We start from the raw sequence: 288,358 nt of genomic DNA, 5'->3' as shown, positions 1-288,358 counted from the left end.
GGTGAGAGAGTATATCTGGAAGTGGGGGAGAGGTCACTTTGAAAGAACCTTTTGTTACCATCCATCCCCTTCTGCTTCATTTATTCCCCTTCTTCAGAGGTTGCTCTGTGCTAAAGTGCTGAAAGGGGGAGGGGAGGGATGCTTTTTGGTATGGAATAATGGTCAACGATCTATAACATAGTAACATAGTAGATGACGGCAGAAAAAGACCTGCACGGTCCATCCAGTCTGCCAAAGAAATGTGCCACTTTTTTGTGTCTATCTTACCTTGATTTGTACCTGTCTTTTCAGGGCACAGACCGTACAAGTCTGCCCAGCACTATCTCCGCCTCCCACCATCGGCTCTGGCACAGACCGTATAAGTGTGCCCAGCACTATCCCCGCCTCCCAACCACCAGCCCCGCCTCCCACTACCGGCTCTGTTATCCAATCTCGGCTCTAAGCAATGAGTATTTATTGTTGAGGCATAGATATCTGAATATATGGACCTGATGCTTGTAGTTTTCAAATTACCCTGAGATACATTTTCTTTGTGGTTGCCAAATATGGTGAATTTTTCCCTCAGTTTTTTGGAGGGTTTTTATGCCTACTAATGCAATGGACATTGATTTCTTTTATGTACTTTTCCAACATCACACTGGCTTGAAAGCATAAAGGAGTCTCGGAAAGCTCATATACGGCATTGGCTTGTGTTCATCTAATAAATGGTATCACAATCTAAAAAGGGCAGCACTTGTGACAGGAGACTTCAGCAAAGACACCAACCCTCTCTTGATGTTCTGCAGTAATAGTCAGCTGGCACAGGCCTGGTTTTTTTTTCTGTTTCCTATACACAATCAATACCTCCCAATGCTATGTGTAGAAAGGGAACACCAAAAAAGTCACAAAAATGTGACTACTACTACTTAACATTTCTAGAGTGCTACTAGGGTTACGCAGCGCTGTACAGTTTAACAAAGAGAGACAGTCCCTGCTCAAAGAGCTTACAATCTAATAGACAAGTGAACGGTCGGTCCGATAGGGGCAGTCAAATTGGGGCAGTCTGGATTCACTACACGTTGAAAATGTAAGGGGGGGGGGGAAGCCTCAAGGTGCTTAGGATCTATACGATCTTGCAAGCATCAATCAATCCTGATGACCAATTACTCAGTCATAAGAGGATCCATTCCTCATCATAGGCTAAAAATCCCCCCAAAATTCTCAATGCAAAGTTAAAGAAAAACCAAACGTAATGAGGTAAAGTATTAGAAACCATACTGGTATATCATAATGTTCAATCCTCAATTGTCATTGTCCAAATCTCAATCAGTGGTGATATTTAGTAAATGACTTAGCTTGTAAATAGATTTCTCTTGATTGCCACAGCCTCCTCTTCCTGTTTATCAGTAATTTACAGGTTGTCTCGGCTTGGACTAAAACTCAGCGTGCCAGCTTTTCTTCAGTGTTTGACCAACAGCCTTTCTGATTTTCTCATCTTAAAAAAAACAAACATTCTTGAACCTCATCCTGCACCTGCTTCCAAAGGAGTAGGTCTAAAAGTATGGATGCAAAGCAACTACGCTTTAAGACTGGCCAAGAAATGTTATTGGAACAGCACGTAGAGAACAAATATGCCTAGGAGATCCATTGCAAATGTATATTTGCTAAGCGAGCTATTTCTAACTTCAGACAGGCATTCATACTAATAAAATTGCACAGCTAGCAAAGCATAAGTGCACAAATGACCAAAATAAATACACGACTCAGCGAATTACTTGAGCGTTTCATTGGTTCACTTTTGAAACCAGAGCCAAATGTGTTCCAAATAAATAATGGATACAATCTGCTATGGATTTTGAATAAGCAGAGAAAAATAAGGCACTAGGCAAAGAACGATACAGTAGATGCCTGAAATACCCTGTCAGAGGAGATAGTGAAAACCAAAACAGAGATGGATTTCAGAAAGGTATGAGATAAACACAGTGGATCCCTTAAAGGTGAAAGGAAAGAAACGAAACAACTTTTTTTGCTCTTCTAAGAAGACACAGAGGTAACGTGCATGGAGTAGTAGTTATACTCCTAACAGTCTTACTGGATAGACTAGATGGGCCATCTTGGTCTTTATCTACCAACATCTGCTACAGGGGTGGGCAACATCAGTCCTCAAGGGCCACAAGCCAGTCAGGTTTTCAGGATCTCCCTAATAAATATGCATATATTAATCACATAATCACTATTGTCAATATATATGATTTCAACATCCTTTATTAAACAATTACTTTAAAATAATGTTTTATACTTTGGTAACATTCTATAAAATTCTATAATCCAAACTTTACCTCTTTCATTCAACATTCACTCTCTTTCATACCTAACCACGTTGTATTCCGTTGTCTAGCTTTTATGCTCTTCCGCAATAACTCGTATAACTTCAATTTACATCATCATCAGAAATAGACTGATCAGATTATAACACATTTGTTCATAGCAACCTCTTTACATTATTGTTGCGTTCCCTTTTATATATGAGGAACTTGCATTTTCTTCAGCTACATGAATTTTGTTGTTGCGTTTGTCAGAGGTTAATACATCTGACTATACATCCTCTTATCTTAGTTCTTTAACATTGAAAAGAACAGTCAGTCCAATTCACAACTTTTCCAACGTAGTCGTAACTTCTTTTTCCTTATCTGTTGTTCCTTTATCATCCAGTTTTACTCCTCGAGTCGCCTCTCCTTGCTTCTCCTCCTACTTGAGGTATATATCCGTACTCCTGCCACTCACCTTGAGCTACTACTGAAAAAGGTGTGAGCAAAATCCAAATAAATAAATAAACAAGCAATCTAATAATGTATGCAATCGTTCATAGTTCCATACTTCCTTGATTCAAAAAGTGGATGTTCATACTGGTAGAATATATGGCAAAGAGGTTAATATGAAATGTAAATAGTTACAGCATTAACACGGACATTGTGAAGACGGGGTTGTTTGACATGCTGTGATGGTAGAATCAATTAGCAGCTGAGTGTCTGGAAAGCATCAAATTGCGTAATAAAAGTCGTAATGGAAATTTAGGCACTCTTGTAGCCAGGCTTGTCTCACTAGTAATTGTGGTCAGTAAGATCGTTGTAGATTTCGTGTGCTAACCAGCAAAAATGGTAGCAGGTTAGTACACGTTTTTGAGAAATTTAGCTGTGAGATGCAAATCGGATCTTGGCTCATTTACATTCCCATCGCTAAATATTGTGCAGTATTTCATGTGTGTGGCTGGATGTGGCAATGTGAGAAATGTGAAAGAATAAAAAGGGTGTTTCATGCAACAGCGGTGGGCAGATTGAAAGGGGTGGACATGAATCCCTGGTAGTTAGTAATCCCCCACCCCAACATAGAACATAGAATTCTAAAGCCTTCCCCCTTTTGCAGAAACACCGCCCGTTAATCGAATGAATTTGAGGGGTGGCCTGGTCCCAGCCCTCCTTCCACAGAGACCCAGCTCACCCCCCCAAGGAGTCTGAAGGGGCAGTGGGGGCAGCAGTGATCAGCACTTGCTCCTGCCCCAGTGGACGCCTCTTCAAAAATAGCACTGCTACCACCGGGGGATGGAGTTTGTATACACCAATTCAGTTCCTTTGAAATAAATTCTTGTACCATTCGGTTACCTATTGCAATGCCAAAGGAGTATGTCGAAAGAGAAGTAGCATGATCTGTCAACCTTTCAGGTTGTTAGGTGAAAAACAATGCCTTAACTGGGATTTGCTTGGTTCAGAGCTAGTGATTTGTGCTTAATAGGCAACAGGTAGCTGATAGCCTGGTTATGGCCCCACCCCTAAAGATCTGATTTGGTACTCGGGGGGATTTAAAAGGTGTGCTGGGATGTCATTAAGGCATTCCCAGTATTTAGATGGCTAGCAGACCAAACAGCTCAATGCAGATGGGAGAACCCTGATGTCAAGTTGGAATATTGATATGTTAAGTCTTAAACTGTATCTGGTAAATCTTGTTTACAAATATTGCCTGTTTGTCAAGAGGAAGATTAACTATTAATCTGACCTGGATTAATAGACTTGGTCTAAGCTTTCCCAAACTGTGAGTGTTTTAATCTTGTTCTAAGCTTCTATTCTTTTGTGCCTACAGTAATTGTGTGTCAAGTTCTATTTATGTTTAGTCTATATGTGAGTGAACTAACATTTAACACAACCTCGCTAATGATCGTTTACTGCAGAGGTCATCAACCTGACATTGGACTACTTCTGTAAATATACTGGAGTATAAATCTCATATACTTTTTTTCATGACCCCAAAGTACTGTAATTCTTCAGTCTACTATGTAAAGTTAAGATTGAGGGCCATATTGAGCCACCCAGCTGTCGTATACAAGATAAGTGAATGACTTATTAATTTATTTATACGTCCAATATTCAGCAGCCCTATCCTTATAGGCAGGAGCACTGAATATGTGGTCCTAAACTTTAAATGAGTAAGTTGTTTAAGGGCTTCTTTTACAAAGCCACGCTCGTGATTCCCAAGTGGCAAATAAAAGGAAGCCCATTCAGTTCCTATGTCTATAAACATAAACACTAGCTTCATTTTCGGGGAGGATGGACCATCGGTCTGACCCAGTATGGCTATTCTTACGTTCTTATGTTAATTACTCCTAAAGTTTCTGTGCATCCACTTTTTATACGTATCTGAAATGCTGCTATACATTCTCATGTCCCTTATAAAATGGCTTATACAGTCACAAGGGGTCTCTATGGATCTCGGAAACAACCACTGCTGCAGTCTCCCAATGGGTGCTGTGGCAAAGATACTTCTACCTGGTAGATAGCACTCTAGTTTAGATCTCACAGAGGCCTTACAAATGGAAATGACCTAAATGCCTGGTTAATAAATTGATCTTCCATATTAATAATATTGAGTGCATGCTCCAGCCCATAGAGGATTACATTAGTTCTTTTCTTCCTCTCCTACTTTTTCTTATTTGCCTCCCACTTCTTGTTTTTCCTTCTCATTAAGAAGTTTCACTGGGAAAAGAACTTTGAGACATTAGTGTAGTCGGGACTAACTTTTTGGCAGCCTGAGATTAATTTGTTTACTGTATAATGGATTTGATTAACTGCCCTTCAATTGAGGACATCAAGGCAGTGAACAATGCAAAACTAATACAATTACGTTTCAGCAACGATATCAGACAGACGAGACATAAATCAAATAGTATAAATAAAATTACATTCTTGCACCCCTCAGAAGAGAGAACACATAACCTGACAAGAGAATAGCAGACCATGGTTAGAAAGAAAGGAATTGCTGAAAAAATGATAACCCCCAGGCTGAAGAAAACAAAGATGACAACACCCACAAGGGTGACTGGCTGGCCAATCTAATACTGAAACAATTTCAAAGGAAAAAGTCCGTGAGAAATACCAAGTAATCCGACCAACACTGAGCTTCAAATACAGTAAGAAGATTCCAAAGTAAGGGTATCAGATGAACTGGTCCAAAAGAAAGTGGATAAATACAGGATGATCTACGTGTGGCCTTCAAATGAATATAGGTGAAGGAATGCTACTACTACTACTACTTAACATTTCTAAAGCGCTACTAGGGTTGCACAGCGCTATACAATTTAACAAAGAAGGACAGTCCCTGCTCAAAGGAGCTTACAATCTAAAGGACAAAATATGCAGTCAATCAAATTGGGGCAGTCTAGATTTCCTGAATAGAGGTATAATTGTTAGGTGCCAAAAGCAACATTGAAGAGGTGGGCATTGAGCAAGGATTTGAAGATGGGCAGGGAGGGGGCTTGGAGTATGGGCTCAGGGAGTTTATTCCAGGCATAGAGTGAGGTGAGGCAGAAAGGGCGAAGCCTGGAGTTGGCGGTGGTGGAGAAGGGTACTGATAGGAGGGATTTGTCCTGTGAGCAGAGGTTTCGGGTAGGGGCGTAAGGGGAGATGAGGGTAGAGAAGTAATGAGGGGCTGCAGATTGAGTGCATTTGTAGCTTAGTAGGAGAAGCTTGAACTGTATGCGGTACCTGATCGGAAGCCAGTGAAGTGACTTGAAGAGAGGGGTGATATGAGTATATCGGTCCAGGCGGAAGATAAGACGCGCAGCAGAGTTCTGAACGGACTGAAGGGGGATAGATGGCTAAGTGGGAGGCCAGTGAGGAGTAGGTTGCAGTAGTCAAGGCGAGAGGTAATGAGAGAGTGGATGAGAGTTCGGGTGGTGTGCTCAGAGAGGAAAGGGCGAATTTTGCTGATGTTGTAGAGATAGAAGCGACAGGTCTTGGCTGTCTGCTGAATATGCGCAGAGAAGGAGAGGGAGGAGTCGAAAATAACTCCGAGGTTGCAGGCAGATGAGACGGGGAGGATGAGGAATGGTAAACAAGTTAACCTGAGAAGAAAGACCTGATGATTTGGGAAAGAGTAAAAGAGGAAAGGAGTCTAAATAACTAAAGAAGAATCCTAGAACATAAGAATAGCCATACTGGGTCAGACCAGTGGTCCATGTAGCCCAGTATCCCGTTTCCAACAGTGGCCAATCCAGGTCACAAGTACCTGTATGCTGGGTTATGGGAAGAATCTTAAACTGGATTCTTCCCAGTAAGCCAGTGGAATGAGAAGAGAAGGGAGTAACGTGATGATATTTCTATCTTTGGTCAAACTTTTTACTGCAGTGTTTGGACAAGTTGTAATTGTTTGAAAGAGGTCATCTTCAAACTAGTGTAAACTGAATTACAGTGATCCAGCTTGTATAAGTATGTGTGGGTGTGTAAAAGGTTTTAGATGCTTCATGGGAATTTATTCTACAAATGGCAAACAAAAAAAAAAAGCTCCAGAATCAAACCATAGATGAAATTTGCATATTTTATTTATTTGCTTTTAGTTCATGCCTTTTTAGTAGTAGGTCAAAGTGAGTAACATTCACATAGAGTAGGTGTTTCCCTGTCCCTGAAGGACTTATACCCTGATATTCATCGCTATTTAACTGGTCATCAACACCCGCTGACTGCTTAAATAGCGTTTAACCAGCTAATCGTGAATGTTCAGCAGGAGATAACTGGTTATCTCCACTGAATAATCTCAATTAGCACCTAGCGTCTAACTGGTTATATTGCGCGATATAGCTGGTTAGCATTCAAAGAAGAGCAACCAAAATAATAAAGAGGATAGAACTCCTCCCATATGAGGAAAAGCTAAAGATCTTGGCAGCAGCGTACCTACCTTATATGGCACCCGGGGTGGGGTGGAGCATACCCCACCACAGGCAGCACACACCCCTCCTCCAAGCTAGGGGTGTGCGGAACAGGTATGCAGACATCAACTTTCTGTTATGGGGCATGGGACTGGCAAAGGCAACAGCCTGCGTACCCCCTCACTGTTGGCACCCGGGCGGACCGCCCCCACCGCCCCACCCTAGGTACACTAGAGGAGCTTAGAAAAGAGATGGCTGAGGGAGGATATGAAATCCAGAGTGCAGAATGGGTAAAAGTGAATCGATTTTTCACTTTCAAAAACTACAAAGACCAGGGGACACTCAATGAAATTATGTGGAAATACTTTTAAAACAAATAGGAGGAAATATTTTTTTCACTTAAAGAATAGATAAGCTCTGGAGCTCACTGCCAGAGGGTGTGGTTGATTGCACTGGGGGGGGGGGGGGGGGGGTGCGCATCGGCGATCCGCCCCGGGTGGCAGCCGACCTGGGATCGTCACTGTAACGGTTAAATAGGACTGCATAAAAAGTAGTCCTATCTTTAACCGCAAGGAACTTAACCAGTTATTGCTGACTATTGGCTTAACCAGTTAAGTTCTGGCAGCCAAAATTGAAATTGGAAACTCGATGGTTGCCGGATACAGCGTGGCATTGAATTTCCGGGTTCAGCGCCAGCAGCAGGCTTTAACCGAGCTTCATATCACTGGCTGAATATTGTCCCACTGCAATCTAAGTTAGTACCTGAAGCAATTTAGGGTTACTTAGAGGCGTCCATCTGGCCCTACGTAAACAGAAAGTGCATCAGAGAGGGCCGGATGGACACGGCCAAGGGGAGCGGAGCTGCCTATGTGAATCGCAGCACTGCCAGCAACGGGCCAAAAAAAGAATGCTGCAGGGACCGAGGCAGCAGCGGGGAGGAGCAGAATTTGAGGCAGGCAACGCTCCCGGACAGCCAGACCCGGAGCCGCGGGAGAAAAGGCAGCGAGGGTGTTAGATTGGGGCAGGATGAATTGGAGGAAGGCAGAAGTGATGGACTTGGGGGGGGGGGATTAGTGCTGCTGGACTTGTGGGAGGAAGGAGATTGGAGGGAAGGGAGAGAGCTGCTGGATATGGGAGGAAGAGGAGGAGGGGACTGAATGGAAGGGAGAGAGTTGTTGGAGTTGGGAGGAAAAGGAGAAGGGGATCTGGATGGAATCTTCTGGCCAGGGGAGGGAGAGGAGGAAGGGGCTGGAGAGAAGGGAGAGAGCTGCTGGACAAGGGAGGAAGAGGAAGAAGGGACTGGAGGGCAGGGCTGGTCAAACCCAGTAAGCGGGGTAAGCACCGCAGGGGGGCGCCTGCCTTCAAGGGCGCCGCTGCGGCACATACCGCACCCCCCTTGGAGCTTTAAATCTTTTTAATTTACCTCCGTCCCAGCAGCTGCGCCATTTGAAAGCCCTGCCCCATCTCTAGCCTTCCCTCCCTTCGTGAGTTCGTTCCGCAGAGTCCCGCCTTCTGACGTCATTTCCTCAAGGGTGGGACTTTGAGGGAGGGAAGGCTAGAGACGGGGCAGGGCTTTCAAATGACGCGGTTGCTGGGACAGAGGTAAATTAAAAAAGACTTAAACCACGCAGGGAAGAAAAAGGGGGCAGATGGCCATAAATGGGAGGGAGATGGGGACGAAGGAGAATCGCTGGACAGGGGCAGGGTGGGAGAAGAGAGAAAGGAGATGTGGGGGGGGGGGGGTGCCGTGCACGCCAACTCATAGCCTGCAGGGGGGCGCCAGAAACCCTAGGACCGGCCCTGCTGGAGGGAAGGGAGAGAGCTGCTGGACATAGGAGGAAGAGGAGGAGGGGACTGGATGGAAGGGAGAGAACTGCTGGAGGAAGAGGAGGAGGGGATCTGGATGGAAGGGAGAGAGCTGCTGGATGTGGGAGGAAGAGGGGGCTGGAGGGAAGGGAGAGAGCTGCTGGATGTGGGAGGAAGAGGGGGAGGAGAACAGGGAAGGGAGAGAACTTCTGGTACAGCACAAGGAGGGAGGGAAGGGAAATAGAGATACTAGACCAAGAAGATGAAGGAAAAGGGAACAAATACTAAACCTACAGTGTGAGGGAGGAAGGGAGGGTGGGGTGGGTGGGCAGACAGGGAATCAAGCAACCAAACCAGATGCTGGAAAGGGGAGGGAGTGAGAGGGAGAGAAGCTGGCTGGGGTAGGGTCAGAGAAGGTAGAGATATATTGGCACTGGGGATGAAGAGAGAGGGGAAGCTGGACAGAGAAATATAGGGACACAGAGAAAGGGAGATACTAAACATGGAGGAAGATAGAGGTACAGAGATGGAAGAAGATGGATAGTGGACACGGAGAGAGAGAGTGGAACTATCAAATGGACATGAGACCTTGGTGAGTGAGTTAAGAGAAGGATGTAGAAACCAGAGCCTGGGACCAACATGACTTGAAAAATAAAATGAGCAGACAACAAAAGGTAGAAAAAATAATTTTATTTTTCTATTTTGTGACTAGAATATGTCAGATTTCAAAAATATACATCCTGCTAGATATGGCTGGGGCCCAAGGCAGAAATTTGGGAGGAGACATGCTAAGTAGTAGTAGTAGTAGTAGTAGTAGTAGACACAAAAGCTTACTAACAGGCAGCACCTTCTTCAGCTTCCAGCTGGCCTGGGGTTCTCTCTGGCTAGGGGGGCAAACGCAGTTGCCCTAGTTGTACCTCCCCTAACACTGTCTCTTGCATGTGATTTTGCACAATATAGGAGAAAGAAAATGCATCTCTTTGTAGTTCTCTGTGCTGTGCTAAATGCAAGGTCTGGCCTCCTGGGCTTTTGATTTAATTTGTTTATGGTTTGTGGTCACTTATTCTCTATTTGTGTTCTGTGTGTGTGACCAAAGTATTCTGTGAGCATCAATTTTCTATGCAGTATTCTATAGTACTTTGGCTTCTTCAGTTTTCTTGATAGATCATGTATTGATATTTTAGGGCCCCACTGTAATATTTAGGGCGTATTTAAGGGAAGCCTATGTGTGTTGGTGGACCGTGGCTCAGTGGAGGATGAAGAGTGCACCCTCTTATATTTCCCCTAGCTCCCCAATGAGGCCAGCACTGCTACTCCCATTGAAGTTATTGGGAGTGGGGTAGGTGTGCGGTAGGAGTAGGGGCGTGGGCAGGGCATATCAGGTGGCAGGTGTTTCTCTAGTGCCCATCCACCCAACCTGTTGGCCCACCCAAAAATTGCCTTCTGGCTACGCCACTGCTCCAGATAAGAAATCCTCTGTTCCATTGTCTTCTAAGGTGTTTACGCTAGAGACTGGGAGAGGCTCTGGCCCAATTAGAAGTTTCCATACAGAAATGCTCTCTAGAACCTTTTGTCTTTGGTTCAGTCTGTTCAAACGTTGGCTCAAGCTGATAAAGGAAATGTAAAAGAGTTCCAAGAACAAGTTAGTTCAATGAAGGCAGAGACTGGGGAGATCAAAGAAGAGCAAGCTGCCATAATTAAAGATAAAAAGCGGAGGAGTGGAGGAGTGGCCTAGTGGTTAGGGTGGTGGGCTTTGGTCCTGGGGAACTGAGGAACTGAGTTTGATTCCCACTTCAGGCACAGGCAGCTCCTCGTGACTCTGGGCAAGTCACTTAACCCTCCATTGCCCCATGTAAGCCGCATTGAGCCTGCCATGAGTGGGAAAGCGCGGGGTACAAATGTAACAAAAATAAAATAGATACTATTGGAGATTCTACATGGAATGTTGCTACTATTGGAGGTTCTACATGGAATGTTGCTACTATTGGAGATTCTACATGGAATGTTGCTATTCCACTAGCAACATTCCATGTAGAAGGCTGCGCAGGCTTCTGTTTCTGTGAGTCTGACGTCCTGCACGTACGTGCAGGACGTCAGACTCACAGAAGCAGAAGCCTGCGCGGCCACATTGGTGTGACTCTGGGCAAGTCAGTTAACCCTCCATTGCCCCATGTAAGCTGCATTGAGCCTGCCATGAGTGGGAAAGCACAGAGTACAAATGTAACAAAAAAAAAAAAAAAAATTACATAGAAGAATAGAGAATCTGGAAAATCAAGTGAGACATCTTAATTTATGTATCAGTGGCGTAGCCAGACAGCCAGTTTTGGGTGGGCCTGAGCCCAAAGTTGGGGGGCACAAAATTTTCTCTGCTCCGCCCTCCCTCCACCACTATACCCACCATTTCTCCCTCCTCTCCACCCCTATGCCTACCATTTCTCCCCCTCCCCACCTATCCCCTCTGTATGCAGCATGTGTCCCTCCCATCCACCTCATACACAGCCAAGACTTCTCCCTTCCTCACCCCTCCACCCCTTTGCTGCATCTCTCCCTTTTTCCCCGTGCATCTCCCTCACCCACCAACCAAGCCTCATCTTTCCATCTTCCCTTCCCCCTGTGCAGCACCTTTCTTTCCATCTTCCCTTCCCCCTGTGCAGCTGCTGTGTCCCCCGTCTTCCCTCCCCCATGCGACATCTTTCCCCCATCATCCCTCCCCCCCCCCCCCCCCCCCCCCCCCCCCCGTGCAGCTGCAGCATCTCACCCTCCTTGCAGGCCCGCCCAGCAGCAGTGTTCCTGACGGCGATTCTACTCGCAGGCTCCGCTCGCAGTCGCAGCGATTCACACATGCTGCCTGCCGGCTGCCGCTCAACAATCTCCTTGCGCTACTAAGCGCTAACCCGGAAGTCGGGTTAGCGCTTAGTAGCGCAAGGAGATTGAGCGGCAGCCAGCACTGGCAGGCAGCGTGTGGGAATCGCTGCGACTGCGAGCGGAGCCTGCGACTGGAATCGCCGTCAGGAACTTTGCTGCTGGGGGGGCCTGACCCGAAATTGGGTGGGCCCGGGCCCGCCCGTGGCTACGCCCCTGTTATGTATATTGAATTTTCCTACACTGAGCACAGTCTCACCATTGGAAACTTTCAAGAGATACCTTGTGGAGGTTTTGGAAACAACTTTCTCTGAGAAGAAGCTGATTGGCTTGAATAATTCCTTTCTGTATGCACGTGGTTATAAAAACAAGTTAATCCACAGAGAGAACAAAAGACCAGCCAACCGATCAGCAAACACCATGTGTGGATTAACTTGGTTTTATAACCACGTGCATACATAAAGGAATTATTCAAGCCAATCAGCTTCTTCTCAGAGAAAGTTGTTTGTGACCCGTGAGGCAGGCGCTTTGGCGCCAAAACACGGACCATGTCGGGTCCTTGATATGAATATTCTGAATAAACTGTTTTTTGATATTATCTCCCTATTGGTTTGCGCATTTGTAAAATGAGGGCCATAATATATCAAATAAGGTTTAAAAGTTTAGCATGGATTTTTTTGTTATATATGTTTGAAAATGAGTGACTGTATCTTATCCTAATTTGAGTTGTCTGTTGAACAAGCCTGCTACAAGCATGGGCAAGCATTGTACTGAGTCATTGTGCCAATGGCAGTACCAGGCTGAGCTTCCTTTCTTGTGCTATGCTCTGTATCCATAGCAGACTTTCATTTTTGACTCACAGTTCTTTGATTCCCTTTTCTCAGCAGTGAACAAAAAGTACTGTAAAAGGAATCTGGCTCCTGGACGCTTTCATTCTTTCATACATTGCTAGGAGATGCACTGAACCTTACCTAACCATGATATGCATATTGATGCTAATTTTCTCATGCTTTACTGCATACTAAAGGTCAGATTCAAATCTTGTATGTGACTGACATATATCAAGATTAAGGGAGTATATGAGAGAATTCCAGTCCTCCTTAAACAGATTCCCCCACTGGGCCACCTTAACAGAGCCATGGCTGTGGAATTCAGCCAAGAGAGCAGGGTCCAGCAAGGGGAGGCAAAAACCCAGAGTTGGAGAAATTCAGGGAGGCCCACAACAGGAAGAAGCATCTCTCCAGATTATACCCTCGTTGCCTGTGTATGAGTGTATTTCCTCAGCCTGCAAAATTACTTTTGTACCTTATCAGAGATTGCCCAGGAACCTTTTTAATTTGTCTCTTATGAAAACAGATCTCCTTTTGATATTTAAGCCATGCTGCTTTATGTTTGACCTTGAGCTGACAGCCTATGAATGAAGGCAGGCTTATTTTATTTATTTAGATTTAACCCAAGTCTTTTTAGTAGTCAAGATGAGTTACATTCAGGTGCATTAGGTATTTCCCTGTCTCCAGAGGTCTTACAATCTAATTTTGTACCTAAGGCAATGATGGGTTAATGGGTTAAGTGACGTACAAAGTCATAAGAAGCAGCAGAGAGATTTGAACCCTAGGTTTGTTTCTGGAGGAAAAGATATGGGGGAAGTCACTGCTTGCCCTGTGATTGATAGCATGGAAAGTTGCTACTAATTGGGTTTCTGCCACGTACTTGTGACCTGGATTGGCCACTGTTGGCAGCAGGATACTGGACTAGATGGACCATTAGTCTGACCCAGTATGGCTATTCTTATGTCCTTATGTGTAGAAAGCTGAATCTGAGCGCCCTCCGCATTAGAAATTATTTTCTTTCTTCTTCTTTTTTTTTATTATAAAGAACCCTTGAGCTTTAATATTTGAGGTAAGGAACAAACTGTAGTACCATTTTTATCCCTTACATTCAGGCAAATACTAAGAAGAAATACCAACTATCAGACTGCTCTTTCAAGGTCCCTGGGAGAAATGTAAAAGGAAAAAAGAAAAGCAATTTCTTTTATCCACCTGAAAGAACAGATGAGTTCACAACACGTGTAGCGATCTTTCAGGTTCCACTAAGGTATTTTTCATTTTCTCTCTCTCTTTTTATCGAGTTTCCACAGCTATACATTTCTATGAAGTGAATTGAGCCCATGTGATGGTACAAAAATAAAAGAAAGTTACTTCAGTGACATTGCTATTGAAATCAATTGACTAAAGCTTACCTGTCGAAATTCTGATGGCCAAGATTAAGCGACACTTATTAGGTAGCAGGCACTGGCGCCTGGATAATTGCCACTGGCCAGATAATGATGCTGAAAATCTCTACTGACCACTCTGATGCTATCCAGATAGCATGGGGTGATTGGAAGCAGAACCTTCAAGGAGCCAGGAGTTAACCTGGAGATCAATGGTATTAGCGCCAGTATCTGGGTAACTTAGTACAGCAAAAGCTCTGGATGGTCACTTGGATACCTGTCGCGACCCTGGGTCATGCTCTGCACACCAGCTCACCTGGGAGCCTTGTTTCTCTGGGAAGTTGTCTCTCTCTGGCTTCCTGCATCAATGGCTGGCCGTGTCCTTAGGCGCACGGGCATGAGGCCATGGCAGAAGAATGGGTTTGGCGTCAGCTCTCCCAGCCCATTTAGGGCAATAGGATCTTTCCTCTCATTGCTTTTGCATTGTGTCTTTGCCTTGAGTCTGTCTAGTCTCACTTCATGCCAGCCTTACCTTGTTGCCTTGCCTGCCCTGCCTCCAGATCCAGCCGTGACTGCCCTTCCTCCAGCTGCAGCCTTGCCTGCCTCATCTCCAGTCCAGCTTTGCCTGCCTCGTCTCTAGTCCACCCTTGCCTACCTTGTCTCCAGCCCAGCCTTGCCTACCTTGTTACCTATTCTCCAGTTCCTGTTGGGCCTGGGCCTTGCCCGGGTGACTTGCTTGCCGTCATTCGGGGCCTGGCTAGCCCTCTGGTTGACTGGGCAGCACTAACCCAACTGCGGCCCAAGGGCTCACCTTCCCTGAACTGTGACAATACCATTGCTGAATATCACAGTTATCCTGCTACTTCCCGGCTCTGCCCGTTATATTTGGATATTCAGCACCAATTGATACTCAGATATTGGTGCAGAATATCCGGACATAACTTACCCACAGTGCTGTGAATGTTTAAAATGCATAATTTTGGGGAGTTAGGTGTCTACATTAAACCCCTTGGAAAATGATCAGGGCTCAATTCCTAAGTTTAGGAATCTATTTTTCACAAAGTGCCTAAATTTAAGAGCCTAAAATGAAAGCCTGGCCAGGAACAGGGTCAGATGAGGGACAGAAAGTTAAACACCTGGTACAGATTTCACTGGTCTACAAGGTTTTAGACATCATCTGCTTCAGAGATAAAAGGCCAGATTCTATAAATTGCGCTCAAAAATGGGCTTTGGAAAAGATCGACATTAAGCGTGATTCTATAGAGGGTTGTATATATTTTTTTTTATTTGGGGGGGAGGGAGTGTATCAGGGGCGAAGAATAGGCATGGAAGCTTACATTATTACTGGTGTAGTAACTGGTTACCCTGTCCGTAGTGCAGAAGCCCTTAGCATCTCCTAAACAGGAAGTAGTAAGTGCTTCCGGGTAATTTTTTTTTTTTTTTAATGGCTGTGTGCTAATTCCACCATTAGCACATGGCCAGAAATTCAACAAGTAGAGAAATGCCTATTTTATGGCTATGCAAGAAATGAGCTTAGCAGGTGGGAAAGTCCTGCGTTGGAGCGTGCTAAGACCGTTTACTAGTGCAGCTTAATAAAAGGGCCCCCTAGTTACTAATAACTCAGGTTAACAATAAAAATAAGCCCATGATGATAACTCCCTGCTCCCCCCCCCCCCCACACCCTATTCATGATATGCTATTTTCAGCATACACACAAACAGCCCTGGCCTTGCCCATTAAGCTTTATTTCATGGATGTTTGTATGGTATAAAGATGAAATATGATGGAATTCATTCGCTTAGCTGCTGTTTGTTTCACCTTGAAAATATTTAATCTAAAGTCTATTATGTAGCTATGAGAACCTGAGATGTAATAGACCTTTTCATTATTAATGTTTTCTATCTCCCCTGCATTAGTGCGGGACATGTAAAAGCTTTCCTAATTTTCTAAGCTTCAGTTTTTAATTGTTTTTTTTCTTAAGCACAGTGAACAATCCTCTCAGACCTACTCTAGAATTAAACATTTATGTAAACTTATTTGCAACTGGAATTGTGTAAACAGAACAAAGTCTTAGGGTAGTTTTGGTTTTCAGAGTATTTATAATGGATATTCAGTGGATGTAGCTGACTGTATTTGCTTTAAGAATTAGACTAATCTCTGCAGAGCTCATTTATCCTGGAAACCAGGGGCAGACTGAGAGTGGTCTGGGCCCCCAGGCACTGAGGGTGGTTTGGGTTCCCCACCCGGCCGCTGCCCGACACCCCCCCTATCGCCTCACTGAGGCCCCCTACCACCGCAGCCAATGCCCCCACTGCCCTGGTCCTACCTGAAGGGCCCTGGTGGTCTAGTGGTCTATGCGGGGGGGGGGGGGGGGGAGGGGTGAAGCATGTTCTTTCCTGCCCGCTGTGCTACCACTATTCCCCTGCCTGCCGATGCCACTGCGTTTTCAAAATGGTGGCTGATACTTCCCGCGGTAGTCTTGCGGATCTCGACAGTCTCGTGAGACTTCCATAGGAAGTCTCAGCTGCCATTTTTAAAATACAGTGGTGCCGAGCTTGGGGAATAGCCGCAGTACAATGGGCAGGAAAGAACATGTGTGTGTGTGTGTGTGTCCCCCCCCCCCCCCCCCGGTAGAGGCCACTAGATCCCCAGCAGCGCACCTATAAAGGTAGGACCGGGGAGGGCTGTAGGGTGTGGCGAGCATCCGGGCAGAGCCTCCGGGTCCTCGGGCACTGCCCGGTTGCCCAAATGGTCAGTCCACCCCTGCTGGAAACCAGAGGTGCTTTGTGTCCTCAAGGCCTGGAGTTGAGTATCCTCGCTCTCTACTAAATTAACTATTTTCTCATTTCCAGTCTTTAATTCATTATAGCAAGGTATGTGCACATAGGTAAGCACTTCAAGAGAGTAATTTTTATAACAGGGCAAGCAGGCACTTACTAAGGCATTATTTTATAAAGGTACATAGGGCTCTATGGGGCTCATTTTTGAAACAGAAAAATGTCCAAAACACAGCACGAAATGGCCATGGCTGGTGTTAGATTGTAAGCTCTGTCGAGTAGGGACTGTCTCTTCATGTTCAAGTGTACAGCGCTGCGTACGTCTAGTAGCGCTATAGAAATGATAAGTAGTAGTAGTAGTAGTAGTAGACATTCAGCTGACCAGGGCAGAAACCAGGAAGTGGACCCAAAAGATGGCCTTCAACCTATGCCTCCTTTAGCTTGAGGCAAGTTTGGGGCCCCCCTATGGTATGAAGGCCCAGGGCAGTTGCCCTGTTTGCTACCCCCTAATGCCAGCCCTGGAAGTGGCAGATGGATGTTTTTCTTGCGAAAATGTCCAAATTGCTATTTTCAAAAAACATTTTTTAGACATTTTTCTATGCAGTTCATTTGCAGTGCATCCAAGTCACAAGGAAGCATGTCTGGGGTATGCTGCAGGGGCGTAGCTACGGGTGGGCCTGGGTGGGCCCAGGCCCACCCAATCTTGGCTCAGGCCCGCCCGCCCACCTGCCAAGTCTGCGATGATCCTCCGCTCTGCCGCTACCGCCGCCGCTGCGTCTCTGTGAGCAGCCTCGGCAAAAGAAGAAAATGAAGCGCGGGGCCGCAGCAGCCTTCAGGCATGCGCTGTCGGCTCTGCCATTCTCTGCCCCCGCTGACGTCAATTTCCTGTTCCGAGGGCTGAGGACCGGCAGACCAACAGCGCATGCCTGAAGGCTGCTGCGGCGGCAGCCCTGCGCTTCACTTTCTTCTTTTGTTGAGGGCGGCTGCTCACAGTGGCAGCGTGTCGAAGGGATGCAGTTGACCTCCCTGGTGAGCTCAGCAGCCGTTTGGGTGCCTGGGGAACTAAGGTAAAGCTTCTTTTTATCCACATTGGGCTGGGTGTGTTAATCTACAGCAGTATTCATGGATCTCTCAAGCACATGGCATTATTTTTCTGTAGGCTGGGGTGGAGGAGCATAGAAAAAATATTTTGTTTGGAAGGGGAGGAGGAAGAAAGTGTGTCAGGGTGTATGTTGCATGGTGGAGGGGTGGGGAGAGAGATCAAAGATGTTGGATGGGGACAGAAAAAGGGGAGACACTGGATGAAAGGAGGAAGAGAGAGGAGATGGATGAAAGGAGGGAGACACTGGACAGAAGGTGGAGAGCGAGGGAAGATGTTGGTGGAAGGGAGAGAGAGAAAGGGACATGCTGGATGGAGGTGAGAGGGGAGAAGCTGGATGGAAAGAAAGAAGAGTTGGGATGCTGGATAGAAGAGGGGTACAGAGAGAAAGATGGTGGGAGAAAGAGGGGACATGGAAAAGGGCAGGGGAGAGACAAAGCTGTTGGGGAGAAGGAAGGGGAGCAAGGGTGAGACCCTGGTTGGTCAGATGGAGAGAGAAGCAGGAGAAATGCTGGATAAAAGGAGGGAGAGAGAGGAAAAATGCTAGTAGGGCACTCTACTCATGCCTATATATATATATATAGTGCCCACCCATATTAGCTCTGGGCCCAGCCAAAATGTCAGGTCTGGCTACGCCACTGGTATGCTGGAGACGGGATTTGGGAGTTCCTAAAACTTGAATGGTTTTGCTGCTATAATGCAACAAAGTTAAAATGTCCAGGGCTATAACCTAGATGGTTTGGGCTAGACCTGTTTTAATAATGACTAATGGACTCATTTTCGAAAGAGAAGGACGTCCATCTTTCGACATAAATTGGACGATGGACGTCCTTCTCCCAGGGACGTCCAAATCGGTATAATTGAAACCCGATTTAGGACGTCTCCAATTGCAGTCCATCGCAAGGATGGCCAAAGTTCAAGGGGCGTATCGGAGGCGTAGCGAAGGTGGGACTTGTGCGTGCCTAACACTTGGACGTCTTTGACCCATAATCGAAAAAAAACAAGGACGTCCCTGACAAACACTTGGACGTTTTCACCCGGACTTGTTTTTATTACAAATAAGGGAAATGGGACTCGATATACCGCCTTTCTGAGGTTTTTGCAACTACATTCAAAGCGGTTTACATATATTCAGGTACTTATTTTGTACCAGGGGCAATGGAGGGTTAAGTGACTTGCCCAGAGTCACAAGGAGCTGCAGTGGAAATTGAACTCAGTTCCCCGGGATCAAAGTCCATCGCAATAACCACTGGGCTACTCCTCCAAATAAGGCATAAAAAGGTGCCCAAAATGGCCAGATGACCACCAGAGGGAATTGGGGATGACCTCCCGTTACTCCCCCAGTGGTCACTAACCCCCTCCCACCTTCAAAAAACATTTTTAAAAATATGTCGTGCCAGCCTCAGATGTCATACTCAGGTCCATGACAGCGCATGCAGGTCCCTGGAGCAGTTTTAGTGGGTACTGCAGTGCACTTCAGACAGGCGGACCCAGGCCCATAACCCCCCTAACTGTTACATTTGTGGAAGAAACAGCAAGCTCTCCAAAACCCACCACAAACCCACTGTACCCATATGTAGTTGACACCTGCAGCTATAAGGGCTATTGTAGTGGTGTACAGTTGGGTACAGTAGTTTTTTGGTGGGTTTTGGAGGGCTCACCATACAATATATGGGGTAACAGTGAGATGTGTACCCGGAACATTCTACTGCAGTGCTCCCTGGGATGCCCCACTGCTCTGCTAAGAATTCTGACTCCTCCTACAGAGTGGAGGAGTGGCCTAGTGGTTAGTGTGGTGGACTTTGGTCCTGGGGAACTGGGTTCAATTCCCACTGCAGGCACAGGCAGCTCCTTGTGACTCTGGGCAAGTCACTTAACCCTCCATTGCCCCAGGTACAAATAAGTACCTGTATATAATATGTAAGCCGCATTGAACCTGCTACAAGTGGGAAAGCGCAGGGTACAAATGTAACAAAAATTAAAATTTTGTGTGTTTTTCACTTCAACTTTTTTTTTCCAATAATGGTCCTAAAAGATAGACACACTGAGCACAACACCATCTGGCAAATGGCCATTTTTGGGGAAAAAAATCGACTTTTTCAGGTTAAAAAATGGCCATGTTCGCTACAGGATTTTTGGATGTTTTGTGAAAAACGTCCAAAATGAGATTTGGATGTCATATCAGAAATGCCCCTCCACGTATCTTACAGGCCCCTTTTAATAAGCTGAGGTGGGCACTAGTGCACTAATGCATTAATGCACTAATGGGCACTAGGGGTCCTTTTACAAAGGCACATAGAGGGGCATAATCGAACGGCGCCGGCCAAATAGATGGCCGGCCATCTTTGGGGCCGGCTCCGCAAGGGGGCAGAGCCAACCATATTTTTGAAATACGGTTGGGGCCAGCTAAATCGATCGCCGGGTTTAGAGGAGATGGCCGGCTTCGTTTTTCAGCCATAATGGAAACCAGGCCTGGCCATCTCAAACCCGGCCAAATCCAAGGCATTTGGTCATGGGAGGAGCCAGCATTTGTAGTGCACTGGCCCCCCTCACATGCCAGGACACCAACCGGGCACCCTAGGGGGCACTTCTAGAAATAAAAAAAATAAATAAAAATAGCTCCCAGGTGCATAGCTCCCTTACCTTGGGTATTAAGCCCCCCAAATCCCCGCCAAACCCCACTCCTCACAACTCTACACCATTACCATAGCCCTAAGGGGTGAAGGGGGCACCTACATGTGGGTACAGTGGGTTTTGGGGGAGGGGGGTTGAAGGGCTCAACATTAACCACCACAAGTGGAACAGGTAGGGGGGGATGGGCCTGGGTCCACTAAATGGACTTGGGAAAAATCCACAATTCCGGGAATAACATGTATACAATGTTTGTACGTTTGGGAAGCTTGCCAGGTGCCCTTGGCCTGGATTGGCCGCTGTCGTGGACGGGATGCTGGGCTCGATGGACCCTTGGTCTTTTCCCAGTGTGGCATTACTTATGTACTTATGCACTATATCTTTTTTGAGTTGCGGTGACCAGAATTGCACACAGTAGTCAAGGTGCGGTCACACCATGGAGCGATACAAAGACATTATAACATTCTCATTTTTGTTTTCTATTTCTTTCCTAATAATACCTAACATTCTATTTGCTTTCTTTGCCACTGCTGCACACTGAGTAGAGGGTTTCAACATATTGTCAACTATAACACCTAGATTCTTTTACTGGTCAGTGCCTCCTAATGTGGAACCTTGCATCACATAGCTATAGTTTGGGCTCCTCTTTCCCACATGCATCATTTTGCAGTTGCTCACGTTGAGCATCGTTTACCATTTGGATGCCCAGTCTCCCAATCTCATAAGGTCCCCTTGTGATTTTTCACAATCCTCTTGCAATTTAACAACTTTGTGTCATCAGCAAATGCAATCACCTCACTAGTTATTCCCATATCTAGACCATTTATAAATATGAACAGTACCAAGAGCCTTCAAGGTTGAGAAAAACATTAGTCTTTATTCATTGACCCAACATGGACCATGTTTCGGCACTCAATGCCTGCATCAGGGGTCAAATAGGTGTATCCCAACTTTGTGGAGCATAGACCAAAAATACTCTGCCTTATAGCTCTGATGAACTCCGTCCTCAAATATCGGTGTTCATCAGAGCTGCAAAACACAGCACTTTTGGCATTACCCAATACATATCCAGAAGACAATGACGATGACTCAGACTACATCTCCCACCAAACTTCCCTATGCTTCTCCCGTGTCCCTTTCCCCCTCCCGCCTCCTCTACCCCTCCTCCAATGTTCATCTGCCCCTTGCTCATACCTCTCCTACTCCCTTCACTCTTCCCATCTCTACTACCTATCTCTTCTAATATGATTAACCTATATTTTCTCTTTCAATATTCTGCATTCCATATTATTATGTAAGCCGCATTGAACCTGCTTTGAGTGGGAATGTGCAGGGTACAAATCTCTCTATATAAAACGCACCTCCAACGTTCTAATGAAGCCTCAGAAATTTCTTCCCAACGTTCTAAAGTTGAAGCTGTAAGATCACAGTCTGTCTGCCCCGCCCTCACGTCAGAACGTGATGACGTCGAGGGCGGAGCAGACACTGAACGAATCGGAACACACACATCACGGACCTATCAAAAATACCTGCTCCACCCCCCCCCTCCCCCCAAAGTCGCACCAGCAAACTACATGGTCCGCATAGCCAACACGAGTTTACGAAGAGAAACGGAACTACAGAAGCAGACCCCTCCGATACACAACCCCTCCCCCTCCCCCGCACACCCTCTATACGCCACGGGGGTTAACCCTTCCTGTGCCTTGCAGTCTCTGCTTTTCCTCCCTCCCTAAGGCGGGGAGCTGCCTAGCAGGCTCAGTTGTTCCTCTCCAGTGGCGTAGGAAGGGGGGGGGGGCGGTGGGGCAGTCCGCCCCGGGTGCACGCGCTGGGGGGGGGGGGGGTGTCGGCTCACTGGTTCCCTGTTCTTTCTGCCCCGGAACAGGTTACTTCCTGTTCCAGGGCAGAGAAAGCAGGGAAGCAGCAGAGCCGATACAGCTCCCAGTGACGTGCACTGGGGGCGGATCGGCCCTCCCGCTGCCCCCCCCCCCCCCCCCGCTGAAAGGTAGGGTGCGTTTCGGGGGGGGCGCCATGCCCTGCACCCGGGGGGGGGGTGCACAGCGGCGACCCGCCCCGGGTGTCAGGCACCCTCGCTACGGCACTGTTCCTCTCTCCTCCCCTCTGTGCTAATCAGGCTCTCTTTCCTGCACTGGGCTGGCCTGTATCCCATCTGAGACCAGACCTGCTGGCAGCAATGCACCTCCGTTAACCAGGGAAGAAATCTCACTCTTTCTGCCTCACTTCCCCCTTCTCCCTTTCATCTGGGAACTAGGTGACAGCAAAGTAAAACCTAGCAGCAGAGGTTCACTTCTAAGGGGCATGAAAGTGGGAAGAGGCAGAGAGGAGAAGGGCCTGTCCACACTCTTCTGACCATGTCAGACCCGCTCTGGATTAGATGCAGTGCTCAGCTCCCCTTTTGCTTCTACACACACTCCCACCTCAGTGAAAGAAAAAAAAAAAAAACAAACATAGCCACTGAATTAACAAGTTAAATGTCAGGTGCAAGGAAATGGAAGGGGAGACTAAAATGAAAGGAAATGGAGGAAGGCTGTCACAAAAACAAAAATAAAAAAACATACGCTCTTTCAATCTTTCAAAAATAAACACTTACACCCACAGACATAAGAAGATGCCTGCCACACTCTCTCACTCTTTCAAAAACACACAATTACACTCAATCTCAGAGGTCCAGAGACAAGGGGGGGAGGGGCCCCCCAAGATCAGAGAGGGGGGAGGGGGTCCCTAAGACCAGAGCCGGGGGAAAGGGGGTCTCTAAGACCAGAGAGGGGAGAAGGGGGGTCCCCAAGAACACAGAGAGGGAGGGAAGGGGGGTCCTCAGACCACAGGGGAGGGGGTCCTCAGACCTGAGAGGGGAGGACAATCACTGTCTCACATACGCACTCGCACACACTCATTCTCACACACACACACTCTCTCACAGACACACTCGCACCCACTTCCACTCTGTCAAACACACACACTTGCACATTCACACTCTCTCTCTCACACAGTCACTCTCAAAGACACTCTCTCAAACATACACACTCTGTGGAAAACCTTGCTAGCGCCCGTTTCATTTGTTACGGAAACGGGCCTCTTTTACTAGTGTAATAATAAATAAATAAATAAAATAAATTTGATACACCTATTAATTTTTGCTTTTCTTTTCTTTTTTTACTAAGTGCAGTTATGCACATAACTGCAAATTAGTGCCAATTAAATCCAATTATCACCGATATCACCTACACCTACACCAACCTACACGTTCCCAACTGTAGAGGAATTAAATACAAGACCTACTACGCATCCAGTTTCTCCTTTTTGGGCAGCCAGCTTTGGAACGCTCTACCCAGACCAATCCGATTAATCAACGACTTCTTGCCCTTTAGAAAAGTGCGGAAAGCTCATCTCTTTAAGCAAGCCTACCCTAATGCCCCAACCTAATCTCGCCAACTTCCACCCCCAATTCTGTTCTGACTTAGATACCGACCTCATCATTGGTTTTACTTACCCCACCTCCCCATTCCCCCTCTACTCATCCCATCCTTCTCTTCTCCATCTCTCCTTTATTTTATTTATTTATTTATTTATTGCACTTGTATCCCACATTTTCCCACCTATTTGCAGGCTCAATGTGGCTTACAAAGACCTGTAATGGCATCACCATTTCAGGGAAGAAGATACATTTGGTGATACAATGAGATCAAGGATGACATAGAAGAGATAAGCAAACAGTTATAGAAAGGAGTATTCAGCGTAGGTTGAGTGGTGAGGTGTTGTGATGACGCTATGGATTCTCGTGATAGGCTTTGTTGAAGAGGTAGGTTTTCAGAGATTTGCGAAAGTTAGAGATTTCATTAATTGTTTTCAAATTTGTTGGTAGTGCATTCCACATTTTTGTGCTCAAGTAGGAAAAGCTAGTCGCGTGTGTTACTCTGTATTTTAATCCTTTGCAATTCGGGTTTTATCCCTCCTTACCCCTTTTCTCCCAGATTATACTATCCTATCTACCCTCTCTTATCCTAATCTTGCATTATCAAGCTCAACTTATCATTCACTGCCAAGCTCAACTTTACCATGTTTCACTACCGTTTTGAAATTTCTATTATATGACTTTGTATTTCAAATTACTACCGTGTTTCCCCGAAAATAGGACATCCTCCGAAAGTAAGACCTAGTAGAGGTCTTGCTACAATTTGAAAATATAAGGCCTCCCCCGAAAATAAGACCTAGCAGGGGAGGCCTTATTTTTCGGGGAAACATCGGGGTCAGCCCCCCCCCACCCGAGATCGCCGGCTCCTCCCCCTCGATCGGCGGCTCCCCCCGCCCTCAATCGCTCCCGGAACTAACTTCTTAAATGCTTCCTTTCACCTTCGCACTCGCCGCAAGCAGCAGGGCTGGCCACTCCTTCCTTCCGTGTCCCGCCCTCGCCTGACGTTACGTTACGTCAGGCGAGGGCGGGACACGGAAGGAAGGAGTGGCCTGCCCTGCTGCTTGCGGCGAGTGTGAAGATGAATGGTGAAAGGAAGCGTTTAAGAGGTTAGTTCTGGGAGCGACTGAGGGTGGGGGGAGCCGGCGATCTCAGGTGGGGAGGGGGCGACCTGATGTTTCCCCGAAAAATAAGGCCTCCCCTAAAAATAAGACCTAGCAGGTCTTGGGGAGCAAAATTTAATATAAGACAGTGTCTTATTTTCGGGGAAACATGGTATGTAAGCTGCATTGAGCCTGCATTGTCTGGGAAAGCGCGGGGTACAAATGTAATAAATAATAAATAAATATTTGGTTGTTAGTGCCAGTTGGCAGCTAATTTGTCAATTAACTAGGCACATAAGTATCCTCTTATCTGCATGCACAATTTTGCACACTGAGGGTAAAATAGTGTGTGGAAAATTATAGAATGAGGGGGTTCATGATTTTGCTGAGTCTCTAGCTTTATGATTTGTGATTATAGAAGCCAGGGTGAGGTAATTGGTGAACATATTCAGTTTCATGGACTAGGTGACCTCAGGGTCTTTTATTGATGATTGGGCCAGTGGGGTGATGTAGGAAGGATGTCTTTCATTCACCAATTTACATCTTTGTTATTTTATACTGTAGTTACTTTGGTTTTATTGTGTATTGGCATAAGGAATGTCAAGTCAAATGTTAAGCGCTGATAAGGAAGGCAAAGAGGGACTTTGAAAAAAAGTTTGCACTGGAGGCAAAAACACATATAATTTTTTTTTTTAGGTATATTAAAAGCAAGAAGCCGGAAAAAGAATCAGTTGGACCACTAGATGACTGAGGGGTAAAAGGGGCAATCAGGGGAGACAAAGCCATAGCGGAGAGATTAAATGATTTCTTTGCTTTGGTCTTCACCGAGGAAGATTTGGGAAAGATACCTGTGCCAGAAATGGTATTCAAAGCTGATAAGTCAGAGAAACTGAATGAAATCCCTATAAACCTGGAAGATTTAATGGTGCAATTTGACAAATTGAAGAATAGCAAATCACCTGGACCAGATGGCATTCATCCTAGAGTACTGATAGAATTGAAAAATTAATTTGCAAAACTTTTGTTAGTAATATGTAATTTATCTTTAAAATCAGGCATGGTACTGGAAGATTGGAAGGTGGCCAATGTAATGCCAATTTTTTTAAAAGAAGTTCCAGAGGTAGTCTGGGAAATTATAGACTGGTGAGCCTGATGTTGGTGCTGGGCAAAATGGTAGAGACTATTATAAAGTACAAAATTACAGAGCATATTCAAAAGCATGGATTAATGAGACAAAGCCAACATGGATTTAGTGAAGGGAAATCTTGCCTCACCAATCTACTACATTTCTTTGAAGGGCTGAACAAACATGTGGATAAAGGTGGGCTGGTTGATAATGTGTATCTGGATTTTCAATACGCATTTGACAAAGTACCTCATGAAAGACTCCAGAGGAAATTGGAGAGTCATGGGATAGGAAATAGTGTTCTATTGTGGATTAAAAACTGGTTAAAAGAAAACAGAGAGTAGGGTTAAATGGTCAGTATTCTCAATGGAGAAGGGTAGATAGTGGGGTTCCCCAGGGGTCTGTGCTGGTACTGCTGCTTTTTAACATATTTATAAATGACCTAGAGATGGGAGTAACTAGCGCAGGGCCCTTTTCCCGCAACTTGGTTAAAAGACCCTTTAATTCTTAAATCCTACTTGTTCCTGGTGACAACCTGCTTGCTTTTAATTTATTTTAATACTAGTAAAAAAGGCCTGTTTCTGTAGGCAAGGAAACGGGCCTTAGGCAGGCAATTCCCCCCCCCCCCTCTGTGCTACAGCCCCCTTGAACCCCCAATTCCGCAAAGCTGTCGTCCCCCCCCCCCGTGCCGGTGAAAATTGCCCCCCCCCCCCCCCCGCCGCCGCTGCCGTTGCCGTGCTACCTGTTCTTACAGCTGAAGTGTTGTTCTTTCCTTCCCGTTGGTTCTTCAATCATCTTGTCGGGAAGTTCCTCCGCGTGCGTCTGACGTCAGACGCATGGAGTTAAACTTTCTGAGAAGATGTTTGAGGAACCCAATCGAAGGGCAGAACAACACAACACAGGTAGTGCACAACAGCGGCGGGGAGGGGGGGTACGGTTTTCGGCATTCCGGTGGGGGGGATCGACAGGTTCGCGGAAGGGGGTGTGTTTCGAGGGGGCCGTAGCGCGGGGGGGTGACAGCTGATTCCGAGGCAGTAGGAGGAGTAGGGAAACACACTGCGCGTGTTTCCCTACTCCTCTCCTTGCCTTGGAATCAGCTGTTTTGACATCAGTGACGTCCGTGCTTGTCTGCCTCGCAGACCACCTGCAGCCAGGGAGCCACGGTCCCAAGCATAGAACGTTGGAGGTGAGAATTATTATATAGGATATTTCCTGCACCTTCTTACTTGATTGTCTTTTGACTTGATAGCAGTGGCTGCCTTTTTTTAGGTATCTTTATAGTGTTGTGTATGTCTAGTAGCACTATAGGAATCACAAGGGACAGGTGTAGTTATTAAACAGACGAAAGTGGCCAGTTATGTGGTTATCGAATGATTTATTCTAGAAAAGAGGAGTTCTTTAAATAGAACAAGAAGGTCATTTTCTGGTTGAACAGAATATTGGCCTACTTAGTGCAGCGTGTGCTGTATTGACAAAGTCTTTCAAGCAGAGCTCGTGTGCCACCTTGTGGCTTCCAGAGTTATCGCAGCCTAAATCAAAAGGATAGCTAGATGCAGGAATGAAAAAACAAACAAACAATTTACAACAGATATAAAGCCCTCCAGAGCATCTCCTTTTTCTTGCAACTTAACTTTATATTGAATTTTCAGATATTTTGCAGTACAGAATAAGTAGCCTACAGTCATCAGGCTAACATTTGTGTAATACTAATATCAATACAAATAAACCCGTATCCCCCTTCCTAATCCCCCACCCCTACTGTCCCTTCAGTGTTGTTTCACATAATCCTGAATGACTCACCATCTACTGTCCAATTTGTTGAGGCAATCTTAACGATTGGCTGTCGTTTTTATTTTTCCGTTAACATGACATGGGGTAATCACCGCTTCCATCTAGGCAGACGGGGAGATTTACTGTTTTATTTATTTTATTTTTATTACATTTGTACCCTGCGCTTTCCCACTCATGGCAGGTTCAATGCGGCTTACATGGGGCAATGGAGGGTTAAGTGACTTGCCCAGAGTCACACCAATGTGGCCGCGCAGGCTTCTGCTTCTGTGAGTCTGACGTCCTGCACGACGTCAGACTCACAGAAACAGAAGCCTGCGCAGCCTTCTACATGGAATGTTGCTAGTGGAATAGCAACATTCCATGTAGAATCTCCAATAGTAGCAACATTCCATGTAGAATCTCCAATAGTATCTATTTTATTTTTGTTACATTTGTACCCTGCGCTTTCCCACTCATGGCAGGCTCAATGCGGCTTACATGGGGGCAATGGAGGGTTAAGTGACTTGCCCAGAGTCACACCAATGTGGCCGCGCAGGCTTCTGCTTCTGTGAGTCTGACGTCCTGCACGTACGTGCAGGACGTCAGACTCACAGAAACAGAAGCCTGCACAGCCTTCTACATGGAATGTTGCTAGTGGAATAGCAACATTCCATGTAGAATCTTCAATAGTAGCAACATTCCATGTAGAATCTCCAATAGTATCTATTTTATTTTTGTTACATTTGTACCTTGCGCTTTCCCACTCATGGCAGGCTCAATGCGGCTTACATGGGGCAATGGAGGGTTAAGTGACTTGCCCAGAGTCACAAGGAGCTGCCTGTGCCTGAAGTGGGAATCGAACTCAGTTCCCCAGGACCAAAGTCCACCACCCTAACCACTAGGCCACTCCTCCACTGGTATGCTATTTCACATCTCGCTGTGAGAAGGCAGCTGTAAAGAGACCTCCTACATTTTGGCCCAGATGTATTAATCCATAATTCCAGACCACCTCTTTTCAAAACATTTATATTCTTTTTTTTTTCTTTTTTCATTTTAAGAGTCATATTTTGTATTGGTTTTGCAGAAGTTATACAATAGTATTGGAAAATCTCGCAGACTCCTGGGCAGGCATTTGATTTCAACACTTTAAAATAAAATGGAGACAGGTAGTTCTTCTCAGATAAACTATACGTTTGAAGACATGCAAATCTTCAATAGTGGGTTCAGCGGCATTTTGTCAGGTTTACTGGAAGCTTGAATAAACCAGAAAGGTCCAATGGAATCAACTCACATTGGACAGTTCAGTCTTAATTACTGGGAGCCCTATGTTCAGACCGCAGGAGGGAGCCCAGCTAACTTCCGCGGTTGGCGGTCAGCCTCGATACTCAGTGCCAGGCCGTTTCCAGTGACTGGCATTAAATATCCGGGTGGTATTCTTTTTTTTTTTTTGCACTGGCCAGTTATGCTTAAACCAGCCAAAGATATTCCTATTTCAGCAGCCTAATTTGACCGCCAAACATAGCCGGCGATGGGCTGAATAATGCAGATAAGCTGGTTATATTGCACGACATAACTGGTTATCTCTAAACGCTAACCGGCGATATTCAATATTGCCAGAAAGCCCAGGAGCCATTCCTGGCTGGTTAAATGATTTCAATTATTGGGCAGCGAGAGTTCAAAAAGTTCTGTGTTCTAACAATCTTGAGTGAAAGCTAGGGATTGACAGCCCGAAAGATTTCATGTTGTTTCTGCTCCTTTTTGGTTAGTTTTCCTTTTCATTTCGTGTGCTGTTTGAAAATAAGTGTGTCCTCATTACAAATAATGTGCACCAGTGGCATTGCTACATGGAGGCCTGGGCCTCCCCCCCAATTTCCTCTGGGCCCCTGGTTTTGCTGGTGGGGGGCCCCAACCCCTGCCAGCTGAAGTGTTATCCAGTGCCGGTCTCCGGCGCCGCCTTGTTACCTGCCCTGCTCTGTCTTCCTCTCATGTCCGGCATGCTCCTTTTAGTGAGACTGAGCATGCTCAATTTCACTAAAAGGAGCATGCAGGACATGAGGGGAAGACAGAGCAGGGCAGACAATGCGGTGGCACAGAGACTGGCGCTGGTCGCTTCAGCTGGTGGGGGTTGGCGACCCGCACCAGCCAAGATATTTGCTGTGGCAGTGGGTGGGGAGCAGCAGGGTGGCAGGGCAGGCGGTGGTGGGGTGGCAGACTAAAATGTACCCCCCCACACCTCGGGCTCTGGCCCCCTCCTACCGCGAGGTCTGGCTGTGCCTCTGATGTGCACTATCTGCAGCAAACAAAGAAATACAATGGTGGTAGGTTCTATAAATGGTGCCCCCCAAAAATGCTGAGCGTTATTCTATAAACCAGGGGTTGTGCTTAAATTTAAGCATGCCCATTTACACCAGTGAAAATGTGGTGCAAATACCCCTGCCTAAATATAGGCATAGAGGGGTCCTCTTACTAAGCCACTGTAGACTGTATGTGCGTGCAGTGCGCACCCAAATGAGACTACTGCCAGGCTGGTGCACCCTCCTGGCGGTAATTTCAGATTTGTTGCGCACCCATAACATGTGGGTGAATTATTTATTTATTTCCTCCTACTCATGCCAATTCTGGCGGTAATCAGCACTTGGCGTGCGCCGACCAGTCACCGCACGTGTAGCATGTAAGCTTTTACCGCTAGATCAATGAGTGGCATTAAGGGCTCAGGCTGATTTTGTGCGTGTGCTGGTTTCATTTTTCCCGAAGGCCCTTTTCCCATCCCATTTTAAAAAAAGCCATTTTTTGTAGATGCGGTAAAAAGTGGCCCAGCACATGCCCACTACACGTGCCTACACTACCGCAGGCCAGTTTTTACCGCTGCTTAATAAAAGGGTCCCAGAGCCCCTTATTTGATAATTGCATGCATAACCAAAACCAATGCCCATGATCCACCCTGAACCACCCATGACCCATTTCCATGCCCCCTTTTTCGGGACACACATAAATATTTAGACGCAGATCACGCACAAAAATTTACATGTCTACATCTTAATTGATTCCAATTAGTGCCAATAATATCTTGTTAAGCCAATTATTGGCACTAATTGGCTAATCACTCAGTTAAGATGCAATTTGCACGCACACCCAAATTTGTGCATGCATCTCCAAGCACCCTTTTTAGAACTAGGGGGCAAATTTGTTCTTTCTGCTTGTTTTTATTTGTTAACCACATGGGATATGTTGTTGACAGTTCCTATGTCAGTGCAAATGAAATCCATCCGTACTAAAAAACAAGACTGGCAAGTGTGAAATGTCTGAACCAAAGATCAAGATTATATAAAATAGTGAAAAATCCATTGCATTGAGTTTAATTAAGCACCTAAAAATGTCTGTTGGACTAAATTTGTTCTCTCTTGTTAACTTCCACTGTGCTCTGCTATCTTATTATTTGTTGCATTTGTACCCTGCGCTTTGCCACTCATGGCAGGCTCAATGCGGCTTACATGGGGTAATGGAGGGTTAAGTGACTTGCCCAGAGTCACAAGGAGCTGCCTGTGCCTGAAGTGGGAATGGAACTAAGTTCCCCAGGACCAAAGTCCACCACTCTAACCACTAGGCCACTCCTTAACATTCCATGTAGAAGCCTGCCCTTGCAGCCGTGCAGGCTTCTGTTTCTGTGAGTCTGACGTCCTGCACGTACGTGCAGGACGTCAGACTCACAGAAACAGAAGCCTGCGCGGTTGCAAGGGCAGGCTTCTACATGGAATGTTGCTGGTGGAATAGCAACATTAACATTCCATGTAGAATCTCAAATAGTAGCAACAGAATCTCCAATAGTAGCAACATTCCATGTAGAATCTCCAATAGTATCTATTTTATTTTTGTTACATTTGTACCCTGCGCTTTCCCACTCATGGCAGGCTCAATGTGGCTTACATGGGGCAATGGAGGGTTAAGTGACTTGCCCAGAGTCACAAGGAGCTGCCTGTGCCTGAAGTGGGAATCGAACTCAGTTCCCCAGGACAAAGTCCACCACCCTAACCACTAGGCCACTCCTCCACTCCATTTTAGATTGCAGCTTTATTTTTTTTTATTAGTCTTATATGTATCTAACATCTTACAAACTGGAAACGTAATCTGTGGAGCAGAGAAAACTGTTTGTTAGCGACCAAGAACTTAGTGAAAATTCAGCTTCATAACAATTCTTCTGCTCTGACCAGACGGGAGATAATTCTATAAGGAGCCACCTTGCTTAGGGATCCTTTTACAAAGCCGCGTAAAAAGTGGCCTGCGATAATGAGGCACGTGCTGGGCCATTTTTTACCGCGGCTGGGAAAAAAAGGATATTTTTTAATGGGCTGGGAAATGGGCCTGCGCTAATATGAAAACTAACGATCGCCTATTTATGGCCTGAGCCCTTACCGCCACCCATTGACCTAGCAGTAAGTGCTCACGCTGTATCCACGTGGTAACCATGCAGCATGCTTCAATGTGGGCGCACTGCCGGTTACTGCCAGGAACGTCACCCACGGTAGAAAATAGAAAGTAATTTTCTACCACGGGATTCAGCGCATGCCAAACTCAGAATTCCTGCCAGGAGCACGCGCTACCCCGGCATTAGTGTCAATTGGGCGCATGCTACCCGCGCATTAGCCCTCCTGCGTCTTTTTGTAAAAGGGCCCTTTAGGCATCAGAAATTCAAATAAATGGTGGTATTATAGGCATAAATATTCAAAGTAATTTAAATGGCCAGGAAAGGTTCCTGTCTGTTTAAATCGCTTGATCAGGTCTAAACAGGGTTTATTCAGCACACTTAACTGGATAGTTCTGCTGAATACGCCCGATAACCTGCCACTGCCTAACAGTGCAATGCTGCCGCTGCCGAGAACCGACAGAAGACCACCTTTAAGGTAGAGCTGCGCGGGTGGGAGAAAAGATGCCAGATCATGCTGAGGACATGGGTTGGGAGAGGAAAAGAGCAGAAGAGATGTTTGGAGGAGGCAGATGCTGGAACGTGATTAATCTTTTTAATTGCAATTAATCATTAATGCATGAAACACAGAGTTAACTGCAATTAACTTGCAACCCTAGAAAATACACATTTATCTGTCTAACATGGCGAAGATAACAATGTGCCAGCACATACACATTTGTGTTGTTATTCTACATTTTATGTGCTGATTTTCCATCCATTGAATTTTTTTATGTTCTTTTTATTCTAAAACTAGTAAAAGAAGCCCGTTTCAGAGCAAATGAAACGGGCGCTAGCAAGGTTTTTGTCACCAACACCCCCCCCCCTCCCTGGCCAACCCCTTCGTTGTTCTGCCATTGCTCCGCCCCCAACGTCATGACGTTTGACGCGAGGGCGGGGCCCAGAGCGATTTCCCACCCCCCCGCCTCCCTCCCTGCCAACCCCTTCGTTGTTCTGCCATTGCTCCGCCCTCGAGGGCGGGGCCCAGAGCGATTTCCCACCCCGCCTCCCTGCCTCCCTCCCTGCCAACCCCTTCGTTGTTCTGCCATTGCTGCGCCCTCGAGGGAGGGGCCCGGAGCGATTTTGGTGGCTTCACCACCATGAACCTTCGAACCTTTTTGAAGGAAGTCAGAGCTTGGCTTCACTGACGTCAGTGTCCTCAGAACGTTGAGGGTGAGTTTTATTATAGTAGATGGTTGTTTATGATGCCCATAACTCAACATACAAATGCCCATTTCTCCTGTATTTTAGAACAGCCTCTACATCAGCAGATTCTATTCTAAAATACTAGTGAAAATTGAGATATCCTGATGTGAACGTTTCAATTCCAACTTGGCTCTATATTTAACGCGTTAAATATTTAATGTGTGTTAAAAATTTTAACACACATTAACATCTCACTCCCTCGTTTCTCTGTTTGTGGGCTTACCTGGTTTGCAAAGACCGTCTGCTGGGTCTCGGTCTGAGTCAGCCTTGGTGCTATACTCCTAAGGCTGGCTGAGAGGAGCAGGTATAAGGAGAGAGAGAACGCGGACCAGGGAGGGGCGAGGGTTCAGGAGTGTACAGGAAGAGAAAGAGAGAGAGAGAGAGAGCTAGCTAGAGGCCGACTGGACTGGTTTGGGCTCTGGTTAGGGCTCCGAAACTGGCCCCAAATCCTTTTTCTGCCTGGTTTCGGTTTTGGTCAAAAGCCTAAGGCCATGGTTTCGGTTTTGGCCAGAACTGACCGTGTGTTTTCGATAAAAGCTGAAAATTTGTGCTTTGTCTCCCTCCCCCCTCTCCCCTCCCCTCCGAACAGGAGTTGTTTTTCTCCCCTCTCCACCTGTATGTACCCCCTCAGACCTATTTTACAATCCCTGGTGGTCTAGGAGTGTAGTCAGGACAGTAGTGATCCCCAGTTGCTCCTGCCATGATCTCTAGTGGCAATCTCACAAGACTGCTACAAGAGGTTACAGCAGCCATTTTGAGAAGAGAATTGACATGTGCAAGAACGACTGGGGGTCACTCCTGCCCTGACTACACCACTAAACCGGAAGGAATTGTAAGATAGTCTGGGGGGAAGGGGAGCTACTCTTGCAAGTAATGCAGTTATGATCTTGCATATTAGTTTATATGGTAGATAAAGTGCTTCAAATAAATGATTTTGAATTTACATCTCAGAATTAGAGATGATAAGCTCCTTAGGAATTACCCTTTCTGTGGAGATACAACATCAGCTGTCATTCCAAATGTGGCGTAAAACCACTGGGATTTTTAGTTTCAGTTTGGAGGCTATTTTGCTTGGAGTAAAATATGGTCTTTCATTATTTAAATTATTAAAATTATTATATGTATTCTGGTTTGGGTACTCTTTGGGTGATTCTAAAGAATTTCCAGGCTCTGTTGAGTATGATGAAAGTGCAGCATTTTAATCAAACTTGTGGCGTGCAGATAAGCTAGATTCTGTGAGAGTAGGGTTACCATATGTCCGGATTTACCCGGACATGTCCGAGCAACCGGGCAGGTTTTGCCAATCTGCCCGTTTGTCCGGATTTCTGGACAAACGGGCAGGCTGGTGGGTGGACAAACGGGCAGATTGCTAGCCTCCCCTCCCCTTACTTACTACTGCCCTGGTGGTCTAGTGACCTCTTCCGCCTTCGGGGCAGGAGAGAGCCCTCTCTTTCCTGCCCGGAGCGCTGCCCTGCATGCATCCTTCCTGTTGCTAGTCTCGGCGCCGATTCAAAATGGCTGTCGAGAGTTGACGTGACCTCGCGAGACTTCAACTCTCGGCAGCCATTTTGAATCGGCGCCGAGATCAGCAACAGGAAGGATGCATTCAGGGCAGCGCTCCGGGCAGGAAAGAGGGGGCTCTTTGCTGCCCTGAAGGCGGAAGAGGTCACTAGACCACCAGGGCAGTAGTAAGGTAAGGGGAGGGGGTGACGGGGTGTGTGACAGGGGGGAGGGGAAAATGTGACGGGGGGGAGCGAGGGTGTGAAAGGGGCAGGGTGGGTGTGAAAGGGGGTGGGGTGGGTGTGTGGTATGGGGCGGGGCATGTGTCCTTTTAGGGGGACAAAATATGCTAACCCTATGTGAGAGGAACCTGCATTGATTGTTTCAAAGCACAAGTACTGGTCAGCTTATAGTATTAGTAGGGAAATGATACTACAATGAAATGAAGTTTATATATTAGAAAATAATTTGAGAAATGTATTGCTCTTGATTGTAATTCTTCAGAGCATATAGCCCTCACATTCTGTAACATTTATGGGCTTTTTTTATTCTGGATTGTGCATCAGGCTAGTATAATGTCCACAGTGTAGACCAGTGTCTTATTTATTTATTTATTTTTATTTATTTTATTTGTTACATTTGTATCCCGCCTTTTCCCACTTATTAGTAGGCTCAAAGTGGCTTACATAGTTCCGGAGAGGTGGATACAGACTCCAGTGTGAACAAATACAGTATACTACTACTTATCACTTCTATAGCGCTACAAGGCATACGCAGCGCTGTACACCATACATGAAAAGACAGTCCCTGCTCAAAGAGCTCATAATCTAAATATGGAATGTTGCTAGTGGAATAGCAACATTCCATGTAGAATCTCAAATAGTAGCATCATTCCATGTAGAATCTCAAGTAATAGCAACATTCCAGAATCTCAAATAGTAACAACATCCCATGTTCCACTGCACTAACCACTAGGCTACTCCTCCACTAGCATCATTCCATCTAGAAGCCTGCCCTTGCAGATCATCAATGCGGCCGCGCAGGCTTCTGTTTCTGTGAGTCTGAAGTCCTGCACGTATGTGCAGGACATCAGACTCACAGAAACAGAAGCCTGCGCGGCCGCATTGCTGATCTGCAAGGGCAGGCTTCTACATTACTACTACTACTACTACTACTTATCACTTCTATAGCGCTACAAGGCATACGCAGCGCTGTACACCATACATGAAAAGACAGTCCCTGCTCAAAGAGCTCACAATCTAAATAGGACAGGCGAACAGACAGAACAACTAAGAGGTAAGGGAATTAAAGAGGTGTGGATAAAAGGGTACAGGGCAAGTGAGTAGTGGTTAGGAGTCAAAAGCAGTGTTAAAGAGGTGGGCTTTTAGCCTCGATTTGAAAACGGCCAAAGACGAGGCTAGACGTACAGGCTCGGGAAGTCTATTCCAGGCATGAGGTGCAGTGAGATAAAAGGAACGGAGTCTGGATTTAGCAGTAGAGGAGAAGGGGACAGACGAGAGATTTATCCACAGAACGGAGTACCCGAGGGGGGGTGTAGGGAGAGACAAGAGTGGAGAGGTACTGGGGAGCGGTAGAGTGAATGCACTTATAGGTTAATAGGAGAAGTTTGAATTGAATGCGGAAACGGATAGGAAGCCAGTATAGGGGTACTATTACAGTGACAAGTACAGTAAAGAAGTATCGGTAAATAGGTTGGGGTGATTCAGACAAAATGTTAGGGTGTGATCATGCGTCGGGGTTGAAAACTGTCCGTTTCCTGATTAAAATGCCATATTTCATTATTCGGTATTTATGTCAGATACTGTGGGGTATCCCTTCTTGAACAGGTGAGATTTTAGGTTTTTTTTCAGAATTCTAGATGATTATTCGTACATTTCAGGCATTTTGGTAGAGTTCCAGAGCTGTGTGCATATGTAAGAGAAACTTGACGCGTATATTGATTTATACTTCAGGCTTTTACAACTTGGGAAGTGAAGAGTTAAGTATGTTCTGGCTGATTCAATTGTGTTTCTAATTGGTAAGTCGATTAGTTCAGACATATAGCTCGGAGCTAGACCATGTATTATTCTGTGAACAAAGGTACAAATCTTGAAAGCGATACGTTCCTTGATTCCTTTACCCTATTTTAGGAAGAATCTATATCATATCTCAATACTACTTTCTTTTGTTGCTTGTGTACAGTTTGCGTACGCATAAAATGCTGGTAATCATGATTTTTCTTTTTACACGTTCTCACAAAAATCCCGTCTCCGAGGATATTTAACTATATCTGCATTGACTTAGGAACCTAAACATGCCAGACTTGTTGAGAAGTCCCAGTTGTCAGCCTGTACATGCAGTTCCTGGGACTGGAGAATAGTAATCTGGGGTTTATTGGAGATCTGCCAATTGCAAGCGCTGACAACCCCCAGTGGGCCTCAGTGGTTCACATTCACACAATCAAACTTTAGGTTTCAGGTGATAAGTTTAGGCTGCAAGACTGAAAAAAAACCTAGTTTCGGTCCTCCTCTATGCCTAGCTTTAGGCAACCTGTAGAAAATTAGCCCAATGTGCCCCCCAAAATGTTGTTTTTTTTAAAAACATTTTCCCCCAGATTCTATATAGTGCAGCTAGATTTACACGTGCAAATCTGGGCGTATTCTGATTTGTGCAAGCAACTCAATTGGTTAACAAGCCAATCAGTGCTGATAATTGGAGGGTAACAAGCACTTGTCAACACTAATTGCCAATAATTTGAATTTACGTGCACTACTCGCTAAGTGTATTCTATAAAGTAGTCTGTGTAAATTCTATCACGCATATCCCCAAAGGGGTCATAGCTATGGGAGGAGCATAGGTAGGTCATGGGCATTCCAAAAATTTACACGCAATGTTATAGAATAGCCCGCTCCACACCTAAAGTTAGGCTTGGGTATTTACACCTGATTTTCATTGGTGTATTTGGCCGTGCCAAAATTCTAGTCACTTGGATGGATTTAGGTGTATTCTGTAAATTTTGCCTAACTTTAGGCACAGTTTACAGAACATGACTAAGCGTGTTTTCCTTTGGCGCTGAATGTTTAGGTGACATATTTAGAATTAGGCCTTTTGGGCTAGACTCTACATACGGCGCCTGAAAAATCTGCACGGAAAAAAATTGTGCCTAGGTGTATTCTCTAAAGGACACCTAAATTTTCTAGAATAGACAAATTTCTGCGTGGTATATAGAATATGCCAAGCGGCTTGCCACATGACCAAATTTGTTTGCGTCCGTTTAGGCCACGTTTTACTTGGTGTAAATTTCGATGCCTTAGGGGCTCCTTTACTACGGCACACCAAAAAATGACCTGTGCTAATTTAGGCACATGCATTGGATGAGCGCATGTCCATTTTTCAGCACGCCTGCAATAAAGGCCTTTTTTTTGGCCGAAAATGGACGTGCGGCAAAATAAAAATCAGAGCGTATCCATTTTGGGCCTGAGACCTTACTGCCATCCATTGACTTAGCGGTAAGGTCTCACGCATTAACCCAGCGGTAATCATCAGCGCGCGCACACTGCCGATTACCGCCTGGTTAGCGTCACTCAGTAGAAAATAGAATTTATTTTCTGCTGCGCACTTTGGACGCATGTCAAAATTAGAATTACTGCCTGGGGCATGCGGTAGCCAGGCGGTAGTTCTAATTTGACACGTGTTGTATGCGTGTAGACGCCCTATGCACCTTAGTAAAACGGCCCCTAAATTAGGTGCAGATTGGGTGTATTCTCTAATAATGCGCATAGATTTTAGAAACACCCATGCCCCTCCCATGGCCATGCCCCCTTTTCAACTGTACAACTTAAAATTTAGGCACAGCACATTATAGAATACACTTAGCAAATTCTGCACATAAATCTCAATTAACGCCAATTAGTGCTGATTGCTTGTTAACATCCAATTAACAGCGCTGATTAGCTAGTTAACCAATTAAATTATGCCCACTGTTATAGAATACGCTTTGTTTTCCACACAGAGTTTCAGGTGCCATAAATAGAATTCGGGTGTTTATGTGTACTCCACTCTGTGGAGAAGGTTATGCAAATTTATATATACAGAGATAGATAGACACTCTTAAGAGGCGCAGTGATCCTTTTTCGGGAATTCCAGAGGGAAACATTTCATGCTAAAGACAGAGAGTTATAGCTTTGTTGAAAGCCACAGTCCATCCAATAATGTTCACTTCAGGATTATCTCAGCAGGCCATTATCTATTTGTGAGAATCCAGATGGAGGCAGAATGTGACAGACCTTCGGGTACCATTACTCTTTCAGCAGCTTCACTGTAGTAATGTGTAGCTGATGGATGCTTTTGATACTGAAAGATACAGGAAGCTATTATGCACTCAGCATTTCAGAAAGAGTTCATATGTTGTCATTAGCAAATATTTCTGAACATTATCATGTTAATTTTTAGCTGAAAATAAAAAACAAACCAGAGACATGTTAGCACCAGGAATTTCCTTCAAATTATAATGGGGAGTTCTATAAATAGCCATGACATAGGGGTTTATGGATAGTGTGATAACATATAAGAAGGACATCCTATATAATAATTCTCATCTCCAACGTTCTGACTTGCCTGGGACCGTGGCTCATTCCAAGTTGGTCTGCTAGGCTCCGTAGATCAGGCTGACATCACCGTAGCCATTATGATGTCAACTTCAGAACCCGGGGGGGGGGGGGAAACATACCTCACAGCTGATCCATGTCCAGAGGAGGGTCGCTGGACATGGGTGGCTGGAGGGGAACAGGGGAGAGAGGAGGGTCGCTGGACATGGGTGGCTGCAGGGGGGCAGGGGGTCACTGGACATGGGTGGCTGGAGGGGGGCAGGGGAGAGAGGAGGTTCGCTGGACATGGGTGGCTGCAGTGGGCGCAGGGGGAAAGGAGGGTCACTGGACATGGGTGGCTGCAGGGAAGCCGAGGAAAACCTTGCTAGCGCCCATTTCATTTGTGTCAGAAACCGGCCTTTTTTACTAGTAGGTTCAGAAAATGGTGACAGTTAATAACTAGTCAACGATTTTGCTGTCCCAGTATCCCCTCCAACTGTAGCAGTGGATTACAGACTGAAGGATGGTAGACCATTTACCCCTCCAGTTTCCTTGGTTAAGGAGAGGGGGTGCTAGGGATTAGGGGGAAGGGTTTAGGTCCTTAACCTGGAGGCTCTGGGTTCACTTAAGGGTAGGTGGTGTCTTCACAAGGCATGCCAGAATTATGACTTGGAGAATAGGGAGGATTCAGGATCCTGGTTAAGGGTAATGGGGGGGGGGAGGGGGAGAGAGAAGCCAATCCTTGAATATAGGGATGGGAGAGGGTTGACTTGCCACCTTAGGTAGTGCCTGCTTTGGCACTTCCCCTCCTGGCCATGCCGGGTCCCCTGCCGCCTACACTAGATTGATCATATTTCACCAAGCTGATTACAGACTAAAGCCATGCTTTAACCTCAGCATTCATTTTATCATAGCCATTTTGCTGACCATTGTCGGCATTATCCCCAGAAATTCAATGCTAAGCCACGTTTGGGCTCTGGCTTGATTAGAAAACTTGACCTATGTAAGATGAAGACTTTGGATCAATAGACATGGTAAGGTCTTAGATGTTCTATTGATGGGTCCAGTCCTTAATCCAAGAGAGGTGGTTCGGTATTTGATTTACCGAGCACCTAAATGCTGCCTCTTTCAGCCCAAGCCAATCCTCAGAGATGCACCCTTCCCCCCTTTTTTTACTTTTCTGTTTATATTTTTTGTTATACTTTGTGTGAGTGCGTGTTCTTTTCTGTTTTAACCGGGGTTTATTTCCATTTTATCTATAATTTTATGTTACATAAGTATTGCCATACTGGGACAGACCAAAGGTCCATCAAGCCCAGCATCCTGTTTCCAACAGTGGCCAATCCAGGTCACAAATACCTGGCAAGATCCCAAAAAAGTACAAAACATTTTTTACTGCTTATCCCAGAATTAGTGGATTTTCCCCAAGTCCATTTAACAATGGTCTATGGACTTTTCCTTTAGGAAGCCATCCAAACCTTTTTAAAACTCCGCTAAGCTAACTGCCCCTACCGCATTCTCTGGCAACGAATTCCAGAGTTTAATTACATGTTGAGTGAAAAAAATTTTTCTCCGATTCATTTTAAATTTACTACATTGTAGCTTCATCGCATGCCCCCTAGTCCTAGTATTTTTGGTAAGCGTAAACAGACGTTTCACATCTACCCGTTCAACTCCACTCATTATTTTATAGACCTCTATCATATCTCCCCTCAACCAAAACCTCTGTATGACCTATACATCATCTAGCTCCTTCTTTTTGGCGTCACCTTGATCTGACTTTGCCATTATCAGGGCACAAACTGTAGAATTTGTTGCCTTGAGATCCTGCACTGGCCTTATTCCCCAACTACTAGAGTTGCCGTCAACTGGAGCCAATCCAGATCTGTACAACCATGGTCAAGGCACAGACCGTAGTAGTCTGCCCAGCAGTGGCCTTATTCCCCAACTACTAGAGTTGCCATCAACTGGAGTCAAGCCAGATCTGTACAACCATGGTCAAGGCACAGACCGTAGTAGTCTGCCCAGCAGTGGCCTTATTCCCCAACTACTAGAGTTGCCATCAACTGGAGTCAAGCCAGACCTGTACAACCATGGTCAAGGCACAGATCGTAGTAGTCTGCCCAGCAGTGGCCTTATTCCCCAACTACTAGAGTTGCCGTCAACTGGAGTCAATCCAGACCTGTATAACCATGGTCAAGGCACAGACCATAGTAGTCTGCCCAGCAGTGGCCTTATTGCCCAATTAATGGAGTTGCCAACTAAGCACTGCTAAGTTTATTTTGATTCCATTCTCTTAACCATAAAGCTTGATTAGTAGCAACTTCCTACTTGACTCTCTGAGAGTAGAAGGGGAGGGAAGGAGGGCTTATCTGGGAGTTGAACCTAAAACCTCTCACACCCTAAGTGTGAATCGTACCCCTAGACCAACCATACCTAACTGGCTGTCGTCTTAATGAGATGGCACTAACAGAATAAAATCCATTTAAAATGACTATAACAAAGTGCTTAATAGGGAGCGCTCCCAGCTACGACTGTAAATTTTGAACAGCCTCTTTAAGTATTAATAGAGTGACATTAAAGCGCCACAAAATCATCACGCTAACAATAAAACGTTTGATAACAGAGATTTTTATGAAACAGAAAAGGATTCCAACCCTGTGGGATCTTTATCCTATTGGAAATATTCTCCTCTCAGGTGTTTACAGCAGTGAAATTCACCATGCCTGCTCACCTCAGAGGCTCCAATTAACTCCAACCAGGCTGAAATTAATCTAAATTGTATTATAGCCAGCGGCCATGGTGCATCATAATGAATGACTGGCATTATTGTAACACAAAAGAATGATGTGTAGTATACCAGGCACATGTATTAATGGAGATGTAATATAGTGCAATTTTATAAACTGTATTGAAACATGTCATACTAATAGCCTGTATCATTTAAAACTGCATATATTGGTGAATGGAATATGTACAACACAATATTTCACAGTAGATTTTCTTAGGATTTTATTATAATTAGGGTTTAGTGTATGCCTTTTTCTGTTGTAGTTCAAAAGGAAATTACATTTTGTTTCCCTGTCCCTGGAGGGCTCACAATCTAACTGCCCCCCCCCCCCCAATTTACAAAGCCGCACGGCAATGCTGACCAGTGGCATAGCTACGTGGGGCCAGGGGGGCCTGGGCCCCCGTAGATTTGGCCCTGGACCCCCCTGCCAATGACCCTCTCGACCCCCCCTCCCGCCGTCGCCTGCCTTTGCTGGCGGGGGACCCCAACCCCCGCCAGCCGAGGTCCTCTTCTTCCCGCAAAAGGCTTCCTTCTGTTTCTGACGTCAGACTCACAGAACGAAGCCTTGCAGATCAGCTGACGTCCTGCATGTCAGAAACAGAAGGAAGCCTTTTGCATGAAGAAGAGGACCTCGGCTGGCAGGAGTTGGGGTTCCCCGCCAGCAAAGGTAGGCAATGGTGGGTTGGCGGCAGGAGGGGGGTCGAGAGGGTTGTCGGCAGGGGGGGGGTCAAAGTTGGTGGTGGTGGCAGGGTCGGCAATGGCGGGGGGGGGGGTCTAAAATGTGCCCCCTTACCTCGGGCTCTGGACCCCCCTCCCGCCAAAGTCTGGCTACGCCCCTGATTCTGACACAGCCTATTCAAAGTGAAGGGTGGGATGGTTCAGAGTGAGAGAAAGTCAGGGTGCAGGTGCAGGCACAGGCAGCCTATGAATGTCACTGCTGTTGCCCAGGCCACACAGACTTCCATGTGGAGGAGTAGCCTAATGGTTACAGCAAGTGTTTGAGAACTGGCAGAGAGAATTCTGGCTCAGATCCAGCTGTGGTGTTTTGTCATTTTCTTTCCCTTTTTTTTTTTTTTAAGTGTGAGCCCTCCAGGGACAGAAAAATATCTACTGTGACTTCCCTTACTCCCTCCAGTGGAAAACTGCTCAATCGGAGCACCTTTCTGTATCATGGACTTGCCAAGTAACAGGTCAAACCATGGATGTCCATCTTTTTGACCATGAACATCCCTTCCTCTTCTGAAATTGGAGTTGGATTTCCATACTGTGGCCCCTCCCTAGTCTTGCCCAAAACACATCCAGACCACACCCCCTGCCATAAGGACGTACTGCAATTTTTAGATGTCCATATTCTGGCTTTATGAAATCAGGATTTGGACGCCCATGTCTAAATGCTGGTTTTTAGATATCCAAAAACACGAATAGATCTTCTAAAATAAGGGCCTCTTATTTTCAGAATACATCCTGACAGGTGTATTTCTTTTATCCAGACCACATTAGCTTCGAGTGGAATTTCTAGTTAATTTGTATTGTAATTTAAATGGAAAATGAGCATTGCTTAATAACCACAAAGCAAATACATTTACAGAAAGGATTCCTGAGGTTCTTTTAAACCTTTTTGCTTTCCTGCATTCCCTCGTTTCATATAAATTCACTTTTGCACACTAAAACTGAACCGAAGCAATTTGTCCAGCATTATTTTGTCTCACTGCCTACCCTTCTGTACACGTCGTAAATAATTTAGAACAATATAAAACTAGGAGGAAATCTTAATCCATGACACTTCTGCTTTACCAGAAATATATTTGAAGAAATAAATCAGGAAGAAATTGTTGAAATGGCTTAGACTGAATTATGGGTTGTTCTTTTGTTTTGTTTTTTTACCAACACGTAGTGCATGCTTACCAGTATTGAAATGCGCTATCCGCTGCCACGTGAATAAATGGGGCTTTGGTGGCAGACAGCACGCGTTAATGCCATTAACGTGCATTTAGCTTTAGTGAAAGGGGCTCTAAGATACTGAATGCAACTCAGAGACTGTGCCTAGACCAATGTCATATGCAGTGCTGTACACATTATATGCAGGTACTTTCTCTGTCCCTAGAGGGCTCACAGTCTAAGTTTTGTACCTGGGGTAATGGAGGGTTAAGTGACTTGCCCAAGGTCACAGGGAGTTGCAATGGGAATTGAACCCAAGTTGCCAGAATCAAAGTCCGCTGCCCTAACCATTGAGCTACTCCTCCATGTCACTATCCAGCTCATTTTCGAAAGTGATCGCCGGCCATCTTCCGACACAAATCGGGAGATGGCCGGCGATCTCCTGAACCCGGCGAAATCGGTATAATCGAAAGCCAATTTTGGCTGGGTTCAACTGTTTTCCGTTGCGGAGCCGGCGAAACATCAAGGGGGCGTGTCGGTAGGGTAGTGAAGGTGGGACGGGGGCGTGCTCATGAGATGGCCGGCTTCGCCTGATAATGGGGAAAAAAAGCCAGGCTTGATGAGCATTTCGCCGGCTTTACTTGGTCCCTTTTTTTTCTCGACCAAGCATCAAAAAGGGGCCCCAACTGACCAAATGACCACCGGAGGGAATCGGCGATGACCTCCCCTTACTCCCCCAGTGGCCACCAACCCCCTCCCACCCCCCAAAAAATTAAAAAACATTTTTCCAGCCTCTATGCCAGCCGGAAATGTCATACCCTGCTCCATGACAGCAGTATGCAGGTCCCTGGAGCAGTTTTTAGTAGGTGCAGTGCACTTCAGGCAGGTGGACCCAGGCCCATTCCCCCCCCCCCCCCCCACCTTACACTTGTGGTGGTAAATGGGAGCCCTCCAAAACCCACCCGAAACCCATTGTACCCACATCGAGGTGCCACCCTTTACCCCTTAGGGCTATGGTAATGGTGTAGAGTTGTGGGGAGTGGGTTTGGGGGGGGGGTTGGGGGGGCTAAACAACCAAGGGAAGGGAGCTATGCACCTGGGAGCTATTTTTATTTTTTAATTTTTAGAAGTGCCCCCTGGGGTGCCCGGTTGGTGTCCTGGTGTGTGAGAGCGGCCAGTGCACTACAAATGCTGGCTCCTTCCACGACCAAATGCCTTGGATTTCGCCGGGTTTGAGATCACCGGCATTATTTTGCATTATGGCCGAAAACCGAGGCCGGCCATCTCAACCCCGGCAAACTCTGACATTTGGCCAGGCCCAACCGTATTAGCGAAGAAAAAGATGGCTGGCCATCTTTTTCGAAAATACGGTTGGCTCCGCCTGCTTGCGGCGCCGGAGATGGCCGGCCAGCTATTTGGCCGGCACCTTTCAATTATGCCTTTCTATGTCAAACCCAATCTGGGAGTAACCGTCAGATAGTCTGATGTCAGGTTATGCATGATTTAAATTAATCTTAAATTAATCTGGTTAATCTCAAATTGTATAAATGTTAATCTCAAAGTAACCTCAGATTGTATAAACGGCACCTTAAACTGTGCGTGATAATTTGGCCGCATCAACTTAATTGATTAACAAGCCAATCAGCGCTGATAATTGGTACTTAACCAATTAGTGGCACTAATTGGTTTTAATTAGAATTTATGCGCCCAACTTTCTTGGCGTATTCTATAATGTGGTGCGCGTAAATGCGAATGTGTGCAGCTGAAAAGGGGGCATGGCTATGGATGTGGAATGGGTGGGTTGTGGGCATTTCACAAAGTGCCGCACGAAAGACTCCTGAAGAAATTGCAGAGTCATGGAATCGGAGGTAGGGTATTATTATGGATTAGGAGCTGGTTGAAAGATAGGAAGCAGAGAGTAGGATTGCGTGGCCAGTATTCTCAGTGGAGGAGGGTAGTTAGTGGGGTCCCGCAGGGGTCTGTGCTGGGTCCGTTGCTTTTTAATGTATTTATAAATGACCTAGAGATGGGAATAACTAGTGAGGTAATTAAATTCGCCGATGACACAAAATTATTCAGGGTCGTCAAGTCGCAGGAGGAATGTGAACGATTACAGGAGGACCTTGCGAGACTGGGAGAATGGGCGTGCAAGTGGCAGATGAAGTTCAATGTTGACAAGTGCAAGGTGATGCATGTGGGTAAGAGGAACCCGAATTATAGCTACGTCTTGCAAGGTTCCGCGTTAGGAGTTACGGATCAAGAGAGGGATCTGGGTGTCGTCGTCGATGATACGCTGAAACCTTCTGCTCAGTGTGCTGCTGCGGCTAGGAAAGCGAATAGAATGTTGGGTGTTATTAAGAAGGGTATGGAGTTCAGGTGTGCGGATGTTATAATGCCGTTGTATCGCTCCATGGTGCGACCGCACCTGGAGTATTGTGTTCAGTACTGGTCTCCGTATCTCAAAAAAGATATAGTAGAATTGGAAAAGGTACAGCGAAGGGCGACGAAAATGATAGTGGGGATGGGACGACTTTCCTATGAAGAGAGGCTGAGAAGGCTAGGGCTTTTCAGCTTGGAGAAGAGACGGCTGAGGGGAGATATGATAGAAGTGTATAAAATAATGAGTGGAATGGATCGGGTGGATGTGAAGCGACTGTTCACGCTATCCAAAAATACTAGGACTAGAGGGCATGAGTTGAAGCTACAGTGTGGTAAATTTAAAACGAATCGGAGAAAATTTTTCTTCACCCAACGTGTAATTAGACTCTGGAATTCATTGCCGGAGAACGTGGTACGGGCGGTTAGCTTGACGGAGTTTAAAAAGGGGTTAGATAGATTCCTAAAGGACAAGTCCATAGACCGCTATTAAATGGACTGGAAAAATTCCTCATTTTTAGGTATAACTTGTCTGGAATGTTTTTACGTTTGGGGAGCGTGCCAGGTGCCCTTGACCTGGATTGGCCACTGTCGGTGACAGGATGCTGGGCTAGATGGACCTTTGGTCTTTCCCAGTATGGCACTACTTATGTACTTATGTACTTATGTACTATGCGCACTATTATGGAATACACCCGATCTGCACCTAAGTTTGGCGCAGGTATTTAGGCCTGGTTTTACGTGGCCTTAATGGCTGCACCTAAATTTTAGTGTCAAGAATGGCACATGCACATATTCTATAACTTTAGGCGTACTTGATAGTATTACGCTAAGCATGTGGTTTTTCGGCGCCAATTTTTAAGGCACCGTTTATAGAATTTGGCCCTTAGCGCATTGTAATGCGGGACTTCCCTGCGCACTAAGACCATATTTAAGGCACCAGTATTTTTACTGTTTTCTTTTCCTTTTTTAGGCAGGTCCCATGGTAATTTTTCCATTAGCTAGAAGGTTGCTAGGCTGTATAGAGAGAGGTGTGACCAGCACAAGAAAAGAGGTTTTAATGCCCCTGTATAAGTCGTTGGTGAGGCCCCACCTGGAGTATTGTGTTCAGTTTTGGAGGCCGTATCTTGCTAAGGATGTAAAAAGAATTGAAGCTGTGCAAAGAAAAGCTACAAGAATGGTACGGGATTTGCGTTACAAGATGTTTGAGGAGAGACTTGCTGACCTGAACATGTATACCCTGGAGGAAAGGAGAAACAGGGGTGATATGATACAGACGTTCAAATATTTGAAAGTTATTAATTCGCAAACGAACCTTTTCCGGAGATGGGAAGGTGGTAGAACTAGAGGACATGAAATGAGATTGAAGGGGGGCAGACTCAAGAAAAGTGTCAGAAAGTATTTTTTCACAGAGAGAGAGTGATGGATACGTGGAATGCCCTCCCACGGGAGGTGGTGGAGATGAAAACGGTAACGGAATTCAAAAATGCGTGGGATAAACATAAAGGAATCCTGTTCAGAAGGAATGGATCCTCAGAAGCTTAGTGGAGATTGGGTGGCAGAGTCGGTGGTGGGAGGCGGGGCTAGTGCTGGGCGGACTTCTACGGTCTGTGACCTGAAAATGGCAGATACAAATCAAGGTCAGGTATACACAAAAAGTAGCACATATGAATTTATCTTGTTGGGCAGACTGGCAAATCTCTCTTATCTGCACCCTTCTCCTCCACCGCTAACTCCAGACTCCGTTCCTTCTATCTTGCTGCACCGTATGCCTGGAATAAACTTCCCGAGCCGGTACGCCAAGCCTCATCTCTGGCCATCTTCAAATCTAGGCTAAAAACCCACCTCTTTGATGCTGCTTTTAACTCCTAAACCTAAACCTTCAACTGTCCCCTATCCCTGATATGTCCTGTCTCCCCTAATCCTTATCCCTTACTTGTCCTGTCTGTCTGTCATAATTAGATTGTAAGCTCTATTGAGCAGGGACTGTCTCTCCATGTTCAAGTGTGAAGCGCTACATACGTCCGGTAGCGCTATAGAAATGATAAGTAGTAGTAGACTGGATGGACCGTGCAGGTCTTTCTCTGCCGTCATCTACTATGTTACCACGTTACTATATTACTTAGCATCTCTTAAATAGGGGGGAGTTAGTGCTCCTGTGTTAACCCTGCATTATCCAATTAGCACGCGCTAATGTGAATGCGCTAGCTGGATATTGTTTCCACACACATTCTTTGCCCATGATACGCCCCCTCCCAAAAAAATCACAATCCCCCCCCCCCCTTATTAGTGCGTTACTGACAGGCAAATGAGTGGAAAATGCTTTAATATGTACGATAAGCCTTTATCCCCCTTGTTAAGTGCTCATTAGCTCTTAGTGTGGTTTAGTAAAAGGGTCCCAGATTTATAAAATCACCCAGACAATATGATTATAAAGTTATTTGCACTTAAGCCTATGTGCCAGGCAGAAGCATTGCCAGTGATGGGAATGAGGAGATATTATTTTATTTACATACTTTATAAAATATCGAGGAACATTTTGCTCATTTCCCAAAATTTAACGGACCTCAGCAGTGTCACTCAGAAGTTCAAAGATCATTACCTCTGAGATTCATGCACCCAGCTCATCACTGGTCCAATATAATAATTTACTTCTTTGACTTATTATTTACTCAGAGTACTTATTTAACGTATTTTCTCAAAAAACATTATATTAGTAAATTATCCTATATAATAAAACTCACCCTCAACGTTCTGAGGACACTGACGTCACTGTCAGGTCCTCCGGGCACTTCCTTCCGGTTTGAAGCCTTCGTGGTGGTGAAGCCACCGAAAAAACTGTGCTGGGGCCCCGCCCTCGCGTCAAACGTGGTGACGTCGAGGGCGGAGCAATGTCAGCACATTGAAGGTGGTGCCGAGGTCCGCAACAATGGCGGACGAACACCGACAGGGTGAATAGGGATGGGGGGGAGGTCCGGAAGGAAACCGTGCTAGCGCCCGTTTCATTGCCACAAGAAACGGGCATATTTTACTAGTATTAAATAAATACTCATCTTAAACACTCAACAGAATAGTATTTCTCCCAGACGGTCAAGGGATTTAGTCCACCATTTATTTATGTATCTATTAGGATTTATTTACCGCCGTTTTGAAAGAATTCACTCAAGGCGGTGTGCAGTAAGAATAGATCAAACATGAGCAGGAGGCAATTAGAGCAGTAAAAATATTCGAGCAACACTACCAAGTATGGCATGGTATACTACTTTGTGTTAAACCACAATATGCTCAAAATAGGGACTACTGGTTTTCTATTCTAATCCTTATAATGTTTACCACGTGGTATTCAAAATATTCTGCTCCAAACGTCCACAGCTGATTGTTGGTCACAATTCTTAATTTTATTAAGAGGACCTCAAGACTTCCCAGCTTGACTGTTCTATTCAGAACACATATCTTCATACCTGCACTCAAGCTGTTTGCTGAAAGTAGTTATTATCACTGGTCCTGTATTTGCTATCAAAATCTTTCAGAGGCCAGGTCTCTAAAGTCAATTGGAAAAAAAAAAACTCCCATTAGGAGAAAAACATTGTGAAGCTGTATTTCCAAGGGCAGGAGTCACTGTCTGTCCTACCCTTATCCCTTATTTGTCCTGTCTGTCTGTCCTGATTTAGATTGTAAGTTCTTTTGAGCAGGGACTGTCTTTTCTTCATGTTCAATTGTGAAGCGCTGCATATGACTGGTAGCACTATAGAAATGATTTATAGTACCCTGTTTCCCCGAAAATAAGACATCCCCTGAAAATAAGACCTAGTAGAGGTTTTGCTGAATTGCTAAATATAAGGCCTCCCCCCCCGAAAGTAAGACCTAGCAAAGTTTTTGTTTGGCCCCGATGGGACATGGACACAGAAACCTTAATTTTTTTCGCTGCAACCCAAAGACGAAATAATATTAAAGTAATGCAAGAAGCAAGACTGAGGTGGAATATTTACCTGAAATATATTCGACATGAGTAAGAGACACAGGCAGCCATTCAGCCAAGAGTGGACACTCTCCTACCGCCGCCATCTTACCCGGATACCGGGTGTTTAGAAACAGCCAATTAGAGCAATTGAAAGGATCGAGTAAGCGCTAACAAATCAGAGGACGCTACAAGTCAGAAGGAAGCCAATGGTGATCGAGAATAAAAAAAAAACCCTCTGCCTTTCTGCTTATAATTTTCAGTCAGCGAATCAAAAATAGAATGGTTGCTTTATGGGATATCAACCAATGAAAAGGTTGCAGGTCCAATGATTCCATCGAATCAGAGAACGCTTGAAAGTTTTACCGGCTGGGACGGAAACTGATCTAGCTGCTGCTGTGCTGCTGTGTGTGTGTGTAGTCGTCGTCATTGTGGAGGTAGTGATGGCGATATGGTACTGTGTTGTGGTTTATTAGGAGAGGTTGTTTGTTTTTTTTGTGTCCTTGTGAGGTGAGAGCCGGACGTCTACAACACAAAGCAACGCATTCTTTTCCTCGTTCTTCCTCTATCAGGGGCCATCGTTGGGATTTTTTTTTGTGTGTGTGTAATCATTTGGTCCTCTAGTGTGGTGATTTATAAAGCATTTGGGTATGGCTTGTACCGTGTTTCCCCGAAAAATAAGACATCCCCTGAAAATAAGACCTAGCGCATCTTTGGGAGCAAAAATTAATATAAGACACTGTCTTATTTTCGGGAAAACACGGTAGTAGTAATAGTAGTAAGTACACATATTTTCTAAAGGCACCTGGTCTCTTTATAGCATACTTGTGTAAGTGGCAAAAATTGTACCTACAATGCAGGTATAAATGTATTGAAGGGCTTGCATAAATTACCATATTTTGTAACCTCAATCTCATTGATCTACCATCTAGAAATGCCATATTATCTGCAAGGTCCTACCTCATTCTCCATTTTCCAACCTGCAGGAATGTTAAATACAAGACTCTTTTTGCATCATCCTTCCATCAGTCCGAAATATTGGAATGTCCTACCAAAATAACTTAAGGAGCTCGCCGACCCCCAACTGTTCAAGAAGTCCTTAAAGACATTCTTACTCGACAAGGCTTACTCCACTGGCAACTCCACTGCTTAACCTTTCCCACTTGCCGTCGCTTCACCCCTGTCATTTACCCTGTGTTATCCCCTGTTCCTACCCCTCCTGTCACTCTCTGTTTCAGGGCCATCATTGTCTTATTTTGTATCCACTTGATCTATTGTAAGCCACATTGCGCCTGCTCATGTGGGTAAATGTGGGGTAGAAATGTACTAAAATAAATAAATAAACCTACACGTGTACTTGTGAACTGTGCCCAACTCTACCCAATACACACCTACCTATCAGCAAAGTACATGCTATCGTGTCGTCGCATGTACTTGTATGAGAGGCTATTTACATGCACATGCAAAAATAATTTACCCCATAGATATCTGAAGTTATGCTCTGTGTCTGGTACCATAATTAAAGCTGTTCTATTATCCTATTTTGCCTAGTGGTTAGGGTGGTGGACTTTGGTCCTGGGGAACTGAGGAACTGAGTTCGATTCCCACTTCAGGCACAGGCAGCTCCTTGTGACTCTGAGCAAGTCACTTAACCCTCCATTGCCCCATGTAAGCCGCATTGAGCCTGCCATGAGTGGGAAAGCGCAGGGTACAAATGTAACAAAAATAAAATAGATACTATTGGAGATTCTACGTGGAATGTTGCTACTATTGGAGATTCTACATGGAATGTTGCTATTCCACTAGCAACATTCCATGTAGAAGGCTGCGCAGGCTTCTGTTTCTGTGAGTCTGACATGCAGGACGTCAGACTCACAGAAGCAGAAGCCTGCGCAGCCACATTGGTGTGACTCTGGGCAAGTCACTTAACCCTCCATTGCCCATGTAAGCTGCATTGAGTTGCCATGAGTGGGAAAGCGCAGGGTACAAATGTAACAAAAAAAAAAATTTTCACTTACAATTCCATTTCCCTATTAAATCGTGAAAGCATTCCTTTCTTCCTGTGATAAATATTTCTTCTTTTATCTTCCGGTATGCCATGCATACAAAAGAGATCAATAGAGAAAGAGAAAATGCTGTACAAGCACAATCTCTTGCTACCAAATTACAGTATAAATCCAACCATATCTTGACATGCAATTATTAATTCTTCGGGAGGATGAATAATATCTCTCATGTTCAACCCATCGCTCAAATTGCTTGGTAACTAAAGAAGGAGCTCAGCAAATAGTGAGACAAATGTTCAATATACTTTACACAGGTATCTGTGTGAAGTTACGCATATATTCAGCAGTGATAAAGGTATAAGGGCTGTAACTTATAAGGGCTGTGCTACTGCTTTCGACTCCTAACCATGACTCTCTTACTCAACACCCTCACTTATCACTCCTACCACTGCAATTTCCCCACCCCTAGCTGTCTGTTCGTCTGTCCAATTTAGATTGTAAGCTCTGTTGAGCAGGGACTGTCTTTTCATGTTCATTTGTACAGCACTGCGTAAGTCTAGTAGCGCTATAGAAATGTTTAATAGTAGTAGTAGTAACTTGCTGAAAGCTGGTTTGTTTATTTATTTGTTGCATTTGTATCCCACATTTTCCCACCTATTGGCAGGCTCAATGTGGCTTACAATATTCCTTCATGGCATTCGCCATTCCAGAGAAAAAAAATACAATTGGTATTACATAAAGAACAAGTATAACACAATAGAATTAAGAAATCAGGTATAGAAAAATAACATTCAGGATATCAGGTAAGTAGTGATGCATTACCGTTTCTGTTTTGGATCATTGAGGTATACCTTGTTAAAGAGATAAGTCTTCAGTGATTTACGAAAGTTGACTAGGTCGTAAATTGCTTTCAGGTCAAGTGGCAATGCGTTCCACAGCTGCGTGCTCATGTAGGAAAAGCTGGACGCATGTCCAAGTCTATATTTTAGACCTTTGCAGCTGGGGGAGTGAAGATTCAGGAAAGTGCGCGCTGATCTTTTAGCGTTCCTGGGTGGTAAGTCAATAAGGTCTGACATATAGGGTGGGGCATCTCCGTGAATAATCTTATGAACCAGAGCGCAGACCTTGAACTTGATACGTTCTGACTGAATTAATTGTTGTCTTGCGTTCTTTCCTATATAAAATTTGGCGTTCCGTTCTTTTGATATTTTATTTTTTTTGTAAACCACTTTGACCTTTGATTAGAATTAGTGGTAGATCAAATGCAACACTAAACAGAAATGCCTGCAATGTGTATAGCAGCTCTTATATGTCCGCCTCCTCTACCCCTCCTCCAATGTTCATCTGCCCCTTGCTCATACCTCTCCTACTCCCTTCACTCTTCCCATCTCTACCTACCTATCTCTTCTGATATGATTAACATATATTTTCTCTTTCAATATTCTGTATTCCATATTACTATGTAAGCCGCATTGAACCTGCTTTGAGTGGGAAAGTGCGGGGTATAAATGTAATAATAAATAAATAAATAAAAACTTCAGAGCATAAGAAATGTCATTCTGGGTCAAAACAAAGGTCCATCTGTTACAAGAAATGATTTATTTTGGGGGAAAGAGCTGTAGAGCACTCGCTACTGTTTATAATTTAAGAGCAGGTGCTGTATTTATAAGTTTTAGGATATTAATTTCTCCACCAATCACCAAAGGTGATAATTGCAATAAATTAAATAAATTAAGTATATATAACAGATACCATATACTCAGAACACAAAGAGACCGTATTTTTAGCTTCAAAAAAGGTTGATTTAATATACAATTGCACATGAGAGGTAGGTTTTTAAAAGTATCTTAGAACAGAGAATTTGTGCATAAAATAGAACAAAGTAGCAGGTAGGTTAACTTACAAGTCCTTGTTACAAGCATGCTGTGGTCCAGCTGATTGATGAGCACATGTTCAGGAGCAAGAAGGCTTCTGCAGTGAGTGGATCTGAGTTGCTTGTAGTTGAAGAGAATCTGACTCTTGGGGAAACAGCTTTTGCTTTTATATCTTGCAAGCTGCAGGAGGATATGCCATGTGGATCTTTGTCCTGGTTTCCACACGACCCTTGGGCATTTGCAAAGCATTGTGGTATCTTGGTCTCATGTCTTATGACATCACAAGACTTGCTGTCTGGATCTTGCTGACAAAATGGTCTTTTGATGTGAAAAGGCTTCCTGCTCAGTCTCTGGAGCAGATACACATTACAAGTCCTTCCTTTCTGCACATGTCTGAAAGCTGATGGGAGGGGCAGGTATACCTTTGACAAGCAAATGTCCTGTTTATGCTTTTCCTCTGAGTTCTTTGTCTTCAATGGCTTCTCCAGACTTTCTGTCTCTTGGGTCTTTGGTTTTCAGAGATGTCCTGATGAGCGTCCAGGTACCCACCTTAGTCAAGCTTTTGTTCAGTCTTTTTAGGTGGGAGGGCAGAGAGAGTTATATATCTCTCTTTTGTCTTTGTTAAGTGTTTGTAATTGACTATCCCTGCTCTCAGAAGTTCCCAGAAAAAGGGATGGAGAGAGAGGGGCTTGAAATGAAACTATTCTCTCTGCTGCAGTGTCAAATATATAAAAGCTGCACAAATATATTGGTGTATATATATGTATCTGATCCAACACAACATCATGCTACACATTTAATTCTGATGATTGGCTTATACCATAACACATCTATCCGGAATCCTGCTTCCAGCAGTGGCCAAATCAGGTCAAAACCACACGAAGTAGCACGTTTCCATGTTACCAACCCCCAAGGATAAGCCATGGATGTCCCTGGATCTACCTTTTAATAACAGCTTATAGACTTTACCTCAAGGAATGCATCCAAACCTTTGCAAAACCTTATTTAGGGGACACTCTTTGACGTTACATGAAAATACCTTCAAAACAAACAGGAGGAGATATTTTTTTTCTCTCAACGAATAGTTAAGCTCTGGAACTCTTTGCCGAAGGATGTGGGAACAGCAGTTAGTGCATTTGAGTTTTAAAAAGGTTTGGACAAGTTTCCGGAGGAAAAGATAATAGTCTGCTGTTGGGATGGACACGGGGAAGCCGCTGCTTGCTCTGGGATTGGTAGCAAGGAATCCTGTTACTATTTGGGTTTCTATAATATAACAAAGAGAGGGAACTAAGTACAAAACCAAACCAAGCAAAAAAAAACAGCACAAAGGGCCTTTAAAAACAAAAGGGAACACAGTTTTTTTCATATAAAAAAACTTTTAATGGTGAAATTTGCTTGAAGAAAGACCCGACACGGGCCGTGTTTCGGTGCCGCCGCACCTGCATCAGGGGTCTTTTTAAATCTTGTTGACTGGACTCTGATTGGCCTGGAGTTTGAAATTACCCAGCAGTTGTTGCTGGTTGTTGTTTCAGGTTCAGCCTGGCTTCGAGGACTCTATCCAGCTTATAATTGAAAAAGAAAAACGCCTATATTGCGACCCAAATCGGGAGATAGACGTTTATCTCACAAAAACGAATAAAGCGACATAATCGAAAGCCGAATTTGGACGTTTTCAACTGCACTCCGTCGCGGATGCGGACAAAGTTGATGGGGGCATGTCAAAGGCGTGGTGAAGGCGGAACTGGGGCGTGGTTATCAGCCGATCAGAGATAGGCGCCTTTCGCCAATAATGGAAAAAAAATATGCGTTTTTAGCGAGAATTTAGGGCACTTTTCCTGGACCCTGTTTTTCCACGAATAGGGCCCCAAAAAGTGCCCTAAACGACCAGATGACCACTAGAGGGAGTCGGGGATGACTTCCCCTGACTCCCCCAGTGGTCACAAACCCCCTCCCACCACAAAAATATGTCGTTTCACAACTTTTTATGTTCACCCTCAAATGTCATACCCACCTCCCTGGCAGCAGTATGCAGGTCACTGGAGCAGTTATTAGGGGGTGCAGTGGACGTCAGGCAGGTAGACCCAGGCCCATCCCCCCACCTGTTACACTTGTGCTGGTAAATGGGAGCCCTCCACACTGCCCCCCCAAACCCACTGTACCCACCTTCACCCCTTAATACTACTACTACTACTACTTAGCATTTCTATAGCGCTGCCAGGGTTACGCAGCGCTGTACAAGTTTAAACATGGGGAAGGACAGTCCCTGCTCAAGAGAGCTTACAATCTAAAGGTAAAAACTATGTAGTCAGTGTAGGTATCAGGAATGGGAAGGTGGTTAGGCGCCAAAAGCAAGGGAGAAGAGGTGGGCCTTAGGGCTATAGTAATGGTGTAGACTTGTGGGTGGTGGGTTTTGAGGGGGATTTGGGGGGCTCAACACACAAGGGAAGGGTGCTATGCACCTGGGAGCTCTTTTACCTTTTTTTTTTTTTGTAACAGTGCCCCCTAGGGTGCTCGGTTGGTGTCCTGGCATGTGAGGGGGACCAGTGCATTACGACTCCTGGCCCCTCCCATGAACAAATGCCTTGGATTTATTCGTTTTTGAGCTGGGTGCTTTCATTTTCCATTATCGCTGAAAAACAAAAACGCCCAGCTCACAAATTGTCGAATAAAACATGGACGTCTATTTTTTCCCAAAATACGGTTCGGTCCGCCCCTTCACGGACCCGTTCTTGGAGATAAACGCCCATGGAGATAGACGTTTTCGTTCGATTATGCCCCTCTATGTAAGCTTCCTCTGCCCTATATCTTCTCTGTAGCATGCTAGGGATTAGCTTCCTCTAAGCCCCCCCTCCCTCTTTCTGTGTAACCAGAACACTTCTCTTTAAAGATACAAGTTGGTTCCCAACCTTCTTCACGCTGTACCTTACTTCCCACTGTACTATTTGGGTTTCTGCCAGGTACTTAACCTAAACTGGTTCAAGGGGTTCTTAACCTCACACTCATATCAGGTCACATCAAATTCAACTACATCTGCTGTATGGACACCTGAGTGTGGAGTACCGCAGGGATCCCCCCTCTCGCCAACTATCTTCAACCTAATGATGATCCCCTTGGCAAAACTTCTATCAAATCACAACCTTAACCCTTACATATATGCAGATGATGTAACGATATATATTCCTTTCAAACAAGACATTAATGAAATCTCCAACGAAATCAACCAAAGTCTATACATCATGAATACCTGGGCAGATGCATTCCGACTAAAACTGAACGCAGAAAAAACTCAATGCCTCGTGCTTACCTCCCAATACAACACGAATAAATTTACCGCTATCAACACACCTAAACTAAATCTGCCAATCTCTGAAACTTTAAAAATCCTTGGAGTCACTATTGACCGCCACTTAACACTAGAGACACATGCGAATAACACAACCAAAAAGATGTTCTACTCCATGTGGAAACTGAAAAGAATAAGACCATTCTTTCCAAGATCCGTCTTCCGCAGCCTAGTGCAATCACTCGTACTCAGCCACCTGGACTATTGCAACTCACTATACGCAGGCTGCAAAGAACAAATACTGAGGAAACTTCAAACAGCCCAGAACATAGCAGCCAGACTCATTTTCGGAAAACCAAAATACGAAAGCGCAAAACCCTTGGTGAGAAACTACACTGGCTCCCACTCAAGGAACGTATCACCTTCAAGATATGCACCTTAGTCCACAAAATCATCCACGGTGAAGCCCCTGCATACATGTCTGACTTAATAGAGTTGCCACCCAGAAATGCTAAAAGATCATCCAGAACTTTCCTCAATCTCCACTTCCCTAATTGCAAAGGCATAAAATACAAAGTACTGCATGCATCAACCTTCTCCTATATGAGCACGCAATTCTGGAATACACTACCACGCAACCTGAAAACGATCTACGAATTGACCGACTTCCGCAAACAATTGAAGACTCATCTCTTTGAGAAAATTTATTGCAAGGATCAAAACAAATGAAGTCCATACACACTAATGGAAATGCATCAATACACTCCCTTCTGAATTTCTCTTACCCCGTATTTTTACCTCACTTCAAACTCCACCCACAGATAAAATGTTATAACCTATGTTCTCTTGATATTGTTCTATCGCCTTATCTTTTCCCCATTGTAACATCCCATGGTTTCTATGCCCTAACGATTTTTGACTTGACTTTGTCTTCCCATAACTCCTCACAATGTAACCCATAATCGTACTGTAACACACTGTATTTCCATCATTCACAATGTATTGTAAGCCACACTGAGCCCGCAAATAGTTGGGGAAATGTGGGATACAAATGCAATTAAATAAATACTTGTGACCTGGATTGACCACTGTTGGAAAGAGGATACTAGGCTCGATGGACCATTGGTCTGACCCAGTGTGGCTGTTCTTATGTTCTAATATACACCATCTGCTTTAACCACATCCTTCAGCAACAAGTTCCAAAGCTTAACTATGCACCCAGTAAAAATATGCTTTCAACTGTTTGTTTTAAAAGTATTATAATGTAACTTCATGGTGTTTCCTCTAGTCCTTGTACTTTTCGTAAGAGCAAATAATCCATCTGAGTTTACCCGGTCCACTCTACTTAGGATTTTGTAACCCTCTATCCTATTTCCCAAAAGCCATTTCTTCTCCTGGCTGAAAAACCCTAACCTCTTTAGCCTTTCCTCAGTCGTTCCACCCTCTTATTGATTTAGATTTTGCTCACACCTTTTTCAGTAGTAGCTCAGGGTGAGTTACATTCAGGTGCTCTGCATATTGCTCTGTCCCAGGAGGGCTCACAATCTAAGTTTGTACCTGAGGCAATGGAGGGTTAAGTGACTTGCCCAAGATCACAAGGAGCAGCAGCAGGATTTCAACCGGCCACCTCTGGATTGCAAGACCGGTGCTCTAACCACTAGGCCACTCCTCCACTCAGCAGCATTCCATGTAGAATCACCAATAATAGCAACATTCCATGTAGAATCTCAAATAGTAGCAACGTTCGATGTTCCACTGCACTAACCACTAGGCTACTCCTCCACTAGCAATATTCCATGTAGAAGCCTGCCCTTGCAGATCAGCAATGTGGCCGCGCAGGCTTCTGTTTCTGTGAGTTCTGACGTCCTGCACATATGTGCAGGACGTCAGACTCACAGAAACAGAAGCCTGCGCAACCGCGTTGCTGATCTGCAAGGGCAGGCTTCTACATGGAATGTTGCTAGTGGAATATCAACATTAACATTGCATGTAGAATCTCAAATAGTAGCAACATTCCATCTAGAATCTCAAACAGTAGCAACAGAATCTCAAATAATAGCAACATTCCATGTAAAATCTCAGATAGTAGCAACAGAATTTGGATTTTGCTCACACCTTTTTCAGTAGTAGCTCAATGTGAGTTACATTCAGTTACACTGGATATTTCTCTGTCCCAGGAGGGCTCACAATCTAAGTTTGTACCTGAGGCAATGGAGGGTTAAGTGACTTGCCCAAGATCACAAGGAGCAGCAGTGGGATTTGAACCGGCCACCTCGGGATTGCAAGACCAGTGCTCTAACCACTAGGAGTGCCTCCACTAGCAATGTTCTATGTAGAATCTCATTCTATGTTCCACTGCACTAGCCACTAGGCTGCTCCTCCACTAGCAACATTCCATGTAGAAGCCTGCCCTTGCAGATCAGCAATTCGACCGCGCAGGCTTCTGTTTCTGTGAGTCTGACGTCCTGCACGTACGTACGTGCAGGACGTCAGACTCACAGAAACAGAAGCCTGCGCAGCCACGTTGCTGACCTGCAAGGGCAGGCTTCTACATGGAATGTTGCTAGTGGAATAGCAACATTAACATTCCATGTAGAATCTCCAATAGTAGCAACAGAATTTCAAATAGTAGCAACATTCCATGTAGAATCTCCAATAATAACAACATTCCATGTAGAATCTTCAATATTTATTTAGATTTTGCTCACACCTTTTTCAGTAGTAGCTCAAGGTGCGTTACATTCAGGTACACTGGATATTTCTCTGTCACAGGAGGGCTCACAATCTAAGTTTGTACCTGAGGCAATGGAGGGTTAAGTGACTTGCCCAAGATCACAAGGAGCAGCAGTGGGATTTGAACTGGCCACCTTCTGGATTGCAAGACCGGTGCTCTCACCACTAGGCCACTCTTGATCACTTTGGTTGCCCTTCTCTGTACCATTTCTAATTCTACTGTATCTTTTTTGAACTGTAGCAGCCAGAATTGAACACAATACTCACCTTATATGAATATTGCCACTATTGATATCGTTTCCACTTCACCAAGGCCTGCTCTAAGTTTTACTAAATTTAACCCATATAACTGTATGGCCACTTACAGGCTTACTTGACAAAAGGTAAGTATTACCTGCACCATGGAAAAAAAAAAGCTGATTTGTGGTCGGAGTCCACCGCAGACCATAATAACTACTTTGCTCCTCCTCACCATTCTTTCTAAGTTTGGAGCTTGGGATTTCAAACATTAAGACATCATCCTCCTAATTCTATATTTTGTGCCACAAATTAGATGGCGTGGAATGGAACGGGTAGACGTGAATTGCTTCTTTATTCTTTCCAACAATACTAGGACTAGGGGGCACGCAATGAAGCTACAAAGTAGTAATTTTGAAACAAATCGGAGAAAATATTTCTTCACTCAACGTGTAATTAAACTCTGGAATTCATTGCCAGAGAATGTTGTAAAAGCAGAAAAGGAGGAGTTGCCTAGTGGTTAGTGCAGTAGACTTTGCTCCTGGGGACCTGGGTTCGATTCCCACTGCAGTTCTCTGTTACTCTGGGGAAGTTACTTAACCCTCCCTCACCCTATGTACAAATAAGTACCTGTATATAATACTGTATGTACACCACTTTGAATGTAGTTGCAAAAACCACAGAAAGGTGGTATATCAAGTCCCATTTCTCTCTCCCTTTCCCAGTTAGTTTAGCAAGGTTTAAAAAAGGTTTGGATAACTTCCTAAAAGAAAAGTCCATAAGCCATTATTAACATGGCCTTGGGGAAAATCCACTGCTTATGTCTAAGGATAAGCACCACAAAATATATTCTCCTGTTTTGGGATCTTGCGACCTGGGAGGCCATTGTTGGAAACGGGATACTGGGCTTATAGGACCTTCAGTCTGTCCCAGTATGGCAAATGCTTATGTTCTTATGTGGTTTACAAATAAAATCTAGATGTCCCAGGTAGCAGGTATAAATCCCAACGTTGATCTTGTTGAACATAGACATGCAATCCCTCTCACACCGGCCCCAAAGCCTTCCCCTCTGATGTATTCCCGCCTATGCAGAAACAGGAAACTGCATCAGTGGGAAAGATGTGGGGCCAACATGAATACTGTGTATTGGTTGCTGCTTACTGCCAGTGAAAATCTATTTAAAAGGTGTGCAGGAGAGGGGGGATATTTGAGAGACCATATGGCATGCAGGCGAGAGAAGGAGAGACCAAATCACCTGTGGGATGGGGTGGGGTTCTTCTGCCCACCCATCTTGGGCCCAGGCCCATCCAAAATTGGGTGTCTGGCTACGCCCCTGCGCCAAACCGGTGCTACCCCTCCCGCCCTCTAGTAAAAGTGCCCCTTAGGGATTCCCAATGTGCAACTGATTTACAAATTAAACCTTAGAAAAGTAAACAGAAAATAATGCATCTACCCTTGGCTGCAGTATTGCAGTTTCAGGATGTGAGGGGTTTCCAGGGAAAGAGGGAGCATGATGTGCTCTTTGCATCCTCATGACCTGTTTGTAATGCTTCCAGGCCAGGTGGGGAAGGAAACAGCAGCAGGTGGGCTTACTGTAAACCTGGCTTGGCCTGTGAGTTTATAAAAGTGAAAGTATATGGCAGAGTGAATGGCTCCAGAGGCCAGCAGGAAAGAATGCCCCATATCAGTAGTACCATCAGACTACCACAAGGGGTCGTGGTGGCCTTTATGGAGCCCATCTGAAGCCTGGGCAGGAGCTGAGAGGGACTGCTCTTGCCCTGGGACCACTGACCATCATGGACAGCCCTGGGTAGGTTTTGGGTCAGGGTGATGGGGTAGGGGCAAGGAAGTTTTCTTTGGCCAAGGTTTGTGTACAGGGGTGAGAAGAGACCAGTGGGGGACCTTCAGAGGGGGACCGAATGTGTATGTGGGGGCGGAATTGAGGAAGATCAGATGTGTGGGAGCTTTCAGGGGGAGATCAGATGCTGTGATAAGGAATTCGGGGGAGATCAGAACTTTAGAGGATATAGGACCTTCGGGGTAGTATCGGACAAGGGTTCTGAGGTGCACTGCCATGGCTATTAGACATTTATGTATGTGTCGTCCTCCCCGCCCTGCTATGTTAAATGAATTGCCAGATAACATGGTGTTCCTGTGCTATCTGCCACTGCATTTAACGCAGTAACTGCGCTGTGCAGAAAATGCAAGGCAAATGCTGGGCACATCACCTTCATTTACCACGCAGGCTTTGCACTTTCCATGTGCTGCTGTTTGTAGCTAATGCATGGTAAGAGCAAAACTTTACCACACTTCAGTAACAGTGCTCTTTCAAGTTTTTCTGTTAAAATTGTTATTTAAATTGGTAATATTCAATCCGACATCACTTTTTTTTACTTGTGCTTTTAATGCGAGGAATTATTTTCTCAGTAATTTGACTGTGTAAGTAGTGTCAATCTTAGAAGCTGGTTACAGACTTACGCTTTAGTAGGTTTTAATTGTATGCTCTATATTATTTTCATCTGAATAGATTGTTTTTGAGGGAGAACTGCCATCTTACCGACAGAATTACTTTGGCATGGCTTCATTTCTCGGTTTATGCTACAAAATGCATGTTTAGGAATTTTACCTGCGGGAGGCTTTGATGCTTTGCTATTTCAGCTGGAAAAGGTCTGTTGCACAGTAACACTGCCTTGTAGCCTGGCAGTGTAGAGCATTGATTGCTTCTGCCTGGAGCAGGGATGCTGTCAAGTTGCTCTGTGAGTTGAGTCATCTACTGACAAAGAGCTACCAGCCAACAGATAATGTGTGCAGCCCTGGTCTCCTTGCTCCCACGATGCATTGCTCAAAGCAGCTGGTAAAGAAATTGAGGGTCCAGAGAAAAGGACTTTATTCTACCTAAGCGGAGAAAAATGTTCATCTAGACTGGACAAGGAAAGCACCTGTTAGCAGTGGAACATGACTGCCTACCTTGCCAAACAACACAGTTGCTACAGGGGAGCTGAAGGGATGAGTGGAAGCAGAGGTGTGCCTGCCTTGGTGGGTGATGCCCACTGTTCTTGTGGATGGCAACGGAACCCCTACGGACTGTACTGCAACACACAGACACTGCCAACCTCAGGAACCCTGGGGTCAGTTCAGAGCAGGACTAGGTTCTCTTCTCTGTGGGACACTATACGAAAGAGCCCCAATAAAAGTATGCCAAAGCGCAAAGAAACCGCAGGAGAATGGTGGTCAGGCTGCCCCTGTTCCCATGGCTGGTACAACCCAGTGCAGGTGAGCCTCCTGATAAAGTTGCATGCACTTGGAGATCCTGAAACAAAACTTATTTGTGAGATTCGGTATGGCTGAGCAACTTTTTCTTTCCCTTGTCTCTATGTAATAGTGCTTACTTGAATGTTTGTATGGTCAGTAAAATTATATTTGCATGCTGAATGCAACTGCTGCATGGCCTATATCACCAGGCAACGATAGTTTTCCTTAATGGGTTTTCTTTACGGTGTATAAATCAGATTTTCTAGTCCTGAGAAATCATTAATATTTGATTCTTAAAAGCTACTCAGGAATATACAGCGTTTGGAGTACAGATAGCGTTATCTGCTTTTTGATAGCACGATATAAAGATTTGTTTGCATTTGGTAGAAAGGTGATACGTGCAAAAATTCTTTTAGTACCTGAGACTGGGGGAAAAAAAGGAAAATATTTTAAATTTCCTTCTTAAAAATTCTTTCTGATTTGTTGTGGATATGCGATCTCAGTAGTCACATCTCTTCCAACACCAGAAAGTTTATTTCAAACAAGTGGAGGTTACTTGTGCATTATTAACTTTTAATACCTAAGGGCTGTTAACAAACTTACAGTGCTGTGTCATTTAAAAAGAACATGTGTGGGAGATTTCCGTCTGTTACTGCTGTCTGATCTTGTTCTAGCTTTTTTTTCAGTCTCATTCAGGTTTAAGTAGTGTGCAGGGTTCCAGTTCTGTATCATATTTCATTCTGCCCTTGTTAGAAAACACAACTTCTTGTGAGGCAGAATATCTAAGTAAACGTTTTCCTTGTTAATTCGTGGCTGCATATCATCGTGCCCCAGAAACTAACTGCACTGCTGCTCAGTTAAAAACATAAAGATGCTGAAAGATGCAGCATGTTTGCATCTCTTAATATTTTTAATTTGATGCAGAATATGTATGTATTCTGTATACACTGCAATTGAAAAAAAAAGCACAGTTGTATTCATAACAATTTGATGTTGTCTGATGCTTAGACTGTCTGAGTTACCTGTATTAAAATGAACTCGCTGCTTTTGCATTTGCCAATTATAACATTGACAACAGGAATTTTGACAGTTTGAGATGTGATTAAAACGGCTTTGATTTATAATACGGCTATCTTTTCTACAAGTATAACTCCGTACAAGAGACCTAAGCATATCTTGCAATCCAAACACAGCAGGGTTTGATCAAATATGTTTCAAAATAATGTAGCCCTAGCTAGAAAAGAAGGCATTCATATATTCTGAAACTATTCTGCAAGATCAGTCAAAAAGTGCAGGTGAAATAAAATGGGGTGGGGAGAAAATTCAATCTAAAGGTGAGGTGCTCAGATTAAATTAAACGTGCCAAATTGTTGGGAATATAACATATATGTTATTTATTTATTGGGATTTATTGGCTGCCTTTATGAAGAGATTCACCCAAGGTGGTGTTACAGCAGGGACAGTTTAGCATAAAACTTACAATTTTGTTAACAGCATAACAATAGTAAAATAACCAAGAATAAACATAAATGCAGTAAATGAGATAAAATTGAAAACAGTAAATTGAAGCCTAATAATATGATGGTGTGTGTGTGTGTGTACAAGCATAGACGTGCATTTTGACACATTTAGAATGAATATATGTTCACATGTCAAGAAACTGGCCAGTATTTTAGAAGTATGAAGGATGTATCTATATCTCAGAAAAATATGAGAGAGAATTGCCTAGTGACATTATAATGGCAGAACTCACCTTACATGCTTAAAACACAAGAGTATCTGCACGAGGCATGTTTGGAACTAAAGACCAGAATAAGGTTCAGTATGGGGTAGAACGATACAGAATATAAATGGATAATAAAAATATTATCAGCGCTCGCTGTTACACTTATCAGCAGTCAGGAGCGAGAACAATCCATCTCCCGTAGCAACGCAACACAATGCCTTGTACTCAGAGGATCTTATCTCTTTACTTTTTATGCGCTGGGTGGAAGCAGTTTGAGAGAGGAGGATGAGCTGTGCCTCAGTAGGAAAGCACAAGAGATTGGGGCTGCTTATTAACTAAACCTACAGCGGGCTTATTTTAATTCCTCTCCAAACCTTGCCTGAGTCTGGCCTCTGTGCTGATCCTGTTTGCTGGCATTCCATCAGAATAAGGAATGTGATGTGGCTGGTGTGGTTCATCACAGAAATGGCTGACTGAGCTCCAGCGGCTTCTTTCCTCCACTAAACCTTCATTAGTACAGGAGGCATAGTAACAGCTATGGGTCAGTTCAGAAACAGGTGCTGTACTTGGAAGATTATCCTTTTTTTTTTTATCCTTTTTGTTCCTTTAGTTTCCCCTTTGGTTTGTGCACACCAGTTCTTATTCTGTAAACGCCATGCGTAAGGCAGTGAAATTAGCTGCAATTATAAAAGGAACTTTTAAAAAAAATTCCACAGTAGTTCACGTTTGTGTTTTGTTTTTGTGTCATGACATACATCCGGTGGCTTGCCAAACACCTTCTGGGTGTTGAGAGCATGCATAGCATATATACTTGAACATAAACCCATGCAAATATAAACTAAGATTTTATTTGCATGGGTTTATGTTCAAGTATATAGGCTTGAACATAAACCCATAAAGATAAGATTGTTCCCTTTAAAAAGGGGAAAGGGGAAAACTGTTAATTTGAATATAAACTAAGGGTTTATATTCCAGCATTTCTGTCCTTCCCCCTCCCCCATGGTATCGATCATTTCTCTCCATCTTCGTCACCCCTCAACCCCCCCCCCCCCCCATGGTGACTGGCATTTCTCTCCCTGTCCTCCCCCCCCCCCCCATCTTCTCTCACGCTCTCTGAAACGTCTGTCTCAAACTTCAGAAATTTTAGAGGGGGTACATGTGTAGATACTCAAGGGCCAACACTGGCCAGGTATGATGATTTTTTTTGTTAGTGTCAGGTGGTAGAGGGAGGCAAGGAGAGAAATGCTGGTCACCAGAGGATGGGGGGGGGGGGGGGAAGAGAAGGAGAAATGCCCGAATGCCCGTTACCATGGTTGGGGGGGGGGGAGAGATGGGGAGAAATGCCAGTCACCGGGGGGTGGAGGGGGCAGGGGAATTTTGCTCTGGCTTGAATATAAACAGACAAGATTTGGGTGTTTTTTTAAACAAAACTTTTTGGCTTATATTTGAATATACATGGTAGTTCTGTATGCTGTTACAATGCTTTTCTCACCTGAAATAGGTTTTCAAGAGTTGACCTAGTAACACGCTTCATCTGCCACCTCAGGGCTTTTCTTTTCAGGTCACCAAGGATCCACAGTGCTGTGGGGATAGTGTGCACCAGACCTCCAAAACATTAGTGTTGGGTTTGGTGACTCTCTGGCTCAAGATTGACACTGAATTAGCTCCATAGGGAGCTGTATCCTGTCTTCTTAGATACAGAAGCTGGATTTTATGTCTGCTCCTCTGCAGGAAAGAATGGGGACAGTGGAGAAAACCTGTAGGTGGTTAATGGTGTTTGTCTGAATAATGAGTTTTGACATTCTCTTTCCTCCACCAAGCAGTCAGAAGGTAATAGACCGCAGCAGGAAGGGTTGGTGTGCAGGTGTATGCGGCTTTGACAGTTTTGCTTAGGCTTTAATATAATAGCAAAAAAAAATATATATATATATATATATATATCTACTATAATAAAACACTCCCTCAACATTCTGAGGACACTGACGTGCAGGCAATCACACACCGGTTCGTAAGTTCATGGTGGTGAAGCCATCCAACTCACCATGTCTGTGTCCCGCCCTCGCGTCAAACGTGGTGACGTCGAGGGCGGAGCACATACACTCGACCAAACAAAAAGCACTCCCGTGAGAGACAAGGAAGGGAGGGAAGCAGGCAGGCAAGCAAGCAGGCAGCCAGCCTGAACGTCCGAGGGAGGGAGGGACGGAACGAAGGAATCTGCGAGCCAGACGCCCACACACCCCCAAAGTCCCCGCCCCTCACCCCTACCAACTTCCCAACAGTGCGACGCCACGGCCCCCCAATCACCGCCCCTCACCCTTAACCCCCCCAAGTTCCCACCACCACCACCCTACACCCCCCCTAACATGTTGCCACCGCTCACCACCTCCACCCCCCCAGGTCAAAACACCCAGTGCTCCACCCTCCACCCCGCCCCCCCCAACATCGCAACACCCACTGCTCCACCCTCCACCCCCCCCCCCCAAAACAGGTCGCCGCCGCTCACACCCACCCTCTGTCCTACATCAGCTGAGCGCCGCTTCCCCCCTCCTCTCCGTCAGATAGAAAAACCAAATTAAAAAAGTTAAGCTGCCAAAACGTTTTTACGCACCAATTGGGGACCCGCAGCCAGCCATGGTTTCTGAGCTGTGCATCTGCTCCTCCTCTCAGCGTTGACGTCAGTGCCCCTGGACCGGAAGTGTACCCCGTAGCGACGTGAGAGAAGGAGACCTCCTCTCACGTCGCTACGGGGTACACCTCCGGTCCAGGGGCACTGACGTCAACGCTGAGAGGAGGAGCAGATGCACAGCTCACAACCCATGGCTGGCTGCGGGGCTCCGATTCCTTCGTTAAACCATTTTCGCAGGTTAACTTTTTAAATTGTGTTTCTCTATTTGACGGAGATTGGGGGGGAAGCGGCGCTCTGCTGATGTAGGACATGGGGGGGGGGGTGGAAGCGCTGGCGACCTGTTTGGGGGGGGGTGGACGGTGGTGCACTGGCTGCTGCCACCTTGGGGGGGGGGGGCCATGGTGCATCAGTGGCTGGTGTGACCCCGGGGGGGGGGGGGGGTGGACGGGGCACACACCCAGTAAAACCTTGCTTGCGCCCGTTCCATTTTTCTCAGAAACGGGCCTTTTTTTACTAGTATATACAGTGGTGGAAATAAGTATTTGATCCCTTGCTGATTTTGTAAGTTTGCCCACTGACAAAGACATGAGCAGCCCATAATTGAAGGGTAGGTTATTGGTAACAGTGAGAGATAGCACATCACAAATTAAATCCGGAAAATCACATTGTGGAAAGTATATGAATTTATTTGCATTCTGCAGAGGGAAATAAGTATTTAATCCCTCTGGCAAACAAGACCTAATACTTGGTGGCAAAACCCTTGTTGGCAAGCACAGCGGTCAGACGTCTTCTGTAGTTGATGATGAGGTTTGCACACATGTCAGGAGGAATTTTGGTCCACTCCTCTTTGCAGATCATCTCTAAATCATTAAGAGTTCTGGGCTGTCGCTTGGCAACTCGCAGCTTCAGCTCCCTCCATAAGTTTTCAATGGGATTAAGGTCTGGTGACTGGCTAGGCCACTCCATGACCCTAATGTGCTTCTTCCTGAGCCACTCCTTTGTTGCCTTGGCTGTATGTTTTGGGTCATTGTCGTGCTGGAAGACCCAGCCACGACCCATTTTTAAGGCCCTGGCGGAGGGAAGGAGGTTGTCACTCAGAATTGTACGGTACATGGCCCCATCCATTCTCCCATTGATGCGGTGAAGTAGTCCTGTGCCCTTAGCAGAGAAACACCCCCAAAACATAACATTTCCACCTCCATGCTTGACAGTGGGGACGGTGTTCTTTGGGTCATAGGCAGCATTTCTCTTCCTCCAAACACGGCGAGTTGAGTTCATGCCAAAGAGCTCAATTTTTGTCTCATCTGACCACAGCACCTTCTCCCAATCACTCTCGGCATCATCCAGGTGTTCACTGGCAAACTTCAGACGGGCCGTCACATGTGCCTTCCGGAGCAGGGGGACCTTGCGGGCACTGCAGGATTGCAATCCGTTATGTCGTAATGTGTTACCAATGGTTTTCGTGGTGACAGTGGTCCCAGCTGCCTTGAGATCATTGACAAGTTCCCCCCTTGTAGTTGTAGGCTGATTTCTAACCTTCCTCATGATCAAGGATACCCCACGAGGTGAGATTTTGCGTGGAGCCCCAGATCTTTGTCGATTGACAGTCATTTTGTACTTCTTCCATTTTCTTACTATGGCACCAACAGTTGTCTCCTTCTCGCCCAGCGTCTTACTGATGGTTTTGTAGCCCATTCCAGCCTTGTGCAGGTGTATGATCTTGTCCCTGACATCCTTAGACAGCTCCTTGCTCTTGGCCATTTTGTAGAGGTTAGAGTCTGACTGATTCACTGAGTCTGTGGACAGGTGTCTTTCATACAGGTGACCATTGCCGACAGCTGTCTGTCATGCAGGTAACGAGTTGATTTGGAGCATCTACCTGGTCTGTAGGGGCCAGATCTCTTACTGGTTGGTGGGGGATCAAATACTTATTTCCCTCTGCAGAATGCAAATAAATTCATATACTTTCCACAATGTGATTTTCCGGATTTAATTTGTGATGTGCTATCTCTCACTGTTACCAATAACCTACCCTTCAATTATGGGCTGCTCATGTCTTTGTCAGTGGGCAAACTTACAAAATCAGCAAGGGATCAAATACTTATTTCCACCACTGTATGTATATATATATACATAGTAACATAGTAGATGACGGCAGAAAAAGACCTGCACGGTCCATCCAGTCTGCCCAACAAGATAAACTTATATGTATTACTTATCATTTCTATAGCGCTACTAGACATACGCAGCGCTGTACACTTGAACATGAAGAGACAGTCCCTGCTCCACAGAGCTTACAATCTAATTAGGACAGGCAAACAGAACAAATAAGGGATGACAAAGAGTAACAAGATTCCGGAATCCCAATGTAGCAAGATTCTGTGCAGAATCCCAAAGAGCAGCAAGATTCCGGAATCCCACAGACTACTACTACTTATCATTTCTATAGCGCTACTAGACGTACGTAGTGCTGTACACTTGAACATGAAGAGACAGTCCCTGCTCGACAGAGCTTACAATCTAATTAGGACAAACAAGAGATAAGGGAATAACTAAGGTGGGAATGATAAAATACGGGTACTTAACAAATGAGTAAGGGTCTAGGAGCCAAAAGCAGCATCAAAAAGGTGGGCTTTTAGCCTAGACTTGAAGACGGCCAGGGATGGAGCCGTCTTCAAATCTAGGCTAAAAGCAGTGGCATTCCTGGTCTGGATGGCACCCGGGGCGGAGCGCCGATGCACCCCCCCCCGGGTGCAGCGCACCCCCCCCCCCCCCCGCTAGATGACACCTCCCCCCCCTCCGGCGAAATGACACCCCCCCCGGGTGCACGCCACTGGGGGGCGCCGCGGCGCGTGCCCGCCCCTCCGAGCTCACCAAACCCCGCTCGCCCGCTGCAGCTCCCCCTGCCCCGGAACAGGAACCTGTTCCGGGGCAGAGGGAGCTGCAGCGAACGAACAAAGCCCAGCGAACTCGGAGGAGCAGGCGCGCGCCGCGGCACCCCCCAGCGGCGTGCACCCGGGGCGGACCGCTCCCCCCTTGGTACGCCACTGGCTAAAAGCCCACCCCTTTGATGCTGCCTTCAACTCCCAAACCCCCACTCACTTGTTCAGTACCCTTACCCACTTAAACCCAGATATCAGTGCTGGCCCACGGCTATATATAGAAGAAGAATGTTTTTTTCTTAGGCCAAAGAAGTACAAAAACTTTCCAAGCTACAGTTTATTTATGCTATGCTGTGGCTGAAACTGCGCTTACTAAAGTCTCCAATGACCTATTACTGGCTAAATCCAGAGGTCAATATTCCATCCTCATTCTTCTTGATCTTTCCGCTTCTTTTGACACTGTCGATCACAACATACTTCTCGATACCCTGTCCTCACTTGGATTCCAGGGCTCTGTCCTTTCCTGGTTCTCTTCCTACCTCTCCCTCCGCACCTTTAGTGTTCACTCTGGTGGATCCTCTTCTACTTCTATCCCTCTGCCTGTCGGCGTACCTCAGGGTTCTGTTCTTGGTCCCCTCCTCTTTTCTATCTACACTTCTTCCCTTGGTTCATTAATCTCATCCCATGGCTTTTCCTACCATCTCTATGCTGATGACTCCCAAATCTACCTTTCTACCCCTGATATCTCACCTTGCATCCAAACCAAAGTTTCAGCGTGCTTTTCTGACATTGCTGTCTGGATGTCTCAACGCCACCTGAAATTAAATATGACCAAAACCGAGCTTCTCATTTTCCCCCCCAAACCCACCTCCCCGCTCCCCCCATTTTCTATTTCTGTTGATGGCTCTCTCATTCTCCCTGTCTCCTCAGCTCGAAACCTTGGGGTCATCTTTGACTCTTCTCTCTCCTTCTCTGCTCATATCCAGCAGACCGCCAAGACCTGTCGTTTCTTTCTTTACAACATCCGTAAAATCCGCCCCTTTCTTTCCGAGCACTCTACCAAAACCCTCATCCACACCCTTGTCACCTCTCGTTTAGACTACTGCAATCTGCTTCTTGCTGGCCTCCCACTTAGTCACCTCTCCCCTCTCCAGTCGGTTCAAAACTCTGCTGCCCGTCTCATCTTCCGCCAGGGTCGCTTTACTCATACTACCCCTCTCCTCAAGACCCTTCACTGGCTCCCTATCCGTTTTCGCATCCTGTTCAAACTTCTTCTACTAACCTATAAATGTATTCACTCTGCTGCTCCCCAGTATCTCTCCACACTCGTCCTTCCCTACACCCCTTCCCGTGCACTCCGCTCCATGGATAAATCCTTCTTATCTGTTCCCTTCTCCACTACTGCCAACTCCAGACTTCGCGCCTTCTGTCTCGCTGCACCCTACGCCTGGAATAAACTTCCTGAGCCCCTACGTCTTGCCCCATCCTTGGCCACCTTTAAATTTAGACTGAAAGCCCACCTCTTTAACATTGCTTTTGACTCATAACCACTTGTAACCACTCGCCTCCACCTACCCTCCTCTCTTCCTTCCAGTTCACATTAATTGATTTGATTTGCTTACTTTATTTATTTTTTGTCTATTAGATTGTAAGCTCTTTGAGCAGGGACTGTCTTTCTTCTATGTTTGTACAGCGCTGCGTATGCCTTGTAGCGCTATAGAAATGCTAAATAGTAGTAGTAGTGGCTTGGGAAGTTTTTTGTACTCAGTAATGCTTTGAAACACTGGTTCTATTATGAACAGTTGTGATTGAGAGTAGGTGGGAAAGTTTACCCCATGAAAGAGACTAGATCACGGACACAAAAATCTTGCATAGCTATCAGTGTCTTGGTGGTCAGACCTTGGTGGTGTTTCCCATTTGTTTGTCATTGCTGTATGTTCACTCTACACAACCCTTTGAGATTGTGTTTGGCTGTTTTTCAGTTGTTGCAGCTTTTGTTTTATTGTCATTTTTAACAGTCTATTGCCTATATATTCCAAGGGAAATCTGAGTGTTGTTTCCCCAGGTGTGTGTCTGTTTTCAATTTCTATATTAATTTAATAATGCTTCCACTCCTGGATTGTCACCTTCAAAGGTGCCTCTCAGCCTTGCATTATCAACAGGATTCCAGGGTATATTGTGGAGCTAATCCTATCATCGGTCCTATGTTTTCTAATTTTAATTTAACCACCGGTGTAGACACCAATGTAAAAAAACTCCTAATGAGAAAATCCATTTGTGTCTCACTGCAGGTTACTTTCAAACATACATACCCTGTGAAAACACACTACTTACACTATTAGAAACCTTCATTTTTCTATACATTTTCTTCTGTGCTTCCCCCACACCTTATGTTTCATTGTTCAAGGCTGCCCAAACTCAAACCCGCACGTATCTTGTGTAGTGTGTTCTCCATCCGGCTGGTGCAGTTGAGTCTTCTCTCTTTAACTTCCTCCGCTGAAACAGTGAAATTTTGAATATGGTATACCTTTTCTAGGGGGGGCCGAAAATGGACGTACGGCAGAATAAAAATTGGCGTATGTCCGTGTTGGGCCTGAGACCTTACCGACACATAGCGGGAAGGTCTCACACGTTAACCGGACAGTAATCATCAGTGTGCGTACACTGTCGTTTACCGCCCAGTTTAGCACCACGCGGTAGAAAATAATAAATATTTTTTGCAGCGCGTATCGGATGCATGTAAAAAATAGAATTACCGCCCTGGGCATGCGGTAGCCGGGCGGTAGTTCTAATTTGATGCATGTTGTAAAATGGCCCCCTAACGATTAGTAGGAAATTGCGTCCTGCTGGTCAATTTGTGGGTATACTGGCAAGCAGTGGCGTAGCTACGTGGGGCCATGGGGGCCTGGGCCCCCGTAGATTTGGCCCTGGACCCACCTGCCGATGACCCTCTCAACCCCCCCCCTCCCGCTGCCAACCTGCCGTTGCCTACCGTTGCTGGCGGGGGACCCCAGCCCCCGCCAGCCGAGGTCCTCAGGACGTCAGACTCAGAAATAGAACGAAGCCTTGTGCAGGAAGAAGAGGACCTCGGCTGGCAAGGGTTGGGGTCCCCCGCCAGCAAAGGTAGGTGGCGGCGGGGGAGGGTTTGCGGTGGGAGGGGGTTGAGAGGGTCGTCGGCGGGGGGGGGGGGGGTCAAAGTTGTTAGTGGTGGTGGCGGCGGCGGGGGAGGGTTGGGGCGGGAGAGGGGGTCGAGAGGGTCATCGGTGGGGGGGGGTCAAAGGTGGTGGTGGCGGTGGGGGGAGGCTAAAATGTGCTGCCCCCTCACCTCAGGCTCTGGACTGCCCTCCCACCGAAGTCTGGCTACGCCCCTGCTGGCAAGGCTGTTGTCCATGCCGGACACTGGATTTCTCCTCCCAGATTAAAGAGTGCAAAAATCCCCCCCCACCTACGCATAACCAAACTGTCCCTGCTCCCTAGGGCTGAATGGAACATCTGTATTTGTCACTGGTTCAGTCTTTAACGGCTAGCCACAGTGTTTGATTATCTTGGCCTTGGTAGCCTTATGCTATTTCTTGTAGCCCAAGTTCATTCTAAACTCCAACATGAAAAATCTCTTAGTGGTTGTCAACTCTTTTTAACCTCTTGTTTCCTGGAGGCAACAATAGAGTAGCAAGAGGAGGAAGGTCACCGCTGAAAAGCCTTCAATTGTAGGACCCTTCCACAACCTCCCAGGCTGGCAACAAGAAACTATAAGCCAGCAAGTGGGAAACCTGCCTTTCTTGGAGGGGGGGGGGGGGGGGGGAACACCCCAAAACAGTAGCACAAACATCCAGTTTAAACTTCCTAATTTCGGATTCTTTATACATCAATGGCCATACCTTCTGAAGTTCTTTCAGTAGTATTCATGGGCTCTAGCCAGGGCTGCTGACAGACTGAGCGCCGCCCCCCCCCCCCCCAGGATCATCGTCACCGCTGCAAGCCCCCCCCTAGGATCCGCCGCCCCACCCTCCCCGATCACTGCTGCCGCCCGCCCTAGGTACCTTGGCTGGCGGGGATCCCAAGGCCCCGCCAAGAGAAGAGTTCGTCCCTCCAGCGCTGCTCTTCTTCCTTCTGTCTTGTGACCTTCCCCTGTGGCTGCTTTTTCTCTCAGGTCGCGCATGCGCGGCCTGAGGGGAAAAGTAGACGAAGGGGAAGGCAAAGCGGCAGACTGTGAAGAAGAGCAGCCTAGACTATCAGTGTTTTGGCACCAGTGTTTCGGCGTCTCATTTGGCCGCGCTGGAATTTTGGACGTGGCCAAAATTATTGCTCCTCTCATGCTAGTGCTGAAACAGCTACCCCCCCTGCCTATAGAGACACTAGTACAGTGGCTTCTTGGGGATGGTGCGGAAGAGAAAGGAGGAGATGGTGGCTCCTCTAAGTGCCCTGAAGAAAGCCTGACACAACTACAGATTTTATTTACCTCTTAGTAGGCAGCCTGGCTCGCTGAGTCTCCATCTTTCAGCGCTGCTCCACCCTCAAAAAACATCTTTAAAAATATTTTTTGCCAGCCTCAGAAGTCATACTCAGCTCCATCACAGCAGTATGCAGGTCCCTGGAGCAGTTTTAGTGGGTGCAGTGCACTTCAGACAGGTGGACCCAGCCCCCCCCCCCCCACGTGTTACGTTTGTGGAGGAAATAGCAAGTCCTCCAAAACCCACCACAAACCCACTGTACCTACACCTAGGTGCCCCCTTCACCTGTAAGGGCTATGGTAGTGGTGTACAGTTGTGGGTTTTGGGGGGCTCAGTACACAAGGTAAGGGAGCTATGTACCTGGGAGCAATTTCTGAAGTCCACGGCAGTGCCCCCTAGGGTGCCCGGTTGGTGTCCTAGCATGTCAGGGGGGGGCAGTGCACTACAAATGCTGGCTCCCCCCACGACCAAAGGGCTTGCACTTTGTCATTTCTGAGATGGACGTCCTTGGTTTCCATTATCGCCGAAAATCAGAAATGACCAAGTCTAGGGATGACCATCTCTAGGGACGACCTAAATTTCAAGATTTGGACGTCCATGACCGTATTATGGAAACGAAAGATGAACGTCCATCTTGTTTCAATAATACGGGTCCCCCCCTCCATCGGGACGTTTTGCGAGTACATCCTCATCAAAACGGGCGTCCCTTTCGTTTATGCCCCTCTTTGTACAATATCTTGAAATACAGGCAAGCAACAGGTAAGTTCACTAAATGCCTGAGAATTCCTGTAGGCATCTCCCACCAGTTGCCATGAGTCATAATTAAATATAACTTGCAGAAGACAGTTTGCCCCTGAAACATAAAACTTCTCTGTTTTGCAACAGTGTACCGGAAAATTAAAATCAATCTGATGTTTGCAGGTGTGTCTAGCTGGGTCTTTTCCAAATTACGTGAAAAAAAGCTCTCCAGCTTTATGGCTGGTGTCCCAAATGAATGCGTTTTGGAGGTATAATACAGCTGTGTGGGCAGGTGAGAATACTTCTGCTATTTTGTAGACTTCAGCCAGGAACTGGGATGATATTTGAATAGTCCAGGTGGCTCTGGCTGCATAAAGAAGGGAAACTCATTCTGAAATATAAAGAACACAATTTGTCCCACATTTTTCCACTATTTATAGCATAGTTATCCATCTCAACTCGTTGCATACTAATCTGTTTTCAGGATAGACCTAATGACTGTGCAAGAGATATAAGTGAGGCGCTAACATGCAGGTGTTTCTCATGCAAACTCATTAGCCAATGAGTGGAGTGGAACGGGTAGACGTGAACCGCTTGTTTACTCTTTCCAAAAATACTAGGACTAGGGGACATGCAATGAAGCTTCAAAGTAGTACATTTAAAACGAACCAGAGAAAAATTTTCTTCACTCAGCGCGTAATTCAACTCTGGAATTCGTTGCCAGAGAATGTGGTAAAGGCGGTTAGCTTAGCAGGGTTTAAAAAAGGTTTGGCTGGCTTCCTAAAGGAAAAGTCCATAGACCGTTATTAAAATGGACTTGGGGAAAATCCACTGCTTATTTCTGGGATAAGCAGCATAAAATGTATTGAACTTTTTTGGGATCTTGCCAGGTATTTGTGACCTGGATTGGCCACTGTTGGAAACAGGATACTGGGCTTGATCGACCTTTGGTCTGTCCCAGTGTGGCAATACTTATGTACTTATATAAGCCTGAGAGCCTGACTTCTTTATGCCCAAATGTGCAGGACATCAGACTCACAGAAACAGAACGAAGCCTTGCGCCGGAAGAAGAGGACCTCGGCTGGCGGGGGTTGGGGTCCCCCGCCAGCAAAGGTAGGCGACGGCGGGTTGGCGGCAGGAGGGGGGGTCGAGAGGGGCGTCGGCAGGGGGGTCCAGGGACAAATGCCCCACGTAGCTACGCTACTGGTTAGCGTACACTAAAAATGATAGCGTGCCTTAGTAAAAAGGGCCCATAGGTTGGTTTGAACAAGCATACCGGACTATATGTATGCAAACCAGACAATCCTAAAACAAAAACACAATCTAGGCAGAAACACTGTGCAAGGAGAAAAAAAGATCTCAGTGCCTCAGAGCAAATTGTACTTTTTTTTTTGTTACATTTGTACCCTGTGCTTTCCCACTCATGGCAGGCTCAATGCAGCTTACATATACTTATTTGTACCTGGGGCAATGGAGGGTTAAGTGACTTGCCCAGTCACAAGGAGCTGCCTTTGCCTGAAGTGGGAATCGAACTCAGTTCCTCAGGACCAAAGTCCACCACCTTAACCACTAGGCCACTCCTCCACTGTTGCTATTGTTTGAGATTCTACATGGAATGTTGCTATTCCACTAGCAACATTCCATGTAGAAGTCGGCCCTTGCAGATCACCAATGTGGCCGCGCAGGCTTCTGCTTCTGGTGAGTCTGACGTCCTGCACGTATGTGCAGGACGTCAGACTCACAGAAACAGAAGCCTGTGCAGCCTTCTACATGGAATGTTGCTAGTGGAATAGCAACATTCCATGTAGAATTTTATTTATTTATTTATTGCATTTGTATCCCACATTTTCCCACCTTTTTGCGGGCTCAGTGTGGCTTACAATACGATATGAATGATGGAAATACAATTTGTTACAACTTGGTTATGGATTACATTGTGAAGAGTTATGCGAGACAATCAAAGTGTTGTTAAGGAATATAAACACTGGAACAAAACCTTGAAACATTGGAAGGAGACAGCGGGAGGTTAAAAGGGCATTATGTATGGTATACATATTTCTGTGAGTAAAGGTATGAGTGAGGTGAGACTACGGGGGATTAGAGTTCAGAAGTGGATGTATTGATGCATTAGTGAACAGTGAGTGTGGACTTTATGTGTTTTGGTTCTTTCCGTAAATTTTTTCAAAAAGATGGGTCTTCAATAATTTGCGGAAGGAGGTTTGTTCGTGGATCGTTCTCAGGTTGCGCGGCAGTGCATTCCAGAACTGCGTGCCCACGTGAGAAAAGGTTGACGCGTGTAGCGTCTTCTATTTTACGCCCTTGCAATTAGGGAAGTGGAGGTTGAGGAAAGTTCGGGATGATCTTTTGGCGTTTCTGGGTGGTAAATCTATTAACTCAGACAGGTAGGAGGCTGGAGCTTCGCCGTGAATGATTTTGTGGATTAATGTGCATACTTTAAAAGTAAAAAGAATCTCCAATAGTAACTATTTTATTTTTGTTACATTTGTACCCCGCGCTTTCCCACTCATGGTAGGCTCAATGTGGCTTACATGGGGCAATGGAGGGTTAAGTGACTTGCCCAGAGTCACAAGGAGCTGCCTGTGCCTGAAGTGGGAATCAAACTCAGTTCCTCAGGACCAAGGTCCACCACCCTAACCACTAGGCCACTCCTCCATTCCTCAGGGCTAATGTTCAGCTGATTCAGTCATAGATTAAAAATAAAAAAGTCCTTGCTTTTTCTATTGTACCAGTCTTCTAATTCAAATCAAGTTTCAAGTTTAGTGAGGCTTGACATACTGCTTAATGAGGAGCCTTTCCAGATGGTTTACAGTAATGTAGCGAAGGACTTCTGAGGTCAGAAAGGAAGTATCTCTGGGGACAGGAAAGAGAAGAGAACAGTAAAGATCAGTAATGTCCCTTCAAGTCCATCTGGCAAACGGGCAGCAAGAAGACGGATTGGGTTACTTACTTAATCATGTGCATCTTTAAACAGGAAGGTCTTGAGACCTGATATAAAGTATCTAACCCGCTTCTCTCACTTAGGGGTCCTTTTACTAAGGTGCGCTGAAAAATGGCTTGCGGTAGTGTAGACACGGGTTTTGGGTGTGCGCCAATCTATTCTTCAGTGCCCCTGTAAAAAAGGCCTTTTTTTATTTTTGCCAAAAATGGACGTGCGGCAAAATCAAAATTGCTGCGCATCCATTTTGGGTCTGCGACCTTCCCGCCAGCCATTGACCTAGTGGTAAAGTCTCATGTGCTAACTGGGCAGTAATGACCTACGCGCATCAAATGCCACTTGGTGCGTGTCCGAAAATACATTTTTGGCTGCGCGTATCGGCCGTGCCCCAAAAATGAAATGAAATTACTTGCTCAAAGCCCACCTCTTCAATGTCGCCTTTGGCACCTAACCACTATACCTCTATTCAGGAAACCTAGACTGCCCCAACTTGACTTTTCGACCTTTAGATTGTAAGCTCCATTGAGCAGGGACTGTCCTTTTTTGTTAATTTGTACAGCGCTGCGTAACCCTAGTAGCGCTCTAGAAATGTTAAGTAGTAGTAGTAGCCAACAGTAGCCGGGCGATAACTCCATTTTGGCATGCGTTGGGCGCACGTAGACGCTTATGCGGCTTAGTAAAAGGACCCCTTAGCTGGGTTAGGCTCTCTGGTTCTCTCCGAGAGCTTACCTTGGGTTTCGGGAAACTGGGTGTAAACAACTCACTTCAGGTTCCCTCCGATTCCAACCCAGGTAGTCAAAAGAGTCAAGAAAATCAACTGAACTTTATTTAACAAATTAGGACCAACTAACAGTTGACATGATAGTCTTCCTCATACAGTTATGATGTTATTCAGGCTTGATCTTGCAGAGTCAGAAGAGCAAGTAACTTTTCCTTCTTGGGTTATGCACATGTGCAAAACTCTTACGTCCGACCTGTAGTCAGATAACATCCCACAGTCAGTTTCTCTGATGTAATACCATTACCATCGGAGATTTGGATCCAGCATTACCGTCCTAGTCTTTCAGAGATTTACCCTCAATGAAATCACCAGCTGCGGGCAGACAGCATCCTACCCTTGAGCCCGGTTTACAGTGAGACTCCCCAATCTCAGCCCGCAGTTTGGCTTCTCTGTTGGGTAAGGAAATTAACAGCAATGACCCTGATCCTGCTCTACTGTCAGGGTTGGCTCAGCAGGTACCCCCTGTCTCGTTCCACCGGGTCACTTGGCGGGGATATAGAAGTTATCAAACATGGGATACTAAGGACAGATTCTACAATATTGTCCTCCCTGATATAATAATCACCAGCTCCACCCCACACTGAGATTCCACAGATCAGGGCATTCTCAAGTGCTGGATGAACTCATGACTTTTCTCTGCTGGGCTCCTTCCCCCAGGGCTCCATTCATAGGTCTCAAAATAGCAAGGGGTTATATATCCATAGGGTTACCATATTTTGTCCCCCAAAAAGGAGGACACAAGCCCCGCCCCACCACACACCCGCCCTACCCATTTCACACCCTGCCCCACCCTCGCTCCGCCCCCTGTCACATTTTCCCCTCCCCCCTGTCACATACCCCGTCGCCCCCTCCCCTTACCTTACTACTGCCCTGGTGGTCTAGTGACCTCTTCGGGGCAGGAAAGAGCCCCCTCTTTCTTGCCCGGAGCGTTGCCCTTCATGCATCCTTCCAGTTGCTGATCCTCGGTGCCAAGTCAAAATGGCCACCGAGAGTTGAAGTCTCGCGAGGTCACGTCAAGTCTCGGCAGCCATTTTGAATCAGAGCCGAGGATCAGCAACAGGAAGGATGCATGAAGGGCAGCGTTCCGGGCAGGAAAGCGGGGGCTCTTCCCTGTTCCGAAGGCGGAAGAGGTCACTAGACCACCAGGGCACTAGTAAGTAAGGGGAAGGGAGGCTAGCAATCTGCCCGTTTGTCCAGATTTCTGGACAAACGGGATGGCCCGCCCACCAGCCATTTGTCCAGGCAATCTGGACAAATGGGCAGATTGCCAAAACCCTCAAAAAGAGGACATGTCCGGGTAAATCCGGACAAATGGTAACCCTATATATACATAGCTTCGGAATGCTGTTTAAGACCCCCAACAAGGTCCTTGTTTTGGTGTTCCAGCTTCAAGGGGGACTTTCTGAACCTCACTGCATTTCACAAAGGCATGGTGTTTGCTCAGGCATTTTGAAAGTCAGCTTGTGAAGCAGAACAAGGAATTTTCCCCTGAGGCAGCAATTAGTGAAACAGGGACTCTGGCAGCCTGGATACATGAAAGGCAGCACCAATATTATTAAGCTATGTTATGGTATTGCTAACTGGTTGGTTAATGGTTTATTACCCTGTTCTGCTGAGAGATTCTGTTTGATCTGGAAGCACAGAGTGTTTTTCAGTTAATTCCTATCACTTTCAATGTGGAGATTTTTGACCCATGATGTGCTGTCTCCGTTTTGAGTATTTCTTGAAGTATGCAAGAGTCTGGAATACAGCGAGCACCGAAGTTTTTCCTCCTCTAAGTTTCTGTATTTCGGATTATCCAGTGTGACCTGATCTACACATTCTACTATATATATTCAGGATTTTCTAGGTGTTACATTGTTTTGCTCTTTTTTTTTGGTTTTGTTAAACTACATGGTGTTTATTCAAGCAGCGTCCCGATCTCCATAGGGATTGTCCCTCTCCAACAGGGGCCATTGCTTGAGCAATGTATGCCTACAAGGGGGATTTTAAAGACTTTGGTTTGCTGTTAAATGCATTAGCTAGAGAATGTGTCTTTAGTACTGCATCTTCTAAATCATATTTAAAAATTATGGGAAAACAGCTGCCCCCTACAGTGTAATTACATTTCCAGCCAGGGGTGTAGCCAGACTTCAGCGGGAGGGGGGTCCAGAGCCCGCGGTGAGGGGGCACATTTAAGCCCCCCCCCCCCACCGTTGACTCCCCCCTGCCGACGACCCTCTCGACCTCCCCTCCCGCTGCCAACCCTCCCCCGCCGCCGCTGTCGCCTACCTTTGCTGGCGGGGGACCCCAACCCCCACCAGCCGAGATCCTCTTCTTCCGGCGCAAGGCTTCCTTCTGTTTCTGAGTCTGACGTCCTGCAGACGTCAGACTCAGAAACAGAACAAAGCCATGCGCCAGAAAAAGAGGACCTCGGCTGGTGGGGGTTGGGGTCCCCTGCCAGCAAAGATAGGCGACGGCGGCGGGGGAGGGTTGGCGGCGGGAGGGGTGGTTGAGAGGGTCATCGGCAGGGGGGTCCAGGGCCAAATCTACAGGGGCCCAGGCCCCTGTGGCCCCACGTAGCTACGCCACTGGTTCCAGCCCTTTCCTGGTTTTGGCAGGCAGCACATGGCAGTGCTTGTGTGTTATGACACATGTTGCAGTGACAACCTACAGTTGCCTCATGGCAGATCTGTAGGACACTGCAGATGACTGGCATCTTCTAAATGATGTGGCACTGCATGTAAATTGGAAAGCAGCAGTAAAGGAAACAGACAACATGTAAAAAATCTTTTGTTTCTAAGATTTTGCAGATTTTATCATCTTACTGATGTGACTTGGAGAGAGATGTTTTGTTGACTAAGGATATCCTAGATGATTTGTATTGAGACAAGTGTACAAATTGTTTATTCATTAGGGTCTTCTTACTTACCTCTTTAACAAAGCCTACCACGAGAACATAGTAACATAGTAACATAGTAGATGACGGCAGAAAAAGACCTGCACGGTCCATCCAGTCTGCCCAACAAGACAACTCATGTGTGCTACTTTTGTGTATACCCTACTTTGATTTGTATCTGTGCTCTTCAGGGCATAGACCGTATAAGTCTGCCCAGCTCTAGCCCCGCCTCCCACCACCGGCTCTGGCACAGACCGTATAAGTCTGCCCAGCGCTATCCCTGCCTCCCAACCTCCAGTCCCGCCTCCCACCACTGGCTCTGGCACAGACCGTATAAGTCTGCCCCGCACTATCCCCGCCTCCCACTACCGGCTCTGCTATCCAATCTCGGTTAAGCTCCTGAGGATCCTTTCCTTCTGAACAGGATTCCTTTATGTTTATCCCACGCATGTTTGAATTCCGTTACCGTTTTCCTCTCCACCACCTCCTGTGGGAGGGCATTCCAAACATCCACCACTCTCTCCGTGAAAAAATACTTCCTGACATTTTTCTTGAGTCTGCCCCCCTTCAATCTCATTTCATGTCCTCTCGTTCTACCGCCTTCGTATCTCCGTAAAAGGTTCGTTTGCGGATTAATACCTTTCAAATATTTGAACGTCTGTATCATATCACCCCTGTTTCTCCTTTCCTCCAGGGTATACATGTTCAGGTCAGCAAGTCTCTCCTCATACGTCTTGTTACGCAAATCCCATACCATTCTCGTAGCTTTTCTTTGCACCGCTTCGATTCTTTTTATATCCTTAGCAAGATACGGCCTCCAAAACTGAACACAATACTCCAGATGGGGCCTCACCAACGACTTATACAGAGGCATCAACACCCCCTTTCTTCTGCTGGTCACATCTCTCTCTATACAGCCCAACAGCCTTCTAGATACAGCCACCGCCTTGTCACACTGTTTCGTCACCTTCAAATCCTAAGATACTATCACCCCAAGGTCCCTCTCCCCGTCTGAACCTATCAGACTCTCCCCACCTAACACATACGTCTCCCGTGGATTTCTATTCCCTAAGTGCATCACTTAACTAGCTATAATACAACAACTATCCAACTATAATATAACACCTTTACAACTTTACTCAGAATATACTTTCCTACTAATGCTTGAACAAATCCTTTTGCCTTCTTTAACTTCTTGTAACACCAATTGTATGATGTAACCTGACATGGCTATGTCATGACAGTGCTCTGTAAGCCACATTGAGCCTGCAAATAGGTGGGAAAATGTGGGATACAAGTGCAATAAATAAAATAATAAATTACTAAATCGCACTAGCAATTCCTGGCACGGCAATATTGACAAAGCCCATTCACTTTGGATCAGGGGCGTAGCTACGTGGGGCCACGGGGGCCTGGCCCCTCCAGATTTGGCCCTGGCTCCCGCTGACCCTTTCAACCCCCCTTCCCACTGCCGCTAACCCTCCCCCTCCGCCGCCATCGGGTACCTGTGCTGACGGGGGTCCCCAACCCCTGCCAGCCGAAGTCCCCTTCAGCCGGTCTCCGGGCCGGCGCGTTGCTGCAGCTGATGTGGAAGCCTAGGATTCTGTTTCTGTGTGAGTCGTCCTGACGTCCTGCACGTTGATGAATCCCTGGCAAATATGTCCTTCCATGGCAATTGCTTTTTGGCAAAACTTTTTATAATCATTTCAAGGTCCAAATTGATTTAAGGTGAAAACAGTCCATCATGTGATTTAATATATATTTTGCACTATATTTTAAAAATAGTTGAAGGATTTTTTTTTTCTGTTGATGAAGATATTTAATAGATAGTATGCCAAAATGACTTTTTTTTATAAATTTCTCTGCATTCTGAGTTAACAGATTAATTTTAACATTAGCAGTAGCTAATCTGAGAATTCTAAATGCTCTCTCCACTTACAAAGTATGACCACATAATGCTGATGAATGTCATCCCTAATAAGAGGGTTCCATCAGCATTAATTAAGTATGCATTAAGTATCAAATAATTTTAGCAAGCCTGTCCAATCACTTCTTAACGCTTTACTTTCCTGAGGAACTGCTGCACATCATTCGATGCTACTGGATGGAAAAACTAATTTGATTTGAGGTAGACGTTAAGCATGGTTGATCAAATTATGGAACGTGATATGTAACATCCTTGTTTTGCAACGAACATGTTGGATAACTTCATAGGCAGAAGTAGAATTAATGGCGATGGGAATGAACTGTGACACTGATTAGGTTATCCTGCTTAAGGCAATGAGGCAGTGTCTGAGGCAAGCTTTTAGCCAAGTACACAAAGGATATCACATCTATAATTAGTGGCACAATAAAGAATAATGGAAACATTTTCATGTGCTCCCTAAACCGAGAGATCACCAAGGCCCTAACGATCAAAGATAAATGCGAGTTCTAGAGGTTACTAGCGCCAGACTAGTGCTCGCATTTACCAGTGTGGGATGATCAGAGGGGTCTAGGGTGAGCGCGCCAGGGAATACCGCCAAGCTCATTTAAATAATATTTAAATGATCTCAGTGGTATTCCGTCTGTCACTGTCAGTCTGGGCAGCCACCATCAGTCCTGGGGGTCCAGTGGATCCCTGGACCACTCACCCCCAGCACGTAACCCCCCCCCCCCCCACCAAACACAAGGCCTCTCACCCCCCAACCTGAAGCGTCATCCCCACAAATACACTGGTGATCTAGTGGGACCCTTGACAGCACCCCGCTAGCCCTAGTGGTCTAGCAGTGGTGTCCCCCTCCCTTCCTTCCTCCCTGAACCCAATCCCCTCCACTCATAGCTCACAATAGAGGAGGGAGGGACTAGCGCTGCGTTCCCTCCTCTGGGTGCCACCTAAAAATTGCTATTCTGGAAAGGCATGTGTTAATCTATACCCCCAGATCCTATACATAGTGCCTAGACTTGCATGCCAAAATGTGGGTGCGCTCCTAAATTTTAATTGTCTAACGAGCCAATTGACTTCAATAATTGGGTACTCACAACCAATTATTGCTGTTAATTGGCATCCATTAAAATCTGCGTGCACATCTGGATGTGTGTTATTCTATAAGTTATGTCGCCTAACTCTAATAGCGTGTAACTCAACAGAGGGCGTGGTCATGGGAGGAGCATGGAACACGTTAGGGTGCTCTGAAAAGTTATGTTCGTTGTTACAGAATACTACCTCAGTGCACCTAATGGGTGCCAGCATTTATAACGGGTTTCAGTGGGCGCAAGTCTGGCACTAAAAGTTAGGAGCAGGAATTGGTGCTAAGGACACGCTTTATAGAATCGTGCTTAGCGCCAATTTTTTTCCAGTGCTGAATTGTGAGTGCCATTTATTTATTTGTTGCATTTGTATCCCACATTTTCCCACCTATTTGCAGGCTCAATGTGGCTTACATTGTACCGTAATGGCGATCGCCAATTCCAGATCAAGAAATACATAGTGGTATTGTAGTAAAGTTCGTACAAGACAAAGTAAATTAAGCAGTCAAGTGTTAAACATTTTTACCGGGGTAAGAAATCAAGTGGTATTGCGTTAAAGTTCAGTAATTGACAGTGTAGGTGCAGTAGTCAGGTATTGAAAGTTCATTTTGTCTATTTTTTTTTGTTACATTTGTACCCTGTGCTTTCCCACTCATGGCAGGCTCAATGTGGCTTACAAGGGGCAATGGAGGGTTAAGTGACTTGCCCAGAGTCACAAGGAGCTGTGCCTGAAGTGGAAATCGAACTCAGTTCCCCAGGGTCAAAGTCCACCACCCTAACCACTAGGCCACTCCTCCACTGTTGCTACTATTGGAGATTCTACATGGAATGTTGCTATTCCACTAGCAACATTCCATGTAGAAGTCAGCCCTTGCAGAGCATCAATGTGGCCGCGCAGGCTTCTGCTTCTGTGAGTCTGGGACGTCAGACTCACAGAAGCCTGCACAGCCTTCTACATGGAATGTTGCTAGTGGAATAGCAACATTCCATGTAGAATCTCCAGTAGTATCTATTTTATTTTTGTTACATTTGTACCCCGCGCTTTCCCACTCATGGCAGGCTCAATGCGGCTTACATGGGGCAATGGAGGGTTAAGTGCCTTGCCCAGAGTCACAAGGAGCTGCCTGTGCCTGAAGTGGGAATCAAACTCAGTTCCTCAGGACCAAAGTCCAGCACCCTAACCACTAGGCCACTCCTCCACTCAGGTATTTCAAGTAGCGGTTTCCTTGTCTGATAATTAGTGTGGATCAATTGTGATATGCCTTTTTGAACAGGTTGGTTTTTAGTAATTTTCGGAAGTTTGTTAGGTCATGCATTGATTTTATGGCGTTTGGTAGTGCAATCCATAATTGCGTGCTTATGTATGAGAAGCTGATTTATATTTTAGTCCTTTGCAGCTAGGGTAGTGGAGGTTCAGGAATGTTCCTGCTGACCTTTTTGTGTTCCTGGTTGGTAAGTCTATGAGGTCTGTCATGAAGATTTATAGAATTTCCCCTGTGGTGTGCAACTGCAAGTGAGATGCACATGTGGGTGGAGCATGGGCAGAGCTCCCACTTACATGCATAACTTAAAGAATACTATTCCCTAGTCTTTGTACCTTTTGAAAGAGTGAAAAATCAATTCACTTTTACCCATTCCACTCCACTTAGGATTTTATAGACCTCAATCATATCCCCTCTCGGCTGTCTCCTTTCCAAGCTGAAGATCCCTAACCTCCTCAGGCTTTCCTCATATGAGAGCAGTTCCATCGCTCATCTTTGAGCCTTTTCTAATTCTGCTATATTTTTATTTATTTATTTATTTATTTATTTATTTGTTGCATTTGTATCCCGCATTTTCCCACCTCTTTGCAGGCTCAATGTGGCTTACAATACATCATGAATAGTGGAAATACATGAGAAAATATGCATTTAGTAATAACAACAGGGTCTTTGGTAACATGATGATGATAAGGCATGGTAGTAGTTTAGCAAGCAGATATAATAAGAATTATTTAGAAATATATAAGAATTATATAAGAAAATGTACAGTTAGTAATGGCAGAAGGATCTTGGGTAACATGTTAATGAAAAACATGATAGAAGTTAGGAAGCAAATACTGTCAATGCAGTTCTGGATATGTGTACAGGAGTTCATATTTGTTAATCCTTGTTGTATGCTTTGTTAAAGAGATGGGTCTTCAGTAGAATTCGGAAGTTAGCTAGTTCATACATCGTTTTTAAGTTGCGTGGCAGCGCATTCCAGAATTGTGTGCTCAGGTAGGAAAAGGTTGACACATGTGTTAGTTTGTATTTAAGACCTTTACAGTTTGGGAAGTGAAGATTAAGGAATGTACCAGATGATTTTTTAGCATTCCTGGGTGGTAAGTCTATCAGGTCTGACATGTAGGCTGGTGAATAATTTTATGAACTAGGGTGCATATTTTGAACGTTCTTTGAGTGGGAGCCAATGTAGTTTTTCTCGTAGGGGTTTAGCGCTTTCTTATTTTCTTTTACCGAATATGAGTCTAGCTGCACTGTTCTGAGCTGTCTGAAGTTTCTTGATTATGTGCTCTTTGCATCCAGCGTAGAGTGCATTGCAGTAATCTAGATGACTGAGTACCATTGATTGTACCAGGTTGCGGAAGATGGTTCTTGGGAAGAAAAGTCTTACTCTTTTTAATGTGCACATTGAGTGGAACATCTTCTTGGTTGTGTTTTTCGCATGACTCTCAAGTGTTAGGTGTCGGTCACTAGTAACTCCAAGGATTTTTAGGGTGTCCGAGATCGGGAGATTCAGTTGTGGTGTGTCAATGGTGGTGAATTTGTCCGTGTTGTGTTGCGAGATGAGTATTAGGCATTGGGTTTTTTCTGCATTGAGTTTTAGCTTAAATGCAACCGCCCATGTGTGCATGATATGTAGGCTTTGGTTGATGCCCTTGGCAATTTCCTTAAGATCTTGTTTGAATGGGATGTAGATCATTACGTCATCTGCGTATATGTATGGGTTAAGGTTTTGGTTTGATAGTAGTTTCGCCAAGGGTATCATCATTAGGTTGAATAGAGTCGGTGAGAGATACGACAATGAAAATTGAATGCAGTACTCAAGGTGAGGTTGCATCATGGAGCGATACAGAGGCATTATAATATTCTTCTTATTTTGCATCTCTTTCCTAATAATTCCTAGCCTCCTGTTTGCTTTTTTGGCTGCTACCGCACACTGGGCAGAAGATTTCAGCATATTGTCTACAATGACATCTAGCGCTTTTTCTTGGGTGCTCACTCCTAGCATCAGGTAACTATAATTTGGATTATTCTTCGCAATGTGCATCACTTTGCATTTGTCCACATTAAATTCATCTGCGCCTTGGGTGACTCTCTTCATAAAGAGGGTTAATAAATCCAAATAAATAAATAAATAACTTTGCTGTTTGGATGCCCATCTGCCAGGTTTCTAAGGTCTTCCTGCAATTTTTCACAATGGTGGATGCAACCAAATAGGATGAGCTCTTGAAAACTTCGGACATATTTACTAATATCATGCAGCAGCACTGCTAGTAAATGACCCTTCTGTGTGCTAATTTGGCCTCAAAAATTCTGTTATTGTGCTTTGATGTAACGCTTTGATGTAACTAGAACTAGGGGGCATGCGATGAAGTTACAATGTAGTAAATTTAAAAAGAATCGGAGAAAATGTTTCTTCACTCAACGTGTAATTAAACTCTGGAATTCGTTGCCACAGAATGTGGTAAAGGCGGTTAGCTTAGCTGAGTTTAAAAAAGGTTTGGACGGTTTCCTAAAGGAAAAGTCCATAGGCCGTTATTAAATGGACTTGGGGGAAAAATCCACTATTTCTGGGATAAGCAGTATAAAATGTTTTGTACATTTTTGGGATCTTGCCGGGTATTTGTGACCTGAATTGGCCACTGTTGGAAACAGAATGTTGGGCTCGATGGACCTTTGGTCTTTCCCAGTATGGCAATACTTATGTACTTATGTACTTTTGTAGTTCAGGAAATCATGCAGCTGAAATGGTGCTGTCATGCATGTTTGCAGTGTTGCGTGTTGTGTAATTTTATAACAGGATGTGTAACTTGTTTATGCCATAAGTTACACCAGTTTTCTGATGGAAGGTATGTGTGTGCTGTCCTCCGAACATCAGGGTAGAGGGTAATTTAAATTAACTACTGGTACGAAAAATTCCGGGCCCTGTTTACTAAGGCGCGTTAGCATCTTTAACGCGCCTACAATTAGCGCACGCGTTAACTGTGTAGGTGCCTATAAGGATATTGTAGGCACGTACACTGTTAACGTGCGTACATGGTTAACACACATTAAAAACACTAACGCAGCTTAGTAAACAGGGCCCTTAGATTGTGAGCCCCTAGGGACAGAGAAAATACCTGCATATAATGTGTACAGTGCTGTGTATGTCTAGTAGCACTACAGAAATGATTAGTAGTAGTTGTAGTAGTAACTACTGGGTGCAATTAAGCTGGCGTGGTTTTTTTCTTTATGTTTCTTAGGAGCATAGATATCAGTGTGAGCTACCGTTAAGACGCGTTGTTTTAGCAAAGGTCCCATTTTTTGCAATGAGACCTAGTTTCTAATAACTGAGAGTAACAGTAAAATAACACATCTTAACTGTAGCCCATGTTGATAAATTCCCCCTTAATTAAAGAAAAAAGAAATGTCTCTAGAAATCGGAATCACTGTTGTATGTAAATAAAAGTGAGTCGAGTATAGGGCAGTCAAGCCATTGTGACATCACTGATGAGGTTGGCTCTTAGGCATTGGTGAAATGAGGCTCTATGACATCACAATATCAGCTCTGGTTTCCAAAGACTGAAACTGTTCACGCTAAGGGGTGTAGTTATCAGTGTATGCTACCGTTAAGATGTGTTATTTTACCACAACTCGTGCTCTTTTAGCCCAGGTCCCATTTCATGCAATGTGATCTAGTTACTAATAACTGGGGTTAAGAGTATAACATGTCTTAACAGAGCCCACGTTGATAACTCCCCTTCACTTTAACTTTGGGTGCCAGACTTACACCTGCTGAAACCTGGTGTATATTCTAGTTCCTAAATTAGGCACCCAGAGACAGTATTCTGTAACTATATGTGCAACTTTTCGGGACGCCCCTGACACACCCATGGTTATGTTTCCTTTTGAGTTACGCGCTAGTAAAGTTAGGTGTCATGCCTTATAGAATAGCACGCAGATGCGCGCGCAAAGTTTTATAGGTTCCAATTAACTTCAATAATTGGTTGTTAGCACCCAATTATTGACATTAATTGGTTCGTTAGCCAATTAATTTGTGCACGCATCTCGGGAACGTGCCCAAATTTTGGCACAGAGATCTAAGTGCCGTATGTAGAATTTATTTATTTATTTGCTGCATTTGTATCCCACATTTTCCCACCTTTTTGCAGGCTCAATGTGGCTTACAATGTTCCTTCAAGGCATTTGCCATTACAGAGTGAACAAGGTACAATAGATTACATAGAGAGCATGGGAGACATAATAGATATGTGGATAACATAGTGGATCGTCTTACAGAGTAAAAGAAGCAATTGGTGCTCTCTAAGGACATTGGTGACCTGGTAAATTAAGCAGATAGAAATAATAGAACGTCGTTTCATAGTAAGATGCACTTGGTATAGTACATGTAGTATAGATGAACTAGAAGAACTACACAGTAAGCATAGGGAAAATACATTCTGGATTTTACGTAATTGGTGATGAATCACAATTCCTATTTTGGGTCCTTGTGGTATGCCTTGTTGAAGAGATAAGTCTTCAGTGATTTACGAAAGTTGTTTAGATTGTAAATTTTTTTCTGGTCCCTTGGCAGTGCATTCCACAGTTGCGTACTCATGTAGGAGAAGCTAGATGTATGTGTTAGTTTGTATTTTAGTCCTCTACAACTGGGGAAGTGAAAATTTAGGAATGTGCGAGCTGATCTTTTAGCATTTCTGGGTGGCAAGTCAATAAGGTCCATCATGTAAGCCGGAGCATCCCCGTGAATGATTTTGTGAACCAGTGTACAGACCTTAAACGCGATACGTTCTTTAAGTGGAAGCTAGTGTAACATCTCTCTTAGGGGTTTTGCACTTTCATTTTTGTTTTGCCAAATATGAGTCTGGCAGCTGTGTTTTGGGCTGTTTGAAGTTTCTTGATGAGTTGCTCTTTGCAGCCAACATATTGAATTTGTGGTATAGTCCAATTACATTTATGAAAGGCTATTTCTGCAAGTAAAACACCATATAAATGCTTGCTAAGGAGGAAGGGGAGTACAGCGACGTTGTGTATGCAGCAGCTTGTACAGGAAACATTTAGGGGTCCTTTTACTAAGGCGTGCCGAAAAATGGCCTGCGCTAGTGTGGGCATGTGTTTTGGATGCGCGCAGGTCCTTCAGTGCACCTGCAAAAAGGGAGGGTTTTTTAAAGCCGAAAATGGACGTGTGGTGAAATAAAAATTGGTGCACATCCATTTTGGGCCTGAGACCTTACCGCCACCCACTGACTTAGTGGTAAGGTCTCAAGCGTTAAATGGGCGGTAATCGTCAACGCACATACACTGCCGATTACTGCTCGGTTAACGCTGCATGCCAGAAAATATTTTCCGGTGCGCGTATCAAACACATGTAAAAATTAAAATTACCGCCCAGGGCACGCGGTAGCCGGGCGGTAGTTCTGATTTGATGCGCGTTGTATGCGTGTAGGCACCTACACGCCTTAGTACAAGGGCTCCTTAATACTTATTTTGTAGTGTATGGAAACAGAGAGCCTTCTTCAATATAGATTTTTTTTCCATAGACACCAAAACGGAAAAAGCTGTTAGTGAATCAGCCCCCCCAAATTTCTTTAGGTAGATTATTTAGCAAATGCTTTTAGAATGCTAATGATGTTTTGGTTTTTCTATGCTAATAACCTTCACGGAAAAAGTAATCTAATGACTCTGTATTTTATCTCTAATGTAAAATAGTAGCATATTTCTAATTTTTTAAAAATTAGTCTACTCTAGATGCTGACAGTCTCTGCTTTTAAATGTGAAAATGGAAAACAGGAGCTGAAGGCACGTTGATGAGCTAAAGAGCTATTTAGAGTCATCTCGAGCTGGTTTTAGTTAGATTATAATAATGATGTGATAACCTTCAACTTCCATTTACAGTAATAGAGGCGCATTTAAAATGAGTTATAATGGAAATAATGGTCTTTCAAATAACAATACAAAGTATGGCATAGTATACTACTTACAATGTCGACATAATATGTAATAGAATATTTTAATTGATAGTGAAGGGTAAAGCAAAGATGGAACATATAGATAGGTAAGAGAGTAACAAGAGTTAGAAAGTAAGGTGAGTAATTTGAAGAAAGGTCAGAGAGATGGTTAAATATTATCTCAGCTAGGGTAGGAGTGGATAAACATGTCTTGCTGCAGTATGTGCAACCCGAGTCACTCCTTGTGTGTGGTAAGTGAGACTAACAAGTTAGTTACTTCTTCCATTAAAGGCCTGGTTGAAAAGCCAAACTTTCACCTACTTCCTGAAGTAGAGATTGTCGCGTTCGTGAGGAGGCGGAGCCGGGACGCGAGTGGCCGATCCGGGTGTTGGAGGCGTGGCCCGAGTTCCCGGGCCCCGCGCCCAGAAGAGAAGCACTAATTTTGGAGTGCCGGTGCTGCCAAAATGGCCGGCGCTCCAAACTGCAGCGGTGGCGACAGCGAGGGTAAGAGCGCCACACCACCAAGATGGCCGGCGTAGCAAGCAGGAGGAAGAGTGGTGTCGGAGCATTGGCCCAGCCAGCATGGCCGACGCTCCCCCACACAGAGGCGGGGCCGAGGAGCGGGCAAGACACGCAGCAGGTGAGGAGCGTGACAGAAATAGTCTTGTGTTAAGTGGAGCCTTTCAGGCACTGCATTCCAGAGTATGGGAGCTACTCCAGAGAAGGCTCGCTTACGGGTATCACATCATGTAATGTCTTTTTTGGAGAGGGTGAGGTTAGTGATAGTCCTTGAGAGGCCCTTAGTGTCCTTGGCGGTGTCTGGAGGATCATCCTATTCTTCAGATACTCAGGGCCATTTCCTTTCAGGGCCTTGAAGATCAGACAGAGAGTTTTAAATTTAGCACTGTATTGTACTGGTAGCCAATGAAGTTTTTGCAAAAATGGTGTGATGTGGTCATGTTGCTTGCAACCTCCTATGAGTCTTGCTGTATTTCCTTAATAAAGTTGATATTCAGAAGATTTCTCCAAGTAACTTAGGAAATTATCTGGACATATTTTTCTTTCAAAAATATGTCTCCCTACTTGATCCATCCTGTTGACTTGATAAATTGTGTTGGCCAACTTGTTGGCTGGACAAATTTATCCAATTATTCAGTGTTTTGAGCATTCCTAGGGCACAATTTCATTTTATCAAAACTTATTCAGGGGCGGAGGGGATGTTTATGTTGGGTCAGAGTGCTATGAGTGGTGCAAGTCCAGTGACCTCAGGTGGGAACTCGGAGCAAATAATCAAAAAACTTCAGACAGCCCAGAACACTGCAGCTAGACTCATATTCGGTAAAACCAAATATGAAAGCGCTAAACCTCTATGAGAGAAACTACATTGGCTCCCACTTAAAGAACGCATCACGTTCAAAATATGCTCCCTAGTCCACAAAATCATTCACGGAGATGCACCTGCCTACATGTCAGACCTGATAGACCTACCACCCAGGAATGCCAAGAGATCATCCATGTAGAACCTCCAATAGTAGCAACATTCCATGTAGAATCTCCAATAGTATCTATTTTATTTTTGTTACATTTGTACCCTGCGCTTTCCCACTCATAGCAGGCTCAATGCGGCTTACATGGGGCAATGGAGGGTTAAGTGACTTGCCCAGAGTCACAAGGAGCTGCCTGTGCCTGAAGTGGGAATCAAACTCAGTTCCTCAGTTCCCCAGGACCAAAGTCCACTACCCTAACCACTAGGTCACTCCTCCACTTAGTAAAAGGGCCCCTCAGAAAGGCAGTAAAGACCTTCCTTTTCCGGAAATATTTATTATCAGCCTCTTGAGTGGTTTATAGAGTGCTATTATAATTCCGAGTTTTGCTCTAGTCTTATTTTTATGAATCCGCATAGAACCATACGGTAATTGTGAAATACAAGAAATGTAATGAAATGTGAAGTTGCCCTCACTCACAATCTTGGGATTAGACCATTCATCTCATTCGTTATAAGTCATACATGAGTTGGTTTAATATGCAGAATGTGTTTCTCATTTTCCCCATTTCTTAACTAAACAATACAAATCTGAAAGTACATCATTAAACCTATCGTGTTCCTGCTTGATCCTAGTCTAATTCATTTTAACTGGAAGCTATCCAAATTAATTAAAAATAAGTCATTCTCAAGAAAATGCCTGTTAGAAAGAGAACCAGGGTGCATCAACGTGAATTTTCCCTTCGTTTTAATTTGTTAGTTGACTTTCATTTTAGTTGAAAGGAAAGTGTGCAGTTTTATTGCTCATGGTTAGGTATCAAGAACAAAATGGAATGTTTATCAGAATTTGTCCTGAGACATAAAATAATGGGCATTTATACTATTTATTATACACAGAGCAACAAAGTATTTTCATGAAAAAAATGGTTAATTGGGGCAGCCTTGACCTGCAATCAGCTGGAACTCATCAACTTGATAAATAACAAAGGACACTAATTTTGAGTGGAAATAAGGCTGTTGCTTCATTAACGCCCTCACAAGGGAATGTAGCCTGTGTACGTAGCCTCAACTAGCTCACCACTGTCTGTCTGGGCCCCAACCAAGCAAGATCATAGCCTCTACATTGTAAAATGGCCAAGCCTTCTCTCTGAGTAATCCACCATATTTGACCCAAGCCACCAGGCACATGAGTCACCAGTCCCACATCCCATGTGTAAAATAACCCCAGCAAAAAATCTTCTGGTATATTAGCTGCATCCATAACCCTCCTTCCCAGGCTGGGATACACTAGTCAATACTGCAAAATCAAGACTTAATTTTGGGGGGAATGGCCTGGAATGCATTTCTACCACTTTTTTTTTCCAGGGTTCAGAATGGCTGAGGCTTTCTGCATCAGTCCCTCTGGTTCAGGCAGTTTGAAGGGAAGTGGAGGGGAGGGGGCGAGTCTGGAACAGAGCAGAGAATAGTCACTCTGATCCCTAATCCTGCTCCTCTTCTGCTATTTCTACTGCTGATCATATGTCCCGTATCTGGCTCCACATTTCCACTTCCTTTTTGTCTGGTGATGGTGCATAATAATGCAGAGTGAAATCTAACACAACCTCAGCTGTGATGGGGTAAAAATGCAGATACAAACCAAAGGGTTAAAAGGCAAAGTATGTCTTTTTACGGATGATACCAAGATTAGTAATAAAGTGGACACCCCTGAGGGAGTAGAAAACATGAAAAAGGATCTGCAAAAGTTGGAAGAAGGTCTAGAAAAGAGTGATGCGTTTGGGGAGTACAAATCCAAGGGAACCGTATACCCTAGGAAGTGAGAGGCTGATATGCACAGACAGGGAGAGGGACCTTGGGGTGATAGTGTCTGAGGATCTGAAGGCAACAAAACAGTGTGACTGTAGCCAGAAGCAGGCTAGACCGCATAGAGAGAGGAGTAACAGGCAGAATAAAGGAGGTGTTGATGCATCTCTACAAGTCATTGGTGAGGCCCCACCTGGAGTGTTGTGTTCAGTTTTGGATGCTGTATCTCGCTAAGGATGTAAAAAGACTTGAAACGGTTCAGAGGAAAGTGACAAAAATGATATGGGGTTTGCGCCAAAAGATATATGAGAAGAGACTGGAAGACCTGAATATGTATACCCTAGAGGAAAGCAGGGACAGGGGAGATATGATACAGATGTTTAAATACTTGAAAAGTATTAATATAGAAACAAATCTTTTCCAGAGAAGGGGAAACGGTAAAACTAGAGGATATGAATGAGGTTGTGGTGTGGTAGACTTAGGAGTAATATGAGGAAATTCTTTTTCATGGAGAGGATGGTCGTTGTCTAGAATACCCAACTAAGGGAGGTGGTAGAGACAAAAACAGCGACGGCATTGAAAAAGGTGTAGGATGAACACAGAGGATCTCAAATTTGAAAATGGATAGTGTAAAAAAACGAAAAACAAAACTTAAATGGCTGCATGTGTGTGGATGTGTCGAGTGGTGTTTAGATGGCAACTCTGGCTGTAAAGAACTAAGGTCAGTGCCAGGCAGACTTGTACGGTCTGTGTCTCATATATGCCAATCCAATATAGAATAGGCTGGAAAGGGTTTCAAAGGCAGCTTCAGTAGCTGGAACGCGAGGACAGTGTCGGGCAAACTTTTATGGTCTGTGTCCCACAACTAGACAAGACCGATTCAGATAGGATGGAGTGGGCTTCGATTGCAACTCCAGTAGTTGGAATGTAAGGACAGTGCCAGGCAGACTTCCACGGTCTATATCCCAGAAATGCTAAAGAGACTATGATTGAGTATTTTTTGTCACATTCATTGTTGGTTTAATCATGAATTGATAATGAGTGTGACTGTTGGGAAGACTAGATGGACCATTCCGATTTTATATGCCGTCATTTACTATGTTACTATCAGGGGCATTTTCAAAAGAGAAGGGCGCCCATCTTCCGACACAAATCGGGAGATGGGCGTCCTTCTCTCAGAGTCGCCCAAATCGGCATAATCGAAAGCCGATTTTGGGTGCCCTCAACTGCAGTCCATCGCGTGGATGACCAAAGTTCATGGGGGCATGTCGGAGGCGTAGCGAAGGCGGAACTGGGGCGTGTTTAAGAGATGGGCGTCCTTGACCGATTATGGAAAAATGAAGGGCGTCCCTGACGAGCATTTGGTTGACTTTACTTGGTCCATTTTTTTTCACGACCAAGCCTCAAAAAGGTGCCCAAACTGACCAGATGACCACCGGAGGGAATCAGGGATGACCTCCCCTTACTCCCCCAGTGGTCACCAACTCCCTCCCACCCTAAAAAAAAAAGTTAAATTTTTTTTTGACAGCCTCAAATGTCATACCCAGCTCCCTGATAGCAGTATGCAGGTCCCTGGAGCAGTTTTAGTGGATGCAGTGCACTTCAGGCAGGCGGACCCAGGCCCACCCCCTCACCTGTTACACTTGTGCTGGTAAATGTGAGCCCTTCAAAACCCACCCGAAACCCATTGTACCCACATGTAGGTGCCCCCCTTCACCCCTTAGGGCTATGGTAGTGGTGTACAGTTGTGGGGAGTGGGGTTTGGGGGGGCTCAGCACCAAAGGTAAGAGAGCTATGTACCTGGGAGCAATTTGTGAAGTCCACTGCAGTGCCCCCTAGGGTGCCCGGTCAGTGTCCTGGCATGTGAGGGGGACCAGTGCACTACGAATGCTGGCTCCTCCCACGACCAAATGCCTTGGATTTGGTCGTTTTTGAGATGGGCGCCCTTGGTTTCCGTTATGGCCGAAAACCGGGGACGACCATCTCTAAGGACGACCTAAATGTTGGGATTTGGGCGTCCCCGACCGTATTATCGAAACGAAAGATGAACGCCCATCTTGTTTCGATAATACGGGTTTCCCTGCCCATTCGCCGGGACGTCCGTAGAGATGGGCACCGTTAGAGATGGTCGTCCCCATTCGATTATGCCCCTCCACATGTCACACACACATACATACACAATCACCTGCAGTTGCTTTCTGTCTAGACAATCTTAATATTATAGCTTAAAAGAAAATTAGTAGGACAATGTGTTCTGTTGGGAATAGGGAGCAGAGAGGCAAGAAAAGAGCTCCAGGCCAATTTCCACAGCCTTTTCAAACTCCTGGCTCCCTCTCTTCCCTTACTCTGGTCATCCACTCACCAAATTCTGTTGAGAGGAAAGGAGAGCATGATGATGTAGCTAGCTGTGTATGATGTCAGCATCGAGCCCTCAGATATACCAGTCCTGGCAGCCACTGCGCTGGTGCAACTCCCTCCTCCTTCTAGGGCATTTTCGAAAGGGACGTCCAAGTTGCAATTTGGGCGTCCTTGCAAAAAGGCGAAATCGAGGGGCAGGGAAACCCGTATTTTCGAAACAAGATGGACGTCCATCTTTTGTTTCGAAAATACCGTCAGAGATGTCCAAATCCTTAATTTTGGACGTCCCTAGATATGGACGTTTCTGACTTTCGGCGATTTTCGAAACCAAAGAAATCCATGTCAAAAACGTCCAAATGCAAGCCATTTGGGCGTGGGAGGAGCCAGCATTTCTAGTGCACTGGTCCCCCTGACATGCCAGGACACCAGCCTGGCACCCTAGGGGGCACTGCAGTGGACTTCATAAATTGCTTCCAGGAACATAGCTCCCTTACCTTGTGTGCTCAGCCCCCCAAAACCCACAACTGTACACCACTACCAGAGCCCTTACGGGTGAAGGGGGGCACCTATATATGGGTACAGTGAGTTTGTGGTAGGTTTTAGAGAGCTCACCGTTTCCTCCACAAATGTAACAGGTGGGGGGGGGGGGGGTATGGGCCTGGGTCCGCCTGTCTGAAGTACACTGCAGTACCCATTAAAACTGCTCCAGGGACCTGCATACTGCTGTCACAGACCTGAGTGTGACATCTGAGGCTGGCACAACATATTTTTAAAGATGTTTTATGAGGGTGGGAGGGGGTTAGTGACCACTGGGAGAGTAACGGGAGGTCATCCTCGATTCTCTCTGGTGGTCATCTGGTCATTTCCGGCACCTTTTTGTGCCTTATTCATAATAAAAACACATCCGGGTGAAAACGTCCAAGTGTTCGTCAGGGACATCCTTGTTTTTTTCGATTATGGGTCAAAGACGTCCAAGTGTTAGGCACGCCCAAGTCTCGCCTTCGCTACACCTCCGAACGCCCCCTTGAACGTCCTTGCGATGGACTGCAGTTGGAGACGTCCTAAATCAGGTTTTGATTATACCGATTTGGACGTCCCTGGGAAAAGGACGTCTAACTTCCAATTTATGTCGAAAGATGGAGGTCCTTCTCTTTCGAAAATGAGCCCATTTGTGGCCCTGGAGTCACATATCCAAAACTGTCAATCTTTATAGTTTATGATAGAGGCCATATTCAATAAATTAACATTTTCATAATAATTCCTGGATATAGAATATTAAAATGTAATACATAACATAAATAAATCAGAAGTTATACTGTTTTATTTTTGATCAGTGTGATTTTTTGTGCTAGTGATATTGCTTTGAGTTGGATAAAATGAAGAGATTGATAAGGTAAAAATAAAAGTAATATTATCTGTTTAATAACTATTATACATATTATACAATTACTGAAACAGTTAAAAATCCATTCAGAATACTGTGCTCTGTCTGATTTACTCTTTGAAAAAGTATAATAGTGTATCTCAGTATTATATGTGGAGGTGCATTTTCGATATGATGTCTAAGTCTGACTTTAGACGTTTTGCAAAAAACGGCCAAAATCTGAATAAGAAAGAAGTTCATTCTCCAAAAAGAAAAATGTCTATCTTTTGTTTTTGAAAATGCTGTTTCTAACAAGGTTTTGTGCTTTGGATGTATTGCGGGGGGGGGGGGGGGGTCACCCTTGATTCCCTCCAGTCGTCATCTGGTCATTTAGGGCACCCTTTTGTGCCTTATTCGTAATAAAAACAGGTCTAGCTCAAAACGTCCTGGACGGTTTTGTTTTGTTCCATCACGGCTGAAAAACATCCAAGTTTTAGGAACGCCCAGATTCCGCCCCTGACATGCCCCCTTGTGATTTGAATGCACTTCTGATGGTTGAAAGTACCAATTTGGACGATGAGAAAAACGTCCAAATGCAGATTTATGCCACTTTTTGAACTTTTTCTCTTTTGAAAATGAGCTCCAAGGTCGTTAGAACCAGGGGCGTATCTGCTATGGGGCCATGGGGGCCAGGGCCCTCACAACCCCCACCCCTCCTGCCGCCAACCTGCCGTCGCCGTCCTTTGCTGGCGGGGGACCCCAACCCCCGCCAGCCGAAAGCGTCTTCCTTTGTTCGTTTGGGTTTCTTCGTTCTGTACGTTCTTCGTTGTGTACATGCAGGACGTCAGAGTCAGAAAGAAGAAACCCAAACGAACGAAGGAAGATGACTTCGGCTGGCGGGGGTTGGGGTCCCCCGCCAGCAAAGGTAGGCGACAGCGGACGGGGGGGTCAAGAGGGTCGTCGGGCGGGCGGACCACAGTTGTTGGAGGTGGTTCTGGCGGTGGCGGGGGGTGGCGGCAATGGCACCAGGGGGGGGGGCTAAAATGTGCCCCCTCACCTCGGCTCTGGACCCCCCTACCGGCGAAGTCTAGATACGCCCCTGGTTAGAACACTGCTGGAAAACTCATAAAGATGCCTGCTGTCACAATCAATATATTCATAAGGATACAATGACATCATTGCCTTTGGAATTTACAACAACAAATACAAAAAACATATATATTCTTGCACATTTTGCTGGAAATATTCTTAGACCCCGTGCACAAAGAAACTTACCTCAAACGAAGTCAATCATAAACAGCTTTACTGTCATATACTTATTAACTGTAGTATATGAAGGTATTTACAAGAAAGGAAAACGATCAGGTTGATCATTACGCATACATTAACACAGAGAGTAATTAAATTACATTCACGCCCTAATATAGGACTGAAATGCTATCCTAGACCAAATTACCCAGCTAAAAGGAGCTGAAAAACAAAACAAACCATGCAATCAGGTAAAACACTCTTCAGAGGTTGCACAGGCCTTTTGCTGGCTACTGTGACATTTTGGGAAGTTTCAGCTTTTATGCAGTTCCTTGAACATTTTGTAGGTGGCTAATTCTTTACCTGAGCTGCGAAACCTCTCATAGTTTGTGTATGCCATGCTGGAAACAACTTTTTCAGAGCTCTGCAGGGTCTATATGCCTTCCAGGGCTGACTCCTTCCTGCTTCTATTCACTAAGTGAAATTTGTACAGCTTACCTCTTGTTAATAGTGGGAATTTTTCCTTTGGAAGTCTCTCCCTGTCTGATCTGGCTTCAGGCCGGGTGAGGCTCAATTCTTGGCCCGGAGGAGCTTTTAGCTGCAAGGCAGGCAATATGTTCTCTTTCCTTAAGGAATGTGCAGCCCAACATTTCTCATTTTTTCTCTCTTCTGAATCAGCCTGTTCTTTTCATGAAGAGCGCTTGCAAGGCTGGCTTAAAGGACTGTGGTGCCCTGAGCCAGCTTTTCATTGGCGCCCTTCCCCACCTGCAATTTGGTATCTGTGCCTCTACTCTGCCCCCCACCCCCCATCCTGTGATCCAGCATCTTCTCCTCTCTCAAGTCCCCCCCCCCCTACCCACCCACCTCCTGCTGGACCAGATGAGTCACTGGCCTAGGGCACTGTTGATGAATGGCACCAAAATCCCAGCATCTATCTCTCTAGTAGTTTGAAGGTAGACTGGGATTGTGGTACCCTTTATCACCAGCACCCTAGGCCTCACCTGGTCCATAGATTGAGCCAGCCCTGAGCACTTGCTCTTTTCCGATAGTGCCTGCATTCTTTCTGAAAGAAAACACAACCTTATGAACAAGTGTGTGCTCTTCACGAATAGGACACCCTATTAAAAACCTGAAATTTTATTGTTTCCTGTCATTCTGGCAATACACAACAGAAAACTATATGTTTCAAATGAATGCTCATCTCGACTCTTCTTCAGCAGCTCCATGGTGGCTCAACTCCGCTTTCAGTTCTGGAAATCTTCATGTTTGCCGGAGCCCCTGAGAAATCAGGCTAAATGCTGTGGATTGCTTTCTCCCAGCTTCACCACCAGTTGGCCCTCCTTTTACAAAGAATCATCTCTCAGGAATAAGATTAGTGTTTCGATATTTGGGGCCTTCTTTATAAAATTTTCTCCCACAAGCTATACGAGAGGAGTTGAGCTATCTTAGATTTCAAAAGAAATTGAAAACCCAGGACATGATATTCAAAGAGACTTATAGCAAGAATCCTTCATAAAAGACTTGACATCAAAATGCACCAGAACAAACCAACATTGATTCCTTTAATCTAGTTTCTTTAATCACATTGATATCATTGAACGTTTTGCCTTGTCCTGTTATTACCTACCTGCCATGAATTATGTATTCATTTACTCCTATTGATTTGATATTTAACTTCTCACATCTAATTTACTTGATATTTCCGTATACCTTAACTGTAACACCTCTCTGTACTTATCATTCCGTTAATGGTGATCGCCATTGCGGCATAATTGTAAGCCACATTGAGCCTGCAAATAGGTGGGAAAATGTGGGATACAAATGCAGCAAATATTGAGCCAGCAGTGCCAGTGATTTCTAAGGCATTGACTAATCTGGGCTGAATTTGTGACTCAAACATCATCCTACGTACGGGATTCAATGCATTTTATTCAGTTATTGGACACCTTGGTGCTCGCTGAAAGTGACAGTGCTTTTTTGGTTACGCTTGATGTAGCGGCCCTTTATACAAATATTGACTAATCTGGGCTGAATTTGTGACTCAAACATCATCCTACGTACGGGATTCAATGCATTTTATTCAGTTATTGGACACCTTGGTGCTCGCTGAAAGTTACAGTGCTTTTTTGGTTACGCTTGATGTAGCGGCCCTTTATACAAATATTCCTCAAGCTCGGGTGCTGGATATAGCGTGCCATTATTTTTAAATGGCGGATATTCCAGCCTCCAAAGTGAGAATATTGCATCAACTGCTTATATATGTTACCTGCCTTAATTATTTTGAATTTCAACAGCAGTTCTTTGTCCAAGTTAAGGGTGTTGCCATGGGTGCAACAGTAGCAGCTTCTAAAGCTTGTTTGTACATGACTAATTTTGAGAATGATTATGTTTATCCCTCTTGTTACACCGATCATATAGTGATGTGGAAGCGCTTTATAGATGATGTCATTATGATATGGAGGGGTTCAATTGATGTACTACAAGCTTTTATTCACATTAACCAGGTGGACCCTCATATTACGTTTACAGCTAAAATTCAAGAGTTTTTGATATTAAAATCGGAGCATTTTGGGTTTTCTTCTTCAACCAATTTTATTCTAGAAGACTGATCTGGCTTTTAGGCACCCTTTTACTAAGCCACGTGGGGCCTATGTGCACCCACCGTGCGTCAATTCCGAGTTACCGCCGGGCTGCCGTGTGGCCCAGGCGCTAATCTCATTTTTTACACGCACCCACTACACACCCTGGAAAATATTTTTATTTCCCAGCGCGCAGGCGGTAATCGGTATTTGAACGTGAATTGACTATTACCACCCGGTTAACGCACGAGACCTTACTGCTAAGTCAATGGCTGGCGGGAAGGTCTCAGACCCAAAATGGACGTGCACCAATTTTCATTTTGCCGCACATCAATTTTCAGCCCCCCCCAAAGGCATTTTTTACAGGTGCACGGCCAAAACACGCTACCGCAGGCCATTTTCAGCGCACCTTAGTAAAAGGACCCCTTAGTGTGGTAGAGTGCTCACTAAGTGCTACAACCAACGATAAATGATAAGAGCTGAGGGAATCCTTCATGCTAGTACCAGGGGCGTATCTGAACTGCGGCGGTAGGGGGGGCCAGGGCCAGAGAGGGGGGGCACATTATAGCCCCCCCCCCCGCCGCCGCCGCCGCCGCCGCCATTGCCGATCCCCCTCCCCCCAGCCGCTGCCATTGCTAACCCTCCCCCTCCGTTGCTCGCCTACCTTCGCTGGCGGGGGACCCCAACCCCCGCCAGCCGAGGTCCGCGTCCTCCTGCCGCTGCCGGCTGCCTTTGGTCCTTTCATTCTTCCATTGAAGCTGGCGCCGACGAAAAAGTTTCTTTTGAATCTGACGTCGCTGCACGTTGCACGTTGTACGTGCAGGACGTCAGACTCAGAAACAATTTCTGAGTCTGACGTCCTGCACGTACAACGTGCAGCGACGTCAGACTCAAAAGAAACTTTCGTCGGCGCCAACTTCAATGGAAGAATTAAAGGACCAAAGGCAGCCGGCAGCGGCAGGAGGACGCGGACCTCGGCTGGCGGGGGTTGGGGTCCCCCGCCAGCGAAGGTAGGCGAGCAACGGAGGGGGAGGGTTGGCAGCGGTAGGGGGGTCCAGGGCGAAATCTGCGGGGGCCCAGGCCCCTGAGGCCCCACGCAGATACGCCCCTGGCTAGTACAGGGGAAACTGGGAGAGAGAACTAGAACAGTGTCTACAGCACGGTGAGTATCAGTAAGCGGAGGACTGAGAATCTTATAAGAGGAGAAGGAGTTCTAGAGGAAACAGCAAAGACAAAGAGGAAAGGAAGAGTAAGTTCCAGAATCATCAAAAGTTCATCACGTACCTTCCTAATTGTAGAGGACTCAAATACAAATCATTACACGCATCTACCTTCACATGCCTCTGTATAAAAGCATGGCATGAACTACCGAATACTATAAAAATAACACGTGACTTGACAGACTTCAGGAAATTATTGAAAACGCACTTGTTCGATGAAACTTACAATAAGAATCCTCCTTAACAATTTGACTATTCAGTGGAGTGGAGTGGAGGAGTGGCCTAGTGGTTAGGGTGGTGGACTTTGGTCCTGGGGAACTGAGGAACTGAGTTTGATTCCCACTTCAGGCACAGGCAGCTCCTTGTGACTCTGGGCAAGTCACTTAACCCTCCATTGCCCCATGTAAGCCGCATTGAGCCTGCCATGAGTGGGAAAGCGCAGGGTACAAATGTAACAACATAAATAGATACTATTGGAGATTCTACATGGAATGTTGCTACTATTGGAGATTCTACATGGAATGTTGCTATTCCACTAGCAACATTCCATGTAGAAGGCTGCGCAGGCTTCTGTTTCTGTGAGTCTGACGTCCTGCACGTACGTGCAGGACGTCAGACTCACAGAAGCAGAAGCCTGCGCGGCCACATTGGTGTGACTCTGGGCAAGTCACTTAACCCTCCATTGCCCCATGTAAGCTGCATTGAGCCTGCCATGAGTGGGAAAGCGCGGGGTACAAATGTAACAAAAATAAAATAGATACTATTGGAGGTTCTACATGGAATGTTGCTACTATTGGAGATTCTAAGTGGAATGTTGCTACTATTGAAGATTCTACATGGAATGTTGCTATTCCACTAGCAACATTCCATGTAGAAGGCTGAGCAGGCTTCTGTTTCTATGAGTCTGACGTCCTGCAGGACGTCAGACTCACAGAAGCAGAAGCCTGCGCGGCCACATTGGTGTGACTCTGGGCAAGTCACTTAACCCTCCATTGCCCCATGTAAGCCGCATTGAGCCTGCCATGAGTGGGAAAGCACGGGGTACAAATGTAACAAAAATAAATAAATATATCTAAACCAACCACTTACTGATCCCTCTGAATTGATTATATTAATAATATTATCATTATTGGTCATTATATTTTACTGCTTTTTATATGTGTTATGTAAATCATTCTACAAACATATCTTCCATATTTCTTACATAGTATTATATTAAATTAGAACAAACCTCTTACTCTGTTCATAATTATATCTTTTGCAATATAATGTAAGCCACATTGAGCCTGCAAATAGGTGGGATAATGTGGGGTACAAATGCAGCAAATAAATAAATAAATCCAGATCAATAAGGAGAAAGGACAGATATGAAGAAGGTTACAGCCTTGAGCACAAATTGTTTCAGTATTTGAATTTTCGTTTCCTTTAATGTTTGTCTCCTACTTGATTATCTGTGATGTAACAGATTAATTAACTTTTACTCAGCCAGTAAATTATGGCCCTGACATTCAGCTTTACTGATCTGGTTAGCACAGCCTACTTCCCAGATAAGTGCAGCCAACTGGAGCAATAGCCAGATTTTCAGTGGCATTATTCATTTAATTCCCTGGAAAATCTGTGCAGACTGCCCTGACATGATCCGGATTGCCCTAGGGCCTGGGAAGAGCCTGAGAGGAGACAAGAGTTACCTGGAGAGTTATCCAGATAGTTGTCTGGGAACAGCACTGAATAATGCTGTTTTATGGGTTATATAAGTAACTTACAGCTGGTGAATACCTGGATATTGGTGCTGAGGACTTAGGTATAGACTTGGCCAGTACATTATCGGGGTACCACTGATATTAAGTGTTCTTTTCTGCCCTGAGTTGCTTGCAGAGCTATCTGGGTATTAGTACTGAACATCACCGTTACCCTGCTAAATTCCAGCTGTACCCATGCTTCCCTACTGGACCTCCCCCCCCCCCCCCAGTGGTATCCAAATAATGCCAATGAAAATCCGGATATGACCACAGTCACCAGCAATTATCTGGGTAGCATCTTTCCTATGAGTTTCTTTTGTCTTTGGCTTTGCAGAATGAAGTACTCTCACCAGGTATTTCCAGGGTTTCTCATGCGTCAGCTGTCTGTAAAATGGGTGATTGAATTTTGAAGTTACAAACTTAATTTCCTTTTCCCCTTGCTTTAGGAACATCTCCTTCAGCTGAAACCTGTCATCATAATATAAATAATCTAGTCTGATTCTCTACAGGTGAAAACTCATATTGTCAAGGGCAGGAAGGCTTATTAAGCTTCTAACCTTATAAAAACCTAGTTTTATATCCTGGCCTCTCTTTTCACAGTTTGGGTTAGCTGCTGTGCTGCCTTCACCTTTAGAACAATGTGTCTTATACCAAGCGAGCTGGAATATTACATCTAATTCCACCGAGAAAAAATTGCATCAAATTAAAAATCCTGAGTTATCACCACAGTTTTTATATACCAACTAGGCATGAGGCTTTGTATTTTGCTCAGTCTTGAAACCATGAAATTGTATGGTACGTTGACCAAAGAATGAAGTATAAAGCTACCAAGGAAAGAATATTACATTTCCAGTTTATCACAGTTGCTATCCTATACCCTAACTGAAATAGTACAGATATGGATAATTAGTTGTTAAATCATACAGCCTTCCTGGCAGACAACATAATATCTTGGCATGCACATTAGTGGTGTAGCTACGTGGGGCCATGGGGGCCTGGGCCCCCCCTGCCGACGACCCTCTCGACCCCCCTCCCACCGCCAACCCGCCGTCGCCTACCTTTGCTGGCGGGGGACCCCCAACCCCCGCCAGCTAAGGTCCTCTTCTTCCGGCGCAAGGCTTCGTTCTGTTTCTGAGTCTGACGTCCTGCACGTTGTACGTGCAGGACATCAGACCCACAGAAACAGAACGAAGCCTTGCAGATCACCCAGCAACGCGGCCACTGGCTGATCTGCAAGGCTTTGTTCTGTTTCTTTGAGTCTGACATCCAGGACGTCACAGAAACAGAACGAAGCCTTGCAGATCAGTCAGCAACGTGGCCACTGGCTGATCTGCAAGGCTTCGTTCTGTTTCTGTGAGTCTGACGTCCTGCCTGACATGGACGTCAGACTCACAGAAACAGAACAAAGCCTTGCGCTTGAAGAAGAGGACCTCGGCTGACAGGGGTTGGGGTCCCCCACCAGCAAAGGTAGGCGACGGCGGGTTGACGGCGGGAGGGGAGGGTGGGGGTTGAGAGGGTTGTCGGCAGAGGGGGTCAAAGTTGTTGTTGGTGGTGGCGGCGGCCGGCAATGGTGGGGGAGGGGTCGAGGGCGCTGGGGGGGGGGCTAAAATGTGCCCACTCACCTCGGGCTCTGGACCCCCCTCCCGGCGAAGTCTGGCTACGCCCCTGATGCACATACCCCTGGATTCTGTGTATCGTGCCTAGAGATCTGTGCCAAAATCAGCGCAGATTATATAACAATGTGCTTAACTTAATAAGCTTAACAAGCTAATGAGTGCTGATAACAGCACTTAACAAGTGGGCATGGTTAAGGGCGGGGAAATGGGTGTTTTCTGGGCGTTCTGAAATGTATATGCATAGTTAGAGAAGATGGGCTCATTGTGCCTAAATCTACTTGCAGGGATTTACGCAAGGTTTTCATTGGTGTAAATAGATGCAAGTAGATGTAGGAACTGAGATATCAACTACCCATATTCTATATACTGCGCCTAAATCTAGGTGCTGATTATAGAATACGATTAGTCGGCCCTGATTTCAGCATCTATTTTGTTTTAGGCGCCATATATAGAATCTTCCCCATAAGGGCCAGATTCAATCTATGACGCCAAAATAAATCAGTGCCGAAGAACCCGCTTAAGCGATATTCTGTAATCTGTGCCTAAAGTTTAGCGCGGTTTATAGAACAGAGCTTAAGCATTAGGGTTGCGTGTAAATTTAGGCGCGACCGTTTGCACCAACAAAAACATGGTGCAAATCCCTTCCCACGCCTAAATGTACATGGGGAACACCATTCTGTAATTATATGCATAACTCAAAACCACGCCACCGTTCTGCCCGAAAACGCCCATAACTGTCCTCTTTCCATGCCCTCTTTTTCAGGCTGCATGTAAATTTTAGGCACGGTTCCCGCACCTACACATGTAACACCCAATTAAATCTAATTAGTGCCAATAATTGTTTGTTAAAAAGCCACTATAAAGAATATGCAAGGAACTACAAATCTGCTAAAGGTAAAAATAAAGAGGAAAAAGGACTTCAATGGCTTAGGTCAAGTCTTAGTGGTGTTCGAAAACGGTAACGGAATTCAAACATGCGTGGGATAGGCATAAAGGAATCCTGTGCAGCAGGAATGGATCCTCAGAAGCTTAGCTGAAATTGGGTGGCGGAGCAGGTGGGGGGAAGAGGGGTTGGTGGTTGGGAGGCTAGGATAGGGGAGGGCAGACTTATACGGTCTGTACCAGAGCCGGTGATGGGAGACGGGACTGGTGGTCGGGAGGCGGGAAATACTGCTGGGCAGACTTAAACGGTCTGTGCCCTGAAAAAGACAGGTACAAATTCAAGATATGAGTTTATCTTGGGCAGACTAGATGGACCATGCAGGTCTTTTTCTGCCGTCATCTACTATGTTACTATGTTCGAACTAATGACCTGCCTTACTTCTTCATTAGTCCTACAAAAAAACCTCCAAAATTATTACTTTTTATAACATTTTTCATTCATTATCCTAGTCTATTGTTATAATCCGTACTTGATTAGGTACATATCTGAAATTAAGCTGTCTCATTCTACAGTGCAACTGTTTCACGTTGGTTTCTTCAGGAGCATTGACAATATGCAGCAATTTCAGAACAGCAATTTCAGGAAAAGTAGCAAATTAATTTCTGTGGTTACTATGTAGCAACGTACGGTTAATCCGTAGTGCCTAAAATTCAAGAACGAATCTTATCTCCTCTTACCCCATCAAGCAGTATATGTTTTCCTGGAAATATACATTGATCCAAGATGTTGCCTATCATTTAGAAGGATGCTAACGTTGGTAAACCAATAGGGAAGAAACCCCTAATGAAGAAGTAGGGCGGGTCAAAGAATAGTTAAGCTCTGGAACTCGTTGCCAGAGGATGTTGTAACGGCGGTTAGCGTATCTGGGTTTAAAAAAGGTTTGGGCAAGTTCCTGGAGGAAAAGTCCAGAGTTTGTTATTGAGATAGACGTGAGGGACGCCACTGCTTGCCCCAGGATTGGTAGCATGGAATTTGGATTCCTGCCAGGCACTTGTGACCTGGATTGTGTGAAAATGATCCTCCCCTCCACCTGAGGATCCTCGGGATCTCCCCTTCACCCTTTGCCTCCCAACCTCCTGGTTCACTGCAGTCCACAGGGCAGGGCTCAAAGAAATCAACTTCAAAGCAAACTTAACAAGTTCTTTATTTTGCTTGGGATCCAACAGTCCAGCAGTGCAAAAAGACACAATACTTGAATCAACAAAAAACCTCACAATTCCCCCTGTTGCTCCTCTCAGGGGTACAAACACAGCAAGAAAAAAAAAAACAACTTTTAACTCCCAGGCTTCCAGCACCCAGCTGGGCTCCTTTTAGACAGTTTTATAGCCCTGGGTCTTCTTTCTCCCCCCCCCCCCCCCCTCTCCCTTGGGAGGGGGCAAAACACTGCAAGCAGTTCCAAAAAAACCAAACAAACACAGTTCTTGAGGCTTCAGCACACAGCTCAACCCCCTTCAGCTTCTTTTAGGCTTTTTAGCCACAGTTCACACTCCACCTTCTTCCTGCTGGGCTCAGCCCACTCCGAGAAAATCTCTCATCCCTCTTCAACCAGAACTCTTTAAACTCAAAGTTCATTCACAGCCTGAGCTCTGGAAAATGAAAAGGCCCCACCCATCTGGGTCACTCTCTCTAAGCACTGACCCATTCTCCCACATGACCTTTCCTCTTTCCTCTCTTAGCCCAGTTACCATACCATGAAGTTACCTGGTCCCTTATTTTGTTACCTAAGGAGTGAGCCCAGGCTGAGAGGTCCATAGGCTCTTCCTCGCTCTCCTCTCTTTCTCTCAGCCCAGCTTCTTGATACTCCATGGGTCCCCGTTCCACCCACTTTGCAGCTGTTCCTCTTTCCCTTGATTACCCTGCAGGGGCACCACCCTTTCCTTGTTAGAGTTAAGTACATAAGTACATAAGTAGTGCCATACTGGGAAAGACCAAAGGTCCATCTAGCCCAGCATCCTGTCACCGACAGTGGCCAATCCAGGTCAAGGGCACCTGGCACGCTCCCCAAACGTAAAGACATTCCAGACAAGTTATACCTAAAAATGCGGAATTTTTCCAAGTCCATTTAATAGCGGTCTATGGACTTGTCCTTTAGGAATCTATCTAACCCCTTTTTAAACTCCGTCAAGCTAACCGCCCGTACCACGTTCTCCGGCAATGAATTCCAGAGTCTAATTACACGTTGGGTGAAGAAATATTTTCTCCGATTCGTTTTAAATTTACCACACTGTAGCTTCAACTCATGCCCTCTAGTCCTAGTATTTTTGGATAGCGTGAACAGTCGCTTCACATCCACCCGATCCATTCCACTCATTATTTTATACACTTCTATCATATCTCCCCTCAGCCGTCTCTTCTCCAAGCTGAAAAGCCCTAGCCTTCTCAGCCTCTCTTCATAGGAAAGTCGTCCCATCCCCACTATCATTTTCGTCGCCCTTCGCTGTACCTTTTCCAATTCTACTATATCTTTTTTGAGATACGGAGACCAGTACTGAACACAATACTCCAGGTGCGGTCGCACCATGGAGCGATACAACGGCATTATAACATCCGCACACCTGGACTCCATACCCTTCTTAATAACACCCAACATTCTATTCGCTTTCCTAGCCGCAGCAGCACACTGAGCAGAAGGTTTCAGCGTATCATCGACGACGACACCCAGATCCCTTTCTTGATCCGTAACTCCTAACGCGGAACCTTGCAAGACGTAGCTATAATTCGGGTTCCTCTTACCCACATGCATCACTTTGCACTTGTCAACATTGAACTTCATCTGCCACTTGCACGCCCATTCTCCCAGTCTCGCAAGGTCCTCCTGTAATCGTTCACATTCCTCCTGCGACTTGACGACCCTGAATAATTTTGTGTCATCGGCGAATTTAATTACCTCACTAGTTATTCCCATCTCTAGGTCATTTATAAATACATTAAAAAGCAACGGACCCAGCACAGACCCCTGCGGGACCCCACTAACTACCCTCCTCCACTGAGAATACTGGCCACGCAATCCTACTCTCTGCTTCCTATCTTTCAACCAGTTCTTAATCCATAATAATACCCTACCTCCGATTCCATGACTCTGCAATTTCTTCAGGAGTCTTTCGTGCGGCACTTTGTCAAACGCCTTCTGAAAATCCAGATATACAATATCAACCGGCTCCCCATTGTCCACATGTTTGCTTCTCCCCCTGTTCCTGCTGGGGAAGGTAATCTCTGTACCAGGCTTTGCCCCGAGGTTGCTGGGAAATGTAGTCTCTTCCTCTCCTCCATTTTACAGGGGTCACAAACCTTTCTCTGCTCTCTCTCGGGGGATGCTGGGTAATATAGTCCTTTTTCCTCCATCCTTTTCTAGGGGGCATTACTACTTCTCTCGCTCTCTGGGGATGAAATGGAGGCAAGGCTCTGTTCTGCCTATGTCTGCTCGTGAGCCGCCTCCCTTCTTCCTCTTCCACTTCCATCTTATCTACCCCCAGGTCCTCTCCTTCACAATTGGCCACTGTTGGGAACAGGATGCTGGGCTAGATGGACCATTGGTCTGACCCAGTATAGCTATTCTTATATTTTTATGAGGACCTGTTTTGTACTACTGCTGGTAATTGTTTCCAGAACTCGAATATATAGAATAGTCTGTCCTGTGGCACTAGAAGGAGATTTATCCCTCACCTCTCATAGAAAAATTGTCCATTCAATAGATCAGAGCCCTTCTGGTGATTTGTATGCAGTAAAAAAATTGGCTCAGGTTTTCAAAAAATGTGTGATCCCTGAATCAGGTTTTTGGCTTTCCACCTTATAATTGAAAGAGAAAAATGCCTAGATTTCGACCCAAATCGGGAGATAGACGTTTATCTCACAAAAACGAATACATCGGTATAATGGAAAGCCGATTTTGGATGTTTTCAACTGCACTCCATCGCGGAAGCGTACAAAGTTGACGGGGGCGTGTCGGAGGCGTGGTGAAGGTGGAACTGGGGCGTGGTTATCGGCCGAGGAGAGATGGGCGCCTTTCGCCGATAATGGAAAAAAAGTATGCGTTTGTAGCTAGAATTTAGGGCACTTTTCCTGGACCCTGTTTTTTCACGAATAAGGCCCCAAAAAGTGCCCTAAATGACCAGATTACCACCGGAGGGCATCGGGGATGACTTCCCCTGACTCCCCCAGTGGTCACTAACCCCCTCCCACTACAAAAAATAATGTTTCACAACTTTTTATTTTCACCCTCAAATGTCATACCCACCTCCCTGGCAGCAGTATGCAGGACCCTGGAGCAGTTGTTAGGGGGTGCAGTGGACTTCAGGCAGGTGGACCCAGGCCCATCCCCTCTACCTGTTACAATTGTGCTGCTTAATGTTTAGTCGTCCAACCCCCCCAAACCCACTGTACCCACATGTAGGTGCCCCCCTTCACCCCTTAGGGCTATAGTAAAGGTGTAAACTTGTGGGCAGTGGGTTTTGAGGGGGATTTGGGGGGGCTCAACATACAAGGGAAGGGTGCTATGCACCTGGGAGTTCTTTTACCTTTTTTTTTGTTTTTGTAAAAGTGCCCCCTAGGGTGCCCGGTTGGTGTCCTGGCATGTGAGGGGGACCAGTGCACTACGAATCCTGGCCCCTCCCATGAACAAATGCTTTGGATTTATTCGTTTTTGAGCTGGGCGCTTTCATTTTCCATTATCGCTGAAAAACAAAAACGCCCAGCTCACAAATTGTTGAATAAAACATGGACGTCTATTTTTTTCGAAAATACGGTTCGGTCCGCCCCTTCACGGACCCGTTCTCGGAGATAAACGCCCATGGAGATAGACGTTTTCGTTCAATTATGCCCCTCCACGTCTTTTAAAGACAAAATGAGGTGCTATCTACAACATCAATACATAAATAAGTAAAATATGTTTTTGACCAGTGTCTCATGTTCAAATTATAACTTTCACCAGTCATTCTTCCATTAGGGTTGTGCATTCATTAGCACCCCTTTGTTTCGTTAACATGCCTTAAAAGCTTTATTGCACTGCATAGAAAAAGGAATTACCATATATACCCAAATATAAACCAAAATTGTATTTTTCCACTAAGAAAAGGGGGGAAAATGTTAACTCGAATATAAATTAAGGATTTATATTCCATCATTCCTCCCCTTCTCTCCCTCCCCTATGGTGCCTAGCATACCTCTCCTTCCCCTCTCCTCATGGTGACCAGAATTTCTCTGCCTCTCCTCCCTTTTCCTTGGTGGCTGGCACTTCTCACTCTCTTCCCTGCAGTGACCAGCATTTTGTTCCTTCTCCTGCCCCTTCCCCCATGGTCATCATAGGAGACAACTTTTCAAAATGATTGGGGTGTTAAACTCAAGGGAAATTACCTTTCTCAGGACACAGTCAAGGAGTTTGGTTAATATTGGAGGTGCTTGAGCACCCACAGAGCTGGCTTCTAAGAGTAGCTGGCCCTTTTCTCTCCCCCCCTCCCCTCCCGCAGTGACCGGCATTTCTTTCCCTCTCCTGTCCTCCCTACAGTTACTGGCATTTTTCTTTTTGTCAGTACCCGCTCCTCGCCGGCTGCCGCAGACACTGAAGTTATCGCACTGGGCACATGCTCAAAGCCTACAGATGCTCAAGGCCCTGTAGCGGCCCAGCGTGATAACTTCAGCATCAGCAGAAGCCAATGAGAAGTAGGTACTGGTAAGGAGAGAAATACCAGTCTCTGTTGAGGGGAGGAGAGAGATAATGGAAGCCACGGGAGGGCGGTAGGAGAGGGAGAGAAATGCCAGTCACCACAGAGGGCGGAGAGAAGAGAGAGAGAGATGTGCCGGTTACCATGGGAAGAGGGAGGAGAAGAATTTTATGCTAATTTGAATAAGAGTCTCGTCTTATGTTCAAGTATATACAATGGTTAAAAAGGAAGCAGTACAGAAAGTAATCCCAATATTTTCTCACAGACCCATGTTGCTGAGAAGAAGGGGAACTTATTAAACAATTAGGAAAATAAACACAATGTATGGAATTGTAAATATTTATAATGCCTATTAAAAAAAATCTTGTGCATCTACCCCCTAATTCTATATATAGTGCACAAAGCTGCATGTGCCTAAATGAGCCAACTAGCAGCGATAATTGGACACTATCAATTATTAGCATTAATTGACAATAATTGGAATTTATGCACGCATCTTTTTAGTCACTGTTCTATAAAGATCCGTGAAAAATTTTCACTGTGGATCCAAAAAGGGGGTGTGGCCATCGGAGGGAAATGGGCGGGTCAGGAACATTTCTAGGATTTGCGGGCAGTGTTATAAAATTTGGGGATCCATGCCTAATGAAGGCGCAGGGATTTATACCAGGGTACAGTTGGTGTAAATCCTCACGCTAACAGTGCCCAACTTTGAGCGCTGTTTATAGAATGGCGCTTAGTATGCATTTTTTTTGGTGCTCAAATTTAGGCTCTATTTACAGAATTGAGTCCCTGATGACCATGAAACATGTTAACCTATAAATGAACACCTGTGCGATCAAGGTGCACTTGCTGAAGAGTTCTAATGCGTGTTTTTAGAGTTGGAAAGTAAGGCCAGTGCCGGGCAGACATTGATGGTCTGTGTCCCAAAAATGGCAAAGATGAGCCAACTGTGTGTATTTTATATCACGTTCCTAGCATACTGAGTGTAGGTCACTAAACAGGATGGAATTCAACTTGTTTTGATGCTATGATTAAATACACCTTATTTATTGATTCTGTCTCTGTCACATATATGTAATCTTTACATTTTCGAATGATATGTCTTTGATATGCAATTCTCAAATCTTTCATTTTTTTTTTCAGGCCAGCCCTGCTCCGATACTTGTGAATACAGATACTTTGGATACTATTCCTTATGTAAGTGCCACATTTTATGTTTATAATAGTAGTTATAGGCATGCTTCTTACATTTGTAATTTAAATTTGACCTTATAGCAGCATCATACAGAGCATACAGACCAGTCCTTGCATCTCATAAGTACTTGAGGGGGTAATATCCAGCCTGTGGCGGTAAATGACGTGTTAGTCAATCCCAGCCGCAGGCCAAACTAGCCTTGTATATTCAGTGATGGAGCACGTGGCGCTCCTGGCATTTAATATCTGGGGATGTGTGCTGACCCGGAAGTTAATATGGCACTAGCCGAAATTCAGACTATTGCCCAGTTAACTTGGCACATAAAGTTAGAACAGTGTGACCTAAATTTGGGGGGGGGGGGGTCCTTTTACTAAGCCGCGGTAAAAAGTGACCTGTGGTAATGTGGGCGTGTGTTTTTGGCGTGCGTTGGGCCATTTCTTTACTGCGTCTGGAAAAAAAATGCATTTAATGTGTGGCAGTAAATGGCCGTGGGCTAAAATTAAAAGTAGAATGCAGTTATTTACTGCCTCCCATTGACCTAGCGGGAAGGGCTCACGTGCATTGAATCCAAGTACCCTGTTTCCCTGAAAGTAAGACATCCCCCGAAAATAAGACCTAGTAGAGGTTTTCCTGAATTGGTAGATATAAGGCCTCCCCCGAAAGTAAGACCTAGCAAAATTTTGTTTGAAAGCAGGGCCGCCAAGAGCCGGACAAGGCCGCCCCCGAGCTGCCCCCCCCCCCCACCCGAGGTCGCCGGGCCCCCCCCTCCACCCACCCTCCGTCGCTCCCAGAACTAACCTTAAACGCCTCCTTTCACCTTCGCAGCAAGCAGCAGCAGGGCAGACCTCTCCTTCCTTCCGTGCGTTACGTCAGGCGAGGGTGGGACACGGAAGGAAGGAGTGGCCTGCCCTGCTGCTACTTGCTGCGAAGGTGAAAGGAGGCGTTTAAGGTTAGTTCCAGGAGCGACAGAGGGCATGGGGGGGGCAGGCCAACCCCGATGTTTCCCCGAAAAATAAGACAGCCCCTGAAAATAAGACCTAGCGCATTTTGGGGGGCAAAAATTAATATAAGACAGTGTCTTATTTTTGGGGAAACACGGTAAATTTTCAAAGAAGTCAATTTAGGAGCATAACTCTCTCACCTCTCCGCCAGTGTGGTAGTGCCGACAAAGTCCTTTCAAAGTGAACAGGCTATGTCGGCATTGCCGCATGGGAGCCGCTAGAGCGGCTTTGTAAAAAGGGGGGGGGGGGGGAGTTAGAAGCATAAACCTTTCAGCTGCTGCGATATAAAGGAATTGGAGAAAGTGCAGAGAAGGATGACAAAAATGCTAAAAGGGATGGGACGACTACCCTTTGAGGAGAGGTTAAGACGGCTAGGACTCTTTAGCCTGGAGAAATGGCGGCTGAGGGGTGATATAATAGAGGTCTACAAAATAATGAGTGGGGTAGAGCGGACAGATGTGAAGCGTTTGTTTACACTTTCAAACAATAACAGAACCAGGAGACACAAGATGAAGTTACAATGTGGTAGGTTTAAAACAAATCGGAGAAAGTTTTTTTTTACTCAGCGCGTAGTTAGACTCTGGAACTCATTGCCGGAGAAGGTAGTGACGGCAGCTGGCCATGCTGAGTTTAAAGGGGGTCTGGATAGATTCCTGAAGGAAAAGTCCATTGATCGTTATTAAACTTTGGGTTTTTGCCAGGTTCTTGGGGCCTGGATTGGCCGCTGTCGGAGACGGAGTGCTGGGCTTGATGGACCTTTGGTTTTTTCCCAGCGTGGCGGTGCTTATGTGCTTATGAGCCCCAAAGCATTTTATTTATTTGTTTATTTATTTAGCAAACATTTGAGATTCCTCTTTCTATAAATCAAATATTAAGTAAGATTACATGCATGAATTTAAATTCTGTAATGCAGATAAACCGGAACTAAAATGATATAATTATTTAAGATTAAGACTTTAAGACACAAATAGCAATTTGCGGTATCCCTAAAAAATGTTTCTAAAGCTGGTCCTGGGAAAACTCCTTCATCAACATTGACTCTAAAATGTGGGATAGTCCTCATGTTGCTGTTGGTAGGAGATGGCACATCAATATTGCATTTTCATGGGGGACAGGCAGGTTCTGCAGGACTCTCAGGGGACCTGCCTATCTCTTGCAATGGAAAACATGATATGCAGTTAGCTATTTGATTGACTTGTGTGTTACTCGTGAATGATCATTCTGTCCTATACAATATGGAGGGTTTTTTTTTCTGTTTATATTTTATTATATTTTTGTTTTAATTTGTTGGGAACAGCTGCAATCTTTTGTAGCAGTGATGGTAGATCAAGAATTTTAATAAACATAAACATATCGAATCACCATCTCTTATTGGCAGGAATACGGGTGGAGGACTCTCACTCAGTTTAGGAGAAATGTTGTCCATATCCAGCCAGCATTTCAAGATATCCACAATGAATATTCATGAAATATCTTTGTGTGCAGCTGGGGCGTATCTGAGGTTCGGCGGTAGGGGGGGCAGGGGCTAGAGTGAGGGGGCACATTATAGCCCCCTAGCGCCATCAACCCTCCCCCCCTACCGCTGTCACCTACCCCCGAGGTCCGCTTCCTCCTGCCGGTTTTTTAAAATATTATTTCAGCTGGCGGGGGACCCCAACCCCCGCCAGCCCAGCCGAGGTCTTCTTTAACTTCTTCATCCTCGTGCTGTGAAAGCTGCATCCTTCCATTTGGACGGAGTCTGACGTTGCAGCACGTTGTACGTGCAGGACGTCAACGTGCTGCGACGTCAGACTCCGTCCAACTGGAAGGATGCAGCTTTCACAGCACGAGGATGAAGAAGACCTCGGCTGGGCTGCCGGGGGTTGGGGTCCCCCGCCAGCTGAAATAATATTTTAAAAAACCGGCAGGAGGAAGCAGACCTCGGGGGTAGGTGATGGCGGTAGGCGGGGAAAGGGTTGACGGCGGTAGGCGGGGGAGGGTTAACGGCGGTAGGGGGGGTCCAGGGCGAAATCTGCGGGGGCTCAGGCCCCTGTGGCCCCACGCAGATACGCCCCCAGTGTGCAGAACCTGCATTCTATGGAGATCTAACTCAACTGTGGATATCCGAAAAGCAGACTGGCTAGGGGATACGCTAGAACTGGCTTGAGAAACTATGGTCTAGAATTATACTGCCACTATATTGAGAGAAGAGAGATGTAATGTGACCAGCAGAAGTTTAGTGGTCCCTAACTGTATTTGATCACCAACATCGAGGGCTCCTTAACTGCACTGTATGCTGGAAAGTTAAAAAAAGTCATTCATGTGTGCCCTAATATTGTAGCCAAAGAAATAGAAGCAATTTTCTATATTGCTGTGGTCTGCTGCGTTTCCCTTTGATATAATGTAATATCAGTGCTTTTCTCCTAGTCTAATAGCAGACCATTTGTCACGCTGTCTGCCCTGCCATAATGAAAATCTGTGTGCTAAAGAAGGTACATGAGGCTTCACCCCTTGGAAGACGCTTTCATTTGTTGAGTTTATTAACTCGCGCCTTGAGGCAATGTTTTGACCTGTTTTGAGTTGGAGGGAGCATCATGCTCTTTTATCTTCCCAGACTCATCTCCTTGGCAAACTTATCCTAATTTGTTCTCATCCCCCCCCCCCCCCCCCCCCCCCCCCCCCAAGAATACTTCATTCTCTGTCTCTTCCTCCAGTTTCCTGGCCACTCATTCTCTATTTTTAAGCCCTTTAATGCCATCATTTATTTTATATTTTTATTACATTTGTACCCCGCGCTTTCCCACTCATGGCAGGCTCAATGCGGCTTACATATTATATACAGGTACTTATTTGTACCTGGGGCAACGGAGGGTTAAGTGACTTGCCCAGAGTCACAAGGAGCTGCCTGTGCCTGCAGTGGGAATCGAACCCAGTTCCCCAGGACCAAAGTCCACCACTCTAACCACTAGGCCACTCCTTAACATTCTATGTAGAAGCCCGCCCTTGCAGCCGCGCAGGCTTCTGTTTCTGTGAGTCTGACGTCCCGTCAGACTCACAGAAACAGAAGACTGCGTGGCTGCAAGGGCAGGCTTCTACATGGAATGTTGCTGGTGGAATAGCAACATTAACATTCCATGTAGAATCTCAAATAGTAGCAACAGAATCTCCAATAGTAGCAACATTCCATGTTGTTGTTACATTTGTACCCCACGCTTTCCCACTCATGGCAGGCTCAATGTGGCTTACATATTGTATACAGGTACTTATTTGTACCTGGAGCAATGGAGGGTTAAGTGACTTGCCCAGAGTCACAAGGAGCTGCCTGTGCCTGCAGTGGGAATCAAACCCAGTCCCCCAGGACCAAAGTCCACCACTCTAACCACTAGGCCACTCCTTTCAGCTGTACCCACAATAGTACGTTCTTCCTTGATTTGTACCTAGAAAACTATAAAATATCATTTCATTAGCATAAAATGGATTTTCTACTGGTTTATGTGGCTGTCACCTCTCGTCTTGACTATTGCAACCTTCTTCTCACTGGCCTCCCGCTTAACCATCTATCCCCCCTTCAATCTGTCCAAAATTCTGCCGCACGTCTTATCTGCCGCGTGAACCAATACTCTCATATCACCCCTCTCCTCAAGTCACTTCACTGGCTCCCGATCCGCTACCAGTTCAAGCTTCTCCTTTTAACCTTCAAATGCACTCAATCTGCAGCCCCCCACTAACCTCTCCACACTCCTCTCCCCGTATGTTCCCACCCGTAACCTCCGCTCTCAGGACAAATCACTCCTATCTGTACCCTTCTCCACCACCGCTAACTCCAGACTCCGCCCCTTCTGCCTCGCATCACCATATGCCTGGAACAGCCTTCCCAAGCCCATACGTCATGCGCCCTCCCCGCCCATCTTCAAGTCCTTACTCAAAGCCCATCTCTTCTCCCTTGCTTTTGGCACATAACCACCTTCCCTAGTTATTGTGTGGTGGGTCGCTCAGTCAGGGCCGTGCCGATGCGGTAAGCGAGGTAAGCATGGCAGGAGGGCGCCATCCTCTGGGGGGCGCCCCGCCACACCATGTTTACCTCGCCCTCTTCTCCCCAGATCCTTTTTTTTTTGGTTTAAATTTACCTCTCCGGCGCGCGGCAGCGTAAGTGAGAAGGAGGCGGCGCTCCCCCGGCCGCCCCGACGTGTCTTCCCTTCGCTCGGTTCCGCCTTCTTCTGACGTAATTTCTGACGTCAGAAGAAGGCGGGACACAGCGAAGGCAAGACACGTCGGGGCGGGGGAGCGCCGCCTCCTTCTCATTAACGCTGCCTACGCTGCAAGCGCCGGAGAGGTAAATTTAAACAAAAAAATGGATCTGGGGAGAAGAGCGCTGGTAGTGTAGCGCTCGTTTCGGGGGGGGGCGCCGGAGAGGCCGACTGGGGGGGGGAGTGCTGGAGAGGCCAACTGCAGGGGGGCGCCGGAGACCCTAGGCACGGCCCTGCGCTCAGTGATCATGAAGGGTGGCCTGGCATTTGAGTACCGACACCTTTTTCACTAGAAAAAATGCACTGGGTGAAATTGATGTCTAATCTGGAACAGTAGGCAACTGAGGAGAAATAAACACCTATTTTAGGAAGCATGATAGGAGTCGGACAGACTAGACTAATTGTTCCAACGACTGGGGCAGTACAAATGTTTGAGCTAATGAGATATTGTCAGACGTGTAGTATGATTATGCTGTACTTATTTATTTGGATTTGGCTCACACTTTTCATTTGTATCTCAAGGCAGGTTACATTCAGGTACAATAGGTATTGTACTCCTTCTGCCTCGCCTTACCCTATGCTTGGAATCAACTTCCTGAGCCCTTACGCCAAGCCCCCTCCCTACCCATCTTCAAATCCTTGCTCAAAGCCCACCTCTTCAATGTTGCTTTCGGCACCTAACCTTTATACCTTTCAGGAAATCTAGACTGCCCCTATTTGACTGACTGTACATTTGTCCTTTAGATTGTAAGCTCCTTTGAGCAGGGACTGTCCTTCTATGTTAAACTGTACAGCGCTGCGTAACCCTAGTAGCGCTTTAGAAATGTCAAGTAGTAGTAGTAGTAGTGGTAGTAGTTATGCAGAGATGTCATCCACATTGGTGGAACTAATTTTTAAAAACAGCACTTAATTAGGTACCATGGATGTGCCAAAGTGTGGGAACTCATCTACTAACCAGGAAAGCAGAATATGAAATTTGAAAATCAAGCAAACAGATTTGATAATGTACAGAGTAGATTTTCACACACAAAAAAATCCATATTGCAAACAAATGCAAAAGAGATAGGACCAAGAGCCTTTTGTCATAGAAGGAATGAGAGAGAGGAGCAGAAAGTTGGTGTCACAGGACAGTAATTACTCAGTGAAAGAAGAAAGAAAAATGTAGCAGTGACCTAGGTGTTATTATTTGACAGAGAGATACTTCACATCATTAACCTATCATGCCCCTACAAATTAGTTACGTGTAATATTTCACACATGCCATGCTTACCTAGCGATATTTGGTCGAACAGATTTATGGTTATACTGTGGTACATAAATCCAGGGCCGCCGAGAGGGGGGACAGGAGGGACAAAATTCCCCGGGCCTTCGGGGGGGGGGGGGGGCCCAGCACTGCCGCCGCAGTCCAGCCCGCCCGCCCTCCATCGCTCCCTGCCATTGAATTTAAGCGCCTCACCTTCGAAAGCGCAGCAAGCAGCGGCAGACCACTCCGTCCTTCCGTGTCCCGCCCTCGCCTGACATAACTTCCGCTAGGGCGGGACACAGAAGAAAGGAGTGGTCTGCCGCTGCTTGCTGCGCTTTCGAAGGTGAGGCGCTTTAGATCAGTGCAGAGGGCCCGGGGGTGGAGAGAAGGGGGGACCCGGCGACCTCGGGTGGGGGGGGGGGGGCACGGGGGCGGCCTTGTCCCGGGCCTGGCCCAGTCTCTCGGCGGCCCTGCATAAATCAGAATGTCAACAGGCCCACCAAGAGAGGGGGGGGGGCAAGATTCCCCCAGGCCCGGCCTCCAAGGAAGGCCCGACATAGGGGTCTGTCTCTCTCCTGCTCCTGACAGGACCTGGATGATCGCGTCCTGACAGGAGCAGGAGAGAGAAAACTCCGGCGCTGCCCCCCCCCCTTAGAGGCTGGGGAGGAGCAGACACAGGGCTTCGGGGCCTCCGGTTTGGCTGGTGGGGGTCCCCAAGCCCTGCCAGCAGAAGCCCTTCCTCCAGCGCTGTTCTCTGTCGCATTGCGGAAAAGCAGCCGCAGGGCAGGCAATGCGGCGGAGAACAGCGCTGGAGGAAGGCTTCTGCTGACGGGGCTTGGGGACCCCCACCAGCCAAGGTATGTGGAGTTGCGGTGGGGGGCATGGAGGTGGGGCAAAATGTGCCCCCCCCACACACACACACACACTTTGGGCTCCGGCCCATGTAAGGAGGTATATTAGAGTCAGGAAATGGGTGGAAGGGAAAGGAGAAACAAACACATAAAGGAAAGGATAATAATCCCACTCCCCCGGGTAGAAAAGAGAACGAGAGAAAAGCTGCAGGACTGTGGGTGTTATTATAAGAGCCTGGGAAAGCTGCAAAATAGTGTTTTTTAGCAGGGGCGTAGCCACGGGCGGGCCTGGATGGGCCCAGGTCCAGCCACTTTCCCTCCAGGCCCGCCCAACCAACGTCCGCCCCACCCCGCCGGCGCCGCAGTCCCCACCTGCATACCAGCTCCGTTGACGGGGAGAGATGACCCTCTTCTGCCTCTGACACCCAGCCTTAAAAAAAGAAAACGGAAGAAGCGCCTTGCATCTGATCTGCTCTGCGCTGCTAAGGCAAACAAATCGCCTCGTTGTGTCAGCTCTTCAATCACTGTGTCCCGCCATCTGATGTAACTTCCTATTTCCACGAGGGCGGGACACAGTGATTAAAGGGCCGATGCAACAAGGCGATTTGTTTGCCTTAGCAGAGCAGATCAGACGTGAGGCGCTTCTTCCGTTTTCTTTTTTTAAGGCTGGGTGTCAGAGGCAGAAGAGGGTCATCTCTCCCCGTCAACGGAGCTGGTAGGCAGGTGGGGACTGGGTTGGGGAGGGGGGCTCAGATGGGGGTCGGGGTGGGGTGGGGAGAGGAGGGGCTCAGATGGTTGAAAGGGACAGGAACGGGGTCTGGGAGGGGACGGACTCAGATGGGAGAAGGGGTCTGGGGTCTGAGAAGGGGGCAGGAGGGAGAATGGGGCCATGCCTGGGGCAGGTGGGACTAAGGCTACTGGGAGAAGTGGGGGGGATAGGGAAGGGTAGGGCAGATTCCTGATTGGGCGGGGGGTATAAAAGGAAGGTAGGACTGATGCTGGGCTACAGGGAGAGATGGGGGTATAAAGGGAAGGGTAGGGCTGATGCTGGGCTACAGGGAGAGATGGGGGTATAAAGGGAAGGGTAGGGCTGATGCTGGGCTACAGGGAGAGATGGGGGTATAAAGGGAAGGTAGGACTGATGCTGGGCTACAGGGAGAGATGGGGGGTATAAAAGGAAGGTAGGACTGATGCTGGGCTACAGGGAGAGATGGGGGTATAAAGGGAAGGGTAGGGCTGATGCTGGGCTACAGGGAGAGATGGGGGGTATAAAGGGAAGGGTATGGCTGATGCTGGGCTACAGGGAGAGATGGGGGGTATAAAGGGAAGGGTAGGGCTGATGCTGGGCTACAGGGAGAGATGGGGGGTATAAAGGGAAGGGTATGGCTGATGCTGGGCTACAGGGAGAGATGGGGGGTATAAAGGGAAGGGTATGGCTGATGCTGGGCTACAGGGAGAGATGGGGGGTATAAAGGGAAGGGTAGGGCTGATGCTGGGCTACAGGGAGAGATGGGGGGTATAAAGGGAAGGGTATGGCTAATGGTGGGCTACAAGGATGAAGTGATGGGGAAGGGAAGGTAGGACCGATGCTGGGCTACAGGGAGAGATGGGAGTATAAAGGGAAGGTAGGACTGATGCTGGGCTACAGGGAGAGATGGGGGTATAAAGGGAAGGGTAGGGCTGATGCTGGGCTACAGGGAGAGATGGGGGTATAAAGGGAAGGGTAGGGCTGATGCTGGGCTACAGGGAGAGATGGGGGGTATAAAGGGAAGGGTAGGGCTGATGCTGGGCTACAGGGAGAGATGGGGGGTATAAAGGGAAGGGTATGGCTGATGCTGGGCTACAGGGAGAGATGGGGGGTATAAAGGGAAGGGTAGGGCTGATGCTGGGCTACAGGGAGAGATGGGGGGTATAAAGGGAAGGGTATGGCTAATGGTGGGCTACAAGGATGAAGTGATGGGGAAGGGAAGGTAGGACTGATGCTGGGCTACAGGGAGAGATGGGAGTATAAAGGGAAGGTAGGACTGATGCTGGGCTACAGGGAGAGATGGGGGTATAAAGGGAAGGGTAGGGCTGATGCTGGGCTACAGGGAGAGATGGGGGTATAAAGGGAAGGGTATGGCTAATGGTGGGCTACAAGGATGAAGTGATGGGGAAGGGAAGGTAGGACTGATGCTGGGCTACAGGGAGAGATGGGAGTATAAAGGGAAGGTAGGGCTGATGCTGGGCTACAGGGAGAGATGGGGGTATAAAGGGAAGGGTAGGGCTGATGCTGGGCTACAGGGAGAGATGGGGGTATAAAGGGAAGGGTAGGGCTGATGCTGGGCTACAGGGAGAGATGGGGGTATAAAGGGAAGGGTATGGCTAATGGTGGGCTACAAGGATGAAGTGATGGGGAAGGGAAGGTAGGACTGATGCTGGGCTACAGGGAGAGATGGGAGTATAAAGGGAAGGTAGGACTGATGCTGGGCTACAGGGAGAGATGGGGGTATAAAGGGAAGGGTATGGCTAATGGTGGGCTACAAGGATGAAGTGATGGGGAAGGGAAGGTAGGACTGATGCTGGGCTACAGGGAGAGATGGGAGTATAAAGGGAAGGTAGGGCTGATGCTGGGCTACAGGGAGAGATGGGGGTATAAAGGGAAGGGTAGGGCTGATGCTGGGCTACAGGGAGAGATGGGGGTATAAAGGGAAGGGTAGGGCTGATGCTGGGCTACAGGGAGAGATGGGGGGTATAAAGGGAAGGGTAGGGCTGATGCTGGGCTACAGGGAGAGATGGGGGGTATAAAGGGAAGGGTATGGCTGATGCTGGGCTACAGGGAGAGATGGGGGGTATAAAGGGAAGGGTAGGGCTGATGCTGGGCTACAGGGAGAGATGGGGGTATAAAGGGAAGGGTATGGCTAATGGTGGGCTACAAGGATGAAGTGATGGGGAAGGGAAGGTAGGACTGATGCTGGGCTACAGGGAGAGATGGGGGTATAAAGGGAAGGGTAGGGCTGATGCTGGGCTACAGGGAGAGATGGGGGTATAAAGGGAAGGGTAGGGCTGATGCTGGGCTACAGGGAGAGATGGGGGTATAAAGGGAAGGGTAGGGCTGATGCTGGGCTACAGGGAGAGATGGGGGGTATAAAGGGAAGGGTAGGGCTGATGCTGGGCTACAGGGAGAGATGGGGGTATAAAGGGAAGGGTAGGGCTGATGCTGGGCTACAAGGAGAGATGGGAGGGTAGGAACGGAAGAGTATGGCTGATACTGGGCTATAAGGATGGATGGGGGGTAGGGCCAATGGTGGGCTACAAGGATGAAGTGATGGGGAAGGGAAGGGTATGGCTGATGCTGGGCTACAGGACAAATTCAAATTTTTGGTCCTTTATTCTGCAATTAATGATGGTTCATCTGTGTTCTGTATGTGGCCAAGGTAAGAGATTCTGCTGGCATGTGGTGTTTGTGGGGATCTATATCAGTCTGGCTTTTCCAATGGGACACGTATTGCTATTGCCTTTTTAAAGGTGCTGTTATTGGTATTTGAGTGTTCAGAACTACTGGTTTTAAGGTTTGCAACATAGGTTCCGAATATGTATGTGGTTTATGTTGCTGTAGGACAGCTGACGGGCAGACTGTTTATTAAACATTATTTAGGATCCCCCCCAAAAACTACTCACACCTATATATACATAGTGCCCACCCATATTAGCTCTGGGCCCACCCAAAATGCCACTGTTTTTTAGTGGAGGCACCCTGGGAGATATGTCTGCAGAACTGTGTGGGCTGATAATGCAGCCTTAAAGGGGTGGGGGTGAGAGTGAAGAACAGGGAACAATGTGCATGACTTTAAGCTGCACAAGGAGTAAAAAAAAGTTTTTGCAGCTGATCTGTTATAACTGTTTTTGTCGATTGTCCCTGTTAATACGTACACTAGCATACTGCAAAGAGTATCTGCAAAGGAAGCACTGCTGTGGAGTGGTATGAAGTTTATCTGTACATGTCCTGCAGTAAAAACCTAAAGCTACTTGAATACCCACAACACATGTACTTTTAGTCAGAGGTGTGTTTAGGCCGGATGAGGGACAGTTCTTCCGTAGATGACATTTTCAAATCTTTGTTCATTATTTTCCAGCCAAAATCTACCCATAGAAAAGGCGCGTGAAAGTGACCTTGCTTTGAAAGCAGATGCACTGGGTAGAAAAGTACATGCGGTCTTTGTCCCAGTGTGGATAATTTAAAAATTGCCTTGTTTTGGATAATTTTATATGTGAGTTGAGCATGTAAAAGTGTCCTACACTCTCAAGTAGGAGCTTATAAAATCCCCTGTGCTGGGGGTAATGCACATAAGAGTGGGTGCTTGGAAGATGGGGGGGGGGGGGGTGAATTCGAGGCCAGAGGAGAGGGGGAATGTGCTGCTCATGGATGGGAGGGAAAAGAAAGGAGGACATGTTCATGAAATATACATGTCCTAAGCATTTCATGAGCATGTCTTGTTCATTTTGTATTTAGCATAGAAGAAAATACATTTCTGTTACTTTACCAGTATTTTCACTGTTTACAGAATCTGGCTTTCTTGGGGGGAGGGGGGTCAAGGTGACAGTGCGGCGTGGGGGCAGGGCTAGGGCGTGACAGGGGTGTGTGGCAGGACAGGCTTTTGTCATGGCAAATATGGTGACCAGTATTTTGCAGGTTATAAGAACTAAATGATATAAGCACACAACTATGGAATGGGCTCCCAAAAGCTGTGAAAACAATCCACGACCACTTGAACTTCAGGAAATCACTAAAAACCAACCTCTTCAAAAAGGCCAACCCTAACGACTCCACGTAACCCTCTTCATCTACCAACACAGCACGACTATGATCCCACGTAACCCTCTTCACCTACCAACACAGCACGACTATGATCGAACAGGACAACATGCAATCTTCATCCATTCCGACCCCACGTAACCCTCTTCACCTATCAACACAGCATGACTATGATTGAACAGGACAACACGCAATCTTCATCCATTCCAACCCCAACGACCCCACATAACCATCTTCATCTACCAACACAGCACGACTATGATCGAGCAGGACAACATGCAATCTTCATCCATTCCGACCCCACGTAACCCTCTTCACCTACCAACACAGCATGACTATGATTGAACAGGACAATACGCAGTCTTCATCCATTCTGACCCCAACGACCCCAATTAACCCTCTTCACCTACCAACACAGCACGACTATGATCCCACGTAACCCTCTTCACCTACCAACACAGCACGACTATGATCGAACAGGACAACATGCAATCTTCATCCATTCCGACCCCACATAACCCTCTTCACCTACCAACACAGCATGACTATGATTGAACAGGACAACACGCAATCTTCCTCCATTCCAACCCCAACGACCCCACATAACCCTCTTCACCTACCAACACAGCACGACTATGATCGAGCAGGACAACACGCAATCTTCATCCATTCTGACCCCAACGACCCCACGTAACCCTCTTCACCTACCAACACAGCACGACTATGATCGAACAGGACAACATGCAATCTTCATCCATTCCGACCCCACGTAACCCTCTTCACCTACCAACACAGCATGACTATGATCGAACAGGACAACATGCAATCTTCATCCATTCCGACCCCACGTAACCCTCTTCACCTACCAACACAGCATGACTATAATCGAACAGGACAACATGCAATCTTCATCCATTCCGACCCCACGTAACCCTCTTCACCTACCAACACAGCATGACTATGATTGAATAGGACAACACGCAATCTTCATCCATTCTGACCCCAACGACCCCAAGTAACCCTCTTCACCTACCAACACAGCATGACTATGATCGAACAGGACAACACGCAATCTTCATCCATTCCAACCTTCCACTTATACCTCATACGATCACTATACAACTTTGTATTTGTTATCCACCGACTGGGCAAATGCCTTTGACGGTACTATGTAAGCCACATTGAGCCTGCAAATAGGTGGGAAAATGTGGGGTACAAACGCAACAAATATATATAAATATGTATTGTTGCTGTTGTTGTTGAATGTCAGTGGCTAGGCAGGCAGAAGCTATTTAAATAGGAAGGAGGCACTCATGCCTGTTTAAATCACTTTGAATATCGACTAGAAGGATTTTATAGCAATACATGAATTTAGGGAGGCTCAGTCAGTACTGTAGTAAGAGTATCTATCTTATGAGAATCTCATTGTCTGATAACAAGAAAATGTAAACTTAATGAACGAAGTAACCATTGGCAAGTAGAGACTAATAAATATCCCTAGAAAATCTAGGTGAATGTTAAGGGTGCTCTGTTTAATTAGATGCCAGGTTTTCAAGATGTGTTTGCTAGTAATGTGCAGTATGTTCAGGATAATTGCTAGTGGAATAATTTGTTTAAATTAGAAACACATCCCTTTAATGAAAATGATAAGGGGATTCTGTCTTGGAAGCTGCCAATCCTAAACGGTTGTGCTCCCAGTTCTGATTGTCATGCAGTAAACAGATGTGTCCTCAAATCAGAATTATACAGTGAAAATATTGATCTTTGGTTTCAAGGTTGAATTAAGGACATATTGAAAGCTGCAAGCATCCAACGACCTGACAGTGCACCACATTTTACATTCCCGGTTTCCAGAGGTGGTTTACAGGCAGATTGCCACAGGCAGATGGAAATTCAGCGGTATGCTTATTAAGAGTCCATAGAGGTTCTGCGGTATATTTGCATGCACTGATGTGCAGGTTGCTATTTTCAATATGCATGATTTTCTATAAATAAAAGGCTCCGATACTGAAAGCAAATTATGCATTTTTGGGCAGGCAGCAAACGCATAACTTGCTTAATGTCTGTATTTTCAATACGTATTTGGCTAAAATCAGACTGTGTGATTTGCTAAATGTCCAAATTTATCAGGTTAAGAAGAGGCCAGCACTACTGGGGAGAGCAAAGGCAGAGCCATTACTTATATGGGCCAAGGAGTATGATGAACAGGAGATGGCAGGAGCGTGTTTGGCCCATTATCTGGGCTGAAGCCAGTAGGCAGATCTTGTCGCCCTATCAATTACATTGTTTTAGGTGTACTAAGATGGCAGCAGCTGCACTGAGGAGAATGAAAACCGCCTTGGACAGACCGACTTCAGCTTTGTGATGTCATACCGTCTCCTGTTCATCAGTCCTCCTTGATACATGCTACAAGGATACATTGTAGATTTCAAATTAGACTTGCTAAATGACAGGCCTAACTTCTAACAGAGCCTGTGCTTGTGCTTAACGTTATACTCTGAATATCAGGCCCATATTTTTCCTAATTTCCTCTGCATGTTTAACTAATATAATTTCTTGTTTTGTTATTGTGTCGTTCTTCATGCTGCCTTGGCTCACTGTTTAACATAGGATGGGTGTCAGGGTTCTCGTCTCCTGGGATGTAATAGCTAGGACCCACTGGTGGAAGAAGACACTTTGAATTAACTTTGGTTGATATCACAGATAACAAAACAAAACACTGGTCTGATGTTCTCAAATCTTTCTCCCTTTGAGGTGGGCTCCAAATATTTGCAGCAGTATAGACTGACGGAGCCTGATATTCAACTGGTGGTGTTCATCGTTTTGCTGACCGCCGCCAGTGTAATGCCCGGAAATTCCATTCCAGGCCATGACCAGGCTTTGGCACTGAATTTCCGGGTTTGCCGAGCCAGCTAAAGCATAGCCGGTTAAGTGCAATATTCAGCACTTAACTAGCTATGGGGCATTGCATATAGGCCTAAATTTTACATACGAGTAAAAAAAAAGGGGCATGGAAATGGGAGGTCATGGGCGGAACGGGTGCGTTCCAAGCATTTACGTGCATTGTTATAGAATAACAGGGATACATTCCTAATTTAGGCATGTACATTTGCACTACGTTTCGGTTGGTGCAAAAGGCAGTGCCTAAGGATAGGCGCAAGTCCCGGGCGCAAGCACTATTCTATAAACCGTACCTAACTTTAATCACAGATTATAGGATAGTGCTTTTTTGGCGCCAATTTTTTAGGCACCATATATAGAATCTAGCCCTCGATGCAAACTGTTAAGGTCATAATTTTTGATTCAAATTCCTGAAAGCTTGACTCCCCTCCTTGTCCATTACTGGTATACCATGCTAATTTTTGATCTGACAGTTTCTTTGCACCTCCAGCTCAGACTGAATTAGGGCTGAGATCTGGCACCATAAGCCTTCACTTATAGATACCTGGGGATTTTCCAACTTATTATATCCCTCTCTCACATCGAGGTACTTAGTCTGGTCATTGCAGTGAAGAATATTGGGTAAGGGCCCATGTATCATGGCTCCTTCCAGAAGTAGAGAGTGTGACACAAGTTCCTTCCAGAAGCCTAAAATCATGGACCCTGAATCCAACCCATAGGTGTCATTGTCAAGCAGCAGCCATGATATCCTCCATCTTGGCGCCTCTGAACACTATCTCTACAGCCCCCCAGTCCCAGTCCTAATCCCATCTATGTATGAACTGATGGTAGAAAATTACCATCCCTTATTATGGCTAAACTAGTATATATATATACTAGTAAAAAAAAAAGCCCGTTTCCGAAACCAATGAAACGGGCGCTAGCATGTGGCTTTTTTGTGTGTGTGTGTGTGTATATGTCACAGAGTTATTTGTGTGTGCGTGTGTGAGTGTGTGTGTGTGTGTGTGAGTGTGTGAGGGTGTGTGCAGGTTGTTGATGTGTGTCTTTTTTGTTTTGTTTTGTTTTGTTTTTTGGGTGGGGGGTTGGGGGATGTGCTCTGCTGGCAAAGTGGGATGGATTGCTGTGTGGCTTTGAGGGAGTGTTTCTGTTGTATTGTGTGTGTGTGGTTTTGTCTGTCAAAGAGGTTTGTGGAGGGGGGTCTTTCTGTTGGTGAAATGTAAATGTGGTTGTAGGGGGGGGGGTCAGCCTTTGCTGAGTGGTGGATTGTTTTTTCCGGGGGGGGGGGGGGTTTGTGTTGTGCTGAGGCAGCAGTGTTGTTTTAGATGGGCGGAAGGTAGAGGAGCACGTTCTTGGTCTGTATTTTTTGGCCGTTTCAGGGCTGCTGTAGGGGAACGCTGGAAGAGAAATGTGCTGTGGGAAGCAGCGCTGTCTTTTTCCATTAGGCTGGGGTTCTTGGCATCCTGGAGGTGGGAGACGGCTGGCCTGAGGACAGGGATGGTTGTTTTAAGTTGGCGGAAGGGAGAGGAGCACGGTCTCGGGCCATCGGGGGGTGATCCGGTATGTTCGGTCCATTTCAGGCCAGCTGCAGGGGATTGCTGGAACATTTATGCGCTGCGGGAAGCAGTGCCGTCTTTTTCCGGGTGCTCGTGGAATCCCCGAGGTGGGAGACAGCTTGCCTGAGGCTGGGGATGGTTGGGCACGTCCTTGGCCGCTTCGGCAAAAGGGGAAGAGGAAGGGGGTGGGGAGTTACCTGCAGCCGCGTGAGAAACCGGGTATTCTTTGTTTGTTTTGTATTATTAGTTTGCATTTCTGTTGAAGAAAGAGTGGATGCCTTTCGAATGATGGAGGTGGTGCGTCGGTGTGTGGTTGTTTTGTTAGTTTGGCAGCCAGTCTCCAGCGATTCCTAGGCAGGGAAGGCCCCCTTCCTTGGTCGCTGTTTGCTGCTGGCTGGGTCGCAGGTAATCATTCCAGCTGGGCCGCAGTTTCTCCTGTTCACCCACGTCCCAGATGTTGAGGGGCACGCTGTTCTCCGGCTCCACCGACTCCAAGTCAAGCGAACCCAAATATAGTCTGTGCTATAGGCCCTCCAGCACTCTTCAGTACCGGCATTAAGCATTTAATATTTTCTCCCCAGTGGTTCTGTGCTCTCCGTGCTGCACAGATAATGAGCCGTTCTGCTGGTGAATACTCCTCCCTTATTGCCACATAGTTTCCTCTGATAGGTCCGTCTTACATCGCCTAGCGTTGCCTGGGAACGGTTTTGTGATGGTTCTTTGTGTTTCAGAACATTGACGGTGTTTTTTCTGTCTGTCGTGCGAGGGCGGGGCAGAGAGACATGGTCATTGTTGTGGCTTCACCACCATGAACTGACGAACCCTTCAGGGAGTGACTGAGTGACTTCAGAACGTTGTCTTCAGAATGTTGAGGGTGAGTTTTATTATAGGAGATATATATATATATATATATATATATATATACTGTATATACCATGATCTGTTCCATATATTTTATTTATTTATTTATTACATTTGTACCCCGCGCTTTCCCACATGTTGTAGGCTCAATGCGGCTTACATAGTAAATACAATTACAGAGTCTGGAAAGAATATTACAAATTGTAGTAAACGAGTAGTTGTAAGGTTTGAGAAAATGTGAGTTAAATATAAATGCAAGCAAAGCTGGGATAATTTATTATGGGAATGATTAAAGCAGACAGGTGACTAGGGGGTTAAGAATTAAAAGCACAGTGGGGTCTGACTTCTTGGAGCAAGCTTGCAAGCCCTTTCCCTGCCTCCGGACACCCAATAACCTGTTACATAAAAAGCGGGAGAGATGATGGCCATGACAGAGAATCTCTAGGCACTTGAAGAATCCAGCAGAGACGCCATGAATTCAGACAGTCCCTGGGAACGTGCTGTGGGTCAAATCTCTGTGCTCCAGGCTGGAGACAAGTGCTTAAGAGTGATTCTGTAAGGACTGAATGCAGCGGATATTTTTAGGAGTTTAGAGTGGGAAACATCAGCCCTCCCAGGACAAAATCACCTGTAACTTTACTCTTAGGGCGATGTGATTTCACAGAAGAAAGTGATATTTAAGACGAATAATTTAAGTTGATATGAAACAGTTCATCAAATAAGATCTCCTGTACCTGTATTGAAGAAACATACAGGTTTATGTTTACGTTGACTTGCGCTAACTTTGTGTTACGTCTTCCATGCTCACTGACACAAAAAAGCACTTAATACCCATTTTGCCAAAATGTTAACAATGAAAATGCTGTAAAGTCTCTCAATGCAGCTCTGTGCTAGCAGTTAAAGTGACGTAAACCAGGCGCAAACTTCTGGATTCTATAAGTGGCACTCAAATTTGCTCACAGTCCCGCGATCAAAAGCAAATTCGTTAACGAGCTGTTAATAATCAATTACTGACACTAATTGGCATTAATTTGGATATTCACGAAGATCTAGTTGCACGCAATTCTAGAACAATGTTATGTTCCATGTATGTTACCATGTATGTATGCACCTTAAATCAATACCATTTGTAATTCTGTTACCCAGAAATGGCAACTGCCATTATGGCAAATGCGAGCCACATTGAGCCTGCAAAGTGGTGGGAAAAATGTGGAATACAAATGCTACAAATAATAATAATAAATAAATAATAACAAGGCGAGTCACGCTGAATCAGACAAACAGAGAGCGTAAATGGGGCTATGCAAGTTTTTGTATTTAAGAGAAAAACAACTGTCAAATATTATCGTTCTGCCCTTTCACTGGGGTGATTGGCATGCAGTTTAAACCAGGGGCATCTGTCTGGTAGCATTCTTATAAAAATGGCCACACAGACATCCTTGCAGAACAGAGGAGTAGCCTGGTGGTTAGTGCAGTGCACTGTAAACCAAGGGACACAGGTTCACATTCCACTGTAACTCCTTTTTTTTTTTTTGTAAATGTGTTTCCTCCAGAAACAGAAAAATACTGCACCTGAATGTACATCATTTCGATAAGTCTTCAGGTTTACAGGTGTCTTATATCTTTAGGTACAGTATGTATTTTTCTGTTCCTAAAGGGGGCCCCAGAAAAAAAATAGCATTACTGTGGAATTTGAACCTGAATTACTTGGTATATAGGCCAACAATTTAGCTGCCCATTAAAGTTCAAAGATTACATAAGCACATAAGCACCGCCATGCTGGGAAAAGACCAAAGGTTCATCAAGCCCAGCACTCTGTCTCCAACAGCAGCCAATCCAGGCCCCAAGAACCTGGCAAAAAAAACCAAAATTTAATAACGATCAATGGACTTTTCCTTCAGGAATCTGTCCAGACCCCCTTTAAACTCAGCAAAGCCAGCTGCCGTCACTACCTTCTCCGGCAATGAGTTCCAGAGTCTAACTACGCGCTGAGTAAAGAAAAACTTTCTCCGATTTGTTTTAAACCTACCACATTCTAATTTCATCTTGTGTCCCCTGGTTCTATTATTGTTAGAAAGCGTAAACAAGCGCTTCACATCTGTCCGCTCTATTCCGCTCATTATTTTGTAAACCTCTATCATATCACCTCTCAGCCGCCTTCTCTCCAGGCTAAAGAGTCCTAGCCGTCTTAACCTCTCCTCATAGGGTAGTCGTCCCATCCCTTTTATCATTTTTGTCGCCCTTCTCTGCACCTTCTCCAATTCCTTTATATCGTTTTTGAGATGAGGTGACCAGAACTAAACACAATACTCCAGGTGCGGTCGCACCATGGAGCGATATAAATGCATTATAACAATCTCATGCTTGTTTTCCATCCCTTTTCTAATAATACTCAACATTCTGTTCGCCTTCTTAGCCACCGCAGCACATTGAGCTGAAGATTTCACGATGACTCCCAGATCCCTTTCTTGGTCCGTAACTCTTAATGCGGAACCTTGCATAACATAGCTGTAATTCGGGTTCCTCCTTCCCACATGCATCACTTTGCACTTGTCAACGTTGAACTTCATCTGCCATTTGGACGCCCAATCCCTCAGTCTCACGAGGTCTTCTTGTAATTTTTCACACTCCTCCCGCGACGAGACGACCCTGGATAACTTTGTGTCATCTGCGAATTTAATTACCTCACTAGTTACTCCCATCTCAAGGTCATTTATAAATATGTTAAAAAGCAGCGGTCCCAGCACAGACCCCTGAGGGACCCCACTAACTACCCTTCTCCATCAAGAATACCGGCCATTCAACCCTACTCTCTGCTTCCTATCCTTTAACCAGCTCTTAATCCATAATAATACACTGCCTCCGATCCCATGACTCTCCAGTTTCCTTTGGAGTCTTTCATGCGGCACTTTGTCAAACGCCTTCTGAAAATCTAGATATACAATATCCACCGACTCCCCTTTGTCCACATGTTTGTTCACCCCCTCGAAAAAATTCAGTAGATTTGTGAGGCAAGACTTCCCTTCACTAAAACCGCGCTGACTTTGTCTCAGTAGCCCATGCTTTTGTATGTGCTCTGTAATTTTATTCTTAATAATAGCCTCCACCATTTTTCCCGGTACCGACGTCAGACTCACCGGTCTATAATTTCCCAGATCGCCTCTGGAACACTTTTTAAAAATCGGCGTTACATTGGTGCGTTGAGAAATAAATTTCAGCTCAGGCCTCCCCCATTAGTCCATCTCCTTCTACATCACACTGTTCCACTTGGTCCTCTTTTTAATCACAAATTATCTCTTCTCTCTCAATCGTTCTCTGCCACTTGAAGCCATCTTTCTGCTCCCTTAATCCCATTCCCTAATCTTGGTTATGCAAGCAACATCTGAGCCTGCTGTCTTCTGTTCTTTTAGTAATCAATCTCAATCTCTCCCAGGGTCAATTTCCCACACCATAGAAAACTGCAGTAGTATGCCTTATTTTAAAGAACCCCTCCCTTGATCCCTCAAATCCTACTCACTACTGACCTGTTTCTAATTTGTGTTTTATTTCCAAAATTATTGAAAAAGTTGTTTTCGACCAACTGCTTTCCTTCGCATTTTAGTATGGAGACCATGCCTACTAGTGTTCTCAGCAAGATCCTTTGTAACTTTGACAAAGGTAGGAGTTCTCTCCATTTTTTTTAGACCTTTCTGCTGCTTTCAACCTTCTTAAGCATGATCTCTTTCTTTCTTTCTTTCTTTCTTTCTTTCTTTCTTTCTTTCTTTCTTTCTTTCTTTCTTTCTTTCTTTCTTTCTTTCTTTCTTTCTTTCTTTCTTTCTTTCTTTCTTTCTTTCTTTCCTTCTTTCCTTCCTTCCTTTCCTCTTTGGGTCTTTCTGGCACTGTTCTCACTTGGTTCTCTTCTTTTTTGGCTGATCATTCCTTTAGGGTTCCGTCTCGTTCTTCCATGCTCCCTCCTTCTCATTCTAAACCTCTCACATGTGATGTAACTCAGGGATCTATTCTTTTACCTCTTTTATTTAATGTTCCTTAGTCTGCTCGCTCGAATTATTCAGGAATACACTATTTCAGTTTACATCTGTGCTGATGACATTTTACTCATCTGTTATACCAATCCTGCAACACCATCCCTTAGTACTCTACAATCTTGTTTAAATTCTGTTGCCAATTGTCTCACTGAGCATCACCTACCCTTAACACTGAAAGCACTGTTGCCTGTTGGTTCAGTAATCTTTCTACCATACCCACTTAGCCGCTTCCCTTGCTCGGTTCCCTTATTCAAGCCATCAATTCTTTTCGCTACCTTGGGGTCATACCTAACTCCCACCTCTCACTGAAGCAACACATTTCTTCTGTAGTCAAGTCCTTTTTCTGTTCTCTGCAGTAACTTCGAGCAGTTAAACCCTACTTCAGTCACGATGCCTTCCACAGCCTTATTTTGTTTCTTGTTATTTCCAGAATCGATTACTGCGACATCAACTTTGCCATTCTCCCTCAGTCTTCTCTCAATGAGCTCCAGTCTGTACAGAACATGGCAATTCGCCTGCTCTGTTGTGTGAAAAAATATGATAGAGTGACACCTCTTCAAGCATCAACATTGGTTCCCTGACTCCTCTCAGATTCAGTATAAGATTCTTCTCCTGACTTTTAAGGCTCTACGCATTGGTATTCCCCCCCATCTCGGCTAAGCTCCTTAGGAATGGATCCTAAGGAGCTTAGCCGAGATTGGGTGGCAGAGCCGGTGGCGGGAGGCGGGGATGGTGCTGGGCAGACTCATACGGTCTGTGCCAGAGCCGGTGGTGGGAGGAGGGGCTGGTGGTTGGGAGGCGGGGATAGTGTTGGGCAGACTTATACGGTCTGTGCCCTGAAAAGGACAGGTACAAATCAAGGTAAGGTATACACAAAAAGTAGCACATATGAGTTTATCTTGTTGGGCAGACTGGATGGACCATGCAGGTCTTTTTCTGCCGTCGTCTACTATATTACTATCTATCTGCCCTTACCATATCCTACTTCCCTACACATATGTTGCATTCATTAAATGTCCAACACTTAGTTTTGGCAAGCCCTAAGTTTGCCCAACATGAAGAAACTAGACACCATGCTTTCTTTTTTCTAGCCCTAGCCACTTGGAACAATGCCCTACTGGCCCTTTGTATGGACCTCTCCCTAAAAAAATGTAAAAGCACTTCTTAAAAATTGGTTATTCTCTCAAGCTTATGGAGTTCCTCCCGAGGAAGCCTGAATCTGGTATCTGTGTTTGTTTGCCCCTTTAGTGTCTGACGGCATGTATCTTGGAATGATGTTTCCTCGTTTCCTATCGATTTGAATGTATTTCTTTTCATGCTTCCAATTTTTGTATGTAATTTTGGATTGTAAACCGCCTTGTTCCGTTTGTCAGTATTGTGTGGTAATACAAATGCAAATAAACCATAAACCGCTGCATTAACCACTTGGCTAGTCCTCCGATCTGCTTGCTGCTTTGTTCAGAATGGCCATAATATCTGCAGTTGACATAGTGCCTAGTTTTCCTTTCAGGGAGAGGGAAGGGACAGCAACCACTGGGGGATTAAGGAGGGGTCATGCCTTAATCTCTCCAGCGGTCAGCTGCTCAATCAGAATACCTTTTTGTAGTCTGGATGTGACTGAAACAGGTCTAGATAAAAACATCCTTTTTAGATATGGACATTTCTTCCTGTTTGAAAATCGCTGTTGGGCGCCCTACTTTTGGACCCTCCCTGTCCCGCCCAAAACACATTGCCTTGCTATTTGGATGAACTGCAGTCTGAAACATCCAAATTCTGACTTTCCATAATTGGGATTTGGACCTATTTAGGGAAGGACTTTTTTTGGGGGGGGGGGGGGGGCATTTTGAGGTGCTTTGAAAATGAGCACCGTGCGGAGTGTCGACCCCAGTTCTATATGGAATATTAGAAGGCATATCAAACAAAAGCAAATAAAAGGCTCCGTTTTAAAGCAAGAGAACCACGACTGGGGAAAACTAAGCTATGATGCAGAACTAAAAGCAGGTGGTGTGAAACAGCCCAAAGGGGGTTACAGATGGCATGGATTGAAGCAGAAGCAGCTGTAATTGAATTAAGCTGCAAGAATTAAGGCTTCCTTAAATCTGTATACACATTATTAGTTCCATTATCCAAAGAATAGCTAAATTGTTATCAGAGTGGCTTTTCTTCCTGCTTTTTATAGCACTGTTGGAACATCTGCTTTAGAATATGATATATTCTGATGCAGCCTGCAGCTCATTCCTGTGACTTCTCTAAAGCGGTTTCATCCTTTAGCACTAGCTTATTATAAACGATGCTCCAATTGTCTTCTTAGTCCAGACTAAGCAATAGTTTTCAGTGGGTGAGTTGAAAATCACGGTTGAGAGAAGTGTCAAATTAGTTCTCTCAAAGGGCTTGATGGAGAGTACTGTCTGTCAGAGTTTTACAGTACTGTTTTCTGGGGGGGAAGTAACACTAGTAGCTGTTAGGAAGATAGCAGTTCTGTTTCAGAGAAGATGGAGAAATTTCAGCTAATAAAATTCCAGAGTATGATAAAGCATGCTACTGGTAAATCGCGCTCAGTGGGCCAGTCACTAGTATTCAGTGGCTGCGGTGCCACTGAATATTGGCACTAACTGGCCAACCTGAAACCCGGCAGGAGAGGGGTGCTGAAGGGACAGAGTCAGGAAGGAGCCAACAGTTGAGCAGATTCCGAGGACATTCAATGCTGCCCACTACCTAACCAGGCAGAAAGGACTCCATAAAAATTAGTCCTATCTTTGACCGGTTATCTATATGGACACTGGCACTGAATACAGACTTCTGCTCAGATAACTTCCAGGTGCTTCTAGTCCTGTTATCTTCCCAAGCACCATTCTCCCCTGGAAGAGCATGGCCATCCCCTCTACCCTTCCCCTGAAAATGTATCGGATATGCCTATGCCTTTGATTTCCCCTTCCTCCCTCTCCCCCACACCGAAAGAACATCAGACCCCAAAAGTAATCCCCTTCCCTTTCCCCAAGAAGTGCATTAGAGGTCCCCCTACCTCCAGTTTTTCCTCCTTCCCTCATTCCCACTAAAAAAAATCAGGTCCCTCAACAGTGATTCTCCCCCCTCCCCCCCCCCCCCCACACAACCCATGTAGGGCCCCTGGTCATACATTTTTGATGCCTGGTGGTCTAGCAGAGAAAGGATAGAAGCAATGCCACTTGCTCCTGCCTATGATGGCTCCCACTTCAAAATTAGTGGTTCTGACCTCTGTTGGCAGTCTCATGATACTTTGGCATCAGAAAGGTAAACCTGGGGGGACCGATTTTCTTTTGGGGATGGGGAAGAGGGAGGTAGAAGGATCAGAGGCAAAGGTATCCCCAGTGCACCTTTGGTGGGAGGGGATTAGAGATCACTGTCGGGGGATGTGATATGTTTTTGGAGGGGATCAGAGGCAGAGGGATCCCTGATGTACTTTTGGGAGGGGGGAACGGAGAAGGGAACTACACTTGGTAGTGGGGGGGGGGGGGGGGGGGAGTCTGATTTGGCCAGATACACTTATGTGGGCTGATATTCCGGCGGCAGTGATGTCTGGTCTTACCCAAATATTTGGTGTCAGTGGCCAATCACGGCTCAGCATTGAATATCCTGGGCTAATTTTGCTGGCCGCGCTCAGTGCTTAAAAAACACTGACCAGCATATTGACCAAGTCTGTTTTTTCACTTGCTAACAGTATTAGCATTTATATTGTGCTTTCTTCCTTGATAGTTTGTCCTTCCTGCCTTAGAGGATAGAAAGCTCTACAGCAGCCAACAATCAATGCTCTATTCTCTGTGCCTTTCTTTTCACTCGCTGAATTTCTCTGATTCCTGTATTATCTAATTTAGAGATGGGAGAAGTTCTATGAGACTGGAGATGAGTGAATGTGGACATTACATTGAAATCTTCTGCTCAGTGTGCAGTGGCAGCCAAAAAAAGCAAACAGAATGTTAGAAATTATTAGGAAAGCAATAGAAAATAAAATAGAGAATATCATAATGCCTCTGTATCACTCTATTAAATAATCAAAAAGGGGTAATAATGTATGCAATCCTTACTGCAAGATATCATTCAACAAGAGAAGAAGCAAGGAAAATTAGGTTGTCCCTGAGTAGACACTAAAAAAGTAACACAGGTTAGGGGGAACATCAAATAAGTATTATATCCCATGGCATGGCGTCTCTTATAGCGCCAGCTATTTCAGGCTCGTGCCTGCAGGTACTAGTTCTTATCACTTGAACACCCTCAAAACCCGAGTGCAAAAATACTTAACAACAACTCTTTATTCATCAATTTAACAAAACTTCTAAACTCCTATATACCTTCCATATCTCGACCTTCAAGTTACATCTGTAACGAAAAGAATGTTCCTCTCCATGTGGTCACTTAAACGCATCAAGCAATTCCTACCGTGTGACCTATTCCGGACTCTAATCCACTCTCTAGTATTGAGCCATTTCGACTACTGCAATGGGATTTATACCGGGTGCAAAGAACACATCCTAAAGAAAGTCCAGATGGTGCAAAATACGGCAGCGAGATTAATATTTGGTAAAACAAGGTTTGAAGCAGCAACAACCCTTAGTGAGAAACTTCACTGGCTCCCAATAAAGCAGCGTATCGAATTCAAAATCTGTGCTCTAACCCACAAGATCGCATACGGGGAAGCTCCAGCTTACATGCACAGCCTAACTGACCTCCCTTCCAGGAATTCCAAAAAACCTTCTAGGTCCTATCTCACTCTCCACTATCCTAACTGCAGGAATCTGAGATACAAATTGCTTTTCTCCTCTTCCTTTTGCTTTGTGAGTCCTCGTTACTGGAATGCTCTTCCATCTACATTAACGGAGACCACCGACCACAATCTGTTCAAGAAGTCCCTTAAGACTTATCTATGTGGCAAATCCTACTCTTCTGCTATTTAACTTCCGACCGGCCCTCGTTTGTTACACCTGTTGTTTGCACCCCTCCCATGATGTTCCTTACTCTCTTTTCTTACCTAGAATTTGTATGATGTTCTTTCCGTAAACGTTGTTAGCCACATAGAGCCCGACATGGTGGGAATCTGTGGGATATAAATGTTCTAAATAAATAAATATAAAAACCAAAGTGACTGCTTATCCTTTGGAGAGCTCCATCATCACATTACTCAGCGCTGTACCATAATATAAACCCAACAACAACAAAATGCGGAGGGCGTTTCAGCTGCCTGCCTGCTTCCGGGGGGTTAATCGCAGGTCACTTCACATCTCTGCAGTGCAAATGCCCAACTTATCCTTGTTTTAAAGTATTTTTCACTCAGATTTTAAGGCTGGGATTATTTTTAAACATGTTTGTTCTTATTAAAGTATTACGGGGCCTGGTTCCGGATTATTTTTTGTCTCATTTTTGTTTTGGTGCTGTTTCTAGAATTAGAAGACTTGGTAATCTCATTCTGTTTATCTTTCCCTCAGTCAAGGGAAAGAAGCGTCTAACAATCCTCGAGAAATTATTGGCTTTTCAAGCAGCAAAGTTTTGGAAGGACTTTGCTATTTTCTTTTCATTTCCTTAACAGTACCTTACATTTAGAAGGAAAATTAAAACATGTTTATTTAAGAAATATGTTTTACAAGATTAATGTTTTAGGTTAATATTATTTAATGTAAACGTTTATGTAATTCTCAGAGACTGTTCTGGCCTCTTGACTTTTGTAACCTGCTTAGAACTGCAAGGTGATAGCCAGAAATTATGTAGCATTTACTCTATCAAAAAGTACAAAGACCAGGAGACGCTCTATGAAGTTACAAATAGGAGAAAATATTTTTTTTTACTCAACCTAGATCCGGAGCTTGTCAGAGTAAGAGGTAAAAGCAGTTAGTGCAGCTGGAGTTTAAAAAGGTTTGGATAATTTCCTGGAGTAAAAGTCCATAAATCTTTATTAAGGTAGACCTGGGGAAAGCCACTGCTTATCTCTGAGGTTCAGTAACATTGAATTTTGCTGCTTTTTGGACCTCTGCCAGGTAATTGTGACCTGGATAGGCCACTGTTTGAAACAGGATACTGGGCTAGATGGATCCTTGGTCCGAACCAGTAGTACAGTAACTCTTATGTTCTCATCACAAAATGGTGACTGAACGGAAGTGGGAAACTACAGGCCGGCAAGCCTCACTTTGGTGAATAGAAAACTCATGAAGTTGCTGCTGAAGACAAGGATAAGTACATAAGTAATGCCACACTGGGAAAAGACCAAGGGTCCATCGAGCCCAGCATCTTGTCCACGACAGCGGCCAATCCAGGCCAAGGGCACCTGGCAAGCTTCCCAAACGTACAAACATTCTATACATGTTATTCCTGGGATTTTGGAGTTTTCCAAGTCCGTTTAGTAGCGGTTTATGGACTTGTCCTTTAGGAAACCGTCCAACCCCTTTTTAAACTCTGCTAAGCTAACCGCCTTCACCACATTTTCCGGCAATGAATTCCAGAGTTTAATTAGACTTTGGGTGAAGAAAAATTTCTCCGATTTGTTTTAAATTTACTACACTGTAGTTTCATCGCATGCCTCCTAGTCCTAGTATTTTTGGAAAGCGTGAACAGACGCTTCACATCCACCTGTTCCACTCCACTCATTTTATATACCTCTATCATGTCTCCCCTCAGCCGTCTCTTCTCCAAGCTGAATAGCCCTAGCCTCCTTAGTCTTCCTTCATAGGGAAGTCGTCCCATCCCCGCTATCATTTTAGTCGCCCTTCGCTGCACCTTTTCCAATTCTACTATATCTTTCTTGAGATGCGGCGACCAGAATTGAACACAATACTCAAGGTGCGGTCGCACCATGGAGCGATACAACGGCATTATAACATCCTCACACCTGTTTTCCATACCTTTCCTAATAATACCCAACATTCTATTCGCTTTCCTAGCCGCAGCAGCACACTGAGCAGAAGGTTTCAGTGTATTATCGACGACGACACCCAGATCCCTTTCTTGGTCCGTAACTCCTAACGTGGAAACCTTGCATGACGTAGCTATAATTCGGGTTCTTTTTTCCCCACATGCATCACATTGCACTTGCTCACATTAAACGTCATCTGCCATTTAGCCGCCCAGTCTCCCAGTCTCGTAAGTAAACTTCCTGGAGTCTAAGGGGGATCAAGATCCAAGACAACATGCCATTACCAAAGGAAAATGATGCCAAATGAATCTGATTGATTTCTTTGACCGGGTGACCAGTGAAACTGGATAGAGGACACGTGCTAGATGAATTTCAGCAAAGCCTTTGATAAAGTTCTTCATGGGAGGCCCATGAATACACTGAGTTGGCTGAAATTAGAACCCAAAGTGGTGAACTGGATTGGAAACTGGTGTTGATTCACAGACAGAGAATGATGGTAAATGGAATCGGAGGAAAGAAAACCGCAGTGGAGTATCTGAGGGATCGGTACTGAGCAGGGACGGACTGACAGTGGGCCCCCAGGCAACAGATGGAATTTTGGCATATATGCGTGTTTGGACCAGGCATGTTGTGAAATATGCAAAACCCTCCAAATGTCACTCAGGACCTATAGAGCAAATCTACCGTACTGTAATAGCACTAACTTCCAAGGTTCACATAACAAAAAAACACATAGGAATAGACGTCACCACAAACACTGTGGTGAGCAGTAGAACATCATTACACCTATTGGAAAACTAACTAAGCTTGATCAATCATAAGTACATAAGTACATAAGTAATGCCATACTGGGAAAAGACCAAGAGGGGCATAATCGAACACGAACGCCCATTTGTAAAAACGTCCATCTCCGAGAACGGGTCCGTGAAGGGGCGGGCCGAACTGTATTTTCGAAAAAAATGGACGTCCATCTTTTTTTTTCAAAAATACATTGGATTAGGGCGTTTTTTGAGCTGGGCGTTTTTGTTTTTTAGCGATAATCGAAACCGAAGCGTCCCAGCTCAAAAACGACCAAATCCAAGGCATTTGGTCGTGGGAGGGGCCAGCATTCGTAGTGCACTGGTCCCCCTGAGATGCCTCTATGCCAGCCTCAAATATCATACCTAGCTCCATGACAGTAGTATGCAGGTCCCCAGAGCAATTTTACTTTAGTTGGTGCTGCGCGGGACCCATGCAAAGAGGAAAAATCAGAAGGAAAAAAAAACAAGCAAGCAAGTGCAGTCAGGGACGTCCAAATTAAAGATAGTAAAAGGGGGGAATTGAACCAGCAACCTTTTGATTACAAGCTCAGTGCTCTAGCCAGTGCACCACTGATTAGACATCCTTCCCTTTCCATTAAATCTCTCCAAGTTTCTGTCAGCCAATCACAGCTCATTTAGCTGACATCTGTGTCAGCTAAACAGCGGTGATTGGCTGACAGAAACTTGGAGGGACTTAATGAAAAGCAAAGGATGACTAATCAGTGGTGCACTGGCTAGAGCACTGAGCTTGTAATCAGAAGGTTGCTGGTTCGATTCCCCCTTTTACTATCCTGGTAATTTAGACGTCCCTGACTGCACTTGCTTGTTCTTTTTTTTTTTCTTCCGATTTTTCCTCTCTGCATGGGTCCCGCACAGCACTAACTAAACTAAAATTACTTCGGGGACCTGCATACTGCTGTCATGGAGCTGGGGATGACATTTGAGGCTGGCTTACAAGTTGGGAAAAAAGTGTTTAACATTCGTTTTATTTTTGTGGGAGGGGGTTAGTGACCACTGGGGGAGTCAGGGGAGGTCATCCCCGGTTCCCTCCGGTGGTCATCTGGTCATTTAGGGCACTTTTTTGGGACCTGTTCGTGAAAAAAACGGGTCCAACAAAAGTGACCTAAATTCTCTCTGAAAACGCCTTTTTTTTTTCCATTATCAGCCGAGCACGCACATCTCTGCTCAGCCGATAACCACGCCTCAGTCCCGCCTTCACCACGCCTCCAACACGCCCCCGTCAACTTTATGCGTTCCCGCGACAGAGTGCAGTTTTGAAACGCCCAAAATCGGCTTTCGATTATACCGATTTGGGCACCCACAAGAGAAAGACGTCCATCTCCCGATTTAGGTCGGAATTTGGGCGTTTTTTCTCTTTCGAAATAAGCCTCCAAGGGTCCATCGAGCCCAGCATCTTGTCCACGACAGCGGCCAATCCAGGCCAAGGGCACCTGGCAAGCTTCCCAAACGTACAAACATTCTATACATGTTATTCCTGGAATTTTGGATTTTTCCAAGTCCGTTTAGTAGCGGTTTATGGACTTGTCCTATACAGACATTCAATGCTAATAGAATATCAGGTCTCTTTCACACACATAGAAGACAGGTAAAACCCTCACCAAGTATAGAATAAATAACCACAAACCAAAAACAGAAATATGTAATATGTAGACAAAAATTCAACTGAACCTCCAAGAAGCCAGACTCTGAATACAATGCAAAACCAGAGAAACAGGGATGCATGTCCCCCTGTACTGTGCAAAATATAGAGACAGCAGATGTAAATTAAAAAACAAAAAAAACGATATATTCCAATCATTATGTTACAAATTAACTATTTTTAAAAATATAAAATAAGGAGATACATTTTATTGGTCTAACTTAAAGCATTTTTTGATTAGCTTTCAGAGGCCAAAACCTCCTTCCTCAGGTCATGGCCGTATTCGGCTGTTAAAGTATACTGCCTTGACCTGAGGAAGGAGGTTGGTCTCTAAAGCTAGTCAAAAATGTATTGTTAGTCCAATAAATTGAATCATCTTATTTTCCATTTGTCAATTTATTTTTGTTTAGAGTGGACTACTTCCACATTACTTCATCCTAAATTTAAAAAATAAAAATATTTTTCGACCTTTGTTGTCTGGGCATTTAAGGGCCCTTTAACTAAGCCGCATAAGCGCCTACGCGCATCCAACGTACGCCAAAATGGAGTTACCGCCCAGTTACCGCGTGGCCCTTGCGGTAATTTCATTTTTGGCGCGTGTCTGAACATATTTTTTTTATTTTCGGGCGCACGTAACAGATGCGCACCAAGTGGCATTTGGCGCGTGTAGCTCATTACTGCCCAGTTAACACGAGTCTTTACCGCTAGGTCACCGGCTGGCGGTAAGGTCTCAGACCCAAAATGGACATGAGGCAATTTTCATTTTGCCGCACATCCATTTTTGGCAAAAAAAAGGCCTTTTTTTACAGGCCTGCTAAAAAATGGATCGGCGCGCGCCCAAATCCTGTGCCTACACTACCGCAAGCCAAAGTACGCCCTTGTAAAAGGACCCCTTAAATTTTCTAACAGCATTGGTCTTGGTTCTGGTTTCTGCTTTCCTTTGTCTTCTCCTGTCTGTATGTCATTTTCCATTGTTCCTCCTGTCTTCTTAACTTTCTCCAGTGCATCCATTTTCTCCCATTTATTTTTCTGGCTTTCTGTCCAGATTTTATTCATTTTTACTATCTAATTTCCCCCGACAGCTTTCCATCTCTTTTTCTAACCCCGGCCAAACAAACTTTATCTCCAGCCCTGCCCTCAAGCTCTCTAATTGCTGATACTGTGATGGGAAAAATGATTGATGGGGCCATGGTCCTTCTGGCCCACCCCATTCTGCTGCCTATCCATCCATCATGTCACTCCTTCAATCCAGCATCTCCCCTCTCTCTTTCTATCCAGCATCTCCCCTTTCTGTCCCCTCCCCCTTCAATCCTCTACATGTGCGGTGACTGGTTGGTGTGCACCAACTGCCAATTAATGCAGGAAACACTGCATGCAGTAGGAAATAGAAAATTAATTTGACCCGGCATTATGGGCACGTGCCAAATCCGACATTTCCACCATGAGGGCATGCTAGCCTGGTGGTAGCCTCGTTTTGGTGCAAGCTGCATATGCATAGAGCCTACCGTGCCTTTGTAAAAGGGCCCCTTAGACCAGTTAATGATAATTTCTATAGGGTCCAATTTTCAAAGTGGATCAGAACAGCTAAGATGGCAGCCTAAGTTGTACCTGGGTACCATAGGCATATTTTCACCTACATTTTACCTGACTAGGTTGCACATGGAACATGAAACATAAATATAGTGATCCTTTTACCAGTGATGTAGCTACGTGGGGCCTGAGCCCCCGTAGATTTGGCCCTGGACCCCCCTGTCGCCGACCCTCTCAACCCCCCATCCTGCCACCAACCCTCCCCCGCCGTCGCCGTGGGCTACCTTTGATGGCGGGGGACCCCAATCCCCGCCAGCCGAGGAGGTCCTCTTCTTCCTCCGAAGCCTTTGTTCTGTTTTTGACGTCCTACACGTTGTACATGCAGGACGTCAGACTCACAGAAACAGAACAAAGCCTTGCAGATCAGCCAGCATGTGCAGGATGTCAGAAACAGAACGAAGGAGCCTTCGGAGGAAGAACAGGACCTCCTCGACTGGCGGGGATTGGGGTCCCCCGTCAGCAAAGGTAGCCAACGGCGGGGGATGTTTGGCGGCGGGAGGGGGGGTCGAGAGGGTCGGCGGTGCGGGGGGTCAGTAATGGCGGGGGGGTCAGCAGCGCCGGGGGGGGGGGCTAAAATGTGCCCCCTCACCTCGGGCTCTGGACCCCCCTCCCGCCAAAGTCTGGCTACGCCCCTGCCTTTTACTAAGACTCACTAAGGGGTTTAGTGCACGCTAAATCAATTAGGGGTCCTTTTACAAAGCCATGGTAAAATATGGCCTGCAGTAGTGTGGGTGCGTCTTTTAGGCGTGCACTGGGCTGGGGAAAAGGCAATTTTTTCATAGGCCGGGAAATGGGCCTGCACTAATATTAAAACTAGCGCACCTATTTATGGCCTGAGCCCTTACCGTCACTCATTGACCTAGCGGAAAGGGCTCACATGCTACCCACACGGTAACCATGCAGGGTGTGCCAATATGAGTGCACTGCCGGTTACCTCCAGGAACGCCCCTGCGGTATGAAATAGAAAATGATTTTCTACCACGGTATCTGGTGCGCACCAAAATCAGAATTACTGCCGGGCGGACGTGCTACCCCGGTGGTAGTGCCGATTGGGTGCGTGCTACCTGCATGTTAGCCCTCACACGCTTTTCTAAAAGGGCCCCTTAGTGCGCTGTAGTAAAAGGACCCCATAGTCAGTTAGATTTATGCCTGCTATTAGCCAGGTCATTTCCATCCACTGACATTATCCTATTTCTCAGAATACCCACATGTTAGTACATACTGTAAGTATTGCCATACTGGGACAGACCAAAGGTCCATCAAGCCCAGCATCCTGTTTCCAACAGTGGCCAATGCAGGTCACAAATACCTGGCAAGATCCCCAAAAAAGTACAAAACATTTTATGCTGCTTATCCCAGCAATATTGTCCCCAAGTCCAATTTAATAATAGTCTATGGACTTTTCCTTTAGGAAGCAGTCCAAACCTTTTTTTAAACTCTGCTAAGCTAACCACCTTTACTACATTTTGAGCAAAAAAGTACAGCCACATAGGGATTATATTCTGTGGGACAGGGACTGCATTAAGATATATGGATAACATATCCATGTATTCTTATATAGATGTCAGGTAGGCTATGTTGGCCTAAATTGATAAGGATAATATTACCCCTACTATTTCTGCAAACGTCACCTGCTCGTTGGCCCCAAATTTAAAAAAAAATGCAGAGTTTTATGAAATGAGCTCTGAAACTAGCCACAAAAATACTTTGAATATAACTTCACAAGCTTTTGGCATTGTAGATAGGTGTTCTTTAAAATCATCAATCAAACTTTGAGTACGCATCTATTTTCACATCAGTCCTATTACCGGAACATAATTTCATTTGGCTCAGTTTGGACTCGTTGGCCAGATTTACTGTTAGAAAAGCTAAAACAACCCTACATGCACATTGTTTTATGAAATATAACATTTTAATCTGCATTCTTAGAAAATGTTTTCTATAAAATTCTAACTTGAGCAGCAAGTGTTCATCAAGTGTTTATGCTGTGAAATTCACAGATGTGCAGAAAATAAAATAAAAAAATCACACACAAGTTGAAACCTTCACAAAATGTGCCAAACATCGCCACCCTCCCCCAAGAGGCGGCCCAATATTTTTCTTACATTATGAGAGAAAATTCACAGAACTTCACCTGTACAGATATTTGCTCATTTAGGAGGGTCAGGTACATAAGTACATAAGTACATAAGTACATAAGTAATGTCACACTGGGAAAAGACCAAAGGTCCATCGAGCCCAGCATCCTGTCCACGACAGCGGCCAATCCAGGCCAAGGGCACCTGGCGAGCTTCCCAAACGTACAAACATTCTATACATGTTATTCCTGGAATTGTGGATTTTCCCAAGTCCATTTAGTAGTGGTTTATGGACTTGTCCTTTAGGGAAACCGTCTAACCCCTTTTTAAACTCTGCTAAGCTAACCGCCTTCACCACGTTCTCCGGCAACGAATTCCAGAGTTTAATTACACGTTGGGTGAAGAAAAATTTTCTCCGATTTGTTTTAAATTTACTACACTGTAGTTTCATCGCATGCCCCCTAGTCCTAGTATTTTTGGAAAGCGTGAACAGACGCTTCACATCACCTGTTCCACTCCACTCATTATTTTATATACCTCTATCATGTCTCCCCTCAGCCGTCTCTTTTCCAAGCTGAAAAGCCCTAGCCTCCTTAGTCTTTCTTCATAGGGAAGTCGTCCCATCCCCGCTATCATTTTAGTCGCCCTTCGCTGCACCTTTTCCAATTCTACTATATCTTTCTTGAGATGCGGCGACCAGAATTGAACACAATACTCAAGGTGTGGTCGCATTGTGCATTGTAGAACTGAGGCTTTTAGCAAAGATTGAGAACAAGGGGGTAAAGGCATATTTCTTTTTTCAGGCTTAGAAATCCTGTTGAGACGTTTTATGTTTGCTAGAGTAATAGCCTGAGCAATTTACAATATATTGATGAAAATTTGAATACAGACGTTCAAATATTTGAAAGGTATTAATCCGCAAACGAATCTTTTCCGGAGATGGGAAGGCGGTAGAACGAGAGGACATGAAATGAGATTGAAGGGGGGCAGACTCAGGAAAGATGTCAGGAAGTATTTTTTCACGGAGAGGGTGGTAGACGCTTGGAATGCCCTCCCGCGTGAGGTGGTGGAGATGAAAACGGTAATGGAGTTCAAACATGCATGGGATATGCATAGAGGAATCCTGTTGAGAAGGAATGGATCCTCAGAAGCTTAGCTGAAATTGGGTGGCGGAGCAGGTGGGAGGAAGAGGGGATGGTGGTTGGGAGGCGAGGATAGGGGAGGGCAGACTTATACGGTCTGTACCAGAGCTGCTGATGGGAGAGAGGGTGATGGTTGGGAGGCGAGGATAGGGGAGGGCAGACTTATACGGTCTGTACCAGAGTCGCTGATGGGAGGCGGGACTGGTGGTTGGGAGGCGGGAAATACTGCTGGGCAGACTTATATGGTCTGTGCCCTGAAAAGGACAGGTACAAATTCAAGGTAAGGTATACACATATGAGTTTGTCTTGGGCAGACTGGATGGACCATGCAGGTCTTTTTCTGCCGTCATCTACTATGTTACTATGTAAAATAATTTAGCAATGATGCCATGTTTATTTCAGTAGTTCTCAGGTGCATGAAGCTCACAGCATAATGGTTAGATTAGATTAGATTAGAAAACTGATTTCCCACTTCAAGTGACTTAATTGGAATGACCCTATGAAAACCAAAGAAGCTGGAACTTGGCGGTGTGTGAAAAGATCCAAACTTCGGTAGCACATTTTAACCCCATTTAACATCAATAATGATGCTGCAGTGTGCGGGCACAATAGTAATAAAATATTTTAAGTTAAATATACTTTGAAGCTTGCTAGAGTTGTATATTGAAATAGTACCGGGACCAAAGCCATCATGTCTAATATAAGCATGCTCTTTAATATGCAGCTTTCTGATTGGCCCAGTCTTACTGTAGTTTCATATTAAAAATTAAGGTAACAGACAAGATGTGTGTTAGGTAAATACCTTAATGGCTACTGTAATGCGTTTGTAACTTAGAAAAAATGCTGTTTAAAATTCCTTTAGAAAAAAAGTCTTAAACAAAATATATAAGGACTTGGCACCAGCGATGTACCTCACCATCAGATGGCTTGGGAAAATGGATAAATACATTTGACCATATCAAGTTGGACTCAACCACTGAATTAGAAAGAAGTGTGACTTCGATACAAAACGTGGCTGTAAATAGTGTGGCTATTATTATATTACTAGTATAAAAGGCCCGTTTCGGTAGGCAATGAAACGGGCGCTAGCAAGGTAATCCCCCCCCCCTGCAGCGTCCTTCCTGTCTCCCCTGCCCCCCCTGCAGCCACCCATCTGGTCTCAGGACCCCCCTTCCCCACCAATCCTCCTCTGCCCCTGCAGCCACGCATGTCCAACGACCCTCCTCTCCTTTCCCCTTGCCCCCCTGTAGCCACCCATGTCCAGCAACCCACCTCTCTCCCCTGCCTCCCTGCAGCCACCCATGTCCAGTGACCCTCCTCTCCCCCTGCCCCCCCCTGCAGCGTCCCTTCTGTCTCCCCTGCCCTCCCCTCTCCTGCAGCCACCCATCTGGTCTCAGGACCCCCCTCCCCACCTCCTTCTTCCCTGCCCCCCCCCTGCAGCCATCCATGTCCAGCAACCCTCCCTCCCCCCCGGCGCATCACCCAAACCCCTACCCCCCAGCGCATCACCCAAGCCCCAACCCCCCCCCCCTCAGGTACATCAACCCCCTTGCCACCCGCAGCTGCCAATACTAATGCTGTCCGGCCGCTGCTGCGTCTCCTGTCGCTGCGCTCCTCCGGGGTCTTCCTACAGGGACAGTGACGTGGAGGGGAGAGGAGGAACGGCTGCAGTGACAACAGCCAATGCCAGATGGCTGTCTACGGAGCCGCATTTCAGGTTAAAAATCTTTTTTTGGCTTTTTTCTTTTTGTACCGGTCGCTGCTGCTCCACAGGAGAAGCAGCAGCGGCCGGACAGCGTTAGTATTGGCGGCTGCGGGTGGCGAGGGAGTTGATGTGCCCGAGAGGGGGGTAGAGGCTTTGGTGATGCAACGGGGGGAGGGATTTGGGTGATGCGTCGAGGGGGGGTAGGGGCTGGGGTGCTGCGCCGGGGCGGAGGGGCTTGGGTGTTGCGCCGAGGGGGAGGGCACTGAGAGCTGATTGGTAGGCAGGGGGAGGAGTAGGGAAACACGCTCCTCCCCTTGCCTTGGAATCAGCTGTCAATGACATCACTGACGTCAGTGCATTCTAAACTGCCTAGCAGACCACCTCCGAGGGAGCCACCGGTACCAGGCACATTAGAACGTTGGAGGTGAGAATATTATATAGGATTTCTAATGGAGGAAAAGCACCTTAGTGTGCTTGTCTTTAGAAAAAATGTCATGTCTCTAGATTTGAATAATTCTGATGACTTAAAGCATCCCTGTCCACTGGCATTGGTCACTGTCTTTGAGCATCATTCAGGCTGGTATCAGAAACTCTTTTGATCCAATCCAATTCTTTTCAGCAAGTTGCTTCTCTTTGTAATGGGACAAGAAGAAGTCTGCATTTCCTTTAATCTCTCAGTCTATTTGCAAAAGGAGAGCAGCAGATCCTCATGGCGAATAATTATCTTTGTTGTGGGGTTCAGTGAATTGAAAAACTTAGGCTAGCAAAGCTTCAGTTGTGGGAATTAATTTGACAGACTAGTATACATAAATGAATGTTTGTGGTTGTTGAAGCAGAATTAAGCGCTGGTAAAATGAGCATTCATTTTGTGTTACACATTCTAGCTCCTTTTGGAATTGGAAAGATTCATCTAATTACTTGTGAATCACTGCAATCTCTCTAAAGTAGAACCAGGCATTTATTTTATTTAATGCTTTTAAAATCTCTTTAGAATAGTAAATTCTCCCCTGGTACCAGTTAAAATCGTTTCCATTAAAGAGAAACTGCCTCGTACTCTGATTTTACTGTCTTTTGGGGGTTTTTTTTTTGTACTTCTTTAGGTTTTTTTTTTTTTCATGGAAACTTTTAAGCTCATTTTCAAAGCACTTAGCCTCCCAAAGTGCTTTGAAAATATGCCTCAATATGTCTCTTTTATTTGAAAGGTTCAGTTTTGGGAAGTATATATGTTTTATATTGTAACGAGCGGGTGTGAAGAGAAAGAGAATATTGCTAGGGCTATGCTATTGTCCGTCAAAACAAGAATGCACAGTGAGATGAAGAAATGTTAGCAGAAATTAGGGATGGCAGCAAATTTGGCAACACCATAGTAATGGGTGATTTCAATTAACAAAAATAATATATACAACAGTTTCTGCAAAATTTGTGAAGCGGAAGACAAGCCAACAACAACAACTACATTTAAATACTGTGGAAAATTTAATTACTGTCAGGTCTTAGCATTCCATACCTCTATAAACAATTCGGTGCTATATACACTGGCCAAATCATGATCATTTATTTATTTACTAGTAAAAAAGGCCCGTTTCTGACACAAATGAAACAGGCGCTAGCAGGTTTTCTCGGACTGTGTATGTTTGAGAGAGTGTATGTGAGAGTGACTGTGTGTGAGAGAGAGTGAATATGCGAGTGTGTCTGTGAGAGAGACAGTGTGTGTGTGAGAATGAGAGTGTGTGCAAGTGCGTATGTGAGACACAGTGTGAGAAAGAGTGTGTTTCACACAGATACAGTGTGTGCGAGAGAGAGAGAGAGAGTGTGTGTGAGACACAGACTCTGTGAGACTGAGTGTATGAGACCAAGAGAGTGTGTGAGTGACTGTGTGACACAGAGAGTGAATGTGATACAGTGTGAGACATAGAGTGTGTGAGAGTGAGAGAGAGAAAGAAAGACATTGACTGTGAGAGAGAGAGTGTGTGTGTGTGTGTGACAGCGATAACTCTCCCCCCTCTCTGGTGTCAGGCCCCCCCTCCCTCCCTCCCTCTCTCTTGTTTCAGGCCCCCCTTCTCTCTCTCTGGTGTCTGAGTGTTACTGTGCAGGGCACTGAGCTCTGGCTGTTCTTCAAGGAACTGACCAATCCTATGTAATAGAATGCACCTCCAACATTCTGAAGCCGAGAAACCTCGTGTGGTTGGTCACTTCTGCTTGTGACGAACCCGGAAGTACGTGATGTCAATTCAGGAGATGTGGGTTTCACCACCATGCATTTAGAACGTTGGGAGTTGTGGAGGCTTCATAGAATGTTGGAGGTGCGTTTTATATAGAGAGATTAGGATTTATTTACTGCCTTTTTGAAAGAATTCACTCAAGGTAGTGTACAAAATCAAACATGAGCAATTGGCAGTTACAGCAGTAAAAGTATTCAAATAACAATGCAAAGTATGGCATAGTATACTACTTTTCCTTTATTTGGGTTCCTTGGTCTACTATCTTCTATATTAACTTACACCAAGGATTGTCGTATGTGTTTGACCAGGACCTCCAATGCTATAATTTATTTATCAGTTATCAGTAGGTCATTTTGATAAATAAATTATAGCATTGGAGGTCCTGGTCAACACATACGACAATCCTTGGGTGTAAGTTAATATAGAAGATAGTATACTACTTACAATGTCAACACAATATGTAATAGATCATTTTAATTGAAAGTGAAGGCTACAAGCAAAGATGGACCATATAGATAGGTAAGAGAGTAAGAAGAGTTAGAAGTAAGGTGACTAATTTAAAGAAAGTTGCACATGAGGTCAGAGAGATAGTTAACAATCAACAGGACCCACAGAAGAGGCAGAGTGTGGTGGTTGAGGGTTCGACTCCTGAGGAAGCAGATAGAGAAACGGAGGCTCTCTGTTGAGCGTTCCTGACTGCCTATGCCACAACTCAGATAAGTTTAAAAGAACAAAAAACTAAAAACATGATGATTAAATGAAAAACAATTTATACAGCGTACCTTTAAAATTACAAGGAGGTTTTTTAGACTGATGACGACTCTGCACCTTATCCTAAATAGAGCGGTCAATCACTGGCAAAGGAAAGGAAGCAGTCTGCAAAGAGAAATAGCGCGAGAGCACTGTGCAGAATTTCTGAAGTCTTTTCCTCCGTTAGAAAGCGAAAGTTTCTAAAGAGAGTATAACTTGCATTTCAGAGTGCTATTTGAAAAAAACATGCATAGGCAAGTTCCATTTCCGGGATAGTGTGGGAGCCCTTACCTCCACCTCAATGGGTGGCAGTAAGTGCTGCCCCCCCCCCCCTGATATGGCCGCTTGGCAAATGGTTCAATTACCGCACAGCCATTTCTTTTCCTGCAAAAGAGACAGCATTTTACCCGCTGCGGTAAAAGGGGGCCTCAGCACACGTCAAAAACATGCAGGCCCCCATTTACCGCAGCTTAGTAAAAGAATCCCTACGTTTTTTACCTGCCCGAACTGACCAGATGACCACCGGAGGGAATCGGGAATGACCTACCCTTACTCCCCCAGTGGTCACTAACTCCCTCCCCCCACCCTAAAAAATTTTTTAAATATTTTTTGCCAGCCTCAAAATGTCATACCCAAGCTCCTCTAAAAGCAGTATGCAGGTCCCTGGAGCAGTTTTAGTGGGTGCAATGTACTTCAGGCAGGCGGACCCAAGCCCATCCCCCCCTACATGTTACACTTGTTGTGGTAAATGTGAGCCCTTCAAAACCCACCAGAAACCCACTGTACCCACATGTAGGTGCCCCCCTTCACCCCTAAGGGCTATGGTAGTGTTGTTGTACAGTTGTGGGGAGTGGGTTTTTTTTTTTTGGGGGGGGGTTGGGGGGCTCAGCACCCAAGGTAAGGGAGCTATGCACCTGGGAGCAATCTATGAAGTCCACTACAGTGCCCCCTAGGGTGCCCGGTTGGTGTCCTGGCATGTCAGAGGGACCAATGCACTACGAATGCTGGCTCCTCCCACGACCAAAGGGCTTGGATTTGGTTGTTTCTGAGATGGGCGTCCTCGGTTTGCATTATCACCGAACACCGGGGACGACCATCTCTAAGGTCAACCTAAATGTTGAGATTTGGGCGTCCCCTATTGTATTATCGAAATGAAAGATGGCCGGCCGCCAATCTTGTTTCGATAATACGGGTTTCTCCACCCCTTCGCCGGGACATCCTGCGAGGACGTCCTCAGGAAAATTTGGGCGCCCCATTCGATTATGCCTCTCCACGCCACACTAGAGTCACGTTAGCATTTTAGCGTGCGCTAATCATGGCTATAATATGTATGCGTAGAAGTGTAGATGCCCATAATATTCCTATGGGTATCTACACAGCACACGCTAAAACGCTAGCGCACCTTTGTAAATAGAGCCCTAAATGTTTATTCCAGGATTCTTTATGTACAATATTAGCAAAATTCGCCCCTTCCTTCCGTATACGCTGCCAGAACCCTTATCCACACCCTTGTCACCTCTCGCTTGGACTATTGCAATTGACTTCTCACCGGTCTTCCACTCAGCCATCTCTCTCCTCCCGAATCTGTCCAAAATTCTGCGGCACGACTTATTTTCAGCCAGAATCGTTATACCCACACTAGCCCACTCCTCAAGTCGCCTCACTGGCTCCCTGTCCGCTTCGCATTCAGTTTTAAACTTCTCGTACTGACCTTTAAATGCATCCACTCTGCAGCCCCCCCCCCATTACCTCTCCGCTCTCATCTCTCCCTACATTCCTCCCCGTGAACTAAATCTCTCTTGTCGTCCCCCTTCTCCTCCACTGCTAACTCCAGGCTTCGTTCCTTTTCTCTCACAGCACCTTACGCCTGGAATCGTCTTCCTGGACCTGTACGTCTAGCTCCGTCTCTACCTGTTTTCAAATCCATGCTGAAAACCCACCTTTTCACTGCTGCTTTTGGCTCCTAGCCTGTACTCATTTGCCCTCCCCTTGCTCCTTCCTTCCTTCTCACCCATTACTTCCCTCACCCGTAACTGTCTTGTCCGTCTGTATTATTTAGATTGTGAGCTCTTTTGAGCAGGGACTGTCTCTTTGTATCAGGTGTTCAGCGCTGCGTGCGTCTGGTAGCGCTATACAAATGCTAATAATAATAATAATGATTACCACATAAACCTTTTAATCTGCTACAGAATAGATGGAAGTAAGGGCTCAAGTGGTAATATTTTTTAATGGTTGTGCAGTGGCGTAGCCGAGGTGGGCCTGGGTGGGCCGAGGCCCACCCACTTTGGCTCAGGCCCACCCAGTAGCAACATACCTATGATGTGGCTGGCAGGTATCCCCAAGCCCCACCAGCTGAAAACTCCCAACAACTGTCCCTCCTGCATACCTTGTAAATAGCAGATCTTCGCCTGCAGCGACTGATACATACTGCTCGCACCAGCCCCACAGCCTTCCCTCTGATGTATTCCTGGAAACAGGAAGTTGCATCAGAGGGAAGGTTGTGAGGCCAACATGAGCAGGAGTTGCTTCTCGCTGCCAGTGAAAATCTGCTATTTAAAATCTATGCAGGGGAGGGGGGGATGTTTGAGAGACCATATGGCATGCAGGCGAGAGAGGGAGAGACCAATCACTTGTGGGACAAGGCAGAGTTCTTCTGCCCTCCCATCTTGGGCCCAGGCCCACCCAAAATTGGATGTCTGGCTACGCCCCTGGGTTGTGCGCTATTTTCCAGCTGCGGCAAAAATGGTGTTAGTGCGCAGGACAAACCCTGATAAGGGTGTGCTAAGGCCCCTTTTTTACTACAGCTTAGTAAAAGGACCCCTTAGGTTATATTTTGGGACCTGATTTAGGCTAATTGTTTATTTTTTTTGTACCCCGCACTTTTTCCCACTCATGGCAGGCTCAATGCGGCAGGCAATGGAGGGTTAAGTGACTTGCCCAAAGTCACAAGGAGCTGCCTGGGCCGGAAATCGAACTCAGTTCCTAAGGACCAAAGTCCACCACCCTAACCACTAGGCCACTCCTCCACTCCACTACTACTACTACTACTATTTAGCATTTCTATAGCGCTACAAGGCATACGCAGCGCTGCACAAACATGGAAGAAAGACAGTCCCTGCTCAAAGAGCTTACAATCTAATAGACAAAAATAAAGTAAGCAATCAAATCAATTAATGTGTACGGAAGGAAGAGAGGAGGGTAGGTGGAGGCGAGTGGTTACAAGTGGTTACGAGTCAAAAGCAATGTTAAAGAGGTGGGCTTTCAGTCTAGATTTAAAGGTGGCCAAGGATGGGGCAAGACGTAGGGGCTCAGGAAGTTTATTCCAGGCGTAGGGTGCAGCGAGACAGAAGGCGCAAAGTCTGGAGTTGGCAGTAGTGGAGAAGGCAACAGATAAGAAGGATTTATCCATGGAGCGGAGTGCACGGGAAGGGGTGTAGGGAAGGACGAGTGTGGAGAGATACTGGGGAGCAGCAGAGTGAGTACATTTATAGGTTAGTAGAAGAAGTTTGAACAGGATGCGAAAACGGATAGGGAGCCAGTGAAGCGACTTGAGGAGAGGGGTAGTATGAGTAAAGCGACCCTGGCGGAAGACGAGACGGGCAGCAGAGTTTTGAACCGACTGGAGAGGGGAGAGGTGACTAAGTGGGAGGCCAGCAAGAAGCAGATTACAGTAGTCTAAACGAGAGATGACAAGGGTGTGGATGAGGGCTTTGGTAGAGTGCTCGGAAAGAAAGGGGCGGATTTTTTGGGTGTTGTAAAGAAAGAAACGACAGGTCTTGGCAATCTGCTGGATATGAGCAGAGAAGGAGAGAGAAGAGTCAAAGATGACCCCAAGGTTTCGAGCTGAGGAGACAGGGAGAATGAGAGAGCCATCAACAGAAATAGAAAATGGGGGGAGTGGGGAGGTGGGTTTGGGGGGGGAAATGAGAAGCTCGGTTTTGGTCATATTTAATTTCAGGTGGCGTTGAGACATCCAGACAGCAATGTCAGGCTAATCGTTTATATAAATTGCCTACGAAGATGATCAACAATGGAGGTAAAACCATGCAATATTTAGGCAGATGAAATTACTGTGGGAAGGCAGGGAAATGGAAGAAAATGACTGATACTGCTTCACTTGATAATAAACTGTACATTAGAAAACAAATTAATGAGATTACCGATGAGAGAACCTTACTGTGTAATTTGGCTGCCTAGATTTCTATCAAGAGATGCAGATTAAAAAAAACTGACTCTCATCTTCGTGCTGCTGTTTGTTCATACTGGAATATAAAAAGTCATCAGATATGCTGATTCACAATATTGGAATTAATGTACCTGGCAAGAGACCATTGCATTTTTCATTTCACACTTGGGATGCTACTAGATCAGGGAAACTGAATGGACCAAATGGTCCTTTTCAGCTGACATCTATTTTTTTTTATATCCATTAAATCAGCATTACAGATAGTATGGTGGTTACTTTAGAAGCGTCTTCACATGTAAAATGACAGCATTTAAATGACTGGAGTAGCCCGGACTTTTAAATGCCTTCTCAGAGCGGGGGCCATTCACACATGGGGATGTGAAGGGGGCATGGGTAGGGTGAGGAGAGGGAGTAGGTTGGGCAAGTTCACAGTGCAAATGCAGATTCCCTATTTCATGGTTCTCCATTCATTCTGTATTGCAATAAGTAGACATTTTAATTCACACCTGCCCCCAAGCATGTATAAATGCCTGCTGTAGGTACAGCTGTACATCCCAGTGTCCGAGGCCCTATGTTCACTGTGCTCCAACATCAGGTTCCCCTCCCTTGATGCCTTTCTTAACCCCAGATGGATGAACACCCCCTCCCCAAGACACCAGCCCTTCCCCCAGATCATAGCTTCCCATGGATATCCACCCCCAAATGCAGGTCATCTCATGGAATCTCCCTGATGCCTAAACACCCCCATTGCAGGTCCCCCTCATGGCATCCCTTCAGCGCCATAACCTTCCCATGGCAGGACCCTCATGGCTTCCCTGCTTGGCAAGATCCCCCACCTCCTCCCCCAGATATGAGCAAAGTACACCATGTGATGCCCTCCCCCAAGACTTACACCCCCCCCCCCCCCCATGATGACAGTGCTGAAAATGGGTTCCCTTCCAGCAGCCTTGATACCCCCAACCCTCCTGAATCCGATTCCTGACCATACTGGGAATCCCTGGGGTCTAGTGGGACAGGAGCTTAATAAAAGTGCCTTCACATTTATCTAAAGCAGAGGCGTTGCCAGTCCTCAACATTTGGGGGGTCCAGAGCCCAAAGTGGGGGCACAGTTTGGCCCGATTCCCTGCCGCAACCCCTGCCCCATTGCAACCCCACATACCTTGGCTAACGGGGGTCCCAAAACCCCACCAGCTAAAGCCTTTCTCCAGCACTGTTCTCAGCACATTGCCTGCCCTGCTTCCCCTCATGTCACATGCATTCTCGGTTTTATGTTTAAATCTTTTTTATTGAGCAGTCAAAGCGACAAGAACCAGGAACATACATTGTGTAAACAAAGCTGATTTAACAGTGGCTCCGAACGGTCAGCCAGAATCAAGAAAACAGTTTTTACCATAACAAATTTATAACCCCCCCTTCCCCAGCCCTCCCCCCCCTACCCCATCTCTTATTCGCTCACTTGTACACAGCTCAACCCAAATAGTGATACCAACACAAGTAAAGTTGTACATCAGTTCTGCATCCTACTCTACAGCCCCCAATCCACCCTCTTTCTAACCCACCTTCACCCCCCCACCCCCCCCTTTAAAGTGTCAGGGTAAGCCGGTCCATCAAACAACATTCAAATGTACATTTAGTTTAAAAGTCTGCTCCGTGCTGCTGGCTGCAATGTGTCCCAGAAGTTCGCCCAGATTTTTTCCAAACGTTTACCATCTGCAGAGGAGAAGTCCTTGACCCCGCAGCGCTCCAGCTTCAGTAATTCAATCATATGCGTCCGCCATGCACCAATAGACGGGACCGTGTGCTCTCGCCAGTTCAGTAAGATGATCTTATTCCCCACCATTATCGCTCTCCGCAGGAAGGCGCTAAAGCCCGGCAGAGTAGGCCCTACCGCTTTGTAGACTCCAAAGAGCATTAATGGTTGTCTCTGTATTGTTCGACCCCAATAGCTCTTAACCGCCTCCAAGATTGTAGACCAAAAGCGTATCACTCCGGGACATTTCCAGAACATATGACTGAGCCCTGCAGGGGACTGTCTGCACTTAGGGCACTCCCTGGATCCACTGAACCCTGCCCGATGGGCCCACGCTGGAGAGATGTACAGCCGCAGGGCAAACTTATATTGTATTTCCCAATAACGAATGAAGACAGAGGTGCGTTGAATGGAGGACAAAAAGTTACAAAGCGACTCTTCTGACAGTTCCACCCCAAGTTCTCTGGACCAGACCTGTGCTCTGCTGCGAAAGTCCAGATCCTCAGTTGTGTCCTGTAAAAATCGGTGATGGTATCGGAGAGGTACTGCATTTTGACCCCCCAGTGTCAGGGCCGTGCTCAGTGTATCTTGTACATCCTCGCTTAAATTGATCCATCCCAAGGCAGTCAAATAATGTTGAATTTGTAAGTATGCAAATTGGTCCGCCCCTGTCAGCTGAAATTCCTGCTGTAATTCCAAAAACGGCCTTGCTCGTCCGTCATCAGTCACCAGTTGGCAAAGGAAACGGATTCCTTTTTGCCTCCATCGAGCAAAGGCCGCTGAGGAGGACCCCTCTGGGAAGTCCGGATTTCGATACAACGGCAGGAAAGGGGTCACCTTCCAATCAAAAGAGTGTCCTTTACAGAGCCATCTCCACGCTGCTCTAGCCGAGATAAGCAAAGGATTCCCCCCCAGCTTGGACTCCATATCCCCGCCCGATGCATGTAACTACCATCCCAAATGTGCAGTGGGGAAGGCTGCCATCTCTATTGGAGTATTAGAGAAATCCTGTTGCCCTGTCAGCCAGTCTCTAATGTGGCGCATGGAACATGCCACCGTTAAATATCTTAAATTAAGGAGGCCCATTCCTCCATGAGTCTTGGGCTTCTGCAGGATATCTATTGGGAGCCTGGGTCTTTTCCCTTTCCACAGAAATATTTGTGTCATTCGATTTAGGGCCAGCTCTTCCCTCCTCCTTAAGTATAGTGGCAGCATCTGAAACAGATATAGCCACCGGGGGGCCACCATCATATTAAATAATCCGACCCGTCCCGACAATGACAGGGGGCAAGCAGCCCAAAGCTGTAGTGTGCGCTTGGTCTGCGCCAATAGCGGTAACACATTTGTCTCATATAGAAGCCCTATCTCAGAGGGAATGATAACCCCTAGGTATTTGATCCGGCCTACTGCCCACTGTACCGGGAATGGACCTCTCCAATTAGTCCGCAAATTATCCTCCAAAGGAAGCGCCAACGACTTGGAGAGGTTCAGTTTGAAGCCAGAGATCCTGCCAAACTTAGTGATAGTGTCAAGTAAATGTTCTAAGGACTTCTGGGGATTGCTCAGCAGCAGCAGCAGATCGTCAGCATAAGCCAACACCTTAAGTTCGTGACTCTGAATTCTAATCCCCTGTATTCCCTCGTGTGCACGTATCTCGCATAAAAGGGGTTCCAGTGTCAGCAGAAACAGTAGTGGGGACAGCGGGCAGCCCTGGCGTGTTCCTTTCATGATGTCAAACTCCTCTGTCTTAATTCCATTAACAAGAAGCATGGCGCGCGACCCCGAATACAATGTCTCTATGGCCTGCAAAAGCCACCCCCCTAGACCTACCCAGCTCAGGGTTTCAAACAAAAAGGGCCACAAAACTCTGTCAAAAGCGCGCTCAGCATCAAGACTCACCACCAACTGCTGGGACGCCACACCGGGCTGCAAAAGCATGGCCAGGAGGAGCTTACGAACATTTATGACCGACTGACGCCCCCTCACAAGGCCAATCTGCTCCCCCTTCACCAGTCCCGGTAAGAGAGGCGCCAGCCGGTCTGCCAAAATCCGGGAGAGGAGCTTGATCTCCACGTTTATCAAGGAGATAGGTCTGTCTGAAGCAGGAACCAGCAAGTCCCTCTCCTTCTTTGGGAGCAAGCTTATAAGGGCCGTATTTGCATGCGGTGGAAATTGTCCTGTCTCTACAAAAGTATTAAGGTAGTCTGTTAAGGGCCCCAGTATCTGTGGGCTCAACAATTTGTAAAATTCCCCCGTAAGGCCGTCAGGTCCCGGTGCCGAGTGAAGCTTGAGTGCACCAACGGCTTTTTGGAGTTCCTTAGCCCCAATCGGTTTATCCAAGGAAGCCCTACATTCTAACGGAACTGAACCCATGTTCACTTTATTCAAATACGTCCTGATGGCGTCCCGTAACTCCGGCCCCTCCCGTTCCCCTGCATAGAGAGCAGCAAAGTGAGAGTGAAAAATCTGTGATATTTCTTGAAGATTTGTGGTTACCTCCCCTGTGTTTTTTCGAATGGCTGGAATAAAATGGGGTTTACGCGTGCCTTTTATCAGCCTGGCCAGCATCCCTCCTGCTTTGTCTCCGTGTCTATATAACCTATATTTCTATAGAGAAGGAAGCGGGACGTGCGCTCGTGTATTAGACTATTAAGAGCTGTACGCGTGGCCATGAGAAGCTCATATTGAATCTGAGATGGTCGCTTACTGTATTGCCTTTTTGCGGCTCTCAGCTTTCTCTCTAATTCTATTATTCCTTTCGTTATTTGCTTGTTCCTTTTGCTAACATATGCTATGATCTCACCCCTTAAAACAGCTTTTGCCGTGGACCAAAATAACATGGGGTCCTCTGCGTGTTCTTGGTTGTGTGCATAGAACTCCTCCCATTTTTTCTGCAAATAAACTTTAAACTCTGTCGAAGAGAACAGATATGAGGGGAACCGCCATCCTCGTGATTGGTGGAAATATGCAGGCATCTCTACGTCCACCCAGATCAGAGATCTCCTCTGGGCCTATTGTAGCTTCTAGCACCCCCTGAAACCATTCTTGTGATGTAAAAATGTAATCTAAGCGGGATTGTGTGCAATGAGCTCTGGACACGTGGGTAAAATCCCTCTCTTCTCCATGGAGAATCCTCCACGGATCCAAGAGTCCCAACTTCTGACAAAACGATCCCAGGAGGGATATGTCAGGCTCTGTCCCCGACTGTTGTGCCCGAGATTTGTCTAATTCTGGGTCTATCACCTGGTTCATGTCCCCAGCTAAGACCAGGGGGAGGGCTGAATATTCCTGGCAGCGTGCCAGAAGCTGGGCATAAAATTTAGCGGAGTGTGTATTAGGGCCATAAACCGATACCAAAAGCATCTCTTTCCCTTGCAAATTAAGCTGAACCCCTAAGAATCTTCCTTCCCCATCTTTAAAAGCCAATTTGGCCTTGCACATAAGGGATTTATGGATCAAGATTGCTGTCCCCCCCCCCCCCCGTCTGCCTGCCGCCGCTGAGCAATACACCTCTCCAACCCACCCCCTCCTCAGTTTCTCATGCTCCTCTTGGGACAATCTGATCTCCTGAAGACACGCTATTCCCGCGCCATGGCGCTTCAGGGCAGCTAATATCTTTGTTCTCTTAACCGGAGATGATATACCACAGACGTTCCAGGATACAAGTCGCACCTTGCCTATCACACTACTGAGACAACTTGCACGTTCTGAGTGACATATTCCCCATTTGCTGCCACCCCCGGGGCTCCCAGCCATACCCCAGAGATGTCTCTCCCCCACTGCACACTTCCCTTCCGTCCATGCTCATGTGAAAATTTCCCTGTCTTGTGTTTTATATTACCCTGACACTCATCCCTTCTCCCACATCCCGCCCTCCCCTGCTGTCCCCCCTGACCTCCCCCCCCCCTTCCCAACTCTTATTCTTAGTCCCCTAAACCACAACATTCCCTAGGCAGAAAATTATGAGAGCCTCTACCATGCTCGAGGCCCCCCCACCCTGTCCTGCTAGAAGTGTCTTTATAAACCTCTGTAATTATTCCCCAGTGATCACCCATAACAGTACTGCTTTACCACCAACAATCTTGCCTCTAGCAGCATCTCTCATTCTCCTAAATGTTGTCCAGGCTTCTCCATCTTCTTTTGTTCCAAGCTTGTTATGTACTCGTTTGCAGCGGACTCCGTGTCGAATGATCTCCACTTGCCATCCTGAGAGATCTTAAGCACTGCTGGGTAGATGAGCATGAACTTGGTCTGTAGCACATGCAAGCGCCGGCACAGTGGAGTAAATTTCCTTCTGCGCTCCTGCAAAGACGCTGAAAAGTCCTGGAAAATGCGTACCAGGTGGCCGTCATATTTGGTGTCGTCTCTTTTGAGGCGGTAGCCCCTCAAGATTTCCATCTTGTGCAGATAATTATGCACTTTCAGTATTACCGCACGCGGAGCCTGGCGGCCATCTTGGATCCGGCCCACCCGATGGACTCTCTCCAAACACAGCGCCCCTGCATGATCAGAGAGGGTGAATTCTGAGGCCAGCCATTTCTCCACCACTGTTGCTAACGCCCCGTCACTCACCGACTCCGGTATGCCCAGAATGCGCAAATTGCTGCGTCTGGCCCGGTTCTCGAGGTCGTCCACTTTATTGTTCAGGGCCTCCACGGTGGCTTGAAGTTTTTTCATGTTCTGCTGTGCCGGGGTATTCTCGTCCTCGAGATCGGACATCTGCTGCTCGAGCTCCCCTGTCCGATGGATCGTGTCTGCCAGACGAGTCTCAAAATCCGCGATCTGTGTGGAAATCTTTTCAAGCAGCGGTTCCAAGGCCTTTGTCACTGCCTCCGTCACCACCACCGTCAGCTGTGACAATTGTTCCACCGTGAAGACCCGCTGTGCGGCCCGCTCTTCATTGGCTTCCGCCCCCCGCGGTTTTTCTTTTTTGGAGCCTCTTACCGGCATCGTTTTCAGCGGGGTTTCGATGAATCTGTCCATGGACCCTTCACTAAGTAAGTAATAGGTCGCGTTCTCACCGACAGACGGTTTTACTGAGGTTTTAATGGCGATATCGGGTGTTGGGGCCTCGGAGAGCAGAGACATGCGTCTTGCTCTCTCAGTGCATCACGTGACCCTCCGCATTCTCGGTTTTTGATTTTTAAAGATGTTCTAATGTAGTTCAGAATGTAGGGTGACAGTACCTCCCTCCCCCCCAAAAAACTAACAAAAAGAAACAAGTATACAAGGAAGCAAATCCTCTTAAACCCTTTCTCCACTCCTGAGAGCTCCACCTAGTAACATAGTATATGACGGCAGATAAGACCTGTTCGGTCCAGGCCCCTCCAGATCTAATTTGGGGGGCCCAGGCCCCCAAGGACCCCCAGTAGCTACGCCACTGATCTAAGGGGGAAAGAAGCTAACTAAAGCATTCTGGGGGAAAAATGAATGTAGGACTGTTGATACCAGATGATAATCAATTGGCTTTTATGCTGAGGAGACCAATGGACTAGGTGGGGAAGAGAAGACATCGTGAAACTCTGGGTATAAAAGGAATGTGAAGTTGGCACAGTGGTGATCTTGCAGGCACAATTTGGGTGGATTGGTGAATATATTCCATTTACAATGCTTCCTAATCAGCCTTTTTAAGACCTGCATTAAACATATAGAGCTTGATTGCTCTTAAGCTGCATTTACCAACATTCCCTCTCCACTCTTCTCTTTTTGGAATAATCAAAACTCATCAAAGATTTTTTAGTAAAGGAAAGTTTGAGCCTTGAAGGCAGGTGCAAATAGTTATGATGGGCGAATTTAAATGGCAAATTAACCAGTAATACTCTTTGCAATAGAGAGCCCTCGGAATTTGAATGACTGTTCTGTTCTGGTATAATGTAACTTCTATGTAGATTTCTTGTATTTTACTTAGCTCCTGTTTGTGCTCTGCCTTGAATCTTCTGCATAAAAGGCCCTCTGTCATCATGAAAGCTTATATATATATCATGATATCTGGATTATGATTATGTAGGTCAAAGAAAATGTACCATATTCTGCAAAGAATTCAGTTTCCCCAAGTTACTAAAATAATGCGCAAGCATTTTTGCAATCCGAGTTGGCTAGGTTATAGCAGAGAATTGTTCTAAATAATCTAACCATCTGTAATATATCTGGCTAGATTTAAACTGGGTGCTCAATGGAAAATTTACTTAGGTTCCAGCACTCAGATTTTCAAATATTATCCCCCCCCCTACTACTACTACTATTAAACATTTCTATAGCGCTACTAGACTTACGCAGCGCTGTACAAATCAACATGAAAAGACAGTCCCTGCTCAACAGAGCTTACAATCTAAACTGGACAGACGAACAGACAGCTAGGGGTGGGGAAATTGCAGTGGTAGGGGTGATAAGTGAGGGTGTTGAGTAAGAGAGTCATGGTTAGGAGTCGAAAGCAGTAGCAAAGAGGTGGGCTTTAAGCCTAGACTTGAAGACAGCCAGAGACTGAGCTTGACGTACGGGGATATCCTCCCCCCCTCCCCACCAATAAACTGCAGAGTTTATTTTATCCTCCCCTGCCCTGCCCAGCCAATAAACTGCAGAGTCCTTTTTCATTTCCTCCTCCCCTGTGTTAAGCTCCAGTGTTACAACCAGTGTTGCCAGGTGGGTGGTTTTACCGCCCAATTGGGCGGTTTTCCGCGACCCGCCGCGGGAAATTTTTGCCCACGGCGGGTTGCGGTTTTTTGGGCTGCTTTTTGGGCTTCAGGGCGGTTTTTTGGGCGGCTTTTTGCCTTTTTCGGCCGCGGGGGGCGGGGTTAGTGACGTTTTTGGGCGGGGTTAGTGACGTTTTGGGCGGGGTTAGTGACATTTTGGGCGGGGCCGATGACGTGGGAGGCGGGGCCGATGACGGGGAGGCGGGCCGATGACGTGGGAGGCGGGGCCGATGACGGGAGGCGGGGCCGGTGACGGCGGGGGCGGGGCCGGTGACGGCGGGGGCGATGACGCGGGGGTGGGGGTGTCAGGGGCGGGGTTTGTGTTTGGGCGGGTTTTGGGCTGTTTTTTGGGCTGGATTGGGCGAGAAAAAAATTTTCCATCTGGCAACCCTGGTTACAACAAAGCCCCCATAGAGCTTCAGTCTCTTTCTGGCAGCCTTTGGTCATTTCTTGTTTTGATGCAAACGGTGAAAGATGGGGAGAAAATATAAGGAAATCAGCTGAGAAGAGCAAAAAGATGATGAGGAGGAAGAAAATGAAATGTAGGTCTATATATCCTCTTCAAATTAGTCGTATAAAGTACTCATGGGAGGAGATGAGAGACAGGGCAGTAATGGAAAATAGAAAAGAACTAGGGCCTGGGACAGAACCTTAGGAAACACCAATTACCAAGCAAGAGGTGTCTGATGAGAAATTAACAACGATACTAAAGATCCAGTGAACCAGTTTAGAAAAAAACACCAATCAAAGATCAGACCTGGATACCTGGATTTCTTTTAAAGATAGAATGATTTACCATATCAACAACTGTGTAGAGTTAAAGAACAATTAGAGAAAAAGAGTCATCTAGATAGGATCTCAGATGATCTAGAAGATGGATAAGGACAGACTCGGTACTGTGAGCATGATGGAAACAGATTTAAAGGGATCAAGACAGGGGCGTAGCCAGACTACAGATTTCGGGTGGGCCTAGGCAAGTAGTGGGTGGACACCGTGTTCTCCCTCCCCCCCCCATAAAAAAATCTCAGCAGGTGGGAAAGCGCTTCTTTCCACCTTTTCAGTCTGTAGCAGGCATGTGCAGAAAACAGAGCATGAGCAGGTGCCGGTATCATGGAGAGTACTGTTTTCGTTACCATAAAGGGGAAGTCTTCAGTTGGCTGAGCTTGGGATCCCCACCAGCTGCCACCAAATGTGTGCTACTGTTGGGTGGACCTGAGCCCTAAGTTGGTGGGCTCTGGCCCACCCAGGCCCACCTGTGGCTACGCCACTGGATCAAGAGCATGGATAGAAGTGAAAAAAAATCTGAGAGTTTCCTCCGCAGAACCAGCTGAAGGACTCAAGACAACAAAGAAGTAACAGGAAAGGGCAATAGCTGGCATGGGCAAGGAATTTCTACAGAATAGGCCTAACAGGTGCTACTTGGAAAATGGAAGGGAAAATACCTGAAGAAAGAGAGGGGTTAAAAGTAGCAAGTATAAAAGCAACAAGTAGATTAAGGTTAATAATAGAGAGGAATTGGGAGATGGTCTTTAGGGGAAGCAGCAGACTCAGATGCAAGGAAGATATTAATGAACTCAATTTCCCAGAGCCAGTGGAAAGGAACTAAGTGAGACAGCGGATGAGTTACCTCTCAAGGCAATACAGAGAAAAGGTCAGGTGTACCTGGTGGAATAGAGAAATGGATGATGCTAATTGTATTGAAGAAATAATGATAGGAAGAAGGAGTGAAAACAGAAGGAATAAGAAGAGGCAGGAACAGAAGTGAACTAAAGAAAAAAAAAAAAAAAGAGTAAAATATGCTGAGATTTTCCTTCTAAACACCAGAATGGAAAGCAAAGTGAAAACAAGACCATTATTTATTTTGCAGGGCTTTTTCTATCATGACTAAGCATATCAAAGTTTACTTACTAGAGGTCCTTCTCACCCATAACTTCCCTCACCCGTAACTGTCTTGTCTGTCTGTATTATTTAGATTGTAAGCTCTTTTGAGCAGGGACTGTCTCTTTGTATCAGGTGTTCAGCGCTGCGTGCGTCTGGTAGCGCTATACAAATGCCAATAATAATAATAAGATGTGCTGAAAAATGGCCTGCGGAAGTGTAGGCACGTGTTTTGGGCGCGCACAGATCCATTTTTTTCAGCGCGCCTGCAAAAACATGCCTTTTTAAAATTTTTGCCGAAAATCAAAATTGGCACGCGTCCATTTTGGGTCTGAGACCTTACCGCCAGCCATTGGCCTAGCGGTAGAGTCTCAAGCGCTAACTGGGCGGTAATGGCCTACGTGCATCAAATGCCACTTGGCGCATGTCAGATACGCGCGTCCGAAAATAAAAATTATTTTTCAGATGCACGTATTGGACACGCGTCAAAAATGAAATGAGCCACAGGGTAGTCGAGCCGAAACTCCATTTTGGCATGTAGCAGCAGAGAATAATTTGATAAAATTACTAAAGACGTTTTTCATTTGAACACCCATGGAGCTGATGTTTGGGTCTTTGTTTTGAGCAATATATTGCTTTGTTCTGATAGTGTGTTTTTATTTTTTTTATTGTGTATGTTGCTTTGTGACAATGTATATTCCTTCCTATGTTAGGCCTATTACTAAGGGCTAAGGCCTGTACTAAGGCTAACAAGTTAGCATCTTTGCAACATACAGTGCTTTTCTCAGGAGCTGAGATCATGCCTTTCATATAAGGTAACCGTGGCAGTTGCTGACAGGCTGGGGACACAGTGTGAGCCTAACATGTCCAGAATGTTTCACTTGGGGAGACAGGCAGAGAGAGGACACAAGGGTATTGTTCTGGCTGTGCACGAAGAACAGATAACTGATTAGCCAATGGTCACTAAGGGTGCATGTGCCCACAACGTCAGGAGAGACTGATATACCCATATATGGTACAGGCTACTTTCTGATTCCAGTTTAGGGGAAATCACATGATTTATGAGAAATGTAACTTGCAACAGTATATATGTGATGTCTGGGACAGTGTTAGATGAGCAGACTTTTGTTAGCCAGTATTTGTTTTGCCGTATGACAACCTGCTCCAGAGAGAGAGAGAACATTTATTTTGTATCTGACTTAGTGATATACCATAATAAGATTTTTTGCTGGTGCGCCTATACCTAAGTCTGCTTCCCTCACAAATATAATACCAGTGACGTTCCTAGGGGGGGGCGGTGGGTGTGGTCCGCCCGGGTGTACGCTGCTGGGGGGGGGGGTGCTGCACACGCCTGTCCGTTCGTTCCATGCTCCCTCTGCCCTGGAACAGGTCTGTTCCGGGGCAGAGGGAGCATGGAACAAATGAAGGACAGGCACACGCGGCACCCCCCCCAGCGGCGGGCACCCGGGGGGGGTGTCTTTTCGCCGGGGGGGGTCGCACTGCATCCAGGGGGGTGCTGCACCCGGGGGGGCGGGGTGCATCGGCGATCCGCCCCGGGTGTCAGCCCCCCTAGGAACGCCACTGTATAATACTCAGGGGTCCTTTTACAAAGTGGCGGTAAGCCCAACACGGTCTTATCACTCGCTAAAGGGGAAGTACCGCAGGGCTACCGCAGCAGCCCAGCAATAGTTCCCACCCCCAACGCGCATCATATCCGGCGCTACAAAAATAAAAATATTTTTATGTTTGTTGCACCGGTGTGTACCCGGCGGTAATCAGGCAGTTTTGCTCGCTGCACAGTTACCACCAGGTTAGCACGGGAGCCCTTACCTCCACCTCAATGGGTGGCAGTAAGTGCTCCCCCCCCACCCCAAATGGCTGTGCCGGACGGCCATTTCCTGAAAAAACAAAGACTTGCTTTTTACCCACTTCAGTAAAATGGGGCCTCAGCAAACGTCAAAAACATGCGTCCATGCCAGAGCAGGCCTCCTTTTGCCGCAACTTTGTAAAAGGGGCCCTAACTCACCTATCTGCTGGAAACTCCATTCAGTCCCTCATGAGAGCCCTACTAAGCACTATTCTGTGAAGGTCACTCATCCCAGAGCGCCCTTTATAGAATAGCACTGATTTTTCCTGGCTCCTATTTTTTTGTACAGTCCAAATACTGGGTGTCCAAAGTAGATTGGTTTCAATTATCACAATTGATGAATATATCCAGAAACCATAGTTCAAATCAACATACTAAAATATGAATTTGTGCAAACTCAAAAAAATAAAAAAATATTAAAAAATAAACAAAAAAATGTAACCACTGTTTAAATGAATAATTTTGTGCTCAGTTTTTTTGGTGTGTTACTATAACCCAAAGAGTTGAGAAGCATATACACACTTTACTCACATCATCGCACACCCTACCTCCAGCCAAATATTGTCATTTAGTAGCAAACTTTTCAAACACTGTAAGAACAAGTGTTAAAACTACTTAGCTTAGATTGGGTGTGGATGGAACTACTGGTCTTCACTCAATTCCCAATATGTGAGTGCAGCGCCTCCTCAGTGAATCATATGTGGACGCTGCACTGAGTCAACGGTTACTGTAACACTTTTTCATCTGAATCAGTGCAAAGGTGAATTTTCAAAATTCCCTGTTCCCAACATAGGCCATGTTTCGCCAGTGAATCGGTGTCTTCAGGGGAACTGATCTACAAAAGTAAAATAAAAACATTTAAACCCCCCCAAACAAAAACCAAACTATATCTATTAATAAATAAAAAAAAAAGAAAATCTAAACAAATAATCTAGATAAACTATATCATTAAAGAATGTTTTAAGCAAAAATTGTGGTTTACTCACTGTTCAGCAAAGCCAGAGAGGGACCCGGTCAAAAACCGGGTTTGCACAAATTCCTATTTTTTTGTGCCAGTTACTGAATCCAGCCCAAAATATGCGATCAAAGAAAGAAACAGAAAAAGATATCTCATTGGCAAATAAGCTGGGGGCCCTTTTACAAAGTAGCGGGAGGGCTAACGCGCAGGTAGCGTGCATCAAATCGGCACTACCGTCGGGGTAGCATGTGCACCCGACGGTAATTCCAAGTTTGGCATGTGCCGAATCCCGCAGTAGAAAATATTTTTCTATTTTTTTCTATTGTAAAATGAGTTTATCTTGTTGGGCAGATTGGATGGACCGTATAGGTCTTTATCTGCCATCATTTACTGTGTTTCTATGTTAAGATGGCGTCCCCAGATTCTGCCCTTATTTGCATATCCAACTTACATAAATAGAACTATTTATACTCAACATATATATCTACATTAGGATATTAACAAAGTCCGGAATAAATATATATATAACATCTAGGAGTGAATAATTATAATAAAACGTGCATATGTGTTCAGAAATAAATCAGTTCCCCAAAGTAATTTTTAAATGACATCTAAGCACCCTTATGTCAATCATCGCAGAGAAACAAATAATACATTCAGCTACTATAAATAACTGACGTACTTTCAACAAGCATAGATGACAGCTTCAATCTGTTGAGATGAGAGAGTGTCCAAACGAGCAACCCCCCCCCCCCCCCCCCAACAAGGATCCATGTTTCACCGCTAGCAGATTCTTGTTGGGGTTTTTGTTTGTTTGGACATCCTCTCATCTCATCAGATTGAAGCTGTCATCTGTGTTTGTTACAAGATAAGTACGTCAGTTATTTATAGTAGATTAATGTATTATTTGTTTGCTGTGTGATGATTGAGATCAATGTGACTCACAATCACTTAAAAAAAGACAGTCCCCTGAATTACAGACTTTTGGGCTCATTTTTGAAAGAGAAGGACGCCCATCTTTCAACACAAATCGGAAGATGGGCGTCCTTCTCCCAGGGTCGTCCAAATCGGTATAATCGAATGCCGATTTTGGACATTCTCAACTGCTTTCCGTCGCAGGGACGGCCAAAGTTCAAGGGGGCGTATCGGTGGCGTAGCGAAGGCGGGACTTGGGTGTGCCTAACACATGGACGTCCTCGACCCATAATGGAAAAAAAGGGCGTCCCTGACGAGCACTTGGACGACTTTACCTGGTTGTGTTTTTCTTACGACCAAGGCACAAAAAGGTGGCTGAAATGACCAGATGACCACCGGAGAATCGGGAATGACCTCCCTTTACTCCCCCAGTGGTCACTAACCCCCTCCCACACTCAAAATGCATCTTTAAAAATATTTATTGCCAGCCTCTATGCCAGCCTCAGATGTCATACTCAGATCCATCACAGCAGTATGCAGATACATGGAGCAGTTTTAGTGGGTGCAGTGCACTTCAGGCAGGCGGACCCAGGCCCATCCCCCTCCCTACCTGTTACATTTGTGGAAGAAACAGCAAGCCCTTCAAAACCCACCAGAAACCCACTGTACCCACCTCTAGGTGCCCCCCTTCACCCATAAGGACTGTGGTAGTGGTGCACAGTTGTGGGTAGTAGATTTTAGGGGGGGGGGGGGGTTGGGGGGCTCAGCAGACAAGGTAAGGGAGCTATGTTCCTGGGAGCATTTTATGAAGTTCACTGCAGTGCCCCCTAGGGTGCCCGGTTGGTGTCCTGGCATGTCAGGGGGACCAGTGCACTACAAATACTGGCTCCTCCCACGACCAAAGGGCTTGCATTTGGTCATTTCTGAGATGGGCGTCCTTGGTTTCGATTATCGCCAAAAATCAGAAACAACCAAGTCTAAGGATGACCATCTCTAAGGATGACCAAAATTTCAAGGTTTGGACGTCCCTGACCATATTATCGAAACGAAAGATGGACGTCTATCTTGTTTCGATAATACGGGTTTCCCTGCCCCTCCATCGTGACATTTTGCGAGGACGTCCTCAACAAAGCTGGGCGTTCCTTTTGATTATGCCCCTCTATGTTGCATTAAACTAAAAAATTACAGTTTTTTGTATCCACTGTTTCCTTTGCTTCCCAAACTTAACTCCACAAGTTCAGCGTCTCCTGCCCCTTCGGTCTCCATGCAGTTGGTCTCCTCCATCTCCACTGAGCTATTCATTTGTCTTCTCACAGTCCATGGGCTCAAGATCCTCCCCTTCCTCTCATAACCATCTCCCTTCTACTTCTGCCCCTCTATTGGGCTGGAACGCATGCCTCTGTCTCCCAGAATCCTCTGTCCCGAGGGCTGTCCCTAGGCTGAGGATTACTCTCCCTTCCTCTTTTCTCAGTGTTGCCAGGGCTGTGGGTTTCTCGCCCAATTGGGCTCCTTTCTGCAAGCCGCTGTGGCTTTTTCACGCCGCTGTGCGGGTTGCGGGATTTTGGCTGTCTTTTTTAAGCCCCGCTGGCGGTTTTTTCGCCCACCGCAGTTTTTTTTTGTTTTCCCGCGGCCACAGCCAGTAGAAGCCCCACGAAGGTGGGCTTAATGATGTCATTTGTATGCAAATGGCCTCATTAGTATTTATTAATGATGTCATTCATATGCAAATTGACTCATTAATATTTATTAATGGTGTCATTCACATGCAAATTGACTTTGTGCGGTTTTGGGCTGACTTTGGGTGTGAGAAATTTTTTCCATCTGGCAATGCTGCTTTTCTTGTGTCTTAGGCTAAATGTAGGGGTCTTACAGGAGGGATACCTGTGCTGTTCTCCCCCATAACGCTTATTTGCATATGCCCTGATTGCCAATTTAGGTCTCTTTTTAGAGTTACCTGGTTAATTTTGTCCTCCCCATGGTGAATATTGATACTGAGCAGACAAAGTGAAGCCATGCACTGGGAACACAATTCCAGTGCTGTCTCTTTTTAACAGGTAAATTTTGTATGTGTGCTATGTCTTGTTCAAAGAAACTTTAGCTGGCCTGAGGTGATGGGGTTGCAAATCTTAGCCACCGAGAGTTTTCTAGCTAGTTCCTTACTTTAGCCAGACAAGCATTTTGAATATCAATCTCATAATTTATATGGTGCCCTTGTTTAGGGTGCTCCGCAGTTTGAGTAGCTGTGGTACTATGTACTGTAAGGCACCCTGGGCAAGAAGACCTAATACTGTAGATAATAAAAAGAACTCCAATGCATCGAGATAATAGCGTAAGCAACTCAGAGCCATAAAAGTTCCTACTAACTTTGTTCATTTCTTTGAGTGTATTAACATCCTTCTTATTATTCAAGTAATCCCTTGTTAATGAAATTATAGTCCTGCTGGGAAACAATTATAATTAAAACCATTTACAGTTCTGACTGTGCATTTTAATTACATCAACTTCTGTACCTTTGCGCCCTTGCTGCATTTTATTGGAGAGGTGGAGCCTTTTTTGGACTTGGCATTTTAATAACCCACTGGAAAGAAGAATGCAAATATGTAAAAACACAAAGAAATAGGAGATAATGCCTATTTTAGATGCATTTTTAAAGAAGTTTATCAAGAAAATGCAAGAAAACCAAGATTATACAGAATAATGATGTATTGTGCACTGTACAGGCAACTGCTTTTTTGTTACTGAAATTATCGAACCGAACCATCAAAAAGTAGTCAAAGCATCTATATAAATAATTCTCACCTCCAACGTTCTGAACCTTACTGTGTGGCAGGGAAACACTGAAGCCCTGTAGTCTTCTAGGCTGCCATCACCACTCACTCTCACTCTCACTCATAAACCCGCCCTCAGCCACGCCCCATCCACACATAATTCACAACCCCAACATTCTAAATGTAAATTTGTAGTTGCAAGATCCCATGAGTGTCTGCCCCACCCTCGCGTCACAACGTGTTGACGTGGATGGCGGGGCTATTGCACTCAGCCAATCGGCAGTTCCACTGCCCTCCGATGCTCCCCCCCCCTCACGCACAGCGAGAAACAGCGACATACGCAGGGCCTCCACCCCCCCCCCCCGATGCACAGCGACAAACACCACTACGCAGGGGGAGGAGTGCTGTCCGAACACCTGATCCACCGGGACCCCAAAGCTGCCGCCCTCCACAAGAAAACTACCCACCTGCACCCTCCCGACGCTGCCCTCCAAACACCTCACGACACTGCCGCAGGAAAACCTTGCTAGCGCCCGTTTCATTGCTCACAGAAACGGGCCTTTTTTACTAGTAGAAAATAATACTAGACTGCTAACATCCTTCAGAATATAAGGGCTGAATACCGATTTTGTAGAAATCTAGAGCATCGGTACACGTTTTGATTATATTATTAATCAATATGAGGTAAATTTGACAAAGGATTTAGGTGTCAACTGTAGGAGTTGGATTCCTAAATTGACCCTTTGAAAATCAAATGTATTTGCATAGATTTTGGTGCATATTTGCACAAGGTTCCAAATGAAAGAACTAAAACGTGAGCCTGACTGGAACAGATCATGTTGAAGGTGAACGTTAGATACCTAGCACTGATTTCCAGTGACAGGTGCCTAACCTGGCTGCTCAAATCCAAGCATTTATTTATTTATTTGTTGCATTTGTATCCCGCCTTATCCCACCTCTTTGCAGGCTCAGTAGGTAGCCTAGATGTGGGTGGCCGATGCTCAACAAGATTGCCACGCTCACCCGCATGACTTGAAATGAAGTTGTGGGGCTGAAAGCCTCCTGGAACCTTCCCTCCCAACCACTCAATTGAAAAAGTCGCAGGGCTGAGATCATCCCATCTCTGTCTCCATTCACCCCACTGAAAACCAGTTTTTGGCAGATAGCCTTCAGTCCCATAAAAGCCACCCCCCTCCACCTCACCCCCAAAAGGGAGAACTTCCCAAGCAGAGCCAGGAAGAAGATGTGGAGGGGCTTTTTCGATATGACATCCAAGCCCAATTGTAGACGTTTTGGTGAAAACGTCTGAAATTCTCATCCTGAACATAGCAATTTTTCAAACCAGAAAAACGTCTGTTTTTTTTTTTTTGTTTCAAAAATCTCTAATTTTCTGACGTTTTTGTGCTCAGTATGTATTTCTTTAGGTACCATTAGAAAAAAAAGGCCTAGAGAAAAACGCACAAAAAAAAGCCATAAGGGTGGCTGCGAGGCACCATTCCTGGTAAACTGGCCACATTATCTGAGCAGAGGAGAGAGGCAGCCTAGTGGTCAGTGCAGTGGATATCACATAAAGGAATCCAGGTACAAATCCCAACCTAATTCCCTTATTTTGTATTGTCAGCCCACCCGGAACACCTAAAAACCTAGGAGCCCTGTTACTCAGGCGTGGTGAAAAATGGCCTGAGTTGGTGTAGGCACGTTTTGGACACTCGCAGGTCCATTCTTCAGTGTGGCTACAAAAAGGCCTCTTTTTTCCTGGCTGAAAACGGACGTGCGGCAAAACTAAGACCAGCGCACTGCCATTTTGAGCCTGAGACCTTACTGCCACCCATTATGGTCTCACTCGTTAATCGGGCAGTAATAATCAGTGTGCGTACACTGCTGCTTACCGCCGTGTAATGCCACATGGTAGAAAATTTCTACCACATGTTTTGGACACACCTCAAAAATGGAATTACCACCCGGGCACACAGTAGCTGGGCAGTAGTTCCAATTTGACGTGCATTGGACGAACGAAGGTGCCTACACACCGTAGTAAAAGGGCCTCTTACTGTATCTAAGTGTATACCACTAGAAAAGCCCTCAGGTCTACAGGTGTCTCATATCTATAGGTACAGTTGGCATTTTGTGGGTTTTGGAAGGCTCACAATTTCCAGCACAAGTGTACTAGTTAGAGTGGTATATGGACCTGGGTCCCTTTCTGTACAGTCCACTGCACTGAACACTACCCTACTCCTACTTGCTGCTTTACTAGGAATGGCCATAATATCTGAAGCCGTCACAGAGCCTGGTACATCTTTGAGGGGTGGGAGGGGGGTCATGCCTTGTTCCCTTTAGTGGTCAGGCAGTCAGTTAGTACACCTTTTTGTGACTTAGTTTTGATTGAAAGAAGGTGTCGTTGTTGATGATACGTTGAAACCTTCTGCTCAGTGTGCTGCTGCAGCTAAGAAAGCAAATAGAATGTTAGGTATTATTAGGAAAGGAATGGAAGACAAAAATGAGGATGTTATAATGCCTTTGTATCGCTCCATGGTGCGACTGCACCTCGAATATTGTGTTCAATTCTGGTCGCCGTATCTCAAAAAAGATATCGTGGAATTAGAAAAGGTGCAGAGAAGAGCGACGAAAATGATAAAGGGGATGGGACGACTTCCCTATGAGGAAAGGCTAAAGCAGCTAGGGCTCTTCAGCTTGGAGAAAAGGCAGCTGAGGGGAGATATGATAGAGGTCTATAAAATAATGAGTGGAGTTGAACGGGTAGATGTGAAGCGTCTGTTCACGCTTTCCAAAAATACTAGGACTAGGAGGCATACGATGAAGCTACAATGTAGTAAATTTAAAACAAATCAGAGAAAATGTTTCTTCACTCAATGTGTAATTAAACTCTGGAATTCGTTGCCAGAGAATGTGCTAAAGGCGGTTAGCTTAGTGGAGTTTAAAAAAGGTTTGAACGGCTTCCTAAAGGAAAAGTCCATAGACCGTTATTAAATGGACTTGGGGAAAATCCACTATTTCTGGGATAAGCAGTATAAAATGTTTTGTACATTTTTGGGATCTTGCCGGGTATCTGTGACCTGGATTGGCCACTGTTGGAAACAGGATGCTGGGTTCGATGGACCTTTGGTCTTTCCCAGTATGGCAATACTTATGTACTTATGTACTAAGTACAGATGAAAACATCCTAATTTTTGCCCTAGATTTTTTTATCTTACTTCATTATCCCATGAAAACTTCCAAATTCTAGGTCTGCCCAAATCCTTCTCAAAACACTTCTCCAACACGCACCCTTGCAATTTCAATGAACTGCAATGCAAACCATCTCAAATCTGAGTTTCGAATATTGCAACTTGGACGTTTTTCCGTGAAAAAGTCCATCTGGTGCTTTGTGCTGCTTTTGAGTCATTTTCTCTTTTGAAAATGAGCGACATAGGCTCTGTCAACAATACTAGAAATAGAGCTGAGGAAAAGTTTAGCTTAGTTTATTGAGATATTTGCCATATCACCCTTTGCAATTGTAAAGTTTACAATGTATAATAAAGATTGTGATCTATGATTGAAATGTGGAAAGTATTACAAAACACATTACTGACATGGAGGGGCATAATCGAATGGGAGCAGCCATCTATAAGGGTGGCCATCTCTAATGACGGCCCCATCTAGCGGCGTACCCGACTGTATTATTGAAACAAGATTGCCGGCCATCTTTTGTTTCGATAATACGGTCGGGGCTGGCCAAATCTCAACTGGGCCGCCCTTAGAGATCGCCGGCGTTAGAGATGGCCACCATTGGTTTTTGCCGATAATGGAAACTAATGGCGGCCATCTCAAACCCGGCCAAATCCAAGCCATTTGGTTGTGGGAGGAGTCAGCATTTCCAGTGCACTGGTCCCCCTCACATGCCAGGACAGCAACCGGGCACCCTAGAGGGCACTGCATTGGACTTCACAAATTGATCCCAGGTGCATTGCTCCCTTACCTTGGGTGCTGAGACCCCAAAACCCACTACCCACAACTGTACAACACTACCATAGCACTTAAAGGGTAACGGGGGGCACCTACATGTGGGTACAGTGGGTTTCAGGTGGGTTTTGGAGGGCTCCCATTTACCACCACAAGTGTAACAGGTAGGGGGGATGGGCCTGGGTCCGCCTGCCTGAAGTGCACTGTAGTACCACCTAAAAACTGCTCCAGGGACCTGCATACTGCTGTGATGGAGCTGGGTATGACATTTGAGGCTGGCAAAATGTGCTTTATTTATTTTTTTTGGGTGGGAGGTAGTTGGTGACCACTGGGGGAGTAAGGGGAGGTGATCCCCAATTCCCTCTGGTGGTCATCTGGTCAGTTCAGGTACCTTTTCGATGCTTCGTTGTGAACAAAAAGGGACCAAGTAAAGACGGCCAAATGCTCGTCAGAGCTGGCCTTCTTTTTTCCATTATCGGCAGAGGCCGGCCATCTCTTAACCACGCCCCGTCCCGCCTTCGGTACACTGCCGACATGCCCCCTTGAACTTTGGCCGGCCCTGCGACAGAAAGCAGTTGAAGCCGGCCAAAATCGGCTTTCTATTATACCAATTTGGCCGGCCATCTCCCGATTTGTGTCGGAAGATGGCCGCCCTTCTCCTTCGAAAATAAGCAGGATAATGACTGGTATAGATAAGTAATATTTTGATTTGAGTGTTCCATGAAGGACAATCCATGAAGGATAATATATTGTATTTGAAATGGATTTATATGAGCATTACTTTCATTCCTATTTGTACAAGTTCTTAAAAACCTGTACACATGTACTCATTATAAATGAAGGAATATGACTATATACTGAGGAAAGCTAGACTGTTGATACAGCAAGCTGGGAGATTTGTGATCTCAGTATTGACTAGATAAATTATTCAGCAAAATTATTGTAAAGACCCACTTAACTAGCTGAAGTTTCAAATAATAATACCTTTTCACTGTGAGCTGTTAATGTTTAATTTCATTCTTCTACTATAATAAAACGCACCCTCAACGTTCTGAAGCTGACTCCGTGGCTTCAGTGAAGGGTTCGTAAGTGTGTCATCGACTTCGACTCACCATTCGCCCTCGCATCAAAATGTGATGACATCGAGGGCAGGTAATCAGAAGGCAGGACTGAGGGAACAAACTCACCTCCAACGTGAGAGAGCATAATCGCTGGGTGGCTGGAGGGGGGCAGGAGAGACAGAAGAATAGCTGGGTGGCTGGAGTGGGGGGCACTCACCTCCAACGTTCTGAGAGAGCATAATCTCTGGGTGGCTGGAGGGGGGGTGGCAGGGGAGACAGGAGAATCGCCGGATGGCTCGAGGGAGGGCAGGGGATAGAGGATAATCGCTGGGTGGCTGGAGGTGGGGCAGGAGGGACAGGAGAATAGCTGGGTGGCTGGAGGGGGGGGGCAGGGGAGAGAGGAGAATCGCTGGGTGGCTGGAGGGGGGCAGGGGAGAGAGGACAATCACACACTCTCTCTCACAGACACACTCGCACCCAATCTCACTCTGTCTCTGTCACACACACTCGCACGGTGCTGCCAACCACGCAGAGGGAGGGAGGGGGTCCTCATACCAGAGGGGGAGGGGGCCCTGAGACCCCAGAGGGAGGGGGGAGGTATCTCTGTCACACACACACTCTCTCACAATCAGTGTCTTTCTCTCACTCTCACACAGTCTCTCAGACTATGTCTCACACTGTATCACATTCACTCTCTATGTGTCACACAGTCACTCTCACACACTCTCGGTCTTATACACTCTCTCGGTCTCACAGAGAGTCTGTGTATCGCACAAATACTCTCTCACACTCTGTCTCACACACACTGTCTCACACACACACTCTCACACACAGTGTATCTGTGTGAAACACACTCTCTCACACTCACTGTGTCTCAGATACGCACTCGCACACATTGAAACACACACACTCTCATTCTTACACACACACTCTCTCTTTCATAGACACACTCGAACCCAGACTCACTCTCTCTCTGTCACACACTCGCACATTCACTCTCTCTCTCTCTCACACAGTTACTCTCACACACACTCTCTCAAACATACTCCGAGGAAAACCTTGCTAGCGCCCGTTTCATTTGTGTCAGAAACGGGCCTTATTTACTAGTATTTATATAAATGTTAATGGCGGAAAAGACCTCAACGGTCTACGCTTGGCAGCAGATCAGAGTTTCTAAGTGCCAGCTTATCTAGACTCCGGTATTATCATTGGTCAAAAACCTTCATGTTTTAATAATTTTGTTAATTTTTTGATATCTTTTAGTGATTATAACAATCCAAGGCACATCATAAGATAAATATTTTTTTACAAGCACTTAGCTTAAGTCTCTGCGCGAGTCCATTTTGGGCCTGAGAGCTTACCGCCACCCATTGACTTAGCAGTAAGGTCTCATGCGTTAGCCGGGCGGTAATTGTCAGCGCATGTACAATGCCTATTACTGCCCTGTTAGCAGCGCACTAGAAAATAAAATATATTTTCCGGCACATGTAATGGACGCACGTGAAAAATGAAATTACCACCTAGGCCACATGGTAGCCGGGCGTTAGTTCCAAATTGGCATGCTTTGGGCGCGCATAGGCACCTATGCAGCTTAGTAAAAGGGCCCCTTAGTCCCATCAGGTTTTCAGGATATCTGCAATGAATATGCATGAGATGGATTTACATACCAAGCAGGCAGCGCATGCATGCAAATCTGTCTCATGCATATTCGTTGGGAATATCCTGAAAACCTGATGGGACTAGGTATGCCTCAAGAACTGGGTTGAGAAGCACTGTGTTATAGGAAACCTTTAACAACATTATTTTACAAGACCATTGAAGAGTTGATCGTTACGATCTATTTCAGCTCTATAGGATTTGTTAGATCCTGGAGCTCTTTGAGGCCTTTTTCCTTCCTTGTCTGAAATGTGTTTGTGATAACTACTGCTTTATGCTAATATATTTTTTTTTGTTCCAATATTTTTATTGTGTTTTGTAGACAATAACAAATGGCTAAAATAAAAGCAAATAACCAGCATAACAGATTAACAATAACAAAGCATCAGCCTACATGTTCAGACTAAGATTATACAAGAATTATTGCTATAATAAGTCATGATCATACATAAATTCAACTCTAAGAGAGGTTATTATGTAGTTGATCTAGTAAAGAAGTCCATATTTTATTGTATTTAACAAGTGAGTTATATTTTTCAGCCGTAGCATATTCATATTTAGCTAATATACACACAGAATTCCACCAAGTTAAATACGTTACTTTGGTAAGGTCTTTCCAACAAAAGAAAAGGGTTCTTAAGGCTTGATGTAACATTATGTCTAATAATTGTGCTTGATATTTGTCTAGTGGTGATTGTATCATTAGGGATCCAAATATGACTATGTTATATGTTAAAACATCTTGAATATTCAAGGTAGATGATATTGTGTTCCATACAGAGTTCCAATAATCTTGAACAAATGAACAAGAATAAATAATATGTTTGAGATTTCCAACATCCCTTTCACATGTCCAGCATTTATTCATATTATTTTTGGTTTTTGTCGTATTCATTTTGGCGAGTTTAGCTGGAGTCCATAGGGCCCTGTGTGCTAGGTAGAACATGGATTGTGAAATGGACGCTGATTTGGTGGTATGAGTAGTTTTGAACCAGAAATTTTCCCATTCTTTTTCATTTAGTTGGGTGTTTAGATCATGTTCCCATGATTGCATGGTACTAGTTGGTGAGCTGAATTTAGCTAATTGAAGTATTTTGTACCATGTAGATGCAACTTTTTTGGAAGACATAAATGATTTGCAGAGTTTCCAGCAAGTGGGTAACTCAGTAGTTAATTTACTTATATCTAATGTATTAGTTACACAATGTTTGAGTTGGATCCATTTATAGTGTTGAGAATTTGTGAGGCCAAATTTTATACATAATTGGGAAAAGGGAAGCCAAGAGTGATCTTTTATGACATCATTAAGGGACCAAATGCCAGCTCTTTTCCAAGCAGTCCAATTAATACAAGAGTTGTTAATTTTGAACTTTGGATTATTCCAAATTGGGATGTATATGGTATGTGTTAAGGGGTGTGTAAGAACTGAATCAAGTTCTTTGAAAACTGTTTTAAGAGTTTTAAACAAAACTCAGCTTATATGTATGATAAGGAACAACACATCACATCACCATAGTTCCATCTTGAAATACTAAAGCAACCAGATACACCAACACATTTCGTTCCTTGGTCTCAACAGACTAAAATCTCTTCCAGTGTTTTGTTTATGCTAATATATTTTGTTGTTTTGTGGACATTTGTTTTTTTAATTTTTTAAGCAATTAAGTATTTCCACACCCACCCTATACATTATACTAACACAGTGCCATATTAGAAAGAAATGAGGACAAAATGTGTACCTTTACAGTATCTGATTTTGTGTCTACTTTTCCTTAGGTCAATGGAACAGAAATTGAATATGAATTTGAAGAAATTACATTGGAGAGGGTAAGTTTAATGTGGATTTTCTTACAATCCAATTTGGAAAAATAAAGGGGTCGATATTGAGCGTATTTTAGCTGCCAGGGCCAGTGGTGTACCGAGGTCTGGGCGGTAGGGGAAGTCCGCTCCGGGTGCACGCTGCTGTTACTTCCTGTTTGGGGGCACTGGGAGCAGGGAACCAGCGGAGCCGACAGCCGTGCGGCTGCTCCCATCACCCCAGCAGGTAAGAATGCACCCCGGGGAGGGGGTCTTGGAGGTGGTTCGCTGGAGGGGGGGGCTGCACAGTGGCAATCCGCCATGGGTGGCAGCCAACCAAGGACCGCCACTGGCCAGGGCAATGTTCCCAGATATTCAATGCCAGGCCATATATGGGCATCAGCATTGAATATCTGGGTTTATGCGGCCAGCTGTCTCTTATATGGTTAAGTGCGATATTCAGCACTTAACTGTCTAAGGGGTCCTTTTACTTAGGTGCACTGAAAAATGGCCTGCGCTGTTGTAGATGCGTGTATTGGGCACGGACAGGTCCATTTTTCATTGTGCCTGCAAAAAAAAAAGGCCTGTGTGACAAAATGAAAATTGGCATGTGTCCATATTGGGCCTGAGACCTTACTGCCATCCATTCACTTAGCAGTAAGGTCTCACGTGTTAACCAGGTGGTAATCGTCATTGTGTGTGTACAATGCTGATTACTGCCCAGTTGGCGCACCTACTGGATGCGCGTACAAAGTGAAATTACCACCCAGGCCATGTGGTAGCCAGGCGGTAGTTCCGAATTTGCTTGCGTTGGGTGCACGTAGGTAGGTGCCTACGCGGCTTAGTAAAAGGGCCCCTAAGCAACACTGCATAAAGATGGGACTGATTTTTATTTGGTCTATTATGGTCGCATATCATAGCCACATAAGTGCTGGCTCTGCCCCTAGACCAATTACAGAATAGTCAGCTTTCACTTTAGCAGTCTGTGATGATATTCAGCGACACTGGGCTAAATGCCAGTGAATATCAGCGGATAGCCCCACACAAGGGGGTTTCACCGGCCAGCAGCTGTTTCTGGCTGGTTAAATCTCTTTGAATATTGACTCCTTAGATGATGTGGAGGGGCATAATCGAACGTGGCCGGCCATCTATAAGGGCGGCCATCTCTAATGACGGCTCCATCAAGCGGCGTACCCGACTGTATTATCGAAACAAGGTGGCCGGCCATCTTTCATTTTGATAATACGGTTGGGACTGGCCAAATCTCAACTGGGCCACCCTTAAAGATTGCCGGCGTTAGAGATGGCCGCCAGTGGTTTTCGCCGATAATGGAAACTAATGACAGCCATCTCAAACCCAGCCAAATCCAAGCCATTTGGTCATGGGAGGAGCCAGCATTTGAAGTGCACTGGTGCCCCTCACATGCCAGGACACCAACCGGGCACCCTGGGGGGGGGCACTGCAGTGGACTTCACAAATTGATCCCAGGTGCATAGCTCCCTTACCTTGGGTGCTGAGCCCCCCAAAATCCACTACCCACAACTGTACAAGACTACCATATCCCTTAAAGGGTAACGGGGGGGGGGGGGGGGGCACCTACATGTGGGTACAGTGGGTTTCGGGTGCGTTTTGGAGGGCTCCCATTTACCACCACAGGTGTAACAGGTGGGGGGGATGGGCCTGGGTCTGTCTGCCTGAAGTGCACTGCAGTACCCACTAAAAACTGCTCCAGGGACCTGCATAGTGCTGTGATGGAGCTGGGTATGACATTTGAGGCTGGCATAGAGGCTGGCAAAAAATGTTTTTTAATTTGTTTTGGGGGTGGGGTGGGAGGGGGTTGGTGACCACTGTGGGAGTAAGGGGAGGTGACCCCAGTTCCTTCCAGTGGTCATCTGGTCAGTTTGGGCACCTTTTCGAGGCTTGGTCATGAACAAAAAGGGACCAAGTAAAGTCGGCCAAATGCTCATCAGGGCCGGCCTTCTTTTTTCCATTATCAACCGAGGCCGGCCATCTCCTAACCACGCCCCCGTCCCGCCTTTGGTACACTGCCGATACACCCCCTTGAACTTTGGCCGGCCCTGCGACGGAAAGCAGTTGAAGCCGGCCAAAATCGGCTTTCGATTATACCGATTTGGCCGGCTTTAGGAGAAGGCCGGCCATCTCCTTTGAAAATAAGCAGGATATTCATTTTATCACAATATAATTATGCTTATTTTGAACAATGTAAACTCTAAGGCATAAATAGTTCCAATAATGTTAATAGTCTTATATATTATTTGAGTAGAAATATGTGCAGTAATGCTTGATATTATAGACCAAAATTTGAAGGTTCTTGTGTTAGGGATATGTGAGAAAGGCAAATGTTGGTCTCCCATTGTGGTACATTTGAATGAGTTCTATAGGTTTTTCTGCAAATAAGAACAAATTTAGTCAGTGGTTTGTGTGACTGATGTTTGTCATGTTTCCTCCTGCCCTGTGTACAGGCATGGTGACAATTTGTGGCACATGCCTCCAATTGGCAAGGAGCCTAGGCCCTGGCAGCTGATATGGTAGAAGTAGTGCAGGATTAACTATTTGGTGGGCTGTAGGCTAACAAGCCCTTCCACCTCCCCCTCCCCCTCCCCCATTTAAAACTCTCGCAAATAGGCCCTATATTTTGACAGCAGAGGAAAACCATAGAGGAGGAAGCAACAGGTAAGAACTAGTGGGGGCAAGAGCGAGTGGCAGGGCCGCCGAGAGACTAGGCCGGGCCCGGGGCACGGCCGCCTCGCCTCCGCCTCCCCCCTGCTGCCCCGCCTCCACCCCCGTCGCTCCCCCCGCCGCTGCAGTCCGCGGTCTCACCTGCCTGCCTCCACAGCTCCAGGCCCTCTTCATTCAAAGCGGCAGTCGCAGATCTCGTCTCTTCTGGCCTTCCCTCCCTGTGTCCCGCCCTCGTCTGATGTAAGTTCCAGTTTCCGCGAGGGCGGGACACAGGGAGGGAAGGCCAGAAGAGAGGCGATCTGCGACTGCCGCTTTGAATGAAGGGGGCCCGGAGCCATGGAGGCAGGCAGGTGAGATTGGGGACTGCAGCGCCGGCGGCCCGCCCCCGGCGCCGGGCCCCCCTCAGAGGCCCAGGCCTGGGGAATTTTGCCCCCCTGTCCCCCCCCCCCCTCGGCAGCCCTGGCGACTGGGGAGCTCTCTTGTTTGGAAGAGGCCACTAGACCACTAGGATATTTAAAGGTAGGTTCGGTGGAGGTCCTTCGGGTGGTTGGGCAGCCCAAGGGAGGGTGTGGAAAGTGATTGTTGCAGAGGTGGGGGCAGAGAGTGATTACAGTGGAGGAGAGTTTCAGTTTCGACTGAAACCCAAACTTGGATTTCGGGTCGATTTCAGTGCCGAACCTGAAACTGAAATTTGGTCAGCCACTAATATAGGCATCTTAAAAGGTGCGTTAACCAGGCTCCCCCCCCCCTTATAAAATTACACTGTTAATAAGACAGATGCAGGCAGTTTTCTAACAGGCCAGCTTGCTGGGGAAATTGCAGCTTAGTAAAAGGGCCTTCTATTTCCTTATGTGCCAAAAATGAGAAAAGTTAATTTCTCATTATAATTCTATAGCCATCAATAGTTACTTGTATACAGTCCATTCTTGGCACAGCAATAGAAAATTGTGATGATTGACTCCCCCCACCCCCTTCACCTCCCTTCCCTTCTTCATCCCTGTTCCTTTTGTCCTACTAATTGAGAAATCTAACAATGCAAAACTATAGCACAGAGGGCACAAGCAATCAAGAGGTTCACTAGTTTAATCATTTTTACCACTCCAATATTCCCTATTAATTTAAATGTTAATGTTCAGTGAGCCTGTTCTTCCACCAATAAGTAGCTATTAAGCCAAGTGATCTGTACTTAAGCCTCACTTGTAATTTCCTGTACCAGTTCAACAAGAGCCAAAACATCTTTAATAGCTCCAACTTTTTCAGAAGTTTGAAGGTTTATAGCAAATCTTTTTTTTTTGGCTCAATACCGTATTACCCTTCGAGTGTGTGCTTTAGTTTTTCCAATTGCATCTTTAATCTACCAGCTTCAAATCACAGTCTAAAGACTGAATCTGAAACCATCAGTACCTCAGATGTCAGTTGATGGAAGAAGAAGTTAATGATGTGGTAGAAAAGCTGAAATCACAATATTAGAACCAAGACGATGCATGATACCACCTTCTCCTACATGAGCACGAAGTTATGGAACGCACTACCTAGAGACCTGAAAACAATCAACGAAACAACTATCTTTCGCAAATCCCTCAAGACATATTTCTTCAACAAAGCCTACAATGAAAACCCAGAACTGTACTAATCCACCTCTGAAAACCCATCGTCTAAGAAAACCCATCGTTTAATATACCTACTAAATTCCTTCCTTCTTCTCTCTACTTCTCCTCCTACTTAATCTCGGCACAACAATAATTATACCTGACATCCAGGATTAACTGTGTGTAACAAAACTATGTAAGCCACTTTGAGCCTGCAAATAGGTGGGATAAGGTGGGATACAAATGCAATAAATAATAATAATAATAACGGTGAAAATTGCTTCACAAGGTACCGCACCTTTTCTAAAACGACTGTCTATGGCGGTCCCTTTTACAAAACGTCGGAAAGCCCAACATGGACTTACCACACGCTGTCCCAGAACTACCGCTGGCCCAACGCGGCCGCCGGTGGTAGTTCCGGCTTGACGTGCACCTTTTTCGGCATGCTGGAAAAATTTTTTTAAATTTAATAGCGCGGCACTAACCTGGCGGTAATGGTAGCAATATTGTTCAAAGTGCACGGTCTTTATTTATTTTATTGCACTTGTATCCCACATTTTCCCACCTATTTGAAGGCTCAATGTGGCTTACAAAGTCCTGTTATGGTATCTCCATACCAGGGTGCAGAATACAATTGGTTTTAGAAAGTCAAGGAAAACAGGAGGATTTGGTCAAGCAGTAATAGAAGGATACATTCTGAATAAAGGTGGGCAGGTGTTGTATTATAGTTGGCTATGGGTTTTCTTGGTAGGCTTTGTTAAAGAGATAGGTTTTCAGAGATTTGCGGAAGTTACTTAATTCGTTGATCGATTTCAAGTGAGATGGAAGTGTATTCCACAGCTGCGTACTTATATAAGAAAAGCTGGTCGCGTGTGTTAGTTTGTATTTTAGACCTTTACAACTGGGGAAGTGTAGGTTAAGAAAGGTGCAGGAAGATCTTTTAGCATTTCTGGGTGGTAGGTCCACGAGGTCTTGCAACTAGTGCGCACTCTTTCCCGATAGTTCACACTATTTGCACACGCATACGGCTCACACTAGAGCATGCGATCGGGGAAAGAGTGCGTGCTGTTTCAAAAAGAGTGTGCTCTTTTCAAATAGTGCACTGAGGGGTCTGTGCTAGGACAACTGCTTTTTTAGCATATTTACAAATTACTACTACTACTACTACTTAACATTTCTAGAGTGCTACTAGGGTTACGCAGCGCTGTGCAGTTTAACAATAAGGACAGTCCCTTCTCAAAGGAGCTTACAATCTAAAGGACAAAGTTGGGGCAGTCTAGATATCTTGAATAGAGGTATAGTGGTTAGGTGCCGAAGGCGACATTGAAGAGGTGGGCTTTGAGCAAGGATTTGAAGATGGGCAGGGAGGGGGCCTGGCGTATTGGCTCAGGGAGTTTATTCCAAGCATGGGGTGAGGTGAGGCAGAAAGGGCGGAGCCTGGAGTTGGTGGTGGTGGAGAAGGGTACTGAAAGGAGGGATTTGTCTTGAGAGCGGAGGTTGCGGGTAGGAACGTAAGGGGAGATGATCTGGAAATGGGAATAAGGAGTGAGGTGAGTAAATTCGTGAACATTTGCAAGAGGACCTTACAAGACTGAGAGACTGGGCATCCAAACAACGTTTTAATTTGAGCAACTGCAAAGTGATACATGTAGGAAAGAGGAGCCTAAATTATAGCTGCATGATGCAAGGTTCCATATTAGGACGGAGTCACCACTCAGGAAAAGGATCTTCGTGTCATCATTGATGATACATTGAAAGCCTTTGTTCAGTGTACAGAGGTGGCTAAGAAAGCAAATAGATTGTTAGGAATTATTAGGAAAAGAATGGAGAACAAAACAGAGAATATTATAGTGCCTATCTATGGTGTTTATTTTCAAAGCAGTTGGACATCTTAATATGTCTAAAAAAAGGTCCATTTGTAAAAATGTCCAAAACCAAAAAATCACCTGCTCAACTCTGTTTGCTTTTATGTACTTAACATTATAGGTATTTATTGCTCAAAGACCTCAACATGGGTAACCGACGACCCGTGAGTTCAAATGTCGCTTAAAAATACCCAATATCGTCACTGGTCTTTATCATTTTAAATAATGCATAATCTTTGCCTTTCTTATTTATACGATTATAAAGTCTTTAACACCACTTTAAATGGAACAATTTTATAAAGCAATAATGTCAGCAATAGAGGGTTTTTCAGTCCAAAATGGCACATGTTTTTCGCCGTCGTGTGGCTTTCTCAAGGATAGCCCCCTAAAATCAAAAAAGATATATCAGTTATGCTATAATATCTGTTGAAACCTAAAATCGTCATCATACATCAATTTTAAATGTGAAAGAAAAGGGAACAGCTTCTCCGTTATTTACCTCTTATATAGTTTTCACTGACATGCCGACTGATCTACTCTCAAGCCATCTGAAGATGGCAGGTCGGCGTTGTGAACCCAAATTTAAAGGTCTGCCTTTTAATGAAGTGCACCAATCAGAAGTAAGGGAATGGATTGTTATTTAAATGAGGGTAGACCACTCTACCTCTACATTCAACACTTAAGGGATGACCATATTTAATGTGTATATCCAAAACTGTTCCCGATAGTTTAGTAAACTGTCTATCTGACCGCCCTCCCACCCAGTCTTGACCATATTTATTACTCGCCATCGTATATCTTGCCACTGATGATGGTGCTGACGCCAGTGGGCAACTAAAGGGGCTTGTAATGCTTCTGTGTTAATCCTGGACTTATGTTCATTTATGTCCTCTTTTTGAGGACATGTCCGGGAGGGTTTTGCCATCCCGCCTGTTTGTCCGGATTTCTGGACAAACGGGCGGGCGGCGGGCCTATCCTAGCCTCCCCTCCCCTTACTTACTATCTAATGCCCTGGTGGTCTAGTGACCTCTTCAGGGCAAGAAAGAGCCCCCTCTTTCCTGCCCGGAGCGCTGCCTTGCCCTGCATTCTGTTGCTGTGATGGTCTCGTGATTCAAAATGGCCGCTGAGAGTTGAAGCGGCCTTGCGAGACTTCAACTCTCGGCGGCCATTTTGAATCCTGAGACAGTCACAGCAACAGGATGCAGGGCAAAGACAGAGCTCTAGGCAGGAAAGAGGGGGCTCTTTCCTGCCCCGAAGAGGTCACTAGACCACCAGGGCAGTAGATAGTAAGTGGAGGGGAGGTGACCCGGGGGATGGGAGGTGACGGGGGCAGGGGAATATGTGACATGGGTGGGGGGGAATATGTGACAGGGGTGGGGCGCGGGTGGGGCATGTGTCCTCTTTTTCAGAGGACAAAATATGGTAACCCTAATGGGACGTCCACTCCTGCCTATATAGATCAAACTACAGGGACATTCAATAGCATAAATCACATTGTTGCTGTTGCATGTGGTGTGCTGTCTCACTTTAAGGTTATATGAAGTGTCCCTGTAGTTTGATCTGTCAGTAAATTCCTTGATTTCCCTTCACTTCACACTCTTCTTCATACTTTTATCGTTTCATGCATTGACTACTGCAACACTGTCTACACTGGCATTTCTCAAACTCAGTTACGTCATGTCCAAACTCTTCAGAACTCGGCTGCTTGCTTGCTCTTCCATGCTAAGAAGTTTGATTTTATCACTCCACTTTTTCTTCAGTTACATTGGTTACCTGTTGCATTCAGGTCCTGGTTCAAGATTCTCTTCATCACCCATAAAGCTCTACACACTTTGAACACCCTGTTACAACTACCAGAAGATTGTCAATATGTGCTGCTCAATCCAATGTTTGTTTAAATCATCCACCTGGTGGTCAGTATACAGTATGTCACTGCACGTATCCAATGCTTGTTCTACATCGTTTGCCTGGAAATGTCACATGACAGAATTCTTTTTATAAAATTAGCCCTGCTTTTTCACTTTTATTTTCACTCATCTGTTTTTGAGATGACCATAGTATTTAATATACACTTTTGTTTGGATTAGTGGGTTCCTGGTGTGGAGTTCTGTTTGACCTTTGAACTCTCAAAGGGGATATTTAAAGGACCAATCAGAGTGTCTGTTATAATGCTGCCAGTCAACATAGCATTGTGAAGTCTGCTGAGTAAGCTTGGGAAGGCACTTATGTAAAGCAGGATATAAGATACTCCATATGGAATTTAGATTGTGGTGTGTACTGTTTAAACAGCTTGGCTTGCTTTAAATATATGTTTATCAGTGCAATTTCTACTACTACTACTACTACTTATCATTTCTATAGCGCTACAAGGCATACGCAGCGCTGTACACCATACACAAACAAGACAGGTGGGGGGAAGAGGGGTTGGTGGTTGGGAGGCTAGGATAGGGGAGGGCAGACTTATACGGTCTGTACCAGAGCCGGTGATGGGAGGCGGGACTGGTGGTTGGGAGGCGGGAAATACTGCTGGGCAGACTTATATGGTCTGTGCCCTGAAAAGGACAGGTACAAATTCAAGGTAAGGTATACACATATGAGTTTGTCTTGGGCAGACTGGATGGACCATGCAGGTCTTTTTCTGCCGTCATCTACTATGTTACTATGACAGTCCCTGCTCAAAGAGCTTACAGTCTAGATAAGACAGGTAGACAGAACAATAAAGGGAAAGGGAATAAAGAGAGGAGGATAAAGGACAGGGCAAGTGAGTAGTGGTTAGGAGTCAAAAGCAGTGGTAAAGAGGTGGGTTTTGAGTTTGGACTTGAAAACAGCCAAAGACGGGGCTAGACGTACAGGCTCGGGAAGTCTATTCCAGGCGTGAGGTGCAGCAAGATAAAAGGAACGGAGTCTGGAATTAGCAGTAGAGGAGAAGGGGACAGATAAGAGAGATTTATCTACAGAACGGAGTACCCGAGGGGGGATGTAGGGAGAGACAAGAGTGGAGAGGTATTGGGGAGCAGCAGAGTTTCTAAGTCAGTTACTTTTTCTAAGCCAGTTGCTCTATGCTCCACGTCTGTTTGATTGAAATTTGTGTAATCTGATCAGCCCAATGTTGTTAGCTTTAATATTTAAAGGGGGTTTGGTATGTTGCAACAGTTGTGATTGAAGTACATAAGTACATAAGTAATGCCACACTGGGAAAAGACCAAGGGTCCATCAAGCCCAGCATCCTGTCCACGACAGCGGCCAATCCAGGCCAAGGGCACCTGGCGAGCTTCCCAAACGTTCTATACATGTTATTCCCGGAATTGTGGATTTTTCCCAAATCCATTTAGTAGCGGTTTATGGACTTGTCCTTTAGGAAACCGTCTAATCCCTTTTTAAAATCTGCTAAGCTAACCGCCTTCACCACGGTCTCCGGCAACGAATTCCAGAGTTTAAATTACGCGTTGGGTGAAGAAAAATTGTCTCTGTTTTAAATTTACTACACTGTAGTTTCATCGCATGCCCCCTAGTCCTAGTATTTTTGGAAAGCGTGAACAGACGCTTCACATCCACCTGTTCCACTCCACTCATTATTTTCTATACCTCTATCATGTCTCCCCTTGTATATCTACCTATTCAAGTATCAGTAAAGAGCACTGGATTACATGCCAGTTGTGCTGAGTGTTTCTCAATTGGGATTGCTGAGTTCTTTCTAATGATACAATCAGGGTACATGTGGTTGCAACAGTAATGATTTAAATAGATGTACTATATCCACCCTTTCAAATAGCAGCATAGAGCTCTGGATTGCCTGTGAGTTTTGCTGAGTGCTTCTAAATCAGTATTGCTTCATCCAGCGCAAAGTTTTGTCTAATGACACATCAGGGTAAATGTGGTTTGTTACAGAACAGTAAGCACGTTTGGTACGTTGCAACAGTAATGATTTCAATTGATGTTTATATATCCACCCATTCAAACAGCAGTAATGAGTGCTGGATTGCCTGTGAGTTGTGATTAGTGCTTCTGAATCAGTTTTTTTCATGGTCACTGTGTAGTTCTTTTTAATGATATCATCATCAGAGTAAATGTGATTGTCACAGAACAGTATGATGTTTTTAGGTAGTGTTTACACTAAAGTTAATTTCTATTCATTTCTATTCATTTGAGTTGCTATCTATTAGAACAAGTAGAGAGGTGTGGTAGCCGTGTTAGTCCACTCTTAAAGGTTATCAATAGAAATCAAACAAAATAAAACATGGAAAAGAAAATAAGATGATACCTTTTTTATTGGACATAACTTAATACATTTCTTGATTAGCTTTCGAAGGTTGCCCTTCTTCGTCAGATCGGAAATAAGCAAATGTGGTAGCAGATAGTATATATAAGAGAAACATCAAAGCATTACTTTGACAGTCTGACAGAGTGGGAGGGTGGGGGTATGCATGGGGACATATGAAATGCTTTGATGTCCCCATGCATAACCCCACCCTCCCACTCTGTCAGACTGTGAAAGTAATATTTTGATGTTTCTCTTATATATACTATCTGCTACCACATTTGCTTATTTCCGATCTGACGAAGAAGGGCAACCTTCGAAAGCTAATCAAGAAATGTATTAAGTTATGTCCAATAAAAAAGGTATCATCTTATTTTCTTTTCCATGTTTTATTTTGTTTGATTTCTATAGATTCTACATGGAATGTTGCTATTCCACTAGCAACATTCCATGTAGAAGTCAGCCCTTGTAGATCACCAATGTGGCCGCGCAGGCTTCTGCTTCTGTGAGTCTGACGTCCTGCACGTACGTGCAGGACGTCAGACTCACAGAAACAGAAGCCTGCGCAGCCTTCTACATGGAATGTTGCTAGTGGAATAGCAACATTCCATGTAGAATCTCCAATAGTAGCAACATTCCATGTAGAATCTCCAATGGTATCTATTTTACTGTCATAGTAATTCTTGAATGTTTTCACTTATATACACTGTCAGCTACCACATTTGCTTATTTCCGATCTGAGGAAGAAGGTCAACCTTCGAAAGCTAATCAAGAAATGCATTAAGTTATGTCCAATAAAAAAAGATATCATCTTATTTTCTTTTCCATGTTTTATTTTGTTTGATTTCTATTGATAACCTATTAGAACAAGGAAACCCATCTAATAGGCATGTTTCACTGATTCTTACTTTTAACAAAAAATTACTAAATATAAAGTGAATATTAATTTCAATGTTTTTAGATCATTGAATGAGCATAAGAGACGGCGATTGAGGCCAAGCATTGTGAGATTTTATTTTTTTTTAATTATTTTATTTTGTATTTTTTAGGTGGTTGTATGACTACTTTTAGGGGTTCACATTGCTTTTTACCCTTATTAGGTAGGTGATATTTAGTATGTACGGTCATTCAGTTATGTTAGTGCTGTATATCTCCACCTATCTGTCTTATGCAGTTCTGTTGATTATATTTATTTATTTATTTATTAGGATTATTTACCGCCTTTTTGAAGGAATTCACTCAAGGCGGTGTACAGTAAGAATAGATCAAACATGAGCAATAGGCAATTACAGCAGTAAAAATATTCAAGTAACAATACAAAGTATGGCATGGTATACTACTTGCAATGACTACACAATACGTAATAGAACATTATAATTGGTAGTGAAGGGTAAGGCAGAGTTGTAACATATAGATGAGTAAGAAAGTAGGAAGAATTAGAAAGTAAGGCCACTAATTTGAAGAAAGTTGCACATGAGGTCACAGAGATGGCTAGATATCATCTCAGCTAGGGTAGGAGTGGATAAACATGTCCCACTGCAGTATGTGCAGCCCGAGTCAATCCTTGTGTGTGTGAGTGAGACTAACAAGTTAGTTACTTCTTCCATTAAAGGCTTGGTTGAAGAGCCAAGCTTTCACCTGCTTCCTGAAGTACAGATAGTCTTGTGTTAAGCGGAGCCTTTCAGTCAATGCATTCCAGAGTGTGGAGGCTACTCCGGAGAAGGCTCGCTTGCGGGTATCGCATCGTGTAATGTCAGTGAAAGTCCTTGCGAGGACCTTAGTGTCCTTGGCGGTGTGTGGAGGATCATCCTATTCTTCAGATACTTGGACCATTTCCTTTCAGGGCCTTGAAGATCAGACGTAGAGTTTTAAACTTAGCCCTGTATTGTACTGGTAGCCAATGAAGTCTCTGCAAAAATGGTGTGATGTGGTCACGTCGCTTGCAACCTTCTATGAGTCTTCCTACTGCATTCTGAATCAACTGGAGCTGGTACAGGCCCTTTGTAGTCAGACCATTGTATAGTGCATTGCAGTAATCCAGTCTTGATGTTACCGTGGCATGCACAACTGGGATAAGATTTACTTTCTCGACGTAAGGAGAGAGGCAGCGTAGCTGTCGCAAATAGTAGAAGCAGCTCTTGAAGGTTGCTTGGATTTGGGGAAAGAGTAAGTGTTGAATCTAACTGTATTCCAAGGTTCCTGACTTGTGATTTCAAGGGGAGTTCTTATTTTCCAAAAGGGATTTTGATGTACGCATCCACTTGTGTTAGGGACCCAGAGAAGCTCGGTTTTACTTGGGTTCAGGCAAAGTTTGTTGTGTTTAGCCCATTCTTGAATTGATGTTAGACAAGTGATCGGTTTATTCAAGGCTTTAGGTAAGTCAGGTTCAATGGGTATGAGTAGCTGCACATCATCCGCATAGATTAGAACTGAGTGTCCATTGACCGAATCAGCTCAGCTAGTGGCTTGAGGTAGATACTGAACAGAATAGGTGATAGTATCGATCCTTGTGGTACCCCACAGGTCAGTGTCCATGGTGGTGATGAGTTGCTGCCAAACATTATGGATTATTGCCTGTCTGATAGTTAGGATCTGAACTAGGCAAGTACTGTTCCATTGATACCTGTTTCTGTCAGTCGTGCTAGCAAGATATCATGATCCACAGTGTCAAAAGCTGCTGAGAAATCTAGCAGTACTAACATCGAGGCAAATCCCTTGTCTCTGTTTCTGTGAAGATCATCTAGCAGGGATACGAGGACCATTTCTGTTCCATAACTGGGTCTGAATCCAGATTGACATGGATCTAGCCAGTTACTCATTTCTAGCCATTCATTAAGTTGAACACAGACTGTTTGCTCTATCAGTTTTCCTAAATTTATTTTTTTTCCCGTTAATTGTAAACTATCAGTAGTTTATCAAACCTTTAAATAGATAAATTCAGGGCCCTGTTTACTGCTAATTTTTAGTGGCCGCTAAAAACACTAGCACATATATAGTGTGGCCTAGTAAACAGGCCCCTCAATAAATATTAAATAAATAAGGGGTCCTTTTACAAATGTACGCTGAAAAATGACTTGCGGTAGTGTAGGCGCTGGTTTTGGGCGTGCACCGATCCATTTTTTTAGTGCGTCTGTAAAAAAGGCCTCTTTTTTTTTTGCCAAAAATGGGCATGTGGCAAAATCAAAATTGTTGCATGTCCATTTTGGTTCTGAGACCTTACCACCAGCCATTGACCTAGCAGTAAAGAGTCTGGGTGGTAATGACCTATGAGCGTCAAATGCCACTTGGCGTGCGTCCGTTACATGCGCCAGAAAATAAAAACATATTTTTCAGACGAGCGTAGCGGATGCGTGCCAAAATTGAAATTACCACAAGGGCCACACGGTAACCGGGCAGTAACTCCAATTTTGCGCACGTTCGGCGCAGATAGGCACCTACACGGCTTAGTAAAAGGGCCCCTCAATATATACCCTGAATGTCCATCAGCATCACTTATCCAGGCAGCAGGTACTGTTATCAGATAAGTGTTTTTGAATGTTGACCCATTGTTGTTTCAATTGTCTTGAAACAACAATGGGTCAACATATTTTATATTTTGAATGTGTGTGTGTGTGTATATATATGTATAGAGAGAGAGATGTATAATAGCATTTTTCAAAGCTGCAAGTTGTATTTATTGGCTTTTACATTGCTTTTCCCACTCCTTGGGCATTTATGACAGGAGGTTGATGATGAATTATTTAATTAATTAATTAAATGATTGATTAAATGGCTGGGTCTTCCTTCTCCCAAATACTGTGAATGCTACCTCTATGGGATCCTAAGCTCTGGTTGATATGGGGACCAGAGGACATTATACAGGAAATTGAGTCCAGGTCTTCCGCTGTGAATTGCCATCTTTGTTTTGATCACACCATGCTGTGCAGGCATGGAGAGGGGAAAGCAAAGACATCCCCCCCCCCCCCCTCCACCAGGCTACTCTGTGTGGCTGAGAGAAAACTGCAGGTAGCAGCATTTTGAAAGAGAAGATAATATGGGGGGGGGGGGGGGAAAGAAAGTCTTAGTCACATATGTAGGTTCTTCCTTTCTATTTTGTCTATATCTTTCTTTCCGTTTTGTTTTCAGTGATCGGGCAACTTATTTTCATTGATGGCTGTCTTAATGAATTTTATTAATGTGTCTGTTGTTTTTACATTTTAACATCTTGTTCATTGCACACCCTCTAATTAAGAAAGATTTGGAAATTTGACATGCACAGCTTGATTCTCAAATCTTTATTATAGAAAGGGCCATGAAATGCTTGTCAATTACTGATCAATGCCAGTGCCTCTCAATCTCCTGCATTAGTCTTTAATTGGAGCATTAGACTCTTTGGATACATTTCTAATGTAATAGGTTTTGGTAGACTACAGCTTAATATCGCAGAAGCAAATGATTTTCTGTGATTTATAGCCCTTATTAGAAAATATTCTTTAGAACAAGAGGAACAATCTTACATCAGAGTAGCACATCTATAAAAAAAATAATGCTCCATTTAAGATTTCCCTTAATATTTGGTGGATATTGACAACAGAGATTTAAGTGAAGTACATTGTTCAGTCATTATTTTTGCAAGCAGCTCCAACTTCTGTCCAGGCTTGGATGAGGTAGATAAATACATATTTATTCTTTTAAAGGGCATGGGAAATGAGCAGGTATGAAAAGCAGAGAAATGGTGGCTAGAACACCCTACTTATGAGAAGAAAGGTGATGTGTATATTGTTTAGAGCAGATACATTTCACGTCAGGGGTTAAACCAATAAACAGATTTTGTGCCATATAAAGGCACAAATATGGCAACCAGCACTTGGCACCTTCTTTGACCCTTCACCCCCCCCCCCCCCCCCATCACCCTAAAAAAATCAACCTATGCATCCAGCTTCGCCTACATAAGCACACAACTGTGGAACGCACTACCAAAAGCCGTGAAAACAATGTACGACCACCTGAACTTCCGGAAATCACTAAAAACTACTACTACTATTACTACTTAACATTTTTAGAGCGCTACTAGGGTTACGCAGCGCTGTACAATTTAACAAAGAGAGACAGTCCCTGCTCAAAGAGCTTACAATCTAATAGACAAGTGAACGGTCGGTCCGATAGGGGCAGTCAAATTGGGGCAGTCTGGATTCACTGAACGGTAAGGGTTAGGTGCCGAACGCAGCATTGAAGAGGTGGGCTTTAAGCAAAGACTTGAAGACGGGCAGGGAGGGGGCTTGGCGTAAGGGCTCAGGAAGGTTGTTCCAAGCATAGGGTGAGGCGAGGCAGAATGAGCGGAGCCTGGAGTTGGCGGTGGTGGAGAACCTATTCGAAAAGGCATACCCTATCGACCCAACTTAAGTGCCTAAACCCTGCTACACAACGAAACCAAAGCTCGTAATAGACTGCACAACTCCTCCTCTATACGATTCCCCAATCTCTCTATATAAAAGGCAACACCAACGTTCTATGAAGCCTCCAGCCGGAAGTGTGAAGGGGGCGAGATATCCGGTTTCCCTATGAGTGTCTGCCCCGCCCTCTCTGTAACACAGTCAGTGAAGGAAAACAGCAGAGGAAATCAAATCGCTGGCTCTGTAACAGTGAAGGACTCAGAGGGGGGAGGGGAGAGAGGCCAGAGGGCAGGGACACACACACTCCCACGTGCACACAGAAGAAAACATTGCTAGCCCCCGTTTCATTTGCATCAGAAACGGGGCTTTTTTACTAGTGTCCAATAAAAAAGGTATCATCTTATTTTCTTTTCCATGTTTTATTTTGTTTGATTTCTATAGATTCTACATGGAATGTTGCTATTCCAGTAGCAACATTCCATGTATAAGTCAGCCCTTGTAGATCACCAATGTGGCCGCGCAGGCTTCTGCTTCTGTGAGTCTGACGTCCTGCACGTACGTGCAGGACGTCAGACTCACAGAAACAGAAGCCTGCGCAGCCTTCTACATGGAATGTTGCTAGTGGAATAGCAACATTCCATGTAGAATCTCCAACAGTAGCAACATTCCATGTAGAATCTCCAATAGTATCTATTTTACTGTCATAGTAATGCTTGAATGTTTTCACTTATATACACTGTCAGCTAGCACATTTGCTTATTTCCGATCTGAGGAAGAAGGGCGACCTTCGAAAGCTAATCAAGAAATGTATTAAGTTATCTCTCTATATAAAAGGCAACACCAACGTTCTATGAAGCCTCCAGCCGGAAGTGTGAAGGGGGCGAGATATCCGGTTTCCCTATGAGTGTCTGCCCCGCCCTCTCTGTAACTCAGTCAGTGAATGAAAACAGCAGAGCAGGAAATCAAATCGCTGGCTCTGTAACAGTGAAGGACTCAGAGGGGGGAGGGGGGAGGGGAGAGAGGCCAGAGGGCAGGGACACACACACTCCCACGTGCACACAGAAGAAAACATTGCTAGCCCCCGTTTCATTTGCATCAGAAACGGGGCTTTTTTACTGGTGTGTCTATAACACATGAACCTTATTCGACCACAACAACTCTTTGTATTTGTTTCTCTACCGGAGATGGCGAACGCCTCTACGGTACAATGTAAGCCACATTGAGCCTGCAAATAGGTGGGAAAATGTGGGATACAAATGCAATAAACAACAATATAAGACATGAAATTGATAGAGTGAATTTTATTTAGCCGCAGCATAGTAGTTTTAACAAATATACAACTAAAACTGATTTACAATGCATAGTCCCTACATATTAACTTCACCGTATAGTCTATCTAAATCATTTTGGGTATCTAGCTTTTAGAGTCGCACAGCTCCAACTGCCTCCATAGCAGTCAACGGCCTAATCACAAGTTTGCCCTGGTTATACACGGACCATAGAAGTCCTGTTCGCCAACTCTTTTCAAGGGTTGACATAAAGACAACATTTCTCCCATCATCCATTTATCACACATCTCTTTGGTTGTTACATTCCGCCATTCCATCAAAGTCTGGAGGTAAGCACCATTGACCATCTGTTGCCCCCCCCCCCCCCCTCCATAAAAGAGGGAGACTGCGCACAAGTCCTTAACATCCTCAGTTTCACTGTTACTACATGACAAAATACTTTTGCCTTGACTACTGTTAACACTTTCTTGTACATAACGCACTGCTGTGTGCTCTATTTGGCTAGACCCCTATGCCACACACCGTGGCAGCGACAACTCACTTGTCGTGGTCTCACATCCACTTGCCTTAACTCCAGCTGCGGCCATCAGAAAAGATCCACACTTGTACTATGTATTGTAGTGAACAAATGTATATATCTGGGACATGGTGCAATATATGGATGTAATGGGGGTAATATAAGACCTGGTCCAAATCTGGGGGCTACTCTCTAGATGGAATGACAAAACCATATGCAGTACATAACCTCCTATCCACTTAACAAGCATTTCTTGTTAACTGTTAAAAGCATGTCTAGCATGTCCCCTTCAACGCCAGCACAGAAAAATTCTGTACATTACGTTAACATTATTTCACAGTAAGCACAGATGCACTTAACATAATCAGGGAGGCTGAGGCTCCATTCTGGATGATTTATTGTTAAGAAGTCCACAGATATTTTGTCACATCTTTAATCCTGCCTAGGACTGCCAGAGTTATCAGTGTTTGGGCAATGACAAAGCCAAGGCTAGAAAGTATTGAAAAGTGTCGGGGACATTGAATTCCCATCAGTGCAAGGAATACTAATAAACCTGCATAGAGCTGCATGAGCTTGTAACAGGCCACCTGCTGATATAACCTTCAGATCCATTTAAAATGGACTTAACAGTGCCCTTCTTTCTGTTGCCATGTTTTTAAACTGTTTTGCCCGCTTTGTTCCTCATGATCTAGTTCAGGCTTGCAGGTAGCCTCAAGAGGTGCTTGTTCGCTCAGAAACAGGTTCTGAGGACTTCAGAACAGAATTTTAAGCATTACTAAGGGCCGACTTTACACTGTCAACAAAATCAGGGTAAGAACAGTGCAAGTAGTAAGTCACAGTTCTGAAACAGCGGCAGTGATCGGGATTGTCTGCCACCAAGTTTAAGAAAATACATATGTTTAGAGCCGCCGCTCAGAGAGGCAGTGCTGTTGGCTATATGGGGCCCCTTTTGCCAAGCCGCGCTAAAAAAGTGGTCGGCGCTTTTGTCAGCGTGTGGGATTCCCACGTGCTGTGTGGCCACTTTTAGTGCAGCAGTAAAATGGCCACATTACCACATATTTCTTTAATGGCCACGCTCTCATTTCCAAATTAGCACATGGCCATTACCGCGGGAGCATTTACTGACACCTATTTTGTTGGCGCTAAGGGCTCCTGCACTAACTCTTTGGTAATCGGGCAGTGCACAGCACTGTGCCCACACTACCCGATTAGCGCAGGGCACACCTACTCTCCATCCATAGCCACGCCTCCCACGTTGAAAAAAATATATATGTTTTTTTTCAGCACGGGATTAGCATGCACTGATGGGCACACTACCTTGCGATGCTTCAGCTTGTCCCGAGGCAGTGCTTTTTGCCATGTGGTCAGAGTGCGCTAGCGTCTACTGTGCCTTAGTAAAAGGGCCTCTGTATATGCAATGTGATTTTTACTTTTTGTTACATTTGTACCCCGCGCTTTCCCACTCATGGCAGGCTCAATGCAGCTTACATATTGTATACAGATACTTATTTGTACCTGGAGCAATGGAGGGTTAAGTGACTTGCCCAGAGTCACAAGGAGCTGACTGTGCTTGAAGTGGGAATTGAACTCAGTTCCTCAGGACCAAAGTCCACCACCCTAACCACTAGGCCACTCCTCCACTGTTGCTACTATTTGAGATTCTACATGGAATGTTGCTATTCCACTAGCAACATTCCATGTAGAAGTCGGCCCTTGCAGATTACCAATGTGGCCACGCAGGCTTCTACATGGAATGTTGCTAGTGGAATAGCAACATTCCAGGACAGTAGATATTTGACTGACTGTACATTTGTCCTTTAGATTGTAAGCTTCTTTGAGCAGGGACTGTCCTTCTATGTTAAATTGTACATCGCTGCGTAACCCTAGTAGCGCTTTAGAAATGTCAAGTAGTAGTAGTAAGTAAGTAAGGGGAGGGGAGGCTAGAATAGGTCCGCCACCCGCCCACCCGTTTGTCCAGAAATCCAGACAAACGGGCGGTCTGGCAAAACCCGCCCGGACGCCCAGACATGTCCTCAAAAAGAGGTAAATCCGGACGTATGGTAACCCTACCCCAGTTTGTGATTGATTAAAGAATATGGCATCCTAATGAGCTTTGCCTCAGTGTTTGACCTACAGCTGAAGGGGTCTAGGAGGCGGCACAGTGGGCCAAAAGATAGGGGGATGCCTTGTCCCTACAGCCAGTGAGTGGCACTCTGGCCGTAAGATGTCACAGCGCTTAAGTGCAAACCCTCCTGAACTACTTACTTCCTTGGAGCTGCCTCTGCTCAGTTTAGGTAAAGCGTACAGGCTCACATGCACATGTCTGTGTTTATATCAATGTGCCAGTTTATAAGCACCTATTTCCACACACAAAATACTGCTTTCTGCATAAAAATAGCTTTTAAAATTGTCCTGAAAATGGTCTGACATGATGATTGGTTCATTTCCTTTCTCATATAGGACCAGGGCAAGCTGCTGGATTGCCAAGCTCTCTCTCCCTCTGCTTTCCTTACCTGCTGCTACCTCTCTGTTCGCCAATGAAGTCAATACTATGTTCTTCTTTTTAATTATTTTCTTGATGTGGGTCACTTTGACCCAGGGGCGTATCTGCCTGGAGCCACAGGGGCCTGGGCCCCCGCAGATTTTGCCCCGGACCCCCCTACCGCCGTTAACCCTCCCTCCCTCGCCTACCGCCGTCACCTACCCCGAGGTCCGCTTCCTCCGGCTTTTTAAAATATTGCTTCAGCTGGCGGGGGACCCCAACCCCCCGCCAGCCCAGCTGCGATCTTTAACTTTTTCATCCTCGTCGTGCAGCGCGCCGTGAAAGCTGCATGCATCTTTAGTTCCAGTTGGATGGAGTCTGACGTCGCAGCACGTTGTCAGACTCCATCCAACTGGAACTAAAGATGCATGCAGCTTTCACGGCGCGCTGCACGACGAGGATGAAAAAGTTAAAGATCGCAGCTGGGCTGGCGGGGGGTTGGGGTCCCCCGCCAGCTGAAGCAATATTTTAAAAAGCCGGAGGAAGCGGACCTTGGGGTAGGTGACGGCGGTAGGCGGGGGAGGGAGAGAGTGTTAACGGCGGTAGGGGGGGTTTGACGGCGGTAGGGGGGGCTATAATGTGCCCCCTCACTCTAGCCCCTGCCCCCCCTACCGCCGAACCTCAGATACGCCCCTGTTGACCTATCATCTTTCTCTCATGCTATGTTCCTCTCTGTGACATTCCAAAGATGTTCCTTCCTGGTTTTTGCTATTCTTGTGAACCCTCGTCGGAACCATCTTCCTAATGATATTCAGATTGCTCCTGTTTTGTCTTCCTTAAAACTAGATTACAAGTCTGTTTTCCCCCCCCTCATTCTGTTATCTAGATTACCTAAGTTTTTATTTTTTAATATGTTTCTTTTAATTCAGATATGCCGTTTGCTTTTAGAGGTGCCATTGATAAGGGCTCCATATAAATATAGAGCTACAGTGGTGTATTTATTTATTTATTTATTTTTTTAATTTTTATTTATTCAGTTTCACATTTCATTTATGTCATATACATAAATTAGAATTTAAAGAAATATACAATATTGAACAAAAAAAGAATCAGGTAAAGAAAATATACATTTGTTTGGCCACATTAATGATCCAAGAACTAGGAACTCAAATTTAAAACAAGATAACTGAGGCGGTTTCCCACCCCAGTCTTACAACAGGAAAGACAAGAAATCAAGTCGGAGCAGCCGGTATAGCATACAATCCAGACAAACAACAAACTACTCTTTACTCACTATAAATTCTAAAAGTTTTCCCGGCTCAAAGAAAATATAATTAGTGGATTGGAAAGAAATATAGCATTTACAAGGAAATTTAAGTATAAAGGTCCCACCTAATTGTAAGACCCTTACTTTTAATAGTAAAAAGTCTTTTCTTTTTCTTTGTGTCTCTCGAGAGAGATCAGGGAACACTTGAATTTTTGAACCTAGGAAAGGTGTGGAGATGTGGCGAAAAAATAACCTGAATATATTATTACGGTCCAATTCTAATGCAAACGAGACCAACAATGTTGTCCTTTCTGTAATGACATCCATTGAACTTTCCAAAATCTGAGTTAGGTTCAAATCAGGCTGAGAAGGTTGTACATTATTAACTCGAGCTCCAGAAATGTATAACACCCTAGTCAGAGGAGGAAAAGCTTCTGAGGGAAGCCCCAGAACTTCAGTAAAGTATTTTTTTAACATTTCCTTGGCTGGAGTCAAAGGGGATTTAGGAAAATTTAAAAAACGTAAATTATTCCTTCGTAATTGATTTTCCATATAGTCAATTTTTTTCCTTTGAATAGTATTATCTTTAATAACTACAGTGGTGTATTTAAACGAGGTGCATCTGTTGTGTACGCACCCCCTATTTATTTATTTATTATCACATTTATATCCCACATTTTCCCAACTGTGTCAGGCTCAATGTGGCTTACATTGCACCGTCATGGCAAACGCCAATCCAGTGAATTAAACTAATACAAGATATAACCTACATAAGAAATAGCGGAAAGGACAGGGAAGGAACAAAAGGAACTGGAAAACCAGGGGAAAAGAAGGAAGGGTGAGTGAGCCCAGAATTGTCATTAGATTGATGCGTGTCTAGAAGTGGAAACACAGGTTGAGTCCTTGTGGTAGGCTCTTCAAAATAAGAAGGTCTTGAGAGATTTCATGAAATTTAGATGGTTTTGGATGGATTTTAATGCTTTTGTAAGGCATTCCAGAGCTGTGTGCTGGTGAAGGAGAAGGACGAAGCATATGTGGATTTATACTTGAGACCGTTGCAGCTTGGGTAATGAAGGTTTAAGTAAGAACGGGATAGTCTTATTGCATTCCTGGGTGGTAGGGTGATCAGACCCGGCCCCCCTTGCCCCCACTTTAAAATCCTCTCTCCTCACCCAGGTAGCGGCAGAGGCACTCATGGACTGCCTGCGGCCTGCATCAGGACTTTCTCACTAAACCATCCCGCCTCTTCTGATGCAACTTCCTCTTTTTATGAAGGGTGGGATGGACTGCCTGCGGCCTGCATCAGGACTTCCTCACTAAACCATCCCGCCTTTTCTGATGCAACTTCCTCTTTTATGAAGGGTGGGATGGTTCAGGGAGGAAGTCCCGGTGCAGGCCGCAGGCAGCCTCTGAGTGCCACTGCCCAGGTGAAGACTGCAGCAGAGAGGATATTAAGGAATGTGGGGGGAGACAGGGGAGGGCGTGGTGGGGGATGGCGCAGGGGGTAGGGAGACACACCCCCTGTAAACAAAATTCCTGGCTATGTCACTGCTAAGCTAAACAGGCAAACTGATAGATGTAGACAATGAAGTCTGAAGTTAGTATTACGTGCGAATAGCAATCACTTGGCTGCTAACAACACAAATTTGGTCAATATTTCAGAGCATTTTTCTTAGATAAGATCCCAGTCTATAAATTTCACAAGGTGATTCGTGCAGTTACTCTTAGCAGTTTCCCATTTGTACAAAAAATTAGGGATGTGCTTTTTGTTAGTATACAGAGGGGTTCATTAATGCGCCTTAAAATAGGTAGTGCTCACAAAATGAATTTAATAAACCTTAATGTATAATTTTTTTTAGTGTGCCTTAAAATAGACAGTGCTCATAAAATGGATTTAATGCTGCTTAACCTATAGATTAATGTGCATAATCGATATGCAGGTGCTAACAAGTTCTAACGTGTGCTTAAAGTTTTCATTAAAACAAATGCCTGAAACAATCAAAAATTGTGTGAAAAATTCTAAAAAATCTGAACATGAGCCAAAAATGTTTTGCCTGGGTACATTCTTAAAATTAAAAAAAAAACATTTACATTTTGCCTATGTGTCAGTATTCTGCAGCAAGTTAAATGATACCTTTTTATTAATTTTACAGGTTTGTTTCATAAAATAAAGCATCTTAAACTTATGAAAGCAAATGCAAAACCTAATACAACCAAATGAACACATGTGAGATTTGAAAATAATTGATAATGATTATCTATAGATAGATCAATATAGCTAAATAACTTGTCTCTGATACATGACAGATATATGAACATGTGTGGAACATATATGACCTATATGATTAGCTGTGACATTTAGTAATACCTTTTTTACTCATATTGTTACAGGGAAATTCTGGTCTAGGGTTCAGCATTGCTGGAGGAATAGATAACCCTCATATCGGAGATGACCCCGGTATATTTATTACTAAGATTATACCAGGCGGAGCTGCAGCAGAAGATGGACGACTCAGGTAAGGTGTTTCAGAATGGGTGGATGCTTTGTATTTACTCATTACTTTTGTCCTATAAAATGTTTCTTATTAATTGATAACTGAGGGGTCCTTTTACTAAGGTGTGCGGAAAAATGGCTTGTGGTAGTGTAGGCATGGGTTTTGGGTGTGCACCAATCCATTTTTTAGTGTGCCTGTAAAAAAGGCCTCTTTTTTTTTGCCTAAAATGGACGGGCAGCAAAATCAAAAATTGCCACGTGTCCATTGTGGGTCTGAGACCTTACCGCCAGCCATTGACCTAGCGGTAAAGAATCTGGGCAGTAATTACCTACGCGCATCAAATGCCACTTGGCATGCGTCCGTTACGCGCGCCCGAAAATAAATATTTTACAGGTCCACGTATCGGATGCGCGCCAAAAATGAAATTACTGCAAGAGCCATGCGGTAGTCGGGTGGTAACTCCATTTTGGCATGCGTTGGGTGTGTGTAGACACTTATGTGACTTATTAAAAGGGCCCCTGACCTTCTATTATAACCACTTCAATTTCAGTTGAGGTACTGAGATGGCCAGTGTACTAGTGGTTTCAAGCACAGTGTTGTGGTAGAACGATGCCCTTATCATTCCACTAAGCAAAAAAAGAAGTTGAGGGGTCCTTTTACTAAGCTGCAGGAAAAAGGACCCTGTGGTAACAGCGGGGGGGCCATTTTTCCTGTGGTAATAAGGGCCCTGGTGTGCAGGAAAAATGGCCCCCGCTGTTACCACAGGGCCCTTTTTCCTATACACCAGGGCCCTTATTAACACAGTGCGTAAAAAGCCCCCCCCCCCCCCCCCAGAAAATGGCCATGGCTACATGGGCACACTGCCTGGTTACCGCCAGGTTAGCATGGGAGCCCTTATCGCCACCTCAGTGGGTGTCAGTAAGGACTCCCCACCGCATGGCCATGCAGTAAGAGTTCTCACTGTGTGGCCATTTTTTTTTGGCTTTTACTGGCTGCAGAAAAAATGGCCCTGGTGCGGGGAAAAATGGCCCCTGCTGCTAGCAAAAGGGCAAAAGGACCCCTAAGTTTGGTGGCCAAATTAGACCGCTGAAATAGCAGGGCCTATCTTTGGCCGGTTTCAACTTAACCGGCCAGCACCGAATATCGGCTGGTTATGTTGAAACCGGATATTCAGTATGAGTCACTGGAAACAGCCCGGCATTGAATATCTGGGCTCAGCGCCCTCTTGAGGCCAACGTACGAAGTCCTTTCTTAGGAAAAACATGTTATACTTGTGGAAATTGACTTTTTCGAAAATTGATTATCCTCTGTACAGATAAAATTATGCACATTGATCAAAAATGTGCCTCATTTTATCTCCACAGTTTAGAGGCATTTGCAACAGAAGACAACAAAGGAAACAGTGTGCGTAGCTATGGATTTTCAAACCTGCCAACATTTATTTTCGCTGGAGTAACTGTGGCAGAAAAAAAAAAACAAACAGAAATGTCTGCAGTTACTTTTTACGTAGGCAATAATAATCAAAGGAGAACTACCCACACAGATTTGCTTTCATTGCCACTGCAGACCCCGCAGGTAAATCTACCCACAGAGTTTGCAATGACGCAGACAGCTTTGATTATTGGCTCCTTTCTGTCGTTATCTCTCGGGAAGCCTGCATTCCTGAATGATGAATATGGTAGTTAAATTGATTGGGTTTATTAATGGATATTATTCACCATAGAAACTAGATCAATATTTAGAAATGAAGGGAACGCTGTGGGATCAAAAATAGGTGCAATCAGAATAAATAATTTCAGAACATTTTTGTAAAAAAAAAAAAAAGCGTTAGAAAATGGGCTTAGCGCGTTTTAATAGGGGTCTTTCCCGTGCACTAATGCTGCTCTAAAATAGGGCTTTTTATTTTTGGAGGTCCAATGCTAATTTTTTCCATTATCATGAAAAAAAACCCCGTGAGTACTGACTGCCTCTTATTTAGAAGGTGCAAAGCGCTAGCTCTGCATTAACAGCGCACACTATTCAGAGTTCGCTAGCTGGTTAGTACAGATATGCCCTTTCCCCACCCAGGGCACACCTCCTTCCAAATAGTGGGACCCGTCCGTACCATTAACGGCCTTTTGCCCTTCAGAAAAGCACTGAAGACCCATCTCTTCAAGACAGCCTACCCTAACGATTCAACCAAACCAAAGGCTGCCCACATGATTCTTATTGACGATTGTTATACATTGACCATGTTTCCCATTATCCTTATTGCTACCCCATATCCGTTCCTCTCCATCTTCCTACGCTTACCTCCCAACGCTCATTTCCTTCTGCACCCTATTCCTCCCATGTTCAATTTACTTATCCGTTAACCTCATTAATGTTGCATTTACCACAAATTGTATATTCTTCTTACGACTTTGTAATTATTTATATTGTTACTTTGTAAGCCGCATTGAGCCTGCCATGTGTGGGAAAGCGCGGGGTATAAATGTAATAAATAAATAAATAAGGAGTGGCCCAGTGGTTAGAGCACCGGTCTTGCAATCCAGAGGTGGCCAGTTCAAATCCCGCTGCTGCTCCTTGTGATCTTGGGCAAGTCACTTAACCCTCCATTGCCTCAGGTACAAACTTAGATTGTGAGCCCTCCTGGGACAGAGAACTATCCAGTGTACCTGAATGTAACTCCCCTTGAGCTACTACTGAAAAAGGTGTGAGCCAAATCTAAATAAATATTGAAGATTCTACATGGAATGTTGTTATTATTGGTGATTCTACATGGAATGTTGCTACTATTTGAAATTCTGTTGCTACTATTGGAGATTCTACATGGAATGTTAATGTTGCTATTCCACTTGCAACATTCCATGTAGAAGCCTGCCCTTGCAGGTCAGCAACGTGGCTGCGCAGGCTTCTGTTTCTGTGAGTCTGACGTCCTGCACATACGTGCAGGACGTCAGACTCATAGAAACAGAAGCCTGCGCGGCCGAATTGCTGATCTGCAAGGGCAGGCTTCTACATGGAATGTTGCTAGTGGAGGAGCAGCCTAGTGGCTAGTGCAGTGGAACATAGAATGAGATTCTACATAGAACATTGCTAGTGGAGGCACTCCTAGTGGTTAGAGCACTGGTCTTGCAATCCCGAGGTGGCCGGTTCAAATCCCACTGCTGCTCCTTGTGATCTTGGGCAAGTCACTTAACCCTCCATTGCCTCAGGTACAAACTTAGATTGTGAGCCCTCCTGGGACAGAGAACTATCCAGTGTACCTGAATGTAACTCCCCTTGAGCTACTACTGAAAAAGGTGTGAGCAAAATCTAAATAAATAAATAATAAAAAATAAGCCGCAGCAGGCTCTACACGCGTGCAGTGCGCGCCCAAATGAGACTACCGCCAGGCCAGCACACCCTCCTGGTGGTAATTTCAGATTTGGCACGTGCCCATAACGTGTGGGCAAATTATTTGTTTCCTCTTATGCATGTTGGTTCCGGCAGTAATCGGCACTTGGCATGCGCTGACCGGTCACCGTCCGCGTAGCACGTGAGCCTTTACCGCTAGATCGGTGGGTAGCATTAAGGGCTCAGGCTGGTTTTGAGCGTGCGCTGGTTTCATTTTTACCACAGACCCTTTTCCCGTCCCATTAAATAAAAAGCCATTTTTGTAGATGCGGTAAAAACTGGCCTGGTGTGCGCCCAATACACATGCCTACACTACTGTAGGCCACTTTTTACCGTGGCTTAGTAAAAGGACCCCATTATTAAAAAAAAAAATTCATTAACACCCGCTTAGCCCCGGATTCTATATAGCGCGTCAAAAGTTACGTGTGGTTCCGTTCATAAATCTAGGCATATTTTATAACTACTAACCTAGATTAATTGTTTTTAGGGGCACCTGCGTGAGCTCTGTGGAAGATGGACGCCTGAAAAGTCAGCTCCTGCCTTTAATATAAGATTCCGGTGTTAATGGAATTTTGATGTAATGGTGCAATTTGACAAATTAAAGATTAGCATATCTCCTGGACTGGAATGTATTACTTTTCAAGCTTAAATATCAGCTCTTTCCTGAGTATGGCTGCACGGAATGCTAAACCTGTTTCAAATTCGCTCTCCCAACCAGCCTCTAAGACATAAACAAACACTGCATTCACTGGCACAATCAGCTGACTCTGACATTTCTCGGATTGTATTCATCCTTGAGTACTGACAGAATTGAAAAATGAACTTCCAGAACTATTGTTAGTAATATGTAATTTATGTTTAAAATCAAGCGTGGTTCTCTGAGATTGGAGGGTGACCAATGTAACGCCGATTTTTAAAAAAGGTTCCAGAGGTGATCTGGGAAATTATGGACTGGATAGCCTGACATCTGTGCTGGGCAAATTGGTAGAGACTATTATAAAGAACAAAATTACTGAGCATATTCAAATGTATGGATTAATGAGACAAAGCCAACTTGGATTTCTATAGCGCTACTTGATGTATGCAGTGCTGTGCACTTTATATGCAGGTACTTCCTCTGTCCCTAGAGGGCTCACAATCCATGTTTTTCTACCGGGGGCAATGGAGGGTTAAGTGACTTGCCCAAGCTCACAAGGAGCTGCAGTGGGAATTGAACCCAGGTTGCCAGGATCAAAGCCTGCTGCACTAACCATATAACCGGCTATCTGCTAGCCACTAACTGGGGATATTCAGCGGGGATAGCCGGTTATCCCCCGTTGACTATCAGCAGATAGCGGCTAAGTGCTATTTAACTGGTCAGCAGCCGTTCTGGCTGGTTAAATAGCACTGAATATCAGAGGGAATATGTTTAAAGCTGTGTCTGTTGCCTATGATTGGTTTAAGAAGGCTGTAAAGAAATCCTAATAAATAAATAAATACATTTCTATAGGGGTAAATGTTTGAAATAGTATTAAATAGTATATATACCATAGACAAGCATTTGCTTGATTCAACATCTTGAAGACTTAGCTGTGTTCTCCTCCTGCTTTGATGGGTTGGCAGTAACATAGTATGCACATTGAATGTGTCAGCATAGATAAAAACTAAAACACATTGATCTTTTCTCAAGTTATAAATGCTTTACAATACATGTTTCTTATTTTGTAGGGTCAACGATTGTATCCTGCGAGTGAACGAAGTAGATGTTTCAGAAGTCTCCCATGGTAGTGCGGTAGAAGCTCTTAAAGAGGCTGGTTCTATAGTACGGCTATACGTTCGCCGAAGAAGACCCATCCTGGAGACCGTTGTAGAAATCAAACTTTTCAAAGGCCCAAAAGGTAACGTCTGACATGTTTGTTGTATAATATTGGAATGGTGAGTTGACTGTGCTTGACTGGGATCGCTAGAGTCGCAAGCAATTATAATCTTATCTAATTCCAGTAAAAGTTTAATTTGTCATGAGGGATGGAAAAATGTGGGTAAGGTTTCAGTGTTGCCTCTTGGTATGGCATTCCTTGGTAAGCTGGATATAATGTTCTTTTATTACTGATGCAAATGCACTAAGTTCAAGGTGTCCTCAAAAAGCATGAAGCATGTAGTTTGCAAAAAAAAAAAAAAAAAGGCTAACAGAGACTACGGTGGGGCTGCAAAAAATCTCAAAATTTAAATAATAAAGACCTCAAAGTTCAAAGAACATTGGTCTGACCAAATGTTTCAGTCTTCCCAAAGGAATTCCCAGATATTATCATTGGCCTCAATAAATCATCAAACTCCAGAAAAAGAGAGAGCGACCAAAAAACTCCCCAAAATGGAGAAGAAAAAAATTGTTCTTAATACTCAATAGTGGTTACAAAGACGTGGTAACAGGTATCTCTATGTAGTGGAGGAAAATCCTCTGTATCTCTGGTGCAGAAAATTATTGCATTCTGATCCACGGAAAAACCTCCTGATTTGGAATATACTTTCTTTATATATGCAAATAATATTAATGCTTTTTCTTTATGTTCAATATTTAAGCATAAGGCACTTAGCTTTGTATTCCGATGGGGTCTCACTTAGTCCATTTTAGTCATAAAAAAAAAATTCCCACATCAGATCCCCATTAGTCCTAATAAATACCACTGGTAATTCACAAGTTATATCAAAATACAGTCCCACAAATACTTAGCTTGACTGAAGAGGCATCCTGTCCCCGTACCAGATCATCAAAACCACGATTGCTCCAGTGCATAAGAGAGCTCTTTTCAGTGCCGTAGTGAGGGCAGCTGACACCCGGGGCGGGTCACCGCTGCGCACCCCCCCCCCCCCCCCGGAGCGCGTACTTGGGAAAGCGACGAGGGATGGGTGGGAGGGCTGAACCGCCCCGAGTGCATGTCGCTGGGTGCTGCATCAGCTCCTCTGGTTCCCTGTTCTCTCTGCCTTGGAACAGGAAGTAACTTGTTCTGGGGCAGAGGGAGCAGGGAATCAGCGGAGCTGACACCCCCCAGCGGCGTGCACCCGGGGCGGACCGCCCCCCCCCCCTTCCTACGCCACTGGCTCTTTTACTATGATGCATAAACATATTCTAGCTGTCCAAAATCTTGGCAAGAGCCATTTGTTTCACAAACCTGCTGCTTCAGGAGATAGAATCAAGATTCAAAAGATTGTCCAAAATGGCCACTGGAATTTATAGCAAACACTCACTGGAACAGCCAATCACAGACTAGCCAATTCTTAAAGGTGTAGTAACTGCGGGCCCTTTTACTAAAAGGTTGCTGCGCAGCCACCAGTGGTAGTTCCGCCTCAAGCACACGCCATATCCGATGCTATAGAAAATAATTCCGTAATTTCTAGTGCGGCTCTAACCTGGTGGTAATCGTGGCTGTAAGTGCTCCCCCCCTCCATATGGCCATGCGGTAAGAACAATCTTACTGCATGGCCATGTCTGTTTTAAGAACTTTTTACCCGCTGATGTAAAAAGGATTCTGGCGCAGCAAAAGCAGCCCCCGCCACAAGCCAGGACCCTTTTTACCACAGCTTGGTAAAAGAGCCCCTGTGTCTCTTTTCTCTTGGAGGCCTTTATTTAAAACATTTGTAGCTCGCTCATCTATCATCCTTAGCGGGGAACAATTTATACTCACAATCATGGTTCATTTTTCACAAAACTCACAGCACAAACATACTGTCTTCTAAAACATCAAAATCTAACAGTCTACTATCAGTCAGTCTGAAATAAATTGGCATTAAGAAGAGATGTCAAATGCTCGCTGACCTCATAACAACTGAAGGTATCTTTCAAAGATGTCAACAAAACAGGGAAGATAGGGTATCCTGATAGTGAGGTTGCAAAAGAGACCGTATAGATCAGGTGTCCTTAAATAAAAATAAAAATCAGACAAAAGATTGCAAATTAATACTGTCAAGTACTAAGCATCATGTAAATAGGAACAGCAAACATACTTTGAAAATGTCTATATGCGAATGCCAGGAGCCTACGAAATAAGATGGGAGAGTTAGAATATATTGTACTAAATGAAAAATTAGATATAATAGGCATCTCTGAGACCTGGTGGAAGGAGGATAACCAGTGGGACACTGGTACAAATTATATCGCAGTGATAGGGTGGATCAAATTGGTGGAGGGGTAACATTGTATATTAACAAGAGCCTTGAATCAAATAGATTGAAAATTCTGCAGGAAACAAAACACTTCTTGGAATTACTGTGGATTGAAATTCCATGTGTAAAGGGGAAAAGGATAGTGATAGGAGTGTACTACCGTCCGCGTGGCCAGGATGAATAGATGGATGCAGAAATGCTAAAGGAAATTAGGGACGCAAACAAACTGAGCAACACGATAATAGTGGGTGATTTCAATTACCCCGATAATGACTGGGTAAATGTAACATCTGGGCACACTAGGGAGGTAAAATTCCTTTATAAAGCAGCTGGTTAGAGGAGCGACTGCGAGGGTCAAAAATTTACATCGGGCATGGATGCTGTTCAAAAACAGCATCCTGGAAGCCCAGGCCAAATATAGTCCGCTTATTAAAAAAGGAGGACGGAAGACCAAACGACAGGTGGCATGGTTAAAAAGTGAGGTGAAGGAAGCTATTAAAGCTAAAAGAAAATCCTTCAGAAAATGGAAGAAGGAACCGACTGAAAATAATAACAAACTGCATAAGGAATGTCAAGTCAAATGCAAAGCGCTGATAAGGAAGGCTAAGAGGAACTTCGAAAAAAAGGTTGCGTTGGAGGCAAAAACACATAGTAAAAATTTTTTTTAGGTATATAAAAAGCAGGAAGCCGGCAAAAGAATCGGTTGGACCACTAGATGACCGAGGAGTAAAAGGGGCGATCAGGGAAGACAAAGCCGTAGCGGAGAGATTAAATGAATTCTTTGCTTCGGTCTTCACCGAGGAAGATTTGGGTGGGATACCGGTGCCGGAAATGGTATTCAAAGCTGATGAGTCTGAGAAACTTAATGAACTCTGTAAACCTGGAGGATGTAATGGGGCAGTTCTACAAACTGAAGAGTAGCAAATCTCCTGGACGGGATGGTATTCATCCCAGCGTACTGATAGGACTAAAAAATGAGCTCGTGGAGCTATTGTTAGTAATATGTAATTTATCCTTAAAATCGAGCATGGTACCGGAAGATTGAAGGGTGGCCGATTTTTTTTTTTTTAAAAAAGGTTCCAGAGGAGATCTGGGAAATTATAGGCCGGTGAGTCTGACGTTGGTGCCAGGCAAAATGGTAGAGACTATTATTAAGAACAAAATTTCAGAGCATATTCAAAAGCATGGATTAATGAGACAAAGTCAACATGGATTTAGTGAAGGGAAATCTTGCCTCACCAATCTACCACATTTCTTTGAAGGGGTGAAAAAACATGTGGATAAAGGTGAACCGGTTGATATTGTGTATCTGGATTTTCAGAAGGCGTTTGACAAAGTATCTCATGAAAGACTCCAGAGGAAATTGGAGAGTCATAGGATAGGAGGTAGTGTTCTATTGTGGATTAAAAACTGGTTAAAAGATAGAAAACAGAGAGTAGGGTTAAATGGTCAGTATTCTCAATGGAGAAGGGTAATTAGTGGGGTTCCCCAGGGCTCTGTGCTGGGGCCACTGCTTTTTAACATATTTATAAATGACCTAGAGATGGGAGTAACTAGTGAAGTAATTAAATTTATTGATGACACAAAGTTATTCAAAGTGGTTAAATCGCGGGAGGATTGTGAAAAATTATAAGAGGACCTTACGTGACTGGGAGACTGGGTGTCTAAATGGCAGATGACGTTTAATGTGAGCAAGTGCAAAGTGATGCATGTGGGAAAGAGGAACCTGAATTAAAGCTACGTCATGCAAGGTTCCACGTTAGGAGTCACGGACCAAGAAAGGGATCTAGGTGTCGTCGTTTATGATACGTTGAAACCTTCTGCTCAGTGTGCTGCTGCGGCTAAGAAAGCAAATAGAATGTTAGGTATTATTAGGAAAGGAATGGAAAACAAAAATGAGGATGTTATAATGCCTTTGTATCGCTCCATGGTGCGACCGCACCTCGAATATTGTGTTCAATTCTGGTTGCCGCATCTCAAAAAACATACAGTGGAATTAGAAAAGGTGCAGAGAAGGGCAACGAAAATGTTAAAGGGGATGGGACAACTTCCCTATGAGAAAAGGCTAAAGCGGCTAGGGCTCTTCAGCTTGGAGAAAAGGAGGCTGAGGGGAGATATGATAGAGGTCTATAAAATAATGAGTGGAGTTGAACGGGTAGATGTGACGCATCTGTTTACGCTTTCCAAAAATACTAGGACTAGGGGGCATGATGAAGCTACAATGTAGTAAATTTAAAACGAATCGGAGAATTTTTCTTCACTCAACGTGTAATTAAACTCTGGAATTTGTTGCCAGAGAATATGGTAAAGGCAGTTAGCTTAGCGGAGTTTTAAAAAGGTTTGGACAGCTTTCTAAAGGAAAAGTCCATAGACCATTATTAAATGGACTTGGGGAAAATCCACTATTTCTGGGATAAGCAGAATAAAATGTTTTGTACTTTTTTGGGATCTTGCTAGGTACTTGTGACCTGGATTGGCCACTGTTGGAAACAGGATGCTGGGCTTGATGGACCTTTGGTCTTTCCCAGTATGGCAATACTTATGTACTTATGTAACACAGAAAAGTTTATTCCTATTAAATATTTGCAGCTATTGTGGATGACATGTTTTACCTAGTCACAAAGAAAAGTTTGTACACTGACCAGTATTTGTAGGAAGCATAGGTGAGACAGTACTCTCAAAGTGGAAAGGACTGATAGTTTCTCACAGAATATGAAGTTTTCAACATATATAATCAATACTTTTATCTTAACAAGTAACATAAGCCACCAAGTTAACCAGTTCCAGGAAGAAAACTTTAGACCACTCCTGGATTTCTTAACAACCCTGTCATGGTGCATTATGGGACCTGGAGCACTGATTTCAATGGGTAGAATCAGGTACTACAAAGACCACACTGCTTTGGGATGTAAGTTCAAAAACAGGACAGGCCAAAAAGTCTTTTTACCTGCAACTGAGCTCCTTGGCAGCTCTGATAAAATTAAACCTTTCCACATAAAAGTCTGTCCTACATGCAACTTCATTGCCTTCATTTCAGGTACATCTTTAAAAGGGTATTTGCAGGCATGGATCACCTCATTTAACTTAGCAACCAGAACTGCAAAACACAAAATTCACAGAAATGGAGGCAGCTGAGTGCTTTTCAGTACACAATTCCATCAATCAGTGTCCAAGTCTCAAGCGGCAATCTACACTCTTGACACAGCACAGTTTCATACTGTTAATCGCTAATTACTTTCCTTAAAGAGACCAACGTGTAATTTCTTTCAGTTTAGAGCTTAAATCTGGTTCACACCCATTTCCTCTCCTTCTACAGAAGCTTTAGGCAGCCATTTTTCAATTCTGTGATTAAATATTTAATACACGGCTAGGACTATCAGAATGTAAAGGTCTCTTCCAGCATAATGAAAGGCAGACTCTTCCCTGGGACTCTTCAACTCATAAAGAATGTGCAGATTTTTCAAAAAGGTCATTAACTGTTCATGGAAACTACAAGAAAAATTTGAAGTCATCGCATTGGTTTATGAATTAAAAATGATGTCCATACTGAAGAACCTGTGTTTCTGTTTGATCACGTTCACCTGATTGCAGGTTTCAAAGGAGTCAGATTCAAATGTGTTAATCTGCCCTGAATCTGTCAGATATTTCCTAGATAATTTTGGAATCATTTTGACAAGCTTCCTCAGCAAATCTGAGAGGGGGGGGGACAGCAAAATTTCTATTTACATTAATCCAGGTTGAAATTTACATTGTATCATGTGAAGCGATATTCATCCTGCGTCAGCGTTTTTTAAATGCTGATCACTGTGGGTATTTTATACCTGAATATTCATCCCTGTATACTGGCACTGAATATTTGGGGATTGGGCGGTTGTCACCACATATTCCAAATTGGGATAAGGCGTACAATAGGCATTGTGACTGGATCCTGGGTAGCATGCACACACGTAATGATATTTGAGGGACTGCAGACCATCTGCATGTTTAGTGATCGGTAGAACTTTTTGATCACTATAGATTACCTCCTTCCCTGAAGGCAGATTTATGGCTATGTGGGTGCAGTCTATTACCCCATGCACAGAGAGGAAGTGTGCCAGCTGAGAGAAATCTGTCTTGGTTTGCTATTGCGCTGGCTCTTCCACAGGGAAGCAAATATATTGTCTCTCTCCGGAAAAAGGTCTGTAGAAACTGAGCAATGTAGCCTGAGGGAGCTGGCTTACTGATACCAGCTGTGGCCCTCAAGGGCTGTCTGGGATGTTCCTTTGGCAAAGAAGGGTAGGGCAGTGTTGACCTTCAGGTGGATTGGCATGGCTTGCCCCCTCCACAAAAGTGTGCTATTGTCTCCTAATCAAATGTGAACAGAAGTAGACGTGGAGGGGCATAATCGAACGGGGCGCCCAAGTTTTCCTGAGGATGTCCTTGCAGGACATCCCTGCGAAGGGGCGGGGAAACCCGTATTATCAAAACAAGGCGTCCATCTTTCGTTTCGATAATACTGTCGGGGACGCCCAAATCTCAACATGTAGGTCGACCTTAGAGATGGTCTACATAAAGGTTGAGATGGTCGACCTTAGAGATGGTCGTCCCTGGTTTTTGGCGCCCATCTCAAAAATGACCAAATCCAACTCATTTGGTCGTGGAAGGAGCCAGCATTCGTAGTGCACTGGTCCTCCTGACATGCCAGGACAGCAACCGGGCACCCTAGGAGGCACTGCAGTGGACTAACTGATGCACTAACTGAACTGAAAAAGCCCTTTCCTTACCGATCCCTTAGTGATTCGGAAAGGAACGGGCATGCATGAAGGAAATCGCATGCAAATGAGCTGCTTGCTGTTAGCTCATTTGCACCGGATTTCCTTCCTAAGGAGGGGAACCCAGTGCAGAACAGCTAAGCGTTATGCGTGGCTGCTCTGCGCATGCCAAAGATGGCTTCATACACGCAGACAAGCTGCGTGTATAATAGTCGTCTACAACCTTAAAAAAACACAAGTCCAGGTGAAAACATCCAAGTGCTCGTCAGGGACGTCTTTTTTTTTTTTTTTAGTGTGGGTGAAGGATGTCCAAGTGTTAGGCACCAAAATGTGGACATTTCTGAGAAGGATGTCCATGCCTTTGCTATGCTTCTGATACTTCCTTTATTTATTTGGATTTTGGATCACAAGTAGCAGCAGTGGGATTTGAACTGGCAACCTCTGGATTGCAAGACCAGTGCTTTAACCACTAGGCCACTCCTCTGCCTTGGCATGTGGCTGTCCCTGTGTGGGGGGGCAGTTCAGGATGTCTAAAATGTTTGAAAGAAGGCCGTCCATGCTTTCACTATGCCTCCGCTGACACACACACACCTCTCCCCCCAGGAACCCTCATACTGCTGCGATGGACCTGAGGCTGGCAAAAAAAGTTTTTAAAGTTGTTGTTTCAGGGTGGGATGGGGTTAGTCACCACTGAGAGTGTCAGGGGAGGTCATTCCTGATTCCCTCCGGTGGTCATCTGGTCAGTTCAGGCACCTTTTTGAGGCTTGGTCGTAAGAAAAAAATGGACCAAGTCGGCCAAGTGCTCTTCAGGTACGCCCTTCTTTTACCCATTATCGCTCGAGGACACCCATCTGTTAGGCGCGCCCCAGTCCCGCCTTCGCTACGCCTACAACACGCCCCCGGGAACTTTGGTCGTCCCCGCGACGGGAAGCAGTTGGGGACGCCCAAAATCGGCTTTCGATTATGCCGATTTGGGCGACCCTGAGGGAAGGACGCCCATCTTCTGATTTGTGTCGAAAGATGGGCGCCCTTCTATTTTGAAAATAAGCCTGATAGCTTTTCTGTCATGTCCGTGAACTGTGTTTTGGGCTTGTATACCCTCTGCATAGGGGCTTGACTTCTCCTCTGTTGCCTCACTTCTCTGTGAGCCAGTTCCTACAGGAGGAACAAGTGACTTCTACTCATGCTTGTACCCATCCCCAGTTGCCCTTTAGCACCTGGTACCCACCACAAGCTATGGTACAGGACCACATACACACATATATAAACACAATGCCACAGACAAACAGGGTTAAACAAATAAATAGAGCCAGATATAAACATGCAGACACAGTGGTAGATGGACATACCCAAGCCAACACACGCATGCATATACAATCCCCCACAGGGCCGTGCCAAGGGTCTCTGGTGCCCCTTCAGACTATCAGTTGGTGCCCCCCCCCCCCCCCCCCCCCGTCTTGCTTCTTCATTAGATGTTTCTCCATTGCTACCTGTCTTTCCTTTAGACTGAAAACTACAGGCCCAGCCAGACCTGACAAAAGGGTCTACCACACCCTTCAATGTCAAGCATATACTAGAAAACTGTAAATTAGCTTACACAGGAAAGCAGTTTAAAAAAATAAACACAATTCCTGCTGTTTCTTAACACTGCTCTCCAGAGAAAGCACTGCCTTTATAAAGAGGCTTTTCAGTGGGACTTAGCCTATTAATAACTATTAGCATAATTAGGAATGGCCAGCCCTTGTAACTGCAGAGACCTAAGCTTTGATTATGCATGTTCCTGTCTTTGTTACAATGGGGGGGGGGGGGGGGGGGTCTCTTCATCTCATTTACACAGTCTGACCTCCCTGGGAGCCCAGTCTCTTGGAGACTGCTATACATTGCAAAATAAGATAGCAGATGTAAATTCTCAAAGTGGACATATTCCAAACACTAAAATGAAAATAAAACGATTTTTTTCTACCTTTGTTGGCTGGTGACTTTCTTTTTCTGATCATGCTGGCCTAGTATCTGATTCTGTTGCTGGTATCTGTCCTCTTAACTCTGTTTCCAGGGCTTCCTTTCCACTGTATGTATCCCTCATTGATAAGTCTCTGACTCTAAAGTTTAGCAATTTCATTAAAGCAAAATGTATTTTCAAATATCACAAACTCTCCCTATCCAAGCAGAATGTTTTATATAAAAACAAACACACAAAAAAAGCAATCAGATTTTTACTTACCAGCTATTCTACACTATACGTCAGCTAAACTTCCTCAGCCAATTAAATGGATTTTAGCTGTAGCTATGATAATTATGTACACAGCATTGCAGTCATGCCCTCCTCTCAGTGTACATGCTCAAAAAACAAAAACTTTGAACCACTTACAGATAACAATTACACTATTTATTTTTTATTTCTCCCCAGTCTCACTTGCACACCTGCCTCCAAACCTGTTCTCTTTAATTTGAATGTTGTTCCAGCTCACCCTGAATGAAAGTTGTTCACACACCAAAGCCATAAATAGCTGCTGGTTGTACTCTTTGAAACAGCTTTAGCAGAGCAGCGTGGTGGGCTACCTTCACTTCCTGATGTGGGCAGGGGAGAGAGGAAAATCACAACTTCAGGTAAAAGATTTTGCAAGTGAGTGGTGCCCTCCAGTGTTGCCAGGTGGGCGGTTTTACCGCCCAATTGGGCGGTTTTCCGCGACCCGCCGCGGGAAATTTTTGCCCGCGGCGGGTTGCGGTTTTTTGGGCTGTTTTTGGCCTTCAGGGCGGTTTTTTCGGCCGCGGGGGGGCGGGGTTAGTGACGTTTTTGGGTGGGGTTAATGACGTTTTGGGCGGGGTTAGTGACGTGGTAGGCGGGGCCGATGACGGAGAGGCGGGGCCGATGACGGGGAGGCGGGGCCGATGACGGGGAGGCGGGGCCGGTGACGTAGGAGGCGGGGCCGGTGACGGCGGGGGCGGGGTTGATGACGGCGGGGGCGGGGGTGATGACGCGGGGGTGGGGGTGTCAGGGGCGGGGTTTGTGTTTGGGCGGGTTTTGGGCTGTTTTTTGGGCTCGATTGGGCTGGGAAAAAATTTTCCACCTGGCAACCCTGGTGCCCTCTAGAGGTCAGCGCCCCCTGCATTGCTTACCTCGCTTACCGTGTCAGCAGGGCCCTGATCCCCCATTATAATGAGGATTACTAAATTGAGGGAACCCTTCAACAGAGTCACTGGGTGGAAGGGAACTGGTGGTAAAGGAGAGTGAGAAGCCCAGCCCCAAGGGGAGTGTTTATTGGAAAGTGCTGAGGAAAATGTTCCTGGTTGTTGAATGACAGTAGGGGAGGAGTTTGAAGGTAATAAAATTTATTGTTGTATAGAGCACATAGTCTTTTGTTACCTCTGACCCCTGCCCATACCCGTGAGGAGAGAGGGTGTCCTAGCTGGGCTCAAGAAACAAAGGCTGAACCACGTGGAGGTTTTTGCCAATTCCAGCATTAACAGTGAAGTGGAGGAGTTCTCCAAGTGGGAAGTAGGGGAACCCAGCCTGAGAGAAGAACAGGAAGGAGCCTGTTCGGAACCCACGGTAGCAGCCCAATGAGGTGTACCTGTGGGGAGAGAGAGAGAGGACAGACAGAGAGGTCTGATCCAAAGTGGAATCAGCTTGCTACACCAGTGCTGCAGGCACAACCTTGAGTTCGTTTTGCCTGAAAGGATGGGTAATGGACAGGAGGACTAGTAAATATGTACATACTGTAGGATTTATAAACAGACTGCTGCATATATACCAAAATTTGGATTTACCCTGGATCTCTCTAGCAAATTACTTGTTCAAATACAAATTGATTTGGCTTAATACTGAAAGCTGTTTGCCTCCATACATTTTATACGTACATTCACATATGTTTTCAATTTGCATATAGACCCCTGATGCAGGAATTGAGTGCTGAAACACGGCCCGTGTCGGGTTAACGATGTACAGCATCTATTTACACAACTGATTAAAGGGCCTGTTCTGTACCTGAATGTACACCACTTTGATAGCTTTCAGGCGGTATGTAAGCAATTTTAAAAATGGGGGGGGGGGGGGTGTTTTTGCAAGTTGAGGCACTTTTTTATTGGACCAGTATAAGAATTAGCTAAAGATGTTTTTAAACATAGGATTTTGACACCACATCTATCCATTCTTTGGATGTGGCCAATACAGCTATGATTTCTACTGCTAATGCACAATAGATTGTCTCATTTCCCAACTTAGCAGCACTTGTACATGTACGAGGGAAAAGTCTCAACTGCTACGGCAATAAATCATGTTTGTTTGATTGCACGTAGAAAAAGTCATCATAGACTGAATCAAAAAGTCTATGATGACTTTTTCTACGTGCAATCAAACAAACATGATTTATTGCCGTAGTAGTTGAGACTTTTCCCTCGTACATGTACAAGTGCTGCTAAGTTGGGAAATGAGACAATACAGCTATAATACAATTACACACTACTCATTGTCTTCACAGTACCATGAAATGATGGTATCCTTCCCACAGGGAAGCGCTGCAAAGTGTCGCTCTGTCTATACCACAAAAGGCACAACCCTGCTGTTTACACGATGTGAAAGATCCTTTGAGGAGCCTAAGAACAGCAGAAAGCCAATTTTTACTCATAAGGCCTTTTCAAAAACACATGGCTTCCGAATTCAGAGTAGAATCTATTCTTTAACACAGGGATCACTGGACTTGTTGAATTGATACACTGTGAAGCAGCAGCACAATAATAATACATGTTTTTGTGCCATATGTTGTAATGATCCCTGAATGAAAAACACATCTCTTACTGAGCAGTAAGCAGATAGCTCTGGTGAAAGACAAACAAGAGGCCAACTAGCTTACAATATCCTGTGGACTTCAGGCTCATGCAGTGCGCTAAAACAGCATGACACTTGGCTAGCATTCATTTTTATTGGAGCATCAGCCTTCTACGCCAGCTCTTCAAAAGAAGTGAAAGTTATAACAAGAAATAATTAGATTTCTCTATCAAAAAAATAAAGCACCTGGTATTCAAAACCATTTAAATGGCCAGGAGGGGCTCCTGGATCTTTAAATGGCTAGTCCAGGGCTATCTGGGGATATTCAGTGGCACTTTGGTTAATGCCGATGAATATCCCTGACAACTGGCCATCCCCTAACTGGCTAGGTTAGGGGCAGAGCAAGGGTGGAGAACGGTGAAGCACAGACTTAGAGGTCCTTTTACTAAGGTACGCTAATAGATTTATCGTGCACAAATGATTAGCACGTGCTAAATGTTAAGACGCCCATAGGAATATAATGTTTAGTAAGCCATGCTGTAGGTGTGCTAGCATTTTTAGCAAGCGCTAATGCTAGACACCCATATATTCCTATGGGTGTCTCTAGCAATAGCGCATGCTAAAAATGCTAGCGCACCTTAGTAAACGGGGCCCCAGGTGTGGTTTAGAGAATAGCATTTATGTCCAGGTGTTGTGCGTAAATTTAGCTACTGCCATTTACACCAATGAAACTGTGTATAGAATTCACCCCATCCCCCAGATTCTGTATATTGCGCCTAGTGTTCCGCACCAAAATCCAAGCGTATTCTGTAACAACGCGCGTAACTTAATTGGCTTAACAAGCTAATCCACGTTGATAACAGAACTTAACAAGCAGTAATGAGCATTATTTGGTAAAAAGTAGAATTTACTCACACAACTCGCTAAGTGTATTCTGTAATGCAGAGCGCCTAAATTCTAATGCATGCGGTCAAAAAAGGGGCATGGTTAGGGGCAGGAAAATGAGTGTTTCGCGGGCGTTTCAAAATTTACGCGCACTGTAATAGAATATGCCCCTCTGTGCCTAAATCTACATGCCAGTATTTACGTCACATTTTTCTTGGTGTAAATGGATGTGCGTAGTTGTAGGCGCTGGAATATCAACTAAATGTATTCTATGTGGAGGGGCATAATCGAACGGGGCGCCCAAGTTTTCCTGAGGGCGTCCTCGGGAAGGGGCGGGGAAACCCGTATTATCAAATCAAGATGGGCGTCCATCTTTCGTTTCGATAATACGGTCTGGGATGCCCAAATCTTAACATTTAGGTCGACCTTAGAGATGGTCATCCCCGGTTTTCAGCGATAATGGAAACCGAGGACGCCCATCTCAGAAACGACCAAATGCAAGCCATTTGGTCATGGGAGGAGCCAGCATTCGTAGTGCACTGGTTCCCCTCACATGCCAGGATACCAACCGAGCACCCTAGGGGGCACTGCAGTGGACTTCACAAATTGCTCCCAGGTGCATAGCTCCCTTACCTTGGGTGCTAAGCCCCCTCCAAAACCACTCCCCACAACTGAACAACACTACCATAGCCCTAAGGGGTGAAGGGTGACACCTAGATGTGGGTACAGTGGGTTTGTGGTGGGTTTTGGAGGGCTCGCTGTTTCCTCCACAAACGTAACAGGTGTGGGGGGGGATCTGAGTCCACCTGCTGGAAGTACACTGCACCCACCAAAATTGCTCCAGGGACCTGCATACTGCTATCAGGGAGCTGGGTATGACATTTGAGGCTGGCATAGAGGCTGGCAAAAATTATTTTTAAAGATTTTTTTTAGGGTGGGAGGGGGTTAGTGACCACTGGGGAAGTAAGGGGAGGTCATCCCCGATGCCCTCCGGTGGTCATCTGGTCAGTTTGGGCACCTTTTTGAGGCTTGGTCGCAAGAAAAAAATGGCCAAGTAAAGCCGTCCAAGTGCTCGTCAGGGACGCCCTTCTTTTTTCCATTATCGGCCAAGGACGCCCATGTGTTAAGCATGCTCCAGTCCCGCCTTCGCTATGCTTCTGACACGCCCCCGAGAACTTTGGTCATCCCCGCGGCGGAAAGCAGTTGAGGACGCTCAAAATCGGCTTTTGATTATGCCGATTTGGTTAACCCTGAGAGAAGGACGCCCATCTCCTGATTTGTGTCAAAAGATGGGCGCCCTTCTATTTCAAAAATAAGCCTGTTAGCGTGCCTAAATCTAAGTGCCACTTATAGACTATGCTTAGGCAGAAATTTGTTCACCCGTGGATTTTTCAGGTTCCATATATAGAATCTAGCCTTATGGAGTGGTCTAGTGGTTAGAGCACTGGTCTTGTAATCCAGAGGTGGCAGGTTCTAATCACACTGCTGCTCCTTGTGATCTTGGGCAAGTCACTTAACCCTCTAGTGCCTCAGGTACAAACTTAGATTGTGAGCCCTCCTGGGACAGAGAAATATCCAGAGTACCTGAATGTAACTCACCTTGAGCCACTACTGAAAAAGGTGTGAGCAAAATCCAAATAAATTATTTGAGATTCTGTTGCTACTATCTGAGATTTTACATGGAATGTTGCTACTATTTGCGATTCTGTTGCTACTATTTGAGATTCTACATGGAATGTTGCTATTCCACTAGCAATATTCCATGTAGAAGCCTGCCCTTGTAGATCAGCAACGCGGCTGCGCAGGCTTCTGTTTCTGTGAGTCTGACGTCCTACACATACGTGCAGGGCGTCAGACTCACAGAAACAGAAGCTTGCGCGGCCGCATTGCTAATCTGCAAGGGCAGGCTTCTACATGGAATGTTGCTAGTGGACAGGGCCACCGAGAGCCGGGGCCGGGCCCGGGACAAGGCCGCCCCCAGGCTGCCTCTGGGCCCCCCCACTTGAGGTCGCGTCGCGCCCCCCCCATCCGAGGTCGCCGGGCTCCCCTCCACCCGCTGCCAGTGCCAGGCCCCCTGATCTAACCTGAAGCGCCTTCATCTTTGCAGCAAGCAGCAGCAGGGCAGACCTCTCCTTCCTTCCCTGCCCCGCCCTCGCGGACGTTTACGTCAGGCGAGGGCGGGACATGGACGGAAGGAGTGGCCTGCCCTGCTGCTGCTTGCTGCGAAGATGAAGGCGCTTAAGGTGGTTAGTTGTGGTAGCGACTGAAGGCTTAAGGTTAGTTGTGGGAGCGACGGAAGGGCGGGCCTGACTGCGGCAGCGCCGGGCCCCCCCTGGAGGCCCGGGCCCGGGGACTTTTGTCCCCCCTGTCCCCCCCTCTCGGCGGCCCTGCTAGTGGAGGAGTAGTCTAGTGGTTAGTGCAGTGGAACATAGAACGTTGCTACTATTTGAGATTCTACATGGAATGTTGTTATTATTGGTGGTTCTACATGGAATGTTGCTGAGTGGTCTAGTGGTTAGAGCACCAGTCTTGCAATCCAGAGGTGGCCAGTTCAAATCCCACTGCTGCTCCTTGTGATCTTGGGCAAGTCACTTAACCCTCCATTGCCTCAGGTACAAACTTAGATTGTGAGCCCTCCTGGGACAGAGAAATATCCAGAATACCTGAATGTAACTCACCTTGAGCTACTACTGCAAAAGGGGTGAACAAAATCTAAATAAATAAATATGTGCATAAATGTGAGCACTTCCTGTCATGTGTTTACAGAATAGAACTTTGGCATTTGCAGAACTTTTATTTATTAGGATTTATTTACCGCCTTTTTGAAGGAATTCACTCAAGGCTGTGTACAGTAAGAATAAATCAAACATAAGCAATAGGCAATTACAGCAGTAAAAATATTCAAATAAAAAATATGGCGAAGTACATATGTCAACACAATTTGTAATAGAAATAGAACATTTTAATTGACAGTGAAGGGTATAAGTAAAGATGGAACATATAGATAGGTAAGAGAGTAAGAAGACTTAGAAAGTAACTAATTTAAAGAAAGTTGCACATGAGGTCAGAGAGATGATTAAATATTATCTCAACTAGGATAGGAGAACTGCCATTATTCTACTACTACTACTACTACTTAACATTTCTAAAGCGCTACTAGGGTTACGCAGCGCTGTACAATTTAACATAGAGGGACAGTCCCTGCTCAAGGAGCTTACAATCTAAAAGACAAGTGAACAGTCAGTCCGAAAGGGGCAGTCAAATTGGGGCAGTCTGGATTACTGAACGGTAAGAGTTAGGTGCCAAACGCAGCATTGAAGAGGTGGGCTTTAAGCAAAGACTTGAAGATGGGCAGGGAGGGGGCTTGGCGTAAGGGCTCAGGAAGGTTGTTCAAAGCATAGGGTGAGGCGAGGCAGAATGAGTGGAGCCTGGAGTTGGCGGTGGTGGAGAAGGGTACTGAGAGGAGGGATTTGTCCTGTGAACGGAGGTTTCGGGTGGGAACGTAAGGGGAGATGAGGGTAGAAAGGTAGTGAGGGGGCGGCAGACTGAGTGCATTTGTAGGTAAGAAGGAGAAGCTTGAATTGAATGCGGTATCTGATTGGAAGCCAGTGAAGTGACCTGAGGAGAGGGGTGATATGAGTATTTCGGTTCTGGCGGAATATAAGACGTACAGCAGAGTTCTGAACAGATTGAAGGGGGGATAAAAGGCTAAGTGGGAGGCCGGTGAGGAGTAAGTTGCAGTAGTCAAGGCGAGAGGTAATGAGAGCGTGGACGAGAGTTCAGGTGGTGTGTTCAGAGAGGAAAGGGCGAAGTTTGCTGATGTTAAAGAGGAAGAAGCAACAGGTCTTGGCTATCTGCTGGATATGTGCAGAGAAGGAGAGGGAGGAGTCAAAGATGACTCCGAGGTTGCGGGCAGATGAGACGGGGAGGATGAGGGTGTTATCAACTGAGATAGAAAGTGGAGGAAGAGGAGAAGTGGGTTTTGGTGGAAAGACGATGAGCTCGGTCTTGGACATGTTCAGTTTCAGGTGGCAGTTGGACATCCAGGCAGCAATGTCGGATAAGCAGGCTGATACCTTTACCTGGGTCTCCGCGGTGATGTCTGGTGTGGAGAGATACAGCTGGGTGTCATCATCATAGAGATGATACTGGAACCCATGAGATGAGATCAGGGAGCCCAGGGAAGAGGTGTAGATTGAGAAGAGAAGGGGTCCAAGGACAGATCCCTGGGGAACACCAACAGATAGCGGGATGGGGGTGGAGGAAGATCCATGAGAGTGAACTCTGAAGGTGCGGTGGGAGAGATAGGAGGAGAACCAGGAGAGGACAGAGCCCTGGAACCCAAATGAGGACAGTGTGGCAAGAAGTAAGTCATGATTGACCGTGTCAAAAGCGGCGGATAGATCGAGGAGGATGAGGATGGAGTAGTGGCCTCTGGATTTGGCAAGGAACAGGTCATTACAGACTTTAGAGAGTGCTGTTTCTGTCGAGTGTAGAGGGCGAAAACCGGATTGAAGTGGATCGAGGATGGCATGCGAGGAGAGAAAATCAAGGCAGCAGCTGTGAACAGCATGCTCAAGTATTTTGGAGAGGAAGGGTAGGAGGGAGATGGGGCAGTAGTTGAAGGGACAGGTAGGGTCAAGTGATGGTTTTTTGAGGAGAGGTGTGACTACGGCGTGCTTGAAGGTGTCAGGGACAGTTGCAGTGGAGAGAGAGAGGTTGAGGATATTACAGATGGAGGGGGTGACAGTATGAGAGATGATGTTAAGTAAGTTGGTGGGGATGGGATCAGAAGAGCAGGTGGTGCATTTCAAGGAGGAAAGAAGGCGAGCGGTTTCCTCCTCGGTGATGTCAGGAAAGGAGGAGAGAGAGGCCTGGGTTTGTTGGTTGAGGGAGAGGGTTGACGGGTGAAGAGGAGGAGATGGCTTGGTAGTGAACTCAAGGTTGATCTTTTGCACCTTGTCGCGGAAGTAATCAGCCAGTGATTGAAGAGAGAGCGAGGGGGGGTGGGAGCGGAGGGCACTTTGAGGAGGGAGTTAAGGGTGGCAAAGAGACGATGGGGGTTGGAGCTGAGAGAATTGGTCAATTGGGTGTAATAGTCTTGTTTGGCAAGGAATAGGGAGGAGTGGAAGGAGGATAGCATGAATTTGTAGTGAAGGAAGTCTGAATGGGTACGACATTTCCTCCAGAGGAGTTCAGCAGATCGGGCGCAGGAGCGAAGATAACGGATGCAAGGGGTCAACCAAGGTTGGGGATTAGTACGCTTTGTGGGACGGGAGGTGGATGGTGCGAGGGTGTCCAGAGCAGAGGAGAGAGTGGCATTGTAGGCGGATTACATTAATAAATCTAATGATTTATATATGTAATCGGAATGTAAATATTAGTACCCGTTTTATAGAATTACTCTTTTTTTTTGGTCCAGACAGATATACTTACTGGAAAGCAGGGGCGTATCTGGACTCTGGCAGTAGGGGGGGGCCAGGGCCAGAGGGAGGGGCACATTTAGCCCCCCCCCCGGCACCACCGACCCCCCCCCCGCCATTGCCAGAGCCCCCCCTGCCACCAACGACTCCCCCCCGCCATTGCCAGAGCCCCCCCCCCTGCCACCAACGACTCTCTCCACCTCCTCTCCCGCCGCCAACCCTCCCCCGCTGACGTTGTTTACCTTTGCTGGCGGGGACCCCAACCCCCGCCAGCCGAGGTCCGCTTCCGCCTGCTTTTAAAAATAATTCTTCAGCTGGCGGGGGACCCCAACCCCCGCCAGCCGCCGAGGTCTTCAAAGTTCTTTTTCGTCGTCCTCCTCCGTGGCCATGCTGTACGCTGCTGATTCAGAGTCTGTCTGACGTCGCACCACGTTGTACGCGCGTACAACGTGGTGCGACGTCAGACAGACTCCGAATCAACAGGGTACAGCATGGCCACGGAGGACGACGAACAAGAACTTTGAAGACCTCGGCGGCTGGCGGGGGTTGGGGTCCCCCGCCAGCAAAGGTAAACAACATTAGTGGGGGAGGGTTGGCGGCGGGAGGGGGGCCAGGGCGAAATCTGCGGGGGCCCAGGCCCCTGTGGCCCCACGCAGATACGCCCCTGCTGGAAAGCATGTGTTCAATAAGGTGGTTAACATGAATGTGCATTGTCGTTATTATCTGACAATTGAGATGTTTCATGCTTCCAGCTACACCTGCAGTCATTCTTGATACCCTTGAAAACCATTGTAATACTACACTCTTATGTTCTTTATGATACACTAGAGAAGCAACTTTCATAACTGTCATTAGCAATAAAAGTGTCTCATACCCTGATGGATAAGCTGATTTTAAACAAATTATATATATCCAGTAGCTGTAATATACTTATTAGAATAGTAATTCTTCAGTCACCTGCTGAATGTACAAAAGAGCTCAGAAGATGCTGCTAATACCTTTTAATAGATGACTCACCCTGCAATTTTTTTTATCTCTGATGGTTTATGTTACACTAGTAACGAAGGCCCGTTTCAAATCGCAATGAAACGGGCGCTAGCAAGGCTCCCCTCCATCCCTTTGTGTCTCCGTGTGTCGCCGGCCCCCCTGCAGCCTCCGTGTGAATGTGCTGTGACCCTGGCCCTTTTGGCACGCCCCAGAGCGTCCGTGACCGTTCCGTTCCCCAACTTCCCCCCGATGTGTGTGTTGCCAGTGCACCCCCTTCCACCCCCACCGATGTCGTCGCTGCCGGCGCTCCCCCCTCTCCGAAGGCCCCCCCAACCCCACTGACCTGCCCAAACAGGAGATTTCAGCGTCATGTGAATGCCCCTGCAGTAGAAACCGATAGAGTAACGTGTGCCCCGCCCGCGACGTCATCGTGTTTTGACGCAAGGGTGGAGCAGAGCTACAGTGCAGTACAACGTTGGAGCTGAGAATGTGCTCCGCCCTCAACGTCATAACGTTTGACGCGAGGGCAGGGCCCACAGACTGTGATTTTGTGTGGCTTCAGAGCTTCGAACTTACGAACCTGGCTTCAGAGACGTCAGTGCAAATAGAACGTTGAGGGTGAGTTTTATATATATAGGTAACACCGCTGCAATAACAATAAATGCTATCCTTTTGTTTTGGCAGGCCTCTATCTCACGTCAGGCTCCCCATTCCCTGCACTGGGGGAAAGTAATGCTACCATTCAGGCTTCCCTAGTCATGCCAGTAGCTAATGCTCCTTTGAGACCAATAGCTCGTCACAGGGTTATTTAGAATAGCTGAACAGGAATTCGGCAAATGCAGCTGCAGAACGCTACTGTTGTTCCATGCAGCACAGTATTCTTCAATAGATAATAACGCACTTAGGGGCCCTTTCACTAAGCCGTGTAGGCGCCTGCGTGCGCCCGACGCACGCCAAATTGGAGTTACCACCCGGTTACCGCGTGGCCCATAGGGTAATTTCAATTTTGGCGCACGTCCGCTACAGGTGTCTGAACAATGTTATTTTATTTTCTGACACGCGAAGAAGGGTAGTTAGTAGTGTCCCTCAGGGGTCTGTGCTGGGACCGCTGCTTTTTAACATATTTATAAATGACCTTGAGATGGGAGTAACTAGTGAGGTAATTAAATTCGCAGATGACACAAAGTTATCCAGGGTCGTCTCGTCGCAGGAGGAGTGTGAAAGATTACAAGAAGACCTCATCAGACTGGGGGATTGGGCGTCCAAATGGCAGATGAAGTTCAACGTTGACAAGCGCAAAGTGATGCATGTGGGAAGGAGGAACCCTAATTACAGCTATGTCATGCAGGGTTCCGCTTTAGGAGTTACGGACCAAGAAAGGGATCTGGGAGTCTTCGTGGATAGGACGTTGAAATCTTCAGCTCGATGTGCTGCGGCTGCTAAGAAGGCGAACAGAATGTTGAGTATTATTAGAAAAGGGATGGAAAACAAGTATGAGGATGTTATAATGCCATTATAGCGCTCCATGGTGCGACTGCACCTGGAGTATTGTGTTCAGTTCTGGTCGCCTCATCTCAAAAAAGATATAAAGGAATTGGAGAAGGTGCAGAGAAGGGCGACAAAAATTATAAAAGGGATGGGACAACTACCCTATGAGGAGAGGTTAAGAAGGCTAGGAATCTAGCCTGGAGAAAAGACGGCTGAGGGGTGATATGATAGAGGTCTGCAAAATAATGAGTGGGGTAGAGCGGACAGATGTGAAGCGTTTGTTTATACTTTCTAACAATAATAGAACCAGGGGACACAAGATGAAATTAGAATGTGGTAGGTTTAAAACAAATCGGAAAAATTTTTTCTTTACTCAGCGCGTGGTTAGACTATGGAACTCATTGCCGGAGAAGGTAGTGACGGCAGCTGGCCTTGCTGAGTTTAAAGGGGGTCTGGACGGATTCCTGATGGAAAAGTCCATTGATCATTATTAAATTTGAGGGTTTTGCCAGGTTCTTGGGGCCTGGTTTGGCCGCTGTTGGAGACAGAGTGCTGGGCTTGATGGACCTTTGGTCTTTTCCCAGCGTGGCAGTGCTTATGTACTTATATACTTATGAATTTGACAAACATAGACCATTACCGCCTGGTTACCATGTTAGACCTTACTGCTAGGTCAATGGCTTGTGGTAAGGTCTCAGACCCAAAAGGGACGTGCAGCAATTTTCATTTTGCCGCTCGTCCATTTTTGGCAAAAAAAAGGCATTTTTTTGTAGGTGCGCTAAAACATAATTCTGCGCGCCCCCAAAACACACGTCTACACTACCGCAGGCCAGTTTTCAGCGCACCTTGATAAAAGGACCCCTTATAGTCCTGCACATTATAAATACCTATTCATCATTTTGTATTCCACTATATACTTCCACTACAAACAACTTGATTACAAAAACAGAGAAAATAACGGCAGATAAAGATTACACAGCCTATCCAGAAAGTTCGTCTACACCTTGTGCTCATTTCTACAACCCCTTCTTCCTCTCCCCAACGAAGATCTTCTATGTTAGCTCCATGCTTTCTGGAATTCAGATACTATTTTCAATTCACCACCTCTACTGGAAGGTTACTGCATATATTCACCACCTATCTATAACAAGAAAATTCCTTAGATTTCACTGCATCCTCACAACTGGGGCATTCGGCACTGCTCCTTCGTGCACACTCCTTTTAGCACCTCCCCCCCCCCCTCCTTCCTCTGTTTTCCTTAACCCTTTCTTTCCCGCTGGCCTAGAGCCCAGTTGTGTCTGGCCTCCCTAGTTGGTTTGGCCTTCTCCTTTTCAGAGAGAGATCTTGCCCAACAGCCTGCTTTCCAGTAGGGCCAGACAGTTTGCAAAAGATACTCAAAACCTATATAGCAAACTTACCAAACCATAACAGCTCTAACCCACCTATGAAACAACGATGCTGTAAACATTACACTGGATCCCCAGAGCTCCGTTATACCTACTAATGGGACTGTTACAAATTCCTAAACAGACAGTACAGTACATGCTAGCAGAATCCTTCACCTCTGTCACAGGTGCAAGGTACAGACAGCCTTTCACCTAATACAGAAAAGGGAGTCACAAAAACTGAAATGGAAGCCAGACTCTATAAACAGTGCACAATTTTAAAAAGAGAAACAGAAGGTAAAGTTTGCCTATTTGCGGATGATACTAAGATCTGTAACAGAGTGGACACCCGGGAGGGAGTGGAAAACACGAAAAAGGATCTGAGGAAGCTAGAAGAATGGTCTAAGGTTTGGCAATGAAAATTCAATGCGAAGAAATGCAAAGTGATGCACTTAGGGAATAGAAATCCTCGGGAGATGTATGTGTTAGGCGGGGAGAATCTGATAGGTATGGACGGGGAGAGGGATCTTGGGGTGATAGTATCTGAGGATCTGAAGGCGACGAAACAGTGTGACAAGGCGGTGGCCGTAGCTAGAAGGTTGTTAGGCTGTATAGAGAGAGGTGTGACCAGCAGAAGAAAGGAGGTGTTGATGCCCCTGTATAAGTCGTTGGTGAGGCCCCACCTAGAGTATTGTGTTCAGTTTTGGAGGCCGTACCTTGCGAAGGATGTAAAAAGAATTGAAGCAGTGCAAAGAAAAGCTACGAGAATGGTAAGGGATTTACGTTACAAGACGTATGAGGAGAGACTTGATGACCTGAACATGTATACTCTGGAAGAAAGGAGAAACAGGGGTGATATGATACAGACGTTCAAATATTTGAAAAGTATTAATCCGCAAACGAACCTTTTCCGGAGGTGCAAAGGCGGTAGAACGAGAGGACATGAAATGAGATTGAAGGGGGGCAGACTCAAGAAAAATGTCAGGAAGTATTTTTTCACGGAGAGAGTAGTGGATGCTTGGAATGCTCTCCCGCGGGAGGTGGTGGAAATGAAAACGGTAACAGAATTCAAACACGTGTGGGATAAACATAGAGGAATCCTGTTCAGAAGGAATGGATCCTAAGGAGCTTAGCCGAGATTGGGTGGCAGAGCCGGTGGTGGGAGGCGGGGATAGTGCTGGGCAGACTTATACGGTCTGTGCCTTGAAGAGGACAGGTACAAATCAAAGTAGGGTATACAAAAAAAGTAGCAGATATGAGTTTATCTTGTTGGGCAGACTGGATGGACCATGCAGGTCTTTTTCTGCCGTCATTTACTATGTTACTATGTAGAAATGCATTTTCTCTTTTACTCTGCTAGATACAAAAACAGACAAAGATGTAGATTTCCCAAAGTGGACAAATATCAATCTTTAAAAAGTATTAAATAAAAAATACATTTTTGTCTTTTCTACCTTTGTTGTTTGGGCAATTTTCTGATTGGGTTGGTTCCAATCTGCTCCACTTTTTGTGTCAGACTTCTCCTAAATTCTTTTCCAGGTTTGAATTTCCATTTCTTTTCTCTCCTCTTGCTCTTCTTTCCTTCCTTCTCTACATCCATGTGGCACTGATCTTTTATTTTTGTTTCTTTTTTTTCACTTTTCTCTGCCTCTATATCCAAATGCACATGAATTTTATCCTCCATTCACCCTTTTTCTCTCATCTCTAGTTCTTAATCTCCTTTTCACCCCTCATCCCCTCTCCAGCAATCCAATTGCCCCTCTGTTTTTCTTCTTCCCCAGTCTCCCATTCCAGGGGCGTAGCCAGACACCCAATTTTGGGTGGGCCTGGACCCAAGATGGGTAGGCAGAAGAACTCCGCCTTGTCCCAAAAGTGATTTGGTCTCTCCCTCTCTCGCCTGCATTCCATACGGTCTTTCAAAAATCCTCCTCCCCCGCATATCTTTTAAATAGCAGATTTTCACCAGCTGCGAGCAGCAACTAATACTTCTCATCTTGGCTCCACAGCCATCCTACTGATGCAACTTCCTGTTTCCACATAGGGGGGAATACATCAGAGGGAAGGCTGTGGGGCCCCGGTGCAAGTAGTATGTATCAGTCGCTGCTCACTGCAGGCGAAGATCTGCTATTTCCAAGGTATACAGGAGGGACAGTTGTTGGGAGTTTTCAGCTGGTGGGGCTTGGGAATCCCTGTCAGCCACATCATAGGTGTGGGCCTGAGGCCAAAGTGGATGGGCCTGGGCCCACCCAGGCCCACCCTTGTCTATGCCACTGTCCCATTCCCTTCCCTTCTTTCACCCATTTCATCTTCCATACTCACCCTCTCAGCCCTCATCTACCCTCCACTGCCTCTCATTCCCTCACCAGCCCCAGCTCCATCCTTATCTGTTCTTCCTTCCCTTGTCTCCAGGCCATTCTAACTGTTACCCTCTACCTCATCTCCTATTGCCTCTCCTCACCATCTTTTTAACCCCATTTCCATCCTCACTCAACCCCTTCAGAGACCCATCTCCTTCCTCTCTCATACCCTTCCACAGTCCCCCATTCTTTTTCAATGCAACTCAGTTGCTCTCCAGTCCTTCAAATTATTCCTGCCATGTCTCAACCTCTTCCTACACTTCATCCCCTTTCTCTTACCCCATTTCACACCTCAGTCATTTTCCCAATCCATCTAATTACCCCCTTTCATACCTATCCCCTCCAAATTCCCATCAGTTTCACCATTCTCTAACATCTCCCCCTCACTATCCCTTCCAAACTCCTATTCAGTTTCTCCCAGCCATAATTCCTTGCTCTGCCCCCCCCCCCAACACTCTCTCTCTCTCAATCACCAAGTCCCAGTTCTTCCAAATCCCATCCAACTTCTGCTCTGTTCCCTTCCTCCCTTCCCTGTGTGTTATTCAGCTTCTGTTCCCCTTCTGCTTCCTCCTTGAGTCCAATTCAGCTTCTGCTCCTTTTCCCCATCCCCTCTGAGTCCTATCCAGATTCTGCTCCCCGTACCCTTACCCCTCAAGTCCCATCCAGCTTCTGCTGCCCCCGAGTCCCATTTAGCTGCTGGTCCCCTTCCCCTCTCCTCTCCTCTCCATCCTATACATCTTCTGCTCCTCTTCTCTTTGACTTCTGCCTGTCACTTCCCCTCTACCTCCAGCATCCCTTGACTCATCTCTTTCCCTCCTGCCCTCTCCCATTCCCCCCCTTGATTCAGCATCTATCCCCATCTCTTCCCTCCCTCTCCAGGTTCAGGTCCTGTCCAGCATCTCCCCCTCTACTTCTCTCATCCATGCTCTTGATAGCTGATATGCACAGACAGGGAGAGGGACTTTGGGTTGATGGTATCTGAGGATCTTAAAGTAACAAAACAGTGTGACAAGACAGTGGCCATAAGCAGAAGGATGCTAGGCTGCACTGAAAGAGGCATAACCAGCAGAAGAAAGGAGGAGTTGATGCCCCTGTAGAAGTCATTGGTGAGGCACCACCTGTAGTAGTGTGTTCAGTTTTGGAGGCCGTATCTTGCTAAGGATATAAAAAGACTAGAAGCAGTCTAGAGTACGGTGAAAAAAATGGTATGGGGTTTGCGCCAAAAGACATATGAGAAGAGACTGGAAGACCTGAATATGTAGACCCTAGAGGAGAAGAGGGACAGGGGAGATATGATACAGATGTTTAAATACTTAAAAGGTATTAATATAGTACATAAGTAATGCCACACTGGGAAAAGACCAAGGGTCCATCGAGCCCAGCATCCTGTCCACGACAGCGGCCAATCCAGGCCAAGGGCACCTGGCAAGCTTCCCAAACGTACAAACATTCTATACAATCAAGCCATTGTGACATCACTAATGAGGTTGGCTCTTATTGGTGGAATGAGCCACTATGACATCACAATAGGTTAAATCACTGCTCTATGTAATAAAAGTGAGCCAAGTAGAGGACATAAGTACATAAGTAATGCCACACTGGGAAAAGACCAAAGGGTCCATCGAGCCCAGCATCCACGACAGCAGCCAATCTTTTCCAGAGAAGGGAAAACGGTAAAACTAGAGGACATGGGCAGTAGACTTAGGAGTAATGTTGGGAAATTCTTTTACTCAGAGAGGATGGTTGAAGCCTGGAATGCTCTCTGGAGGGAGGTGGTAGAAGCAAAACAATGACAGAATTCAAAATGGCATGGGATGAACACAGAGGATCTCTAATTAGAAAATGGATGGTATAAAAAAACCTAAACTTAAATGGCTGCATATGTGTCAAGTGATTCTTAGATGGCAACTCTGGCTGTGATGAAGTTGAGCTGCTGCTGGGCAGACATTTATTTAGTTGGATTTTGCTCACAACTTTTTCAGTAGTAGTTCAAGGTGAGTTACATTCAGTTACACTGAATATTTCCCTGTCCCTGGAGGGCTCACAATCTAAGTTTATACCTAAGGCAATAGAGGGTTAAGTGACTTGCCCAAGATCACAACGAGCAGCAATAGGATTGAACTAGGCACCTCTGGATGTCAAGACTGGTGCTCTAACCACTAGACTTCTCCACTCCACTTGTATGGTCTGTGTCACATATATGGCAATCTGGTTTAGGATGGGCTGGAAAGGACTTCAACAACAACTACGGTGCTGGGCAGACTTTTATGGTCGGTGTCCCACAAATGACAACAGCAACTCCAGTAGTTATAATGTAAGATCAGGTCTATGTCCCAGAAACGCCAAAGAAAGACCAAGATCAAGTATTTTACATCACTTGATTTAGTCACGAATTGATAATGAGTCTTTGGTGTGGTTTTAATAAATTCTTATTCATAAGAATTACTGCGTCTGTCTTGTGTTCTTCGGGGGAGCCCATCCACCCTGCTCTTTGGTTAGTGTGTTTGATAATGAATGTGACAGTTGGGCAGACTGGATGGACCATTCAGGTTTCTATCTGCCGTCACTTACTATGTTACTGTTTATGAATCATTTTTTGCCTATAGCTCAAGGGGGAATGAGTCTTATAAAAAGAGATTGCGCATACAAAGAATTACTGTCATAGGCCTACAAACCTACTTAACAGTAGCAATAAATACAAATGCGCAAAGAGTGTAGAAGTATGAAAGTAAATATCAAAATCTTAAACTTGGGGAAAACATTCCAATGAGCAGAAGGAATGAGTAAGAATTCACCAGTGCCGTTGGAAAGTAAGCAACAGGATTTGCAAATGAGCAGATAAAGAAGACAAGTGGCACGTGGCAATGGAGGAGTGGCCTAGTGGTTAGAGTGGTAGACTTTGGTCCTGGGGAACTGGGTTCGATTCCCACTGCAGGCACAGGCAGCTCCTTGTGACTCTGGGCAAGTCACTTAACCCTCCGTTGCCCCAGGTACAAATAAGTACCTGTATATAATATGTAAGCCGCATTGAGCCTGCCATGAGTGGTAAAGCGTGGAATGTTGCTACTATTGGAGATTCTAGATGGAATGTTGCTACTATTGGAGATTCTGTTGCTACTATTTGAGATTCTACATGGAATGTTAATGTTGCTATTCCACCAGCAACATTCCATGTAGAAGCCTGCCCTTGCAGCCACACAGGCTTCTGTTTCTGTGAGTCTGAGTGCAGGACGTCAGACTTACAGAAACAGAAGCCTGCGCAGCTGCAAGGGCAGGCTTCTACATAGAATGTTAAGGAGTGGCCTAGTGGTTAGAGTGGTGGACTTTGGGCCTGGGGAACTGGGTTCGATTCCCACTGCAGGCACAGGCAGCTCCTTGTGACTCTGGGCAAGTCACTTAACCCTCCGTTGCCCCAGGTACAAATAAGTACCTGTATATAATATGTAAGCCGCATTGAGCCTGCCATGAGTGGGAAAGCGTGGGGTACAAATGTAACAACAACATGGAATGTTGCTACTATTGGAGATTCTGTTGCTACTATTTGAGATTCTACATGGAATGTTAATGTTGCTATTCCACCAGCAACATTCCATGTAGAAGCCTGCCCTTGCAGCCGCTCAGGCTTCTGTTTCTGTGAGTCTGACGTCAGACTCACAGAAACAGAAGCCTGCGCGGCTGCAAGGGCAGGCTTCTACATGGAATGTTAAGGAGTGGCCTAGTGGTTAGAGTGGTGGACTTTGGTCCTGGGGAACTAGGTTCGATTCCCACTGCAGGCATAGGCAGCTCCTTGTGACTCTGGGCAAGTCACTTAACCCTCCATTGCCCCAGGTACAAATAAGTACCCAAGCCGCATTGAGCCTGCCATGAGTGGGAAAGCGCGGGGTACAAATTCTTTACAAAATGCACAAATACAATGGGAGAGTATAACTTTGGGAACCATACACTGATCAAAAGAGGACACGAGAATGATTAAGAAGAGGAGAACTGAAATCTAAGGATGTCAGGCTGATAGTTGGAGCCCAGAACAGTAGATTACAAATGAGATGCTACATACCAAATAAAGGAAAAAGAGACATAATATAGATCATGTAACAAAGAGTTAGAAATGATTACTCATCTCATAGCTGTCTGAACGTTCTGATGGCCAAAACGTTCTATACAGAAAGGCCCAATAAAGTGGTACATCTCATTCATTGGAAACTTTGTAAACACTGTAACATCACTGAAACGGAAAAGCACTGGGGATCATGACCCTAAGAGTATAACGGAAAACGAAGAGGTTATGATCACCTGGGTCATCCTCATTCTAAGAAAAAGCTGGATGCAATGATACCAGGCATAGCTATAAAGAAGAAAAGCATTAGAATGGCATTGCTCCTAGCAATTATTCTGTGGAGAGGGGGAACGATCCTTAAACGCCAAAGAAATTCAGTCCGAGACCAAGGAAACAAGGCTAAAAGATAAAATATTCTCCATTGTCTGGGAGCTACAGGCTTGATTAAAAGCAATCTCAAAAAGCACTCCTTGACAGGTTACATATATAAGTTACATCTTATGTACTCTGGAAGAAGGCTGTCTTTGGCACTTAGCAAATATTATGGCAAGCATTAGCAGTAAATTGACAAGACTGAGGTCATGATCCACATACCTTGGCTTAGAAGTGGGGTTCGTTACTCTAATGGCATGCGCAAAAATTTACCCATTTGGAGATATTGCCCCTGAAAGACATGCTGTCCAAGCAGGCTACAATGTATGTGGATCTGGACGATAGCTGTCTAACTGCAGAATCAAAATTACATTACTTGGGATAGTCAAGATGTTCACAATAGATTGCATTATCAAAACTATGTGATGTGGAAAGCTTCGTTTAGGTTAGTAATTATGTTGATGTTACACTCAGTGTTTCATTTCAGACAGTGGTTTGTTCCTGTACATTTCCCTGGAGTCTCACAATTACGCATCTGATTCGCTGAACAATCAAAAGTACAATGCCAAATCACATTAATAATATACTGGCTGGGGTCCTGATCCAAATTTCTTGTTACTGCAATGAAAGGAAGCATGATTAAGATAAGTTTACAAAAACAAAAATCTTTAGTTAACATGAGTAACTGTATAAAGTAAAGAGTAATTCATTTTAAAGCTAAATTTAGATTGTGAACCGATGATGAGTTAAGCGAGCCGCAATGCTGTGATCCTTTTGTGAAATGAACCACTAGCAAGGTTCACATTTTGAGTACTTTAGTATTGAGGGAAAGTTAGTGTATTATTAATGTGATTTAGTGTTGAACAATTGAATGCATAGAATTTTTAAACCTCCTTTATAAGAGACTTTGGATCTTTAAGGTTCAACAATAAAAAGTAAGCAAAACCCCCACTTTTTCAGCACTAACATAGATCATAAATTGCATTGATGGTATATTTCCACCTCCTTTACAATAAAAATTTTCATCTGATGTCAAAAAAAATCATTTGCTTCAGCTGCATATTTATTTAGATTTTACTCACACCTTTTTCAGTAGTAGCTCAAGGTTAGTTACATTAAGGTACACTGGGTATTTCTCTGTCTCAGGAGGGCTCACAATCTAAGTTTGTACCTGAGGCACATATTAAATGACCACCTCCCTCTTCCAACTGAAGGTAGGGGGATGAGGAAGGGCCGCTAGACCACCGGGGGGGGGGGAGGGATTGACCTGCAGCCCACTGGGCCACCAGGGACATCTGAGGGGATGCTGGGGGGGGTTAGGGGGGCTGGAGACACACCAAATCTCCAGCTCCCCCCAAACTTTTGTCGGGGGGGGGGGGGGTTGGGGAGACCGGAGGTCTGCTGGACCTCCAGCCCCCATTTCGCTTGTCTTGGGGTGGGGGTACTTGGGGTCTGGTGGTCCCATGGACCTCCAGCCCCTATGTTTGACAGATCTGGGCTTTTGACAGCCCAGGCCTGCCAAGCAAGTGCTGAGGCACAATCCTCCCGCACTTTACCCTATGATCAGAGATAATAGCATGCATAAATTTGCATGCTATTATCTCTGATCATAGGGGTGGTAAAGCCCCACGCTGGTCCAACGCTATTTTTAGAGTGCTGTTTGGATCAGCACGGGGCTTTCGATCATCTGCCCATAAATATGGAGAATAGCATGATTTGATTGGATATTCAAGGAGCCTGCGCACAAGGGACTGCAAATTAAATTCTCGAACACTCTCAGTTTTTTAAATTCAGAGTTGAATATCTTTTACCAAAAGCCTTAGTGTATCCTTTTTCGGGTCATTCCTGCATGCTCAGGGCCATTTTTACAAGAAGGGTAAAATGGCTGATTTTTCCATTATTTATTTTATTGGGATTTATTAACCGCCTTTATGAAGAGATTCACCCAGGGCGGTGTACAGTAGGTACAGTTTTACATCAAACTTAACAATTTTGATAGCATAACAATAGTGAAATGTACAAGTAAAGACATAAATACAATGATAGAGGAAAACCTGAAAACAGCAAATTGAAACCTAATAATAAGACTACCATGAAACAGGATCAAAAATATACACATTTAACAGCACTGAAATTCAAATAACAGAGATATAATACGATGTAAGCATAATAGTGATGGAATATCTCATAAGCACACAATTAGAACATGCAAATAGCATTGCGATGATACTAATGCATTCCTATAATACAGCTTACCATATAGCTGAGGGGTCAAGTGCAGATGTATAGATGGGGACAAGATGCGTGGTACAGAGTCAGTTGGGTGGCTAAGCTCAAGGCAAGTTCTTTGTACAGTTAATCAAGATATAAGGAACTGATCTAAGTTACAGTGTGTGTAGCAAACTAGTCCATGTGCAGAATGAGTGTATAGTCAGTCACCCTATGTCTTAAAGGCTTGGGAGAAGAGCCAGGCCTTTATCTGGTTCCTGAAGTAGAGGTAGACTCGATTTATACTTAGCCCCTCTGGAAGTAAATTTCAGAACGTCGGGGGCTACTCCTGAGAAGGTTCGCTGGCGGGTATCACATTGTACAATTTTTTTTTGATGAGGGGACAGATAGCTGATCCTAGAGAGGATCTTAAGAGGTCTCAAAGGTGTGTAGAGGGCTAACGTATTCTTTAATGGCTGATTAAATAATAAGTTAGCTGACTTTCAAGGCCCATTTTGTCTGAGGGCCTTGAAAACCAAACTGTAGCCCTGTATGGTACTGGTAACCAGTGTAGCTTTTGCAGAAAGGGTGTAATGTGGTCACACCATTTGCAGTCTTCTATCGTTAGCAAAGAACATACCCACCATCCGCCCGCAGACCCACCCCAGCACAAAAAAATGAATATTATTTTTTAGCACATGGGTAGCACACACACATCCAAAAATTACCACAGGGCGCCTCAGCACGCCCCATGTAAGCCTTTTTTGCAGCAGTAAGCATGCATTAGTACTTACAGTAGCTATCTTCATGTTTACAGCGTTTCAAGGTCAGTGTTAAGTGGTTTAGATCCATCTTAACCAGGGCTTTTTTTGAGGGGGTATTTGGGGGTACTGAGTACCACCTCCTTTTCCATTGTCTGCTAAAATTGACCCATGGTACCCAAGTTTTAATGAAAGAGCTCAGGCTCTACACACAAATTCTGCCTTGTCGTAGATTCTGTGACTGGTTGCAGGGGGTCTGGCTATTGTGGGGTGGGTCCCTCAGTGATCACCCCACTACTACTACTACTACTTGACATTTCTAAAGCACTACCAGGGTTACGCAGCGCTGTACAATTTAACATAGAAGGACAGTCCCTGCTCTAGGAGCTTACAATCTAAAAGACAGGTGTACAATCTAAAACAAGTATAAAGTATAGAGTCCGTCTGATAGGAATACTATAATTCACAAAGGTTAGGTGCCGAAAGCAGCATTGAAGAGGTGAGTTTTAAGCAGAGATTTGAAAATGGGTAGGGAGGGGGCTTGGCGTAGGGGTTGAGGAAGATTGTTCCATGCAAAGGGTGAGGCAAGGCAGAATGAGCGGAGCCTGGAGTTGGCAGTGGTGGAGAAGGGAACTGAGAGGAGGGATTTGTCCTGTGAGCGGAGGTTACGGGTGGGAACGTAGGGAGAGATGAGGGAGGAGAGGCAGTGAGGAGCCGCAGACCGGGTGCATTTGTGGGTAAGGAGGAGAATCTTGAATTGTATGCGGTATCTGATCGGAAGCCAGTGAAGTGACTTGAGGAGAGAGGGGTCCCTCAGTGATCACCCCACCCCTGAAGGGTGGCCTGGCATTTGAGTACCAGCACCTTTTTCGTTAGAAAAAAATGCACTGTTGTTAACTGATCAGTCACAAAGAGATAGTGATTTTTATTTATCTTAAAAGGCCTTAGGAATGAGTGATCACCAGGATTCCACATTGTCGGCACCTTTGTTTAATGTCTATATTTAATCTTTGTGTTTAGTATTGGAGTATCTGGAAGTACAATACCACCTACAGACAAATGATGTTCAACTATTTTTTTCCTGTTGATTGAAATGTTCTATGCAGGGGCGTATCTGAAAGTCGGCGGTAGCAGGGGCCGAAGCCAGAGTGAGGGGGCACATTATAGCCCCCCCCCCCAGCCGCCACCGCCGCCATTTTCGACCCCCCCCCCCCCCCCCGCCGCCGTGGGTACCTTTACTGGTGGGGGACCCCAACCCCCACCAGCCGAAGTCCGCTTCCTCCTGCTGCTGCGAGGTTTTTTAAGTTCATCGGGATTCGTCCTCCGTCACTCTGTGCTGCTGTTCAAAGAAGCTGCTAGCTGAATGCAGTTTCGGACTGAGTCTGACGTCGCTGCTGCACGTTGTACGTGCAGGACGTCAGACTCATGTACAACGTGCAGCAGCGACGTCAGACTCAGTCCGAAACTGCATTCAGCTAGCAGCTTCTTTGAACAGCAGCACAGAGTGACGGAGGACGAATCCCGATGAACTTAAAAAACCTCACAGCGGCAGGAGGAAGCGGACCTCGGCTGGTGGGGGTTGGGGGTCCCCCACCAGCAAAGGTACCCACGGCGGCAGTAGGGGGGTCCAGGGCGAAATCTGCGGGGGCCCAGGCCCCTGTGGCCCCACGCAGATACGCCCCTGGTTCTATGTACCTTATATTGTAGGTTTATGTTCCACATTCAAAAGTATGGACTACTGCTAGGGGCAAAGGTGGTCCACCGAGGTGGAGGAACACTGGAAACCCACAGCAAATCACAAAGAGCAAGGAACAGTGAAAGCAGACAATGGCTCTTCAAAAACAAACCAGAAAGATGTCAAATGTTCACAATGTGCTTTTGGTTTGTTTTTATAGAGCCATTGTCCACTTCCCACTGTTCCTTCGTCTACTTCTAGAGGAACCATTTTGAATAATGGCGCTGGAAAGGGGAGGAGCGACTAGGGATTGCTCCTGTCTATTAAACCGCGATCACCTTGTAAAGTCCCGTAGGCTCCCATGGTTTAGGGGGTCCTTTGGGAAGAAGGGGTCTCGAGAGGGGGCTTTGGATCATCGGGGGTTGAATTTGAATAGGGTTTGTGATTGGGCAGCGGGGTTGTGATCAAGAGACTACAGGTGCTCTCATGGAGGATTTGATCAGAGGGGGGGGGGGTGCAGGTGCTACTCATGGGGTAGCTTTGATTAGAGGAATGTGGGTTCTACTTGGTGGAATGGAGGGACAGTACCATGATTCCTTTAAGATGTGGCCCGGAAGCATCAGGCCTCAGCTTGGCGGCCCGATGCTTCTGGGCCAATAGACTAAAACTGTATGTGAGGTGGTTTGCAGGCAGTGTTAGGCCTTTACCACGGTAGTCAGCATATGTGGTACAGAGATACTGCATGTTGGTAACTCCCACGGTAAATCAACATGTATTAAAACTCTCCTTTTAGTGCACCTTGATAACTCCCACCCCCCCCCCCCCCCCCCTGTATTTATTATCTGCTGAGGACAATTGCAATAACAAAATATAAATGTTTTTGAAATAGATATCCTGCCAGCCAGCAGCAGTCCCATTCCTCCGCCTTGAAAACGGTGCCTCTGTCCACAGCGCCAACCTGGGGTTTGGTTGCCGGGAAGAATAGCTAGTGATGTTAGGGGGTGGCTGGGTTTGGATATGGAGGGGTGTAATTTGTAAACAGTGGAGGGTGTTGGAGAGGTGCACCAATGTAGAACTGCCATTTTCCCTTTATTTCTCCTCTTCTGGCATTAGATGCAGTGGCAAATAACTGGGGTGCCTACACTATCTGCCACTGCATGTAACACAATGTCTGTGAGGAAGATGCATTAGGAGTGGCCTAGTGGTTAGGGTGGTGGAATTTGGTCCTGGGGAACTGAGGAACTGAGTTCGATTCCCACTTCAGGCACAGGCAGCTCCTTGTGACTCTGGGCAAGTCATTTAACCCTCCATTGCCCCATGTAAGCCGCATTGAGCCTGCCATGAGTAGGAAAGCGCAGGGTACAAATGTAACAAAAATAAAATAGATACTATTGGAGATTCTACATGGAATGTTGCTACTATTGGAGATTCTACATGGAATGTTGCTATTCCACTAGCAACGTTCCATGTAGAAGGCTGCGCCGGCTTCTATTTCTCTGAGTCTGACATCCTGCACGTACGTGCAGGACGTCAGACTCACAGAAGCAGAAGCCTGCGCGGCCACATTGGTGATCTGCAAGGGCCGACTTCTACATGGAATGTTGGAATAGCAACATTCCATGTAGAATCTCAAATAGTAGCAGCAGTGGAGGAGTGGCCTAGTGGTTAGGGTGGTGAACTTTGGTCCTGGGGAACTGAGGAACTGAGTTTGATTCCCACTTCAGGCACAGGCAGCTCCTTGTGACTCTGGGCAAGTCACTTAACCCTCCATTGCCCTGTGTAAGCCGCATTGAGCCTGCCATGAGTGGGAAAGCACGGGGTACAAATGTAACAAAAAAAAAAATTAAAGGGCCCTTTTACAAAGGCACATAAGGGCCTACACCAGGGGCATAGCCAGACCTTGGTGGAAGGGGGGGGCCAGAGCCCAAGGTGGGGGGACACTGTTTACCCGCCGCCGCTCGCCCGCCCCCTGCCCCGCCGCCGCATCAGGTACCTTGTTTATTTGCTGGCGGGGGTCCCCAATCCCCGCCTGAAGAGTCTTCACACCGGTCGACTCCGGCGCCTTCATTGTGTGATCATCTGTTCCTGATGCCTTACGTCCTGCACCGTGCATGTAGCTCCGTGCAGGATGTAAGGCGTCAGATACAGATGATCACACAACGAAGGCGCCGGAGTCGACCGGTGCTGAAGAAGAATCTTCAGCTGGCGGGGATTGGGGACCCCCGCCAGCAAACAAGGTACCTGATGCGGCGGGGGGAGGGTCAAATGTAGAGGGGGCCAGGGCGTAATCTGTGGGGGCCCATGCCCCCGAGGCCCCATGTAGCTATGCCCCTGGCCTACGCATATCCAGCACTCACCAAATCGGCATTACCGCCCGGCTACCGCATACCCCGGGCGGTAATTCTGAATTTGGCACATGCCGAAAAATACGCTTACCCAACAGTAAACGGCAGTGGGCGTGTGCTGCATGTCTACCACCCGGGTAGCACGTGAGACCTTACCGCTAAGTCAATGGGTGGCAGTAAGCTCTCAGGCCGAAAATGGACACACGCTGGTTTTTTATTTTGCCGCACGCTCATTTTCCGGCCCGTTTAAAAAAAAGGCCCTTTTCCCAGGATGCAGTTAAAAATTGGCCCAGCATGTGCTCAAAAAATGTGCTTGCACGGCCGCGGACCAATTGTGCCGCAGCTTAGTAAAAGGGCCCCTAAATGCAATTAAAGCACTGGGCTTTGGACTTCCCGCAATATAGGTTGACTTACTATCACATAGAGAATGCAAAACTGTCCCATGATCTTCCCATATACGGTGTACTTTTTTTAGGTACCAAAACTACTACTACTACTACTATTTAGCATTTCTATAGCGCTACAAGGCGTACGCAGCGCTGCACAAACATAGCAGTGCTGCACAAAACATCCCATTTATTTATTTATTTTGTAACCTTTGTACCCCGCATTTTCCCACTTATTAGCAGGCTCAGTGTGGCTTACAAGATACCATAATGGTGAGTTCCATATACGGTAGGCATTAAAGAAATACAGTTAGATAAAGGGTCAGGTAAGGTAGGGGTAAATAGGTACAATAAGGGATAAGGAAATAGGAATTAAATTGTCCATTGCAATGTAGGTATAGATGCGGCTTTTAAGTAGAACCAATTGAGTAGGCCTTGTAAAACAGGTCTTTAAAGTTCGTTTGAAGTTTTGATGGTCGTGCAGTGTTTTCACCCTCTTTGGTAATGTGTTCCACATTTGCGTACTTAAGTAAGAAAAATTGGATCCATAGGTTGATTTTGTATCTGAGACCAATACAGCTTGGATAGTAAAGGTTCAGGTAAGTACGTGATGAACTGATTCTATTTCTGGCTGGAAGATCTATTAAGACTTTACATCCTTGATACTTCTTTTAATTAGGCGTTAGTATACCATATTAGCATTTTGAAAAAGTGTATATTTTTCCAAACTTCATGGTTTTCTTGTTTCTCCTTTTTGTTTCAATACTCTGTTCGTCCTCTGATGGAGAGGTACATAAAAACTTTGCCTATTTCTGTTTTAGGTTTGGGATTTAGTATCGCAGGTGGGATAGGGAATCAGCACATCCTTGGAGATAACAGCATTTATGTTACCAAAATTATTGACGGGGGAGCAGCTCAGAAGGACGGACGGTTGCAAGTAGGAGATAGGCTTCTAATGGTGAGTATGGCAAACTGAACATTATTCCATTTACTGAACACGGGTTCCTTTTAGAAAGCGGTACTACCGATTAGCAGCGCACTGAATGCAAAGAAGACCATTCAATTTAGAGAATGACACACAGCAGCGGGTAATCACGGTAAACTGCAGTAATCCGCAGTAAAACCGCAGGAATGGGGAAAATTTTCAAAGTTTTACTGCGGGTGCAAAAAGAGGTTATTTCCCCGTCCCGCAGGAGCAATAATAACCCCTGCACCCATGGTACAACAGACGCCTACCCATGGGCGTAGTTTGGGGGGGTGAGGGGGCATTGCCCCCCCAAACGCAGGGCTGGTGCAACACTGCAGGCAGCTGTTCCCACCCTCAGCTCCTGGTCAGGCTTCCTCTTCATTCCTTACTGCCCCCCCCTCGCGCTTGCTTAGACCTTTTATTTTCCTCACAGCGACGGCAGTGAAGCACACAACACAGCGGGCTTGCCCCCAGCCTTTCCCTCACTCAGTGTCCCGCCTTCTTGCGATGATGTATTTCCTGTTTCCGTGAGGGCGGGACACTGTGTGAGGGAAGGGAAAGGCTGGAGGTGAGCCCGCTGTGTTGTGTGCTTCACTGCCGTCGCTGCAAGGAAAATAAAAGGTTTAAATGCGTGGGGGAGGGGGACAGGAAGGAACGTAGAGGAAGGCTGTCTGGGAGCTGAGAGAGGGCAGGGAGAATCGCTGGATTGGGAGGGGAGGGGGAGAGCAGAGATCGCTGGACGTGAAGAGGAGGGGAGGGCAGGGGAGAGGAGAATTTCTGGACGTGGAGAGGAGGACAGGGCAGGGGATAGGAGAATTTCTGGACATGGATGGATGGAGGGGAGGGCAGGGGAGAGAGCAAATTTGCTGGATATGGGTGGATGGAGGAGAGGGCAAGGGAGAGAGGAGAATTGCTGGACATGGATGGATGGAGGGGGCAGGGGAGAGATGCTGGACATGGATGGATGGAGGGGCAGGGGAGAGAAAAATTGCTGGATATGGATGGATGAATGGAGGGGCAGGGGAGAGACAAATTTGCTGGACATGGATGGATGGATGGATGAATGAAGGGGGCAGGGGAGAGAGCAAATTTGCTGGATATGGGTGGATGGAGGGGAGGGCAGGGAAGAGAGGAGAATTGCTGGACATGGATAGATTAATGGAGGGGGCAGGGGTGAGAGCAAATTTACTGGATATGGGTGGATAGAGGAGAGGGCAGGGAAGAATGGAGAGTTGCTGGACATGGATGGATGGATGGAGGGGAGGGAAGTCAGGAAGGAGATGCACATGGATGGAGGGGAGGGAAGAGAGGAGAAATGCTGGACATGGATGGAGTGGAGGGCAGAGAAGAGAGGAGAAATGTTGGACAAGGATGGAGGGAAAAAGAGCAACACCAGACTTTGTGGAGGGGGAGAGGGAGGGAAAGTGACACCAGACCCTGGAGGGAAGGAAGAAGGGAGGGAGAGAGAGTTACACGACCTTGCAAGGGGGAAGAGGAAGGAAGGGCATGGGGTATAGGGTCTTGGAAGCAAGGGAATGAAAGAGAGAAATGGATGGAGCTGGGGACTGAAAGGGTGATGAGATCCAGTGGAGGGTAGATGAGGGCTAAGGAAGTGGGTGAAAAAAGATAAGGGTTTAGGAGACTGGATATTAAGTGAGAGACAGAGGGAGCAATGGTAAAAGCTAGTAGGTAGATGAGAAGTGAAACAGACTAAGGTGAGAGAAAGGGTGATAAACACAAATAAGGGGGGTGGGGTTATGAAATGAAAGGCCACTGCCAGACAGATGTAGAGAAGGAAAGGACAAAGCCAAGAGGAGAGAGAAGAAATGGAAACGCCAACGTGGAAAAGAATTTAGAGAAGACTTACATGTAGAAAGTGGAAAAGAGATTGGGACCAGCCCAATTAGAAAAATAAAGTGCTCGGACAACAAAGGTAGAAAAGAAATATTTTTATTTAATACTTTTTAAGAACTGAGATGTACCTGCTTTGTGAAATGTAAGTCTTTTCTATTTTTGTATTTTGCAGAGTGCAGGAGAAAATACATTTCTGTTTCTCTTTTACCAGTGTTTACCTGGCTTTCTTGAGTTTTTTCTGTGGTTCCCTGTTTTGTATAGTGAGAAAAGAATTAAATGTGCTTGGAGTTGTAGAATGATTAGGAAAAATTAGTGCTCATTATTTCTTGTTATGTGAATGAATATTCCATCACTGTTTCATTATTGCTTGCCAGACCAGTCCAGTATTATTACATTTTAAGGGCATTTGTTTTAATTTGTGTATGCAGTCCTTACATGCACATGATTTTGCTTTTTAAAACCAAAGGTAAATCTTAAGGGTGGTTAAACAGCGAGGCTTCTGTGGATAGGGACAGAGTTCGCGGGGACGGGGGACAAACTTTGTCCCTGCGTTATTCTCTAATTCAATTCCCATGGGCTTCCTCACATCCAGGTCCTGATGATCAAAACTCCGGAACAGCGCCGAAGTTTACCGCCCCAACCGCGCCCTATAATGACTCCCTCATGATAGAAGCTAATAGTATGCAAATGATGTGCATGCTATTAGCTTCGATCATGAGGGACCAATTGGGTGGATGGTGCCCGATACATGCACTGAAGAGTTGTGTGTTAAGCATGGCTCCCTTGCGCATGTGCCAGAATACCTGGGTGTGGGGGGTGGGGGGGGAGAGAAGGAAGAGGGAGGCAGCACAGCTCTCCTGCGCATGTGCCGGAATATCTGGGTGGGGAGGAGAGGAGGAAGAGGGAGAACAGCACAGCTCTCCTGCGCATGTGCCAGACTAACTGGGTGGGGGGCAGAGGAGGAAGAGGGAGGAGAGCACAGCTGTCCTGCGCATGTGCCAGAATACCTGGGTGGGGGGGACAGGAGGAAGAGGGAGGAGAGCACAGCTTTCCTGTGCATGTGCCGGAATACCTGGGTGGGGGGTGGGGGAGAGAAGGAAGAGGGAGGACAGCACAGTGCTCCTGGGCATGTGCCAGAATACCTGGAGGGGGAGAGAAGGAAGAGGGAGGACAGCACAGCTCTCCTGCGCATGTGCCGGAATACCTGGGTGGGGGTGGGGGAGAGAAGGAAGAGGGAGGACAGCACAGCTCTCCTGGGCATGTGCCAGAATACCTGGAGGGGGAGAGAAGGAAGAGGGAGGAGAGCACAGCTGTCCTGCGCATGTGCCAGAATACCTGGGGCGGGGAGAGAAGGAAGAGGGAGGACAGCACAGCTCTCCTGCACATGTGCCGGAATACCTGGGTGGTCAGACTCAGAAACAGAACGAAGGAAGAAGAGGACCTCAGCTGACGGGGGTTGGGGTCCCCTGCCAGCAAAGGTAGGCAATGGCGGAGGAGGGTTGGCAGCAAGAGGGGGGTCGAGAGGGTCCTCAGCAGGGGGGGTCAAAGGGGGTGGCAGCGGTGGCGGCGGCGGGGGGGTCGGCAATGACGGGGTGGTAGCGGCGCCGGGGGGGAGCTAAAATGTGCCCCCTCACCTCGGACTCTGGACCCCCCTCCCGCCGAATTCTGGCTACGCCCCTGCTTACAATGTCAACATAATACGTAATGGAACATTTTAATAGACAGCGTAGGGTAAAAGCAAAGAACTAGTGTTCATACTTTGCCCCTCAAGCATAAAATATTATCTCCACTGATAAGGATAACTCTGCCCGTGGCAATATGATCTCTCTGAATACAGTGATTATTGTCTGCTTCCAGAGAACATCCCCCCTGCTAACCAGGGAAGCGGAGACCAATTTCTATGACATTCTTCACCTCATTTATTTACTGTTCACTTCAGAGGGCAAAACTGTAAAACTGCAGCTTGATTTTTTTTTCTTGAATTCACCTCACGTCATGTGTGATTATTTCACAATGTTATCTATATTGCTGTATTGTAATAGTACCTTCACTTCTTCTGCCTCTGCATGCATATCCTTATAGAGCAAATATGATATGGAATGAAAAAGCTAAAAGGCCGTTTTACTAAGGCACGCTTAAAAAAATGGCCTGCGCTGGTGTACGCTCGTGTACTGGAAGCGCGCAGGTCCATTTTTCAGAGTGCCCTGCAGAAAAGGCCTTTTTTATTGCCGAAAATGGAACTGCGGCAAAATAAAAATCGGCGCATGTCCATTTTGGGCCTGAGACCTTACTGTCACCCATTGACCTAGCGGTAAGGTCTCACGCGTTAACCGGGCGGTAATCTTCAGCGCGTACACTGCCGATTTACTGCCCAGTTAGCGCCACGCAGTAGAAAACAGAAATGATTTTCGGTTGCGCGTTTTGGACGCACATCAAAATTAGAATTACCGCCTGGGGCATGCGGTAGTTCTAATTTGTCGCACATTGTACACGTTAAGGCGCCTACATGTCTTAGTAAAAGGGCCCCTAAGCGTGTAACTTGCCGTGTCCTACTTTCTCACTGGGTTTGTGTCATGGGGAATCAAACTCGCCATCCATCATTCTATGCCATTTTATAGCCCACGTGCTTCCTGTCGCTCTGAACAACAAGCAGCTTTCACTTTCATGCTCCTAGGAATAAGTGAGGAAAAGGTGGGATCCTGTAGTGGCAGCAACCATTAAGTTCTGGGAATAACCACAGTGCTGATCCTAGATGATCTTTTATTGCTGCTGCGTCAATCTCATTGCCTTCTCCTCCAAGTGAATGTGAGTCTTTGCATAATGGACCAGACCTACCAAAGTTTTTTTTTTTTTTTTACATTTGGGGGATTAATCTGTAAGGAGCTGCGTAGTTTTTTGGCGATAGGCAGGCCCACATTTTTTTCATTCGGATTTAGGTGGAAACAGGGCCGTGCCTAGGGTCTCTGGCGCCCCCCTGCAGACTATCAGTTGCCCCCCCCCCCCCCCCCCCCCCCCCCCCCCCCCCCCCCCCCCCCCCGTGAAAATGATCGCTCACCACTTGCCACGCTGACAGGAATTGTCGGCAATATTCTTAGAAACAAATTACTATACATTGCAAAATAAGATATCAGATGTAAATTCTCAAAGTGGACATATTCCAAACACTAAAATGAAAATAAAATGATTTTTTTTTTTCGACCTTTGTTGTCTGGTGAATTTTCTTTTTCTGATCATGCTGGTCCAGTATCTGATTCTGCTGCTATCTGTCCTCTTAACTGCGTTTCCAGAGCTTCCTTTCCATTTATTTCTTTACTTTCCTCCTTTCTTCTTCATTTCTTGCTCTATATCCGCTGCCTCCTCCATTCATCCCTATCCAGCAATTCCCCTCTCTCCCTGAGCCCTGCAATTCATATCCATCCATGGCCATCTGTCCCCTGCCCCATCCATTCATCTCTATCCAGCAATTCCCCTCTCTCCCCTCCCATCCATGCTCCTCTCTGTAACCTGCCCTCCCGCTCCCATGTCCCAACTGCCCGCCGGCGCCCTCTTCTCCCCCCCCCCCCCCCAAGATCCCTTTCCTTTTTTTTTTCTTTTAAATTTACCTCTGTCCGGCAGCGCAGCATCAGTGAAGGAGGCGGCGCTCCCAACGTCTCTAGCCAGCCTTCCCTTCGCTCAGTGTCCTGCCTTCTTCTGACGTCATTTCCTTGAAGAAGGCGGAACACTGAGCGAAGGGAAGGCTGGCTAGAGACGTCGGGAGCGCCGCCTCCTTCACTGATGCTGTGCTGCCGGACGGAGGTAAATTAAAAAGGAAAGGGATCTTGGGGGGGGGGGGGAGAAGAGGGTGGGCAGTTGGGACATGGGAGCAGGAGGGCGAGGTAAGCATGGTGCGGCGGCGCCCCCCAGAGGACGGCACCCCCCTGCCGTGCTTACCTCGCTTACCGTGTCCACACGGCCCTGGGTGGAAAGTTATTAAGCAGTACTAAGGCTTTAAGTTGCGTTATTTGCCCCTTAATGTGACGTAAAGGGCCCTTATGTCAACTGACTTAAATTACCACAGCAATATTTATTTCACCGTGGGTGAAGTAGTAATGAGATGCAAAACATGACAAATGCACGTTTTTCATCTCATAATTATGCAAATACCGTAATATGATTTGTGGTAATACATCACAAGTCACGTTAGGGCCCAAAAAGGACAGTATAATAACCCCAGTTTTTGCTCGGGTTATTTCAACACCTGGGAGCATCAGGCAGGCTGATTCTCCTAGGCCAACTGAGCAGGGTCCCCCCAGCTTCTGCCCCTTCCCCAGCTGAAGCTCCCCAGCTTCCCAGCTCCCTTAGCTGAAGGTCCCTCCCCACATATTCCAAGCCCTCCTCCCCAACTCCTGAGGTAGCCCTCACCCTTCTAAGGGCTCCCTTTAGAACAGTGGTGGCCCAGGGGGTCTTTGGGCAAGAGTCCTGTCCAGTCCGTTGCTGGCTGCAAAATGGCACCCCTAGTGGTAGTCTCATACAACTATCACTAAGGGTCATATTTCCATATATGTGTTGTTGCTGCCGAAAGCTAGGTGGCACTTTCCAGAATTACCCCCTATGGAAGGAATTCAGTAAAGGTCACCCAATGTTGGGTGCATAATTTTAGGCATGGATTGCAGATCCATGCATAAACTATTTGACTAATTAGCCATTAACAATCAATTATTGGCATTAACAAGCGATAATTGGCAGTAATTTAGTAGTTGCATGCAGATGTACCTATTTCTCTATTCTATAACCTGCACGTCTAAATTATCTCCTGTGCGTTGAAGGGGAGGGCTAGGGGAGAGGCATGAGTGGGTTAGAGGCATTCCCATGATTTAGGCACACGGTTTATAGAATACCTGAATTTGTGTATTGTCGGTTAAGCACACAAATTCAGGTATTCTATTCAAATACCCAGTGTACCTGAATGTAACTCATCTTGATCTACTACTGAAAAAGGTGTGAGCAAAATCCAAATAAATAAAATGCGAGAAACAACCCCTGTGGAGTTCATAAGATTTGTGACTAAAGTGTGCTGTTTTCCCCATTCCGATTTGTTCTGGTTCTCCTTTCAGGTAAATAACTACAGTTTAGAAGAAGTATCCCATGAAGAGGCAGTAGCAATACTGAAAAACACCTCAGACGTAGTTTATCTAAAGGTCGGGAAGCCTACCACCATTTATATGACGGATCCGTATGGCCCACCTGACATTACCCATTGTAAGTGGTTTCCTATGCTTTGTTGAGCAAACAATAATCCTTTTGAAGGAATTCTGTCTTATAACAAATAGTTTTGATTTTACTGTTTTTCACATGTCACTCTATTCATGTGGTTTTAATACTCATGATTAAATATGAAATTTGAGACATTTAACATGTTAGGAGTAATTTTTCTAAAACATATTTGCACACGGATAATGGCTCTTAGAAAGCAGTGCTGGTGGATGCGTGTGTAGAACTACACATGCCATCAAGAGCACTACATGTGTATAGTTTGGGCAGAGAGGAGTTGCAATGTTTGAGTATATTTTATAAGATATCCCAAGAGTACTTTGTTAAATCTAGGCTTACCGGAGAAAAGCGAGGAAACTTCAGTCGATCGTGGACAATTTATTGGTAACGACTCGACACAGTACCGTGTTTCGGCTGGAAGCCTGCATCAGGTGTCTTTAGATAAAATGCAACAATCAATTGGTCAACGATCGTAGATGTATGAAAACGGAACAACATGGTCTTTAGAAAGACCTTTAAGTGGAAATGTGTGGATTCAAAATTGAGCTGGTTGGTACCCGATTTATTTTTCTGTTTGAAGCTGCGCCAGCTCAATTTTGAATTCACCCATTTTCCACTTAAATGTCTTTCTAAAGACCATGTTGTTCCGTTTTTTTACATCTACGGTCATTGACCAATTGATTGTTGTATTTTATCTAAAGACACCTGATGCAGGCTTCCAGCCGAAACACGGTACTGTGTCGAGTCGTTACCAATAAATTGTCCACAATCGACTGAAGTTTCCTCATTTTTCTCTGGTTAACCTGGTCTATTTCCCACTTCTTTGTGGTTACTGTTATTTCCTCGTGGGATCTTGGAGTTCCTCCGCCCCGGTGGACTCTCATTAAATCTAGGCTTAGCATGTGGCACCATGTTATGGGCCCTGTTTTCTAAGCCATGCTTTAGGCATGCTAACATTTTTAGCACACACTAAAAATTAGCACACGCTAATGCTAGAGCTCTAGCCTTGGTGCACGCTAAAAATGCTAGCGTACCTTAGTAAACAGGGCACTACATGTCTTCCATGATCAATATACAGGGCCCTGTTTACAAAGGTGCGCTAACATTTTAGCGCACACTAAAAATTAGCACATGCTAACCACGTAGGCGCCCATAATATGGGTGTCTACATGGTTAACGCATGCTAAAAAAACTCTAGTGTGCTTTTGTAAACAGGGCCCAATGACTTCTAACACCCGTAATAATTTAAACCTCTCTGTTCCATCATATGGAGGTTTATGTTCAAAGAAATACGTTACAACTCTGTTTTCATATCAAGCTTCTTAAATTTGGAACTCTTTACCAATTTTGGTGAAATCTCAACCATGTTATTTGATTTTTCATAAACATTGATGTAATACTGTTATATCATGTTAACTTTGTTCTATTTTACAAATGTGAGTGCCCAGTAGTTGAATTGTGATCCACTCCGAACCTAGAATAGATGTTGAGGGGACTATAATATTAACATTAAAATCTTTTGTTGCCACGCGTAAAGGCTAGACTCTAGCACATTTTAGTAAAAGGGCTCCTTACGCACTTATTTTCTGACTATAGAATCCATATAAAGACGTCTAACAGAGTAAAATTGCATTGTAAAAAATATATAAATAGATCAGACTATTAGGACCTGCAGGAAAGGTTTAAAGAGTGGCCTGATAATTCTGCTCAGTGCAGGAATAAGCACTGGAAAAATTTCCCCTGTTCTCTGACGTCCTTCCTCAATTGTGTAAAAAAAAAAATTAAGTCTAGTTTATTGTTGTGCTTTGAAGTTGTGCTAAGTACTTTTGATAAATCTGTTGATAGTATTTTATTTCATGAATGTTCTTTTTGCCTTTAGAAAGCAGGCACTCTTTTAAATATTTTCAGGCACCTTGTTATGAAGTTTATCTGGTATTTGGTGGAAAATTCAGCGGCATTATCCAGGTATATGGGTAGATTGTAAGCTCTTTGAGCAGGGACTGTCTTTCTTCTATGTTTGTGCAGCGCTGCGTATGCCTTCTAGCGCTATAGAAATGCTAAATAGTAGTAGTAGTAGTCTCTTGTAACCAGAGCTAATATTGTGATGTCATAATGCCTCAGGCCACCAATAAGAGCCAACCTCATCAGTGATGTCACAATGGCTTGATTGTCCTATACTTGGCCCACTTTTATTACATAGCTCTTTGAGCAGGGACTGTCTTTCTTCTATGTTTGTGCAGCGCTGCGTATGCCTTGTAGCGCTATAGAAATGCTAAATAGTAGTAGTAGTAGTAATAACCCAGGGAGGATTCACGGTGGCGCTGGGATTTAACCAGTTAGTGGAGGTATTCAGTCTGCTGCCTGGGTAAAGTTAGGACAGCAAAAAGGTTGTTCTAACTTTATCCAGATACCCGACTGAATATCACCAGTAACCAGAGAAGTTCCAGTGACCACTGCTGCTCCTTGTGATCTTGGGCAAGTCACTTAACCCTCCATTGCCTCAGGTACAAGCTTAGATTGTGAGAGTGGGCATAGAGGTTTGAAAAGTAATATGCGGCGCTGATCCTGTCGGGGTAGCTGAAAACGGGACTGTAGATCCTTGAGCATGAACTGTAGTCGGATGTACTTGAAGGGGTACTTGATAAGAGTACCTGGTGTCTACCATTGGCCCATATATTGATCCTTGCTGTGGGTAATATTGTTGCTGACTGTCTCGATTACCCCTTCTTCGACTGCCCCGTCTATGCGATCTTCCCCCTCTGCCCCTCCGACGGGTCTGCGCACTATAACCTCCATCTGAATTGTCATCTGGTAAAGGCGGTTAGCTTAGCAGAGTTTTAAAAAAGTTTGGACGGCTTCCTAAAGGAAAAGTCCATAGACCATTATTAAATTGGACTTGGGGAAAATCCACTATTTCTGGGAGAAGCAGCATAAAATGTTTTGCACTTTTGGGGGGGATCTTGCCAGGTATTTGTGACCTGGATTGGCCACTGTTGGAAACAGGATGCTGGGCTTGGACCTTTGGTTTTTCCCAGTATGGCAATACTTATGTAACACTCCAGTAATGTTGCAGATGTCGTAGAGTTCCTGCTTCAGAGTGACAAGAACAGCAGTAATTGTCAGTAGAGGCACTTAACTTTGCAGTTTTGACTGGGGTCCAGTGTGCTCTGTGCATGGTGAAAGGTCAACCGAACATGAGGATTTAAGTAGAGAGGGCCATATAAGTTTCCACTGATCTTCCGAGATGGGTTGTTTTAGTTCACTTGCAACAGGGATGGCATCCCACAGGTCTCCTCAAACTGCCAGCTTGAGTTAGGCTCCTCCCACATGTTCTAATCCCCTTCATACCTATTTTGAGCCAAATATGATTCAGAAGGTTAGAGAGATGGTTGCTCCCATGGATCCTAGTATTGGTTTAGCGTTTGTTGGTGCAGGAGAAACGCATAGAATTCTGCACAGTGGCTGGAGCATGTTAAAGGCTGCTGCTTTGTTGATGGCATAGAAGCCAGCTCTGTGTGTGCCAGTGGGTGCTGAACAGCCCCAGTATTAAGTAAGTTCCTTCATTGTGTCCGCAGAGGATTAATTTTGTTTTCTGTTTGGCACGCCCAGTTGAATTCTGTTTGAATTGTTGGCACCTACAGTTCATGAGGGGTTCTTAGAGGGGAGGGGACATTTTTCAACAGTGGCAGGCCAACCCTGATGGTCTACTTCATGAGGTGAACCGATGCAGGTCTTGCAAATGGAGCTGCTGCAGAAAGCAAGGTGAAGGTATTGGAGACAGCATCCTCTTCTGAAACATTGCAGTTGAAACTGCAGAGTCAGCCAGTAACCACTGAGTCTTTACTGGGCTCTGAGGAGGGTGTGGTGGAATATCAATAAGCAAATCATGATACAATTTCAGATAGTGACTTACCTTAAGATTAAATTTTAAAAACCATTCTTTTAACCGTATGGAGGCTGAGAAATCAGTAATTTTTTTTATATCCAGGATGGGACAGACATATCATGGACATTGATTGGACGTCTGGAATGCCCTCCCGAGGGAGATGGTGCAGGAAAAAATGGTGACAGAATTCAAGAGGTGTGGGATAAACACAGATGGATCTCTAATTAGAAAATGAATGGTATAAAAAACAAAATTTGAAGGGGATAAAAAACAAATTTAAATGGATGCATGTGTGTTTGCATGTTGAATGACGCTCAGATGTGTAAAACTAAGGCTGGTGCTGGGCAAGCTTGTATGGTCTGGGCCCCGTATATGGTAATCTGTTTAGGATGGGCTCGAGAGGGCTTTGAAGGAATCTCCAGTGATTTGAAACATGAGGACAGTGCCAGTTAGACTTTTATGGTCTGTGTCCTGCAAATGACAAGACGGATTTGGATAGGCTGGAGTGGGCTTCAAAGGCAACTTCAGTAGTTGGAACTTAAGGACAGGGCCAGGAGGACTTCTACGGTCTGTGGGCCAGATGCACTAAACTTAACAAGCCATTAATGAGCCATTAACGAGCAAGTAGTAAATCGTGGCATGTACTAAATGCTTCTCCGAGCCATTTAACGATCATGGTAGCAGCTAACAAAAACGGAATGCAGATGAGCAAACTAGTATTTTAATGTGTAGAAATCATATTGTAATGAGATGCACTATGATTTACCGATTGCCTAACCTTGAAAAATCTAACGGGAGGTCTGTACCTCTCGTTGGGGCTGCGCAGCCTCCAAAAACTTCTATAAATATAACCAAAAAAAAAATGGGGAAAAAAAACGTCCAAGTGCTCATCAGGGATGCTCTTTTTGGATGTCCTTCACTTATAATAATAAAAACCCACTCCAAAAAGGCGTCCTTTTTGGATGTCCTGCGCTCAAAACAACAACAACAACAACAACAACAAAAAGACGTCGTACTTCTTAATTTTTACTCTCGCTCTTCTGTTTTAAATCTTCCTTTGAGACATTTTTCCCTTCCTCATCGGCAGCTGAAGAGAGGGCTAATGGACGATTGTGAGGCCCCCCATGGCCTCTCTGCCAATCACAGCGCTTCTAGCTGACACCAGTGAGATCTAAACGCGCTGTGATTGGCTGACAGAGACCTGGAGGAGGAGCATAATCGAGCAACCTTGAAGAAAAGCCCGTCCTTGGCATGCGCAGAGCAGCCAGCATAACGCTTGGCTGCTCTGCGTATGCTCGACCGGCTGACTGGCCGACTGGTTTCCGAGGAAATAGAGAATGCAAGTAAACTACAACGAGCAGCTCATTTGCATTCCCTTTCCTTCATGCATAGCCGTTCCCTAACGATTCGCTATGGAATCGGTAAGGGAATGGCTCTTCTGAGGACTTTAGTGCATCTAGCCCTCAGTCCCAGAAATGCTAAAGAGAGACCGTGATCAAGTATTTTATATCACATTCATTGTTGATTTAACCATGACTTGATAATGAGTGTGACTGTTGGGCAGACGGGATGGACTGTTCAGGTCTTTATCTGCCGTCATTTACTATGTTACTATATCAATATTATAGAGGCCAAAATTTGGAAACTACCTTAACACAGGGAATATATTTCAGTAGCTTGTTGCATGTGGGAGGATGTCAGGCTCCCAAAGTCCTACAACAATCTCATATAATGCCCACAGCAAAGGCGGTCTGGAAGTGGGTCTGCCGTCATCATTTTTCTGGATGAATTACGCCATTTCAAGCAATTTGCAATAACCCACAATTCCCACCAGGAACTCTACACCGTAGATTTAGCCAATGGCAGCAGAGAGGACTGGTATACCTATATCATGTTTTGACGTCAGATGGAAGAACCAGGCCATTCGTGGAGCTTCAGGCCCAGTTCACATTTGATCAAAGTGATAGATTCCACTACTGGCAATTGAGACATTATATAAACAGCTTGCCCTGGGAATGCCTCACAGAAGATGTGCAGGAGGAGATTTCCTCAGCCTTTTCATTAAGGGCGCAGAGTAAAGTGTCTTTGACAATGCATCATAGACATTTAAGAGACACGACAGAAGAAATAGATTATGTGACACTGGCCCAGGCATGGACGGAGGAACTGCTAATGACCTTAATGCCTCAAGTACTACAGGAATACATTTATTCGACGCAAAAATCATCAAATGTGGTCCAATATTGTGAAATGGAATACAAATTTGCATTAAGAACTTACATTCCACCAAGGAGGGCCTTCCATATGGGAGTCTCTCCAGACGGTGCATGCCCCAAGTGCGGGATGCAGGGCGCGACGCTAGGGCACATGTTCTGGTCTTGCTCAAAAATACAAAGATTTTGGACCAGAGTAATACAAACGACATCCAATATGTGGGGCGCCACATGGAAGAAAGAGCCGCTGTTGTTGTTCGGAAGACCAAGAATAGTTCGACCAACTTTAGCAGGCTTCAAGGGATTTACTCATAGAGCCGTAATGACAGCGAAAAAACTTATTCTCACAGGGTGGATTACAAACAAAGAGCCGACCCTGCAGCAGTGGCGTGGATTATTAATGGATTACATGAAATTTGAAAAGAGACTATAGAGGAGAACGGAAATTCACAGACAAAGACTTCTATCGACTGTGGACCCCGTTTTGGCAGACAGTCCCCCCAGGGGGTAGAGGACGTATCTTAAATATGTGAGAAATGGTCAATGCTATATTCAAGAAGAATAGACCTTACTAAACAAAGGGTTGAGGGCGGGAGATGGGTGGTGGGGAGGGGGGATGGAGACGGGGATAGAGTGGAGGGTAGGGTGAGGAAGTTCTGATGAGATAAATTGAAAGTTTGTTATTATACAGAATTCTGTATTGAGACTGGGAATGAACACTGTTCTTAAATCAGGCCTTTATATAGTTTATAGATTCGAACAGAATTGGAGAATTAGAAGAACTTGTAAGATGTATTTAATCTCATGCAAAATAATAAACAAATTTCAAAATAGAGGCCAAATTTAGATCCCACTATGTTAGGTTGAATAACTTTATACAAAAGAACTCTTTACAGCTAAGCAAGATTTTTCCGTGATAGGAGTGAAATTTAGTTTACTCAGGCTGTTACTTTGGTAACAATCTAGGAGAATCAATCTATTTAGTGATCAAATGAAATGTTTTCAGACAGACAAAGCTAAAGGTTGTAAAATAATGGCATATACGGTATCTATCCTGCCTTTTTTAGGTTGCTTTGTTAGCTCTGACTCTGGGCTCTGGTTTTGATCTACCCCCTGAGCTGATGAAATTTAGAGGATTAATGACAGATTTCATTGGATTCTGCAATATAACTAGGCATGAGCCTCGCCACGTAGTTTCCGTGAAAGCACAGCAGACGTCTTCAGTAACTATGGAGATAAAGATTGACTCTGAGTTACTGCGTTATTTGTACTACTAAATAAGACAAACATAGCACTGGAACTTGTTAGGAAACAGAAGCTTTTGTTCTGTAGAGCTCACATGGTACGTAGTTGTCATCAGTTAGCTCCTGAAGAAGGCACAAAGGCAGTAAGGTTTTTCTTTTTGACCTGCTTCTCTGTGCCAGCCAGATCTACCATGTTGGATGGGCCCAGAGTTAATTTGCCTTGGCCCTTTCAACCCCCACCGCATCACCACCACTTCCATCTTTTTCATGCATCATTCTCCCTCTTCTCCGTCCCCAGATCTGATATCTGCCCCTCCCCTGCCCATGGCCCGGCAGCTCCTCGTATCTCTAAATCCCCCCCCCCCCCCCACTCTACCTCAGAACTGTCACCAGCGGCAGCCCAATTCATATGTGCTACCAGTGCTGGCATGGCAGGCTTCCCTTTGCTGCACCCAGCCCTTGCTGACATCACTTCCTGTTTCCTCACTGGCTGGATACGGCAGAGGGAAGCCTGTGGGGCCGGAGCAGGCAGTTTACATGAATCACTGCTGACGGGAACAGTTCTGAGGTAGAGTGGGGAGCGATGAGGGTTCAGAGAGAGAGGGGGAACTGTTGGGTCACAGGCAGGGGAGAGGCAGATGTTAGGTCACAGGCAGAAGAGAGGGAGAGAGGGGAGTGAGGTGGCCACCACTGAGGTATTTTAGGGGCCTCATTGGCTACCAGACTAGGTGGGCCTGTGCTAAGAATGGGTGGGCCTGTGCCACCCCAGCCACTGCACTAGTTTAGGGTCTGATGCAATAAAGTGTGCTAGGCCTTGTACACAGCTTAGCTCAGCTTATGTGCACAGTGTGGTGCACTAAAGTGAGTGCCCTATTTTCAATTGAATTTTTCTCATGAGGTTAGTGCCCAAAGACTCGTTTGTCATCTGTGCACAGCTCATTTAAATCCCATGGTAGTGAGAGTATTAACTCTTCAACACAGATGCAGAAGACTAGAAGGCTGAGTGAAGGGTTTTTTCTAAGCGGAAGCTTTAACACAAGGTCTGGGGTGAGGCGTGCTAGAACATAGAGTAAAGTGCTTGCTGGACTTTTAAACTGGTATTGTGAAAATTGTATTGGTACTCAGAGCCGCATAGGCATACGTCTTCACATGGTCTGGAATGGTATTCTGCATTTTAAAATTGGTACTGCAAAACTTGTATGCACAGAATAACATTCCAGCACATGCATGGATTTATACCCATGCAACTGAGTGCCTATACAGTTTTTTGTGTGCACAAAATATAACTGCCACTAGTATTGTGCACATATCCAGTGTGCTCTCCAGACTACAGCCTATTGCCTACAGACTATTTGCATACTATTTACTTACTGCACTGGGAAGCAAACATTTTTCTTTATGCTTGTATTCAGAAGCCATGTGTTGAGCTCCAGCACAATGTCTGTAATACTAGGTCACTGCATCGGACCCTTAGTGGGAATTGGAACTGGGATCTGATCTGATACCATTAGTCTTCATTCAAAATTACCCAGGGATTTTCCTTCTGCTTTACAGCCCTTCTATCCTCAACATAGGTAATTTGAACATTGTGATTGGAATCAAGGCCCAGGGCTCCTTCCAGAACCCTGCTGCAATCATGGAGTCTGAATCTAGTCACCGGTGTCACCTTAAGCAATGCTGTGGCCGCCTCACTGGTTTATGAACGTTCACGTATTGATTTGTGAGGTATGATAGTTGGATTTGGAGTTTAGATGTAATTTTTTGCCTTTTCCAAATCCAAGCTCAAAGCAAGCAACAATCAGGTATGGTAGGTATTTTTTTGTGTCTAGAAAGGTTACATTATCCCAGGGGTGTAGCCAGACTTCGGCAGGAGGGGGGGTCCACATCCCGAGGTGAGGGGGTATATTTTATCCCCCCCCCCCCCCACCATTGCCAACCCCCCCCCCCCCCCCCCACCGCTGCTGCCACCACCACCACCAACAACAACATCAACATCAGGACGTCAGACTCAGAAACAGAACGAAGGAAGAAGAGGACCTCGGCTGGCGGGGGTTGGGGTCTCCCGACAGCAAAGGTAGGCGACGGCAGGTTGGCGGCGAGAGGGGGGGGGTCGAGAGGGTCGTCGGCAGGGGGGTCCAGGGCTAAATCTATGGGGGCGCAGGCCCCCGTGGCCCCACATAGCTATGCCCCTGCATTATCCAAAGCAGTAGAGGCTGAAGGACTTCCCTTGTTCTCAGCCTTCTGCTGTAACTGCCATTGGAGCCATTCTGAATATAGACATCAATTCAACATTCAGCTATTAATGGCAACAATAATCCAAAACATGAGTGAGGGAAATTTTCTGGTTAGAATTTGTATTTCTCTGTCCTGTTTGGATTTTTTATGCTTTCTGGTACCCTTAAGCGGTGACCATAAATTCCTCTTCCACCCTGGCCTGTGCATGTGGCCTCTGCCGTTTCCCCATGCTCTAACCAAACCAGGAATAAAGGAGCCAGATCAAGGCGTGTGCTGGGGACCTTTTGCCTCACAACACACAGCATTCATCAGCCAACTCGCCAGGCAGGGCATGTCCTCAAGCTTTCATTCTGTTCTCTGCTAAGTTCAGGCTGACACAGGATAAGACTTTTATGTTGTTTGAGAACAGCCGAGCCAAAAGTGTTTTTTTAATGCCATAGTAGCACAGCAGAATGTGCTTTTCTGTGATGGAAATTCATAAAACATGACTAGCCTTACAAAACAGCATAATGTACTTTCAAATGAACAGTTTTGATCCTGTTAAAGTTTAATATTATTCATATAGGGGGTCTTTTATGAAGCGCCGGTAAGCCCAACGCGGGCTTAATACTCTCTAATCCGGAACTACCGCAGCAGCTCAGTGGTAGTTCCTACCCCCAGCGCGCATCACTTCCGGATGGGACGGCTTCCCTATGAGGAAAGGCTAAAGCGGCTAGGGCTCTTCAGCTTGGAGAAAAGGCGGCTGAGGGGAGATATGATAGAGGTCTATAAAATAATGAGTAGAGTTGAACGGGTAGATGTGAAGCGTCTGTTCACGCTTTCCAAAAATACTAGGACTAGGGGGCATGCGATGAAGCTACAATGTAGTAAATATAAAACGAATCGGAGAAAATTGTTCTTCACTCAGCGTGTAATTAAACTCTGGAATTTGTTGCCAGAGAATGTGGAAAAGGCGGTTAGCTTAGCAGAGTTTTAAAAAGGTTTGGACGGCTTCCTAAAGGAAAAGTCCATAGACCATTATTAAATGGACTTGGGGAAAATCCACTATTTCTGGGATAAGCAGTATAAAATGTTTTGTACATTTTTGGGATCTTGCCGGGTATCTGTGAGCTGGATTGGCCACTGTTGGAAACAGGATGCTGGGCTCGATGGACCTTTGGTCTTTTCCAGTATGGCAGTACTTATGTACTTACTAGTAAAAAAGGCCCGTTTCCAAAACCAATGAAACGGGCGCTAGCATGTGGTTTTTTTTGTGTGTGTGTATGTGTCACAGAGTTATTGTGTGTGTGTGTGTGTGTGTGTGTGTGTGTGTGTGAGTGTTTGAGGGTGCGGTGTGTGTGCAGGTTGTTGATGTGTGTCTTTTTTTGTTTTGTTTTGTTTTTTTGCTTGGGGGTTGGGGGATGTGCTGTGCTGTGCTGGCAAAGTGGGTTGGATTGGTGTGTGGCTTTGAGGGTGTGTTTCTGTTGTATTGTGTGTGTGTGTGGTTTTGTCTGTCAAGGAGGTTTGTGGGGGGGGGTCTTTCTGTTGGTGAAATATAAATGTGGTTGTAGGGGGGTCAGTCTTTGTTGAGTGTTGTTTTTTTTTTCCATGTTTTTTTTTTTGTGTGTTGTGCTGAGGCAGCAGCGTTGTTTTAGATGGGTGGAAGGTAGAGGAGCACGTTCTTTGTCGGTATTTTTTGGCCGTTTCAGGGCTGCTGTAGGGGAATGCTGGAAGAGAAATGTGCTTTTGGAAGCAGCACCATCTTTTTCCATTGGGCTGGGGTTCTGGGCATCCTGGAGGTGGGTGACGGCTTGCCTGAGGACGGGGATGGTTGTTTTAAGTTGGCAGAAGGGAGAAGAGCACGGTCTCGGGCCGTCTGGGGGTGATCCTGTATGTTTGGTCCATTTCAGGCCGGCTGCAGGGGAATGCTGGAACATTTATGCGTTGCAGGAATCAGCGCCGTCTTTTTCCGGGTGCTCAGGGAATCCCCGAGGTGGGAGACAGCTTGCCTGAGGCTGGGGATGGTTGGGCACGTCCTTGGCCGCTTCGGCAAAAGGGGAAGAGGAAGGGGGTGGGGAGTTACCTGCAGCCGCCTGAGAAACCATGCATTCTTTGTTTGTTTTGTATTATTAGTTTGCATTTCTGTTGAAGAAAGAGTGGATGCCTTTCGAATGATGGAGGTGGTGTGTCGGTGTGCGGTTGTTTTGTTAGTTTGGCAGCCAGTCTCCAGCGATTCCTAGGCAGGGAAGGAGTACTCCTCCCCCTTCCTTGGTCGCTGTTTGCTGCTGGCTGGGTCGTGGGTAAGCCTTCCAGCTGGGCCGCAGCTTGTCCTGTTCGCCCACGTCCCAGATGGTGACGGGCACGTTGTTTTCCGGCTCTTCTGACTCCATGTCAAGCGATCCCAAATATAGTCTGTGCTATAGGCCCTCTGGCACTCTTCAGTACTGGCATTAGGCATTTAAAAATTCCCCCCCCCCCCCCGGTCTATTTTTGCACATACCCACAGCAGGAATATTCTTCTCTCGTTCCAGCTGTGGTTCTGTGCTCTCCGTGCTGCACAGATAATGAGCCATTCTGCTGGGGAATGCTCCTCCCTTATTGTCACGTAGTTTCCTCTGATTGGTCCGTCTTACGTTGCCTAGTGTTGCCTGGGAACGGTGTTGTGATGGTCCTTTGTGTTTCAGAATGTTGAAGGTGTTTTTTTCTGATTGGTCCGTCATGCGAGGGCGGGGCAGAGAGACATGGTCAGTGTTGTGGCTTCACCACCATGAATCCATGAACCCATCAGTGAGTGACTGAGTGACTTCAGAACGTTGTCTTCAGAACGTTGAGGGTGAGTTTTATTATAGTAGATATGCATATAAGTGAATTATTATGAGGATGATATACTAAAATGCATGTTTTGCACAGACTATAGTGTTTTTCTTTATGTATTTTTATGCTTGCAAATAAGTCCAGTAGAAACATGGCACATGAAGATTTGCTGTGCAAAATTTTACAAAACAAATAGCAACAACTCGTTGTTCGAGGGAAACACATTGAAAAGTTCCTGTATAATTTTACTATGCGCTAATGGTATGATTTGGCATCACAGCATCCCATTATCTATTGATTGAAATCAAATTGGGTATGCGTAAAAATACAGGACACAAGGATTTTTGCTATTTACAAAGGAGGAAAACTTTGCCAAATGATTGCACCCTGCTAAAAGGGGAAATAGTGCATCTTATAATCCATCTGAGCATATGGAACCATTTTCGTGATTTTGTTTCCTCTTGGTACATCAACCTGTACAAGATGATTGCTGAAGATTTGTTGGAAGGCATTCTTTGTTATTTTCTTCAAGGTCAAAATGTTTCAAAATGTCTGTGTACACACTGAAAAGTACAGAGAGCCCCAACTGAACTTTAAGAACATTTTGGTGCATAATGGGCTATTTAACATTTCCGGTTAGCTTAGCAGGGTTTTCAAAAAGGTTTGGATAATTTCCTAAAAGAAAAGCCAGTGTTAAGGTGGTCTTGGGAAAATCCACTACTTATTTCTAGGATAAGCAGCATAAAATTACATTACAACATTTATATCCCACACTTGCCTCTTGAGTTCAGTGTGGCTAACAAGGTAAGAGACTGGGCATTCCTAGGATCATTACAAATTTAAGTGTAGAAACCAGGTAGTTATTTAGGGCCCCCTTTACTAAGGAGCGCTTGCAGATTTAGCATGCACTAAATGCTAAGATACCCATTATATTCTTATAGACGTCTTAGTGTCAGGCTTCTCACGGAAACACTGGGTTTGTGAGCCCTTGGACCACTGCCATGGAGCGGCAGTGGCAGGCAAAACCACCCCCAGACCAGAGACAAGGCAGAACAGGACTGGAACCCCGGACTGGAGTTGCAGCAGAGGCAAACAAGCTGGGACAGGCAGAGCAGGAACAGCTAGACTTCACCTGCGCTTGACTGCCGTTCCCCAAGAGTTGAGCCCCTGGGTGCAGGCGGCCGGCAGGACTTACAGGAGAGGGCAGGAACTGGATACCAACAGGAAACACACAACAGAGTCAGGACTAAGAGCTGCCAGGCAGCCACTAAGACAGAAACACAGACAGGTGAGAGTCAGGACTGAAAGCTGCCAAGCAGCCACTAAAAGGAACATAGACACAAGACAAGGAAATGCAGACCAGAAACAAGACTAGGAACTAAGCAATAAAACCAAAGCTAACTACACACAAAACAAACTAGAACCAGGCAAGAAACTCAGACTAGAACTGGACTAGGCAGAAGTGCACAGAGCACACCCACATACCAGAGACCTTAGACGATGCAAAGGCAAACACAGAAGTTTCCAGGTGGCTAATAAAGCCCATCAGCAGCTGAAGTTCAGCTGCAGGAATCACAAGGCAGCTACGGGTGCTGTTCAGGCACAAAATAGAAAAGCAAGTCTGGCAGCCTGGAAGATCCGGACCGGACTGGGCTGAAGTCTGGAACGTGTGACAGTTCATAGCAGCCACCAGTTCTGGCCACCAGAGGGCGAGGTGAGCACAGACAAGGAAACGGTCACAAACGTGACACTTAGCATTTAGCACATGCTAAATCTACTAGCACGCCTTAGTAAAAGGGGCCCTAAGTGACCACATACTTCCTAAATAAATAGGTCTTCAATAGTTTCCAAAATTTACTATAGTTTCTCTTATATCTTATTGTACGTGGTAACTCATTCCATCGACTTCCATTTTGATATGAAAACGTTACTGAAAATATTTTCATGTCAACTATTTTCCTAGGTTTTGAATAATGCAAAATAAAATTTCCTAGATTCTATCAGATAAATCAATAAGTGGAGACATAACCCCCCCCCCCCCCCCCCCCGTTTACAAAGCTAACGGCTGCTGGTGTGGTAATGCCGACACAGACCATTCATTTGAATCGGCTGTGTTGGCATTACCGCGCAACTTTGTAAATGGGGGGGGGATAGCTAGGAGCAGGGGCGTAGCTACGTTGGTCCATGGGGGCCTGGGCCCCAGTAGATTTGGCCCTGGACCACCCTGCCAATGACCCTCTCGACCCCCCCTCCCGCCGCCAACCCACCATCGCCTACCTTTGCTGGTGAGGATTGGGGTCCCCCGCCAGCAAAGGTAGGCGACGGCGGGAGAGGGTTGGCGGCAGGAGGGGTCAAAGTTGGTGGTGGAGGCGCTGGGGGGGGGTCGACAATGGCACCGGGGGGGGCTAAATGTGCCCCCTCACCTCGGGCTCTGGACCCCCCTCCCGCCGAAGTCTGGCTACGCCCCTGGCTAGGAGCATAACCATGCGAAATCGAGAAAACTAAAGAACATAGAAGCTCTTTCACAAAGTTGCTGTAAAAAGTGGCGCTGTTCTTAGCGCGTGCTGAGACCACTTGTAGTGCATCTGTAAAATGGTCACAATTTCTTTTTTTCCCATTAATGGCCACGCACTAATTTCCCACAGAGAATGACCATGCTTAACACACGGTAGTGCCTTTTAGCGTTTGGTAAGCATGCATTTGTGCTTATCGCTGCTTAGTAAAACAGCCCCATAGTTTGAAGATAATGGACTAGGTTCTATATATCACACGTAAAAAATCAGCGCCAAAATGAAATATGCCTAAGCGTATTCTATAAAGTACACCTTAATTTAGGCATACTTCATAGAATAAGCCTAAATTTCCACATGGTTTATAGAATACACCGAGCACTGGTCCGCGCAACCAAATTTAGTTGTGGGAAGTTACGCCAAGTAACATAGTGTAAATGCTGATGCCTAAATTACGTGCGGACTGAGTGTATTCTATAACAACGTGCATAGATTTTAGAAACGCCCATGACCCACCCATTCCATGCCCCCTTTTCAGCTATGTGACTTAGATTCTACTTGCATCATGTTATATAGAATACACTTAGACAGTTCTGCATGCAAATTCCAATTAATGCCAAATAGTGCCAATAGTTGCTTGTTAATTGGCAATGATCAGCGCTGATTAGCTTGTTAACTAATTAAGTTGTCAAAATAGGGAGTGGGAAGTGGACCAATGACTCCAGGGAAACGGGACTATGGTGATAAAGGAAGCAGCTTTATTCGCAGACTCGACACAGTACTGTGTTTCGGCCACAGGCCTGCCTCAGGAGTCTTAAGTGATTCACGTTGTATGAAAAAGTGCATATAATTCGTGTAGTCTCCTGTGCTTTCCATTCCTCTCTGCGCCTCTCAAACTCCTCAAAGGAAACGTTCCCTTCCAAGTACTCGATTGAAGACCTATTTATTTAGGAAGTATGTGGTCACTTAGGGCCCCTTTTACAAAGCGTGCTAGTGGATTTAGCATGTGATAAATGCTAAGACGTTCATAAGAATATAATGGGCATCTTAGCATTTACTGCATGCTAAATCCGCAAGCGCTCCTTAGTAAAAGGGGCCCTAAATAACTACCTGGTTTCTACACTTATATTTCCTTTATCACCATAGTCCCGTTTCCCTGGAGCAGGGGTAGGCAACTCTGGTCCTCGAGAGCCGCAGGCAGGTCAGGTTTTCAGGATATCCACAATGAATATGCAGGAGATAGATTTGCAAGCACTGCCTCCTTGGTATGCAAATCTATCTCCTGCATATTCATTGTGGATATCCTGAAAACCTGACCTGCCTGCGGCTCTCGAGGACTGGAATTGCCTACTTCTGCACTTTGCTACTCCGCCACTGGCAACATTCCATGTGGAGGCAATGCGGTCGCGCAGGCTTCTGTTTCTGTGAGTCTGACATCCTGCACGTACGTGCAGGACTTCAGACTCACAGAAACAGAAGCCTGCGCGGCTGCATTGCTGATCTGCAAGGGCAGGCTTCTACATGGAATGTTGCTAGTGGAATAGCAACATTCCGTGTAGAATCTCATATAGTAGCAACATTCCATGTAGAATCTCAATAGTAGCAACAGAATCTCAACATTCCATGTAGAATCTCAAATAGTAGCAACAGAATCTCCAACAGTAGCCAACATTCCATGTTCCACTGCACTAACCACTAGGCCAGGGGTAGGCAACTCCGGTCCTCGAGAGCCGCAGGCAGGTCAGGTTTTCAGGATATCCACAATGAATATGCAGGAGATAGATTTGCAAGCACTGCCTCCTTGGTATGCAAATCTATCTCCTGCATATTCATTGTGGATATCCTGAAAACCTGACCTGCCTGCGGCTCTCGAGGACTGGAATTGCCTACCTCTGCCCCGGAGTCATTGGTCCACTTCCCACTCCCTATTTTGATAGTTTGTGTTCGTGGGAGTTTGTGTTCATCCACCTCGGTGGATTGCTTTCTCCTTTACTAATTAAGTTGCACATGCAGAATATGCCTGTATTCGCATGTGCAACTTAAGCCACGTTATATAGAATCCAGGGATACGTGGTTCATGTAACCAGTGCAATTTTAATAACAGTCGGGTGGCCCTCTCAAACTTTGAGACTTTTGAAAAATTATATTCAGGCTGTGGTATTTAACCAGGTCTGAAATTTCTTTAAGATGGTTTCATTGCAACCCCAATGAATGATTAGAAGCAAAATTGGAGCTTGTGCGTCTCAGTTTCCATAGCAGTCTGGAAACGTTGGTCACAATTGCTTGCACCTGAGGTTCAAATGTAAGACATCTATCAAGGATAACACCCAAGATCTTTAAAGTGGATTCTAATAGAAACGAAATACCATCGATGCATAAGTCCTTAACACTAGGTATATTGAAAGAACTAACTGAATACCTAAAATTTTGCTTTGCTCTTATGGGATCTTGCCAGCTACTTGGGACCTGAATTGGTCACTGTTGGAAACAAGATACTGGGCTTGATGGGCCTTCGGTCTGTCCCAGCATGGCAACACTTATGTTCTTATGTAATATGTTTACTAGTTATAAAAGCTTAGGCATCCTTGTACTAAGCTGCAGTAAAAATTGGCCTGCGGTAGTGTGGACGCGTGAAATTGGTGCGCGCTGGACCATTTTTTTTTTTACCACGGCTGGGGAAAAGGACTTTTTTTTGAACGGGGCAGTAAATGTTGGTGTGGTAAAATCAAATGTAGCGGTCAGCTATTTACTGCTTGAGCCCTTACCACCACCCATTGACCTAGTGGTAACGGCTCACGCTCTAGGCAGCGAGTGCCAATGTCACCGTGCTACCCGATTACCACCAGGAACGCCCCCCCCCCCCCACACACACACGGTAGAAAATAGAAAATTATTTTCTACCATGGGAAACAGCACGCAGCAACTTTGAAATACCAAAGGGCACCCGTTCTACCCCTGCGGTAGGTCCGATTTGGCACACGCTACCCACAAATTAGCCCTACTGCTGCTTAGTAAAAGGGGCCCCTTAATCTTTCAGACTCTCATATTGCACTATACTGACTGAGGAACACAGTACAACCAAGTCAGCATTGTAATATTTAGAGGTCCTTTAACTAAGCTGCAGTAGAAAGTGGCCTTCGCATGCCCTTATGTGGGTTTTTCCCCGCACACTAAGGCCATTTTTACAGCGACAGTACTATGGCCGATTTTTCCATTTTTTTTTCTTTAATGACCATGTGCTAATGTTGTCATTATCACGCATCTATTGAATAAGATTACTGCTGTAGCACTTACCAACACTTAGGGGTCCTTTTAATAAGCCGTGTAAGGCTCTACGTGTGCCCAACGCGTGCCAAAATGGATTTACCGCATGGCTACCGTGTGGCTCTTGCGGTAATTTCATTTTTGACGTGCATCCGATACGCGTGGCCGAAAAATAAATTTTATTTTCGGACACGCACCGAGTGGCAGTTGGCACGCATAGGTCATTACCGTGTGAGACTTTACCGCTAGGTCAATGGCTGGTGGTAAGGTTGCAGACCCAAAATGGATGCGCGGCAATTTTGATTTTGCCACACGTCCATTTTCAGCAAAAAAAAATGGCTTTTTTTGTACAGGCACGCTGAAAAATGGATCAGCGTGTGTCCAGAACCAGTGCGTACACTCCCGCAAGCCATTTTCCAGCGCACCTTAGTAAAAGGATCCCTCATTTTGTAGGCAGTAAGAGCTCTCGTGGTGATAGTGCGCTAATCAGTGCATGGTAATGTGGATGCGCTAACTGATTAGTACAGAAACACCCACTCTCTGCCTCCCCAGACATGCCCCCTCTGCAAAAAAATTAAAATATATTTTTTAGCGCACACCAATTGGGAACTTAGCACCGGACGCCTGAGTGCATCTCACGCTAACTACTACTACTACTACTATTAAACATTTCTATAGCGCTACTAGACTTACGCAGCGCTGTACAAATCAACATGAAAAAGACAGTCCCTGCTCAACAGAGCTTACAATCTAAATTGGACAGACGAACAGGCAGCTAGGGGTGGGGAAATTGCAGTGGTAGGGGTGATAAGTGAGGGTGTTGAGTAAGAGAGTCATGGTTAGGAGTCGAAAGCAGTAGCAAAGAGGTGGGCTTTAAGCCTAGACTTGAAGACAGCCAGAGACTGAGCCTGACGTACTGGCTCAGGGAGTCTATTCCAGGCATAGGGAGCAGCGAGATAGAAGGAACGGAGCCGGGAGTTAGCAGTGGGGGAGAAGGGGGACGACAGGAGACATTTACCCAGCGAACGGAGTTCACGGGGAGGAGTGTAGGGAGAGATGAGAGCGGAAAGGTACTGAGGAGCTGCGGAGTGGATGCACTTGTAGGTCAAAAGCTAAGCCCCCTAAGCTGCGGTAACCACACACTAGCACTTAAGCTTATTAAATGGACCTCTTAATCTCTCTCTGATGTATTTGTAGTTCTGTAATCTCAAACTGCACTTTTTGGTCATAGCAATACGATGTAAGCAACTTGTTTGTAAAGCCGTTGTAAGAATCGGTGTTTTGTTTTCATTATCAGCCTATTCTCCACCAATGGAAAATCACCTTATCACCTCTGGCAACAACGGCACTTTGGAGTACAAGTCTTCTCTGGCACCCATCTCACCGGGAAGCTACTCCCCAATTCCAAAGCACATGCTTGTGGAGGACGACTACACCAGGTCAGATATCCCTGCGTGCTTTCACTATTGACCCCACTGCTGTTTTACTCTTGCGAGTGAGCAGGCTATCAAATCCATGCTATTCTGTACCAACTGCTTTACTCTGCCCAGTACGTGAAAATGAGGCGACCGCAGTAGATTTCAGACAGCTCCTTCAAACAGATGTGATGGGAGTTGCTTCCTATGTCCCAGCCGGGCGACCATGTCAAGAGAAATCGCATGCTGTATTATAGTTCTGTTTATTCTTGCATTTGTTATCAGAATAAACATCTTCCCACCCCAGACCAATTTGAAAGCTAATTAATAAGAAACCGAAGCTAGCTGCCACGGTGTTATAAAACAAGGCCCATATGTAAGGCTGTGAAAAGTATGTTAAAATTCTTCTCTTGCTACTGAAAGGGATTTGATGTTTAATCTTCTCATCCCCTCCATTCACTGTTCTCGATAGCCATATGTAATATTATAGATTTTTGTACATAAATGCTTTACAGAAATATTGGGAAAGGATTATTTCGACCTGCATTGATGAAGTGTATATATATTTTATTTCTCCATCTTTTACCTACTCATTCGAATTTTAAGAAACGTCTGACGCGAGCACATTTACAATTTAGCCTTGGGGCAACCTAAACACACTCCTAATTGTGATATACATTTCTTGTGTTTTATCTTGTAAAATCATACCTGTACCTATGCCAGTGATATATTTTTTATTTTCTTGATAGTAGATTTTAAGGCAAAGATCGGAAAGGAGAATCTCCGACGAACAGGGCTTGCTGTTAAGACACGTCTGTACTGGAATTTAAGCACATATCAGGATAAAAACCAGCATTTGTTGTATTCTTTGCTAAGAAGAATTTCAATGTCCTTGAGCTGATAGCCATTGGATCCTGGTCCTTGTTGCTATGCAGCAAATTCAGTCATGTAAAAATTTTTCCCCCTTTTATATAAATTTCTACAAGGGTCTGTGTGTGATCTTTACTCCCTTCCTCATTTAGCTACACAATTTGCTTTCTTGACACATCAGTTAATAATTGATTTTGCTCTACTGTATTGAACCGACAAACATAACAACAGGTTGAAGTCCCTGTTAGTGTGCTGTGCCAGACTTAATAAGAATTCAACCAGCACTTCATTCATGCATTCCAAATAGACGATATTTTTATTGCAATCATTTTAGGCAATTCAGAGGCGTAGCCAGACACCCAATTTTGGGTGGGCCTGGGCCCAAGATGGGTGGGCAGAAGAACCCCACCCCATCCCATCCCATAGGTGATTTGGTCTCTCCTCTCGCCTGCATGCCATATGGTCTCTCAAATATCCCTCCTATCCTGCACACCTTTTACATTTCAAATTTTCACCGGCAGTGAGGAGCAACTAATACACACTACTTATGTAGGCCCCACATCCTTCCCACTGATGCAGCTTCCTGTTTCCACATAGGCGGGAATACGTCAGAGGGAAGGCTGTGGGACCAGTGTAAGCAGTATGTATCAGTCGCTGCTTCCTTGAGGCGAAGATCTGCTATTTATAAGGTATGCAGGATGGACAGTTGTTGGGAGTTTTCAGCTTGGGAATCTCTGCCGGCCACATCATAAGTGTGCTGCTACTGGTGGGCCTAAGCTCAAAGTGGGTGGGCGTGGGCCCACCCTTGGCTACGCCACTGAGGCAATTGTGAATTACTTAAAACAGTACCCCCTAATCATTAACTAGTTGAATTTTCCAAACTCTACCCCTTGAAAAAAAAATCATTTTTAAACTGGGTTTGTTTTTATTATTTTTAGTTTGGCCTAATATTATTCCAATCCGTCTGGGTTTTTAATCTCAAGGTGAAACCCAGATTAGATCAAAATTGCCACACAACCTTCTTTGGTTGCTTGCATGCTCCTGCTATGTCTAAATCATTTGTGTAGTTAGAGAGAACTTGTCATGGGCTTGCCAAGACACTTGTGACTTCCTGCTTTAATCTGTTGCATGTTAACCCAATCTCTAATCTATAGTATGCATGGCAAGGACTGCTTTTGTCAGGTCACTCTTGAAGATGAGGGTCTCAGATTTCAATGTTCTCTTCACATTCGGGTTCAATGAACTTAGAATTAGATATTGTCATTATTATGTAGGTAGTTCGAAGACTGTATTGTAAGAAAAATTGTTTCCAGTTAAGGACATTTTGCTGTTGGATTAGATCCTATAGCCGACTAATTCAACAGGGAAGCTATTAGTGAAAAAATTCCATCAAAAAAGCTATGGGCCCTGTTTACTCAGCCACGTTGTAGGCGCGCTAACATTTTTAGTGCGCACTAAAAACACTAGCGCGTCTTAGTAAACAGGGCCCTATGATAGTTATAAGTCTATCACCGTGTAGAGATAACAAAAAAAAGTAGATATTTCTCCTTTAGGGGGAGATAATACTAATGGTTTGTGTGTGATCTGCCTCAGGGCCCACAAGAATAAAACAGGCCCCGAGGCAGAAAGCACACGCTAACACCTTTAGCACATGCTATCCATTAGTAAATGACCCCCTGAATGAACTGTTTAGTGAATGATATCTATTTCATACATGTTTCAAATTCTTCTGATCACAGAAGCCAGTGGTGGTCATCATAGCACTTATAATGACTGATAGTGCTTGGTAGTTGTAAATAATTTGTTTTCGAAAACATGATTGTCCCTCATTGGAATTCCCTCTTATTGATTTGTTCGGTATACATTGGTTCAATAGAATGAAAAATATTTTTCATATAAGGGGTTTAATCAACTTGATTCTGTATTCAGTGCATTGATAAACATACTGCCCATGGAAGAGGCCTACGAAGATACACAGATCCATGATAGGTGAAACCCTTATTTTTCCAAATCATGTATTAAAATGTGAACGACAACAACAACTCTCAAGCATTTTATTTAAATAGTTTTTTGTATTTTGATACGTTGCTCGTTTTTGAAGCTGTTAGGAATTTCAAATGGTTTTTGACTTGTCCACACTTTGCAATATCGGATTTTGCTGAATAATAATGTATACTGTTGGAGGTGAAATTGTGCCTTTATGGTGTAATAAAAATGTGCATTTGTGCCAGAAACGTTAAACACGGTGTTATTCTTTTTCTATGTAATAAACTATGTCAACCGGTAAACTTAGCTGCAGTATTGGGGGGAGTGGGAATAAAAGGTCACCATTAATCTTAGAGGAAATGATGTAAGTGACCTTTTTTTTATCATTGTTTGTCTTTATAAATGGTTTTGTACTCTGCTCCTGAATAACATCAATTAAAAGCACATTTGACTTGTACATGCACCTTATGTTCGTTTATTTCAAATGAGTACTCTATTGTGTATGGTTCAGGTCCAAAGGGTGAGCAGAAAATTATGTCACTGTGCAGTAAAAGCATTTAGTCAAAAATGGTTGCCCACTCGTGAAGAAAAAATGTGAGTTAAAAAATGTTTTTTTAACGTTTAGGCAGTCGTTCATAAATCTCATCAAAATAAACTCTATTTTAATTTACATATCCCATTCCCTGATTCCAGAAAATAGCTCTCAAGCAATTAGCAGCCTACACATCAAAGGCTATCCCTTCAATTCTATCTAGGGGGGCCCTTTTACTAAGCTGCGTAGGCAGGTATGCGCGTCCTACGTGGGTCGGTTTTGAACTACCGCCCAGCGACCACGTGGCCCAGGCGGTAATTTCATTTTCTACATGCCCTGGAAAAGTTGTAGCGCACGGCGCTAACCGGGCAGTAATCAGCATTGTACACTCACTGGCAGTTACCAGCCCGGTTAACGCGTGAGACTTTACCGCTAGGTCAATGGGTGGCGGTAAGGTCTCTGTCCCAAAATGGGCACACGCCAATTCGGTGCACCTTAGTAAAAGGGCCCCTAGATCTTAGGAAGCAGAGAGTTGTTACAGCAGAAGTTGATCAAAAATGTTTATTTGCCACATCATATATTCGCATTCATTTTTAAGCTCTGGAGCAATCATGAATAAAATTAGCTCTTACCCCTAAGATGAACTCCTGTGCCTTAAGACTAGTGATCCTTCTTTGATTTCTGCTGTGGTAGAATATAAGAAAAATTCTCATCTTTTCTTTCAATTGGTGGGTAACTCTTTTTTGCCTTCACAGCCATTTCTAGGCAACATCAGCATTCGGTGACATGTTCAGCATTGTGCCTGTGTCCCTTTTCCTGATGTTCACAGTATCGCTGAGGATAACACATATCCTGTAAGAAATAATGACTGGAGGAGAGACCTGAATAAGGGATGCCATGTATTCAATGCCTGACAGCAGGGGCGTAGCCAGACAGCAGATTTTGGGCGGGCCCAGGCAAGAAGTGGGTGGGCACCAAGCGTTCTCCCCCTCCCCCCAAAAAAATATCTGAGCTGGTGGGAAAATGTTTCTCTCCACCTTGGCAGTCTGCAGCAGGCATGCGCTGAAAACTGAGCATTCACAGGTGCCAGTAACGTGGAGCACACCATTTTCATTACCATCAAGGGGAAGTCTTCAGCTGGTAGAGCTTGAAATCCCCATCAGCCACTGCTAAACATGTGCTACTGTTGGGTGGGCCTGAGCCCTAAGTGGGTGGGCCCTGGCCCACCCAGGCCCACCTGTGGCTACGCCACTGCCTGACAGTGGGACAGGGCTTACAGTATATATTGAAATATGCTGCACTCTCTAAGATCTGCGAAAGAACATTTTCACTCAACGTGACCCCATATAGTCATATTCATGATATTTTGCACACCTCCGAATTTTGTGGAACTAGGAAGATGATTAATTACCTACTCTATATTGTCCCAGCTTTTGTAAAACTACATGTGGATGCTCATTTTCAAAGCACATAGACTTACAAAGTTACATATGGTACTATGTAACTTTGTAGGTCTATGTGCTTTGAAACGAAAGCCAAAATATTCTAAACAGGCTAAATCCGGTACCAGTAGAAAATCATGGATTTAAGACAAAGCAATCCGATAAAAGACCAAAAGGGAAAAAAAATATTTAAAATGTTATTATGTGTTCTTTGAAAGTTAGACTTTTTTTGTTTTCTTTCTCTGGGAATAAAGTTTCCAAGGTGGTGGACCCCTTCAAAAAATAAGAGTAATATAATTTCCACAAAAATATATAACATTCATATTCTTATCATCCTGCAATCTGACATTTAAACTATATCAGCAAGATCTAAGGATGCTTTTGTTCTGCTTAGAAGGAAATTTGTAATTTCAGACTCAGATCCCAGGGCTCCTTTCTTTACCATTTTTAAATATGCATCTTGTTTAAATGCTAAAACTATAACAAATATTTAACTATAAAAAATGTTTCATTCCTAGATTGAAAAGATGCATTCACTCACAATGAATTCACCTATTTAATTTCTTTAAACAAATATAGTGGTGAACATTCCTCATTACTGTATTATAACGTAGACTTGTAAGACAGTGATATTATGGAGTTCCATGAAGTATAGGTCCAATTTTCATCATTTATAAAGGATTCACGTAGACTAATACTTTCAGTGGATCATTTGCCAGTTTTAGGCACATAACCATCCACCCAGGAATTAAAGCCCTGCACTTGTATATTCACACTAAGGGGCCCTTTTACGAAATGGAAATGGCCATGTGGTAAGTTAAACACTTGCCTCACGGCCATTTTCTGGAGGTGTTCTTACTGCGTAAGGGGCTCCGGTGGTAGCCTGGCAGAGACCGGGCAGCGTGCAGCACTAGAAAATACAAAAGTATTATCTAGCACCCTAATTGCAGTGCACTGCGAGCCTGGCGGTAGGGCCAATTTGCTGCAGCGACACGGTGGTACTGCTACTGCCGCGTCATAAAAGGGCCTCTAAATATCCATAAAGGTCTCCAGTTTCTTGCTCGTTCTTACAAGTCTTTGAATTGATCTCAGATTTGTGTCTTACAAAATACTTCTTGGGTCCTTCCGTTTTCTAACAGATCTCAATAATTATGCCTTCCTTTTCTTTTGCAAACTTTGCACTCACTTTTTTTTTTCCTTATGTTCCAAGCCTCGTCTCTTTCTCCCACCAATCTTAAGTAGAGAGGTGTGGTAGCCGTGTTAGTCCACTCTTAAAGGTTATCAATAGAAATCAAACAAAATAAAACATGGAAAAGAAAATAAGATGATACCTTTTTTACGAAGAAGGGCAACCTTCGAAAGCTAATCAAGAAATGTATTAAGTTATGTCCAATAAAAAAGGTATCATCTTATTTTCTTTTCCATGCTTTATTTTGTTTGATCCCACCAATCTGAAATTTCGGTATGTTTATACCTTTGCATAGGTATTCTTCTCTATCTTACATGAGTCATTCTCAATAGTTCCTCTCTAGGTTACAAAGCATTGCATGTGGTACGCATTTTACTTTGTTGCCCCTTATTCAGGTCTCTTTTGCAAAAGAGATTATGGTTGCAATTTTAAGTCAAAGAGAGGGGGCAAGTGTATGGGACAAGAGAATTAACACAGTGGTGTAGGATCTCTAGATCACTGGTGCAAATCTAGATGAAGGTGGTAGTAACCAAAGGTCATTGCTTTCTGAAAATCTTTAGTCTAGCTAACAATGAGGAGGTGCTCGCATCAGAAAAAATGGTCAGTCACATCTTGACGCAGAGAGGTAAAAGATTATACGGGCATGGAGATTGAATCACTCTCTTAGACCTAGAGGTGGTTGAAGACAGACCTGAAGCAAATTGGCAGAGAAATTACCTAGGCTCTACTTGTTCTGTGAATAGAGGACTTTAATATCTAGCGCTGCAAATCTAGCACTTTTCATTTGCTATAAAAATTGGAAAAGAAAAATAAAGTGTCAAATTTAAGGACGAAGCCGAGGTCCCACAGTTCTATCTGAGTATCTTGCACTGTGTGCCTATCCCTATGCTGTTAACATGTTTTCAAAATTGCACTGGATGAATGATTCACAGCAATTTAAAACCACATCATTTTCTTGAGCCTTAAATTTGGCACCCAAGCAAAATTTCTTATATTTGTAAAAATGCTATGAATTGTTTCTTTAGCATTTCTTGTCATTTGCTCCATGCTTACGTCTGGAACAAAGATTAGAAAATGCGCGGATACAACAAAAGATTTCAATAGCCTGATTTGTAGTACTGTGAGTCACTTCAGCTTCACGATTGTATTTTCCTAAAATTTACCTCACCAAGCACAATATGATGTCTTGTAAGAGTTAGAGGAGATGGAATTTTGAGCAAAGTCCTATATTAGGACAGTTTTAGAAGAGGCAATCTGGTATCAACCTCAGACATTTCACATGTTGGTAAATGAATTTATGTTCCTTCAATGAATGCAATCATAAGCCTGAGACTATAAATGAATGCCCCCCCCCCGAGGAGTCGGTGCTATATTAATATGTTCTTCTATGGCATTTGATTACCACATAAGAAGGTGCCTTGATTTTACAATATATTTTCTGCTGTATCAGAACCAGTAGGGCAAACACCAGTGTCATGCAATATGCCAATGTTTACTCATATTCACACAGAGAAGCTTTTAGAATTACTATATAAACTCTAGTTTCATACATTCAAGTGTATATATGGACTGCAAGCACAATTAGGTAGACATAATTGAGCTTTGTTCATAAGGAATGCTAATCTATATCATCCTCTGTTCAAAGAGCTCTGAGGCCTGATTTGAGGCTCTGTATCCTCTTGGTGTCTACAAGTAAATTCGTTCACTTTGTTGAACTTAAATACCCTTCTTCATGCCAAGGATCTGGAAAGAACTATTAGCCTATGAGATCCTTTGAAGTCCCTTAAAGTTGAGGCCGAGTCTATCTGAGCAAAGCACATGGTGAGAATAAGAAAAGCCAACTTTCTCAAGATGCGAAGGCCTTTTCTAGCATTTGGTCAGGTAGTAAAATGCCTTTCTTTTGCCTGATGGTTGTAGGATCTATTCTGCCAAACAACCGATGCTATGATCTGTAATTCTGAGGCTGGTCAAAAGACTCAACAACGAAAAGATCTCAGATTTATTTGGAAGAATATTCTGGGGGGAACGTGAACATTAGTCATCCATGACAAAAAAAAAGGTGATGAAACATCACATGATTCTCCATTAACTCCACAAAAGGAAGAGGTAGCCACCACTTCTACAAGGTCCAGTATAGTGGGATTTCAAGAAGGCACCAGGATGGACCCTAGTAAGTATTTTCTGTTTACTAAACTCTATCTAGACATGCATTGTAGCTAAAGTGGAACAAACAGCTCTGTGGAAAGCAAGATCAAACTAGTCAAAAAGAAATTTTTTTGTGGAAGATTTGAATGTTGCAACAGTTCTAAAGTAATGTCTTACACCATATGTTAATATAGTTTAGAAATAAATACATTTCGGGCAATGGCTCCAATCTCTGCTTTTTTTTTTTTTAATTATTGCAGCTTTGTTTTATGTGCAAAGGAAGAGATACCAGCAGGAGAAATGCAAACCCTTTGCAGACAATGGGACCAGTCAGCATATTCCAGATGCTAAGTGTGTAATACAATCAGATAAGACTTAAGGCTTTCTACCAGTCTTTTCTTTTTATTTATTTCTTGGGCTAAGCACTGTAGAAACTACTAGTATAGCAGAAATCTCTGTTGCAAACACAAATGTCAATGGTTTCTGCCAGTGTCTATTGAAGCTTTGAAAGTGGAGGAGAGACTCTTGGAAAGGTTACAAAAGGTTATAAAAAGAAGTCAAAACACATCTAAGATCTGATAAAAGTTTAGATGAGGTATAGCACGTATATGATGCTCTCTAGAAAAAAAGAGAGTAAATATATTTCTAATTCTTTTTCACAGGTGCCGTCTGCCAAGAGATAAAAGTTTCAGAGGCCAAGAAATTACAATATTCAAGAACTTGGATTATCCAGAACATTCTGCCACTGAAGAAGTACTCAAAACACCTGTGTTGGAGAAATTAGAGAAGCCTATATACCAGAGTCATGACTGGAAATGTCAAGGTGAGAAGAAGATGGCATCCTTGACCAGGCTGTGGGTTTGGGATCACGTTAAAAGATGTGCCATCTTGCTAAACAAATTCCTTATATGGAAACCAGATAGGAATCTTCTAGAGTGATTACTAGACGGAACTAATGGCAGAATCTGGGCATGAACTTTGCATCCTTCACAACCAGGGTTTCTTATAGAGGAATCCTGCAAAGAATTTATT

At 45.3% G+C, this 288,358-nt stretch overlaps 1 protein-coding gene across 1 annotated transcript; it reads left to right on the top strand.

Annotated features, from left to right (window-relative positions):
- The first annotated feature begins 63,697 nt into the window (after positions 1 to 63,697).
- Positions 63,698 to 280,406, top strand: LOC115468419 (disks large homolog 2-like). Its single transcript, XM_030200104.1, has 9 exons — positions 63,698 to 64,144; positions 116,527 to 116,580; positions 186,320 to 186,370; positions 210,071 to 210,195; positions 215,260 to 215,429; positions 252,353 to 252,489; positions 259,446 to 259,590; positions 279,045 to 279,186; positions 279,912 to 280,406. The coding sequence occupies exons 1-9, from the start codon at positions 63,827 to 63,829 to the stop codon at positions 279,919 to 279,921; spliced, it is 1,152 nt and encodes a 383-aa protein (XP_030055964.1). The 5' UTR covers positions 63,698 to 63,826; the 3' UTR covers positions 279,922 to 280,406.
- Positions 280,407 to 288,358: the final 7,952 nt, after the last annotated feature.

The sequence above is a fragment of the Microcaecilia unicolor genome, chromosome 4, assembly GCF_901765095.1.
Source record: "Microcaecilia unicolor chromosome 4, aMicUni1.1, whole genome shotgun sequence".
Classification (NCBI taxonomy): domain Eukaryota; kingdom Metazoa; phylum Chordata; class Amphibia; order Gymnophiona; family Siphonopidae; genus Microcaecilia; species Microcaecilia unicolor.
This window is presented reverse-complemented; position numbering and strand designations above follow the sequence as displayed.

Coding starts and splice junctions, on each gene's coding strand:
- LOC115468419 (XM_030200104.1), top strand. CDS start 63,827: ATGACTGCCTACCTTGCCAAACAACACAGTTGCTACAGGGGAGCTGAA. Junction 116,581..186,319: donor CTTTGGATACTATTCCTTAT/GTAAGTGCCACA, acceptor ACTTTTCCTTAG/GTCAATGGAACAGAAATTGA. Junction 252,490..259,445: donor TAGGAGATAGGCTTCTAATG/GTGAGTATGGCA, acceptor TTCTCCTTTCAG/GTAAATAACTACAGTTTAGA.